Here is a 252500-nt window from a genome sequence, read left to right on the forward strand (position 1 = left end):
TTAATTAATTAAGATACCGTAGCAGCAGGAGTCAGGACGGTGCTCCCCCCCGGGCTAAAGCCCCGGATGTTTTCAATTGCTAACGACGCGCCTGCTCTATAGAAACAGCTTTACGTGGCTTAAAAGGCCTTTCTGATGATCAGGGCAGCCGCTGTTTGATATTTCAAAGGAGAATTAAGGTCTTTGCATATATTAGAGAAATGCAAACTTGTCTCCAACTCCTTGAGTTAATCTGTTATAGGGACCTTCAACGACATTGGGTGTCAGCAATTTGTAAGCGGTTTTGACCCCCGACAGTTGGTAGCACTTTGACAACGCAAATTGCACATAAAAGGAATCACTTAAGGATTGGACGCCGAGAGAACTTTTGAGGGTCAATCGTGTAATCGTGTTTTAAATCGGTTCTAGTTCTATTAAAGAAATAATACCTGCTTTCCGCCACATAAAGATTTTTTTTTGGATTCTTCTTGACATTCAACTCACTGCATCTTGAAAGACGAACATTTCTTCTGAGAATTTCAATTTAGGCCTACATAATCTCCAGACGCCTGATCTAAGGGTGATCAAATATTTAAGATGAATTTTTCTTTCAGTATCCTGCGCTGTCCTTAACCATACCTAGCCCTTACCTTAAACTCAATCATCACTAAAGTAATACCCAAGCATGGATATTTATAATTGTTCACCTGAACTTACCACTCGCAAACTAAAGGAACAGGAACGGGTTAAAAAGGACAACATCGTTAGTGCTGGGTTTCTCTGCCGACCACAGAGGGTGGCTGCCCTCCCACTGGCTCCCCAGGGAGAGAACGATGCTGAATGTGTGTCATCATCATCATCATCATCATCATCTGCTGTGCTGTGAGCATGGATGTAAGGGAGTGAAGGAGAAGGGAGGGAGAGAGAGAGAGAGAGAGAGAGAGAGAGAGAGAGAGAGAGAGAGAGAGAGAGAGAGAGAGAGAGAGAGAGAGAGAGAGAGAGAGAGAGAGAGAGAGAGAGAGAGAGAGAGAGAGAGAGAGAGAGAGAGAGAGAGAGAGAGGGTGTGTTGGTTAGAGGTCTACCTGATTTTGATGGTGAAGAGTAGCCATCCCGGCTCCTCTCCGTTTGTTATGTGATCAAAGTTTTTTGTGTCTGGTCAACGCCAAACATTAATACTTTTTTTGTGGCGAAAATCCGTGATTTATTTTATAACTTTTGATAGAAGACCGGTTGCCTCCCGCCGGAGCCTCGCTGCCGACAAACCACCGCCTCGGCAGCGGTCAGCGCTAAGGCACCACCGCCTCCTGCAGCACTGAGGCGGTGGTGCCTCGGCAGCGGGAAGTGGGGCTCAAGCGGGAGACATTCGCGGCCAACAATCCCTTTCTCCTCCATGTCGTGGTTCATGTACTTCAGGGAGTCAAAGCCAAAGTTCCTTTCCTCCAATTCCTCCTCAACGATGGCTGAGATAACCCCAACTACAGTCTCATTGGGGAAATACAAGAGAGGTCAAAGAACCGACGTGTGATGCGCAGTCGAGGCTGGTGATCAGAAATGTCGGTGGGGCACAGTAGGGGGGGTACAGTGTGAGTGCACCCTAATAGCCCAGAATGAAACAGCCTAGTGACGCCACTGGTGTCAACAAGGCGAGATGCCGACTAATGCGCTCGCTAGCTGGTAGGTAGCCACGATGCCACCTACCTCCACGCCCCCACCTGTCCACCTGACTGGGGTGAGCCGGATGCTGAAACATGGCTTGCAAAGTGTGAATCCAATCCCATGTATTAATACAGGTGGCATTCTGTGCTGAGTAGGTGACGAAAACAGTGGGAAGTGGAGAATGATGCTCATTTTGAGCATCATTTGCATAAAGGATCTAAGTTGTTAAGTGTCAATGTTAACTGCCCCTGATTACGCATTATTATTGAATAGGGAATATAAATGTATTAAATAGTATAATAGTACAAATATTGACTTCATCCTTCAATACTTCTGCATTCAGAAGGTTGAATCTTGCCTGAATAATGTTAAGAAATTAAAAACTTTTCTGGAAGTTTGTGTGTGCAATGTTTTGTATGGGATTCGACCCTATGCTTTATTTTAGTCAACATGTCAAAGGTATTTCCACATTTCCAACATAAAATCTGTTGTTCATTCATATTCATATGATATCTCATTCATATCGTTTGGATCAGTGTTTCCCAACCATTGACTTTGAGTCTTCCACGGAGATGTTCTCTGACCACCCAGTATGCAAACGGTTGAATAATAGATGATTCTCATCAGATGATTCTCGCTGAGCAAAGAGTGTCCGCGCCCCCTCACAATGAATACTGCAGAATCTCTGACCGGCGGGAAACTGTGGAAAGAAGTCTGAAATGCTTATGCTCCCATTGTATTATTTAGCAAACATACATTAACACAAAACATCAGTGGAAAACATGATGAAACGCAAAATGTAAGAATATATTTGAAATAATAAAGCCATCATACAATATTTTCACAGCAATATTTGTAATATATTTATTTGCAATTATCCATAAACTTTTCTATATTACCACAGGATGAAAACACTGGTGTAGATTAGATTACTGTCACACATTATTCTCTGGTTTACCAATCTCAAACATATCAGAGCAAAAGCAGAAAGCAGTTTGGAAAATGACACACAGTTGTTAAAAACAGTGAGAGCAGTAACAACATATATAGGCTACATTTAGAACAACATTGCCAACAAACATACATAAAGACAAACATATACGTACAAATATACAAATAGATCAACATTGCAAAAAGCCTCCAGCTAGTGCTAGAGTCTTAACCAGAACTGGAACATGTGACCACCTTACTGCTATTCTCTCCACCATTGGCTTCCAATAAATTCCAGGTCATATTTGAAGGTGCTACTATTTACTTATATTGTCTATTATCCTTTTCGACCTGGTTAATTTGATCTGTAATCAGGGAACAATGTTGCTAAATTAAATATCTAAAATGTGTTTCTTGCCCATCTCCCTTGGCTCCAGCTCTCATTACAGCTAAATCCACTGTTATCCATCACTGTCCTACCCCTGCTGCAGATAGCTACCGTACTAAATTAGAGATCTCCTACATGCTATTTGTCCACCGTCCCCGTCTAACCAAAAGCTGTTCCTGCTTAGGAAGGAGTGGTGTCTATGTTTGAGTGCATTGCTGTGGACTGCCCCCCAAACGTCATGGCAGGTCGGCTGGCCACCTCCCCACCAGGAACACCAGCCTTCAGCCGACACCCCCACACCCCCACATGGACATGAGTCTTTCTCTCTTCTCTAAAAACGACATCAACCTATACTGGTGCTGTTTCGCTTGTGACGCTACCATTGTCCACTCAGACACCCATTGCAGTCCTAGCCTACCCCTGGGAGCAGGGATCCATTCCTTGCCCGTAAGAGGGCACAGGGTCGATAGGACGGTGTCTCGTCATGTGGCCTGGGAAGCCCCTTTAGACTTTAGTCGCTGGGATTAAGAGCCATGCAAACAAGACTACATTTCGCTTGACTTGCTCCTGATCTCCACTGATCAACCCGCCCCTCTCCATGTTGCTATGGCCACAGCCGGATGTGCTGCCCTTGGAGTGATGGGGTGGTGCGGCCTCTGTGATCTCCCTCCCGGGGGTCCATGGCTCCTGCCTTCTACAGATGGACACTGGTGAGCCGCATCAGACACCACTCAGAGCAGGAACCCCTTCATACAGTGTGCTGGGTTAATTAACCACGACCGCAGGGCGAAGGCCTCTGCAAAGGTAACGCATCATGTTTCTGCTGGGTCTGCCTTTTTCTGTGACCGGTGGCGTGTCTTTAATGATTAAACATAATGAAGCGTGTATAGTTGGAAACAGGGTGATATGGGAGGGTGTAGCTCAGGATGTGTCGCAAGGTAGAGCGGGATGATCAAATCATTTTCACAGCATGCACACACACACACACACACACACACACACACACACACACACACACACACACACACACACACACACACACACACACACACACACACACACACACACACACACACACACACACACACACACACACACACATCAACCCAGTCTCACGGTAATATGTGACACTGTCACGTCATTTAATCTATTCATTCGTGATCTGGGACACGTAATTTCAATTTTTTCGTGCTAAAAGTACACATTTCAAACAATGTGACAGCTTTTGGCCACCCGTTTATACTTTCACCTTTGATTCTGAGAAATTCTGACAATTCACGGATATATTTCATGCAGGTGCGCTGCTCTGTACAAAACGCGACGGAAAAAAAGATAGCTGCTTCATCTCTTCTATTTGGAATGAGTTTGAAGTTTTACGTGTCCCAGATCACGAATGAATAGATTAAATGATGTGACGTGACAGTGTCACGTATTTCCGTGAGACTGGGTTGTACACAAACACACACGCACACACACACGCGCACACACACACACACACACACACACACACACACACACACACACACACACACACACACACACACACACACACACACACACACACACACACACACACACATACACACAGTGTTTACATTAAATGGTGCAACCTGTCAAACTGTTGAGGGCTGCTGCTGACCTTTGCATATCGATCCTTTACACTCCATTTGTATGCAAGGCAGCCAAAAAGGACCACACCTTTTCCCTTCCCGTATTTTGGGACCACTAAGCAAATTTGTAAGCAGTGATTAAAAGCCCAAATCGTGATGATACTGAAAAATAGCTCTTTCAAATGCATCTTGTGTAATTTCATTACATTGAATAATGTTATTTAATTTAAAAAATCGTGTAATTGAATAGATGCCCTTACCCAGTAATGTAAAAATAACAACTTGTATGTAATGAACATTTATGAAAACAACTACCTTATTGGCCTATTTATTAAATGATTGGCCTGTTGATAACACATACACACACAGCTTTTTCTGACTCAAGGTTATGGCTACCAGTATATACTGCTTATTGAACACCAGAGGGCAGACAATGTCAATAAAACGCTTACGTATGGCAATACACGTCCTTCTTCATTATCAAGCACCCTTTTTTATCTTTTTTATCAAGCACCCTGTAATTGAATAGATGCCCTTACCCAGTAATGTAAAAATAACAACTTGTATGTAATGAACATTTATGAAAACAACTACCTTATTGGCCTATTTATTAAATGATTGGCCTGTTGATAACACATACACACACAGCTTTTTCTGACTCAAGGTTATGGCTACCAGTATATACTGCTTATTGAACACCAGAGGGCAGACAATGTCAATAAAACGCTTACGTATGGCAATACACGTCCTTCTTCATTATCAAGCACCCTTTTATATGGAACTGTTTTGCATGAAAGCCAGTTGAAGGTTTTTTTTTATTCTGCCAGCAATGATGGCAATCATACTTTTCAACAATTATGGATCCTTTGTGTTGATCTAACAATGTATAGTCGTTATGGAGGCATAGTGAGCTGGGCGTTATTTAGGTAACACACTTTTTAGGCAAGGCAACTTTATTTATATAGCACTTTTCATACACAAGGCAGACTGAAAGTGCTTCACATATAAACATTGTCATACAATTAAATAAAATAATAGGTAAGTAAAAGAAAAACATATGCAAAAAAAAAATAGAGAGTTAAAAAGGCATTTTAGTATTAAAATAGAAAATAAAGGCAAAGTTATTTAGCAGAAAGCTATAGCAAACATAAAAGTCTTCAGTCTTGTTTTAAAGGTGCTCAGAGTTGGGGCAAGTCTTAACTCCTCTGGGATTTAAGACTTTAGTAAATTAATGACTGGCACTAAAGAGAAGAAAATTATAGATAAATAGAAAGAATAAAAATCTGCCATAACACACATACATAAAGACAGACAGACTCTCTCACTCACTCACTCACTCACTCACTCACTCACTCACTCACTCACTCACTCACTCACTCACTCACTCACTCACTCACTCACTCACTCACTCACTCACTCACTCACTCACACACACACACACACACACACACACACACACACACACACACACACACACACACAATGTTGTGTTTTAATTATCAAATGTTGAAACATATCTTCTTGTTAGGAGTATAAACCTCTCGATTAGCATGCGTTAACTCTAAATCTCGTGGTCCTCTAGCGACCTGGGACTGCCCCCTACTGTCATGCACCTGGGACTGCCACCTACTGTCATGCATATGTAATAGCCTAAAACCCACGCATCAGTGTTTTCCCCAAAGTGCATTCGGGGAGCAATGTCACAAAATGCTGCTGTAACTTAATCAATGCATTATATAGATTGGTAATCCTGCTGCTATCTGTCTATCAAACTCAATCTGGAAAAAACGGCCTCACTGCCCTCGAGTGGCCTGCCTTGGACAGTTCCCGTAATTCTTTTATGATTAAGTCACTAATATCTTTTTTTTTTTTTTCGGATGACAGAAGATGGGAAAATATTGAATATCTTTATTTTTCTGCAGAGGGAGTTGGCTTTGTTTTGATGTAGAGTTGGGTGTCATCAGCGTAGCATTCGAAAGTCATTCAATGCCGACGGGCGCGTCCAGTTCATGGAGACGGGGCGGTGGTTGGCAGGTGCTGCGGGGTCAGAGCTGGGCTTTCTGGGTAGTGGCCTGATGGAAGGAGTTCTCAGAGGCGTGGGGTCACGGCCGGGCCGGAGGGACTGGTTGATGGTTTGGGGGATCATGGTACTCATTGCAGTGACTTCCTATCAGGGCTGAGGGAGAGGGGTCCAGGTCCCAGGGGGAGGGCTTCGTCTTCCTTAGGACGGGTGAGGGTTCGGGTTCTGAGTGATGTCCGTGGAACAGCAAAGGAGCTGAGTGGTCCCGGACTGAGGGTCTGCGGACGAGACTGGAGATGCAGGAGGGGGGGGGGGAAGAGGGGGGGAGGCGGGGGGGCTGGGGAGAGGGGAGGCCTACAGCGAGCCCCTCAGTGACACACGGCCCCGGTTCTACCCCCACATAATCATCCACAGCCCTGGTGACTCCAAGCAGCTTTTCTCACCCGTAAATCGTCTCCTCAAACCTCAGCCCCCTACAGTCAGCGACAGGGCCTTCTTCTGAGGCTTTGTCTGCTGTGCTCGTCAGAAACACATGTACTGGAGGCCCTCATTCAGGCTCAGATGAAAGCCGTGGAGGGCAGCAAAAGAATCCAAAGGCTCCCGGTGAATGGCAGGTATTTACTGAACAGAATCCCTTTACGTCAGAAGAGAACAACTGCTCCGCTAACGTCAGTGCTTGGGGCTTCTTTTGTTGCTCGACAGCAAACCCAAGGCCTTGGAGCGCGACGTCACAGAGATGGACCCTGCACTCCGGTTAATGCTGCAGGAGAAGGAGAGGGCTGTGATGACACTGCAGGAGACTGTGGAGGTATACTCACAGGCATGGCACACACACACACACACACACACGCACGCACGCACGCACGCACGCACGCACGCACGCACGCGCGCAAACAAGCACACGCACAAACAAGCACACGCGCGCGCACAAACAAGCACGCGCGCGCGCACAAACAAGCACACGCGCGCGCACAAACAAGCACACGCACAAACAAGCACGCGCGCGCGCACAAACAAGCACACGCACAAACAAGCACACGCACTCACACAAACAAGCACACGCACAAACAAGCACACGCACTCACACAAATGCACACACACACACACACACACATCCAACACACATCCGGCACAGAGGCCCCACTACTTCCTGTCTGGGGCCGGAAGTACGCACAATCAAAATAGGTAAAAGTAAAAGTATGTGATTTACTACTCACACATGCTCCTCCTCATCTCCACCTTCTCTGTCCTCTCATTGGTAGATCATCCGCTCGCAACAGCTTCTTCAACTAAACGTAAACTCTAAAGATTCATGTTCTAAACATGCCAACAGACAGTTTACAAGGCATTTTCCAACAGCGGGAAATCCATAAAGGTCTCGCGTTTCCTGGATGAAGGAGATTATGTTTTAATTTGATTGGATTTATTAGTTAACCATGTTCCTCAAGCCTTGTAAAATCGAAGAGACACATAAAAGGTGTTGTTCCTCCATAACATGCAAGGTGTGCAGCTCCCCCAGTGGGAGTTCTGTTGTACTACATCTTAGATTCACCGATCTAAATGGGGTGACCTTTGACATTGTTGTACATATCTTAATGATGTACGACAATGATGAACACAAACCTAGATGAGCTAGAGAAGAGAGCAGAGATAAGAGAGGAGGAGAAAAGAGAGGGGATGAGAAGAGAGGATTGAGAGGACAGGATGGAGAGAGGAGAGGATGGAGAGAGGAGAGGAGAGGATGGAGAGAGGAGAGGAGAGGATGGAGAGAGGAGAGGAGAGGATGGAGAGAGGAGAGCTGACAAGAAAAGTCACAGTACTCACAGACATGGAGAGTATCTTTACATGTAGTCACTGTGACCTTTGTGTAAGTGTGTAACACATGTCGGGTTGTTGTATATTGAAGATTAATTTAATGGTTCATCAACAACAAACTTTTAGATTTCTTCAATGATTTAAAACGTTCCATCAATCTCGAAATAATCAAAATAAGGGTTTTTAGAAATAAAGAATTTTATTTTTTGTATCACACTTACAGAAACAGTATTTTACAGAAACAGTATTAATACTGAACACTATTTGCCTGGAATCTATCTATTCCCCTGAAATGATCCATTACAATGATAATGTAGGCCTACGCATTACAATATTAGCATTTTCTTTTTATTAAAATCACAAGTGTTAGACATTGGATTGTTTTGTCATTCAATATTCTTATATATATTCAATTTTCAAATTATTATTTATACAGGTTAATCCTCTAAACATATTCTATATAACTGCAAAAAAATGTATACCTTTAAACATGTAAAATAAATAAAAGAAAACAGACGCATAAATGGAGTGTAATATAACCCTTTTATAAAGGGTTATGTTACACAACTAGAGGGTTAATTCTTAAATATATTCTCCTCGTTAAATGACAGCAGTACGACATTAATGCAGATCTCTCAGATCTCACATAGTAGAGATTCTAATTCTATTCTAATTCAGGAAACAACATTAGTTGTTTTGGTCGTTTGATTATTTTATTATCAAACAAAGGTCCTAGTCTGTTTGATTGACAGGTGAGATGATCAGGGGGGCAGAGTTTGTACCTTCTCTATGAAGCCATGGACAGAGGAATGGATAGAGAGGCTCAGTGAAGGTGCAGCCAGTAGCAGAGTAGATATGAACCCTGGCTTCCACATCATAGAAGGAGACCAGACCCTCATCATAATCAACAAACACCCCCACCTTCTGGAGCTCTGCTCTCAGGGGGAGATGGACATCAGGGTTATCAATAAATAAGAACACATCATTGACGTACCAAAGAGTCCATAAACCCGTCTCAGGGGTCCACTCTGTCACACCTTTTCTGTCGATGGACTCTCTGGCCACTCCTAACCACCATAGAGTCTTGTCTTTAACCTGGACCTCAAAGTAAAATCTCCCTGAGGAGAAGCTCTGCCTCGTGAGAACACATGTATGGTATATAAATCTCTTAGGGTTGTCTGGGAGTTCCTTCCACCCACCTCCATCATGTACTTGTTTCCCATCCTCAGACAGGATGAGCCTGGGATAAGCTGTATCAGGATCCAGAGTCACATCTACTTCATACTTCTGGACCCTCTTCAGTTCAGCATCATCAGGCAGCTTCTTCATCTCCTTGTTCAGTGTCTCCTCCAGCTGATCCAGGGATCTCCTCAAAGCCCCTACGTATGACGGAGGACGGACCTCAACCGTGGTCCAGTCCCTGGTGGGTGGAGGATCCTTCAGGGATCTGAAGGTCTGGAGGAAGTGGAGGTGGTCTTCAGTGTGTGAGAGCCGCTTCACCTTTGAGCTTCTATTGGTCAGATCTTCTATTTCCTGCTCCAGCTCTTTGATGAGGTCTTCAGCTCGTTTCACTGTGGATTTCAGTTTCTCTTTAACCGTTTGGTTAAATTCCTCCCGGCCCTTTTCAACACAGCCTATCAGAGCAGTGAAGACCTGCCCACCATGGGCTATCTCTCTGTCTGCGTCTTTGTTGCTCAGTTCCACTGTGTCTTTGAGCTCCTTAATCTTTTGTTTTCTCTCCTGGATCTTCTGTGGAGCTTCAGCCCCTCTCTTCCCCAGCTGGGCCGTCTTCACTTCATATTCCTCCTTTAGAGGTACAACAGGATGGGACTTGTGGTCTGTCACTGTGCACAACAGACACACACACACCTGTTCAGTCTGGCAGAAGAGCTCCAGAAGTCGGTCGTGTTTCTTACACATCCTGTCTTCCAGACGGTCCATAGGCTCGACCAGCCGATGTTTCTTCAGCCCAGCGACTCTCTGATGTGGCTCCAGGTGGGTTTGGCAGTAAGAGATAAGACACACTAGGCAGGACTTCACAGCCTTCTGCTGGGTCCCAGTACAGACGTCACAGGGAACTTCTGCTGGTTCAACACAAGGCTGCTCTTTTACTCGTACTGTTGTTCTAATCTGAGCAGCCAGCTCTGATAAGAAGGTATTGACCTGTAGATCAGGTCTTGTGTTGAAAAGCTTGTTGCAAACAGGACATTTATACTGGACTTGTTCATCCCAGAACTTTGTAATACAGGTTCTGCAGAAGTTGTGTCCACATGTGGTGGTCACTGGACTGTTGAACACATCCAGACAGATGGAACATGAAAAGTTCTCTTCAGACCAGGAAGTGTTAGCACAGGCCATTCCTAGACACAGACGACAAGGTTTATGTATATTGAGCAATTATAGATTTCTGATTCAATAACAGGAAGAGAGGTTTTAACTACTCCTCAAAGTTGTGTGCTTTTACTTACCTAGTTGTTACTGTCTGTCAGACTATTTGTTCCAAAAATGAGTTTCTCCTGAAAGAGAGAACTGCTTCCACGTCGGTTGGCTTTGGTCTCTATGAACCTTAAGTTTCGTTTCCTCAACATGACGTCCTCTCCTCCCCTAACACCTGGCTCCTCCCCTAACACCTGGCTCCTCCCCTAACACCTGGCTCCGCCCCTTACACCTGGCTCCGCCCCCACGGTACACACCCTGAATGTTGAAGCATTCTGTAAAGGCTGCTTAAAATGCGTTGATATGTTCTCTTCTTTGCAGCATTCAAATATGTTCAACCTTAAAGAGACTGGACACAGTGAGTCCGGGAAAAAAAATAAAGTTTGTGGGTTGTTTCATATTAAGTTAACACTGGGTAGTGGTGCTAGTGATATAAGGCTTCTGTCCCAGCTTCTAACCTCATAAAAAACCTCAGAGTCATGTGACACGGGGTAGGGCTGACGAACCAGACCGACGAGTTCACCTTCAGTCAGAGTCAACAAACATTGCAGCCGTGCGGAAGTTAATTTCACTGAATTAAAAATAGGTTTACCTAGAAAATTCTCAAATTATAGGACGGAAGACTTAATATATTGTTTATAACAGTATGGTGGGGATATAACATCCCCCTCCCCCCCCCCCCTTGCTGATACAAATATTCCTTCGCTTGTCAAATTAAAGTCCTTAATAACTATGGAGAAATCAAAATGCATGATATTAGTGATAATGAAGTCAATATCGAGAAATAAATAACAATTCTAACTTTTTTGTTGTTGTTGTGGCAGTGGACCGACGGCCCGCCCTCATATGTAAACCCTCCTTGTGTGTTTTACATTTGTATGCAAATTAACAGCAGCAGGGAAGGGTTGGGCAGTGTTTAAGGATATTGTCAGGTTTCACAAAATGGCAGATGAGAACCCAATAGCACGACAAGAGAAACAGTTCAGGTGAAGAAACTGTGTTTATTCCAAGCAGAGGTCAAACCAGGTAATAATTTGCATAAAGGATCTAAGTTGTTGAGTGTCAACATGCCCCCAATTCCTCCTCAACCATGGCTGAGATAACCCCAATTTGATTGTATTTATTAGTTAACCATGTTCCTCAAGCCTTGTAAGATCAAAGAGATACATAAAGCTGTTGTTCCTCCATAACATTAATGAATGATAAACATAAACATTAATGTGTAATGTACGACAATAATGAACACAATCCTAGATAAGATAGAGAGGAGAGCAGAGATAAGAGAGAGGAGGAGAAGAGAGAGGAGAGGAGAGAAGGGAGAGGAGGAAGAGAAGAGAGGAAAGGATGGAGAGGAGAGGAGAGGAGAGGAGAGAGATAGAAAAGAGAGGAGAGAGGAGAGGAGATAATGGAAAGGAGAGGAGAGCTGACCAGACAAAGTCACGGTACTCACACATATGGGGAGTATCTTTACACGTAGTCACTGTGACCTTTGTGTAAGTGTGTAACACAAGTTGGGTTGTTTTATATTGGAGATTAATTTACTGGATCATCAACTACAAACTAGGGCCCGACCGATTCATCGGCCTGCCGATTTAATCGGCCGATTATAGCCTTTTTGAAAATAATCGACATCTGCCAAAAAGACGCCGATTACAACCTATTTTTTTTATTTTTTGAAAAGTTATTGCACTTAGTATCCAGATTGCGCTCCTACTCGCCTAGCTAACTAACAACTTTAGCTGGAGTAAAAAAGAGGAGATTGAATTTTACCGTACAACATGAAAGCACGCTCGCTCAGGCAGCTGCGCGCTCACCTCACCAATGTACACAAGACGCGTTGTTTGAGCATGTTGTGCCTGTTTTTCTTTAGGTCCCAGGCCATGTTAATTTGTTATACTGTAGACTCTAACGGGGAGACCATACTGCTCAGCACGCACGTGTTAGTCACTGCTCACGAGCGCAGCACATTGGGAGTTAGTTATTTATTTTACATTTTAAATTACACTAATTTTTGACTGTAAATGTATTCTAAAACACTCAAAGGTTCTGCATTCAATTCACATATTCGTCAAAGTGTTTCAAGTATATTTAAGGTATCAAAAACTACGTTTTATATGCTTTTTTTTTTTTTTTTTAATCGGCCGATTAAATCGTAATCGTAATTTTTCGTTCCGTCAATCTCGAAATCATCAAAATTAGGGGTTTAGAAATAAACAATTTAATATTTTGTATTACACTTTTTTTATTACAGAAACAGTATTCATACCGAACACTATTTGACTGGAATGTATCTATTTCCCTGAAATGATCCATTACAATTATAATGTATGCCTACACATTACAATATTTGCCTTTTCTTTTTATAAAAAAAAAAAAGTGTCATTCAATAATCAGAAATTAAAACCAATAGAATTGTTAAAAAAAAATATCATACATGTTAATCCTCTAAACATGTTCTACATAACTGCAACCAATTTTATATCTTTAAACATGTAAAATAAATAAAGGGAAAACAGACACATAAATGGATTGTAATATAACCCTTTATAAAGATTGACAGGGTTAATTCTTACAAATATTCTTCGCATTAAATGACAGCAGTACGACATTAATGCAGATCTCTCAGATCTCACATAGTAGAGATTCTAATTCTATTCTTATTGAGGAAACAACATTAGTTGTTTTGGTCGTTTGATTATTTTATTATCAAACAAAGGTCCTAGTCTGTTTGATTGACAGGTGAGATGATCAGGGGGGCAGAGTTTGTACCTTCTCTATGAAGCCATGGACAGAGGAATGGATAGAGAGGCTCAGTGAAGGTGCAGCCAGTAGCAGAGTAGATATGAACCCTGGCTTCCACATCATAGAAGGAGACCAGACCCTCATCATAATCAACAAACACCCCCACCTTCTGGAGCTCAGCTCTCAGAGGGAGATCAACATCAGGGTCATCATTAAAAACCAACCCATCCTCGTCGTAGTCCAGAGTCCAGTAACCAGTCTCAGGGGTCCACTCTGTAAAACCTTTTCTGTCGATGGACTCTCTGGCCACTCCTAACCACCATGCAGTCTTGTCTTTAACCTGGACCTCAAAGTAAAATCTCCCTGAGGAGAAGCTCTGCCTCGTGAGAACACATGTATACCATGTAAATCTCTCAGGGTTGTCTGGGAGTTTCTTCACTACAGCTCCATCATGTACTTGTTTCCCATCCTCAGACAGGATGAGCCTGGTATGAGCTGTATCAGGATCCAGAGTCACATATACTTCATACTGCTGGACCCTCTTCAGTTCAGCATCACTCAGCTTCTTCCTCTCCATGTTCAGTGTCTCCTCCAGCTGATCCAGGGATCTCCTCAAGGTCCCTACGTATGACGGAGGACGGACCTCCACCGTGGTCCAGTCCCTGGTGGGTGGAGGATCCTTCAGGGATCTGAAGGTCTGGAGGAAGTGGAGGTGGTCTTCAGTGTGTGAGAGCCGCTTCACCTCTGAGCTTTGATTGGTCAGATCTTCTATTTCCTGCTCCAGCTCTTTGATGAGGTCTTCAGCTCGTTTCACTGTGGATTTCAGTTTCTCTTGAACCGTTTGGTTGAATTCATCCCGGCCCTTTTCAACACAGCCTATCAGAGCAGTGAAGACCTGCCCACCATGGGCTATCTCTCTTTCTGCGTCTTTGTTGCTCAGTTCCACTGTGTCTTGGATCTCCTTAATCTTTTGTTTTCTCTCCTGGATCATCTGCGGAACGTCAGTCTCTATCTTCCCCAGCTGGGCCGTCTTCACTTCATATTCCTCCTTTAGAGGTACAACAGGATGGGACTTGTGGTCTGTCACTGTGCACAACAGACACACACACACACCTGTTCAGTCTGGCAGAAGAGCTCCAGAAGTCGGTCGTGTTTCTTACACATCCTGTCTTCCAGACGGTCCATAGGCTCGACCAGCCGATGTTTCTTCAGGCCAGCGACTCTCTGATGTGGCTCCAGGTGGGTTTGGCAATAAGAGGTAAGACACATTAGGCAGGACTTCACAGCCTTCTGCTGGGTCCCAGTACAGACGTCACAGGGAACATCTGCAGGGTCAACACAAGGCTGCTCTTTTACTCGTACGGTTGTTCTAATCTGAGCAGCCAGCTCTGATAAGAAGGTATTGACACGTAAATCATGTCTTGTATGGAAAATCTCGTTGCAAACAGGACATTTGTACTGGACTTGTTCATCCCAGAAATTTGTAATACAGGTTCTGCAGAAGTTGTGTCCACATGCGGTGGTAACTGGACTGTTGAACACATCCAGACAGAGGGAACATGAAAAGTTCTCTTCAGACCAGGAAGTGTTAGCACAGGCCATTCCTAGACACAGGCGACAAGGTTTATGTATTGAGCAATTATATATTTCTAATTCAATAACAGGAAGAGAGGTTTTAACTACTACTCAAAGTTGTTTGCTTTTACTTACCTAGTTGTTACTGTCTGTCAGACTATTTGTTGCAAAAATGTGTTTTATTTTTCTCCTGAAAGAGAGAACTGCTTCCACATCGGTTGGTTTTCGTTTCCTCAACATGACGTCCTCTCCTCCCTAACACCTGGCTCCTCCCCTAACACCTGGCTCCTCCCCTAACACCTGGCTCCGCCCCCACGGTACACACCCTGAATGATGAAGCATTCTTTAAAGGCTGCTTAAAATACGTTGATACGTTGTCTTCTTTGCAGCATTCAAATATGTTCAACCTTAAAGAGACTGGACACAGTGAGTCCGGGAAAAAAAATGGGTTTGTGGGTTATTTCATATTAAGTTAACACTATTGATATAAGGCATCTCTCTCAGATTCTACCCTCATAAAACCTCTGAGTCATGTGACACGGGGTAGGGCAGACGAACCAGACCGACGAGTTCACCTTCAGTCAGAGTCAACAAACACTTGCAGCCGTGCGGCAGTTAATTCCACTGAATTAAAAATAGGTTTACCTAGAAAATTCAGAAATTATAAGATGGAAGACTTAATATATTGTTTATAACAGTATGGTGGGGATATAACATCGCCCCCCCCCCCCCCCCCTTCCTGATAATAAATAATACATTTAATTTAGAGGCGCCTTTCAAGACACCCAAGGTCACCTTACAGAGCATATAGTCATCATAAATCGTTAAAAAAAAACAAGAAATTGTGGAAAAAATAAATAAATAAACATAATAAATAAAAAAAATATATAATAAAAAATAAAAAAAGACAAAACAAAACAAACAATCACGTTAGACGTTGTGTGCGAGTTTGAACAGGTGAGTTTTGAGTTGTGACTTGAAGGTTGTAAGGGTGTCTGACTGTTTTATGTGTGGGGGGAGGGAGTTCCAGAGCCTGGGTGCTGAACAGCTGAATGACAAATATAGCATGATACAAATATTCCTTCACTTGTCAAATGACAGTCCTTGATAACTGTATGGAGAAATCAAAATGCATAATATTAATGATAGTGAAGTAATAATATTAAGAGACAAATAAATTAAAATTGTAACTTCTTTGGTTGTTGTGGCTGTGGACCGACGGCCCGCCCTCATATGTAAACCCTCCTTGTGTTTTACATTTGTATGCAAATTAACAGCAGTAGGGAAGGGTTGGACAGTGTTTAAGGGTATTGTCAGGTTTCACAAAATGGCAGACGAGAACCCAAAAGCACGACAAGAGAAACAGTTCAGGTGAAGAAACAGTGTTTATTCCAAGCAGAGGTCAAACCAGGTAGTCAATCGGTGTAGCAAACAAATCCAGTAGGAGCAGGCAAAAGGGATGGTCCAAAGTCCAAACAGGCAGGTCAATCCAGTAGGCAGGTCAATCCAGTAGGCAGGTCAGTCCAGTAGGCAGGTCAATCAAGTAGGAGCAGGCAAAAAGGAAGTTCCAAAGTCCAAAAAGGCAGGTCGATATACGAGCAGGCAGGTTCAGAATCAGAATGAGAAGATGCGGGAGAGCTAGGTAACACACTAGACAATCTGGCAAAGAACTGAGGGAAATGGACCGGTCCATATACTGAGGGGCTGATTAGCTGATGCGGAGCAGGTGAGTGTGGGGGTGGGGCCGGCCAGGTGAATGAAAACAGCAGGTAATGCAGAGCAGGAGGGAATGGCAGAGTCTGAAATGACAGGAGTTAGTGTGGCAAAACAGGAAACAGACAACTGAAAAACTAAAGCCTTGCTGAAGTTGTGACAGATATAGTTGATGGAACAGGGAGGGGTTAGACAGTGTTTAAGGATATATGTGGTAATGGAACAGGGAGGGGTTAGACAGTGTTTAAGGATATATGTGGTAATGGAACAGGAAATCTCGTGGTCCTCTAGCGACTTGAGACTGCCACCTACTGTCATGCATATGTAATAGCCGATCTATGCACTCACAACCCAGTATAACGGTAGTGTTTTCCCCAAAGTGAATTCGGGGAGCATTATCACAAAATTCTGCTGTAACTTAATCAATGCATTATCTAGATTTTTTAATGATATAATGATTTATAATATTAATCCTGCTGCTATCTGTCTATCAAACTCAATCTGGAAAAAACGGCGTCACTGTCTTCAAGTGGTTTGCCTTGGACAATTCCCGTTATAAAGTTGATCATGTTGGTAAATTCATTGGGACGTTGATTTACATTATAATATATTACGTTATTGGATATTGTGAGTAAGGGAGAAGAAAAGGACGGGTTATTCCCTCCCAATCAGCCAACGTTACTGAACGGGTCAAGATCTATAGTTTGGACTACTAGGAATACAACATGCAATACTTGGATTATTTAATATAATTCTGTCATCATTGCAATTTTTTCACTCTGATTTGTGTTAGTGTGATGTATTTGTATTATCTTCAGTGGCCACTCAAGTGGAAATACATCTTTGGCTTCAAAGAAATACATAAATTTAACTAAAAAAAGACATACAGCCCAAAACTCATCTTTCATGGGAAACAATACATGAGATAAAACATAAAACATGAGTAAGTGGACCTGAAATAATTAACGTTTGGCATGAAAGAACATGTGTTAATTATAAATCGTAAAGACAGCAGCAGTCACTAATATCTTCTTTTTTTCGGATGACAGAAGATGGAAAAATATTTGCTATCTTTCTTTTTCTTTCTAATTCGTTCTTTCTCTTATTTTTTGCAGGTTTTTCTAGGGACGTGTGTGGACAGCCTGAAGAAACTGCCTCATGATTGGCTATAAAGATGGGCTGAACAGAACTCTCCACTTGGAAAGAAACATGTATACGTTACATGCCGTAATAAATAGTGATCAAACTGGCCTCAATTTGTTTTAAAAGCTTCCATCCCATATCGATTTTATGTAATCGGCCACATATATATATATCAATTGTAGACATCTTATATGGAGAAACCTCTTTGTTGTGCATTATTCTGACCAAGATGCTGAAGAAACAACCAGATTATAAGGTAATAATGTTTAAATTAACTATCGATCTTTCCACCTTATTATAGTTGCTGTTTGTGTGGAGTATCATCAGGCTTTTATTTACCCATAGTGTTTGTGTTTGACTGTTTAAAGAATACACCATGGCATCTGCCTTAGTACTTAAAAGTACATTCACAGGTTAAAGGGAACATACGTAGGTAAGTGGACTGTTTGTTACAGTCCACATACCGACCCAGTGGACTGTAGCAAACGTTGCTCATCTATCCAGCATACATCTAGGTGGACGCACCCACTAGCGATATCAGAAGACGCAGATTTTCTAAAACGGCTTGTACTACTCACACCCACACCTGATGGTATAATATTTCACCTTTAATAAAATGTGTTAAAGGTAAAACCAAATAACTATAAATATGGTAATTCCTGCTAGATGTGTAACCATGCTTCGGGTGTGTGGGTCAGGATATCCTGAGGGTCTAACGTTTAACCTCTCATTAAGTCTCGTTAGAGTTAGTTCACCGATCAGGTCTTCCTGCACACAGCCTATTGAGGCTCTTAATGATCAGATCTGAGTTCAATCAGCCACCTCAGCAGAAACCTATTTAAAGATCACCTGAGGTTACATCGCACTAACGTGTAATACGTTTAAAGTAATTTAATTGCTGTAATTATAGTGTTGCTGTAAACTTAATTGTAGCTGTTGTACAAATCCAAAGGCAGTCTCTGTGAGTAGCATCACTAGAGGTGTGTCCACCGCACAAGGCTGTTAGTCATGATACATGATAGTTACCCCCCGGGTCCCAGGGATGGGACAACACAGGGGACCCCCACACAGGGGACCCCCACACAGGGACCCCCACACAGGGGACCCCCACACAGGACAGAGGGGACCCCCACACAGGGGACCCCCACACAGGGGACCCCCACACAGGACAGAGGGGACCCCCATACAGGGCACCCCCACACAGGGGACTCCCATACAGGGCACCCCCACACAGGGGACTCCCATACAGGGCACCCCCACACAGGGGACCCCCATACAGGGGACCCCCACACAGGACACAGGGGACCACCACCCAGCGGACCCCCACACAGGGGACCCCCACACAGGACACAGGGGACCATCACACTTTTTTTAACACAGAAACAGTATTTATACTGAGCACTAATGGACCGGAATGTATCTTTTCCCCGAGATGATCCATTACCATAGGCGTCGATTACGCCGGGGACGCGTCCCCACCTGATTTTGTCATGAATCATTTTGTACCCACCACTTTAAAAAAATAAAATAAAAAATCGAGTTTAATTATTATGGATTATCAACAAGCGTCAGTCTCTTGTTGACACAAGTGAACGCTCCGTTCACTTGCATGGGCTCTTCTCAACTTCGCGGTGAATGCTAGATATAAATTGACCGCTGTCAAGGAAAACAAAGGACTTTTTGCCTATAATGACGTCTTTGGTATCACTCCTCAAGAGGTCCGGTAACTTTTCAACCCCAGCGTCTTCGGTTGCTAAGCGACGTCAACGTCTTTGGCGGACTATTTCTCTGCTGATCATCGCTACGAATGATGGTATTGGTAACAAATAAATTGTAACAAGCCAAACCATGTGAAGTCATTTTTTCATTTTGGCAAGTAGCCGTGTAATAAGCGGGATAATGTATAGAACGTCGCCGGTCGAATTTAAGCCCCTTCAGTGGGAAGCGATTACCCTCGCTGCGCGTCGGCGTCCTGTTCGCCCTGTCGGGGCTTATTTTCCCAATAATGACCGCCCGGCATTCTATACATTATCCCTTACTTATTACACGGCTCTTCTCAATAGTGTAGACTACATTCGTATTCGATTGCTAAGCGACGTCAACGACTTTGGCGATTTATTTCTCTGCTGATCAACGCTACGAATGATAACAAATACATTGGAAAAAGACAGACTGTGTGAAGTTATTTTTTCGATTTGGCAAGTAGCCATTACTAATAATACCAATACTCTGGCTGGGATGATGAGGCATCAGACAATCAAGTCATTTAGCCTGAATACATAGGTAAGAAGCACCAGAGCAGGTTGCTAGTACCATGGACAGTATCAGAACGACAACCTGTTGAACTAAATGGATGTGGTAGGCTACACCACGGGACGCATCTGCAGACCACTGCCACATAAATAAAGGTAAGACGCGATATTTATTGCTTAAGATTTGCTGGTGCAAATCTTTCAAAATCTCAGCCCTCGCTGTTGCGCGTTCACGCCCCGTGGAGCCATGTCCCAATACCAGTTTAAAAGTAGCTTAAGGGGTAGGGGGAGGGCTAACATCCCCTCAAAATTGAGATTTTCGATGGGCACACTCAAAGCGCTTCAGTTCTGACTTGCTCCCACAATACCTTGCGAGAAAACGGAAAATCAAGAAATATCCTAGACAAGATGGAGGGCGAAAAGATGCGACAGGATTGGAAAAACACAAATGTAAGTGTTTTCTCTGTAATTAACTAGTAATTATTTTATTAATTATACTCTGCAGCCCGGCCGCGGACTCTCGGAAGATCACGAAAGTCCGCGGCCGACTTTCGCGGGCTTTTTTGTCGTATGATATCCAGATCTTCCATGTTCTAGTGACTCCAGGTTAAAAATAAGCTTTATACTAATATATTATATTATATTAGTAATATTCTTTAAGTAATATTATATATACTAATATATTATATTATATTAGTAATATTCTATAAGTATTATTATATTTACTAATATATTATATTATATTAGTAATATTACATGGTTAATTAATGTATTTTTTGGCAGTACTATATTGTGTACATAGCTATTATATATTGTACATAACATATGGCCATATCACCCAGTTCTGGCATATAATTCCTAATTCCTTCTTATTCGTTTTCTTTCAGGACATCGTTGAGTCCACTGCCACCAGCCCCCCCCCCACCTCTCCCTCATGCTCCTCCACCCCAGGCACCTCTTCCACCGCCCCAGACACCCCTTCCAAGAAGAGAGTGCCAGGGAGCAGGCGAGGCATGAGGAGAGCGAGGCAAAGTTGGCGGAATGGTGGAGAAGATGTGATTCTCCACCATTCTCTCAAAAGCTGAGAGAGAGTGTGTGTGTGTGTGTGTATTTTTAGGTGTGCGTGTGTGTGTATTTTTAGATGCGTGTGTGTGTATTTTTAGATGTGTGGTTCAGTGTTTCTTATTTAAATAAAGTGTTTCTTCTAAAGTGTTCTTGTTCTTAACCGATTATTATCTAAGGGTGCACTCACACTAGGCCATCTGGCCGTGGCCGTGGCCGTTTTAGCACCTAACCGTGCTCAAATCTGCCAGTGTGAGTGTGGCCAGTCTGGCCAGGCCGGGCCAATTTGGCCACTTGGGAGAGGTGTGCTGCTACGGCACGGGCCGCTACGGTACAGATGCTAATGAGCCGACACGCGCACACGCACGGCTACGCAACCTGAGCTGGATGACGTATAGTCAATGCGACGACCACGGACATAATAAAGGCGACAAGCCTTCTTTCCCATTAAACGGTAAACATCGCGTCAAGCGGTTCAACTGTTGGTGTGTTCTCTGTGTTGTTGTCCATTGTTGTTAAAAATCTGACCGGCGGCAGACTTTATTATGGTCCATGCAGCGGACGCTTGGTGATGACGTGTTACGACGTGATGACGTATGTAAAAGAGCCTTCCGTGGCCAGGCCACAGCTGCGACGGCCAACGGCCACGGCCAGATGGCCTAGTGTGAGTGCAGGCCAGAGAACAATGGGGCCATTTGAGCACGGTTAGGTGTGAAAACGGCCAACGGCCACGGCCAGATGGCCTAGTGTGAGTGCACCCTAATACCACCTTTAACATGTAGCTAAGTGACATTCAAAATAAAGGTATATTACGAGGGACAAATAATATAAAAAAAATAATTTATTTAAACATGCCAATTACAAAATATAAATACCATTTCAGGTTAAACATCTTTACAATGGGTCTTGCTCGTTGCCCGAGACAATGGCAGCCAGTCTGTCTCTTGTAACATTACCAGGGGTCTGGTTATCTGCTAGGGGGCACGGGGAGGCCATGATGACGTCACAGGGTAGGGTTGTCCCATTTGGTAGGGGATCGGTTAGGGGTAGCAATGAGCATGAGCTATGAGGGTAAGGGTTAGGGTTAGGGTTGAGATGTAGGGTTGAGTGATTTCTGGTCATTCCTGAATTCTAGAGTAATTGAGGGGGGGAGTTCATGAAAGCGTCTTAGAGTACCATATTAAGCGCTATATAAATTTCATTTATTATTATTATTATTATTATGAGTTTTGGTCAGAATGCCTGATGTAGGCTAGTTTTGATGGAATGCGTGTTGTGAATTGAGAACAGCCAGCTCCTGATGTGATACAGCGTTCAGCTGTGCAAATATTTTTTTCTTTTTCAATCTTGACGACTTTTGTAGTGCTGTGTGTAGCCACACCTTTGGCCCTTCTGAACTTAAACATGCAGTTAAATTCCTTTCCTAGCTGCTCTTGTTTATGTTGTTAGCTTAGCCATATCATGTCACGTTGTCAACATTGGATACATGGAGCAGAACATAGTGGGTCATATGTCCGATGCTTTTTGAAAACGTTTTCTTCATAAAACATGCCAGACAGATTTTGTATACATTTTATTCCTTAGTAATTAGCTACATGGTTATGCCGTCTTTCAGAACCTTTCATTACCGGCACTAAAGAGAGAAAAAGGAGTGCATCCTCATTGTACCCAGCACTTCTAAAAATGCACTTCCGAATGCGTCTCTGTCCCCAGCACATTTCAAACCAAACTGATGCCAATGTCCATTACAATGATAATGTAGGCCTAAACATTACAAAATGTGCCTTTTCTTTTTCTTAAAATCACAAGTTTAAGAACATTGAATTGTTTTGTCAATCAATTTTCAGTTAAAACCAATAGAAATGTTAAAAAAATGAATTATTATTAAAACATGTTAATCCTCTTAACATGTTCTACATAAATGCAACAAATTGTATATCATTAAGCATGTAAAATAAATAAAGGGAAAACAGACACATAAATGGAGTGTATAACCCTTTATAAAGGGTTATATTACACAACTGCAGGGTTCATTCTTAAAAATATTCTCCTCGTTAAATGACAGCAGTATGACATTAATGCTGATCTCTCAGATCTCACGTAGTAGAGATTCTAATTCTATTCTAATTCAGGAAACAACATTAGTTTAAATAATTGTATTATCAAACAAAGGTCCTAATCTGTTTGATTGACAGTTGAGATGATCAGGGGGGCAGAGTTTCTACCTTCTTCATGTAAATATGGACAGAAGATTGGATAGAGAGGCTCAGTGAAGGTGCAGCCAGTAGCAGAGTAGAGATGAACCCTGGCTTCCACATCATAGAAGGAGACCAGACCGTCATCATAATCAACAAACACCCCCACCTTCTGGAGCTCAGCTCTCAGAGGGAGACGGACATCTGGGTCATCATTAAATACCAACCCATCTTTGTTGTAGTCCAGAGCCCAGTAACCCGTCTCAGGGGTACACCCTGTCCCACCTTTTCTGTCGATGGACTCTCTGGCCACTCCTAACCACCATGCAGTCTTGTCTTTAACCTGGACCTCAAAGTAAAATCTCCCAGAGGAGAAGCTCTGCCTCGTGAGAACAGATACATAGTATGTAAATCTCTTAGGGTTGTCTGGGAGTTCCTTCCACACACCTCCATCATGTACTTGTTTCCCATCCTCAGACAGGATGAGCTGGGGAGTAGCTGTATCAGGATCCAAAGTCACATCTACTTCATACTGCTGGACCCTCTTCAGTTCAGCATCACGCAGCTTCTTCATCTCCATGTTCAGTGTCTCCTCCAGCTGATCCAGGGATCTCCTCAAGGTCCCTACGTATGACGGAGGACAGACCTCCACCGTGGTCCAGTCCCTGGTGGGTGGAGGATCCTTCAGGGATCTGAAGGTCGGGAGGAAGTGGAGGTGGTCTTCAGTTTGTGAGAGCCGCTTCACCTCTGAGCTTCTATTGGTCAGATCTTCTATTTCCTGCTCCAGCTCTTTGATGAGGTCTTCAGCTCGTTTCACTGTGGATTTCAGTTTCTCTTGAACCGTTTGGTTGAATTCATCCCAGCCCTTTTCAACACAGCCTATCAGAGCAGCGAAGACCTGCCCACCATGGGCTATCTCTCTGTCTGCGTCTTTGTTGCTCAGTTCCACTGTGTCTTTGATCTCCTTAATCTTTTGTTTTCTCTCCTGGATCTTCTGCGGAACGTCAGTCACCGTCTTCCCCAGCTGGACCGTCTTCACTTCATATTCCTCCTTTAGAGGTACAACAGGATGGGACTTGTGGTCTGTCACTGTGCACAACACACACACACACACCTGTTCAGTCTGGCAGAAGAGCTCCAGAAGTCGGTCGTGTTTCTTACACATCCTGTCTTCCAGACGGTCCATAGGCTCGACCAGCCGATGTTTCTTCAGGCCAGCGACTCTATGATGTGGCTCCAGGTGGGTTTGGCAATAAGAGGTAAGACACATTAGGCAGGACTTCACAGCCTTCTGCTGGGTCCCAGTACAGACGTCACAGGGAACATCTGCTGGGTCAACACAAGGCTGCTCTTTTACTCGTACGGTTGTTCTAATCTGAGCAGCCAGCTCTGATAAGAAGGTATTGACCCGTAAATCAGGTCTTGTGTGGAAAATCTCGTTGCAAACAGGACATTTGTACTGGACTTGTTCATCCCAGAACTTTGTAATACAGGTTCTGCAGAAGTTGTGTCCACATGCGGTGGTAACTGGACTGTTGAACACATCCAGACAGAGGGAACATGAAAAGTTCTCTTCAGACCAGGAAGTGTTAGCACAGGCCATTCCTAGACACAGGCGACAAGGTTTATGTATTGAGCCATTATATATTTCTAATTCAATAACAGGAAGAGAGGTTTTAACTACTCCTCAAAGTTCTTTGCTTTTACTTACCTAGTTGTTACTGTCTGTCAGACTATTTGTTGCAAAAATGTGTTTTATTTTTCTCCTGAAAGAGAGAACTGCTTCCACATCGGTTGGCTTTCGTTTCCTCAACATGACGTCCTCTCCTCCCTAACACCTGGCTCCTCCCCTAACACCTGGCTCCTCCCCTAACACCTGGCTCCTCCCCTAACACCTGGCTCCTCCCCCACGGTACACACCCTGAATGTTGAAGCATTCTTTAAAGGCTGCTTAAAATGCGTTGATAAGTTCTCTTCTTTGCAGCATTCAAATATGTTCAACCTTAAAGAGACTGGACACTGAGTCCGGGAAAAAAAATGAGTTTGTGGGTTATTTCATATTAAGTTAACACTGGTAGTGATATAAGGCATCTCTCTCAGATTCTACCCTCATAAAACCTCAGAGTCATGTGACACGGGGTAGGGCAGACGAACCAGACCGACGAGTTTACCTTCAGTCAGAGCCAACAAACACTTGCAGCCGTGCGGCAGTTAATTCCACTGAATTAAAAATAGGTTTACCTAGAAAATTCAGAAATTATAAGATGGAAGACTTAATATATTGTTTATAACAGTATGGTGGGGATATAACATCGCCCTAATCTTCCTAATACAAATATTCCTTCACTTGTCAAATGACAGTCCTTGATAACTGTATGGAGAAATCAAAATGCATAATATTAATGATAGTGAAGTAATAATATTAAGAGACAAATAAATTAAAATTTCAACTTCTTTGGTTGTTGTGGCTGTGGACCGACGGCCCGCCCTCATATGTAAACCCTCCTTGTGTTTTACATTTGTATGCAAATTAACAGCAGCAGGGAAGGGTTGGACAGTGTTTAAGGGTATTGTCAGGTTTCACAAAATGGCAGACGAGAACCCAATAGCACGACAAGAGAAACAGTTCAGGTGAAGAAACAGTGTTTATTCCCAGCAGATGTCAAACCAGGTAGTCAATCCGTGTAGCAAACAAATCCAGTAGGAGCAGGCAAAAAGGAAGGTCCAAAGTCACATTTACATTTACATTTACAGTCCAAAAAGGCAGGTCGATACACGAGCAGGCAGGTTCAGAATCAGACTGAGAAGACGCGGGAGAGCTAGGTAACACACTATACAATCTGGCAAAGAACTGAGGTAAATGGACCGGTACACATACTGAGGGGCTGATTAGCTGATGAGGAGCAGGTGAGTATGGGGGTGGGGCCGGCCAGGTGAATGAAAACAGCAGGTAATGCAGAGCAGGAGGGAATGGCAGAGTCTGAAATGACAGGAGTTAGTGTGGCAAAACAGGAAACAGACAACTGAAAAACTAAAGCCTTGCTGAAGTTGTAACAGATATAGTTGGTGATGGAACAGGGAGGGGTTAGACAGTGTTTAAGGATATATGTGGTAATGGAACAGGGAGGGGTTAGACAGTGTTTAAGGATATATGTGGTAATGGAGCAGGGAGGGGTTAGACAGTGTTTAAGGATATATTTGGTAATGGAGCAGGGAGGGGTTAGACAGTGTTTAAGGATATATGTGGTAATGGAGCAGGGAGGGGTTAGACAGTGTTTAAGGATATATGTGGTAATGGAGCAGGGAGGGGTTAGACAGTGTTTAAGGATATATGTGGTAATGGAACAGGGAGGGGTTAGACAGTGGTTAAGGATATATGTGGTAATGGAACAGGGAGGGGTTAGACAGTGTTTAAGGATATATGTGGTAATGAATCAGGGAGGGGTTAGACAGTGTTTAAGGATATATGTGGTAGTGGAACAGGGAGGGGTTAGACAGTGTTTAAGGATATATGTGGTAATGGAGCAGGGAGGGGTTAGACAGTGTTTAAGGATATATGTGGTAATGGAACAGGGAGGGGTTAGACAGTGTTTAAGGATATATGTGGTAATGGAACAGGGAGGGGTTAGACAGTGTTTAAGGATATATGTGGTAATGGAGCAGGGAGGGGTTAGACAGTGTTTAAAGGGACTCTCACCTTTGTTGCATTTGAGAATTACAGCACATTCAAATCATCCCACCTTCCTCCAATGCCCCATCCCCTAAGCGTAGTAGTGCAAAACTAAGCGTTATTTTTTAGAGTACAAAAGTTCTAGACTCCCATGGGTTGTGTTTAGACTCCCATGGGTTGTGTTTAGACTCCCAGGGGTCAAAATATCTACCAGGGGTCTAGTAAACAAGAAATTTAGCAGGTGGCACACTGTAATTTTATGGGCTTCGTGTGATACCGTTTTGAGGCCCCATGTTGAAGGACAGTGGTCCCACTGAGTATAAGAAAGGTGTATGAGCATTACAAACAGAGTAGCGGGACAACGTAGCGTCTGAGGCCGAAATGGGTCCCCTAATCGGACTGAATGGTGCGGTTGTTTGCCAACGGTCTGGAGGTCTTCCTGGAGCTCCAGATTAGCGGGACAACGTCTTGTCTGAGTTCGAAATGGGTCCCGTAATCGGACTGAGTGTGGCGGTTGGTTGCCAACGGTCTGGAGGTCTTCCTGGAGCTCCAGAGTAGCGGGACAACGTCGCGTCTGAGTCCGAAATGGGTCCCGTAATCGGACTGAGTGTGGCGGTTGGTTGCCAACGGTCTGGAGGTCTTCCTGGAGCTCCAGAGTAGCGGGACAACGTCGCGTCTGAGTCCGAAATGGGTCCCGTAATCGGACTGAGTGGTGCGGTTGGTTGCCAACGGTCTGGAGGTCCTGAGAATCATCCAGGGGAGCGGGACCACTTGGCTTCTGAGGCCGAATCGGGTCCCCTTGTCGGACTGAATGGTGCAGTTGGTGGCCAACAGTCTGGAGGTCTTCCTGAGGCTCCAGAGGAGGGTAACTCTGTGAGTCTGATGAGTCCCCTAATCGGACTGAATGGTGCAGTTGGTGGCCAACAGTCTGGAGGTCTTCCTGAGGCTCCAGAGGAGGGTAACTCTGTGAGTCCGAGTCCGAGATGAGTCCCCTAATCGGACTGAATGGTGCAGTTGGTAGCCAACAGTCTGGAGGTCTTCCTGAGGCTCCTGAGGAGGGTAACTCTGTGAGTCTGAGTCCGAGATGAGTCCCCTAATCGGACTGAATGGTGCAGTTTCAGTACGCCGTGGACCACTTTGGTCTGCCATCGTCAGTCGCTACGGTCGCTACGGTCGCTACTGTCTGCCGTGGAATCAAAACAAACCCTCTAGTTGAGGACGCGCCTTGATGACGCAGGCCCGAATGCGCCACAAGAAGCAGACGGAAAACCTTATATGTCCATGCAGCAAACAGACAGGTCTGTCGGCCAATAAGGTCCTTCGGTCCGAAGTATTTTATTGGTTTAAGTTTTCACTAAATATTATGAGAGTGAAATAATTGTTTGTTTTTACTCCTGGTGGGTCTGTCTTGCATTTTAGAGTGTCATTACCTTATTAATACCAATTTAACCTTATCCAAAAAAAGTGTAAAAATGCAACAAAGGTGAGAGTCCCTTTAAGGATATATGTGGTAATGGAACAGGGAGGGGTTAGACAGTGTTGGAGGATATATGTGGTAATGGATCAGGGAGGGGTTAGACAGTGTTTAAGGATATATGTGGTAATGGAGCAGGGAGGGGTTAGACAGTGTTTAAGGATATATGTGGTAATGGAACAGGGAGGGGTTAGACAGTGTTTAAGGATATATGTAGTAATGGAGCAGGGAGGGGTTAGTGTTTAAGGATATATGTGGTAATGGAACAGGGAGGGGTTAGACAGTGTTTAAGGATATATGTGGTAATGGAACAGGGAGGGGTTAGACAGTGTTTAAGGATATATGTGGTAATGGAACAGGGAGGAGTTAGACAGTGTCTAAGGATATATGTGGTAATGGATCAGGGAGGGGTTAGACAGTGTTTAAGGATATATGTGGTAATGGAACAGGGAGGGGTTAGACAGTGTTTAAGGATATATGTGGTAATGGAACAGGGAGGGGTTAGACAGTGTTTAAGGATATATGTGGTAATGGAACAGGGAGGGGTTAGACAGTGTTTAAGGATATATGTGGTAATGGAACAGGGAGGGGTTAGACAGTGTTTAAGGATATATGTGGTAATGGAACAGGGAGGGGTTAGACAGTGTTTAAGGATATGTGGTACTGGATCAGGGAGGGGTTAGACAGTGTTTAAGGATATATGTGGTAATGGATCAGGGAGGGGTTAGACAGTGTTTAAGGATATGTGGTACTGGATCAGGGAGGGGTTAGACAGTGTTTAAGGATATATGTGGTAATGGATCAGGGAGGGGTTAGACAGTGTTTAAGGATTTATGTGGTACTGGATCAGGGAGGGGTTAGACAGTGTTTAAGGATATATGTGGTAATGGATCAGGGAGGGGTTGGACAGTGTTTAAGGATATATGTGGTAATGGATCAGGGAGGGGTTAGACAGTGTTTAAGGATATATGTGGTAATGGATCAGGGAGGGGTTGGACAGTGTTTAAGGATATATGTGGTAACGGAACAGGGAGGGGTTAGACAGTGTTTAAGGATATATGTGGTAACGGAACAGGGAGGGGTTAGACAGTGTTTAAGGATATATGTGGTAACGGAACAGGGAGGGGTTAGACAGTGTTTAAGGATATATGTGGTAACGGAACAGGGAGGGGTTAGACAGTGTTTAAGGATATATGTGGTAACGGAACAGGGAGGAGTTAGACAGTGTTTAAAGGTCCCATGACATGCTATTTTATGTATTCTTTAATATAGGTATTAGTGGGCAACTAACACAGTATTCAAAGACGTTCCTGAAATTCAGCCGTGGTGCAGAGTTACAGCCACTCCGAGCCAGTCGCACATTGAGCTTCCCCCAAATGCGCTGTTTCGGTGGGCGTGTCAAGGAGGAGGGTGGGGGTGTGGCCCTGAGCAGCTTGCAGCCAGGGACGGTACCATGCGCTCTGTTTACAGTGGATGTATCGCAATGGCGAGGCGCACACAGCCTTTAGCCGTGTTCTGTAAATATTCTAGAACACACGGGAGTCCTGGAGCTCTATATCTAAATATTATCATATAGCCTACACAGATATCTATATAGCCTAATATATATTATCACGGCCAAAAGCTGTGTGAGCCGATATTATGAATCTCAAACGACCGCGTTGGGTTCTCCGACGTTCCTGGTTCCTTCTAATTCCTTCTCAACCATGGCTCAGATAACCCCCACGACAGTCTCGTTGTGGAAATACAAGACACGTCAAAGAACCGACAAGAAACACTTGCGTTACAGTGTGTGTATTCACACACACACATGTGCCGCTCGCACGGTCGAGTCTCATTGGCGGGCCAACGTCTCTGGGCGGGCCAGGCAGAGTAAGGGGAGGAGCTGAGATTCCTCATGACGTCATGAGCACAGACATTCCAAATCAGCGCGCTTCAGCCTCCGCTTTTTCAAAGGCGAGCAGAACAGCTAGTGCTCGTTTTACACCAAACGCAAGTTTTAGCCACTGGGGGACCATAGGCAGGCTAGGGGAACTCATATTTATGTTAGAAAACCTCACAAAGTGAGATTTTCATGTCATGGGACCTTTAAGGATATATGTGGTAATGGATCAGGGAGGGGTTAGACAGTGTTTAAGGATATATGTGGTAATGGAACAGGGAGGGGTTAGACAGTGTTTAAGGATATATGTGGTAATGGATCAGGGAGGGGTTAGACAGTGTTTAAGGATATATGTGGTAATGGATCAGGGAGGGGTTAGACAGTGTTTAAGGATACATGTGGTAATGGAACAGGGAGGGGTTAGACAGTGTTTAAGGATATATGTGGTAATGGAACAGGGAGGGGTTAGACAGTGTTTAAGGATATATGTGGTAATGGATCAGGGAGGGGTTAGACAGTGTTTAAGGATATATGTGGTAATGGATCAGGGAGGGGTTAGACAGTGTTTAAGGATATATGTGGTAATGGAACAGGGAGGGGTTAGGGGGCATCTTGCTCTATAGGATAAATCAGGTTAGGCTGCAGACATTGGGGATCAAACCCAGAACCTTTCAGCTTGGAGTTGAACTCGCTCACCACTACACACACAGGCATAGACACACACACACACACACACACACACACACACACACACACACACACACACACACACACACACACACACACACACACACACACACCCACAAGTCATCCTCCTGAACAGTGAACACACCTGAACACACTACTATCTGGATGTGTCCATCATGCTGGTTGGTCCCGGCCCCCTGCCTGGAGCCCCATGAAGGCTGAACTGAACCCCCGTCCAGGCTGAGCCTCACACACCTTAGCGTCCTGCTCCTGCAGCCTGCCCCCCTTGCTCTCCATGTAGGAGAGGAGATCCACGCAGGCGCTGGGTCTCTCCTGGACCAGGATCAGCTCCTGGTCCAGCTGGAACCAGTCCAGCAGGAGGACCACGGCGCCGGGGCCCCCCGGGTCCGGGCGGTCTTCAGTGGCCCTCAGCATCAAAGACACCTCCAGCGGGAAGTCCGTCAGCCGCCCTTCAACCGTCTGAACCACAGAGAGTAGATAGACAGAGGGAGCTGGTCCTGAAACACTCAAACCCAGCTGGTCTCGGCTACAGAGCCAAGACCAGGAGAACGGCAGTCCTCCCAACAGGTTGATTGATTCAACATGAGCATGTGATCGCCATCATAAGCAGAGTCGTAATATTACTGTAGGTAATAACACGATCAAAGCTACTCACCTCCTGTGTCATTGAGACCTTGGCCATGGGGATGTGCTTTATAGCGACCTAAGCAACAAAGACAAGCTCACTGCTTTAGTGGTTAACAGAGGATGCCGTGAATCAGACACGTATGTGCTTCCACAGAGTGTGGCTTTGTGGCGTCACTCTTACAGGCAGACGGTCCTCTTTCCGGCAGCCAGCAGAGACACTCCTGAAGCCTCCCTGTCCCAGCTGCTGCAGCTCCTCGTACATAGCGTCAAAGTCGGCTGAGACCACCCAGACCGTTAGTGAGTCTATTAACCCATCCATCCCTCCGTTCAGCCCTTCATATCTAACCCTCCATCTGTCTGACCTGTGCTGCAGGTCGTCAGGAGGGTCCTGCAGGAGGAGGAGATACGGGGGGAGCTGTGGTCGGAGCGCTCAACACCTCCAGACGAGCTGAGTCCTCTGTCAGCTCCGTCTGTGTCCCGCCCCCCCCGGGGTCTACACGGGCCTCAGAGGGGTCCTCCGGCCCCCCCACAGCCTCCACATGGGGAGGGTGTTGCCCTGTGGTGGTCCTCCACCTCTTGGAGGGGCTTGGGCCTTCCTCGGGATCCTCTCTGCTCCTCTGCCCCCTCACTAGCCCTCCGCACACGGAGCACACTAGCTCCCTCAGAGCAGGACTTTCACTTCCCTAAACATGTTATCTGTGATAGGGCTCCTCAGTGTTTCTATATACCGCCCCTCCCTCTGAACGTCCGCGGGGCGTCCGGGGGCTACTGGTTAAGGAGGTGGACCGGTAACCGGAGGGTGACCGGGTTGAGTCCCGACCGGTAGGTGAGCTATGTGGACGGGGGGAGTAGTTGTGCAGCACTCTCCTCCGTCCTCGTCCACAGAGGAGGTTCCCTTGAGCAAGGCACCTGAAGCCCCCGGGCTGCACTGCGGCTTCCCACTGCTCCGGGAACGCCGGTGTGCCCCCCGTGTGTGTGTGTGCCCCCGTGTGTGTGGACAAGGTCACTCTGTGTGTGTGTGTTCACCAGCTCCCGGATGGGTCAAGAGCAGAGACAGAGAATAAAGGATACCTTAACTTAACTTAACTTCATTTAAATTGGAGGAATATGCTCCCAATGTTCTAAATTGTCTGTAGACTGGCAACAGATAATCCACAACAATATTAAAAACAATAATTGTAATTGCACCTGACATCTTTGAAAACACCCCCCCCCCCCCCCTCGTCACCAGCCCCCCAGACCAGACACATCACGGCCCTCTGTCGCTGCCTCCTCCTCTGCTCTCCCGTGCCGCTCTGTTCTTCCTCTGCCCTCCCCGGATCACGACCGGATGCGTCGGCTCCCCCCCCATCAATCTCGAAATCATTTTTTTCTTACTCCCCCATAAAAGTTCCATCAATCTCGAAATCATCAAAAAATCATCAGCAGATTTTTATTTTTATCACACTTTTGGAATGGAATCTATCTATTCCCCTGAAATGATCCATCACATGATAATGCAGGCCACACATTACAATATTTGCCTTTTCTTTTTATTAAAATCACATTTGTAAGACATTGGATTTTTTTGTCATTCAATATTCTGATATATATTCAATATTTTAATTATTATTAATACATGTTAATCCTCTAAACATGTTCTACATTACTACAAGAAATTGTATATCTTTAAACATGTGAAAGAAATAAAGGGGGAACAGACACATAAATGGAGTGTAATATAACCCTTTATAGAGTGTTATGTCACACAACTGCAGGGTTAATTCTTAAAGATATTCTCCTCGTTAAATGACAGCAGTATGATATTAATGCAGATCTCCCAGATCTCACATAGTAGAGATTCTGATTCTATTCTAATCCAGGAAACAACATTAGTTTTTTTGGTCGTGTGATTATTTTATTATCAAACAAAGGTCCTAGTCTGTTTGATTGACAGGGGAGATGATCAGGGGGGCAGAGTTTCTACCTTTTTCATAATCACATGGATCGAGGATTGGATAGAGAGGCTCAGTGAAGGTGCAGCCAGTAGCAGAGTAGATATGAACCCTGGCTTCCACATCATAGAAGGAGACCTGACCCTCATCATAATCAACAAACACCCCCACCTTCTGGAGCTCTGCTCTCAGGGGGAGACGGACATCAGGGTCATCACTAAATACCAACCCATCCTTGCCGTACCGAAGAATCCAGTAACCCGTCTCAGGGGTCCACTCTGTCTCACCTTTTCTGTCGATGGACTCTCTGGCCACTCCTAACCACCATGCAGTCTTGTCTTTAACCTGGACCTCAAAGTAAAATCTCCCTGAGGAGAAGCTCTGCCTCGTGAGAACAAATAAATACGTTGTAAATCTCTTAGGGTTGTCTGGGAGTACCTTCTCTTCATCTCCATCATGTACTTGTTTCCCATCCTCAGACAGGATGAGCCAGCCATTAGCTGTATCAGGATCCAGAGTCACATCTACTTCATACTTCTGGACCCTCTTCAGTTCAGCATCACCAGACAGCTTCTTCATCTCCATGTTCAGTGTCTCCTCCAGCTGATCCAGGGATCTCCTCCAGGTCCTTACGTATGACGGAGGACGGACCTCCACCGTCGTCCAGTCCCTGGTGGGTGGAGGATCCCTCAGGGATCTGAAGGTCTGGAGGAAGTGGAGGTGGTCTTCAGTGTGTGAGAGCCGCTTCACCTCTGAGCTTCTATTGGTCAGATCTTCTATTTCCTGCTCCAGCTCTTTGATGAGGTCTTCAGCTCGTTTCACTTTGGATTTCAGTTTCCTTTTAACCGTTTGGTTGAATTCATCCCGGCCCTTTTCAACACAGCCTATCAGAGCAGTGAAAACCTGCCCACCATGGGCAATCTCTCTGTCTGCGTCTTTGTTGCTCAGTTCCACTGTGTCTTTGATCTCCTTAATCTTTAGTTTTCTCTCTTGGATCATCTGCAGAACTTCAGCCTCTATCTTCCCCAGCTGGGCCGTCTTCACTTGATATTCCTCCTTTAGAGGTACAACAGGATGGGACTTGTGGTCTGCCTCTGTGCAGAACAGACACACACACACCTGTTCAGTCTGGCAGAAGAGCTCCAGAAGTCGTTCGTGTTTCTTACACATCAAGTCTTCCAGACGGTCCATAGGCTCGACCAGCCGATGTTTCTGCAGGCGAGCGACTACCTGATGTGGCTCCAGGTGGGTTTGGCAGTAAGAGGTAAAACACATCAGGCAGGACTTCACAGCCTTCTGCTGGGTCCCAGTACAGACGTCACAGGGAACTTCTGCTGGTTCAACACAAGGCTGCTCTTTTACTCGTACTGTTGTTCTAATCTGAGCAGCCAGCTCTGATAAGAAGGTATTGACCTGTAGATCAGGTCTTGTGTTGAAAAGCTTGTTGCAAACAGGACATTTGTACTGGACTTGTTCATCCCAGAACTTTGTAATACAGGTTCTACAGAAGTTGTGTCCACATGCGGTGGTAACTGGACTGCTGAACACATCCAGACAGATGGAACATGAAAAGTTCTCTTCAGACCACGACGTGTTAGCAAAGGCCATTCCTAGAAACAGACGACAAGGTTTATGTATTGAGCAATTATAGATTTCTAATTAAATAACAGGAAGAGAGTTTTTAACTGCTCCTCAAAGTTGTGCTGTTTAACTTACTTGTTCTTACTGTCAGACGTTTTGTTTCAAAATGTGTTTTATTTTTCTCCTGAACGGGAACAGCTTCGACGTGGGTTGCTTTGGTTTCGAATGTTAAGTTTCGTTTCCTCAATATGACGTCCTCTTTGCTCATCCCCTAACACCTGGCTCCTCCCCTAACACCTGGCTCCGCCCCCACGGTTTACAGACGTTTCAAACGTTCACACCCTGAATGTGGGCGTATTCAGTAAAGGCTGCTTAAAATGCGTTGATATTTTCTCTCTTCTTTGCGGCATTCAAATATGTTCAGACCCGACACAGTGACTCTGGGTAAAAAATAAAGTTTGTGATTCAGTGGTGATTTGTGTCTTTGTAACTGAGTAAGAGCTGTACAAACACATTTGACTAGATTTTGAATGTGCCTGGTATTTTCTCCACAGTCTATTAAGTTAACACTTGTAGTGATATAATGATTCTCCCCCAGCTTCTGGGAGAAGTACTTTTTCTTTTTTTTGTATTACACTTCTTTTAGCACAGAAACTGCATTTGTACTGAACGCTATTGGACTGGAATGTAGACTATCTATTCCCTAGCCTGGCTATTGCCAGATCAAGCTCAATCGTAGTTTGCACGTTGGTCTTAACGTGGCAAAAACGTATCGGAAGCAGAAAGAAATGTATTGCTCTTCTCCATCTCCGGCAGAATGGGTGCGGCTACACAGTCGATCTATTCCTCTGAAACGATCCATTTAAATGATAATGTAGGCCACACATTACAATATTTAACCTTTTATTTTTTATTAAAATTACAAGTGTAAGACATTGGATTGTTTTTTCACTCAATATTCAAATATATATTACAAATTCAAATTATTATTCATACATATTAATCCTCTGAACATGTTCTATATTACTGAATTTTTTTTATATCTTTAAACTTGTAAGAGAAATAAAGGGAAAACAGACACATAAATGGAGTGTAATATAACCCTTAATAAAGTGTTATGTTACACAACTGCAGGGTTAATTCTTAAAGATATTCTTCTCGTTAAATGACAGCAGTATGACATTAATGCAGATCTCTCAGATCTCACATAGTAGAGATTCTAATTCTATTCTAATTCAGGAAACAACATTAGTTGTTTTGGTCGTTTGATTATTTTATTATCAAACAAAGGTCCTAGTCTGTTTGATTGACAGGTGAGATGATCAGGGGGGCAGAGTTTGTACCTTCTTCATGATAACATGGACCGAGGATTGGATAGAGAGGCTCAGTGAAGGTGCATCCAGTGGCAGAGTAGATATGAACCCTGGCTTACACACAGGCCCGGTTCCAGAACAGAATGCCTTGGGGTGCATCTGAGATTGCAGGGGGTGCACCAGTACTATGCTAAAACCAGCTACCCAGCTTCAGTTCAGACTTCGCTTTTTTACACACAGGCCTTTCCTACCATAGACAAGGACTTCTGTGTAGTTCTACTGACATGTTGGGACAACAAACAATTACTGTGCTTAAAAGATGGTATCATATCATGTCTTGTGATGTGGAGAACATTTCAGCTGCAGCATTAGCTTATTGATCTTAGATAGCTTTGAATATGCGATAGGTTTTTGATATGTGTGATGTGTGAGGTGTAAAAAAGAACAGAATTCTACACTAAATTCGACTGCAATTCAAAAATAACGTTTATTTTTTATAAATTGTGGCAGGATATTTGACGTAACAAATAATTGTACATTGCCACTTAAAAATAAAACCGATTTTAGCTGAACAAGGAAAGAAACCTTTCAGACTTTGAACTTTGAACAAAAAGTAATCAGTATAATACTAAAGTTAACACGATTGTAAATAAATACAAAAAAAAGAAATATGGGTTCTTATGAACATAAAACATTTAATACATGTATTGGATAACCAACGGATATCCAACGGATATATAACTGCTGCTGCCGAAGAAGTTCAACGTCCATATGGGTGCGTGCATTTTGCAGTCGACGCCGGCATGACACACGATGCCGGCCGGCGGCCAATCACAGCAGCGCTGATATAGAGCGACAACATTGCAACCTCGAGTGTGATATTGCTTTATACAACAGTTATACTAGTAAAATGTACTGTTAATAATAATAATTGACAATAGATTGTGATTTGTTTGTTTATTTAATCATAGAAACGAATGAAATTGCTTCCGGCAACAAAAATGTCCCCACTGAGCGGACTGTTGCCAAGCAACATATAAACAAAACACCATACATAAATGCGGAGTGATTTGTCAGTTTGGTGAACAGTCAGAGTGATGTTGGATGCTCATATCTCAACGGTATTTAATGGAAATTGTCACAAGTGTCATTACAATTTGTTTTGTGAGCAAGTATTTTATTGTTTTTATCATATTTATAAAAAGAAAAAATCTTTTTTATTATTATTATTTTTTTTCAATTGAGGGTGCAAACATTTTTTTGGGGGGTGCAATGCATGCCTATGCACCCCCGTACAACCGGGCCTGCTTCCACATCATAGAAGGAGACCAGACCCTCATCATAATCAACAAACACCCCCACCTTCTGGAGCTCAGCTCTCAGGGGGAGATGGACAGAAGGGTTATTACTAAATACCAACGCATCCTTGTAGTACAAAAGAGTCCAGTAACCCGTCTCAGGGGTCCAAGTGCTCCCACCTCTTCTGTTGATGGACTCTCTGGCCACTCCTAAACACCATGCAGTCTTGTCTTTAACCTGGACCTCAAAGTAAAATCTCCCTGAGGAGAAGCTCTGCCTCGTGTGAACAGATATATAGTATGCAAATCTCTTAGGGTTGTCTGGGAGTTTCTTCCTCACACCTCCATCATGTACTTGTTTCCCATCCTCAGACAGGATGAGATAGGGATGAGCTGTATCAGGATCCAGAGTCACATCTACTTCATACTTCTGGACCCTCTTCAGTTCAGCATCATCAGGCAGCTTCTGCATCTCCATGTTCAGTGTCTCCTCCAGCTGATCCAGGGATCTCCTCAAGGTCCCTTCGTATGACGGAGGACGGACCTCAACCGTGGTCCAGTCCCTGGGGGGTGGAGGATCCTTCAGGGATCTGAAGGTCTGGAGGAAGTGGAGGTGGTCTTCAGTGTGTGAGAGCCGCTTCACCTCTGAGCTTCTATTGGTCAGATCTTCTATTTCCTGCTCCAGCTCTTTGATGAGGTCTTCAGCTCGTTTCACTGTGGATTTCAGTTTCCTTTTAACCGTTTGGTTGAATTCATCCCGGCCCTTTTCAACACAGCCTATCAGAGCAGTGAAGACCTGCCCACCTTGGGCTATCTCTCTGTCTGCGTCTTTGTTGCTCAGTTCCACTGTGTCTTTGATCTCCTTAATCTTTTGTTTTCTCTCCTGGATCATCTGCGGAACTTCGGCCTCTATCTTCCCCAGCTGGGCCGTCTTCACTTCATATTCCTCCTTTAGAGGTATAACAGGATGGGACTTGTGGTCTGCCTCTGTGCAGAACTGACACACACACACCTGTTCAGTCTGGCAGAAGTCGTTCGTGTTTCTTACATATCAAGTCTTCCATACGATCCATCGGTTCAACCAGCCGATGTTTCTGCAGGCGAGCGACTACCTGATGTGGCTCCAGGTGGGTTTGGCAGTAAGAGGTAAATCACATTAGGCAGGACTTCACAGCCTTCTGCTGGGTCCCAGTACAGACGTCACAGGGAACTTCTGCTGGTTCAACACAAGGCTGCTCTTTTACTCGTACGGTTGTTCTAATCTGAGCAGCCAGCTCTGATAAGAAGGTATTGACCCGTAAATCAGGTCTTGTGTTGAAAAGCTTGTTGCAAACAGGACATTTGTACTGGACTTGTTGATCCCAGAACTTTGTAATACAGGTTCTGCAGAAGTTGTGTCCACATGAGGTGGTAACTGGACTGTTGAACACATCCAGACAGATGGAACATGAAAAGTTCTCTTCAGACCACGACGTGTTAGCACAGGCCATTCCTAGACACAGACGACAAGGTTAATGTATTGAGCAATTATATATTTCTTATTCAATAACAGGAAGAGAGGTTTAACTGCTCCTCAAAGTTGTGCTGTTTTACTTACTTGTTCTTACTGTCAGACTTTTTGTTTCAAAATGCGTTTTATTTTTCTCCTGAACAGGAACAGCTTCGACGTGGGTTGCTTTGGTTTCGAATGTTAAGTTTCGTTTTCTCAATATGACGTCCTCTCCTCTCCTCCCCTAACACCTGGCTCCTCCCCTAACACCTGGCTCCGCCCCCACGGTTTACGGACGTTTCAAACGTTCACACCCTGAATGTGGGCGCATTCAGTAATGGCTCCTTAAAATGCGTTGATATGTTCTCTCTCACAATACTTTTTACGTTATTCAATGAATAACGTAAAAAGAGGAGATGTGACCCGGCCCGGAGGAAGCCCGGGGCCCCCGTCTGGAGCCAGGCCCAGACGGAGGGCTCGATGGCGAGCGCCTGGTGGCCGGGTTTGCCACGGAGCCCGGTCGGGCACAGCCCGAACAAACTACGTGGCACCCCCCCTCTCTTCATCCCATGGGCCCACCACCTGTGGGAAGACCCGTTGGGGTCGGGTGCGCAGCCACATGGGTGGCAGCGAAGGTCAGGGGTCTCGACGGACCAGACCCGGGCGGCAGAAGCTGGCTCTGGGGACGTGGAACGTCACCTCGCTGTGGGAAAAGGAACCGGAGCTTGTGAGGGAGGTGGAGCGCTATCAGTTAGATCTGGTGGGGCTTACCTCCACGCACAGTCTCAGCTCTGGTACCGTACCCCTGGATAAGGGTTGGACTCTATTCTTCTCCGGAGTTGCCGAGGGCGTGAGGCGCCGGGCGGGTGTGGGGATACTCATAAATCCCCGGCTGAGCGCCGCGGTGTTGGAGTTTACCCCGGTAGACGAGAGGGTCGCCTCCCTGCGCCTAAGGGTTGTAGGGGGGAAAACTCTGACTGTTGTTTGTGCGTATGCACCAAACAGCAGCTCAGAGTACTCGGCCTTCTTGGAGACCCTGAATGGAGTCCTGTATGGGGCTCCAGTAGGGGACTCCGTAGTTTTGCTGGGAGACTTCAACGCCCACGTGGGCAACGATGGAGACACCTGGAGAGGCGTGGTGGGGAGGAACGGCCTCCCTGATCTAAACCCGAGCGGTCGTTTGTTATTGGACTTCTGTGCTAGTCATGGATTATCCATAACAAACACCATGTTCGAACATAAGGGTGCTCATAAGTGTACCTGGTACCAGAGTACCCTAGGCCGAAGATCGATGATCGATTTCGTGATCGTGTCATCTGATCTGAGGCCGCATGTTTTGGACGCTCGGGTAAAGAGAGGGGCGGAACTGTCAACCGACCACCATCTGGTTGTGAGTTGGATCAGGGAATGGGGGAAATTTCCGGATAGACCTGGTAAGCCCAAACGAGTAGTGCGGGTGAACTGGGAACGTCTGGAAGAGGCCCCCGTCCTAGGTATCTTCAACTCACACCTCCGGCGGAGCTTTTCTGGCATTCCTGTGGAGGTTGGGGGCATTGAGCCAGAGTGGGCGGTGTTCAAAGCCTCCATTGCTGAAGCTGCGGTGGCTAGCTGTGGCCTCAGGGTCTTAGGCTCCTCAAGGGGCGGTAACCCTCGGACACCGTGGTGGACACTGGTGGTCAGGGAAGCCGTCCGACTGAAGAAGGAGGCCTTCCGGGATATGATATCCTGGAGGACTCCTGACTCGGTTGCAAGGTACCGACAGGCTCGAAGGGCTGCAGCGGCTGCCGTGTCGGAGGCTAAGCAGCGGGTGTGGGAGAAGTTCGGAGAGGCCATGGAGAAGGACTTTCGGTCGGCACCAAAGTGTTTCTGGAAGACTATCCGGCACCTCAGGAGGGGGAAACGGGGAACCATCCAAGCTGTGTACAGTAAGGATGGGACTCTGTTGACCTCAACTGAGGAGGTCGTCGGACGTTGGAAGGAACACTTTGAGGAACTCCTGAATCCGAATAACACGCCCTCTATGTTGGAGGCAGAGCTCGAGGTTGATGGTGTTTCGTCGTCAATTTCCCTGGTGGAGGTCACTGAGGTAGTCAAACATCTCCGCAGTGGCAAAGCCCCAGGGATTGATGAGATCCAGCCAGAAATGCTAAAGGCTCTGGGTGTTGAGGGGCTGTCATGGTTGACACGCCTATTCAACATCGCGTGGGAGTCGGGTACAGTGCCAAAGGAGTGGCAAACCGGGGTGGTGGTTCCCCTGTTCAAAAAGGGGGACCAGAGAGTGTGTGCCAATTACCGGGGTATCACACTTCTCAGCCTCCCTGGTAAAGTCTACTCCAAGGTGCTGGAAAGGAGGGTTCGGCCGATCGTCGAACCTCAGATTGAAGAGGAACAATGCGGTTTTCGCCCCGGACGTGGAACTACGGACCAGCTCTTCACTCTCGCAAGGATCCTGGAGGGGGCCTGGGAGTATGCCCTTCCGGTCTACATGTGTTTCGTGGATCTGGAGAAGGCGTATGACCGGGTCCCCCGGGAGAAACTGTGGGAGGTGCTGCGGGAGTATGGGGTAAGGGGGTCTATCCTCAGGGCCATCCAATCTTTGTACTCCCAAAGCGAGAGCTGTGTTCGTGTTCTCGGCAGCCGGTCAGTTTCGTTCTCAGTGGGTGCTGGTCTCCGCCAGGGCTGCGCCTTGTCACCAATCCTGTTTGTGATATACATGGACAGGATATCGAGGCGTAGTCGTGGTGGGGAGGGGTTGCAGTTCGGTGGTCTGAGGATCTCGTCACTGCTTTTTGCAGATGATGTGGTCCTCATTGGATCATCGGCCTGTGACCTTCAGCACTCACTGGATCGGCTGGCGGCCGAGTGTGAAGCGGCTGGGATGAGGATCAGCACCGCTAAATCTGAGGCCATGACTCTTAGCAGGAAACCGGTGGATTGCTTACTCCGGGTAGGAAATGAGTCCTTAGCCCAAGTGAAGGAGTTCAAGTACCTCGGGGTCTTGTTCGCGAGTGAGGGTACTATGGAGCGTGAGATTGGCCGGAGAATCGGAGCAGCGGGGGCGGTATTGCTTTCGCTTTACCGCACCGTTGTGACGAAAAGAGAGCTGAGCCGCAAGGCAAAGCTCTCGATCTACCGGTCGATCTTCGTTCCTATCCTCACCTATGGTCATGAGGGCTGGGTGATGACCGAAAGGACGAGATTGCGGGTACAAGCGGCCGAGATGAGTTTTTTCAGAAGGGTGGCTGGCGTCTCCCTTAGGGATAGGGTGAGAAGCTCAGCCATCCGTGAGGAACGCGGATTAGAGCCGCTGCTCCTTTACTTAGAAAGGAGTCAGCTGAGGTGGTTTGGGCATCTGGTAAGGATGCCCACTGGGCGCCTTCCTTGGGAGGTGTTTCAGGCACGTCCAGTGGGGAGGAGACCTCGGGGAAGACCCAGGACTAGGTGGAGAGATTATATCTCAACACTGGCCTGGGAACGCCTCGGGATCCCCCCGTCAGAGCTGGTCAATGTGGCCCGGGAAAGGGAAGTCTGGGGCCCCCTGCTTGAGCTGCTCCCCCCGCGACCCGACCCCGGATAAGCGGATGACGATGAGGATGATGAGGATGAGGATGTTCTCTCTTCTTTGTGGCATTCAAATATGTTCAACCTTAAAAAGACCCGACACAGTGACTTCGGTTGAAATATAAAGTTTGTGATTCAGTGGTGATTTGTGTCTTTGTAACTGAGCTGTACAAACACATTTGACTAGATTTTGACTGTGCCTGGTATTTTCTCCACAGTCTATTAAGATAACACTTGTAGTGATATTAGGCTTCTCTCCCAGCTTCTAACCTCATAAAACCGCCAAGTCATGTGACTCGGGGTAGGGCAGACGAACCAGACCGACGAGTTCACTTTCAGTCAGAGCCAACAAACACCCCTTTTTTTTGTATTTACAGAGTTACTGAAACACATTGGTTTTCAAAGCAAACTATATAGCCTACGATAAATATGGAAAGTGGATGCTAAAAATGTGAAGACAAAGTAAAATAAGGAGTCCCGAACTGAGAGTCCGGGAGAAGGGGGGGGGGCTGGGGACCAGAGGGGGCGGATGTTGTCTACCTTCGTTGTGAAGGAGATGAAGCTGTTGCGCGGCTGCTGCGTGTTGTCTGAGTGTAGGGGGCTGAGGTTTGAGGAGATGATGTACGGTTGATAAAAGCTGCTTGGAGTTACCAGGGCTGTGATCGATCATGTGGGGGTAGAACCGGGGCCGTGTCACTGAGGGGCTCGCTGTAGGCCTTCTGATGTTCCCGCTAGGCTAGTTTGTGAACAGCCGGTCCTGAGTCCTTAAACGCCGCTCTAGGACACGCCCCGTTCTCTTCAGCAGTCGTAGCTCACTGGTGTACCGGGGGGCTGAGCGTGGGAAGGGGACGGTTCTGGGCTGGACTGGGGCATGGCGGTCCAGGAGGGGGCTGAGGGATGAATTGTAGAGATCCACAGATTCAGTGACTGAAGGGGGGCTGGCAGCGAGAGACGGAGGAGGTCAGTAGTCATGGGGACTGGGTTGATGTTTTTAAGGTACCTGAAACGGATTTGTCTGTTGGGCTTATTGAGGGGGGGGGCTCCATTGAGATGGCCTTATGGTCGGACACACCCGGATCGGGCACCCAGAGATTGCTGACCAGACACATCAAGGCCCTCTGTCGCTGCTTCCTCCTCTGCTCTCCCGTGCCGCTCTGTTCTTCCTCTGCCCTCCCCGGATCACGACCGGAGGCGTCGGCTCTTAGTCCGGTTAATGCTGCAGGAGAAGGAGAGGGCCGTGATGACGCTGCAGGAGACGGTGGAGGTATACTAAACACCTGCTCTCAAAGTAGGTGACAAAGTCAGAGTGAAGAAGCAGACTCATGTGCCCAAAGAAAATCCCAGATTCACAAAGCCAGTTGAAATCCAAAAGCAAGTGGGTCCCTACACATAGGCCTACAGACTTTCTGATGGGAAACTTTGGCATTCCTCTCACCTCACTCGCGTACCTGATGCAGCCGTGATGCCTGCAGACCAGCGCACTCAAGCAGCTGATGCAGCAGTGATGCCTACAGAGCATCCGCTGGAACATCTCAACCCTGCACGCCTGAGAGAACCATGCATGACCGAGTGCATCCTGCCAGAGTTCGTAAACCTCCGGACTGTTTAAAAGACTATGATACAGGAGATGCAAGAACCCGGGACTCTACCGTATCCTTTTAAGTCATGTTTCTGAGCTTAAATGTTCTTGCTATATGTGTTTGATAAATACAGTCAATTATTATTTTGCATTTAACTAGTACGGTCTGATACTAGCCATGATATTATTCTCATTTCTATCACTTGGTTTAATGTTCTATGGTTATAGATTTACATGAGAATAATTGCATTACTTCAGAGGTTCTTACAGAGAGAAGTAATTGTTTTACTTTGCGGGGGGATGTTGTGTCCACTACCTGATTACACCACTAGGTGGCTCTACTGTTATCTAGTGTGTTGTGGTACTAGAGAAGGAGTAGACAACACATGCGCTAGGGAACTAGGCCTACAGTACTGTGCTACGTGCTTACCTTCAATATAATTACACTTGAACGTATGTCGGTCTCCTGTGCTTATCACTACTTGCAACATAACAATATATGTATTCACTACGATATAATTAACGAAATCTTAGGCAGCAGGTAGTCGGACAGATTTCTTTGTGTGTTGTGAATCATTTTTCCAAATCAGCCTTTTCTGTTTTTCCCAAACGGGGTTACCATGAAGGAAATGTAACATGCCTGATTTCTTATTACAAACAGCCCATTATTTTCCTCTAAGGAACCGCCACTGAGCTAGAGAGAAGACCAGAGAGAAGAGAGAGGAGGAGGAGAAGAGAGGAGAGAGGATGGAGAGAGGAGGGCTGACAAGACAAAGTCACGGTACTCACACACATGGGGAGTATCTTTACCTGTAGTCACTGTGACCTCTGTGTAAGTGTGTAACACATGTTGGGTTGTTGTATATTGGAGATTAATTTACTGGTTCATCAACTAATACTTTTACATTTCTTCCATGATTTAAAACGTTCCATCAATCTTGAAATCATCAAAATAAGGGTTTTAGAAATAAAGAATTTTATTTTTTGTATTACACTTATTTTTACAGAAACAGTATTTATACTGAACACTATTTGACTGGAATGTATTCCCCTGAAATGATCCATTACAATGATAATGTTGGCCTACGTATTACAATATTTGCCATTTATTTTTTATTAAAATCACGTGTAAGAACATTGAATTGTTTCATCATTCAATATTCAGAAGTTAAAACCAATAGAAAATCAAATTATTACTTATACAAGTTAATTCTCTAAACATGTTCTACATAACTGCAACAAATGCTATATCTTTAAGGTTTCACATAGTAGAGATTCTAATTCTATTCTAATTCAGGAAACAACATTAGTGGTTTTGGTCGTTTGATTATTTTATTATCAAACAAAGGTCCTAGTCTGTTTGATTGACAGGTGAGATGATCAGGGGGGCAGAGTTTCTACCTCCTTCTTGATACCATGGATCGAGGAGTGGATAGAGAGGCTCAGTGAAGGTGCAGCCAGTTGCAGAGTAGATATGAACCCTGGCTTCCACATCATAGAAGGAGAGCAGACCCTCATCATAATCAACAAACACCCCCACCTTCTGCAGACCAGCTCTCAGAGGGAGATCGACAGCAGGGTTATTTCTAAATAACAACACACTCTTGTAGTACCAAAGAGTCCAGTAACCCGTCTCAGGGGTACACTCTGCCTTATCTTTTCTGTCGATGGACTCTCTGGCCACTCCTAAACACCATGCAGTCTTGTCTTTAACCTGGACCTCAAAGTAAAATCTCCCTGAGGAGAAGCTCTGCCTCGTGAGAACAAATGGATACGTTGTAAATCTCTTAGGGTTGTCTGGGAGGTCCTTCCACACACCTCCATCATGTACTTGTTTCCCATCCTCAGACAGGATGAGATAGGGATAAGCTGTATCAGGATCCAGAGTCACATCTACTTCATACTTCTGGACCCTCTTCAGTTCAGCATCATCACGCAGCTTCTTCATCTCCATGTTCAGTGTCTCCTCCAGCTGATCCAGGGATCTCCTCAAGGTCCCTACGTATGACGGAGGACGGACCTCCACCGTGGTCCAGTCCCTGGTTGGTGGAGGATCCTTCAGGGATCTGAAGGTCTGGAGGAAGTGGAGGTGGTCTTCAGTGTGTGAGAGCCGCTTCACCTCTGAGCTTCTATTGGTCAGATCTTCTATTTCCTGCTCCAGCTCTTTGATGAGGTCTTCAGCTCGTTTCACTGTGGATTTTAGTTTCCTTTTAACCGTTTGGTTGAATTCATCCCGGCCCTTTTCAACACAGCCTATCAGAGCAGTGAAGACCTGCCCACCTTGGGCTATCTCTCTGTCTGCGTCTTTGTTGCTCAGTTCCACTGTGTCTTTGATCTCCTTAATCTTTAGTTTTCTCTCCTGGATCATCTGCGGAACTTCGGCCTCTATCTTCCCCAGCAGGGCCGTCTTCACTTCATATTCCTCCTTTAGAGGTACAACAGGATGGGACTTGTGGTCTGCCTCTGTGCAGAACTGACACACACACACCTGTTCAGTCTGGCAGAAGAGCTCCAGAAGTCGTTCGTGTTTCTTACACATCAAGTCTTCCAGACGGTCCATAGGCTCGACCAGCCGATGTTTCTGCAGGCGAGCGACTACCTGATGTGGCTCCAGGTGGGTTTGGCAGTAAGAGGTAAAACACATTAGGCAGGACTTCACAGCCTTCTGCTGGGTCCCAGTACAGACGTCACAGGGAACTTCTGCTGGTTCAACACAAGGCTGCTCTTTTACTCGTACGGTTGTTCTAATCTGAGCAGCCAGCTCTGATAAGAAGGTATTGACCTGTAGATCAGGTCTTGTGTTGAAAAGCTTGTTGCAAACAGGACATTTGTACTGGACTTGTTCATCCCAGAACTTTGTAATACAGGTTCTGCAGAAGTTGTGTCCACATGCGGTGGTAACTGGACTGCTGAACACATCCAGACAGATGGAACATGAAAAGTTCTCTTCAGACCAGGAAGTGATAGCACAGGCCATTCCTAGACACAGACGACAAGGTTTATTTATTGAGCAATTATAGATTTCTTATTCAATAACAGGAAAAGAGGTTTTAACTGCTCCTCAAAGTTGTGCTGTTTTACTTACTTGCCATTACCGTCAGACGTTTTGTTTCAAAATGTGTTTTAATTTTCTCCTGAACGGGAACAGCTTCGACGTGGGTTGCTTTGGTTTCGAATGTTAAGTTTCGTTTCCTCAATATGACGTCCTCTTTGCTCATCCCCTAACACCTGGCTCCTCCTCTAACACCTGGCTCCGTCCCCACGGTTTACTGACGTTTCAAACGTTCACACCCTGAATGTCGGCGCATTCAGTAAAGGCTGCTTAAAATGCGTCGATATGTTCTCTCTTCTTTGCGGCATTAAAATATGTTCAGACCCGACACAGTGACTCTGGGTAAAAAATAAAGTTTGTGATTCCGTGGTGATTTGTGTCTTTGTAATTGAGTAAGAGCTGTACAAACACATTTGACTAGATTTTGACTGTGCCTGGTATTTTCTCCACAGTCTATTAAGTTAACACTTGTAGTGATATAATGCTTCTCTCCCAGCTTCTAAGCTCATAAAACTGCCAAGTCATGTGACACGGGGTAGGGCAACGAACCAGACCGACGAGTTCACCTTCAGTCAGAGCCAACAAACACTTGCAGCCGTGCAGCAGTTAATTTCACTGAATTAAAAATAGGTTTACCTAGAAAATTCACAAATGATAAGACGGAAGACTTAATGTATTGTTTATACAGTATGGTGGGGATATAACATCGCCCCCCCCCATTCCTGACACAAACATTCCTTCACTTGTCACATTACAGTCCTTAATAACTATGGAGAAATCAAAATGTATGATATTAATGATGATGAAGTCATAATATCAAGAGAGAAATAAATAAAAATCCAAACTCTGCCTCATTCTGCTTCAACATGTCCCCAGGTGTCTCTGTGAGGATTTTCAAGATTATTATTATTTTTTTATGATTTGTTGTGTCTGTGGACCAATGGCCCACCCTCATATAACCCCTTTGTAAACCCTCCTTGTGTTGGACATTTGTATGCAAACTGCCAGGACAGGGTGGGGTTAGGCAGTGTTTAATGATATGTGTGGTAATGGAACAGGGAGGGGTTAGACAGTGTTTAAGGATATATGTGGTAATGGATCAGGTAGGGGTTAGACAGTGTTTAAGGATATATGTGGTAATGGATCAGGTAGGGGTTAGACAGTGTTTAAGGATATATGTGGTAATGGAACAGGGAGGGGTTAGACAGTGTTTAAGGATGTATGTGGTAATGGATCAGGGAGGGGTTAGACAGTGTTTAAGGATATATGTGGTAATGGAACAGGTAGGGGTTAGACAGTGTTTAAGCATATATGTGGTAATGGAACAGGGAGGGGTTAGACAGTGTTTAAGGATATATGTGGTAATGGAACAGGGAGGGGTTGGACAGTGTTTAAGGATATATGTGGTAATGGAGCAGGGAGGGGTTAGACAGTGGTTAAGGATATATGTGGCAATGGAACAGGTAGGGGTTAGACAGTGTTTAAGGATATATGTGGTAATGGAACAGGTAGGGGTTAGACAGTGTTTAAGGATATATGTGGTGATGGAACATGGAGGGTTTAGACAGTGTTTAAGGATATATGTGGTGATGGAACAGGGAGGGGTTAGACAGTGTTTAAGGATATATGTGGGAATGGAACAGGGAGGGGTTAGACAGTGTTTAAGGATATATGTGGTAATGGAACAGGGAGGGGTTAGACAGTGTTTAAGGATATATGTGGTAATGGAACAGGGAGGGGTTAGACAGTGTTTAAGGATATATGTGGTAATGGAACAGGGAGAGGTTAGACAGTGTTTAAGGATATATGTGGTAATGGAACAGGGAGGGGTTAGACAGTGTTTAAGGATATATGTGGTAATGGAACAGGTAGGGGTTAGACAGTGTTTAAGGATATATGTGGTAATGGAACAGGTAGGGGTTAGACAGTGTTTAGGGATATGTGTGGTAATGGAACAGGGAGGGGTTAGACAGTGTTTAGGGATATATGTGGTAATGGAACAGGGAGGGGTTAGACAGTGTTTAAGGATATATGTGGTAATGGAGCAGGGAGGGGTTAGACAGTGTTTAAGGATATATGTGGTAATGGAACAGGTAGGGGTTAGACAGTGTTTAAGGATATATGTGGTAATGGAACAGGGAGGGGTTAGACAGTGTTTAAGGATATATGTGGTAATGGAACAGGGAGGGGTTAGACAGTGTTTAAGGATATATGTGGTAATGGAACAGGGAGGGGTTAGACAGTGTTTAAGGATATATGTGGTAATGGAACAGGTAGGGGTTAGACAGTGTTTAAGGATATATGTGGTAATGGAACAGGGAGGGGTTAGACAGTGTTTAAGGATATATGTGGTAATGGAACAGGTAGGGGTTAGACAGTGTTTAAGGATATATGTGGTAATGGAACAGGGAGGGGTTAGACAGTGTTTAAGGATATATGTGGTAATGGAACAGGGAGGGATTAGACAGTGTTTAAGGATATATGTGGTAATGGAACAGGTAGGGGTTAGACAGTGTTTGAGGATATATGTGGTAATGGAACAGGGAGGGGTTAGACAGTGTTTAAGGATATATGTGGTAATGGAGCAGGGAGGGGTTAGACAGTGTTTAAGGATATATGTGGTAATGGAACAGGGAGGGGTTAGACAGTGTTTAAGGATATAAAACACACACACACACACACAATGTTGTCTTAATTATCAAATGTTGAAACATACCAACATTTATTGTAACTTCTTGTTATGAGTAGTACCTCTCTATTTGCATGTGTTAACTTTGAGAACACAACTTTGACTACATTGGTAAAACTTGAACTCTAAATCTCGTGGTCCTCTAGCGACCTGAGACTGACACCTACTGTCATGCATATGTAATAGCCTATCTATGCACACAACACAGTATCACGCTAGTGTTTTCCCCAAAGTGCAATCAGGGAGCATTATCACAAGATGATGCTGTAACTTAATCAATGCATTATATAGATTGGTTAATGATGATATAATGATTTATAACTTTAATCCTGCTGCTATCTGTCTATCAAACTCAATCAGGAAACAACGGCCTCACTGCCCTCTAGTGGCCTGCCTTGGGCAGTTCCCGTTATTTTTTTATAATTAAGTCACTAACATCATATTTTTTTTTTTCGGATCACAAATAAAAAAATATCTAATATCTTTATTTTTTCTTTCTAATTCGTCCTTTCTCTTATTTATTGCATGTTATTCTAGGGACATGTGTGGACAGGCTGAAAAAACGACCTCAAGTGATCAAATATGAAACAAATACCCTTAAAAAACGATATAAACTATCTCAAACAAGTTGTTGTTCACATAGTGTTTTCATGGCTTGTGCAGTTCCTTTATCACATTGTATTTTTTTAACAGCTGAATAATTTAAATAAATTATGACAGAACATGAAAACTAGACAAAAACAACCATATATGTGCAACTTTCATTTGATTATTTAGAAAAGCTCTGAGCAGATGAAGTTCCAGATCAGCAGAACCAGAACAGTGGATTGGTTCTGGTGGTGGACCATGCAGAGGTATGGTTGCTGTTCCTAACGTATTCTCATATTACTGTGATTATAACGGGTCACCCTCAGTATTCATTCACGTTTTGTGCTTCATTTCTAGTACAAGAAGTACGGCAGCAGGAAGACTGTGACAGCGAGGATGCTTGCGGTGGTTAACCACGTGGACAAGGTACCAGCTGGGGGCAGCAGGGCCCTCCGGCCCAGACTGTATGAGGGGCTTTCTACTGCTCACTGTGTAGTTGTTGACAGTTATATGGGGAAAATTCCAAATCATCGCGTCTGAGCTTTGTTCTTTCAAAGGCAGAGCAGGATGTGCTCGTTTTACACCTAACGCCATTTCTAGCTGCTGGGGGACTATAGGCAGGCTAGGGTTAAGGTTAGAAGACCTCATAAACGTCTTAACGTGGACAGGAGAGTCTTCAGTACTCCCTCTAAAATGTTCTGCCATGGTGTGCAGCTGTATCGTAGCCTGGGTACCCGCGTGATGCTGGTGGGTCTGGAGATCTGGACCTACGGAGACCAGATGGAGGACAGCCCCGATCGCAGCGGAGCTGGCAGCGGAGAGGTGGAGGAGGTCAGTCGTCATGGTGACTGGGTTGATGTTTTTCAGGTTCCTGAGACTGATTTGTCTGTTTGGCTCATTGAGGGGGGACAGGGTGGTCGATCAACAAATCAAAAGTGTGTAATAAACGAATCCCCAGTTAGTCTGGATTGTTGTTATATGCAATGTTTGCCAAATGTATGAAAGAATATATAAAGGTTTATGTCACAAATGTCAGTGGTCCTAAAACAAAGCAATTTGGAAGACCTGGCTTGACCTGGGCTACAATGTTCATGCTTCATGCGTCAGAGACTATTGGCGCTTTCCACCGACAGTAGCAGCTCAACTCGACTCGCCTCGACTCGCCTCGACTTATTTCCGTTTCCATTGCCAAAATCTGGTACCTGGTACTTTTTTAGTCTCCCCTCCGTCGAGGTTCCATGAGAGCTGAACCGGTACTATTGTGTGACTTGAACAGGCTGCTGGCCACTGATTGGCCAGAGAGTGACGCCACTCTCTGGCCAATCAGTTGGCTCTGTAGAACTGCAGAGTGAACCACTCTGGGGGGGTGTACGAGGCGGTGCCTGGAGCACACAGGGTATAGCGTCACCACCCGGCTCCGAGGGCTGGGACAGGGGACCCCCACACAGGACAGAGGGGACCCCCACACAGGACAGAGGGGACCCCCACACAGGGGACCCCCAAACAGGGGACCCCCACACAAGACAGAGGGGACCCCCACACAAGGGACCCCCACACAGGGGACCCCCACACAGGTCACAGGGGACCCCCACACAGGACAGAGGGGACCCCCACACAGTGGACCCCCAAACAGGGGACCCCCACACAGGGGACCCCCACACAGGGGACCCCCACACAGGACAGAGGGGACCCCCACACAGGGGACCCCCACACAGGTCACAGGGGACCCCCACACAGGGGACCCCCAAACAGGGGACCCCCACACAGGACAGAGGGGACCCCCACACAGGACAGAGGGGACCCCCACACAGGTCACAGGGGACCCCCCACAGAGGACCCCGCTCCAGTGGACGGGCCCCTCAGGTTAAACGAGGCCCACCTGGGCGCCCAGGCCCCACCTCTTCAAGGGGGGGGCCCAGCATATGGCCGTCTCTCCTTCTCTCCTCGTCCCCCCAGAACACTGACCCTCCTCCATGCAGCACACACTACTGACTTCAGCGTTACACACCTCGTTGAACCGTATGAGCCAAGTTTGGGATTAGGATGAATAAATGGTTTCTGTTCATATGGGATCTACTTTGTGGGATCTCTTTGAGGGGATATATAGATATACATATATATATTTTCTTTTCAAAGGCCAGCTCTACTCTTTGCTGCTCTCTCTCTTCAAACCCTCTAACGACCCCAGATGTCTCTACGGTGGCGAGTCAAACCACAGTTGTAGCCAGAGCCATGAGTTTGAAAAGCTCACCGCTGAACTCTGAATACACCCCGCTGTTGTGGCGGCAGCCGCACCCCAGGTCTATGACCCGGACCCGGGGCGTCCCGGAGCCTGTCTCCACCGGGAGGTTCTCAGGCTTGATGTCGCGGTGCAGAACGCCTCTGGAGTGGAGCCCTTGGATCCCTTCCACCACTTGGTGCAGAATCATCTGATACAGAGAGAGAGCGCGCACACAAACACACACATACACACACATACACACACACACACACACACACGCGTGCGCACGCACGCACGCACGCACGCACGCACGCACGCACGCACGCACGCACGCACGCACGCACGCACGCACGCACGCACGCACGCACGCACGCACGCACGCACGCACGCACGCACGCACGCACGCACGCACGCACGCACGCACGCACGCACGCACGCACGCACGCACGCACGCACGCACGCACGCACGCACGCACGCACGCACGCACGCACGCACGCACGCACGCACGCACGCACGCACGCACGCACGCACGCACGCACGCACGCACGCACGCACGCACGCACGCACGCACGCACGCACGCACGCACGCACGCACGCACGCACGCACGCACGCACGCACGCACGCACGCACGCACGCACGCACGCACGCACGCACGCACGCACGCACGCACGCACGCACGCACGCACGCACGCACGCACGCACGCACGCACTCTTCCGGCTCAAACATACATCCGGCAGGGAGGCCCCACTACTTCCTGTCTGGGACCGGAAGTAGGCGGGATCAAAAGTAGTGAAAGTGAAAGTATGTGATCTACTACTCACACATGCTCCTCCTCATCTCCACCTTCTCTGTCCTCTCATTGGTAGATCATCTGCTCGCAACAGCTTCTTCTACTAAAAGTAAACGATTCATGTTCTAAACATGCCAACAGAGAGTTTACAAGGCATTTTCCAAAAGCGAGAAATCAATAAAGGTTTCGCATTTCCTGGATTAAGGAGATGATGTCTTAATTTGATTGGATTTATTAGTGAACCATTTTCCTCAAGCCTTGTAAGATCAAAGGGACACATAAAAGGTGTTGTTCGTCCATAACATGCAAGGTGTGCAGCTCCCCCAGTGGGAGTTCTGTTGTACTACATCTATTTTAGATTCACCAATCGAAATGGGGTGACCTTTGGACATGAACACACCTAATGCGTAATGTACGACAATAATGAACACAATCCTAGATGAGCTAGAGTGGAGAGTAGAGATAAGAGAGAGGAGGAGAAGAGAGAGGGGAGAGGAGGAGGAGAGAGAGGAGAGGAGGGAGAGGAAAGGAGAGGAGAGCTGACAAGACAAAGTCACAGTACTCACACAGATGGGGAGAATCTTTACATGTAGTCACTGTGACCTTTGTGTAAGTGTGTAACACATGTTGGGTTGTTGTAACTTTTACATTTCTTCCATGATTTAAAACGTTCCATCAATCTCGAAATCATGAAAATAAGGGTTTTAGAAGTCCTTTTTTTTTTTTTTGTATTACACTTCTTTTATTACAGAAACAGCATTTATACTGAACGCTATTGGACTGGAATGTATCTATTCCCTAGCCTGGCTATTGACAGATCAAGCTCAATCGTAGTTTGCACGTTGGTCTTAACGTGGCAAAAACGTATCGGAAGCAGAAAGAAATGTATTGCTCTTCTCCATCTCCGGCAGAATGGGTGCGGACACAGTCGATCTATTCCCCTGAAATGATCCATTAAATGATAATGCAGGCCACACATTACAATATTTGACCTTTTCTTTTTTATTAAAATCACGACATTGGATTGTTTTGTCATTCATTATTCAAATATATATTACATTTTCAAATTATTATTCATACATATTAATCCTCTAAACATGTTCTACATTACTGCAAAAAATGGTATATCTTTAAACGTGTAAGAGTAATAAAGGGAAAACAGACACATCAATGGAGTGTAATATATACCCTTTATAAAGGGTTATGTTACACAACTACAGGGTTAATTCTTATAGATATTCTCCTCGTTAAATGACAGCAGTATGACATTAATGCAGATCTCTCAGATCTCACATAGTAGAGATTCTAATTCTATTCTAATTCAGGAAACAACATTAGTTGTTTTGGTCGTTTGATTATTTTATTATCAAACAAAGGTCCTAGTCTGTTTGATTGACAGGTGAGATGATCAGGGGGGCAGAGTTTATACCTTCTACATGGAAACCTGGATAGAGGATTGGATAGAGAGGCTCAGTGAAGGTGCAGCCAGTAGCAGAGCAGATATGAACCCTGGCTTCCACATCATAGAAGGAGACCAGACCCTCATCATAATCAACAAACACCCCCACCTTCTGGAGCTCAGCTCTCAGAGGGAGACGGACATCAGGGTTATCTTTAAATACCAACTCATCATTGTTGGAGAGAAGAGTCCAGTAACCCGTCTCAGGGGTCACCTCTGTCCCACCTTTTCTCTCGATGGACTCTCTGGCCACTCCTAAACACCATACAGTCTTGTCTTTAACCTGGACCTCAAAGTAAAATCTCCCCGAGGAGAAGCTCTGCCTCGTGAGAACAGATACATACCTTGTAAATCTCTTAGGGTTGTCTGGGAGTTCCTTCTCTACACCTCCATCATGTACTTGTTTCCCATCCTCAGACAGGGTGAGCCAGGGATGAGCTGTATCAGGATCCAGAGTCACATCTACTTCATACTGCTGGACCCTCTTCAGTTCAGCATCATGCAGCTTCTTCATCTCCATGTTCAGTGTCTTCTCCAGCTGATCCAGGGATCTCCTCAAGGTCCTTACGTATGACGGAGGACGGACCTCCACCGTGGTCCAGTCCCTGGTGGGTGGAGGATCCTTCAGGGATCTGAAGGTCTGGAGGAGGTGGTCTTCAGTGTGTGAGAGCCGCTTCACCTCTGAGCTTCTATTGGTCAGATCTTCTATTTCCTGCTCCAGCTCTTTGATGAGGTCTTCAGCTCGTTTCACTGTGGATTTCAGTTTCTCTTGAACCGTTTGGTTGAATTCATCCCGGCCCTTTTCAACACAGCCTATCAGAGCAGTGAAGACCTGCCCACCATGGGCAATCTCTCTGTCTGCGTCTTTGTTGCTCAGTTCCACTGTGTCCTTGATCTCCTTAATCTTTTGTTTTCTCTCCTGGATCTTCTGCGGAACGTCAGTCACCGTCTTCCCCAGCTGGGCCGTCTTCACTTCATATTCCTCCTTTAGAGGTACAACAGGATGGGACTTGTGGTCTGTCACTGTGCACAACAGACACACACACACCTGTTCAGTCTGGCAGAAGAGCTCCAGAAGTCGGTCGTGTTTCTTACACATCCTGTCTTCCAGACGGTCCATAGGCTCGACCAGCCGATGTTTCTTCAGGCCAGCGACTCTCTGATGTGGCTCCAGGTGGGTTTGGCAGTAAGAGGTAAAACACTCTAGGCAGGACTTCACAGCCTTCCGCTGGGTCCCAGTACAGACGTCACAGGGAACTTCTCCTGGTTCAACACAAGGCTGCTCTTTGACTTGTACGGTTGTTCTAATCTGAGCAGCCAGCTCTGATAAGAAGGTATTGACCTGGCAGGCTACCTGTTGGACCCCAGGCGGTTGAGCCACAAAGGCCATTTTCTTGGGTGGCTGGGTGGAGACAGAGTGGATGACAATGAAATCTGTCCTCTTTATTTAATACCACATTTGCAATTTCTAACTGAACTGTTCTAAAGACGTTGGGAAAACATTTTTACTAAAAGAGGTGTCATTGATTTAAAATTGTAACGGCCGGATGATTCATTTGCTTGATTCTGCGTGCTCAGAGGAATGACCCACAGGGACTCACACTGGAGCCCTACCGTCAGTGGACTGTGGTTCATTACCTTGAAGCTTCTACTGCCTGCTCAGGGACACTTTAGCAGAGCTGATGCTCTCATGAAGGATCCTCTTTCTAATCACTAGATCAACCTTTTCCTAACCTGATCGTGCAAACCGACGGGCAGTGGTTCTCACCTCCGGCGCGGCTCTGCTGGGTACTAATCCCCCCCTGAGAGGCTGAGTCGCCGGTCGAGAGACTTGAGAAGCCGTAGACGTCACAAACTTGGGCTTGCCGATCGACGGTGGCCTGGGGCGAGGGCTTCCCTGTCCTGACTGGAACACGGGGTTGACCTCTCCAGTGGAGGTGTGGCGAGGTCTGCGTGGAAACACACACATACGATACCCCCCGAATCAGACATGGGTGACACTTGCAAGTCAGTGTATAATCTGCAGCATTTGCAAATGTTGGAAAAGAAGACAGTGTTGGAACGGAGCGTAGCAAGGGGATATTTGATCACCTCTTTTGGGAGCCTCTGCTCTTTTTGCGCCACGGCACTACTCCGAAGAACCCGACGAACAGAAGAACCAGCCCTGCGGCCACTGTCAAACCAATAACGACAGAAGGTTTCATCCCTGCATGAACACACACAAAAGGGTTTTAAAGGGTGCAATGAGCAATGAAAATCGTTAAATACATATCTCGAGATACAAAGCAGCGTGTGACACACACAGAACTATGCAGCTATTGATAGTCGGGAATGTGCAGACAAAAAACAGGCAACCACAAACATTTCCCTGAGGTCATAAACAAGACCTAAACAAAACAAAGCATAAGATACTGTACCGTTCTGTAATTTGTTACAGTACATTACCTATGTGCATAAGGTCTTCAGTAGAGTACAGTACCAAAAGACTAAAGAGTGGTTCCGTATAACAAAACATATTTATATGGTTACATACATTTGGGTTCAAGGGTCAAACCCAAGTCTAACTTTAGCCATCCATGAGCAAGATGCCTAACTCCTATCTGCTTATTAATGTCTGTGCTCATTAAAGCAGGGGCGAGTAGGCACGGTTAGTACATAGCAGTTAGTACGGTACCTATAGACCCTTCTGTGAGCTTCTCATCACAGTAGGGCGTGGCCCAACCGGGGTCACAGTGGCACTGCCTCTCGTGGTTACACACCTGTGGAAGAGGTCACACACGTCGGTCACTCCTACTGCGCGGGACCTTGCTACAGCGAGATGAATACCGTTAACACAGAGTGAAAAGTTTTCCGTACCCCGCGGTTGTTGCACTTATCCGAGCAGTCCTCCGTTCCGTAAACACTCACTATGTCCTTCTTGTTTTGACAACTCTGTTCGTAGCAGACCTGAGACACAGACGCAAGACCTGGTCACACACACTTGACCCACACAACCCTGTTGGTCCAACTTGGTGTTGTTATGCAACGATAGGATTCAGCTTAGTTCTCTGAGTGGGCGTACTGGAAGAGCACCGTGCTGCATACCATGTTGCTTCCACATTTGGTCCCAGTAGGAATCTTCACCAAATCGGCTGGGAAGTTGTCCTTAGGATCTATGGACGCCTCGTAGCATTGCTCTCCATTGGGAACAGGGTAAGTGGTCCGTGAGTTAGTGAGGGGGAATTTCCAGCCTCCTGAGCACATCAGCGTCCCACACTTTTGATCCCTGCAAGGAGAAATCCACAGTTTTATCTCCCCATACAGTGTACCATTAATATGGGCTATTGAGTGCTAGTGACGTACATCTTAATTTTTTGTAAATGAGTACCTACTTGCGAGCAAAGCTGTAGCAACGCGCCGATGCCTCCTGAGCATCTACGATAATAAATAAATGATAAATCATCAGTAAGGGCTGTGATCGCAGGCATCCAAGTCATAGAGCAATCGGTCGACGGTCTACCGTACCAAACACATTGGGCGCGTGACGTAAAGACTTCTGATCCGTCCTAAATCCTACCTGGGCCCCAAAGTCTCTTGCAGTGTTGCTCCCGGGAGGGACACTGTCCGTTGAGGCAGTAGCCACTCCGGCGGTTACAGGGCCGGCCGTTTTGGGTGAAGGCATCCTTGGGGCAGGCGGCAGAGAAGCCGGTGCAGAACTCGGCCATATCACACTCTGTGGCCTGAAATCTGCACCTGGTGCCAGTCGGCTGCAGCTGCAGCCACCGAGAGGGGGAAGAGGACAAGGTCATGGCCCCCGGCTGCGGGAATGGAACCGAGATAGCCTGGCAAACTCGGCCTATCTCGGTTCTCGGTTCTGTAATACTGACAGAATTTACGTTCAGATGAAACCGGCTAGAACCGGCTCTGATATGTTCATAAGTGAGACGTGTGAGTGTACCATGTAGAATTTATACTACGTGTGTGTGCGCACAATCATGCGTGTTCATTACCTGGCAATTACTGCAGCACTCTCCCTCTGCACATTTGGACCCTGCGTTGAGTTTGCATGTGGTGGCATTGCAGCATGGATTCTTACATTCCTGAAAGACCAATTTCAAGAGAGACTAAAAATAAGTGAATTGGAGAGATGGAGAATCCTGTGTGTGTGTGTGTGTGTGTGTGTGTGTGTGTGTGTGTGTGTGTGTGTGTGTGTGTGTGTGTGTGTGTGTGTGTGTGTGTGTGTGTGTGTGTGTGTGTGTGTGTGTGTGTGTGTGTGTGTGTGTGTGTGTGTGGTTGTATCTGTGACAAGAAGGGTAGTGCAATGCTAGGGTGCTTTGAGATGAATACATCGTAAATTACTAGTAGTAGTATGCACCCCATGAACATACCGTCACAGTGCCACAATCACATTCTTCTCCAGGCTCCACAAAGGCATTTCCACACACGGGGCCTCCAAAGATGCGGTCAGTAGAGGGGGTCTCCAGCAGACAAGCAGGGTCCTTTTGCTCCAGGAACTGGGCGAGCTGGTCCAGGCTGCATGTGCTAAACACCTCTGGATTGAAATGCCTGCACAAAGAAGAGACCATAGACCTGACTCCCACACTAACACACACAATCCTTTGTCACAGGACTTTTCATTCAGGGGACGAAATAAAAAAATTGACCTAAATTACAATTTTTATGAATCGGCCTTATTTTGGTTCTGAGGGTGATGACATAGATAGATAGACGGACGGACTGTCACGCAGCGTCCTGCTACGCGGTCCACTACCTCCACCTAGTGGCCACTTGGCGTCGGTGGTTCTTCTCCTTCCACACCTGTGTGCTGTCAGCTCATCACCAGTTCCTTCTTCAGTCGGAGATCTCCTGCCAGTCGGCGCCAGTTCGTCGTTACTCCTGCACAGTCAGTATCGGTCCAACTAGTATTCTCGAGCTTTCCTACAGTCTGTCCCCGTGGTAACACTCTCTTTCCTTTCTTAGTACCCCCCGGTCGCCGAACACCTGCTTGCCTGACTACCCGCCTGCTTTCGCCCTGCTTGCCCGTTATCGAACCCCTGCCTGTCGGACTCCCCTCCCGGTTCCTGATTCCCCGCCTGTTCTGACGCTCCTCCTGGTTCCTGATCCCCCGCCTGTTCTGACGCTCCTCCTGGTTCCTGATTCCCCGCCTGTTCTGACGCTCCTCCTGGTTCCTGATCCCCCGCCTGTTCTGACGTCCCTCCTGGTTCCCGACTCTCCGCCTGTTCTGACGCTCCTCCTGGTTCCCGACTCTCCGCCTGTTCTGACGCACCTCCTGGTTCCCGACTCCCCGCCTGTCTGACGCTTCTACATTCCAATAAACCCCGTTCCCTTTACCTCGTCTCTGCCTGTGTCTGCGCTTGGGTCTCCACGTTCCGTACCCCCTAACACGGACGGACGGACGGACGGACAGACAGATAGATAGATAGATAGATAGATAGATAGATAGATAGATAGATAGATGCATTCAAGTAATCAAAAAAAATCATGGTATTAAATACCAGTACTTAGTGTTTCTAAATGACAAACTATAGACAGTTATTACTGTAAATTGTCTTGTGTTATTGCCCCCGTGACTTGAACCAATTGAGGATGGAGTAACTTTTATTGTGGCGTCTCGTGCGGTGATCAGAGAAGGCAGGTGATCTCCCTACCCGTTTGACGGGGCCATGATGCAGCCGCTCTGGGGCTGGGAGGACCGGCAGACGCAGCCTGGAGCATCATGAGACAGGCCCAGGTTGTGCCCCATCTCGTGGGCAAGGGTGGTCGCCACCCCGATGGCGTTGTCGGTATGATCCTGGAGGAGAAAGCCAACCAACGAAGGGATCAGCACGTTCCTCATGAGTCAGACGCTCGGCTGAGTACCATTCAGTGGGGAGCGTCAGCAGATGGGGCCTGGCTCTAGTCTCTGCTTCTATGTGTTGAAACGACGGATCTCTACCTCGTTGACGGCCACAGAACGGCTGGTACATATTTCACCGATGTACGCCAGGCCTACGGTATTGCCGATGAAATCCACCTTCCTGGACCAATCAGAGAGGGGAGATGTTTCAACATGACCATAACCCTAATACCAATATGAACAGATGGATCATATCCACGTCACATTCACAGATGAACACGGCGGGTCTTACGTGATGAACTGAGCGTTGTCATGCTTGATCCTCGGTAACAGTGTCTGCTGGCGCCAGGCCATGAAGCGTTCCAGTGTGATGTTGGGATCGGGGCTGACCTCTATCTGGTCTCCGTAGGTCCAGATCTCCAGACCCACCAGCATCACGCGGATACCCAGGCTACGATACAGCTGCACACCAAGGCAGAACATGTCAGAGGGAGTACTGAAGACTCTCCTGTCCACGTTAAGACGTTTGGATCATAAGCATGGGGCACTGGGCAGGATGGCATGGGGTGTTTGACCTCCTGCCCAAAGGGAACTGGGTTTAGTTTCCAGAGGGGTGCAGTCTACAAGGAGGAATCCTTGAGCAAGACGCCCTAAACTCCTAGCTGCTCCTGAATGACAGTATCTGAATCCACTGTTAGCAGCTTTTGATAAAAGCGTCTTAACAGCGACGATTTTCATTCAACTTCCCTTGAACAATTTCAAACCACTTTTCTTTGGTTTGCTTGTAGTTCAAGTCAATCCATAATCCCATTTCTGAATTTACTGTAAAACGCTGTGGATTAATAACTGTTAACAACTAAACAGTGAACAGTAGAAAGCCCCTCATACAGTCTGGGCCGGAGGGCCCTGCTTCCCCTAGCTGGTACCTTGTCCACGTGGTTCACCACCGCAAGCATCCTCGCTGTCACAGTCTTCCTGCCGTACTTCTTGTACTAGAAATGCAGCACAAAAAGTGAATGAATATTGAGGGTGACCCGTGATAATCACAGTAATATGAAAATACGTTAGGAACAGTGGCCCTACCTCCGCATAGTCCACCACAAGAACCAATTCCACTGTTCTGGTTTTGCCGATCTGGAACTTCTTCATCTGCTGAGAGCTTTTCTAAATAATCAAATGAAAGTTGCACATATTTGGTTGTTCATGTTTAGTTTTCATGTTTTGTCTTTCATTTATTTCAATATTTCAGCTGTTAAAATACAATATGATTAAGGAACTGCACAAGCTATGAATAAATAAAAGATGCACATAAAAGCCTTTTGAAATAACAATGTTACACAACAAGGGGAAGTTGTTGTGTAAGTGTTTCGTAAGAGTGTGATGAATATTGTAATGTTGCTGAAAAATAAGGGAAGATTCCATCATCTTTAAGCAAACACATTGAAACAATAAACAAAACCTGCAATAGATCTCACTATCTGTCTTCATCGAGTCTTAGCATAAACCTGTGTTTCGATTGGCCAGCGTTTTAAATGTACCGGTTTACTGAGACGGAACAGTCCGGAGGGGATCGACCCGTGGTCAAAGACGGTCTCCTCGTTGTCATGGCCACAGGAGCTCCTCTTCCGTCTCAGGTGTCTGGAGTTGTACACGGCGTGAAGCCCCTCCCCTTCTCCGGTGCCTTCCTGCTGGTCTGTCTCCCCTTCCTCTGCGAGGGGTTCAATGAGGTACGACTGGTCCTCAATACGCACGTACCCGCTGTGGCGGCAGAGAGAGGACGCTGGAGGTCAGACTGAGGTGTCCGTTTAGTGTCTGGGTGGGGTGTTAGGTCCCCCAGACAAAGGGCACTTTGTCCTTATTTCTACCAGCCCCTTAATGACCTTATCGGTATTCTCTAAGGTTTGTCTGAGCTGCTAAATAGTAAAAAGTACAAAAGGATTCGCATTCAATTTAATGAAAAATAAAAGTATTCATATTTTTTCTTATGATTCTATCCTATCCCTAACTCTGTTCATAATAATTGAGAGGGATTCATCAGAGTTCTTTGGTTTATTACAGCAGTCCTCGTCAGAAGCCATGCACGCCTGGTCTCAGTGCCATCGCCTTGGCAACGTGAGCAGGTGATTGGCTTACAGATCTTCAGGGACAGTCCAACACAGACCTGACGGTCCTATCAGAGGTCGTCTGGGTCTCCCTTCATGCAGTAAACCAGGGATTCTGATCAGATGGGGATTTCCCCTGAACACAAGACACTTTGGGAACGCTTCACTCACTTGATTCCTGAGCAGAGGTCGACACTGGCCGAGGAGTCCTCCACCTCCACGACGCGCCCTTGATAGTAGCAGTGATACTGGGGAGGGTTCAATGAGAGACACTGAGACAAGGCCAAATATATATACTTCATCATTCGTGAAGAAATTAAAAACATAATTATTACAATGTTGGTACTAAAGTCTGCTTATGGATTGGCCTGCCTTAGCATGGGCAAGGACTTATAGTCATTTAAGGGCTGCTGTAATGTGTAGCCATAACTGACAGCCTGGTGCGGTTGACACACCTAATCATGCTACTCACAGAGAATACAGCGGCTGATTGAACATCAGATCTGATCATTTAAGAGCCTAAAAAGGCTGTGTGCAGGAAGACCTGATGGGTGTACGACTTAATGACAGGTTAAACGTTACACCCAGGATATCCTGACCCACACACCCGAAGCATGCAGCATGAGTTACTACATCCGTTATGTGGTTTTAACTTGGTCATATTTTATTAACCTGTGGATAAACTTTTCCGCCTACTTTTCTGATGTATACTTTAAACAGTCACAAACGCTATGGGTAAATAAAAGCCTGATGATACACCGTACGAACAGCAAAATAATAAAATGTAAAGATAGATGGATAGTTTATTATTACCTTATAATCTGGTATGGTTGTTTCTGCAGTGCCTTGGTCAGAATAATGTACAACAGTGAAGTTTCTCCCAATAAGATGTCTACAATGGAAACAAATGTGGCCGATTACATATAATCGCTATGGGATCGAAGCTTTAAAACGAAAATAGGGGCCAGTTTGATCACTATTTCTAACGGCATGTAACCTACATGTTTCTTTCCAAGTGGAGAGTCCTGTTCAGCCCATCTATGGCCAGTGAGAATGTGACTATTGGAGGGGTTTTCTGCAAACATGACACACAAATAAACAAGGGGGACATAATGGCAAATATTGGAATACAGACAAAGACAACAGTAAATTAAAGATTAGAGAAAATCTAATAAGGTGTAGTGTAGGCCTACCTGTTGTTCTGTATTTGTTTGAGATAGTTTATGTAGTTTTTGAGGCGTAATTGTTTCATATTTGATCACATGAGGTAGTTTCTTTAGGCTGTCCACACACGTCCCTAGAAAAACATGCATTAATAAGAGAAAGATCGAATTAAAAAGAAAAATAAAGATATTAAAGATTTTTCCGTCTTCTGTCATCCGAATGTTGTTTGTTGTTCTTTCCACCCAGACGTTTATTATTTCAGGTCCACTTACTCATGTTAAATGTTTATCTTATGTAGGCTATTGTTATCCATGAAAGATTCGTTTTTGTGTCTATGTCTTTTTTAAGTTTATAAGTGTATGTTTTTCTGTGAAACCAAAGATGAATATCCACTTGAGTGGCCACTGAAGATAATACATGTAATTCACACTAACACAAATCAGAGTGAAAATTGTAGTTATGACAAACTTACCCCCAAAGAAGATGTATAGACATATTAAATAATCCAAGTATTGCATGTTTTATTCCTAGTAGTCCAAACTGTATATCTTCACCCGTTCAGAAACTTCGGCTTAATGCTTCATTGAATCCTGGGGAGGGAAATAACCCGGCCTTCTGCACACGCCTCCTTTTTTTCTCCCTTACTCACAATATCCGGATAACAGTGATTCTGCCGGTCGCTTTTTTTTTTACTGCTGTCTCGTGATTTCTAATGTTAATCAAGGTCCCAACGAATTTACCAACATGATCTACTTTATAAAGAGAACTGTCCAAGGCAGGCCACTCGAGGGCAGTGACGCCGCCGTTTATTTCCAGATTGAGTTTGATAGACAGATAGCAGCAGGATTAATATTATAAATAATTATATCATTAAACAATCTATATAATGCATTGATTAAGTTACAGAAGCATTCTGTGATAATGCTCTTCGAATGTGCTTTGGGGACTAGCGTGATACTGGGTTGTGTGCGCATAGATCGGCTATTACATATGCATGACAGTAGGTGGCAGTGTCAGGTCGCTAGAGGGCCACGAGATTTAGAGTTCAAGTTTTACCAATACCAATGTAATAAAGTTGTGTTCTCAAGAATGCATAACGCATGCAAGTAGAGAGGTTCTACTCCTAGCAAGAAGAAACGATAATGATTGGTATGTTTCAGCATTTGATAATTAAGACACAACATTGTGTGTGTGTGTGTGTGTGTGTGTGTGTGTGTGCGTGTGCGTGCGGGTGTGTGTGGGTGTGTGTGTGCGTGTGTGCGCGCGCGCGCGTGCGTGTGTATGTGCGTGTTTGCAAAGATGTTCAGAATCAGGTGTGTCAACTACCCTTTTTTTGCTTACTGTCTTTGCCCTAACCGTCTGTTGTGGCTGTAGCGGCTATATTGTAAACAAACACTACTTGAAAAGCATAAGCTGATGCAAGCTAATAGCCGCCTAATCACTTACGTCACTCAACTAGGTTTAATTACTTAGTATTTTATTACAAATTTTAAGACTATAATATAGCAATTAATACTTTGAATGGCAATTGAGTGTGGAGTCCTATGGTTGTGCTCCCAGCTGCAGGACAAAGCCGGACATACAGACATCGGCAGAACAGAAGCCGGGGTCGACGTAGCTCAGCCTGGAAGCAACTGGTGGAGCTCAGCATCCGAGGCGCGCGAGATGGAAGGTCCTCCGTGGACCTGATGGGCGTGGCCGCAGTCAGCTTGGGAGCGTGACATAACAGTGTGCCGCCAGAACTGGCTGTACCCATCACGATTAAGCAACATTCTTGGTGCATGTCATAACACTATGAATGCATGTAATTATTAGGCCCATTACACTGAAGTGCTTGATTTGTTTAGTCATCCCCAATTAGCCAGCAATAACTATTGTCAAGTCATTGGCACTTTACTGCCGCAATCATTTCAATATATTTTAATTGAAGTTTATAGAATAGAGGTTATATATCATATTTAGAGATTATAGAAGGGGGGATAGAGTAATTCAATCTTAACATTGCATAAATCAAAGGCATGGTGCTAACATCAGACTCTGTGTTGGGTCTGCTGTTGAATAGGGATGTGTATTTGGTTTTATTTTAGTCTTGTCTAATGGGATTGTGTTGTGAATGGGTCATTGAAAGCAGGTAGTGGTCGTTCACAATATGCCATGCGTACATGTTCTTCATAACATTGAAATCCCTCCTTAAAAAACGTAATGAAATTTGCCTGATTGTAATTTATTATATTGGTTGTTATGTAGGCCTATGTTATTTTATGTATAAGCATGTAGTTCTGCTGCTGTTGACATCGAACCCTTCCATATGCCCATATATACTATGTATTGCAATATAAAGGACGTATGAAAAGGAAATAAAATGATTTTTTTCTGCCTCTACACTAAGACTGACACACATGAGTTGAAATATATAAAATGTCTTTTTTTTTTTTGTATTTCTGTATTTAAAACAGGAAGCAAGTATAAAATATGTGTAATATAATATATGATATATCATGATGATTATAATTATAATGAATGCAATTGCATTACAATTATTGTTTTTTAATATTGTCTGTTGCTAGTCAACAGCCGATTTGGAACATTGGAAGCACACTCCTCAAATTGAAATGGAACAATCGTCGTGCTCTATGACATCACAGCTAAAATTTTAGAACATAGAACTAAACCTTTTTCAGGTCGCTATAGTCACTGACATGTTTGGCATAAGCACTTATATACCTTGACGAGCGACATTGCATTGCAATTTTCAGAGAGAAATATAAGTACTATTAGCTATATGCGGATCTGAGTTTGTTGAGTCGCTCGACCTAACACACTTCATCCATATCATGGCCAAACAACCGCAGCGGGCCCCTCGGCCCCTCGTCCGAACTCGGTCGGAGCCTCCGTTCTGCTGCTTCCCTGAAGCAACAGAAACCTCTCCCACGCTGACCATCAAGCCTCATTCGGAGCAGGTAGGAGTGAGGAAGAGGAGCAGAGAGGATCCCGAGGAAGGCCCGACCCCCTCCAAGAGGTTGAGGACCACCGCAGGGCAGCGGGCCTATCGGCCGCTGGTCCGGACTCTGCTGGAGACCGGGTTCTATTGTGTCCCTAAAACACCAGAAACCTCTCCCTCGCTGACCATCGCGCCTCCTTCAGAGGAGGGTGGAGTGAGGCAGAGGAAGAGGAGCAGAGAGGATCCCGAGGAAGGCCCAAGCCCCTCCAAGAGGTTGAGGACCAGCTACGGGCAACACCCTCCCCATGTGGAGGCTGTGGTGGGGCCGGAGGACCCCTCTGAGGCCCGTGTAGACCCCGGGGGGGTCTACACGGGCATATATATATATATATATATTTGACACAACTACAGGGTTAATTCTTACAAATATTCTCCTCGTTAAATGACCGCAGTATCATTAATAGACATTAATGCAGATCTCTCAGATCTCACATAGTAGAGATTCTAATTCTATTCTAATTCAGGAAACAACATTAGTTGTTTTGGTCGTTTGATTATTTTATTATCAAACAAAGGTCCTAGTCTGTTGGATTGACAGGTGAGATGATCAGGGGGGCAGAGTTTCTACCTTTTTCATGATCACATGGATCGAGGATTGGATAGAGAGGCTCAGTGAAGGTGCAGCCAGTAGCAGAGTAGATATGAACCCTGGCTTCCACATCATAGAAGGAGACCAGACCCTCATCATAATCAACAAACACCCCCACCTTCTGGAGCTCAGCTCTCAGAGGGAGACGGACATCAGGGTTATCATTAAATACCAACACATCCTTGTTGTAGAGAAGAGTCCAGTAACCCGTCTCAGGGGTCCACTCTGTCTCACCTTTTCTCTCGATGGAGTCTCTGGCCACTCCTAAACACCATGCAGTCTTGTCTTTAACCTGGACCTCAAAGTAAAATCTCCCTGAGGAGAAGCTCTGCCTCGTGAGAACAAATGTATAGTATGTAAATCTCTTAGGGTTGTCTGGGAGTATCTTACTCACACCTCCATGATGTACTTGTTTCCCATCCTCAGACAGGATGAGACTGGGATAAGCTGTATCAGGATCCAGAGTCACATCTACTTCATACTGCTGAACCCTCTTCAGTTCAGCATCACACTTCTTCAGCTCCATGTTCAGTGTCTCCTCCAGCTGATCCAGGGATCTCCTCAAGGTTCCTACGTATGACGGAGGACGGACCTCCACCGTGGTCCAGTCCCTGGTGGGTGGAGGATCCTTCAGGGATCTGAAGGCCTGGAGGATGGAGGTGGTCTTCAGTGTGTGAGAGCCGCTTCACCTCTGAGCTTCTATTGGTCAGATCTTCTATTTCCTGCTCCAGCTCTTTGATGAGGTCTTCAGCTCGTTTCACTGTGGATTTCAGTTTCTCTTGAACCGTTTGGTTGAATTCATCCAGGCCCTTTTCAACACAGCCTATCAGAGCAGTGAAGACCTGCCCACCATGGGCAATCTCTCTGTCTGCGTCTTTGTTGCTCAGTTCCACTGTGTCCTTGATCTCCTTAATCTTTTGTTTTCTCTCCTGGATCTTCTGCGGAACGTCAGTCACCGTCTTCCCCAGCTGGGCCGTCTTCACTTCATATTCCTCCTTTAGAGGTACAACAGGATGGGACTTGTGGTCTGTCACTGTGCACAACAGACACACACACACCTGTTCAGTCTGGCAGAAGAGCTCCAGAAGTCGGTCGTGTTTCTTACACATCCTGTCTTCCAGACGGTCCATAGGCTCGACCAGCCGATGTTTCTTCAGGCCAGCGACTCTCTGATGTGGCTCCAGGTGGGTTTGGCAGTAAGAGGTAAAACACTCTAGGCAGGACTTCACAGCCTTCCGCTGGGTCCCAGTACAGACGTCACAGGGAACTTCTCCTGGTTCAACACAAGGCTGCTCTTTGACTTGTACGGTTGTTCTAATCTGAGCAGCCAGCTCTGATAAGAAGGTATTGACCTGTAGATCAGGTCTTGTGTTGAAAAGCTTGTTGCAAACAGGACATTTGTACTGGACTTGTTCATCCCAGAACTTTGTAATACAGGTTCTGCAGAAGTTGTGTCCACATGCGGTGGAAACTGGACTGTTGAACACATCCAGACAGATGGAACATGAAAAGTTTTCTTCAGACCACGAAGTGTTAGCACAGGCCCTTCCTAGACACAGACGACAAGGTTTATGTATTGAGCAATACAGATTTCTAATTCGATAACGGTAAGAGATGTTTTAACTTTCTCAAAGTTGTGCTGTTTTACTTACTTGTTCTTACTGTCAGACTTTTTGTCCCAAAATGCGATTTATTTTCTCCTGAACGGGAGAACAGCTCTTTGGTTTCGTTTCCTCAATATGACGTCCTCTCCTCCCCTAACACATGGCTCCTCCCTTAACCTTTGGCTCCGCCCCCACGAACACGCTCAGACTTTGGTGTATTCATGCACTGTGTAGGCTCCTTCAATGCGTTGATGTTTTCTCTTCTTTGCGGCATTCAAATATGTAAAAAGATTGGACACAGAGAGCCCGGGAAAAAAATAAACTTTGTGATTCAGTGGTGAGTTGTGTTGCGACTAACTGAGTAAGAGCTGTAAGAATACATTTGACTTGATTTTGACTGTGCCTAGTATTTTCTCCACAGTCTTAATATAAAAACACGAAACAAACGGAGAAGCGAGGGGGCGCGGGAGCAACTGTTAGGGCGCACAGAAACCGTCACCGTAGTACCCACGGCAATGCAATGCACGGCAGTTAATTCCACTGAATTAAAAATAGGTTTACCTAGAAAATTCACAAATTATAAGATGGAAGATTTACTGTATTGTTAATAAAAGTATGGTGGGGATCGCGAGGAGCAGCAACATGTGAGGACTGTGACGCAAATAAGCACATAAGCTGCAATATCTGCACATAGCCACAAGGGAGCAGCACCAAACATATAAGCTGTAATAACTGCTCATGGACACAAGACGGCAGCATCATCAAACATATGAGTAGGCTGGAGGCGGGCTCTCAAAACCATAGCCAATCAGAGGACGTAGTGCGTCATATAGGCCACGCCTACTCCATACAGAGCAGAACCCAGAAGAGGATGATACTAGAGGCAGGTTAACCTCGGATGCTCCGCTAAGCGTCGCTCCGCGTGTATATACAATTCCCCTCCTATTGTTTCATGTTTACCACACCGAAACCAGGCCAGATGAAGTGAGCTAAAAGCGATCCTGACTGGAGTACCTTTTCTGAATAACGCAACACGACGCCGCGCGTTTCCTCGAGCTCTGCACGTGGAGAACTTTATTCACAAGTTAATTGATGATATTAACCCTCCCTCCCCCATGCACATATTACATCACTAGTTATGTCCTTAATAACTGTATGGAGAAATCGAAATGCATGATATTAATGATACTGAAGCCATAATATTAAGAGAGAAATAAATAAAAATCCAAACTCCGCCTTATTCTTCTGTAAATGTGGCCTTTTATGATTTGTTGCGGCTGTGGACAGACGGCCAGCCCTCATATGTAAACCCTCCTTGTGTTTGACATTTGTATGCAAACTCCCAGGACAGGGAGGGGTTAGACAGTGTTTAATGATAAATGTGGTAATGGAACAGGTAGGGGTTAGACAGTGTTGGAGGATATATGTAAGTTAGAGTCTAACCCCTCCCTGTTCTATTACTACATATATCCTTAAACACTGTCTAACCGTTAGACAGTGTTAAAGGATATATGTGGTAATGGAAGAGGGTGCAGGTTAGACAGTGTTTAAGGATATATGTGGTAATGGATCAGGGAGGGGTTAGACAGTGTTGGAGGATATATGTGGTAATGGAACAGAAAAAGTCCGTACATTATTTCTTGGGTGAGATTGATATGCATTTCTGAAAGTAACCCGCCTACAGTTACCAAACGAGCGAGTCAGTTTCGGCACAGTTGAATATTACCTCCCATTTCCCCACTCCCCTCCAATCAGAGCATAGCTAAGATTTTGTGGACCAGCGGACGAGCAGCTGAGCAGCTTGAGGCCACGGGACCAGGCTCGCTCGTGTTTACAGTGGATGCATCGCAATGCCGAGGCGCACAAAGCTTTTGGCCGTGTTCTGTAAATATTCACTCCGGGTGCTCCGGCGGGAGTCCTGGAGCTCTATATCTAAATAATGTCATATTATACATAGGTATATATATTATATCATATCATAGCGCTGAAAATAGCGCTGAAAATCAATCCATGATTTTTATAGCAGAAGTGCAGTCAGGATTTCCATTGCAATTTACTTTACGTGGCTACTAATTATCCAAAAGCTTGTACTTTAATTTATGCAAGATGTTAAAATATGGTTTACTTGCCAAAGTAGGATATTATATAGGCGGCAAAACGTTTAGCAATTTGGAGGTGGTTTACATTCTGCCTATAGTGTCATTATTCTTCAAATTGTGCAGCGCTTTGCCTTTCATGTTGGACATAAATAGCCTGAAACATTTAGATTTCAAGCCTTAACATAGCCTATCCAGTCCACCTGGAGAGAGCAACAATAATGGGGAACCACTTTACAAGGAGTCGCCTGGTTTGCACAAACTAGTGGAATATTGACTCAAGTGGTGGCCTAGTAAGACTACTGACGAGCCTAAACATTTGAGACATTGCCATACAAAAAATTTAACAAGGAAAAAAAAAAACAGACTAGTGTGTACGTGTGTGAAAGATTTAGGGATTTGTTGACGTTTGTCGTTACGATTGTCCTTGGGTGATTTGGTTAATATTACGATGCAAGTGAGATCATGATTTACGTTCTTTTTGTGAATGATTCTTTTGTGCAATTTCCTAAATGGAAACATTGTCTCCTTTTTTAAAAGGTTTATATGGAAAATGTTTTCATGCAGTTGGACAATGTTGTCAAAGGTAAAGTAAAACCTAGGCTATTTTAATAACACTTTTGACACGATTTTTCTCTTCCTTCTGAAAACTGAACATACCTATAGCTGCCAGAAGGGGGCGCGCTTACACTTCTGTGCCTCCCCATTTTTGTCGATGTAGGGTTGAGAAAACAACGTTGTAATTAATCAGTTAACAAATAATACGCGTGTAGTAAGAAAGGCTTGACCAACCGATAGGCAAAATTCAAATAGACACTATAATGGTCCCAATTTGCCAATTTTTAAAACAAAGCTGAATTTTCGGGGGTTGGCCGTGGGAGGGGCGGGGGGATTCAGACCCTTATATTAAATTCAGGCAATGTGTGTGCCCGTTCGATCATGCCAGATAAAGAGAAGACTAAACAAACATCTAGTCACTGTTCTATTTGGCTTCAGCTTACTGCTGAGCCATTGCTAAACACATTCTAAGTAATAAATGAATCCCCAGTCAGTCTGGATTGTTGTTATATGCATGACATATATAATACAGGTATGTCACAAATGTGAGTGGTCCTATAACAAAGCAATTTGGAAGACCTGGCTTGACTTGGCCTACAATGGTCATGCTTTAGCGTTTCATGAGTCTCAGATATGGCGCTCGATGGATCCGAATTCATGGCAATGATTCAGTACAAATACAATGCATATACAACACTCAAGCTTTCACACAGCCTCTCGTTTGTTATGCTGACCCAAATAGCTGGAATCTTAACCCTGCAGACAAAGCTGTTTGTGTATTTTTGGTGTGTGTGCTGATTCTCCAGGAGACAGACTCCTCAGCCCAATATCCTCTCACTTGGCCCGTCAGCTGTTCACAAAGGAAGGAAGCAGTCAATCCGTGTGCGTGTGGACACTTTTTGTTTTAATGTGACCTTGTAAATCATACATACAGGCATCCTCCCATCGACCATTACTCAGGGCCTGACGTGTCTTCTTATTGGTTAGCGTGCTTGTCTGAACTTGACATGGCTGCCTCTCATCTCACAAGCCACAATTCCCGCATTCACCCTTTGTGAATAATAGTTTGTTCAATCCACCCCATCCAACATAGTTTTTTCTTCTGATAATTAATACTCCAGTGTCAAATCAATTTACGTGTAACTTTTAAAGAGGTAAGAGGTTTAAGAGGATAGAAGTGGTACTTTGTGTAACACTTCCTTTTTGTATAATTCCAAATAAGCGTCATCTTCCGCATTAGGTCCAAAGACGTCATATCAGGGATTCTGACATTTTAGGTCCAAGTATGGTAACACATTTATTCATTTAAGAACATTTCTCAATGCTTAAAAAGCCACTTATTACAAAATGATTTCACAGTACCCTTTACTGGTATGCCTTTGCTAAGAATATGGTAAATGTACGGTATTACATTCAGGTTTAAGAAGGCAAATAAGTTTCAGTCTGGTACCTGTTACCCCTTTGTTTCTTTTTCACTTTTACACCCGTTTAATTTAAATAAATCCAGATATTAGGTATATCATGAAAAGGTTCTGTTTCACTCTTTCTTTTGCGTTTTTAGCTTAACTTGTTATTCACCAACATGTTGAAAACTGTACTAATCGTACGCTACACTCCTGTAAGTGGCTGAACGTCCAAAACAGCCACTTATAGCAACAAGTAGGCCTGCTTCAGTTAGAAAGCATGACAATAATGTGGCATAATCGTTGAGAACTCTTCTTTTAGATGACATATGCACGACTGATCGCCATGCAGGAGTCACACGTGTTTTGTTTTATACATTTACGTGGATCGACTTCTCTTAGCTATGATAGCCATGCTATGGATGTCCTCTTCCTTTTGCAGACGTCGCTGGTGAGGTGTGAGTGGAAGCGGAGTTTCCTCAGGGTCGGCCTGGTCTGGCCTGGGCCTTGTACGAGTCCAGATGCCGGGTCAGGTCCCCGATGCGCACGTCCTTCAGGTGCACAAGGTGCTCCAACCTGTTCACCTTCATCTGCAGGATCTAGCGCACACACACACACACACACACACACACACACACACGCTCACACGCAAACACGACGAACACACACAGGGCAACATTCAGAGGCACACACACACACACACACACACACACACACACACACACACACACACAGAGACACACACACAGACACACACAGACACACACACACACACACACAGGGCAACATACATAGGCACACGCACACACACACACACACACACACACACACACACACAGGCAGACACCCACAGACACACACACACACAGACACACACACACACAGACACACACAGACACACACACACAGACACACACACACAGACAGACACACACACACACACACACACACACACACACACACACACAGGGCAACATACATAGGCACACACACACACACACACACACACACACACACACACACACACACACACACACACACACACACACACAGCCACACACACAGCCACACAAAAGGACAAAAAGGGAAATAGTAGAAATAGTCTCAGCGATTTGTGAGATGTTCTAATAGTGCTGATGATGACACCTCCAGCTGAAAGCTCCCCCGGTTTCGACAGACGGACGTTTCATCCTCTGAGGAGGTAAGAGTCACGTCCGCTCAACACTCAGTGAGTCATAGACCACAGCTAATGACACATGTTGGACATCCACATTTTGCACACACGGACACACACACACACACACACACACACACACACAAACATACACATACACACACACTGACGCACTCCACACCCCACCCCACACCGCTTCAAACACCACACACACACACACACACACACACACACACACACACACACACACACTCACACATACACTACAAGGCGCATGTATATAGCTTACCGGAAGGCTGAGAAACTTGATGAAATGAAATGATCTCACAGCTGAGTGCAACTTGCATTACAGAATCGTTTTGTACATCAATCTGTTTCACCACGTCTCACTTCTTGACCATTGCCAACGCAGCAGATGACACACACACACAAACTCAAGCATTTTGTCTCTTTTAAACGTTAAAGTATCACAAGGCACAGACTAACCACAGAATTAGAACAAAGTCTATTTGCAGATTCCAACGGTCAGCAGTAGTATATTTTTAGTATAGGCTGTATGTTCTAATGTGCGTTTGCTCGGTCCAGTCAGGTAAAATGCTATTATCCCACTGGAGAAAATTTGGTTGCAGCCAGGTATTACAAACACTTTCAATCCATCATGAATACAACATGAAAGTAAGCAAATTGCAGAGAGCAAAAATATACTGAGTGTAATCAGTTGTGCATATGCAGCCTTCAAATGAATTACAAACAGAATAGCCTATGCATTTTTTTTTTCACTTGTGTTAAAACTTCATCGTCTGCTCGGAGATAGAAGACTCAGTTGGAACCACCCTGTATCTTCTGATGAAGGTAGGAGCTTCAGGGGTTGGTCAGTACACTCCAGCATGGCATGGCCCATAATTACGACCTTGTCGATCGCAAAGGTCAAAGAGATGAGATTGGTTCACTCCGAAAGCTTTGCTGGCCACTCAAATACCAACTAAGCCAATCATATTGGTCACATACTGTCAAACAAGACGATTCAGTTCTCTAAAAAAAGCATCATTTTGGTGCAGATATTAAAAACAATTCTCTTTTCTAGAGAAATACAGACATTGATGTACCTGCTTGGAAATGGCCTCAGCACTATTCTGACGGAGGAACCTATCATCATACACAAAATCCTTTTTTTGGTATTTGACACATTCAGTTCAAGAAAAGCCTCTCTACACCAAGACACCATCGCCCGGCCGCTGAACTTGTCTCACCCCCTTCTGCACTGAGCGAGTCATCTACAATCTTTAAAATGTGTCTGGTCGTAACTTTCCCAGACAGCTATTTGTGTACAGAATACAAAGAAGTGGAGAGATTCTACATCCTTGGATTGAACCAGTGGATGAGTAGAGCTTGTATGTCTCTTTGAATGTTACTTCTGCAACTGAAGAGGGAATCTGGTCTGTGTGTGTGTGTGTGTGTGTGTGCGTGTGCGTGTGTGCCATGCCTGTGAGTATACCTCCACAGTCTCCTGCAGCGTCATCACGGCCCTCTCCTTCTCCTGCAGCATTAACCGGAGTGCAGGGTCCATCTCTGTGACGTCGCGCTCCAAGGCCTTGGGTTTGCTGTCGAGCAACAAAAGAAGCCCCAAGCACTGACGTTAGCGGAGCTAGTTGTTCTCTTCTGACGTTAAGGGATTCTGTTCAGTAAATACCTGCCATTCACCGGGAACCTTTGGATTCTTTTGCTGCCCTCCACGGCTTTCATCTGAGCCTGAATGAGGGCCTCCAGTACATGTGTTTCTGACGAGCACAGCAGACAAAGCATCAGAAGAAGGCCCTGTGGCTGAGTCCGGGAACCGGCCCGTCTCACAGCAGTTGGAACGTGGAATGACCAATCGGTGCACACCAGGACGGCTGGACCCCCCCCCCCCCCCCCCCCCCCCCGCTCCACACTACGGGGGCACCAGAGGAGCACTCTCCTTTGACATGACCTATAGAAGAACCCCCGAACCCCACAACCAGGCCAGGTCGAATGGGGGAGGGGGGGGGGGGGGGGGGGGGGGGGGGGGGTGAGTAAGAGCCGACGCATCCGGTCGTGATCCGGGGAGGGCAGAGGAAGAACAGAGCGGCACGGGAGAGCAGAGGAGGAAGCAGCGACAGAGGGCCTTGATGGGTCTGGCCTGGTCGGGGGGGCTGGTGACGGGGCGGGGGGGGGGGGGGGGGTGCTGGTGACGGGGGGGTGGGCTGGTGCTTGTGATGGGGGGCAGGCGGGGGGGGGGCTGGTGACGGGGGGGGTGCTGGTGACGAACCGCGATAAGAGCACCAGGGCTCTGTCTGAGAAAGAGCGAGTCATCTGTGCTATGGAAGGGAGTGGACGGGGGTCTGTGTGGGCGGGGGTGAGGGCAGGGAAGGGGGGGCCGGGGGGGTGAGGGCAGGGAAGGGGGGGCCGGGGGGGTGAGGGCAGGGAAGGGGGGGCCGGGGGCAGGGAGGGGTGGGCAGCCACCCCGAGGTCAACGTGAGGGGAGGGCCCCGGTGGACAGACGAGGTGCGGGGAAACATAAGGGAGACGGGTCACTGGCTCCCCTTCCTGTGTCAGCCGGTGTGTGTGTGTGTGTGTGTGTGTGTGTGTGTGTGTGTGTGTGTGTGTGTGTGTGTGTGTGTGTGTGTGTGTGTGTGTGTGTGTGTGTGTGTGTGTAATGCTTCTATGTGTGTATGTGTGTGTGTGTGTGTGTGCGTATGTGCATGCCAGCCGTGTGTGTGTGTGTGTGTGTGTGTGTGTGTGTGTGTGTGTGTGTGTGTGTGTGTGTGTGTGTGTGTGTGTGTGTGGGTGCCAGCCGTGTGTGTGTGGCCACAGTAATCCCTGGGACTGCCTGTTTAACTGATAACTTCAGGTCAGTAAACCACCCACCATATGGTGTTAGAGGCTGCAGAATATATGCTTATATATATTATATATATACAGGTATATATATATAGGGTCCTTAGGTTTTCCTCACAGTGGTCGTTATATTATACATTTCCCACACTGGTTTGATTGCAGGAGGTCAGTTACACCCTACTGTTCCACAAGCGCAGAACACAGCGATTCCACAACACACTGTTACCTCACCCACTGAGTGTAGCGGCAAGGATCACAGACGTGTGCACAAACAGTTGGGGATAAGAATTAGGTCAGTATGATCGAGGCAGACTGCAGACTTGAATTGAAGGTAAAAGGAAAATATGCTACCTGGTGGAAGCGTCTCTTGGTTCTTGATGTTGTTGACGTTGTGGTACTCAAGTTCCTGACAATCAGATCAAAGGATGGTTATCATCTGTGGAGGAAGATAATGCACCTCCCACACACACCAACACACACACAAACCCTCACACGCACACACACCCGCAGACACACACACACACACACACACACACACACACACCAAGGTGTTCTCCGTGACTTGCTCCAGTTTGAGGTCTATCTTCTCTCTGAGGGAGAAAAGAACTGGCTCTATCACTCCTGCAGTTCTTAGCGCTATCTTCTTGATCCTCTCCTCGCCGACATCAAAGTCGAGCTTGGAAAACACCTTCCTAGACACACAGAAGGAGAGGGAGAATGTGGGTTGATCAGAGTCTTTGTTTGGAATGGGAAACACATGGCTAGGATGGGATACTACTTCGGGGATCGGCCTTATTCATCTGGAGGCCATCTTGGATCTAAATGCTGACTAGGTGTGGGAGCTGAATGGGGATTGCTGCATTCAGTTCCCCCCACCCTGACCCATAAAGGAGGGTTCTGGGTGGATCAGTACACAACACAGACTCACTATAAATCTCAGGTTGGCCGTGGGCCGTGTTAGCGGCCAGGGACGGAGCGAGTGGGAGTGTAATAAATGGGTTCTCACGGATCCCTGCGAGGACCTTTAACACCATCACTTATACAACAGCAACATGTAGAGAATACAATCCAAGTCTCCCCGTGTTGCTGATGGCATTTCCTCTTGGCTCCATTCAACGTTTCTCAGGCTGCACTGCAATGCTAACTTTGAGTTGATGTGACACCATCTTGGACATTGCTTAAATCTCTCACCAAAACCCATTGGCCTACTCAGTATTAAGAAATATCTGTTCTGTCTGTCTTTGCTTCCTCCTGCCTGCCAGCGCTATTGTTTATTTCTGTCTTAATGTTTTTTAGAGAAATAATGCATAATAGTAATAATAATAATACAACTTATAATTATTTTTATAATAATTGATTTTATTTATTTTTGGACTGGGGTTGATGCATACACAGATCATGGATTATGGATAGGAATATGGATAGATCACTTAAACAACAACTATATCGGCCGCCTCTTAGGCCAGAGTTTATGACCTCAAATATAATTGAAGTCTGCCATGAATAATAATAATTATTATAATTGATAAAATTTTTACAGCGCTTTTCTAAATACACAAAGACGCTTTACAAATAAGAAAGGAATACATACAGACAGTACAGACAATCAGAATAGGAGGCCAAAACTCAAAAGCTATGGCTATGGTAACCAGCACCAGAAAGACCCAGTAAGACAAAGCTCATGTGGTCATGTCACCCATCATCTCTTGCCTGTTGAGAATGCTCCAGTTACTCATCTTCTGCTGGGTGGAGTTTGCAGGGCTGTAGTTGTGCAGCTCAACAATCTTCGGGAAGAAATGCTTTACAACCTCGGCAGCCATCACTAAAGAGTGTTCATTGAAAACAAACGATTTTAGTGAAGTGTTCAAAAGTCTCCAATTGCACCCAAACTACAGTATTTTAGTTAAGAGACATTTTATTGTAGGGGCAGCATCTGCGTCGACCCCCTCGCCTTCATTCAAAGTAAAGTGAAAGGCTACCTCCATCGCTGAAGTCGCGTGTAATGTGCTTTTTGGGTCTTGACAGAGGTATTTGGTCTATCCATGCGTACAAATCCTGCAATTGCTCTTCATTTAACTCGTGATCCATAATGTAATCACGACATTTGGTGCGTTTCAGATGCTTCGACTATATGTGCGCAAGTTAGCCCGCTGCTATCTCCTCCACTGGTCTGTTGATATCCGTTGCTACGCAACCGAGGCACAACGACAGGACATGGGAAATGATTCAGTGATCATAATCGAGTTAGATAATGAAGTCAAAGCGAGTTCAAAATTCACATTTTTCAATTTTATTCCCTTTCCCAGTCAACCAGGTACAGTTGCATATTAAACATAAATAATACATACATATTATATTAGGCTTTATAGCATCACCATATATTTTCAACTTAATGTTGGAAACTTATTGCATCCAATGTCATATAAAAAGTAAAACAAAAGCTACCAAATTTCATCAAAATAAATGTCTAATATTTCCAGTCATAGTGCATGGCATCGTCAACTTACAAAAAATGTATCTCTTTAACCAAAAAGCACCAAAAAGGGTAAAATAGAAAAAAACATTAATAGAAAAAAGAACATAACAATTCTGGTATGTTACAGAAATCCCATATACTCGCAATGCAGTCATAGAAAAAGCAAGACAGATAAATGATTGACAGCCTTAAAAATAGCCAAATGTTAAAAATCTTTAAAATGTTGCCTTTGCTGTTTAACCCCAATCATCTATTTAGCGAGATCCAGTTTTTACGGTCTGAAATGTTCTTCTCAAAAGTCCTGTGTCAACCAATCATAACACAGTTGTACCCTGACCTAGAAGTAACCAATCCAGCTGATTAAATCTCATTCCTCCCCCGTGCTCATGTCCGGTTGGACCAGATGTCACATTAAAGATTCTGTATTCCTTCTGAGCATCGCCTTTGAAAGAAAACACACACAAACACCTTAGGAATTTGAAAATCACCATAGCCACAATGTGCCGAGGTTAGGATCTTTCCCGCCGAGCGGTTCCCATAAACCGGGTGCGATGAGATCCGGAGAAGGAATGAGCAAGACCCAAGGCGCAGGATGAGTCAAACGTAAGAAGCACTAAGAGAGGTCTCCTCATGACGGAGGAACGCAATCACTCCGGCATTCATCGCAGATGGGTGGGAGGCTTCAGAGCAGCTCTGGCGGCAGGCTGTGAAGAAGAAGACATACACACACACACACACACACACACGCACACAGACAGAGACAGACACACAAGCACAGACAGAGACACACACAAGCACACACACGCACCATTTTAAATGTATTTGTAACCAGAGCTACTTGCTGACTAACTCACACAAGGAATTTCTTTCTTGTTGAAAGTGGGAATGAAAAGGAAGTGTTTCACAAGGACATAAATAAAAACTTGTAAAAAAAACAACGAAATGTGGTAAAAATAAATCATGCAGGTTTTATGTTTTCAATTCAGATTTACCAAGGAACCGTTTCAAATAAGCCACTTTCAATACATACCAGTTGATTATGTGTCCACGGGGATGGGGAACCAGAGGGCTTACTGGGAGGTACTGGGGGCGGTGGTTTTGTGACCTACATAGGAAGAGAAAGTAACACTTTAATATACAAGATGGCGAGTGCGTGTGTGTCCGTGTGTCTGTGTGTGTGGGGGATAACCGGACCGTTTTGCTTTGAAGTGGTGGTAGCGGTCTGGCTGGTGGGGGCGGTTTGTTCTATGGATCAAGTGAATGAATATTCATTAATACATGATTGAATCCACACATAGATAAGAAGATAAAATGCTTTGGATTTGGTGAATCATGAACAAACAAAAAATGTATATACTAATAGCAGAACATTTGCTATGGATTTTTTCAAAATGTATTTTCACCTTTAAATCAATATCCTGGCTTGGGACCCTTGGTGAAAGCTTCACCATCTAAACGAAAGGAAGAACTGTCAGTAAACTTCAACAGACAAGAACCAGAACACATGAAGGCAGGGTGTGTGGCAGGCTACCTGTTGGACCCCAGGCGGTTGAGCCACAAAGGCCATTTTCTTGGGTGGCTGGGTGGAGACAGAGTGGATGACAATGAAATCTGTCCTCTTTATTTAATACCACATTTGCAATTTCTAACTGAACTGTTCTAAAGACGTTGGGAAAACATTTTTACTAAAAGAGGTGTCATTGATTTAAAATTGTAACGGCCGGATGATTCATTTGCTTGATTCTGCGTGCTCAGAGGAATGACCCACAGGGACTCACACTGGAGCCCTACCGTCAGTGGACTGTGGTTCATTACCTTGAAGCTTCTACTGCCTGCTCAGGGACACTTCAGCAGAGCTGATGCTCTCATGAAGGATCCTCTTTCTAATCACTAGATCAACCTTTTCCTAACCTGATCGTGCAAACCGACGGGCAGTGGTTCTCACCTCCGGCGCGGCTCTGCTGGGTACTAATCCCCCCCTGAGAGGCTGAGTCGCCGGTCGAGAGACTTGAGAAGCCGTAGACGTCACAAACTTGGGCTTGCCGATCGACGGTGGCCTGGGGCGAGGGCTTCCCTGTCCTGACTGGAACACGGGGTTGACCTCTCCAGTGGAGGTGTGGCGAGGTCTGCGTGGAAACACACACATACGATACCCCCCGAATCAGACATGGGTGACACTTGCAAGTCAGTGTATAATCTGCAGCATTTGCAAATGTTGGAAAAGAAGACAGTGTTGGAACGGAGCGTAGCAAGGGGATATTTGATCACCTCTTTTGGGAGCCTCTGCTCTTTTTGCGCCACAGCACTACTCCGAAGAACCCGACGAACAGAAGAACCAGCACTGCGGCCACTGACAAACCAATAACGACAGAAGGTTTCATCCCTGCATGAACACACACAAAAGGGTTTTAAAGGGTGCAATGAGCAATGAAAATCGTTAAATACATATCTCGAGATACAAAGCAGCGTGTGACACACACAGAACTATGCAGCTATTGATAGTCGGGAATGTGCAGACAAAAAACAGGCAACCACAAACATTTCCCTGAGGTCATAAACAAGACCTAAACAAAACAAAGCATAAGATACTGTACCGTTTTGTAATTTGTTACAGTACATTACTTATGTGCATAAGGTCTTCAGTAGAGTACAGTACCAAAAGACTAAAGAGTGGTTCCGTATAACAAAACATATTTATATGGTTACATACATTTGGGTTCAAGGGTCAAACCCAAGTCTAACTTTAGCCATCCATGAGCAAGATGCCTAACTCCTATCTGCTTATTAATGTCTGTGCTCATTAAAGCAGGGGCGAGTAGGCACGGTTAGTACATAGCAGTTAGTACGGTACCTGTAGACCCTTCTGTGAGCTTCTCATCACAGTAGGGCGTGGCCCAACCGGGGTCACAGTGGCACTGCCTCTCGTGGTTGCACACCTGTGGAAGAGGTCACACACGTCGGTCACTCCTACTGCGCGGGACCTTGCTACAGCGAGATGAATACCGTTAACACAGAGTGAAAAGTTTTCCGTACCCCGCGGTTGTTGCACTTATCCGAGCAGTCCTCCGTTCCGTAAACACTCACTATGTCCTTCTTGTTTTGACAACTCTGTTCGTAGCAGACCTGAGACACAGACGCAAGACCTGGTCACACACACTTGACCCACACAACCCTGTTGGTCCAACTTGGTGTTGTTATGCAACGATAGGATTCAGCTTAGTTCTCTGAGTGGGCGTACTGGAAGAGCACCGTGCTGCATACCATGTTGCTTCCACATTTGGTCCCAGTAGGAATCTTCACCAAATCGGCTGGGAAGTTGTCCTTAGGATCTATGGACGCCTCGTAGCATTGCTCTCCATTGGGAACAGGGTAAGTGGTCCGTGAGTTAGTGAGGGGGAATTTCCAGCCTCCTGAGCACATCAGCGTCCCACACTTTTGATCCCTGCAAGGAGAAATCCACAGTTTTATCTCCCCATACAGTGTACCATTAATATGGGCTATTGAGTGCTAGTGACGTGCATCTTAATTTTTTGTAAATGAGTACCTACTTGCGAGCAAAGCTGTAGCAACGCGCCGATGCCTCCTGAGCATCTACGATAATAAATAAATGATAAATCATCAGTAAGGGCTGTGATCGCAGGCATCCAAGTCATAGAGCAATCGGTCGACGGTCTACCGTACCAAACACATTGGGCGCGTGACGTAAAGACTTCTGATCCGTCCTAAATCCTACCTGGGCCCCAAAGTCTCTTGCAGTGTTGCTCCCGGGAGGGACACTGTCCGTTGAGGCAGTAGCCACTCCGGCGGTTACAGGGCTGGCCGTTTTGGGTGAAGGCATCCTTGGGGCAGGCGGCAGAGAAGCCGGTGCAGAACTCGGCCATATCACACTCTGTGGCCTGAAATCTGCACCTGGTGCCAGTCGGCTGCAGCTGCAGCCACCGAGAGGGGGAAGAGGACAAGGTCATGGCCCCCGGCTGCGGGAATGGAACCGAGATAGCCTGGCAAACTCGGCCTATCTCGGTTCTCGGTTCTGTAATACTGACAGAATTTACGTTCAGATGAAACCGGCTAGAACCGGCTCTGATATGTTCATAAGTGAGACGTGTGAGTGTACCATGTAGAATTTATACTACGTGTGTGTGCGCACAATCATGCGTGTTCATTACCTGGCAATTACTGCAGCACTCTCCCTCTGCACATTTGGACCCTGCGTTGAGTTTGCATGTGGTGGCATTGCAGCATGGATTCTTACATTCCTGAAAGACCAATTTCAAGAGAGACTAAAAATAAGTGAATTGGAGAGATGGAGAATCCTGTGTGTGTGTGTGTGTGTGTGTGTGTGTGTGTGTGTGTGTGTGTGTGTGTGTGTGTGTGTGTGTGTGTGTGTGTGTGTGTGTGTGTGTGTGTGTGTGTGTGTGTGTGTGGTTGTATCTGTGACAAGAAGGGTAGTGCAATGCTAGGGTGCTTTGAGATGAATACATCGTAAATTACTAGTAGTAGTATGCACCCCATGAACATACCGTCACAGTGCCACAATCACATTCTTCTCCAGGCTCCACAAAGGCATTTCCACACACGGGGCCTCCAAAGATGCGGTCAGTAGAGGGGGTCTCCAGCAGACAAGCAGGGTCCTTTTGCTCCAGGAACTGGGCGAGCTGGTCCAGGCTGCATGTGCTAAACACCTCTGGATAGAAATGCCTGCACAAAGAAGAGACCATAGACCTGACTCCCACACTAACACACACAATCCTTTGTCACAGGACTTTTCATTCAGGGGACGAAATAAAAAAATTGACCTAAATTACAATTTGTATGAATCAGCCTTATTTTGGTTCTGAGGGTGATGACATAGATAGATAGACGGACGGACGGACGGACGGACGGACGGACGGATGGACGGACGGACAGACAGATAGATAGATAGATAGATAGATAGATAGATGCATTCAAGTAATCAAAAAAAATCATGGTATTAAATACCAGTACTTAGTGTTTCTAAATGACAAACTATAGACAGTTATTACTGTAAATTGTCTTGTGTTATTGCCCCCGTGACTTGAACCAATTGAGGATGGAGTAACTTTTATTGTGGCGTCTCGTGCGGTGATCAGAGAAGGCAGGTGATCTCCCTACCCGTGTGACGGGGCCATGATGCAGCCGCTCTGGGGCTGGGAGGACCGGCAGACGCAGCCTGGAGCATCATGAGACAGGCCCAGGTTGTGCCCCATCTCGTGGGCAAGGGTGGTCGCCACCCCGATGGCGTTGTCGGTATGATCCTGGAGGAGAAAGCCAACCAACGAAGGGATCAGCACGTTCCTCATGAGTCAGACGCTCGGCTGAGTACCATTCAGTGGGGAGCGTCAGCAGATGGGGCCTGGCTCTAGTCTCTGCTTCTATGTGTTGAAACGACGGTTCTCTACCTCGTTGACGGCCACAGAACGGCTGGTACATATTTCACCGGTGAACGCCAGGCCTACGGTATTGCCGATGAAATCCACCTTCCTGGACCAATCAGAGAGGGGAGATGTTTCAACATGACCATAACCCTAATACCAATATGAACAGATGGATCATATCCACGTCACATTCACAGATGAACACGGCGGGTCTCACGTGATGAACTGAGCGTTGTCATGCTTGATCCTCGGTAACAGTGTCTGCTGGCGCCAGGCCATGAAGCGTTCCAGTGTGATGTTGGGATCGGGGCTGACCTCTATCTGGTCTCCGTAGGTCCAGATCTCCAGACCCACCAGCATCACGCGGATACCCAGGCTACGATACAGCTGCACACCAAGGCAGAACATGTCAGAGGGAGTACTGAAGACTCTCCTGTCCACGTTAAGACGTTTGGATCATAAGCATGGGGCACTGGGCAGGATGGCATGGGGTGTTTGACCTCCTGCCCAAAGGGAACTGGGTTTAGTTTCCAGAGGGGTGCAGTCTACAAGGAGGAATCCTTGAGCAAGACGCCCTAAACTCCTAGCTGCTCCTGAATGACAGTATCTGAATCCACTGTTAGCAGCTTTTGATAAAAGCGTCTTAACAGCGACGATTTTCATTCAACTTCCCTTGAACAATTTCAAACCACTTTTCTTTGGTTTGCTTGTAGTTCAAGTCAATCCATAATCCCATTTCTGAATTTACTGTAAAACGCTGTGGATTAATAACTGTTAACAACTAAACAGTGAACAGTAGAAAGCCCCTCATACAGTCTGGGCCGGAGGGCCCTGTTGCCCCCAGCTGGTACCTTGTCCACGTGGTTCACCACCGCAAGCATCCTCGCTGTCACAGTCTTCCTGCCGTACTTCTTGTACTAGAAATGCAGCACAAAAAGTGAATGAATATTGAGGGTGACCCGTGATAATCACAGTAATATGAGAATACGTTAGGAACAGTGGCCATACCTCCGCATAGTCCACCACAAGAACCAATTCCACTGTTCTGGTTTTGCCGATCTGGAACTTCTTCATCTGCTGAGAGCTTTTCTAAATAATCAAATGAAAGTTGCACATATTTGGTTGTTCATGTTTAGTTTTCATGTTTTGTCTTTCATTTATTTCAATATTTCAGCTGTTAAAATACAATATGATTAAGGAACTGCACAAGCTATGAATAAATAAAAGATGCACATAAAAGCCTTTTGAAATAACAATGTTACACAACAAGGGGAAGTTGTTGTGTAAGTGTTTCGTAAGAGTGTGATGAATATTGTAATGTTGCTGAAAAATAAGGGAAGATTCCATCATCTTTAAGCAAACACATTGAAACAATAAACAAAACCTGCAATAGATCTCACTATCTGTCTTCATCGAGTCTTAGCATAAACCTGTGTTTCGATTGGCCAGCGTTTTAAATGTACCGGTTTACTGAGACGGAACAGTCCGGAGGGGATCGACCCGTGGTCAAAGACGGTCTCCTCGTTGTCATGGCCACAGGAGCTCCTCTTCCGTCTCAGGTGTCTTGAGTTGTACACGGCGTGAAGCCCCTCCCCTTCTCCGGTGCCTTCCTGCTGGTCTGTCTCCCCTTCCTCTGCGAGGGGTTCAATGAGGTACGACTGGTCCTCGATACGCACGTACCCGCTGTGGCGGCAGAGAGAGGACGCTGGAGGTCAGACTGAGGTGTCCGTTTAGTGTCTGGGTGGGGTGTTAGGTCCCCCAGACAAAGGGCACTTTGTCCTTATTTCTACCAGCCCCTTAATGACCTTATCGGTATTCTCTAAGGTTTGTCTGAGCTGCTAAATAGTAAAAAGTACAAAAGGATTCGCATTCAATTTAATGAAAAATAAAAGTATATATTTTTTTTCTTATGATTCTATCCTATCCCTAACTCTGTTCATAATAATTGAGAGGGATTCATCAGAGTTCTTTGGTTTATTACAGCAGTCCTCGTCAGAAGCCATGCACGCCTGGTCTCAGTGCCATCGCCTTGGCAACGTGAGCAGGTGATTGGCTTACAGATCTTCAGGGACGGTCCAACACAGACCTGACGGTCCTATCAGAGGTCGTCTGGGTCTCCCTTCATGCAGTAAACCATGGATTCTGATCAGATGGGGATTTCCCCTGAACATAAGACACTTTGGGAACGCTTCACTCACTTGATTCCTGAGCAGAGGTCGACACTGGCCGAGGAGTCCTCCACCTCCACGACGCGCCCTTGATAGTAGCAGTGATCCTGGGGAGGGTTCAATGAGAGACACTGAGACAAGGCCAAATATATATACTTCATCATTCGTGAAGAAATTAAAAACATAATTATTACAATGTTGGTACTAAAGTCTGCTTATGGAATGGCCTGCCTTAGCATGGGCAAGGACTTATAGTCATTTAAGGGCTGCTGTAATGTGTAGCCATAACTGACAGCCTGGTGCGGTTGACACACCTAATCATGCTACTCACAGAGAATACAGCGGCTGATTGAACATCAGATCTGATCATTTAAGAGCCTAAAAAGGCTGTGTGCAGGAAGACCTGATGGGTGTACTCTGACGAGACTTAATGACAGGTTAAACGTTAGACCCAGGATATCCTGACCCACACACCCGAAGCATGCAGCATGAGTTACCACATCCGTTATGTGGTTTTAACTTGGTCATATTTTATTAACCTGTGGATAAACTTTTCCGCCTACTTTTCTGATGTATACTTTAAACAGTCACAAACGCTATGGGTAAATAAAAGCCTGATGATACACCGTACGAACAGCAAAATAATAAAATGTAAAGATAGATAGTTTAGACATTATTACCTTATAATCTGGTATGGTTGTTTCTGCAGTGCCTTGGTCAGAATAATGTAAAACAGTGAAGTTTCTCCCAATAAGATGTCTACAATGGAAACAAATGTGGCCGATTACATATAATCGCTAATGGATCGAAGCTTTAAAACGAAAATAGGGGCCAGTTTGATCACTATTTCTAACGGCATGTAACCTACATGTTTCTTTCCAAGTGGAGAGTCCTGTTCAGCCCATCTATGGCCAGTGAGAATGTGACTATTGGAGGGGTTTTCTGCAAACATGACACACAAATAAACAAGGGGGACATAATGGCAAATATTGGAATACAGACAAAGACAACAGTAAATTAAAGATTAGAGAAAATCTAATAAGGTGTAGTGTAGGCCTACCTGTTGTTCTGTATTTGTTTGAGATAGTTTATGTAGTTTTTGAGGCGTAATTGTTTCATATTTGATCACATGAGGTAGTTTCTTTAGGCTGTCCACACACGTCCCTAGAAAAACATGCATTAATAAGAGAAAGATCGAATTAAAAAGAAAAATAAAGATATTAAAGATTTTTCCGTCTTCTGTCATCCGAATGTTGTGTGTTGTTCTTTCCACCCAGACGTTTATTATTTCAGGTCCACTTGCTCATGTTAAATGTTTATCTTATGTAGGCTATTGTTATCCATGAAAGATTCGTTTTTGTGTCTATGTCTTTTTTAAGTTTATAAGTGTATGTATTTCTGTGAAACCAAAGATGATTATCCACTTGAGTGGCCACTGAAGATAATACATGTAATTCACACTAACACAAATCAGAGTGAAAATTGTAGTTATGACAAACTTACCCCCAAAGAAGATGTATAGACATATTAAATAATCCAAGTATTGCATGTTTTATTCCTAGTAGTCCAAACTGTATATCTTCACCCGTTCAGAAACTTCGGCTTAATGCTTCATTGAATCCTGGGGAGGGAAATAACCCGACCTTCTGCACACGCCTCCTTTTTTTCTCCCTTACTCACAATATCCGGATAACAGTGATTCTGCCGGTCGCTTTTTTTTTTACTGCTGTCTCGTGATTTCTAATGTTAATCAAGGTCCCAACGAATTTACCAACATGATCTACTTTATAAAGGGAACTGTCCAAGGCAGGCCACTCGAGGGCAGTGACGCCGCCGTTTTTTCCCGATTGAGTTTGATAGACAGATAGCAGCAGGATTAATATTATAAATAATTATATCATTAAACAATCTATATAATGCATTGATTAAGTTACAGAAGCATTCTGTGATAATGCTCTTCGAATGTGCTTTGGGGACTAGCGTGATACTGGGTTGTGCGCGCATAGATCGGCTATTACATATGCATGACAGTAGGTGGCAGTGTCAGGTCGCTAGAGGACCACGAGATTTAGAGTTCAAGTTTTACCAATACCAATGTAATAAAGTTGTGTTCTCAAGAATGCATAACGCATGCAAGTAGAGAGGTTCTACTCCTAGCAAGAAGAAACGATAATGATTGGTATGTTTCAGCATTTGATAATTAAGACACAACATTGTGTGTGTGTGTGTGTGTGTGTGTGTGTGTGTGTGTGTGTGTGTGTGTGTGTGTGTGTGTGTGTGTGTGCGTGCGTGCGCGTGTGTGTGTGTGTGTGTGCGCGCGCGCATGCATGCGCGCGTGCGTGCGTGTGTATGTGCGTGTTTGCAAAGATGTTCAGAATCAGGTGTGTCAACTTCCCTTTTTTTGCTTACTGTCTTTGCCCTAACCGTCTGTTGTGGCTGTAGCGGCTATATTGTAAACAAACACTATTTGAAAAGCATAAGCTGATGCAAGCTAATAGCCGCCTAATCACTTACGTCACTCAATTAGGTTTAATTACTTAGTATTTTATTACAAATTTTAAGACTATAATATAGCAATTAATACTTTGAATGGCAATTGAGTGTGGAGTCCTATGGTTGTGCCCCAGCTGCAGGACAAAGCCGGACATACAGACATCGGCAGAAGCCGGGGTCGACGTAGCTCAGCCTGGAAGCAACTGGTGGAGCTCAGCATCCGAGGCGCGCGAGATGGAAGGTCCTCCGTGGACCTGATGGGCGTGGCCGCAGTCAGCTTGGGAGCGTGACATAACAGTGTGCCGCCAGAACTGGCTGTACCCATCACCATTAAGCAACATTCTTGGTGCATGTCATAACACTATGAATGCATGTAATTATTAGGCCCATTACACTGAAGTGCTTGATTTGTTTAGTCATCCCCAATTAGCCAGCAATAACTATTGTCAAGTCATTGGCACTTTACTGCCGCAATCATTTCAATATATTTTAATTGAAGTTTATAGAATAGAGGTTATATATAATATTTAGAGATTATAGAAGGGGGGATAGAGTAATTCAATCTTAACATTGCATAAATCAAAGGCATGGTGCTAACATCAGACTCTGTGTTGGGTCTGCTGTTGAATAGGGATGTGTATTTGGTTTTATTTTAGTCTTGTCTAATGGGATTGTGTTGTGAATGGGTCATTGAAAGCAGGTAGTGGTCGTTCACAATTTGCCATGCGTACATGTTCTTCATAACATTGAAATCCCTGCTTAAAAAACGTAATGAAATTTGCCTGATTGTAATTTATTATATTGGTTGTTATGTAGGCCTATGTTATTTTATGTATAAGCATTTAGTTCTGCTGCTGTTGACATCGAACCCTTCCATATGCCCATATATACTATGTATTGCAATATAAAGGACGTATGAAAAGGAAATAAAATGAGTTTTTTCTGCCTCTACACCTAGACTGACACAAATGAGTTGAAATACATAAAATGTCTTTTGTTTTTTTAGTATTTCTGTATTTAAAACAGGAAGCAAGTATAAAATATATGTAATATAATATATGATATATCATGATGATTATAATTATAATGAATGCAATTGCATTACAATTATTGTTTTTTAATATTGTCTGTTGCTAGTCAACAGCCGATTTGGAACATTGGAAGCACACTCCTCAAATTGAAATGGAACAATCGACGTGCTCTATGACATCACAGCTAAAATTTTAGAACATAGAACTAAACCTTTTTCAGGTCGCTATAGTCACTGACATGTTTGGCATAAGCACTTATATACCTTGACGAGCGACATTGCATTGCAATTTTCAGAGAGAAATATAAGTACTATTAGCTATATACGGATCTGAGTTTGTTGAGTCGCTCGACCTAACACACTTCATCCATATCATGGCCAAACAACCGCAGCGGGCCCCTCGGCCCCTCGTCCGAACTCGGTCGGAGCCTCCGTTCTGCTGCTTCCCTGAAGCAACAGAAACCTCTCCCACGCTGACCATCAAGCCTCATTCGGAGCAGGTAGGAGTGAGGAAGAGGAGCAGAGAGGATCCCGAGGAAGGCCCGACCCCCTCCAAGAGGTTGAGGACCACCGCAGGGCAGCGGGCCCCTCGGCCCCTCGTCCGAACTCGGTCGGAGCCTCCGTTCTGCTGCTTCCCTGAAGCAACAGAAACCTCTCCCACGCTGACCATCAAGCCTCATTCGGAGCAGGTAGGAGTGAGGAAGAGGAGCAGGGAGGATCCCGAGGAAGGCCCGACCCCCTCCAAGAGGTTGAGGACCACCGCAGGGCAGCGGGCCTATCGGCCGCTGGTCCGGACTCTGCTGGAGACCGGGTTCTATTGTGTCCCTAAAACACCAGAAACCTCTCCCTCGCTGACCATCGCGCCTCCTTCAGAGGAGGGTGGAGTGAGGCAGAGGAAGAGGAGCAGAGAGGATCCCGAGGAAGGCCCAAGCCCCTCCAAGAGGTTGAGGACCAGCTACGGGCAACACCCTCCCCATGTGGAGGCTGTGGGGGGGCCGGAGGACCCCTCTGAGGCCCGTGTAGACCCCGGGGGGGGGCGGGACACAGACGGAGCTGACAGAGGACTCAGCTCGTCTGGAGGTGTTGAGCGCTCCGACCACAGCTCCCCCCGTATCTCCTCCTCCTGCAGGACCCGCCTGACGACCTACAGCACAGGTCAGACAGATGGAGGGTTAGATATGAAGGGCTGAACGGAGGGATGGATGGGTTAATAGACTCCATAACGGTCTCTGTTGTTTCAGCCGACTTTGACGCTCTGTACGAGGAGCTGCAGCAGCTAGGAGAGGGAGGCTTCGGGAGTGTCTTTGCTGGCTACCGGAAAGAGGACCGTCTGCCTGTAAGAGTGACGCCACAAAGCCACACTCTGTGGAAGCACATACGTGTCTGATTCACGGCATCCTCTGTTAAACACTAAAGCAGTGAGCTTGTGTCTTTGTTGCTTAGGTCGCTATAAAGCACATCCCCATGGCCAAGGTCACAATGACACAGGAGGTGAGTAGCTTTAATCGTGTTATTACCTACAGTAATGTTACGACTCTGCTTATGATGGCGATCACATGCTCATGTTGAATCAATCAACCTGTTGGGAGGACTGCCGTTCTCCTGGTCTTGGCTCTGTAGCCGAGACCAGCTGGGTTTGAGTGTTTCAGGACTAGCTCCCTCTGTCTATACCAGGGGTCGGCAACCTGCGGCTCCGGAGCCGCATGCGGCTCTTTAGCCCCTCAGCCGTGGCTCCCTGCAGTTTTCTTAAAAAAAAAATATATATATATATATATATATATATATATATATATATATATATATATATTTTGATATATATCGTCAACTAAACGAGAGGTCGCAATGGATGCGCAATTGCGCTACCGTGAGGGGGGGAGTGAATGACAAAGCTTCGTTGATTTGCAGTTGGCTAATCCCAGTAGGAGTTAAATCTTTAACTGGCATCTGGCATCAGGAAGTAGCCTAGATGCTGCCATTGGCAGGAGGCGGGACATGCCAGTGAGCCGCCAATCAGCAGCATCCACCGTTGACAGCCAATTGCACGAACGAATACTGAGCGAGAAGGGTTTACAGCATTAAAGTTCTTGTGTTGAATATTAAAGTTTCAGTACGTTATATTTTGATAATAAAGGTCCTTACAGTTTTTTCATTACTTGACTATTGTATCGCTATGCTATGCTATCTATTCCTTGTTTACATTGCTGGCCATGACCGATCACGTAGAACGTCAACGGTTGACGCTGCTGACTGGCTACTGTAGTCTACTGTACTGTAGGCTACTCCCTGATGCCACATGACAGCTAAAGATTTATGTTATTTTTTTACAGAGTGTCACAAAAAATGTCTGTGCGGTGCGCAGCGTTAGCGTCTCCGGAGGGGGGAGGGGGTGAATTAAAAAGTTTGCGGCTCCAAAAAAATTTTTTTTGCGGGAGATGGGCCAAAATGGCTCTTTTGATACAAAAGGTTGCAGACCCCTGGTCTATACTCTCTGTGGTTCAGACGGTTGAAGGGCGGCTGACGGACTTCCCGCTGGAGGTGTCTTTGATGCTGAGGGCCGCTGAAGACCGCCCGGACCCGGGGGGCCCCGGTACCGTGGTCCTCCTGCTGGACTGGTTCCAGCTGGACCAGGAGCTGATCCTGGTCCAGGAGAGACCCAGCGCCTGCGTGGATCTCCTCTCCTACATGGAGAGCAAGGGGGGCAGGCTGCAGGAGCAGGACGCTAAGGTGTGTGAGGCTCAGCCTGGACGGGGGTTCAGTTCAGCCTTCATGGGGCTCCAGGCAGGGGGCCGGGACCACCCAGCATGATGGACACATCCAGATAGTAGTGTGTTCAGGTGTGTTCACTGTTCAGGAGGATGACTGAACAGTTTGTGTGTGTGTGTGTGTGTGTGTGTGTGTGTGTGTGTGTGTGTGTGTGTGCGTGTCCATGTGCGTGTGTGTGTGTGTGTGTGTGTGTGTGTGTGCTCTCTCTCTCTGTATCAGATGATTCTGCACCAAGTGGTGGAAGGGATCCAAGGGCTCCACTCCAGAGGCGTTCTGCACCGCGACATCAAGCCTGAGAACCTCCTGGTGGAGACAGGCTCCGGGACGCCCCGGGTCCGGGTCATAGACCTGGGGTGCGGCTGCCACCACAACAGCGGGGTGTATTCAGAGTTCAGCGGTGAGCTTCTCAAACTCACACTGGCTCTGGCTACAACATGTGGTTTGACACGCCACCGTAGAGACATCTGGGGTCGTTAGAGGGTTTGAAGAGAGAGAGCAGCAAAGAGTAGAGCTGGCCTTTGAAAAGAAAATATATATATGTATATCTATATATCCCCTCAAAGAGATCCCACAAAGTAGATCCCATATGAACTGAAACCATTTATTCATCACAATCCCAAACTCGACTCATACGGTTCAACGAGGTGTGTAACGCTGAAGTCAGTAGTGTGTGCTGCATGGAGGAGGGTCAGTGTTCTGGGGGGACGAGGAGAGAAGGAGAGACGGCCATATGCTGGGCCCCCCCCTTGAAGAGGTGGGGCCTGGGCGCCCAGGTGGGCCTCATTTAACCTGAGGGGCCCATCCACTGGAGCGGGGTCCTCTGTGTGGGGGTCCCCTGTGACCTGTGTGGGGGTCCCCTGTGTGGGGGTCCCCTCTGTCCTGTGTGGGGGTCCCCTGTGTGGGGGTCCCCTGTGTGGTGGTCCCCTCTGTCCTGTGTGGGGGTCCCCTGTGTGGGGGTCCCCTGTGTGGGGGTCCCCTGTGGGGTGGTCCCCTGTGTGGGGGTCCCCTGTGTGGTGGTCCCCTGTGTGGGGGTCCACTGTGTGGGGGTCCCCTCTGTCCTGTGTGGGGGTCCCCTGTGTGGGGGTCCCCTGTTTGGGGGTCCACTGTGTGGGGGTCCCCTCTGTCCTGTGTGGGGGTCCCCTGTGTGGGGGTCCCCTGTGGGGTGGTCCCCTCTGTCCTGTGTGGGGGTCCCCTCTGTCCTGTGTGGGGGTCCCCTCTGTCCTGTGTGGGGGTCCCCTGTGTGGGGGTCCCCTGTGTGGTGGTCCCCTGTGTGGGGGTCCCCTGTGTGGGGGTCCCCTCTGTCCTGTGTGGGGGTCCCCTGTCCCAGCCCTGGGAGCCGGACGGTGACGCTATACCCCGTGTGTTCCAGGCACCGCCTCGTACATCCCCCCAGAGTGGTTCACGCTGCAGTCCTACAGAGCCGACCCCATGACGGTGTGGCAGCTGGGGGTGCTGCTCTACGAACTGCTCACGGGAGACGTCCCTTTCCAGACCAGCGGTCAAATCATCTGGAAAATGGTTCCATGCATCAAGAGTAAAATATCACCAAGTGAGACACACAATCACACACACGCACAAACACACACACACACACACTCGCATGCACGCACACACGCAGACACGTGCGTACACCCATACACACACACACACACACACACACACAACCAAACACAAACAAACAAAAGCATGAGCTTGCATTGGAGCAAGCATCCAAACAAAACGCACGCATCCATGAACCCCACGAGGCCAGGCATCCTGTCACCCAGCCAGGGGCTGTTGCCACGGTAACCCGGGTCGTTTCTCCTCCAGACTGCAAGGACTTCCTGAAGAGGTGTCTTAACAAGAGGGCCGGGGGCCGACTGGCCCTGGGGAGCCTGCTGCACCATCCATGGCTGCTGTGAGCCAGCCTGACGTCTGGTTGCCCTGACGACCGGCCGCCTCTTGCGTACAGTAAGTCCACGTGTGCGTCTTTCAGAAGGACCTCTGGTTCATAGAGCGTCAGCGGGAGCCGTGGTTGTATTTTCATAATCCAAACTCCGGAATGATTTAGAGGAATGGTCGTTTAAAAACCACATGAGGTGGTCCAGTCTGGCTCGTCTGCTGCCCAACACCATGAGGCCATCTAGTGGTTGGCATGCCATTCGGTAAATAGGTTATTCTATTTCATACAGTGAAGTATCATATTATAAATAAAAATAACACACGCAAACAAACACTCACGCACATTTCTAAGGCCAATTATATATTAGCCACCCCGTACCGATGTGAAGTGGGCTGACATAGGATAGTTGCTGAATAGTTTGAGTAAGTACAACAGAAGTAGAATCAAAGCAGAAGTCAGGTATTCCGTTTAGGTGTACCTTAGGTGAGTTAGAGAACCATGAAATCTGTCCTGCTTTCTACACAGGCTTCATCAGCATGCTATTCTTAATTATGCTATGTCATTGTTGTGTGTTGATGACCAAAAAATGCCTACTACACCCTATTAGGCAACACACTCCATTAGCAAGTGTCGCCACCAAACCAGGTCCGCACAATGTAAACTTGACTTTGAGCCGCAAAGAAAGCCCCAGGTAGCAGATTGACCAGAGTCATTGTGTGTGTAAATATGGCCAGCCTGTCACCATTGGTTATCCGTAACTAAACAGGAGAGAAACCCTACAGAAGGTACCATACAAAATATACTATAAGGTCTCAATATTCAAGATACACCAATACTCTTTATGTGGTAAATATACTGTATGTAGTAAAATGGATTATTAATACTTAATTGTATAACATATTCTGTTCTTTAATTGCTGTATCAGTGTAAGTAACCGGCCAGCATGCGATCACCATAGACACTATTTCAATGAATTGTTATTAACTAAATTATTTAAAATGTTTGCTTGTATGTGTGTCACTTACGGCACTCAATGCACTCCAAACCATCCCTGGAGGGAAGAATCCTACCTTGCTTCTTAAGGGACTATTTTCTTCCCCTATTGGGGGCTAGGGCTAGGGTTTTGTCATATATATGTGGCCTGATAAGCCCTTTGAGACTGTGACTGTGATTAAGGGCTATACAAATAACATTACAATTACAATAGAATAATTATAACATAGATAGACATTGTTGAACAAAACAACTTATATAGTTGCAATCAATGAAAGAAAAATGTTAATGGTTAACCAGTGCAAAGGGTCGGCCACTGAATCATACATTCCAAAGTGTTATGACACATTTGATTTATTAAAAAAAAAAAAGGGTTGCTGGTTTGTGGTGTTGCTATAAACGTTAGCATTAAATCAAAAAACGGTAGCAACAGAAACTGGTTTCCACACATGTCGGAAACTCTCAGTGTGTTACTACACTTACTAAAGGTTACAATTAGCTTTCGACCTCAATGGGGTAGAATGTTTTTAGTAAATGTTCCTGTGGGTGGCGCTGTTTAGTAATAATTATCAGGGCGAAGTTTTCAATGCGGTCCGACCGGAATTCAGTTCTGGCATAACTTGGGCCGTCAGAGGAGCGGACTAAGCTCAAATACCTGTAACAAAAGCAAGACCACAAAACCGTTTATTTTCATAACATCAATTATTATGCCACTATTATTTTATGATAATTGATTACGATGCGTCATTGGGCAGAGTCCATTGCGAGATAAGATATTAGGCACACAAATTAACACACACACACACACACACACACACACACACACACACACACACACACACACACACACACACACACACACACACACACACACACACACACACACACACACACACACACACAGGATTAATGAATGACCTGTAGGTTTCCAACCGCGGTTGCCACATACCTTTCCTTCCGGAGAAGTTCCTTACTAAACAATTCTTTGCCGAGTCCTGGCATGACCTGTTCCAGCTGACTCAGCACCGAGTCAAACAGCTCCGCCTCCTTCATATCAATGACCAGGGGCTTACCAAATCTGTCAAACAATAATCACTCCAGTCAGCGCAGGGCTTCCCAACCTGGGTCACAGGGCGGAAGTCATAGGCATCGTTTTTGGGTTGGATGCAGGGGTTGCCAGCCCCAGTCAGAAACAGTGACTTTTATATAGAAAAAAACAACAACATATAACTTTACTCATAGACGAAACAATGCCTCCGCCAAGGGGCAGATCTTTAACCACTAGGTGTTTTACTCCCATCAGAACGCACGCACAATTCCCCAAACAAAAGTCACAAAAGAGCACAAAAGAGCTGGCTCTCTGTGTGTTGACTCAGCAGGGATAATAAGGCATGAGTAATCCACAGGATCTACCGGAGAATACATATTTGACCGCGGTAGCCCTACAGAAGGCCTGAGAGCCTTAATGCGTTGTATTCTGTTCTTCTGCTAACTTTTTGTTTCCATTATTCATAAATGAATACATTTCCACCGTCAATTGATGCCGAAAAAGCACAAACGATGCAGCATCAGTATCGGTTTCTCAAGTTTAACCAACTTTCACTACCCAAGTATGTGAAACTCAATATCATTGTCCCTCTTAATAGCTAGGATGCTTTGGTGGTAGGACATAGTCTAAGCTCGTCTTCACTCGCTGCATGAGGCACGACTGAGAGAGGGTTGAGTGAGGTCCATATCATATACACCATCATCAGGCCATTGGCCCAATTCTAAATGAATAGCAACCAGTAGTGTACGTAGGTCTATAGGTCGCTTGGAGAGCAGATAGGAATCAGAACAGGGTTGAAGTCACAATCATTTTCTGACCTTACATCGGGGTCGCAGGCCCAAAAGATTGCGTCAACGCCTCAACGATTCGATCAATTGATAAAGAACATAGCAACGGTCATAGCAGTGAGAGGGTGATCTACAGCAGGAGGGGTGGGAAGGCGTTGCCGTGGCGCTACCTGATAGCCCCCAGGAGAGAGACCCTCAGCCGGTCAGCCTGCAGGCCCCCAGGGCTGACGGCGTCCAGGTAGTTGGTGTCTCTGTAGCGGAGGAACGAGGCAGCCTGACCGCCGGGGTCCACCACCAGGGGCCACCTGCCCTCAGACCGCACACGCACGCACGCACGCACGCACGCACGCACGCACGCACGCACGCACACACAGACGCACAAACACACACATACACAGACGCACACACACACACACACACACGCACGCACGCACACATACACGCATGCACACACACACAGACATACGCATACACACACACACTCGCGCACACACGCATGCGCGAACGCACCAACATACACACACACACATAGACGCACACACACACAAACGCACACTTGCACACACACAAAAACATCACATGCACACACGCACGCATAGACGCACACAAACACGCACACCACACGCATGCACGCATGCACACACAGACGCTCACACACACGCACACACACACACACACACATGCAAACACACACACACCACCGCACAGATGCACACATGCAAGCACGCACACACACACACACACACACACACACACATGTAGCATCTTGAACATCTTTCCTTTGTTTGCTCTTTCCATCAGGATGAGTGGGCCGGTTTAGTTAAAGACACAGCACCTAAGTAGAGCTCACACGTCTCCCTGACCTGCCGTCATGTCTGATCTTGCCTCCGACGTCTTTGAAGAGAACGTCGTCGAGATCTCGCACGCGGCAGAGCACGCCTCCGTTCTCCGGGACGGAATCTAAAGTCACGCAAAACCTTAACGACCAACCGAGGCGCAGAACAGAACGGCCGCATGCTGTGATTGTATCGTGATGTGCACAGCGCAGGCCTGTACCTCCGCCAGAGCGCTCTCTGACTGCCAACTTGGCGAGGGAAAGCTGATCCGAGGCGCGGCGGGCTGCCTCCCGGGCGTCTGACAGCACGCCTTCGGCACCGTGAACCGTCTCATGAAAGCGTGGAGCACAAAAGAGAGACACACACCCACGCCTTGTCATTATCAACTTAAAGGTCATTTCAACCTCCCGAGCACAGGGACTACTACGTCTACTACTGGCACAGGTCCCGGAAGCATACTAACCTGCAGGGTGACTGTGTGGGTTGCCGGCTCCATCCCCTTCCCGGAGCAGGCGTCGTGCTCACTGATCCGCTTGCTCAGCTGGGTGCGGGCCCTTTGCAGCTGGCCTCACCAAAGATGGCCGTGTGACACGAGAGGTCAGACGGATGACAGAGAGGCAGTTGCCTGAACTCCGTTTAAGATTCCAGATGTGCATAATACCTCTCTCTGGCACCGCTCGTGTTCCTTCTGGACCAGCTCCAGCCCCTGCTTGAGACTGGGGGGAGAGCGAAGGCCATAGTTGGAGTGTTTCAAGGCTGCAGTGTTGTGGAGGGTTGCTCGCCGGTGAAACAGACGAAACTCTGGCTATTCTTAGCCCTCGTGCCTGACTCAACACCTTGGCATTCTGGCTCTGCCTCTACAGTGCTGGACTGTTCCACAGGCATTACAAGCCGGGACGTGCGGAAGTGTAAAGGCTATAGAATACAATAGGCCTGGAAGGAGGTCTCGCAGGATAGAAACAACAAGTGAAAAGGACAATGGACAGATTCAGGGGAAGAAGCACAACACAACCGGGGCCTTGAGTGACTGCCGTGCCCTTTCAGCGCTGTGCTTTACGACTGTCAGACAGCAATAACTGCGACATAGTGGATTGTGACTGTGTGTACATTTGTACTCTTAATGGGAGGAAACTATGAACAGGGCTTGAGGAATGCTTCTACCGCGCATGGGTCTGGCCGGGGATAGGCCAGAGGGAGTTTTGCAGCAGTGTTTGTGTCTCGCTCTCACCCATCAGTCAAAGCCTCCTCGTGCTCCTGCTCTTCTTCTGCTCTCCGCTGTGTCTCTGCCTCCATGGTGGTCAGCATGGAGTCGGTGAGGCTCAGGTCCCAGCCACGCAGTACACCTGCCACAGACTCTTCTGGCGCCACCTGACACACACACACGGGCGCGCGCACACACACAAACACACACACAAAGACTCACAAGGCCAAAATGCCATACGGTGACATTGTTTACACGATTACAGTGATTGCGTCATCGTTTCCTCCCATCCGGCCGGTCCTAGGACCTGTCCCAATACCAACTTTAGTTTCACACTTGAGTGCTTCGTGTCCACGCACTCACCATAAAAGCACATTTGTGCTCCAATCCGGTACAGATCAAGTAAACCTTCATAAAACCGTAATGTACAACTTAATGTTTAACTAGAGTAAAGTAAATTTTATTTATATAGCCCTGATTCCTAGTCTCAAAGGCCTACAGGCCATATATTTATGCCTCTAGAAGGTCATGAAACTTTGTCCCCGTTACCTTAATCTGTTATAAAACCAACAACTGTCAAATTAATTATTAATGCTTTCTAGTCATAGTAATAACCCTTATCATACTCATAGTGATATTGATTAACATTAATAATAATGCACTTGCATTCACTTATGATGATATCTATTGTCGATGAGGCGAATGAGGTGTGAGTGAGGGGTGCCTAGGCAGTCCAAACACACACCTGCCGTGTCGTCGCTCGCCCACCATAAAGCAAACCCACAGGTCACCTCTAAATACCCCCCCTTTCCCCGCACACTGAACCCTTTGTGTGTAAAGGAGCAGGACTCCGCAGGCCGGACAACAACAACACGTGCAGACGAAAAAGCCCCAAAGATAAACAAATCATATGCAAACAGTCACCTGCTCTGGAGTACAACCGTCCCCCGCCCGGAGCCTGGGATCCCCGCCCAGCGGCAGCAGAGTCTGCACCGCCTCCAAATGGCCGCCAAAGGCAGCTCTGAAGAGCGGCGTTCGGCCGAACGCACCCTAGAGCCCCGAAAGAAATCTCATTACCCACGCGCGTGCGACGCGTTAACTACCCGTGTGCAGTTGTATTTATAGCGCCTCATCTGCCTTCTTGGAGCAACGGTGTCTCTCACCCTGGCGTTAACGTCCGCGCCTTTCGCCGCCAACAGGGTGATAATATGCGTCTGACCGCCGGCCGCCGCCTCGGACACGGCGCTGTTGCCATGGGCGTCTGTTGTGTTTACCGCGCGCAGCTGGCTCAGCCGCCGCTGGCGTCTTCCCGCCTCATCGAACCCCACGCCGTTCTCCGTGTCCCTCTCGGAGACCTGCGTCGGGATCAGACCAACGCAGCATCGGAACATAGAAGAAGGCCTTCGAAATGTGGAGTACATGTAACATGGAGTAATGTTCCTTGTTTGTATTTTTATAGCGTACAATTAAAACATGGGTTTGACGTGTAGCTGCCTTGCATAGTTCACACCTGCCGTCAGCGGGCAAATGCGTGCACCAATCACTGAATGTGAGGAATACATTTGGCATACATTTTAAGCGCTTTGATTGGACCACAGGAGGTTAAACCCGCTGTATAAATCCAGTCCACTTAGGCGCTTATTATGCTGCAGTGTCCTATTGTCTGAAAACTAAAAGGATGTTGGCTTTATTGTGTCACGGCAGTCTGTGTGTGTATCAAGGGTGTATCAAGGCACTGTCACCAACACAAAGACGCGTGTTGTTGTTCCCCCGGCGCCTGCGCTTATCGACCAGGCTATGACCTCATGGCAGGGCCCACCGTGATCTCACCTCCTTGAGAACGGCCAGGACTTCCTTTAGCACTCCGTCAAACGAGGCTTCCAGCAGGCGCTTGAGTTGCTGCTGCTCTTCCCTCTTCCTCTTCCTCTCCTCCTCCTCCTCCTTCCGCTGTCGCTCGGCAGCCTCTCGCTCTCTCCGCACCAACGCCACAAAGGCCTTCGCGGGCGTGGTGCACACACACACACATACACACACGCGTGCACACACACACACACACACACACGCGCGCGCACACACACACACACACACACACACACACACACACACACACTCAATATCGAGGCAGATGTCAATCCATTGGATTCATTGAGGTTCACATTAGAAATGGACAATGTAGGACTCAAAATGCGGTCTGAAATATGTTTGATAGTTATGTAGAAAGAAACGGTCAACATATCCACTGTTTGGATTGCTTTAGATCCACTCTGACACCAATCTCCTCTTGGCTGGTCACGCCCAGCGATTCAGCAGTGTTTTATGGTCCGACAGTAATGGGCCTTCTCTCGCTACTGTGCGTCGCTATTTCTTGTACCAGTCATCTGGTTCCCCTTTGAGTCACCTCAGCCTCTAAAAAAGCCCTGCTTCCTGTCTTCCACGTGACCACAGCGCCCAGCGTTTCACAACAACACCTCCGGACTCAAATTTTGAGTCTACTCGACACTCCTCGGAGGCTGTTTACCTGTGTTTTTAATTCCTACGGTCTTGCGTGTCAATCGTCCTACTTGTTTGAATCACGTATACAAGTAGGCACATGCTACTCTTGGTTTCATTCAAGTGCATCAATCAATCGATCAAAGTGAGGTGAAGGAAAGCCTCTAACAACCAAACAGTGTATATATTAATCGGATTTCATCAGGATTTCCCTTCCCTTTGCGTTCACACCGACCTCTTTCTCCAAGCGATCCATGAGCTCTTCGTGATCCTGCTCCTCCCTCCGTTTCTGAGCTAGCATCCGCCTGGCCAGGAGTTGGCGCATGGCACACTGGAGGGCCCGGGCAGCCGAGTCCTCTCTGGTGCTAGCCACTGCCTCTGGGAACCCATAGAGAAGTTGTTACTCAGTGAAATCATGTTAGTTTGTTACGGGGAATGTGGCCTTGAAAAAGTGATAGGGGTTCTGCTGTATTGTACACCCCTTTGTTGCTATAGGAGGCCTGTTTGCACTAAGCGATAAGCGTCCCTTTAACTCAACAACCCAACAGCTCCATTTTGTCCCTGTGTGTGTGTGTGTGTGTGTGTGTGTGTGTGTGTGTGTGTGTGTGTGTGTGTGTGTGTGTGTGTGTGTGTGTGTGTGTGTGTGTGTGTGTGTGTGTGTGTGTGTGTGTGTGTGTTTGTGTGTGTGTGTGTATTTAAACAAGAACATTCAGAGTTGATATCAAGGCTAAAACCGTTCCTTTCAAATCAAAGAGTTGTTGAGACAAGCACGCGTTTCGTAATCACTGCCGACTCTGACTGCAGATGGGCAGAGTAGTACATGCAAAGTGTGCAGGGTAGTGACTTGCTTCGGACACAGGGGTAAAGACGGATAACCTTTCCTTGGGGTAGGCTGTTATTTATACCATTATCTTAATTTCTTTTAGAAGCTAAAAGTGTACAATGTAACTCATGCTTTTATTTGCAGTTGCTCTCTACTGTAGGTCATGCCAGGGACCAAACAATGAGGGATTGTCCTCAAGTCCTGGCTTGACAGCGGGAGTTGCGTCATTTTCTTCAGTGGCGTTAAACTCTCTAGTCATGCTGCAGCCTTTTCTTTATTTTCTCTGCCTTTTTTCTGCCGCATACCATTCGTTATGTGACAGAGTTCATAAAGGAAACTGGAGACTGAGGCTCTGAGATCAGCGTAAATGATCATATATGGGTGTGTTCATCATCTGTCTAACGAGTGAGAAAGTAACCTTTGGAGGACACATTTTGCAACGCATGGAAGCGTGATTAACCATAGCCAAATTGCATTCGTCGTCGGCACATGCATCTTGGCAGGAGTCGCTTTGCCCGCAGGCACGGGCGAATTCACCTCGCGATGAACACCTCGGGGCGCCTCTGACTTCTTGCTTTGTACACGATTAATGGCGGGTCCTTAACACACAACCACATTGTTGTTACGATGTCAATCAACCCTATCATCCTCATCGCAGTGGATTCTTGTTAAAGGCCACAGTATATGTTGCAACCTATAGGCAGGCCCTAACCAGTAGCACAACTCACCTGCCTTCTTTGCTCCTTTCTGCGCCTTTGGCTCAGTTGTTGGACATGGTTTTGCGTTGCGGGTGCTCATTATTAGTCAAATCATGAGGCATATTAATTTAGACTTGAATGAATGGGAAATAAGAAGGTCGGGTCCTCTTTGCGTGTCGGGGACGTTGTTTAGGTTTCCATGGCAACCGCGGTCAAGCGGAGCACACGCGTTAGGTCAAAAGTATATTGATAATAACAACAAGCAAAAAGATAAATAATATTCAGTCACTATTAAATTTCGGTCTAGAACTTGTGTTTTTCACAAGTATATATATTTTTTTACATTTTTCATTATTTTTGTATTATTTGTATTATTATTTATTTTATTTATTAATTTCAGTGAACTATATGGGCCCATATCTAATATTATATATGTATATTTTTAATGAGCCAACTAACTATGCAAAAAGAGTTGATATGACGCACCGAACGTGTCATTGATCTGAGGGGACGGGCGTCACGAGAACGCAGATGGGCAGAGTTAAACTGAGAGGAAGATATGGACAGTATTCGAAAAATATCTGTGCGAGTCTTGATCGAGGCGGGGCGAGAGAGTTTTTCAGGAGCAGGGTCGCTCTCTGACTTTGTGTCGTACGCATTGCAAACATTCTAGCATGCCTGGAGCCTGACAATAAACAGGTTTTGTGGGATGATCAGAAAGCAATGCAGCAGAAACTTCTTTGACGGGCGCCGCTTGGACTAGAAAGGGGACACGTTTCGAAGAGACTGCGAAGTCAAACGGGGGACTAAAAGCAGGGACCGATAATGCCCGATTTGGGATGGACTAAGGGAAAGCTCGAAGATTACGTGTAATACAAGGTAATGCAAAAAAAGAGGAACATTTAGAACCTCGAATAGGACTTCTAGTCTAGAGCGAAAGTTGTATTAACTTTTGCAATAAAATCCAAGGCACGTATATTTGCCTTCCTTGGATCTGACGATCATCGTGCGAAAAATAACTTGTGTAGCCTATATCAGACATAGCCTTCATTTGATAGTAAACAATGACCTCCGAATTAACCAGCTGTGATTCTTCTGAGGGACACGATCTTATCTGCCAAGACATTACATGTGTGGATTGTTGAAATAGATAGCTATTGTGGTTCTTTCCAACTTTGGCGAAATGCATACAAGTGGAATGAACTTGCAAATGGAGACTCGGCTTTTTTGACCAGCGGGCGAAGCCCCACCCATATCCATGTATCTTGTGTTGGATATTATCTTTCTTTCATGTATATGGCGCTTTTGTGTGGAAAATGTTACAATTTACTTTTGTTGGTCACACCGTTGCTAACTTTGCTCAAACCAAATTAATGGATTACAGAGTCAAAAAGATTGAATAGTATAAATTACATTACATTTTATTTGTATAGCCCTTAATCACCATTACATTCTCAAAGGGCTTAAAAGGCCAAATATTCATGACACCACCCTTGACCCAAGCCCCCACAAGGGAAAGAAGAAATCTTGAGCCCAAGTTTTGTTATTGCATCATGGCTAAAATCAATGTGTTATTTGGAGAAACTTTAATCAATCAATGTCAATTCTGAAGGTGTTTGTCATCGTGCACAGCTGACCTCTCAATCTATTTTGGGTTTCAGAACCAATAATAATGGCTCATCGATCGCAGTGTTCCTCCGCTGGGGATAATCCCTTGGATCCCAACTACCTGCCGCCGCACTACCGCGAGGAATACCGCCTGGCCATCGACTCCCTCGTGGAGGAGGACCTCGAGGGCTACTACCACTTCCTGCAGAGAGCGGACGTGGTGGACTTCCTGTGCTCGCAGGAAATCAAGTTCATCCAGAACGCCGTGCAGGTGCCCCGGGAGGGTAACTATGGAGACCAGCAGCGGTGCCTGCCTGGTTCTGGAGGGGACAGTTCTTCGGACACCTACTGGCCGGTCCACTCTGACCTGGACGCCCCGGACCTGGACCTGGGCTGGCCCCAGCTGAACCGCTTCGTGGGCCCCACCGAGGTCACCACTCTGGTGAACCCGCCGGAGCCCGACATGCCGAGCATCAAGGAGCAGGCCCGGAGGATGATCAGGTCCTCCCAGCAGGTGGGGCACTGGTTCACTTCATGGGGCAGCTCGGAACAATTGTAGACATAAGTGACTCATAACTATGTTGTAGGCAAGGCCAATGCTTTTATTGAGCCAGAAGCAAATTTATAGATCATTTTGTGAATGTTATAGGCCCTTTATGGATAACAAAGTGTTTATCTTGTTTATTATTTATGATTAGGGAAAGATCATCTGTCTTGGACAACATAGTACATTTTATATTATCTTTCTATCTTAAAATATATGTTTCACTTCCAACTATTTCTTAATATTCAGTTTATTAGCCTGATTGAACAACGATCTAGAAGTGCACTGCAGTTATCACTGAACTGAACTGACACTTTTCACTGAAGCTATCATTTATGTTTCATAATTATTTAAAAAAACAAAAGTGTCCAAAGAATACGGCCTGTGCCACCCATGGAAAATCAGATTCAACATCATTCATTTAATAATAATAATAATAATAATAATAATAATACATAGGTTTTATATAGCGGCACCCAAAGACGCTTTACAAAAAACACCAAACAAAAAGGATACAAATGAACAGTACAGTACATACATGCATACATACAAATACTCCAAAAACAACAATACAGAGAAAGATAGGACAATGAGAAAGAGAGAGGGTGAAAAAATTGTTGTCAGGTGTTGTAAGTGATGTTGAAGAGATGTGTTTTGAGATGACTTTTGAATTATTTGTATTATTGTTACCGTTGCGATGTGAAAGTAACATGGATCATGTTGAAACATCGGGGCCTTGTTTTCTTCTTTGCAGGTGGTTGCCATAGTGATGGACATGTTTACAGACGTTGACATATTTGCGGAAATACTTGATGCTGCAATGCGGAATGTGGCCGTCTATATCCTACTCGATGAACTGAACGCTCATCATTTCGTCAACATGCTCTCAAACTGTCGTGTCAACCTGGACTGCATCAAAGTAAGTTTAGAAGACAACAACCCTTTCCCTTTATACTATCCTTATTATCAGTGGATTTGTTCAAAGTCTACTGAACAAGAGCCAGCATTTCGGCCATTTTGGCTCATTTGTACCTAATGGCTTGAACTGCTTGTGCAATGCTGCCACCTATCTGGGATTTAGATAATTCCAGAAATGTTTGTTGAGCATGCTGTTCCTCTGATGTCCCCAGTCGTTGCGTGTCAGGACAGTGTCCGGCATCTCCTACCAATGCCGCTCGGGGAAGCTGCTCAAGGGTCAGATGATGAGTCGCTTCTTGCTGACGGACAGCAGGGCGGTACTCAGTGGAAACTACAGGTAACAGGATACAGGGTGCTGATACATGGGACTGGGGCTAGCTGTATTTATTAGCACTGATTACCGTATTATTTACTACCTTTTGACTATTTACTATCAATTCATTTTATTGGGATTGGGCTGTTTATGATGTTGTGGTTTTCAGTTTGTTTTTTTTCTCAATTCATATCAATTTTATAGATTAACATTGCTATCAAGTCTTTCAGATTTAATTGCCTCATATTTCTATCTGTCTCCATACAGCTTCATGTGGTCTTTTGAGAAACTACACCGCTGTTTTGCACACCTCTTCCTTGGACAACTAGTTTCTAACTTTGATGAAGAGTTCCGGATTTTATATGCCCAGTCCCAACCAATGACAATGGAGAATTTACCCGCTCCAAAAGAGATCTTTGTTCCTTTACCTGAGAGGCAATATTTAACTGACAGGTCGGTCAGAGAGTCCAGGAAACATGCTACAGTAGACAACCCAGGTCCAGATGAAAGGTCTCGACACAATTTGGATGAAAGGGGGGATAAAGACTGGAAGAATATGCCTCATAACCGGCATGAAGACATGTACATGAACCCCAGCCAGCAATTGAGAATGGGCCAGCCTTACGATCAGAGCTCTTCTCGGATGCCTTCAAATTTGATGGAAGGTCAAAACTACAAACGACACAGTTATGCTGAAGGCAAACAAACATCATATCAACCAATGCAGCAACCAGGAATGCCACACGTTGAAGGTCAGGGAAGGCGGACGGATGCGGTCTACAGTGCCTATGATAAATTCAAGAACCACGCCTATCCTCAAGTGGATCAGCACCCTGAGCCCGGCTTACCACATGAGATGGAACAGCCTGAAAGCTACGACCTGGTTCTTAACTACTTGTCATCAACAAGCAACGTAGAGATGGACAAGATGTCTGACAATTTCAACCCTGCGGCTGAATTGTCGACAGGTTCATCTCGTCCTAAAAGGCTAAGTCTTGGCAAACCACAGGCCTATGAGCCCTCACCTTCGCCTCCCAACCAACCTGAGCAGGGGTCTAACGTGGACCGCAAGGATCCCACAGTGAGGCAGGGGCTAAGGAATTGGAGAATTAACTCTTACCTCAGCACGTGTGACAATGCAGGAGAGGAGGACATGCCACTGCCAACTCATCAGGCCTCAGACCCCTTCGACGAGACCCCTAACCCCTCATACAACACAGTATCGGGCCCTGATTTATCCACTGCTAAGCCTCCAAATACTCTGGAGTTCAAGGTCCCGGCGGTGCACAGACCTTATCCTAGCTTCAGGAGATCCAATCTCCCTGAGCATTACCCAGAGGATTTCCTGACGCTTCCAGCACAGGCCAAATTAACTCCATCCACTTCGGAATCTTCATTAACCGAAGCAGATAAGACGGACGAAATGGATGAACAAGAACCAAAAGAGGAGTCATTCCGTAGAAGATTTAATCCAGCGGTGCAAAGAAGCTCCAGGCTAAGATCTTCTCTGTTATTCAGCTCTCAACTTGACCAGCCTGGTTCTCAAGATATCAGAACTACCACAGGGAAACAGGATGAGGACACGGATAAGGCTGAGGGTTCTGAGTCGAAATTACCCTTTGCCTTACAGGTTTTGGGTCATAGAAAGACGTTTGTAAAAGAGCCTTTTGATTGGAGCCGTCTTGCAAAATCAGCCACTGTTGATAGCTCTCTGACAGACGCTTCAAAATCAGATGATGTTGGAGATAAAGAGGGCATAGAGAACACTTCAGGAACTCAGCCTTTGAAAGATAATCATAAAAACACTGATCTAGTGACGGCATCAAAGCCTATGGATGCATTGATGCGACCAAGCTCATCCCATTGTGAGCTGTCGAAAATAGACCAGCCTAGACAGCTTTCTGACTCTTTAATGGGAATCCCCTTTGTAGATATGAGTGATGCCGATCACAGGCTCATGTTTTTCAAACAATTAGCTGCAAAGAGAAAAGCAGAGAAAGTCTCAGAATCAGCAAGAGCGAACACAGACAAAGTTGTACTGAAGACTCAAATGGATCCAAAGACCGCCACTGTGAAAATTGAGCAGCCTACACAGAAAAAAACACAGAGTGATCCTGTTGTCGAGGCTAGCTGTGAAAAGGAGCAGAGCAATGTATCAACAGATTCAGAAAAGTTGGAGCTGAAGAAAAGCCAAACACAAGACCCTAGTTTGTCAGTTAAATCTGAATCTTCCCTGAAGGAGTCTTCTATCCGTGACCCCAGTTGTGTAGAACATCCGGCATCTTCTAAATCTGCATCAATTCCCAACTCATCTGAATCCAGCGTTGCTCATAACCCTGTTGGAGTAGACTCAAGTTTGTCTCTTTCAGTTCCATTAGTGTCAAGCTCTTCTGAGCAAATCCAATCTGATGTTGACCCTTCAAAACACGTCACAATTTTTCCTACTCAACCCATCATTGTAAGAGAACCTTTCAAGTGGAACCGTAACGTAAGGTCAGCCATTTTTGATACCACTATTAAAAAGAGAGACACTGTGGATAAAACTGAGAACTCCTCTGGAGTTGAACATCCGGAAAACAGTGTTGGCAAGGCAGCGTCAAAGGCTGCAGATGTAGAACTGTCAATTCCACAATGTGTGCTGCGACCTAGCTCCTCTCATTGGGAGCTATCCAAAATAGACCAGCTGGTTCAACCTCAATCTTTTACGGGTGAATCAACAGTAGACATGACGGATGCTGATAACAGGCTGATGTTTTTCAAAGAGTTGGCAGCAAAACGAAAATCTGAGAAGGCTGAAGGAACAAAGGACCCAGCCGCAGTTTCCCTGACGACTCACTCGAATTCTAAAATCAACATGTTGCACAATGAGGAACCTGCCGCTCAGAAACTAGATGCAGAGGGCACTGGTCATTCCAAGGAAGGCGAAACTAAATTACATAAAACCGCCTTGGAGAAATATTTCACAAAGGATATAGCACAATTAACTCCAACGGTATCCACGACAGGTGATGACGATAATGTACCTGTTCCCATGGCTGCTTGTGAGAGTGAGCGAGGCAGCGTTACTACTGATTCAGAGAAGATGGAGCTGAAGAAAATTAAAAGACAGGCATCTACTGGCACCCCGGATCAATCTCCGTCAACCATCTCCAGCCAACCACTGGAAGTCCCCCCCACCCCTACCCCCACGGAAACCAGTACTGCGGCTAATTCTAGGACCTCGCAGAACACCCCTACAGATCCAAGAGAGCCAGCGGAGGCTCCCTCTCCCCCTTCCCTGGATTCATCTACACCCGGCGGCGTATCCCCAGAGGAAGATGCTACAAAGTCCTCACCTGCGAGAACTGTATTATTTTCGGACGTGGAAACCATGAAACCCGAATCCACTAGTTTCCCAACTGAGATCCCCGAAACACGTTCAGAAGATGCAGAATCCGATGCTCCTTCTGAAGCTTGTGAAAGTGATTCAAAGCCAACCTCGATCCAGACCCCCTCAGAGACATTACCGGAGGAACCATGTGCTCCCAGTTCAGAAGATGAACTTCCGCCAATAGAATCCAACTCTGCTGCTCTGGAGTCATCTTCTCCCACTGCAGCGCTTCCATCCCAGGAGGATGTTGAAGATATAACCAATGCATCGCTTAGCATTAGCCTACCACAACCATGCTCAGCTGACCCAACAGAATGCTCTGAATCATCGATATGTAACGTCGAAAAAGAACCAGTTGATTCACCAAAGTCGAATGCAGCTGATGAAATTAAGATAGAAGAAACAGTTTTACCATCTTCTACCCTTGCGCCTGACTCAGATGGCTCAGCGCCCCCTATACCCACTTTATCCGAAGAATCTCCAATCGCTCTGGTATTACAAACTTTGTCCGAAAACCAAACTAAACCTACATTAGAAGTGATTCTCACCCAAACTCCAGACCAAACCAAACTCACAGGGGCTGATGAAACCACCATAGAATTAAAACTGATTGCTTCTGAAAGCTGTCCATCAGAACCAATAGTAGCAATTGAGAAGAGCACGGTTAGCGACCCCTGTGAAGTTGAAAAAGAATCAACTACGACAGAGGAGCCCGTTCCTGTGTCCCCCCTGTCAAAGCAGCCCAAAGCCTCCCAGTCCCGCTACCATTCCTCAACTGCCAGCGTGATCTCGAGCAGCAACCTCAGAGATGACACAAAGCTGCTCTTAGGACAGATATCTGCTAACAGCCAGAACAGGAACGAACCCACCAAGGAGCAGCCAGTCACAGATGACGATAAGGAATCCGAGGCTGACAAGAAGGCTAAAGGCCAAAAAGATGGAGGCTCTAAGTATAAAGTCAGAGGATCAACAAAGACAGCAGAGGAACGTGAAGTGCTGCTTCAAAAGATCCAAAGTATGCGAAAGGAGAGGAAAGTGTACAGCCGGTTTGAGGTATGCAATGTTTGTGTGTAGCTGCTTGTAAAGAGCCTAATATCATTAGAGATTTCTGCATGTTAATTTACCTCAGATTGACCTAATGCCTTTCTCTACTTTTTTTAATAGACTCCAAAATAGCAGGGGATCAAGCAAGAAGGTTAAAGAAGGTATGCATATCTGTGGCAATAATCCAACAACAACGTCTGGACTGCATCACTCGAGACATGAAATAATAGGTGCTTTAAATACATTGGTTCAAATTGAGAGAATTTTTTCAGATTTTTTTATGGATATTTATCATGTGTGCTAACTGGGATCGAAGCATGCAGTACTGAACGCATCAGATGGATGAATACGGGCCTTCTACTGTGGATCTGGCAATTATCGTGTACAGGGCGACTGCTGTAAACACGAAAGGGAAAGACAAAGAGATGTATGATGAAATTAATTCTCAAGACTGCATGGGTAAAGTGCAATGTAATGTGGTTGGCACCACTGAATGTGGTGGAAGTGGTATCGTTTTGATACCCGTTGCACATGTTTATGATCTTTTTTTATAAACAATACGATTTTTTTTCTAATTTTTAGTGCTGGTTACTTATATGATAGTCAATATGGGCCAATACAAAAAAACATGGGATCTGTAGTTCGTAGTTAAGTTCTTGAAATATTGGCATTGTGAAATTATTTGTAATGATGGAACAAAAAAGGATTTGTTTAACCTGACATTCAAACAAAAAAACACGTATCAGGCTGTGCATATCTGAGAACTATGCTGTTTTTGTGTTTTTTGTTTTCCTGCCATAAATATTGTGTCAAGTTCAGTTCCAAACATTGTCTTACTTTGCCAAAGCTGTCCTTCAAGCTGTACTTAATGTTCTCGACCTTAAAGCCAGAACCTGTATTGTTGTGATGACTTTCCATTTCTGAATTTGCAAATGCTGCATACATTTTGCATGACAGTTATGGATGTTTTGTTGTTCTTTATGGCTTTTTTTTGTTACATATATTTTAGAAGATACATTTGATTAATTATAACTTTCTTTGTCTACTATGTATGCAATTTATTTGTAAATAAAACTTCCGTTAAATATTAGCCTGCCCAAAGGTCACTTTTCTTCTTCCCTGCCTGTGTGCAAGGTAGATGTATTGTACTTATTGCAATGTCGCATGTGTTTTATTGAAATGTCACATAGTGAAACATCGGTAGTTAAGCCATAGACTCTTATGCCAATATGCCATTCTTCTCTACTTTAAAGAATAATTTAAAGACAATGCTATTGACTGAAGGATTCTTCCAACAGGTTTGAGGGAGATCAACCTACCAATCATAACATACAAGCTTTTGCAGTCATTACATTGTAGTCCTATTGCAGATTCTAATCTTGGCTTAATCTGGATTTTTAGACAGTTGGTCCAAGGAATGAAATGTAGAGATAAGTATTGTTTGCAATTAAAAAAATGCAAAACAAAATTCTTGAGTCTAGATTCCGCATCTTGACTCTATACCTATTTGGGCCTAAGGGGGAATAGGCAAAATGTGCAATATTTAAATCCAACATAAACCTTTATTTGCACATTTTTTTCTTGGTCTTAGTTGAAACGTTGAGTGTTACATATGCTTTTTCGAACATTCTGTCCATATTTGTGGCACTGTAATAAGTCAACAGCCAGCGGTATAATAAAGTATGTTAGTAAAAGGGAAATCTAACCATTGAATTTGCAGAACATGCCCAGACTTAAGCTGAATGGTTGTGAAACAACAAGAAATCCAATGCGTCATAAGCAACAGTCGACCTCTTGTCTCAGAAGGATTTTCCCTTTCACTGCTATTAAATACCCTAATAAGCCCATGGCATATTTCACTAATCTTCAAATAACAAGCCTTTCTATTTTAAAACCTCAAGTCCTATAGACTTTCTCTGCTTGCATGAATAAAGGGTACACACTGTGAAGCGAGATACTATAGCAAAATAAACAAGGATTGTTTATGTATTCAAATTTAGCTTTTGGTCGCTTGTCTTCAGGACTTTCCAGCAGAGTATTATCTTCAGTGTTATCACTTTGTTTTTTAAAAAAGCACGTCCAAATGAAGCCTACGGTGAGCACGGTGTACCACGTCATTGCTTTCGGCTGGTATGCCTTTGTCGTAATGTCCCTGGCTGCCAAAGATGGAGAGGACTTACCTCCTGGGATATTTGTCTATGGGGGACCATGGAAGTACCTCACCTTTTTGAATTTGGTAAGTACTGTTGTGTTGTCTGTCGTTCTGTGTGTTCATTGAACTGTATTCAGAACCTATTCGAATTATATGAATGGATGAATTGTTCACTTTTCTTAGATATTGCAATTGGTATTCTTTGGCCTGGCTGCTGTGACTGATCTTCAGGCTGGAAAAAAATCGTCAAAGATCCTCAACAGATGTAAAGATCTGCTTTTCTCTGTGTTTGTATTCCCCGTTGGCATGGTGAGAATCCACGGCAAACCACTTTTACAACGCAACACAAAGTTTGGACACAATGACGAAAATTTGATGTTGATGATGCTGTTGATGATGTTGATGCCGATGCTGAAGCTGACCATGACGATGAAGATGCTGACGTTGGCGACGTGTTTTTATTGGTTTTGTTTTTCTCTGCTTTTTCTTTAGTTTGTCGTCCTGCTGTTCTGGATGATCTTTGCCTATGACAGGGAGCTTGTGTACCCAGCCAGCATCGATGCCTTCTTCCCCCCCTGGATGAATCACTCCATGGTCCGTGACAGTGACGAGTCTTACTCACTGCAAAAAACATTCTGCTCTTCTGTTTCCACTTCATAATAATAACCTAAAGTGTGTTTCTGCATACACAGCACACGTTTGTTTTTCCTATCTTACTGGGAGAGTTCTTGGTCCAGCCCCATGTCTACCCAAAGACCAAGCACGGCCTGGTAGCATTGGGAGTCGTGGGCTTATCTTACCTCAGCTGGTATGTTGCACGACACACACACACATGAACAAACCCATATTGGGTTTAAATGTCACCTAATAAAGTGGTGATTATGAGGATAATTATGATGATGATCATGTTACACTCTTCCTCAAGTCGTTCAAAACAGTGTTTTTAGATTGTAAGCTCATAGGTCTAGGCAAGCCCAACAGACCAGTTACTACTGGTTATTACTGGTTAATACTGCAAGGAGCTTGGGGGGTTAAAACATACTGTAACACCCACTGTTCTTGAACTCGTGCGTGCCTTAGGCTTTCGGTGCACTAAAGGCACTTTGCTTACTACATACCATCTTGTTATTGCCATGGCTTCCATAACATAGAAAAAATAGCTGTAAATGTTAATATAAACAGAGTATGTTTTATAAAATCAACATTTTACCACCACACGATCACAGACTCAGGCTTTCATGCAGGGAGGTTAAAATACAATTGATCATCATTTTAAACAAGTTTATGTTTCACTTACATTTTTTGATAAGAAACAAACATTATTAACACATTTTATGCGGCTGTGAACTTGTTCTGCAGGGTGATTTGGGTGTACTTGTCAGTCGGTATCTGGGTGTATCCCCTGCTGGGATTGTTCAGTCACGGTGGACTGCTGTGCCTCTTCGTTTCTAACATGTCCGTGGTCACCCTGCTCTACCTGCTGGGGGAAAAGCTCAACTACTGTGTCTGGGGTAAGTCACTTACTATCCTCCAACAACAGAAAGCACAACTGACTCCTAGTCAAAAATGTATAGGGCAGACAATTTAATTGTGTAAAACATATAAATAACTTATTTCTCTGTGTTTCATTTCTCACATGTTCTTTATTCTCTCCACTTCTAGGTGAACTAATGGAGAATTCAATGACTAAACAAAAGTGATTGTGAGCTTCTATTTACAATCTGATGTATTTGTTGCACAACGTTGCATGTTTTTCCAAGACTTCTGGTTTGACTTTATCAACTTGCTGCATTACCTCAAGATTTTGTGGCCATTCATAAATAAAAATAAGGAATAGCTTGAACATGTATACCTCTGAAGTTATATCCAACTTTCATAAAAAGGGTTGAAGATGTACAAATCATTTCATTATAAATAGCATGAGCAATTGAATAAACCATGTCCAATTGAGCGCTGAATTACTCATCTCTTACTGTGCGTATTCATATGTTGCTATATTTTTTTCTAAATGCAGATATTGAACCAGCATTTACACAAATGTGAAGTGTTTTACATATTTACACATCAGTGATCAATTACACATCAATAACACTGGGAGGCAGAGGCCATAGTAGATCTACAGACTCAAGCTGGACCAATTTGAGTCGGCCTACATCCAGCATTAAGTCCCTGGTCCCACTTCATTGACAGGGACATTATTGATCAAAGCAAAGGCTTCTGCCCACATTTAGCCAGTTCTGCCAATAGCACGTGGGTTAGTTTAACAGCTGGAGTTGCAATAACACAGTGCACAGCAGTGTACAGTGCTAGTTGGTTCAACCTGTTTTGTATGTTTCGTCTCATATCCGCCGATATGTCAAACATGATCTATGCGCCACTTCCTCCAGAAGATTGATGATTTCCCGTAAGCCCCAGTGTAATGCGATCAGGTAGATCCTCCATGTAAGTCCCTGAAACACTTGAGATGTTGAAGGTAGTTGGGATCTGCATCCACCAGTCCAAGCGATAGGATTTTAGCCAACAAGTGTAGATCCTCTTCGTTTAAATCCCTCTACCGAAATGAAAATATGTTTGTGTTAATGTCTGTGTCGGATATGAACATGAATCATTTCAACAGTTTCTCTTCTGGGCTTCTTACCTTTCTGCTGTTTACCGAGTTATAATCCGATTTGCCTTTTCCCTGTGATATGGAAAGACATGTTATACTTAACAGATTACAAATTCCTTATTTTAGATGCTGGTTCGATTAGAATCCTGTTTTTTAATTATTTTCGTCCTGGATTTTTGCTAAGTAGTTATTGTTAATTTATTTTTTTGTGCGTTTATTTTCTATTATTATAGGATACGAACTTGCCCTGCATCGCACATGAAGAGTGGTCTTATAAGGTATACATAAGCTCTCAAAAAAACATTGAAACATTAAAAAACAGTTAATCATCTATGAAAAAGCCAACGATATGAAGGCTCAACTGCTCATCAATGAAAGACACAGGACCACAAATGAAATCGAGTTACATAAATGTTACAGAGAACACAATATTCACTCCTTACCGGCTTCAGGGCGTTTGAAAAGCACATAATGATGAAAATGATGCCAATGATGATCTGAGGAAGACAGGGAAAACAGCGGCCATTAGGAATTTAGTCACATTTGAACACTGATTTAGACACACACACACACACACACACACACACACACACACACACACACACACACACACACACACACACACACACACACACACACACACACACACACACACACACACACACACCTAGAAAGAGCAAGAGGAAAGGAACAAAGCACTTACTCCTAGTAGGTAAAGCATTTGTATTCTTCTTGGCTCTCGCCTATCCGTGAGCGCAACTCTGAATCGTGTGTGTGTGTGTGTGTGTGTGTGTGAGAGTGAGGTTAGCAAACACTGCTAGACAACAAGGAACTGTGACTGGAGATACTACCGTCTGGTAACGACTACACGCAGAAAGAACCAGAAATACAAGACACGCAGCATTCCAGTCGCCTGTATTTCTACATCTTATAAGATGTCTTGATAAAACAGGTGACGAAGGCTATTACGCAGATACACCTTTGGCTTTGTGGACTTTGTGGAATGCAAACAATCACGAGGGCCGGATTGTTCCATGAACAACATAAAAAGTCACATATTGACGCCCTTTTGATAAGATTCTCTCCAGAATTAGAATAATAAAAACACTATTTTTGAGATAGGCCTAGGTAGTACTACATTCAGAGGTTCGACCTCAACAGTCTGAAAGGCTTTCGATCAATCCTTTTAAATTAATTAATTAATTCAGAGGGCACAGCAGAATAGGCGTATTTAATTCCCGAACCTGTCCATGAATTTTACACCGTTTCTTATGATTGTATGTATTGACTCGCTCCACTAGAGGGAGACAGATATTATATTTCATTTAATCTAGGAACGATAATGAACCATAATGTTCCTTGAATGGACATTTACATATAGGATAGGCAAAGTTTCTTTACCACAGATCTTGGTAGAGATCTCATATGTAGCATATGGTAAAGTAAAAGTTAAAGTAAACAATCAAATACAGTCTAAAGAAAGATCATTGCAAATATTCAAAACACACTAGAAGCAATATATTACAGCCTATTTGTTTTTCAAAAATATAGTAGGCCAATACTTCTTTTTATCATGGCAAGTGCAATGTAATAATTATAAAATCAAATACAATTATGATTAATTCATATGTTTTCCAGGGGTAAATAACCCAAGACACAGCAGCCTTCAAATAAACGTTTACTTCAAATCTGATAATTAACCCAATTTAGATCTAGAATTAGTAGATCTTGTTGGTTCTCCAAGCTTCGCGACTTTTCTTCACTTCTGTCAAGTATTTGCAGCAGTGTTGTTGCTTCTGTAGCGCATTAGTTTTACCTTCAAAATAAAAGCGGTCAAAATATAAACGGAAATATATTAACATTTTCATTATTTAAATAAAGACAAATAGTATTAAGATGAACAGATTTATATTTTTTTATGGTGTTCATTTATTTTGACCCGTAGATATGAATACAAACCTTGAATGAAGAACCTTTACTGTAACCGGGAGACGAACCCAATGCGCACGCGTGTCCGCTCTCTCGCTAGCTTCACGTTCGTCTGGCTGCACTTGTGCCAGTTGCTGTTGACAGGAGGACACCAGAGCTGGAGTCCCCAATTTAGGCGTTAGATCGTCCATGGCTCATAGCTCTGAGCGACCAGGGCGAATACTATCTCATATCTAGCAAACCATGCTCTGCTGTGACTCGCTGGGGCTAACACGTGACGTGAGAGTGAACATAACAGTTTGACTGTGGCAAGACATGCCATAAAGCTGCAGACAGCTAATGTTAGCTAGCTGTCTTAACCCGCTGGGCTCACCTACTGCAACAGGTAATGTTCACGTAAGACCTGCTTTTACAAGGGACTCGCTGTCACCTCTTAGTGAACTTAGGTAGCAAAGTTCCACCACTGGGCTGGTGTTGAGGGCTGTTGTTGTTGTGGTGGTGGTGGGGTTTGTTAATGATTGAGCTAACTAAGACCACTGTACTACAGCCAGGTGAAATATGTCTGGAAGAATGGGCTACTGGGACTTGGTACAAGTGTCAACATGCTTGTAGTGCCCTTCAGCAAAATGGATGAAACGAGTTCGTTAGCTTTGGGAGGTTTAGTAACGGTGTACAGTCACACAGATGGATCAATTCATCAGTTGTATGAGCATTCATTATCACTTTTTATTATGATGGTAACATGTCATGTAAGCAGAAAAACAGCCACTGTTTATCTTTTGTGACAACAAAATCTTTGTCTGCATCCAGTTTTTAAACGCATAAGCCACATAAAGTGTGTCATTTCTTTCCAGATAATCGGATACCCGGTTGGTGTGGTTAGCCAACGGACAGAACAACAATGTTGTGTTGGGGCAATGCTTCCTATGGGCAATTGGGTTTGGGTGGGATTGACGAAGAGATAGTCATAGAGCCTCGTAAATGTGACTTCTTTCACGGGAAGCAGGTGTGTGACGTGGGCTGCGGCCGAAGACACACCACTGTTTTGCTGGAAGATGGGACTGTTTACACATTTGGCTGCAATGACCTGGGTCAGCTAGGACACGATAAGTCGCGAAAAAAGCCAGGTTGGTTGAAACCATGAAACCTGGACGCTACAAAATCAGTTATGCATGCATTTTGGTTAAGATTTGTGTTGTCCATCAGAACAGGTAGTTGCCTTGGATGCGCAGAACATTGTGGCTGTGTCCTGTGGAGAATCCCACACGCTTGCATTGAATGACAAGGCACAGGTGTTCTCCTGGGGTCTGGGCTCTGATGGGCAACTGGGGCTTAATAACTTTGAAGAATGTGTCCGTGTGCCAAGGTAATCTAATTTGTTCTTATTGGCATGAAGCCATTATTTATTTAATGTTTTGTTTGCCCATTTATCACATTCTACAGAAAGGTTGATCCTACTTTTCTTTGTAGTGCACCCTTTTTCCCAGCATCAACATTATTCAGTGTAAGACTGTCGTTGTTTACTTCAAATATAATTGTATCATAATAGTTTTTCCTTTTCAACTTCAAGAAACATCAAGAGTTTATCAGATGTACAAATCACTCAGGTAGCCTGTGGATACTGGCATTCCCACGCTCTTTCAAAAGGTAAGCGTAGCAACTTAAACCATGAGGTTATTCTCTCCTGTACATTTATAATTGACTCACTCCTGTTCATTTTCTCTATCTACCTCACATTATTTTTTATGTCTAGCCGGCCAAGTCTTTTCCTGGGGTCAGAATCGATATGGACAGCTGGGGCTTGGAACGGACAGGCAAGGCCTTCCCACACCCCAACACGTGCAGTCTTTACAGGGCATTCCCTTTTCCCAGGTCACGGCAGGAGGCGCTCACAGCTTTGCCCTAACCCAGTCGGGAGCAGTGTTCGGTTGGGGCCGCAACAAGTTCGGACAACTGGGCCTCAACGATAACAACGGTAAACCAAACCGCTCACGATCTTATTTTCGCAATCTAAAGTCACGAGAGAATCAATCAGCTTTTTTATGACAAACTAATCTTCTAAAGGTGGGTTTCAGATCGACACAGCCCGACCTTGCTGAAGTCCCTGAGATCTCAGAGGGTGATATACGTGTGCTGTGGAGAGGACCACACGGCCGCGCTGACCAAGGTAAGCCCTGCTTTGGTAGCACTGTGTCGTCTGCATTGAGGCCGAGTGAAATATGTGCCATATTTGCATATGGTTAATAAATGTTTTTGTAATATTGTATATTGGCGATAGTTGTTTTACATTTGTAGTGTGTGTAGTGGAGGATGGATTTCTCCTCATTATGAGCCTTTACTCTAAGAATAGATGCATTTATCTTTGTCATCTTTTGTCATTCATCAAGAAGTTTCCTTGTTTGGTTTGGAATCTGTACAGAAAGTCTCCACCTTCTCCAATAACCAGGTTAGGGTGTTGCATAATGCAATCCTTTCATACCTGTAACATAACATAGGGGTTGTGTTGGATTACAGGAAGGAGGTGTGTTTACGTTTGGAGCAGGCGGTTATGGACAGCTCGGACACAATTCCACGAATCATGAGATCAACCCCAGGAAAGTGTTTGAGCTGATGGGAAATGAAGTCACACAGATTGCATGTGGAAGGTAAAATCCCAATCATGCATTTCATTTGCATGTTGCTACATGAGCTATTCCTGCACACTGTTTTGTGTGAGTCATGAATCATTCATCAGAAATAGTAAGCTAACAACCAGAGCAGCGTAGATTGAAAGTAGGGCTCTAGGATTTAAATCAAATATTTTCTAAAGATTCACACCCTTCATTGAAAGCCTCTGAAATCAATCAATCAAATAAGGCCGTAAAAAATCTGTTTTTCGTCCTCGCCTCTTCAAGGCAACACACCCTGGCGTTCATTCCCTCCACTGGGAAGATGGACTCATTCGGGCTGGGAGGGAACGGGCAGCTCGGGACCCGCTCCACCTGCAACAGGAAAAGCCCCGCACCGGTGAAGGGCTCCTGGGCCGACACGAACGGCCCCGTCACCACAGATGAAGGTGATTACACTGGTCTATGGTGACCCATCCCGGCAGGTCAATTAGTTGAATAGGTTGGTGCATGCACTTCAACTAACTGGAGCTCCAGGCAGAGAGGTAATTGGTTGGTTTTTGTGGGGTTGTTTGTTTTGTTTTGCAGGCACAAAGCAGGCCTACTGCGTGAAGAGGATCTATGCAGGCGGTGACCAGAGCTTCGCTCACTACGACTCTGCTGATTTGTACAACAATTTTACAGTTGTAGGTTCATCATCTTTATATATTTATATGTGTCATAGACCTTATAGACTCTATAAGCATGTTTGTATATTTTCATGAATCCTAGGACCGCAAGAGCCCAGACAATGGGAGGATAAAGAATGGGAGTACGACAATTTGCACACTGACTCCTCAGCTAATAGACAAATGGCTGAGCCCGTCACCTGGAAGACTCCCTCAGGAAACCTCCAAGTAAGAGCTCGGTCAAACAGACCTCACCTGTTCTACTCTGCTAACAATGTCACAAACTGCGTCTATGTGGCTCCATTCTAATCGTTTTCTTTGGTTTAAATCTCTAACCTCCTACAGTGAAATCGACCTGGTGTTCTCCTCAGCAAGTTGCCTCAATGGATCCTTTTTGGCTGCAAGGTAATCTCATTAATATCATGTTCTAAACAAGGCAGTTCAGTATGTTGTTGAACATTTCGATGCATTTATAAGTGCAACAAAGTAATGTGTGCTTGATTCTGGGCGGGTGACGAACGTCTCTGTCCTCCACAGCCATCCAGACCACTACACCACCAGCAGTAAATGTTCTGGGGTGGATATGAACATGGCCCGGCTCATGTACCACAAACTGATCCAGCCAGACCACCCGGAGGTAGCTCAACAGGTGAGCTCGGACCTAATGCATGCTTTTTAGGGGTGAATAACCCAAGCTTATTGGGTTACTCATCTTAGTCCCTTGTTGTTTTTTGTCCCCAATTTCGAGGTCTCTTTCATCACTTTCACTTTCACTTTTCAATACAGCTCTGACAAGCTGTATTAACATGGCGATGCATACCTCCACATTAGAGTTATTTAGATTTTTGTACGTTTTCAGGGGCAACCGAGTTTGTGGTGCTTGCTTCGGATCGACTCCACAGTTTTGTAAATGAATAATGGCGAGTAGTTGCATTTAATCTTCCCCTGAAAAGGCTCTACAAGTGAGTTGCTTGCTCTAACATGAGTAAGCAACTCCCACTGTTAAGTGTAATCATGGATTACTAGTTTTTATTGCTAGAACTAATAATAGTTATGATAATTATATGGAACAAATGTCCAAAACCCAGAAAATGACCCATCATCATCTCCTCCAAGCAATACACCATTTAAACCCTGCACCCTTGTGAATTACACACAAGTATTATGGTTTATGGTTGAGTTGGCAAAACAGGTCATTTTCATTGTAGACTTTAGAGGCAATTAGATGTAGGGCATTGGAAAGAAAAACATTTAAGGAGTCTGGTTACCCGCTGTACGTCAATCGCGTGGTTCCCCGCTCCTGTCCTATCAGGTCGCAGCGAGTCTGGAGAAGAACCTGATCCCCCGGCTGGGCTGCTCTCCCCCGGACATCGAGGCCCTGAGGCTCTACCTGAGCCTGCCCGAGTGCCCTCTCTTCAGGGACCCCAGCACCTACGTCACCCTGGCCATCCCCTTCGCCAAGGCCCTCGTCAGCCTGAAGGACGCACCGCTGAAGGTCCTGGGTAGGTCCATGGGGACATTTGGCTTCTCTCGTTCCGTCGCTGACTTTTATCCAAACTTTTGCCAACAAAAAAAGTCAAAAGTCAAAAGTCTGCATTATTGTCAATTCCAAAATGTGTGACGGACAAATAGAGGTTTTGTCTCTGACCCACGGTGCAATAAGGAGAAAAAGATAAAATTAGGTGAAATGAAATAAAATAAGTCATATTTACAATCAATACATTCTAAATGGTGCAAAATTTATTCAGAATAGTGCAAAAATAATTCAAAGGTAAAAGGTTCAAAGGTAGGCAAAAGAAAACTGTATATATATACAATGAAGTAAAAATAGTGAATGGTCCAGGGTTCTTGGGGACAGAGTGGAGGGAGGGGGTTTCAGAGCCCAGGGTTCTTGGGGGCAGAGTGGAGGGAGGGGAGAGAGTGAGCTCAGCAGTCTCAAGCACTGTTGCCGTGTTCTGTACTCCAGGGAGATGGTGGTCGACCTTGGACCCCACGGTCTTCCAGAGGCTGGTGGGGCTGTACAAGGAGGTGGTGGTGTACCTGCTGAAGATGCACAAGGTGGGGATCCCCCAGGCGGAGCAGAGGATCTTCACCTGCTTCCTGCACACGTCCCTCCGGCTCCTGGAGATCCTGCACGCGGTGGGCGGCGGGAACAGATCTGCGTTCGTTCACCGCGTACCACCGGTGTGTCCTGTTTTCAGCAGCGCCCCATCTTTAGAAACTGAACGATGTCGTGTGTTGCTCTCAGGTCAGCGAGAGGGCGGGACACATCATCCAGTATGATAAGTTCTACATCCACGAGTTGGACGACTTGATAGACATCAGGAACGACTATGTCACGTGGATCCAGCAGCAGATGTTTCCCCAGGTGAGACTTTTGATAGCGAATACTTTAATAACACTAGGGCAGTACTAGGGGTGTAACGGTACACGTGTTTGTACCGAACCGTCACGGTACAGGCATTTCTGAGCGGTTACAGAGGTGTACCGCGGACCGGTTCGTAAATGTGGCGAACGTAGCGTTAATATGGCGAATGTAAAGGCTTGTTTTGCGATGCAGGATTTAAAACTTGAAGTCGGAGTTCCACCCGGACCGTTTAGCCAAAGTATACAACTCCGACTCCGTAACCACGGAGACCTCTCAGTAGCTCTCTGTCGGGATGTCGGATACGCAATGCAATTCGCTGCCCGATCTATCTTATATGTTGACTACAAACCATGTAAGCAGTGTTGTAAATAAACTTCCAAAGCTTTTCAAATCTTATTTGGTGTTTTATTGTTCCTTAGGGTGCAAAGTAAACAATGTACAAAGTAATTAAGGTGCAAAGTCAACCCGGAGAAGTGATTCAGGAAATGATTTTGTTAGAGGACCAATCACAGCCGTTGCAGCCTCCGTGGCGTCGACGGATAGTTAAAAAATATTGGATGCGCATGTAAGCTACGGAGAGGGTCTCCGACAGGCTCTCCGGCTACAGAGAGGGCTCTCCGTGTCTACGTGCAGCACTTTATCATGCACACGCATTTGAAAAGGCGTCATCCAGGTGTTACTATCACGGGTGCTGCGAAAAAAAAATGAGCTGTGCAAACCCAGCACACGACACTATATTTTAACAACCCCTGTCTGGGAAATCAGAAATGCAAATGCCATAACCAAGTTTATTGGTGTTTTCATTGCTGCTTATCTACGGCCATTCTCCGTTGTTGAGAAACAAGCAGTTTTTTTTAATTTTCCCCTCAACTATGAACTGTACCGTACCTTACCGTACCATGACTTAAAAACCGAGGAACGTACCGAACCGTGACTTTTGTGTACCGTTACACCCCTAGGCAGTACCAAATCAAAATGGGCACTTTGGGAACGGGCTGATGCTTGGACTCCGGTATTGCTGCTTGCAGCGTTGTCGAGAACAGCTCTTCCAAACAACTTTACACGAGAAAATCGATGGGACAGATGGACAGACAGACCGATATACATAGACACCTTCCATTTTTGTAAAGTTGACCATTACATTGTAACCTGTCGCTTAACTATTTAAATATTACATTTTTAGCATGACCAGTTAGATGGCATATTTCACCTTAACTGGTATTTTTACGTCCACGATTCATTCAGATGACTCTGATGTCTTTGTGTGTCGTATCGACAGGGCCACGAGGGCTCGGTCACCCTGTGCAGATATCCTTTTGTGTTCGACGCCCAGGCCAAGACCACCCTGCTTCAGACCGACGCCGTCATACAAATGCAGGTAACCCACCCTACCTGTAGGACTTTGGCTGTAGTACCACGGGGGAGATGACGGCTATGGTTGATTTGTGGTGCATGCTGTCTCTAGATAATAATCATAATAGTAATAATAATACATTTTATTTGTAAAGCACTTTTCGGGAAATAATCTCAAAGTGCTACAGAAACCGAAAAACAAAATAACCCCAAAAAAAAAAAAAGGCAAAATAACACATTAAGATGTGTGTACCAATGTGTAGATGGCAGTCGACCAGGCCCAGAGGCAGAACTACAGCTCCATGTTCCTGCCCGTGGTGGAGTCGGTGAACCCCTGCCTCATCCTCATCGTTCGGAGGGAGAACATCGTGGAGGACACAATGGAGGTTCTGCGGAAGTCCAAGAACGTGGACTACAAGAAGCCCCTGAAGGTGAGATAAGAACGTGGACTACAACAACCCCCTGAAGGGGCTATAGAGGGTGACTTGAGTAACAATGGCAAGATGTGTTTCTGAATCCTCTAAAAGTTACAACAACCCTTTATGGGTTATTTGTATGGAATACCGCTTTGATTTATCTTTATACTTTTATTTTAAGGTTTTTGGTTAGGTAGGTATTCTGATCTCAATTCAGTATTCGGATACTCATTTTTTTTTGATGAGAAAATGTAAATGCATTATACTACTATGCATACTTGGGGACTGCGGTTAGAAGGCTAGGCTACATTTCGTCAATATATAAGCAAGGGAGCTAGACGTCTGAGAATGCTTCACATCGACACTTCACATCAACGCACAAATCATCACTCGTTAGTTTTGGATATTCAAACATTATTCAAATATTCCGGTAGCAAATATTCCTTGACGGCTGCCTTGAGGTATGAGGACACTCAAGCCATTAAGCTAGAGGCCGAAGCTTGAAATTGCGTATTCGGGCCAGGCCTAGTGTACGGGGATAACATCAATGTGACGCTGGTGTTTCTGCTCCGCTGCTCGTGGCAGGTCATCTTCGTGGGAGAGGAGGCAGTCGACGCGGGAGGCGTAAGGAAAGAGTTCTTCCTCCTCATCATGAGGGAACTGCTGGACCCCAAGTACGGGATGTTCCGTTACCACGAGGAGTCCCGGCTCATTTGGTTCTCGAATAAGGTAAGCACTGGAACACCAAAGCCAGATCTGGCCATAATGTATGTGATGTCTTGGTTTAGACGACCAGGATGCGTTGGCCTTATTGATTGAGTTAGTAACTGCTACAACGACTCTGTACACAAAAAACATGCACATCCTTGAAGAGTATGGTTCCTTGCAGACGTTCGAGGACATCGACCTGTTCCATCTCATCGGAGTCGTCTGCGGCCTGGCCATCTACAACCTGACTATCGTGGAGCTCAGTTTCCCCGTGGCCCTTTACAAGAAGCTGCTGAAGAGGAACCCAACACTGGACGACCTGAAGGAGATGATGCCGGATGTGGGAAGGTAAGGTTACTGAACTTGCCCTTGTTTGTGGACTTGAATGTACCTTTTTGCTTTTTACCGAACCTTTTGTCAAAGTGTAATCATTATGCTCTTTTTTGGGCCTTGGTATTCTGATATGGGAGAGGACAGTGTACTTAAGGCATCCATGACCTTATTTCCCTTTACACCAGGAGTCTGCAGCATCTCCTAGACTACACAGAAGATGACCTTGAGGATACGTTCTGTCTAAACTTCACTGTAGGTTAAACGCCTAGGTTTACAGTGAAATTATAGAGCTTTACAGATGGGTATTTCTTGAAGCCCGGTTGAAAATGGCAAACTCACTGCTTTTCAGGTCACAGAGGAAAACTTTGGGGCAACTGAAGTATTGGAACTCGTGCCCAACGGGGACGATATCAATGTTAATAAATCAAACAGGTAAAGGCCCACACTTTGCATTCTATCCATTTCCTATCGTAATTTTCTTGTCTGTTTTAAATCTTAAGCTTTCTCAAATAAGATTTCATAAAAAGTGCCTTTATTACAACGCCTCTATTATGTAAATGCTGATTTATTGCCTTCTAAATGACTCATATTTAATCTCTTCTGGATAATAAATTTGAATTATAGCAGAAGAGTTTCACTCTCCAGAAGGAACGTGCTAAGTTGTTATGCATGTTTGACATTAACCCACTTGGACTTTGATCCAATCTGTTGGGCCAATGATTCATTCACTGCACTTTGTTTATTCCCTCTTCTGCCCACAGGCAGGATTTTGTCCAGGCGTATGTGGACTACGTGTTCAACCGCTCCGTGGCCCCGCTGTTTGAGTCCTTCCACGCAGGGTTCCACAAAGTGTGTGGTGGGAAGGTTCTGGAGCTGTTCCAGCCCAATGAACTGCAGGCCATGGTCATTGGCAACACCAACTATGACTGGAAGGAACTTGAAAGGGTATCAAACACAACTCACTTCTTCCTTTGACATAAAAATACAAACTGACGCTCTTGATTATTTTTTCTTGATAATATCTACGAACAGTTTTATAGTACAGTACTCGTGCCGTGGTTTCTAACGCTTTTATGTGGGTTAAGTTGGCTTTTAAAATGATGTATCGAAAGCAACCGAAGTACAAACATGAGTAAATTCATCACTTTTACTTTTGTCCTTCTCAACCTGAAAAACCTCCAACCAGTCAAAAATGAGTATTGAATAAATGCATTAATTCTACTTTCAGACGACTGAATACAAAGGCGAATACTGGGCTGAACACCCTACCATCAAGTTTTTTTGGGATGTATTCCACAATCTACCTTTGGAAAAGAAGAAACAGTTTTTATGTAAGTAGTACTACAGACCTAACACAAGAGTTCTAGCATGTCTGTTTGGCACTGTAAAAGAATACCAACACCACATGCGTTCTTTGTATGCAGTATTTCTCACGGGAAGTGACCGCATACCCATTCTGGGGATGAAGAGCCTGAAGCTGGTGATCCAGCCTACTGGTGGAGGACAGCTTTACTTGCCCGTCGCACACACCTGCTTTAACCTGCTGGACTTGCCCAAGTACCCCAGCATGGAGAGCCTCCGCGACAAGCTCCTTCAGGCCATCGATCACAACCAAGGCTTCAACCTCGCCTGAGGAAGGACAACGCTTTAGCATCCAGGGCCTGCTCGGACCTTGGTCTTGGGCTGTCCCCTGCTGTCCAAGGAAAACATTGCAGGGGGAAGCACATTAACTCACTATATGCTTATGAGAGGAAACTTTCAAATGAAGCTTAAATTGCATAGTATTATGCAATAGTGCAGGTATTTGCTTTTTTTTTCTTCTTTTTTTTTTCACCCCTGCAGTATTTTCATGCTTGCCTAAATTGAGTTTTTAGCAACGATACATACTTTGATAAATTCATTGTAGATATACTTTTATTCACATGTGGATAAGAATAGTTTGATGACGTTGGTATATACTTCGACACAGAGGCGCTCTTTTTAGGTATGACATAAACCCTACTGTGACGATTGTTCCCCACAGTGTGGTCATGTATACTTAATACTTATGCTTGCTGGATTTTCTTGGCTATAAGACTTAATTAAACAAGCCACAAATAATAGTGTGGCCATGGAAATGTAGGGTTTTGGGGGATTATTTGAAACTGCTAAGAATGCATTGCTTTATCACTACTTACCACTGCCATCAGTTAATTATTACGTTGTCATAATATTCCTCATCAGCCAGATGATGTGAAGTACAGTGTTAAAGAGGCACACCATTAAAAGGTATGCTCATGTGCTCCCAACAACTTATAATTTGATGCTTTGTCCTTGTGTGCATACATTTGACCTAAAGCCCTGATGTATACCTCCCCCTTTTCCAACAGCACGGTGTAAAGGCTTTCCCACGTTTCAGGTAGCACGTTGATTCAGGAAGATTCTGACTCGATAGCATTCAATTGACAAGGAGGTTTTTGTAGCTTAGGTCCAAGAGCTCCACAAAAAAGAAGAATATAGGATTATTCGAACATTCAGGTTTGTATTTTAATGAAGGGGGAACAGCAACGACACACACGCTATGGTTCATGTGGTAAAGTATAAGGAGACTGGAGATCGTCCCTGGTCCGACGCCGACGTTTCAGTGGGGCAGCTCGCTGTGGACCAACTTGTAATGAGAGCCACACGACGGACAACGCTGGGCATCTCCCTCGTGAAGCCAGAACCACACGATCGCAGTGTTGTCCTCCTCGCCTGGGGGGAGGGCGAGAGTAAAGCCACCTCTGGTCAATCCATCACATGCCCACTGGGTAATACTACAAACGCTCCCATCGCGTCGCACTTACAAAGGCAGCCCACCAGCCGTTTGGTGCTGATGCCAGGGACGATGTGAGGTTCTGCTTTGGTTCCTGCATACTCCATGGGCCTCAGCATGCTGTACGGGTCCTGAAATGGATAATATCAGTACACACATGCAATCAAACTGTGTGTGTGTGAGTGCGTGAGAAAACGAATTGGTACCTTTCCCTTCTTGAGGGCCTGAAGGGCACGTCGCTCCAGTCCAGTGGCCTGTTCGTCATCAGTTGGTATCCCTGGATTTGTACCACAGTGCAAAACTCAAATCAATCGTTTGGATTGTAGCGTGTGCGTCAATGATGCATTTGGCAAGTGAAATAGGTTTTACTTTGTGATTCTATTTCCTTTACATGCATCACCGCTGAGCGTGCTGCACGTACGCACCACTCAACAGGGCGCGGTAATAGACAAGGCTACGTATGCCCTTTCCCAGGCTACTGGCACCAGATCAACAAGTTGTGCCAGAAGAGGTGGGTCTATCACAGGCCTCTGGGTAAAATCCCGAATGACCTTGTTATTACATTTGAACGTTGTAGTAGTCATACTTACCTACTTAATTTTATTTGGAACTTATCAAAGGCAGGAAAATAAGGTTGCCACAATCTATTTCATATTTCCTTGTAAGGCTCTTCTATTTGGCGACGGAAATAATAGTCGTTTGAAGAAATGTACGATATGAAACGGAGCCTCTCGCTGAGACACCGTGTACAGCTATCCAGTGCTGTATTTCGTTGTATTTATAATTTTGACGATGAATGCAACAGGTGTTTTTTTTCCCTCCTGCATTCGGTTCACACTTTCACTTATTTCTGTACTGTTGCTATAGCCCTTACCCTTCAGAGTGCCCATGGTCCGCTGTAGTGGTCTAACGGCAACATTTTGATTCACCAACCGCAATGCTGTACACGCTCGGAGTAAATGTCGTCCTGCCATGCTGGAACTTCTCTGTTACTGCGGGTCAACTCAAGTCGCTCAAATGAACTCTGGCGGCTGAAGCAAACTTATAGCCGCCGCCCACCCGCTGAATGACAGACGATCGTCCAGTCAAATCACAAAATTCGCTGCTCGGGCCAATGACAAATGGGTGGACGATGACGGAATACGGAGCTCTTCAGGATACCTAATTTACAAGTAGGCCCTATGTGCTATAAATTACAGGTTGACACATCTGAATGCATATTGTGAAACATTTCGTAAGCAATGACAAAAGGCATTGTAAATAATCAATACTCAAGTCTAAAAAAAAAATGCAAAAACGATTGGAATAATAATTTGTATTTAATAATGTTAATAATAATGTGCTTATTGTGCTATGGAAGTAAACATTGGTTTGCTGGTAACATTATGAACCATTCAGGTCTCGCTTGAAGTATGTTATATGCATATTACAAACAGTTTACATAAAATATAACAATACACCTAAGTCTGAGCACTGAATGTAAATCCAAGACGAAAATCAAAATAATTATCAATGACTGTCAGATTATTTTTAAATGTATGAACCTACTGAAGTCATTGTTTGTTATTACAGTACACTTTGGCTGAATAAATGAATGATAATTTTGTTATTATGAAACTTATACTTGTCACAAGTATGCAACATTTGAAGATTCATTGAAAAATGTACACATTTATAGGATAGTCGAAGCCTTCTATTTGAAAACATTATTCCCCTTGTTAACCTTTACCTAATCCACCTAAAGGATGCTGCGCTTCTTAAAACGTCGTTGAATTGATGAGGTGACTCAGTGCCTCTAATTATGTTTGCAAAATGGAATATATCTGCTCAATCTGTATTACACATTGGTGAGTCATGTCTCTGGGAGAGGAAACAATACATCCCTTCACTTCACAGTGTTCGACATAATTAATGATGGCAAAGACAACAATTATGATTTAATATATTCTAAACCCTCATCTGCCTAATTGTACCACCTGCTGTACCACAGTAAAACAACGGCTGATAAATATTCAAAGCATATACAAAACGATATACAATACTGGAATTACTGAAAAAAGCAAATTTGGTCCACATTTAAAACGTACAAAATGTGTGTTATAGTTGAATATAACAGTGACCTTTGTGATATGATACATTGTAATTGTAACCATAACCACACATACAGAGACTGTAGAGGGATGAACTTTTAGATCTCATAGTTCCTAAACTTTTGAAGCAGAGTAGAGGGGGAGTCCGAAGCCCATCTGAAACGGTGGTGGACACCTGGACAACGATGTAGAAAAGGCATTCACAGTTTGAGGTTTTACAAATTAATGAACAAAAAAAAAATGCAACACATGATAAGCTATGATTGTGCAAGCTGATGATAAGCAATTATGGGCTGGCACATATGACATAATGTATGTGCACTTACCAAAGGACGACACTGGTTCATGGGAGTCCTCTTCTGATGCATTTTGCTCAACAGGTATTTCTTCGGCTTGGGAGTTCATTGCAAATTCAGATTTCGCCTCTTCCAACATAGGTTCCTTTTTAGCTCTCACGGCCCAGTGCATTGACTGAAAAAAGGGGTTTAAAAGGGGTGTGAAACGTGAAAGAAGGTCTCTGTTTGATACAGAGAGGGTGTGGGGTTCTTGGTTGGAGGTACTTACCGTTTTCACAGAGTCCTTCAAGGCTTGCCAGTCGTGGAATGAAATAGTGACTCCACTTCGTGTCCAAAGGTCATAATTTTTTCTTTTGCTTTCATCGCATAAAACCTCTTTAGCTTCCTGCAGCTTTTGAAAATCTGCAACTGTTTTTTCCCACACAACAAAAATAAAATTCGGTCGTTATAGCAGTATTAGGTACATTATTGGCCTATATGTTTTTTGCGCATGCTTGCTCCTAAGCATGCACGTTACTTACTTAATTCTTAATATTCTTTGATTAAAACAGATAGACAGATCCCAAATGTACCTTGCACATCATTTGTTTTACGAAAAATGTCCTACCAGCTTTGGGGTTCTCTGGCTGTTTGTCAGGATGGCAGGTCAAGGCTCGGATTTTGTATTCGTTGCTTATTTGTTCGGTCTGTAGTACATTTTAGATGAATATACATATTGGAATCGATTTAAATCACGTGCACTCTTTTCACAAACGCAATCAAGAAGTAGTAGTACTGGCTATTAACCGAAACAATAATGAAACCGCACGAACTATTACAGGCGATCACTGCTGGTATAATACATTTTTATAAAGGCCCTTTTTCTGGGCTACTTTACCTTCAATCTTATTTTAATCTGAGAGAAATGTTTCAACATTTAAACTTCCAGCAAATAGACTGGGCCTGTGCAACCAGAACTTACCGAAGATAATTCGTCACAACCCAGTAACCCGTAGTAATCCTCAAAGTCCTCTCGTTTACTGTTCAAAACGGCCTCCATAAGATGCACAGAATATGGCTCAACTCGGCCAATGTTTGTATAAATGCAAAAATGTGCTACTTTAAGATCGTACCTATCAAATCCCTGCTGACTGCTACGGCTCGCTGCGGCTTCTGTTTACTGATGGTCAGCATCAGGTGGTCTCACTTTCCCTCGCGTGCAACGCTGCGAGGATGAGTCATGATGTCAGGAAAGACGTCAGAAACGAATGACTCATGAGGTTCATTGACGTCATTGAACGACGAGAACGACGTAAACACCAATACTCAGTCCTTATGCAAAAAAAACAACAACAAGCAAACGATGTCTATTTTCTGCCTATTTTCATGATCTCTGCACATTGGCCTTGCTGTAGCATGAACAACTTGGCATGAAATATAAGGGGTCGTGATACAATGATTCGTATGTTCTGCTTCGTTAGATATTGGATTGATTCTCAAATGAGGAAATAAAAAATCACCACATGACACATTTTGTTATGGTTTGACGTCATCGACCTACCGAGGTGGACCCTGGGCGGCCGCCATTGGTGGGGAGCCGGTCACGTGGGACATGCAAATAACCCAGCTGTCGAGCGTAGAAGAATTTTGTTCCCCTCCACCACCACACGGCTCTCCGCGGCGACACGGCTGAAGATGGCGGACGGAGAGAACATTCTCGGCAGCGCCTGCGCTAGCGCCGCTGATACGGAGGAGCCCGCTGCAAAAAAGTCCAAAATCAACATGATTTCCAACTATGGATTCAAAGTAGCCGAGACCGAGCACATATCCTGCGTGTTGGAGGCGACAGGCAGCTGGGAGGCGATGGTGAATTCCGTGCAGCAGCAGCCGCCGCCGCCAGCAGAGAAGGAGGTTGAGCCGGTGATGGCGGTAGAGCAGGCCCCAGTAGCACTAGGCGGAGACAATGGGGTCGCCCTGCTGATCCTGGAGCCGGACAGAACAGACGTGAAACCAGACGAGAACCATGCGCTCGGAATCGTCGCCGAGACCCCAGGTAGGCGGTGGCCGCGGTGTCGTGTTTAAGCCCATGTGTCCTGCTGTCCTGGTTGTCCAAGTAACTTATTGTTTTAACTTGCCGGTGAGGCAGCTAGCCTCTGAATAGCTACCATGGCTAGCAGGCTAATATAGTAAACTACCAGTGCGTGGGACTGCAAGAGTTGCGCAAGGGTTATTGGCTATTCGGTTATCCGGGTAATTTGTCAAATGTAGATAGGCGACCAGTATCGATGCCTCCTGACATACAACCCGTGTTCTTTGGAGCGTTTCTCTCTCAATGGTTTTGGTGGGAATCGTACCCTAGGATGTTAACACTTCCGACCTTTCTGAGTTTGGAAGCAGCATTCGTGATTGGTTTGGCACCAACCTTATTTGCGTGATTGAACTTGTATTACATGACTGCTGGGCGTTTGAAAGCGGTGAAGTTACCGGCCCATATTCTAACGACTCTGCTTTGCGTCAGATGTTCTTGGTCTTCCCTCCAACGGGTTGGGCGACTCCCCCGAAGACGATGACAGGTCTTCACACGCAAGTTCCAGCGACTGGACACCTCAACCTCAAATAGGTAGGTAGTCCCATTCAACACAAACTGTTAATAATAACACAAAAAGGAAAACTGTCAAGAACTTGGGAAGTGTTGTTCTACAGCTGGTGTCATGTTGTCTTAACCAGGTTCCTACAGTTTCATTCAGCAACACATAATGAGAGAGACGGATCCTAGGACCATTCTGAAGGACCTGCTTCCAGAGACCACGCTCCCGCCAGACCTGGATGACATGACGTTGTGGCAGATCATCATAAACATCTCGGAGCCGCCGAAAAGAAAGAAGCGGAAGGATATTAACACGCTAGAGGACGTGGCTAGGCTCCTCCATGAAAGTAAAAGGATCCTTGTGTTGACCGGTGCTGGGGTATGTACTGGCATTAACATGTTGTTTTCCTCTTGTACTCTCTACATAAATGTATGGTTCACTTGGGAAACTTTTTCAGATTTAACTTTTGTAAATTTTTTCTAGGTGTCTGTGTCGTGTGGAATTCCAGACTTCCGATCCCGCGATGGTATTTATGCAAGGCTTGCTGTGGACTTCCCTGATCTTCCAGATCCTCAATCCATGTTTGACATTGAATACTTTCGAAGAGATCCGCGACCCTTCTTTAAGTTTGCCAAGGTTTGTCCACCATGTCGCTATCGTTTCAAATTTCAATTCCCGTTCTCGTTGCGTTTGACCATTGGGATGATGACCACAATCTATTTTGTCTACAATGTTATAACTATAACTTAATGCTTTCACTTCATGTGTCTATTGCAGGAGATCTACCCCGGTCAGTTCCAGCCATCACCCTGTCACAAATTCATATCCATGCTGGATAAGAAGGAGAAGCTTTTGCGCAATTACACCCAGAACATTGACACACTGGAACAAGTGGCAGGTGTACAAAGGATTATTCAGTGCCATGGTAAGATGCCTTTGAGATTGACCCCAGTCGATTGCACAACCATGTTATACAGTAATGTGGGGCCGTAACAAATAAGCTTGTTTTTCCTGCAGGTTCATTTGCAACGGCGTCCTGTCTGGTCTGCAAACACTCGGTTGACTGTGAGGCTATCCGGGAAGACATCTTCAACCAGGTATCCCTCACAAACAAAAATCTGAGTCATACCACAGTGATTCAAATTAACCACTGTGGTATGATTAAATTAATTAAGACTCTCAATATCCACAAATATAATGGTAACTCTAGAATCATAAACCAATGTATTAATCCCGCACATTTCGAACATTGTCACAAATGGTCAAAATGTATTCAAATTGTATTCCACAATTATAATTTACATGCACACAAATATCTGATGCAAAAAAACAAAACGGGGTGCATTGACCATGCCCATATCATTTGCATGCCTTTTTAAGAGTTGCACAAATAAACATAACTTCCTCTCGCAGGTGGTTCCTCGGTGTCCACATTGTGCAGATATCCCCTTGGCAATCATGAAACCAGACATCGTCTTCTTCGGAGAGAATCTTCCAGAATTGTTCCACAGAGCCATGAAACAAGACAAAGACGAAGTGGACCTGTTGATAGTCATCGGCTCCTCACTTAAAGTGAGACCGGTCGCTCTTATCCCAAGTATGTTCGCCAAACAAACGTTGTGGTTCTTCTGTAGCGTCCCGAACATAGCCCATCATGTGTTTCTCCCTGGGCCTGTCCAAGCTGACCTCTGACTGCCCTTAACGCCTTCCCCTTGTGCCGCCTCCAGACTCCATCCCTCACGACGTGCCACAGATCCTCATCAACCGGGAGCAGCTCCCCCACCTGAACTTCGACGTGGAGCTGCTGGGCGACTGTGACGTCATCGTCAACGAGCTCTGCCACCGGCTGGGCGGCGACTTCGAGCAGCTGTGCGACCAGACCTTAAGACTCAGTGAGATCACAGAGAAGCCGCCGCGGTTACCGGACGACGACGATGACGCCGCCGCCGCCGTGGAGACCGTGACGACGTTGACGACCTCCGAACCGGACGAGACGCCGCAGGAGGAGACGGCTCGGGGCGCCGCACCCGCGCCGTCCACGCCTTCAGAGGAGACGGCAGGGGGAACGGTCGCCGAAGCCTCAGTCCCCGCCGCTGACCACGTGCCTCCAGAGCCGTGTCCGGCGGCGGCAGAACAACCCCTCCAGAACGCCGCCGCCACGACCGCGGAGTCCCCGGAGGACGAGACGGAGGACACGCCAAAGGAAGAGGAAGCAGAGCCCAGACGCCGCAGCTCAAACCTGGATCTTCGCAGGAGATGCTGGATGAGTCGTCTCGGCAGGAGCCCGATCAGCAAGCGCCTTGAGAGTAAGCCTGGGATTGTGACAGGGCCGCTCGGTTATGGAAGAAATCGTATTCACGATCATTTTGGTCAATATTGAAATCACGATCATTTAAACGATTGTTTTTGTGTTTGAAAAATGATGGATTTATTCAGCATTTCTCGCCCAAAAAAAACGGAGAACTTTGAAATTTCGCCTTAAAAATATCATTCGCCACAAAACGGTGAAATAGAAAATGTTCAAATCTAAAATAATGTACCGATATGTATCCAGCTGAAAAAAAATCTAACTCGATTATATTAGTTTTGTGATCGTTTGACGCTAAAATCGAAATAGAGATCATGATTAGATTAATCCCCCGTAGTTGATGTGGAAATATACTGCCATGTTGCTAGAAAATGAATGAGTGTGTATGAATGAAATAAAGTGTCTGTAGAATAGCGCAAACATGTTACATTTCAGCGTCTAATAGAAAATGCTTCGACATGTAAACGGTATCTTTCCCGTACGCCACGCTCTAACCCCTCTCCCGTCTCTGTCGTATTTGTCCTCCCTCCAGCGTGCCAGTACCTATTCCAAGCACCCAATCACTACATCTTCCACGGCGCGGAGGTCTACTCCGACTCGGAGGACGAGTCGTCGAGCTCCTGCGACAGTGACAGCGAGGACTCCAGCTGCAGCCGCGACGACCCCGAGGAGGACAGCACCGGCACCGAGGACGACGCCGCCGCTGCCACGCCGGCCCCGGGCGACGAGCCGGGCCTCAGAGACACGATAACGCACTACACGCTCGCCAGCGAGGGCGCGGCGAAGGCGCAGACGGACAATGCTTGTGAAAGCAACATTCAGAGCTCCACACATCTGGAAGTGTAAAAACGACCCAGTCCACAAAGCACTAGTTGTCTTTTTTTTCTTCTTCCTCCTTATCTTTATTCTTTTTTCGACTCATCAACCTTGCTTTTCATTTTTGTATAAATTGAGTTAGAACGACAATTTTGTGTGAATATGCAGCAAATATGTACTTGTTCCTTTTTGTGCCCGGTTTGGTCACATATGTTGTCTGAAGGCTCATACTGTGGACTACTGGGTAACGGATGCAGCAGTAGTTCATCTCATCTATGGTGTGTGTTGACGTGCCCTTTGCGGGGCAAACAAAAACCATTGCGAAAGTAGAATAAGCTTAAATCCATTGCAAATTCAACATGCAGCCCAGAGTACAGAGTGAAACAAACCCCACCAAAATCAATCCACAATGTGCCATCATCTGTGTTTTCTGCAACTGCATCTTGTTTATGGACATGACCCAAGGAAACGTTCTCAGCCTGCTGCCTGTGAGAGAGCAGGTATTATGAGATAACCCAGACGTGAAGCGTCCCCAGGTGGCTTAAGTTGAATGCGTTGTCTTAAGCTGCAATACAGTCAAAGGGTGGCCCTGGTGATAAATACAGATTTCCAATCTAAAACCAAAGAACACTTCCTCAGCCTTTTAAGTTATACATTATTTCTGTGTTTAACATGTCATTTACGCCTTGTGGGGAAGGGGGGGGGGGCTATAATGGTTTGTTTTTTTCTGACGTGGCAGCTACTTTTTACGGTCAAGCCTCTTATTTTTATACTCTTTAACATGAGACATACTCCTGAAAGAGTAGGTGACATTTTAAATCTTTAAGAAACTCAAACCATCTTGTAATAAGTACAAGGACTATGGAATGTCACAGGTTTTTTGCCCTTTTCACTTTTGATAAAGCAGAAAGGTAAATTGTTCTATAAGATGCGGGATCCTGCTTCCCGCAATATTCAGTATTGTTACTGGCTCGATATTTGAATATTTGAACCAGTCTGTTTTAAATACATGTCTACATCAACATAATTTTACCTGCCATTTTATTTAAATATATATATTTTTTGTTTACGGTTCAAGGGAATACATTTTGTTCTACATATTAGAGCTGTTCATTATGTCTAATTGGGTTTATTATGATTATTATATAAGTAAAAAGCCTCTTTAAACACTGATTACGCATTTACTTTCATATGCACCTTGCCATTATACTTGTATCCATCATTTCCATTGGAACATAGTGTTATCTACACTAACACACCCACAGACTTTATTGTAGTTCTTTACAAATAAACCCTACTGAGATATGGGCCATGGTACAGTTGAGTCAATATTTAAAGAACTACAACGCATACAGAACTACATCACCCTATTTGCTCGGTATATGCATTTTTGCGACACGTCGCAAAATATTCCGACAGCCACAAAAGGCAACAACACAAGCAAGGTGGAAGGAGAACACAGTTAGCACTTTTTTCTTAGTGTGATTTCCAATTTGACGGAATATATGTCAGGTTTAACATAAGATTAATTACAAACATGGAGTCCATGGAAGAAGACAGGTTTGAAGTAAGTGATGATCATAATCACAACTATTGTGCGCCCGCCGGTGGGGATGTCCATACAGACATTAGGAAGAGCCAGCTGACAGATGTAACGTCATCGTTCCCTCAGCCTTTACCTTACTTACCTGCCCGTGGAGTGCAAGAAAGACCAGAGAATAGAGAAAAGAATCATCCGAAGGCCACGAACAACTCGCAGTTAATGGACTCGGACTCCAGCAGCGAAGGTAGTGAAGTGTGCGAGTCAGACATCCCAGCTTCGGCCGCTTCTGGTGCAGACAAAATGAGCACCAACTCTACCTCAAAGTTTCGTAAGTTTTCATCAAATGGGCATATTGAATGATTCATAAGGCGCCCTTTCAACTGTCTGAACTACCAGATAGTCAGATGCGTGTCAACCCTCATGTTGCTTATTCTACACACACCACACGCACACGCACACGCACACGCACACGCACACACACACACACACACGATACACACGTTACCTTGATGTCTAGACCCAAATCAGCTAAAGGTTCCCCTTCATATCTTTTTCAGTTTTAAATGCTATGGCGGTAGATGATTACCGCAAAAACCACTGGCCAAATCTTGAGAAGGCCATCGATCTGCTGCTGATTCAAAAGCCAACAGACCACATCTCCATCTCGTATGCACAGATATACAGGTGAGATATTGATACATGGTATTAATTCACTAATTCAATTGTGATCAGTAATCAATTTGCTTATTTCCTCTTGTAGTTACGTCTACAAGTGTGTGTGTCAGCAACATTCAGAGCTTCTGTACAAGGATTTGACGCAGAAAATCATTTCTCATCTGAATCAGGTCTCCTCACGTCTAGAAGTAAGGAATAAATCGACTTAGAGCCAAATGTATTGGAATATATAACTTCACAATTCATTATTAACTCACGTCTACCTCTGACCCCCAGGTAAGTCGACCCGAGGACTTCATAGAGAACTTCAACCTGGCCCTGAGCCAATACACAGCATCTCTACAATGCATCGTTCCAGTATTCATGTACATGGTATGTACCACTTCAAGTAGTACTTCGATAGTATCAGTATTTATGGTCTGGTATGCTAAATGGTCAACCCTTTGCCCTAGGGGAACCTTTTTGTTACTACCTGAAATGCAGAGTGCATTCAACAACATTTTCACAGCCGCAGGTCTTGTGAGTATTATCCTGAAGTTCACCATTATTACTCCCCATGTGATTCTCGAAGAACAAGTTCTACATCGAGGCAAAGTTAAACAGGGACCTGGGAGAGGAGCTGATGAAGTGGTTTGCTGACTATGTTGCAGAAAAACATGTCAAGACCCTGATGCGTGAGTAGTACAGCTCGTGACTATTTTTTTTAGTTTAGCTCGCAGTTATCTAAGATCACTCTTGACTACCTTTCATGCAAAAGGTTAAGAACCTCGACTTGTCTTTTTGGTTTGGTATATAACGCTTATGAATTTGTACATATGTATTTGTCCTGCCCAGCTCTCCTCACCAGAGCCCATTCCATGCCCTTCCAAGTCCAACCGTCAACGATGGCCAACGTGGTTAAGGGACTCTACAGCCTCCGGCCAGGTAGGATGCACTTCTGAAGGAAGCCCAGCCATGTGTTGTTACGGCTCTTTAGAGCTGATGGCACTGATGAATGTCAGATAGAAGACCGATGCACATAAAAAAAAATTATATTGCCATTACTTTTTAGAACCCTATACCATTGCTAATATAGCCATTACTTTGTTTTAATTTTCTATGTAACCCAAAACATGGTATTGGGGGGATAGGCAGGGACCTACATGAGCTGAATGTCTCTAATACTAGTCTCTTTACCAGCAAGCCAAATCCACAGTTTAACCTGTTCAGGTCATAAAGGTGTAATCACTTCTGTTTTACTTTTCCATTTAACCTAATACATGGTATTGGGGACATGCATGACATACAGGGACATACATGTGCTCCATGTCTCTAATACTAAACTAGAAAGCCAAATTCAACCCGTTCTGGTCATCGAGGTGTAATCAACGTATATTCCTTCTCTAGAGTGGGCCCAATTGGCCCCAGCCCTCTTCTCTGGATTCATTCCCCAAATCCACCCCCCCGCCACGGTGTCCCAGCTGCCCCACTACGCCGCCCACGACCAGAAGCTGCAGCTGGAGCTTTCCATGAACGGCTTCCCACGGTGAGTGACTGGAGCTGCAGGTGTGGAGCTACGAGACCTGCTTGGTTTAAGGAGGACCTATTATACTACTTTTCTGGTCTTAATTTCTTATGAATGACTCCTATAGCGCAACCTGACACGAATCACAGCACAAAAAACGATGTCGATTTTCGGGAAACCCTTCCTCTCATCTGGGCGCTTTCAGCATTCTCTGTCAACGCTCCGTTTCGTCCTTCTCCGCCCCCTCGCCCCCCTCCTGCCAACCCAACTCCGTTGTGATTGGTTACCTTCCTTGAAGCGCGTGCGCGGGCAGATTTGACCAGGCATATGGGGGCGCGGCAGGAGTGCCTCTACGTAGATGATTTCCCGGAAATGTGAACAAGTGAATCGCAAACGTTGTTCCGTGTGTTTAGCGCTCTGCACAGCCACCCCAGACTGTCAGCAGGGAATACGTCAAAATGCATCTACGTCATTATTTGACACTTTAGTATGGTTAAACATGACTATCAATCATTATAACAACGTTTATAGATCATAAAAGTCAAAAAAGCATAATAGGTCCCCCTTAAGGATTTACCATAAGCGTCAATCACAGGGAGAGTCTTTTTACATATCTCTATTGTCAAGATTTTGTGTTTTGTGTCAGTTGCAGGTGATGGACATCCGATCAGTTTTTCCTTTAGTTGCAACATTTTATAAAAGGATGCCCAACACTCAAACCTAATTCAAAACATCTAAATGGATGTTATGGTGCTATACGGCTCTTTCTCTCTCCAAGCCATGAGACATGTGCCCTTCACATTTTAACCACAAGCTTCTCATTCTCGCTTCCCAGTGGTGACCAGTCTCGCAAGCGGTCCAGTGAGGACTCCTAACACCGAGAGGCCGAATCAGTGGCGTCCGAGTTAAAAACACAATCTGCCCAGTGTGCTCCCGTGTCCAAGACGGGAAACTGACTCATTGTAGGTACATACATGTGTGTCAGCGTTGTGTTGCGTCCATTTGCCAGGAACCTAAGCCCACAAAGTGACTGTGAACGACACAAAGTATAGGGGGGTTGCTATCTTGAACACAAATAAAATGTTCACATACAAACCTTCCGGGAGCGCCTCCAAACGTGAACTCCATGCAAACTTAGTCATATTTAGGATACACACCAACTGTAGTCGTGTGTTGGGAACTACTGTGCATGCTGGGGTTGATTTTGCCCTGCTCTTTTGTTGTTCATTTGGAGTAGTGCCTTCCATGTCTGTCTTTGGAATCAGGTGTCACGACGTAGGGTGACTTGATGGTATTTCTCAGTTCAAATGAACTCTGTTTGATCTCTGTACGTTTTTTTCCATTTAACACCCTGATAATGACTCTTAACTGCTGCTAGAAAGATCGCTACTAAGAATATTTTTTCAAAATACTACTCAATATTTTTCATTCATATAATAGTTTTGTACAAATTGAAAGTGATGATTCTTCCTTTACCGTTCATAACAACATTACTGCTAATGCGGGCTTACAGAATGGGTCATATCAAGCTTATTCCATTGAATTTGATTGCTGTCGTGTGTGTGTATAGACCAATTATGTTTTGTGACAAAAATACTGTGGCAAAAATACAGAAGCTGCACAGTTAGTGACTTTGCATTGACTGCTGATAATTCCGCCTCACTATCTTGGTTAAACCCTTATCCAGGCAAATCCCAAAGACTATCTCACAGTGTGCCATTATTACCTTTTCATAATGACACTGGCGTTCATGTGATGCGGGAGTCTGGTGTTCTCCTGGTCACTGACTGGCTACGCTGTGTAGCCAGTCACATGTCACTGAGCTGTTTTCAAACTAACAGGATCTGATGGCATGGGCCAGTCTTCTTATCATGCAGAACTGAGTTGGAAACTAATTGTAAAATCAATTAACCATTGGCTTTGCTCACCTTGCCGACTGATCGGTTGGCATTGAGGGCTGTCCAATCAGGTGCCAGACGGATTCGGAAATTGGCAGAAATGTATTCTTACTATCCAGGTTACCTTTCTGTGTTGCTTCACAATAAATGTGTGTGTGTGTCTCTGTGTGCGTGTGTATAATTCGACTCTGCTTTTTTGTGCTTGCACATGCAGTGATTGTTTAACACGCTAGTAAAGCATTGTAAATACTACTCTGCATGGAAGGCAGGCAGCATACCGTAGCTGCTGCTCCAGATCCATTTGGCCAGCTTGTTTACATGTTTACTGTTTTTCGTTTACACTGTTTTAGGTGTAATTGATTGGATGCTCAGGTTGGCTGTATATTGTTTGATTCATTCTGTGGAAATTGGAGATTGTTTCTGACGTTTCTTTGTGTACAGGTTGTTTCACAAATAATAAAAAGAAAAAATCTAAATGGTCGTTTCTCATTGGTTGACATTTATTGTGAATATTAAAAAAATCAATAGCATAGATATTGTGAAGCAAAGGATAATCTTCAACCATATTAAATAAATACAAACACAACTGATAAAATGAATAGTGATTCTGCAGCAACTCAGAAGACGTATTTCTTTCACGTACCAGTAAATCTCACTCCACTTGTCTGTCTCCGTGTGCCAGAGGAGTGGTGCTTTTGGACGACAGACCCCCATAGGAGCTGCACGCTCCGAGAGGAATCCCCTTTCAGAACCGCCCCCGTGACCAATGAGCACGCACAGCACCCAAGCACATGGCAAGGCCGCCCCAAAATAACCTGAGACTACAGCGCTGACAAATGTTGCTACTTTTACTGCTGACAGGGTTACCCTACCCTAGCGACTTGCCCCCATGTTTTTTCCGGTAAACTCCAAGGTTCTCTCCGTGTGAGAGGCCGGGCAGCTGCCACCGTTAGGATTTCCCAAGGTGGGTGCCACCGGAAGACCAGGTTTGCTGTGAGGATTTGCCGCTCCTAGACGGGGCCAGCTGGGGGGCTTATTAGGTAAGGTAAATCAAGCTAAATATCCCGTCATTTAGCAACAGCCACATCAAAGCTGTGTGTCGCCTCCAAATTGTCTCTCACAATGACCCACTGGCAGGCATGTGGCTTCTATTTTTAGTCGAAAGTGTTTGTTTTACCTAATTTAATTTGGACTCATCTGGGAGTATTCAGACCCTAGTCTGAGTCTATTCACTCACAGTGAACCATAAAGCCGTTTTACCTCACCGGCCGCCACACTCCCTTTTCTAAAACTTAATTAATAAAATAACCACTCTGCTTGTGCAGTTTAACTTAATCCTTAGTGTGGCTGATGATCAAAGATCCTGTTAATAGGAGTGAAGAGGATGAGAGGAATTGCTTTTACTTGATTTTCTTCATGTAAACTGAGCCCTTACTATTATTAGATGGGACTTGGTGGGCTTGGAGGCTGTTTGCAAAGGATTAATGTACACAACAGCTGCAGTGACGGCTACAGATCTGTTGGAGGGCATCGCTGCCTCCCTTAATTGAGCAGATTTGAGTGTCAGCCGCAAATGTGTTCCATCTCTGGTGTCTAAATTGAATAAGAACTCAAGGCTTCTGGCAAAGTGTTGTCCAAAGGCAACATTTCTAGAATTTCTGAAAAGGCTGTCGGGGAGGTGTAACTTCTGTCTGCGTTTCATGAGTTCTAGCGCTAAGAAACTGATATCCCCTGGCTGAGGAAATGTGTGAGGTTAAATGAGCCAAAATAGAAATATAGTTCTAATTTATTTCGACTTGGCTTCTATTTTATTCTATTCAGGGAACAAAAAATCAGTCCTGGTGCACAAATATTAGTAACATTCCTTATTCATTTACTTTAACTTTTAATGTATTTGTAATGTTTTTGAGTAAAGGTTTAGTACATCAGCTGTCTACAACTTGAAGTTGTTTATTTAGCAGCCTTTATAAAATCTTTTTCAGATTTTGTCACCGTATTTTCCAGCTTACTAATTTTTGTACTGACACTGGAAGTCATTAAAAAGAGTTAAACTACATATCCTTCATACGTTATATTCCTTGTTGTTGATGTTGTTGTTGTTGTTGTTGTTGTTGTTGTTGTTGTTTCACTGCGTACCGACATGTTTATTGGGCCTCTAAAAGCCAGGCCTTGGCGGTGGACGCAAGGAGGGTCCGCGAGGACGTAAGGGGTCCGTCACCCCCTTTGCGTTGCGTCGACGTGGAACCGTAATCAGCCCTTAAGCCTTGCTGTGATCCTCCAGCAGTTGTTCCGACCAATCACCTGCCCCGTGTGGTCCCCCCCCCCCCCCCCCCAGCATGCAGGACCACAACGGCGCTGAGCCGCCGCAGCAGCTCCTGAGGGAAAGCTACCTGGCAGAGGCCCGCGCCCAGCAGCGCCACAGCGACATGAGCCGCTCGGACTCCAGCAGCTCCCGCCGCCTCGTCTACGGGGGCCTCAAGGGCCAGGCGGAGGAGCCGGAGGCCCCCGACGAGCGCCCGGGGCCCGACCTCTCGGCCTTCCTCAGCCAGGAGGAGCTGGACGAGAGCGTCAACCTGGCGTGCCAGGCCATCGGACACAAGCCCCGCGAGGAGAGGGCGGCGGAGAGGAAGGCCCCTCGAGGCGCGGCCCGCTCTGCGCCGACCGCGGCGACGCCTTCCTCGGCCGTCCCCACGGCGACCGTCTGCTCAGCGCCTTCGTCGTCTTCCTTCACTGTCACAGTCCCTCCCTCCTCATCATCGTCCTTCACCGTCCCTCCCTCTGCACCTTCATCCTCCTCCTTCAGCGTCCCTCCTTCCTCCTCATCCCTCTCTGTCTCCGTCCCTCACTCTGCACCCTCCCCCCCCTCCTCCTCCTCCTCCTCCTCCTCCTCCTTTGCCGTCCCTCCCCCCCCCTCCTCCTCCTCCTCCTCCTCCTCCTTTGCCGTCCCTCCCCCCTCCTCCTCTTCCTCCTCCTTTGCTGTCCTCCCCCCGGCGGCCCCCGTGAGGAAGGAGCCCTCCCAGCCCCCACACGCGGCGGCGTTCAGAGCGGACACTAAGTCGGAGAGCGCTCCGGCTCTGGCAGCCAACGGCATGAGCCACAGCAAGCCGCCGGGCGGGGCCCCCGCCACCGACCCCGCTCGCCCGGCCAGGGGCCCCCCGGGCTTCGGCGTGGAGAACCAGTCCAAGAAGGAGTTCCTGAACAAGGCGGCGGACTTCATCGAGGAGCTGTCCTCCCTGTTCAAGGCCAACAGCACCAAGAGGGTCCGGCCCCAAGGGTCCGGCCGCAAGACGCACAAGAGCTGGTCTCAGAAGGACCCCGAGGACCGCGACCGCCCGGTCGAGGCCCCCGGCCCCCCGGAGGAGGCGGCCGTGGAGAGCCGGCGGCCGAGCCCGGGGGCCGCCCCCTACCCGCCGGAGCGGGAGGCTGTCCAACCTCTGCCCCCCCAGCAGGACGGCCCAGCGGGCGGGGCGCAGCAGACCCACGGTGACCCTCCCTCCCAGCAGGTGGAGGTGGAGGAGGAGGAGGAGGAGGGGGGGCAGCGAGAGGAGGAGGAGGAGCAGGAGCAGCCGGAGGGGGAAGCGGGGAGAGCTGCCCCGACGGACCCCCCATACTCAGAGGAGCCCGTCTGCGAGCCTCCCTGCTTCGTCCAGAAGCTGAAGAGCCGGGAGGTTCTAGAGGGCAGCAAGGTCCAGCTGGATTGCACCGTGACAGGACTGCCCGTGCCCGAGGTCCGGTAAGGGAACCACCCACCACACCGTCCGGGGTGAGGCTAGTACCAGCACGGGGCCGTCCCGGCTCAGCGTGCGCAGAGTGTGTTTTGTGTTTGTGATTGTTATCAAGTCAGCTGCTGGCTGACTGTAGTTCAACACTCGGTGCACCAGGGGTAAGTCGCTTCAACGTCCAAGTCCCTCTGGTCCCCTCGGCTGGGATGTGTGGTGGGTCAGTATCCGACCAGATTATTTATATTAAGTGTTCCTCCGGCTCACTTTGGATGTATCTCTGTGGGAAGGCGGTAGGACGGGAAGGAGAAGGCCACCGCGTCTAGGGTAAGAGGGTGGCGTCTCGATATTACTCTTTCAGAATGTGGTATAGCGGGAGCACAGGTTCATAAATAGTCTATGGCATTCGATTGCTGCATACCGCGAGAGCCACGCGTTTCATTATTGTTATACAAAGGGTTTTGAAAGTCAAAGCGAGTTTTGGACGCGGGCTGAGCAGCTGGATCCACGGGGACCTACCTGATATCTTTACTGACAAGGTGTCAGTAAAGGAGAGACGGAACACACTGCTGCTGCCTCAAGTGATTTGAATGAATACCGTGTCCCTTCAGAGGTGTGAGTTGAGATGAATGATGTGTTTAAGGTTCTGAGGCCACTCAGAAAAAGGTGACAAGTGACGATATCCAACAGCTGTTAGGTATGTGTGTGTGCGTTTGTGTTTGTGTGTGTGCGTGCGTGTGTGCGTGCGTGCGCTACAAGCTCCAGGTTATTTCACGAGCAGCGTTCAGGTTACATGCATTGCTTCTGATCACAAACATGGACTAAGAATGAGGTTAAAAAGCTGTTTAGCGGATCTAAACCTTGATGGGGAGGGAATGAAGCTCTGAGGGGGTCACATCAGAGGGGGGTAGAGACCCGGACCTGTTGAACATTGTTTAGCTGCTAACGTATTCTGGTCTGGGGGAGAATTTAGCTCTCTGCCATTTTTAGCGGGGACAACCACAGAGCAATGAAGTCCCATCTGATACAGCAATAGCAGGGGAAGTGGAAAGAAACACCCTGAGGAAGTAGAACCTGCGAAGACATAGTACACAGTTTCTCGTTTCCTCTTTTCTTTTCCTACGTTTTTCTTCGCTCTGCGAAAAAAGCGTTTCCGTGAACTGCTTGACCTTCTTGCTACGTAAAAAGCAAAACAAGGAATTGGGTGTTGTGTGCCATGTGTGTAATCATCCCATGTAGTCCGTTGCCACATTACAACGAGGCTGTGAAGGAGACCAGACCAGGCCACCACGCCAGACGGTTGTCCGCATAATTTGGCGCGTACATCCTGTCTTGGAGGGCTAAGCGGCGCTGGTGCGTCAGGGCATAGCATTGTGCATATCCACCGTCTATCTTTAGCCCGCTGCGTAGAGACCATGAGCCCCCCCTGCTCCAGGGATCTCCTCCACTCTGCTGGGGGGGGGGGGGGGAGTGAGAGGGGGGCTGAGGGGGGGTGCTGGGGGTGGGTAGGTGAGGGGGCTGGGGGGGGCTTTGGGGTGGGTGAGAAGGGGTGCTAGGGGGGCTGAGTGGGGGTGGGGGGGGGGGGGGGGTTAACAGAGTGGGGGTGGGTGGGAGAGGGGTGCTGTTGGGGGTCTGCTAGGCAGCATGTGACCGGTGCAGCGAGGTGCCGTCACCCCCCTGAACCGGTCCTCCTCTCTGAACCCCGAGGACGTGCGCTGCGGGCGGCCTGGACGGCCCTCGGTGGAGCCGGCCCTGAGCGCTGCCCGCTGGGTTTGGGTCGCGTCACCAGAGCTTCCTCGAAGCGTCGCCGTGCTTCTGTGAAACGGGAGTGCGAGATGTGCGTGTTCTGGCGCGGGTCGGGTGACGTCACGGGTTAACTGAATGAGCTGGGACTTTGCTGTCTGGCTTGGGGAGGGGGGGGGGGGGGGTCTGTGTGGGCTGGGGGGTAGATACTTAATATACCCCCTCAATGTATAGCATTTAAAAGGCGACCCAAATTCAGGAAACCGAACATGGAGACGCATCAGATACAGTCCAGGAGAATTTGAACGTAATTCCTCTTCGAAACGCAATATTCTGAATCAATCCATTGTTCTACCACCCATGACCCAGTATGGATGCTTCTATGAAGGGGTAAGCCAGGGAGCATTGGGTGCTGTTCACAGTGACCACATAATAGCGTATTGCTGTGATCCTGCCTGTTTACAGGGTACATCTGACACAGTATCATGACCTCCTCAGAATAGATCCCGCTCAGACCCGTGGCACTGGAGGACGGTGTGCGTCATTGGTCAAAATCCAGAGCGGGGAGTTGTTGTGATACACTCTGGGTTGGCTATTAAACGGTAGAGCTTATGTTCATCGAAAAAGCTCGATGTTGATTGAGGACAGCAAGGCTGGAAGCTGTAAATGCCTTGATTGACGGCATCATAATTAATGCAGATAGGGTGGATCAATGTGACGTGTGCTTGGAAACAAGATTAAATCATGTTAATGAACTCCTCAATAAACGATCGATTGGAATACAAAGGTAGCCAGTGAAAAGTGAAGTGTAAAATATGAACTTTCCACTAATTCAGACATTCCGGCTAATTCAGCCAACGTCAATTCAGCGTTCCCAACGTTGTGTCTACTTATTCAGAGCCCATCAGCCAGAGGAACAGTTCTCAAGTATGATATACTGATCCTAAGCATTAAATACCTTATCTCATAACCAGCAAGGGAGTAAGCAAGGTTTCCTGTTATACTGGGTAAATTGATAGGCCTGCCTCATCATACACTTCCTTTCGCTTGACCTCTATATAGCGTTATGTCCTGGCAGTCAGCCAGTCCGTATTACTGGCAGCCCCAGAGCCGTGGTGAGTGCAGAGTGCCTGACACACAAGAGCTTTCTATTGAGGATGGTTTATGGTATCAACAGGTGGTGAACCGAACCAAACTCGAACATCTGAACCAAAAGAATGACACATTTCGTTGGTAAAGCTGTATTTAAGATTTAGAATGCCTCAAATTTGTATTGGGAAGCCCATAGACCTTTGACGAATGCAATCTGAAACCAAACATTTTAGATCAGCAAATTTCTTACAATTGCTGATCTGAAATTCTCGGAAATCTGAAAATCTGAAAATGTATCCGTCATTTGATCAGCGGAGAAATCCTCAACAAACAGAATTCCTAATATGTGTCCATGCCGCACTGTGTGTGTGTGTGTGTGTGTGTGTGTGTGTGTGTGTGTGTGTGTGTGTGTGTGTGTGTGTGTGTGTGTGTGTGTGTGTGTGTGTGTGTGTGTGTGTGTGTGTGTGTGTGTAAAGGCATGTGAGCTTCGAACCTGTTACATTATCAATATTTCTTCGCAAAAATGTTTGGATCTTTTTCTCCTTCTTAGTAAATTTGGATCCAAATAAAAGCATTTAAATGTGTGTCTGTGTCTGTGTGTGTCTGTCTGTCTGTCTGCGTGTGTGTCTGTGTCTGTGTCTGTGTCTGTGTCTGTGTTTGCGTGTGTGTCTGTGCGTGTAGGTGGTTCTGCGAGGGCAAGGAGCTGGAGAACAGCCCGGACATCCAGATCTTGACCCTCGCCGGGCGCCACTCCCTCATCATCGCCGAGGCCTTCGAGGAAGACACCGGCCGCTACTCCTGCTTCGCCTCCAACTACTACGGCACCGACTCCACGTCGGCAGAGATCTACGTGGAGGGTGAGGCCCGGAGGTCCTCCGCCCTCTTAAGGGCTGATTACGGCCCCACGTTCACGCAACGCAAGGGGGGTGACGGACCCCTTACGTCCTCGCGGACCCTCCTTGCGTCCACCGCCATGGGCCTGACGTGAGCCTTCCAAAAATGTTTACCTTCCGTCGAGGCGACGCAGCAGCGAGGGCTGTGATTGGTCGGCTCACTAAAAACCCGACGCAGAACCGTGAAGGTTCACGACTGCGTCGAAGCGTCTGCGTGGGCGTTGCGTTGCGTTGCGTGAGCGGGGAACCGTAATCAGCCCTTCAGGAGGGTCATGGGTCACGCGGCTCGGTCGGGTGGAGTCCCAGAGGGTGACCTGCGGCTCTGTTTCTGTCCCACGCAGGCGCCTCGTCCACGGACTCGGAGGGAGAGCCGTTCGTTGAACACGTGCCCCAGTGAGTTCCCGGCCCTCGTCAACCTCCTTTCTTCCTCTGCAGACTTGATCGGATGAGAACCGGATTTCACGGAAATCTGATGACCATGTGTCGTTTACGCGTGGAAAATGTACGATTTACATCGTGCCTCTTGTCTGTTTTTTCTCAGTCAAGTACAGAAAGCACAAACGCATCCAGCCACGCCGGCTCCCCTGGCAGCCCGGCCGGCAGCCGACATTGGAGCCGACGACTCAGACGCCTCAAGTCAAACCACCATCGTCTCCACCCCCACCTCCACCGCCGCCGCCGCCTCCACCCCCACCTCCACCGCCGCCGCCGCCGCCTCCACAGCAGAGGAGGATCAGCCCTATCAGCACCCCCCCGTCGGGACGCTGAGAGAGGAGTCCCCCGTCCAGCCGGAAGCTCCTCCTCCGGCATCAGAGTGCTCCTCCACCACAGCCACACCGTTTCTGTACGAGGAGCCTTCCGAGGCCCCCGTCGCCCCCCTGCCGTGTGCCCCCGTCCCCCCGACGGCAGAGCCCCAGGAGGAGCCGGTTCCTGAACCCCTCCTCGGGGCGGGTCCTCAGCCGCTGGGTCTGGTGGAGGTGAACCCGGCGGAGGCCTACGGTCAAGGGGCTCCGTCACAGACTCTCACCGTGGAGGTGAATGGTAGAAGGTGTACACGTTGCATTTGTAATGCCTGCTCTTTATTGACGTTGGTATATTTGACCCCCCCCCCCCCTCCCCCCCCCCCCCCCCTCAGTGCTAATATGGAGAATTGATGAAACACATCAGAGAAATAATAAAGTCTTAACTTTCTTGTTTTACTTTTGCTATAACGCAGAGATTGATTGAGATGATTTAGTAGTTGTATCTTTTTCTTTTTTTTATCGTCTTCCATTTTCCAACTGTTTTCTGTTTATTAATGGATTATTTGTTGTATGTTTTTCTGTAGAATCAGAACTCCACCCAGCTGTCCCATCAGGAGCAAGACGTACGACCCATCATGGCTGCTCCCGTGTTCACCAAGGTGAGACTCGCTTCTCTAAGCTAGGACACGTCTGCCTTTTGGAATCTAGATGAGCAAATTGTTTGGATCTTTTTCTCCTTCTTTGTAAATTTGTGTGTGTGTGTGTGTGTGTGTGTGTGTGTGTGTGTGTGTGTGTGTGTGTGTGTGTGTGTGTGTGTGTGTGTGTGTGTGTGTGTGTGTGTGTGTGTGCATGTTGATGCATGTTTGTGGACAACTGCTGGATGTGAAAATTGAGACGGCACTATAATAAAATATCCTTTTCAGCTTCCTGTACTATGGGATAATAACACTGAATAATAACATACTCAATGCATCACATAATGTTTAAAAGATGGTACTCTTATTTTGAAAGTTCTGTATTTTACAGCGTTATTACCCACTTCATTTACCTCTGGGGTACTTCTCCCACCACTGAGGCTATGCCCCTCTTGTCCCCGCAGAGCCTCCAGGAGGTCAGTGCCCTGGAGGGCCAGCTGGTGGTGCTAGAGTGCCGTATGAAGGGCGTCCCGTCCCCCAGGGTGGAGTGGTACAGAGAGGGAACAGTCATAGAGGACTCCCCTGATTTCAGGATACTCCAGAAAAGTAGGTGTTCCTTCGGTTCTGCTGTTTTGATTGTTCCTTGCTGTTTGATGTTGTTGGGATGTAGTATTATTGTTTTTATGTTGTGTTGTCGAATATGTGACTTTTAATAAGAAGGAATCATTGTTACCCTCAATATTTTTTATGGATGAAGCATTAATGTTATATTGTGTTTCTTTACTTCTCTTACAAGTTAAAACCTTGTTTTAACTGGATTATGTTTACAACTTATTGTATTAACACTAAGTGTTAATAAAATGTGTTTATGTGTAGATATAATCAAGTTAATGCAAGGTTACTTTGGACATTACACTTTGGATTAATTTCCTTAAACACTATTAGTCTTATGTTGAACAGCTAGAGTTCAGCCAGAAGAAACGTATTATATGATATACTTATTGTATTTAATGAAAAGATAAAATAACTTGACAACCTCTAATTATTTCCTGTTGAAGAAGTACCAAGTCTCAAATGCAAACCAACAGAGCAAATGATAAAAGCCAAGCTTAAGCTAAAAATGTGTTTATTAGAACACCCATACAAATGTGTGGCATCAAGTAGTTTCTTGATGATCGTTTGTTTTCTTCACAGAACCCAGATCCCACTCTGAATCAGGTAAATAAGCGTTTTGCCTTCACACTCAAAACGTTTTCTTCCAAATGCATGTAGAGAGAAAGGACTGAACGGGGAAAGTGTCTCTCCTGCAGCTTCTGGTGCTTCTGAGCGCATATTACTGTCAAGTGTTTATAGACCCCGAGCATAAGCCAGGGCCACACATCCCCAAACAGGACCATATAAGGTAGTCCCTCAACCTTGGACAAACAGCCATAAATATAATGCATCAAAAAAAGCCCCCCCCCTACCCTCTCTCCATAAGAAGTTTGCAAACAACTGCACTGCTTTGACCTGTATCTAATGACCTTAAAGGGTGCATCAGATTCGAAGTTCCTAGTTTGTGACGATCCTCTCAATGTTGTGATGTGTAAAGAGTCTAAAGTGTTTCCCCCCCAGAGGAGATCTGCACGCTGGTCATCGCCGAGGTGTTCCCCGAAGACTCCGGGATGTTCACCTGCACGGCGAGCAACAAGTACGGCACGGTGTCGAGTCTCGGGCGGCTGCGGGTCAAAGGTACCGTCACATCACGTCGCCGCCGGGCTGCCACAAAGGGAGACACGCAAACCCACAGGAGAGTGTGTTGAGCCAGCCGTGTCTTTCTGTCGTTCTCTCGTCAGGCAACGTCCGCAGCGGTGGCGGTACGAGCACTCTGAGCGGCGCAGCTATGGAGTCCGGCCAAGTCCGGGAATCTTTCCTCCCCGACGTCTCGGCTGCCGTCCAGCACCACCCCGAGGTGACCGTGACCGCCAGTGTCAAGCCCTGCTCCAGCTCCGTCCGCCTGGAACCACTGAACTCCAGCTCCAACCGCATTGATTCACTCAGCTCCAGCTCCATCCGCCTCGAACCGCTCAGCTGCAGCACCCTCCGTCTGGACCCCCTCAGCTGCAGCACCCTCCGTCTGGACCCCCTCAGCTGCAGCACCCTCCGTCTGGACCCCCTCAGCTGCAGCACCCTCCGTCTGGACCCCCTCAGCTGCAGCATGAGCGGCAGCGTCAGCCTCCCCAGCCTCGACCCGCAGGCCTTGGGCGGCAGCTCCCGCGAGAGGATCAGCTACACCAGCACCCCTCGCTTAGACCCCCAGTACCTGACCCCCCAGCACCTGAACCCCCCGGGCTCCGGGGAATCGGCCCCCGAGCCCCTCGGGGTCGACCACGGCGCCCCGTTCTACCTGAAGCCCTTCGCCCCCCCGTCGGAGCCGGAGCCGCCCCCGTACCGGCCTGCCCCGGCCGCCCCCGAGGGCCCGCCCCCTAAGGTCAGGGCGCCCCCCGCCGTGGTGCCGCTGCCCGACCCCCCGGCAAACTCGTGTCTGAAGTCGAGCGCTCCGACGAACCCCAGGGAGCCGCGGCCGAGCGCCAAGGCCGGCCTCCGCGTCACCTTCCGGCTGCCGGAGGACGAGGACGAGGAGGAGCCGTGTGACCCGTCCGGCTGGCCGTACGAGGAAGGGCTGACGGCCAGGGGGCCGCCGCCCTTGCTGACCAAACCCAAGCTGTGAGTACGCCGTTCCCGCTCATCCCGATCGTCATGGTAACTAAACCCAAACTAAGTACGGCGTTCCCGCTCATCCCGAGTGTAATGGTGACTAAACCCAAACTAAGTACGGCGTTCCCGCTCATCCCGAGTGTTTTGGTGACTAAACCCAAACTAAGTACGCCGTTCCCGCTCATCCCGATCGTTATGGTGACTAAACCCAAACTAAGTACGGCGTTCCCGCTCATCCTATAAAATGTGGTTGATCTAGAACCGTGTTTGCTTTCAGGAGCGAAGCCCAGAATCCGGTACAGCAGGGTGTTGACGAAAACAACCTTATGCTAGTAATAATACATATCACATATGAAATCTCTTGGTTCTGTCATTTTCCGTATCGAGGGATGTGTCTCTGGGTGGGCTCCTCCTCTTAGGGGTACTCCACATGCAGCGTAATAACACACACACACACTTCACTAGCAGCGCAGGCACCCTGGACACCTCCATGTGGACCTTCCAGCTTTCAAAAACAAAGGATGGCATTTTCTATTTGTAAGTCATTTGTGGATTTATGCATGTGCGGCGATTTGGGTTATGTTTCAGATATAAGCATGTATTTGACACTGTAGTACAACGTTTCTATGTTGTTGTGTTTTGTTCTTGAAGCGGAGTCGGACCTTTCTGGATTTAGCTTGATGGAATATAAAATGATAACACATTATATCGAGACGCTTCGCTGAGTGAATGCGTTCTTTAGACTGTAAAAGTGAGACAATGTTGGGCATGGGAGATATTTGATTTGGGAGCTGCTTGCTGGTAGTAGACCATAAATGGGCTGACAATTTATCGAGAGGCACAATCTTTTTTTTCTGGCTCAACTGGTATTAACTGTAAAGCTTATAAGGTGAGTGCCTGGAGACCTTTGATTATTTACAAGACGGCACTTGTTAATATTTAAGGTCACTCATTCTTTGCCTTCTTGTTTTGTCCTTGGTTGTCAGGGACCCAGCTCAGCTTCAGATCTTACACAACCAGGTTCTCCTGGAGCAGCAGCAAGATGGGGACTCACACTCGCACAGCAAAGCCCGACCCCAGTCTCCACCCTGGACACAATCCCAGCCTCCGAGCCACTCCCAATACCAGCCACCTCCTCAAGCCCTGAGCCAATCACAGCCTCAGATCTACTCCCAATACCAGCCACCCCCTCAAGCCCAGTCCCTGACCCAATCCCAGCCACTACCACAAAGCCAGTCCCAGTATCAGCCAGCACCTTACACCCAGTCCTTTACCCAATGCCAGCCACCAGCTCAGAGCCAGGTCCAGACCCAATCGCAGCCTCAGATCTCATCAGAGTCTGTGGTTTGGTCCCCCAGGTTGCCTCGCGAACCAACTCCGCAGCACTTCCAGCTGTACACCAACACCGCTGTAACGACGAAGTCCCAGGTCCCCGTGTCAGCCTACACCATGGCTCACACCGCTGTAACCACGCAGTCCCAGGTCCCCGTGTCAGCCTACACCATGGCTCACACCGGTGTAACCACACAGTCCCAGGTCCCCTTGTCAGCCTACACCATGGCTCACACCGGTGTAACCACACAGTCCCAGGTCCCCGTGTCAGCCTACACCATGGCTCACACCGGTGTAACCACACAGTCCCAGGTCCCAGTGTCAGCCTACACCATGGCTCCTACGATGCCAACGCTGACCTCCGGTCCGGCGGCGACTCTTCCCACCGCCCCAGCAGCCCAGCCGTACACCGTTCCCGCCCCCGCCACCAGCCGCCCCTCCCCTCCGCAGCTTAAGATGGCTCCGCCTGCGAGGCCCCAGCTGTCGACGCCGACGTCCCTGTACGACTCCCCTGCCGCGGCCGCCACTCCAACGAACACCATCCACGCCTCCCACCTCAACCTGTCCCTCGCCGCCCTCTCCAAGTCCACGCCCCCCAGCCACTTCAGCTCTCCCCCCCCACCCCAGTTCCACGCCACCCCCTCGGACACCACCCAGGGCAGCCTCTCCTCCTCCCTGCAGGAGGTCACCTCCCCCACCCCCATGCTGAGGAGCAGCTACGCCTCCCTCATGAACCTGGGCCCCGCCGCGCAGAGCTTCACCTACTCCCGGCCCCAGGAGTTCGTGGCGGCCCGGCTGCTGTCGCCGGTGATGAGCCCGTCCCCGACCGAGTCCCCGGTGCCGCTGCTCAACGAGCTGGCGGCCGAGTTCAACTCGTCGTCGGCGGCCAGCTCCCCGACCCTGCCGCCGTTCTCCCCGCCGCCGCCGGCGCCGCGCGTCTTCCCCACGCGGGTGCTCCGGTCGCCTGCCAGCCCCCTGTCGGTGACGTCCTCGCCGACGCTGATCTCCGCCCCGTACCTCAACTCGGTGTTCGCGGGGCGGACCCAGTCGCCGCCGCAGGCCGCCTCCCCGGCCTCCAGCAGCTCCACCCCCAGCCCCATCCAGAACCCCGTGGCCTTCCTCAGCTCCGTCCTGCCCTCGCTGCACATCGCCAAGGGAACCAACTCCATGGGGCTGCCCAAGAGTGCCCCGGCAGGGTAGGGTTATTATTATGGGATGAATCAATCTTTTTTTTTTTTTTTTTTTTTTTTTTAACAGGAAAGTATTAAGGGTTAACCAAAGGTTAACCAAACATAGAATTGAAAATGGGCCTGACTCAGTATGAAGCCGATTTCCAGGAGGCTCTTGTTCTGCAGCACATATCACAGTGATCTGGGTTTAAAGTGTGTGATATCTATATAAAGATATGAATGCTAGGACTCGGATGTCAGACTGAGTCCGTTCCATTGTGCAGGACAGATTGCATAGCAGCTGGAGATGTTTTCCTTCGCAAATAGAGCGTCATATCACAAATCGGTAGAAGTGATCATCATAGGATATGCCACACCACAGAGTGACATGATAACCTGAAACCACTGGTGCATGCGGCTGAGGTGATGTTTAACTCGATGACTCATTGTTGACGCAGGCAGTTGAGGAGGCTACCCAAATCGCGGACGCCGTCCTCTGAAGATATCAGAGCCAGCAAAGAGGTGATCCTCAACGACATCGAAAGGAGGCTCAACGCCAATCGCTTCAATGATAATTCTTCACCTTTTGGATTTCAACAGGTACTAGGTCATCCGCATCTCAGCAGTTCGGAATCAGCCTTCTTCCAACCTGAGTGCCACTGGCTCATCTGAACATGCACATGAATGAATGCTTATTGTTGAAGGTATAAAAACATTTTATACAACATCCGTGTCACTCAAATTGAGCCAAGGATTGTCACAATCCGAGCCTTAGAGCCAGCGTGCCGTTAACCCCCCCCCATCTAGGTTTGAGACAATTACATCACAAATCACTGTTCCCTTCACTGTCACTGTCATCCGTTTACCATAGTCAGTCCTCATGGCCCCTCGATGTCACTGTTCCATCCTGTGTCCGTTCATCCATTCATTCATCCTTCATCCATGTGTCTATGCTACGTATTAACACACGACGGTGTATTAACGCCTGATCATGGGTGCGTGGTGTAATGTGGTGGTCTGCTTGTGTGTTTTCATCCGTTCACATTGTGTGTGCAGCTATTTGGGCGTTTATCATTCATCCATGTCATCCCATAGAAGCTGAAAAATGAGGGGAAAACAGCCAGCCGATCCCTTGGACCAAACATTCCTGCCCATGTCTTTAACTATGATGAGGTACACGGACCGTCTTCTGTCCAGAGCAATGCTTCGCACTGACCTGTTGGAAGGCAGAACGAGTTTGAACTGCAGTCTGTTATAAATAGTGGGAATACTGCCGTTGACTTATCTTTTATTCACCATGACTAATTCATAGCTCTAATCAAGCATAGCAGCTTTCCTCACCTAATTTATCACAAGCATGAATAATCCGAAACAAATAATCGAAATTTACAGAAATTCTGTTTATTGTCAAAATAATGTACAATGTCACCCCTTATTCAGTCAGCTGTAGCTAGTTTAGCTATCTTTTTAGGGCACCATCTATCGTTAACCTCTCAAACGAGAAAGTAAAACCTCTCGAAACCAAGAGGTCAACAATGAGAAAACTTTGCAACATTTCATGTTAATGAAGGTCACAAGGTAAGTACGCTGCTCCTCGGCCAAAGCCCAGTCCTTATATAGAGGTCCTAGCTGTGTAAGGGATGGCTGAGCCCGTGCACAGACAGCCAGGAGCCAGACGCAGCCTGCACAGCTCACCATGATGGATTTAGCCTGACCCCAGCAGCTAGTGAGCCAGTGAGTTTAATTTGTGGCGAACATTTCACCACAAATTAAATCCTTTCTCCTCCCCTCTCGTTTTTAGAGGAATAAGGTCTATGAAGTATTGTTAGTGTCTATGACTAACTGTACTTAACCTTTTCTCTAAACCAAAGGGTTCTCTCTATTTTCGGTTGTATGTATGTTTTTAAGCATGATTGTAATTTGGGTCTATATCTATATTGTTTTCCTTCAGTTTTCCTATAATATTACCAGGAAATGCTATGATTTTATACCATTAATTCCTCATCTCAAGCCACGAATGAAAGCGTTGAAAGTGCTCAGAGTATGTCCGACGTACTCCTGACACAGTGCTGGTTCACACCGCTCCTCCTCTCCAGGCGTACAAAGTGTCCAACTTCGAGCAGCGGCTGATGAGCGAGATCGAGTTCCGGCTGGAGCGCACGCCGGTGGAGGAGTCGGACGACGAGGTTCACCACGACGCCGTCCCTACGGGCCGCTGCATCGCCCCCGTCTTCGACAAGAAGCTCAAGAACTTCCGGGCCATGGAGGGGGTGCCCGTCACACTCTCCTGTAAGCTGGTGGGGATCCCCATTCCCAAGGTAGGAGGACTACGCCCTTTGGCACACCGTTGGGCCTACGGATTACACGGGAGGGGTCGAATCAAGATAGATGTTTAGGTTCTAGATCATTCTGCTGAATCTAGACGCTTATCCCCCACCCAGCTCAAAACTTCATTCAGAGCTAGGAGTACTTTTGAGACCGATTCCAAAATTCTAATGTCCATAATTATGCGAAAAAAGTTAGCAGTATCTCCTCCTCTTCAGGTGTACTGGTTCAAAGACGGAAAGCAGATCTTGCAAAAGAACGTTCACTATAAGAAGATACGAGAGGGCGACGGAACCTGTGCCTTGCACATCGACTGCACCACCAACGACGACGATGGGAACTACACCGTCATGGCGGCTAATCCCCAGGTAGCGCTGCGTACAGGATCTGTGGGTTAGCGTACTGCATCCTAATCAACCTGTTTGTTAGCTAACAACCGGTGGCACTGGTGTTCACTCAGGGGCGGAGCACCAAATTCTGGGTCCCATATACATGAAGTCCTGAGGGGCCCCCTTAAACAATTTGAACAACAATTAAAAAATACTTAAAACATTTTTTTTCCCATGGCCCCCCCCTTTGCCTTGGGCCCCCCCAAGCCTGTCCATCTTACACCCCCAGTCCGTCAGCCCTGTGTGCACTCCACTTGCCGACTCTTCGTTCCTCTCCCCCACCAGGGTAGAATCAGCTGCTCGGGCCATTTGATCGTCCAGACGGGTGCTTCCCGGAATAGAATGACACCCATTCACTCTCAGAGGTGAGCTGGGCTTAAGTGTGCAGTGGGATCTTCAAAGGTAAGATGATTCCTTCTTTGGCAAGGATATTTGGACTCACAGATAAAGTGGTGGAACAATTAAAAAGGTCCCCAATTCAAATCATCCTTGGACCCAACGTGTTTGTAACGTGTCCTAACACATCAGTTTTCTCTACGTTGGTAATAGGGTGAAGACCCGCATACAGGAAGTAGAGGACGGCGAGCCGAGCCAGGAACGCTTCTTTCAGCCTCACTTCCTCCAGGCTCCGGGGGACATGGTAGCCCACGAGGGAAGACTGTGCAGACTAGACTGTAAGGTAGGCACCGAGCTCATGGAGATTGGACCTTAAAGGTTGTTGAGGGTTAGCTTTTAGCCTTGAGGAAGTTCTTCATCAGCGCCCACCTGTTCTACCTCCCAGGTGAGCGGCCTGCCCAACCCGGAGCTGATGTGGTTGGTCAACGGGAAGCCGATCTACCCGGACATATTTCACAGGATGTTGGTGCGGGAGAACGGCGTCCACTCGCTGGTCATCGACCCCGTGGTGCAGAACCATGCCGGTGTCTACACCTGCATCGCAAGCAACAAAGCCGGCCAGAGCTCCTTCTGCCTAGACCTGAAGGTGTTAGGTAATTGCTACCGCCAGAATGTTGTATGATCACCACTAACCTAGGTTTATTTTTAACCCCAGGTCCTTGTAGAAACTATAGCTGGGGTCCACGTCACGTAAACGGCCTTGGTCACCGCATGGCCACTCGCCACTAGGTTTTGAAACGGCACGGCAGTGTAACCTGAGTCATGTCCCCCGTAGAGAAGGAGGTGAAGCACCCTCCGCACTTTGTGGAGAAGCTGCAGAACTGCGGGATCCCAGAGGGAAACCCGGCTAGGCTGGAGTGCCGCGTGTCGGGAATGCCTCCTCCGGCGCTTTTCTGGAAGAAGGACAATGACACGATCCCTAGAAATAAGGACAGATTCAGGTAGGTGGATGTAAAGATGGGGCACGAATCCCCTGTCTGCTGGGAAATACTGTTCTGCTGTTGACAATACAATCTCAAAAAGTCTTTTGAGGAAAAAAAAAGTGATTATAATGACTCACAGGTAATGTGATCATTTGCTTTTTTTAAATACTAACCATCCAGCATGCATCAAGATGCCACTGGGTACGTGTGTCTCCTAGTCCAGCCAACCAGGAAAGAGGATGCTGGCTGGTACACGGTCTCGGCTAAAAATGAGGCTGGCATAGTGTCATGCACCTCCAGACTAGACATTTATGGTAAACATCCATAAACCCAAACTCTATCCTTCTATCACCACCTCAAATGCAAAAGGTCTGTAGAAACATAAACGTAATGAACCACGGGTAAATTTTACCTTTTTGATACAAGTAAGAATTTTAAATAACAAACAACATATATAATTTCGTTCAGAACTTTATATATGATGTTTAAGAGCTTTTGAGCTCTTAAATATGTAAGACAAACCTTTTGCACACGGGCAATCGACTCTGAAATAATTGTTGTGTTTTACTTACAACAAGGAGGAATCCCTCCAAGCCACTAACTCCTCGCGTTGCCCGCTCTGTCGTCCGCAGCCCAATGGCACCAGAGTATCCCCACGCCCATGAAGACGGCGCCGCGCACGGGCTCCCGCTACGCAGCCCTCACGGGCCAGGGGCTGGACATCAAGTCGGCTTTCCCTTCCACTGAGAGCGGACCCATCCTGTTCTCCAGCTCCCCGCGGGAGTCGCAGCTGGAGAGCGACGAGCTGTGAGCCTCCGCCGAACGGGATCACGCACAGCAGTGCCCCCGGTCGGAGCTCTGGTGGGTTTCGGGCCGACGGAACCTTTGCTGTGATTCTACGCTACAACACGCACCGTCAAAACCGCTGTGTGGTAGAAAACATGACAAGTAATGCATCGAAAGTTAGAGTGAAAGTAACATGGCTGTAGTGACTGGCACCTGTGTCGAATGACATACCTAGCAGATGGCAGACTGAAGGGCTGATTATGGTTCCACGTCGACGCAACGCAAGGGGGTTTACGGACCCCTTTACGTCCTTGCGGACCCTCCTTGCGTCCACTGCAAGGGCCGGACGTGCGCCTCCCAAAAATTGTAACCTTGCGTCGTGGTGACGCAGCAGCGAGGGCTGTGATTGGTCCGCTTACTAAAAACCAGACACAGAACCAATACAGGTTCACGACTGCGTCGAAGCGTCTGCGTGGTCGTTGCGTCGACGTGGAACCATAACTGAGCCTTAAGTAACGACTCCAGTTTATTGGTGGCATTTAGAGATTAGAGCATTATGTTCTGCATTGTGCGTGCAGAAATACAGGATGGTTTTGCAAAGTCTTAGTCCACATCCTTACAGTCACACATGTGAATGTTTGTCTGTGTTGTGGAAGATTTTAATCCCCTTCATCTTTTTCTACATCATAGTCTGCATTTTTTAGACGCATTTTCGGTTTCTTTCAGTTCAAACTCTGTTCTTAATAATTGTATGACATTTTATTTATACAGTCCCACAGATTATTTTGACAATGTTTTATTTTGTATTGCAACATCTATATAGTTGTGGTAATAATAATTGCTTTAAATGTTATTCAAAATGACATATACCTTCATAGCGTTTTATTGTCCTACATATTCACATATACATTAGATATTTTCAGTGAATATGAACATCGCTGAATGTTTTATTGTTGATTTAATTTGTTACAAAAAGGATGCCCTCTTTAATGATAAGCTCAACATAATTTTCAAACCATTAACTATTTTGAACCGTGTGCGTGTGTGTTTGTCTTTGTGTTTGTGTGTGCGTGTGTGTGTGTGAGCATGCCGGTAAGCATGGGGAATGTTGTGAAGCTAGATCCGTATAAATGCAGATCATTGAGAGATTGAAGGATGATATGGTTGGCAGGTCCTATGACGGCTGCCAGTGTTGTGTGGTTAACCTAGCTTCACATTCATGGTTTTGCACTTCAAAAACAATATAATATATTTGTATTATATTATTTATATTTTATAATAAGCTGTACACCCTACAGCTTATTGTGCCAAACTCATTTGTGGGTAATGAGTTCTATAGACTGAACTCCGACGTATCACAACTCAGTTATCACCCGCACTAGATACCAATAGATTGAATTTATTTCTTGCCAAACACATGTATTGGTTTACTACAGAAAATGTATGCATTCACAAATCGGACATACGTGTCAAAGATGTGACGACGTCATGTATTTAATAATCAAGGCAGTTTGGATCCAGTGAGAGTGTTTGGAAAAAAAAAAAAAAACTGCTTTCAAAGCACATATTTTGATGATGTAAAGTTGCACAATGTAAAATATTTGTTTTCTCAGATTAAAGTTATATTTATTCAAAACACAACAAGCCTTCGTTCTGTTTTGTTACCATGACGGGTATAACCGAATCAAGTGAGGCTGTTTTTATATTAAACCTTGATTCAACCAGGTTAACTCCTTAACTCCTGCTGGGCTGTGGAGCAGTTCTCTGTGGGACTGGGGCAGTTCTCCGTGGGACTGGGGTGGTTGTGTCGACCTTGCCCCACCATCAGCCCCTATCTAATGAGACCAAATTCAGCCCACAGCGCGGAGGCTACGGAGCCAATCACATATCAGTCCAATTAGAGCCCAAGAAAGTTCAAATAGGCATGAAATTACATTCACCTTGTGTGACCTAATTACACCACCAGCCTCGTTACACCAGCTGCCAGAGCCGAGCCTGCAGTTTGGCCGACTGGTTGTATGTTGGTGGGGGTGGGGGTGGGGGTGGGGGTGGGGAATAATAAATTCACTCAAGGCTTAAGAGACAATACCGTTTTAAGAGGAAAAAAGTGGTAGTGTGAAACTATTGTCAGGATACTTTCCTCCCTCGTCCAAATGTTTGATCAGGCGTCATGGAGAGTTGAACCCAACAGCAATGTTGGCTTCTCTTTCCCTTTGAATGTCTCACCGGAATTACTTTTCTTACTTTTGCATTCTTGCTTCATTCTGTCATTAAAAGGGCAAAAATATGCCAATTGCATCCATTAATGAGTTAAGATAAGATGGGACAACTACTGTTCATTCAATGAACATAACACTTGAAGTTTGTCCTCGGCAATCTGGCATTACAGTAAAAACAGACATTGCAAAGTAAAAAAGAGACGGTACAGAACAGAGAGTACACCGTATGAAACAGACAGTAAAGAACCGACAGTACGGAACAGACAGTTCACAGCACAATCCAATTTAGCGGTTGTACATTTTTCCAAACTTTATTTTGGAATATGTAACTAAGAAACTCCTGAAGTCAGCACTTTGATACATTTATTCCCACATGTACTACTCTTTTCTCCCTACACTTTCTCCCTTGGCCGTATTAGCAGGCATTTTTTGTGCCATAATCTCTCTAATTCCCCCATACGGAGCTTTCGGGGAGTTATCCGGGTTTATCTTGATATTTGACACCGTCGGAGCAGACGGGTCTCTGCTCTTCCGTGCCATATGGCTCCGGACAGAGGAGGGTGCTATGGCTCAGAGCAGCCAATCAGGGGTGGGCCAGGGAAGGAGGCAGGGCGAGGTTTCAGGGCCCCGGTCGTGTCTGGGACGAGGCCCCCGCAGACAGGACAAGCAGCAGCTGGCCCACCACACCGATCTGTAATCAATGAACCAAATGGGAGATGGGATTATATGCCTAATTGCACAGCTAACCAGTCAATCTCAAAACGAGCAGACAGCTTCAGCTTGTGTCCATGACCCAGTAGTGAAGGGCTGGCATTATCCAAGGCCTCTGGTGGTGATTAAACATTCATAACCAGTAAAGGTGGCCCCTGGAGAGCTCTTGGTTTAAGGGGGTTGTCACGACGACATGAGAGCCACCGTCTTGTGGCGTTTATTAGTTCTTAAACATGCAATAGCGTCAAGCATGAAAGAAGGAAACTGGGATTTTAGTTAAATAACTCCAATAGTAATTAAAGACTTTAGGAGAACAACACTGTATAGTCGAATAGAAAACATACAATTACTTTTTGATTTGAGACGAGGATGCGCGGGGGTGCTGGTGAAACCATTTCTTTTCCTGCAGCAGATGGAAAGGACAGACAGACCATTTGTTCTGTCTTTTCCATTTTCTCGGACCAGTAGGCAAATCAATTATTTATTTCACATGTGCTCCCCAGAACACGAAGTACACTAATGCATACCACATACTGTGAGTTATCACTACAAAACACTGATCAAGTGCCCTGCTATTGGTGGGGCTGCCGAGGTCATCTCTAAGGATCACACTTATTACCTGTATTCAGGCCTGCTTTCATCGGAAATGACACGCGTCAAATAATCATATAAGCTGTGTAACATCTTGTCTCCCATATTGGGTAAAATCCTTAATCCACTTTGGTGAAGACAGCCTTTTAAAGCCCTCAGGTTATGGACCACACTTGCACCCATGTTGCCTCAGGCTAATCTCAGATTACCAGTGTTTTACTGACAGATTGTCGCCATGGGAAGATACGTGGGTCTTCCTTGGTGGTCGATGGAGAATTGGAGTGCGTTATGATAAGTAAGATAAGTAAAAAATACAATAACTAATATATCAATATTTCAATATATCGAGATATATACATATATATATTTAGTCTATATAGTCTGTGTACTAAATTTGTATAATTATTTAATGCTCATAAATATAAACACACATTTAGATAATTCTTATATATATTAATGTCCAACTATATGATGACGTCCTTTAGTTTGCTGGTAACATTTGCAGGGGTTAAGACGTCATAGCAACCAGATGGCAGACTTTCAATGTTTGTACCACATGGCTCTCAGTGAAGCCGAGTCCTGATAGACCCGCCCACCATAATTGGAATTTCATTAAGGGTTTGTTTGTGTGTGTGTGTGTGTGTGTGGGGGGGGGGGGGGGGGGGGGGTCTGTTTATATCCGTAGATGTCACTAAAAGCCATGTTGAGGGCAGGGTGGGGTTGTGTGGGTGGGGTTGTGTTAAGGGGCGGGGTCTACACCTGCCACCACCTGTTAATCCGGCCCTATGTCTTATAAAAGCAGCCAGACTCCACTGTCCCCAGCATCACAGAGCTCTCTGACCTCCAGCACAGCCCCAGCATCAGGTCCTCCACGTGTCTGTCCTCCAGCACCAAGCGCTGCCAGAGGAAGGAGAGAAGTGCAAGAGAAACCCAGAGGGCTTCACCGAGAGGGGGAGATTTGCAACTTTGGACGTTTTTGGAGAAGTGGACGCATTTTTCCTAATTTTCCGCAGTTTTGGGAAAGCAACGCCTGACGGAAGAGCACCATGAAGTCCCGGCTGGCCAGCTGCAGCGACTCCGGCTCCGAGATGGACTGCAGCAGTCCGGAGAAGTTCCAGACGGTGACGCGGCGGAGGATGGCCGCCAACGCCCGGGAGAGGAAGCGGATGGAGGGCCTGAACACGGCCTTCGACTGCCTGCGCAAGGTGGTGCCCCAGTGGGGCCAGGACAAGACGCTGTCCAAGTACGAGACCCTCCAGATGGCGCTCAGCTACATCATGGCCCTCAGTCGCATCCTGACGGACCCCCGGAGGCAGCAGCCCGCCCACACCACCCAGTGGCTGGACCTGCAGCTGGACTGTGTTCAGGACGAGGCCTACCCGTGCCTGATGGGGTACGAGGCGCCCGCGGAGCCGGAGTACACGCACACCTCCTTCCCCTATCAGTTTGACGGCTACCAGGCTCAGAGCTGAGACTGCCAGGTTTGGTCTTAAGACTTCCAGAGTCAAAGCTGAGACTACCTGGTTCAGGCTCAGGACTACCAGGCTCAGAGCTGGGACTACCAGTTTCAGGCTTCAGGCTACCTGGGTCAAAGCACGACTACTTGGTTTCAAACATACGACTTTCCTTGATCAGTAAGATTATGATTAATCATGGTTTTAGATGTAGGTGATTGTGTAATCAAATTATGTAATTGACTTGCATAATGACACAGGCCTTTCCTCCAGTTAAGGAGTAAGTAAATACATTTGTATTACGTTATATTTATTAATAACTTATTGTATTTTTTATGTCTATCAATTAAGTGTATTTTGTGTTATATGCTTGATTTAGATTTTTGCAGCCCAGTAATCTTGAATCTTTTTTGTTCAAGCATGTGGAAGTTTTAAGGGAATTGTTTCAATGAAAAATTGTGAAGGAATAATTAGATTGTGTAACATAAATGTTGTACCTTTACATATTGTATTTTTTATCAAATATTTTGATATGGCCCCAAAATGCTGTGCAATCTGCCAATAACCACTGTTTAACATTGTTGGTATATTATGTATTTCTAATTGTTTTCAGCCATGATACGTACAAATGTGATTTGTTATTTCTTACATGAAGATTCTTATTTTTTTATGGTTCTTTACCTAAAATAAAATATTTCTTATCAACAAAAGTATTTTGTATTCATTTTCCATTATTATCATTATTACAGCAAAACTATTGCTGTTTGGTCATATTACACAAAAAATATATATATGTGTTAATATAATTGTAATGTAATATCTTTCTATCATAATATCTAACATTTGGAGTTTAAAGTTATAAATACAAATTTCAGCATAATGTAACCTGTTTTTGTTAATAGCACAACAATTTTACATGCATCAAATATAATGACAACCTATTTTAATTTAATACATTATTTAATTTCTAAAAAATGTAAATATCTTCACGAATTTGTATTATTTAGTATTTGAATGTGGAGGGTTGTGAAACAGAATTTGTATTGAACAACATCTCTTTGTTGGATGAGTAGCTGATGGCCCCAGACTGCCATCCTCTGGCACTAAAGCCATCCCTTTGTCGGCGGGCCTGCTCTCTTAGATAAGTCACTGCTACGTCAATCGTGGCGACCAAAATATAAGCACATACAATGGACTTGAGTTTGTGAGCCAAATTTGACCTTGGATTACACACACACACAACTGTATGAAGGCTAGCTGTTATTCTGCTCCTGTCATTTATTTTGGATGGAAGCAGATAGAAGATGGATACTAGATGTTAGTCGTAAAACATGAATACATCGGAATTTAAAATTTGAATAGTGTTACTATCCTCCAATTATTGTGCCGATGACTGAAAAAGGGTTATTATGTACGTATTATACACAGGTGGATTCAATGAACGAACCTAGACGGCACATTCATTCAATGAAAAGCAAGCATTGACAAGTGATTGTTGGAACACTTGAAATGTTGCCATCATGGCACAAGCCACACAGAATTAAGGAAGCATGTGTACCAGATCCTGCCACCAATTCAACAGAGGAGCAGAAATGAAGCTCCTTTGTGAGCTAATGTCTGTGTCTAATAGCTGTGTTCAGAGCCATCCAGGCATGAACGACCCCAGCGTAACAGAAGCGCTCGCTGCGCTAAGCATACGACATCTATACCCTTCTGATCATAGCCTCGTTCAATCTCAGCTACGCCATACACATTTCATTAGCCTATAATTAATTTGATTAGGTTGGTAACATTAGAATTATTAATTTGATCAATGTCATAGTGTACTCAACTTGTTCGTCTAGAAATAAAGATAGATCCTTTCCGGTCAGCTAACTTATGTATAACTAATATACTAAAATGATAGTTAGGTATTTTTTTGTTATTAGTGACCAAGAGATAACAACATTTTTTGTTTCATATACAAAGCGATACCCCAAATGCTTTATGCCTTGTTCGATTTTGTGTATCTGGTCTAATGTAAAGTAAGCGTTTAGTATAAGATGTAAACATCTTAGACTAAGTGCTGGGTCAGAGGGCAGATGAACCCTGACACAGATGGTCATCATAGACTCATTAAGATGCCTCCATGAATGTTTGCATACAACATAAACACTTTGACAGCAAGCAAGACACCACACAAAAGATGGGCGGTCAAAATTGTGCTATGGTCTCTTGCTGGGAGAACAGTGGCTTTTATACTCTTATAAGCAAGCTGATTCACCGTCAACTGTTGGCAATGTGAAATACATTACTGTTTTTCCCGGATTTTTCCGAAAGTAAGTTGTAGATTTGATGAGACGGTGTGAGATTTGAACAAATATATTGTATAAACACATGCAAAAGAATAACTAAGCAAAAACTAAGCAGAATATTGGATTTTGGGTTTGATAAGAAAATGCATTGAACTCATAGATAGACAGAACCTGCCTGTGTGGTATATTGTATCCAAAGACAATGTTGAAAGTAAGTGTGCGTGTCACAGTGTTTCATAAGAGCGGCTCTGAATCGGACGAGAGGAACCTACAAAGGGCCGGCCGCCCCTCCCTCGCAGCGCTTATGTCATCACCCCTCTATGGCGCTTCCAGCAGCAGGTGTACAAAAGCCTCCCGCTCCTCAGCTGGGCTCCATTTGACCACCTCCCATCCCCAGAGAGACCCAGGACCCCAGAGACGCCCAGAGACGCCCAGAGCGGAGCGACCATGAGGAGCCTGAACAACCGGGCCGAGAGCCACCTCAGCGGACAGGTGGAGTGTGAGTTGGAGCGCGTGGGGCCCGGGGCCTGGGTGAACCAGGGCTACCGCGGCACGCCCCCGCCCCCGCCCAGGGCGGTGAGCACCATCTACGACCCCCAGCCCCTCTACCCCAGCCTGGGTCCGCTGGAGGGCGCGAGGGGCATGCCGGAGCCGGGACCCCTGAACTCGTTCAAGACCCAGCCAGAGGCCCCCAAGAAGCGGAGGGGCTGTTGCTCCTTCGTCAAAGGTCGGCCGCCTTCTTCGGTATTTTAGAGTACATTTGGGGAATTAAGTGTGAAATGAATCTACGTGAGCTACGGCCTGACACTTCAAACTTTCAAATGTACCAAAAATGTAAACCTTTTTAGTCTGACAAACTCAAGCTGAAGGAAATGTGAGGATGTTCCTTTTATAAACATGGGTCTAACTATTCCCTATCCAGAGAATCCATTTTTTTTTCAATAAAAAGGATACAAAGGTATAAAATGCATGCATGTTGCATCTTAAACCTCAGCTTACCTTGAGGTTACCGATCGTGATTGACTCCATTTTCTCTGCAGGGCTGTGGGGCACAACTCTGACCGAAGACAACTCGGACAACAGAGAGCAGTTCATGCGGACCACTCTGAGGGAGCTACTGGTTTATCTGGTGTTCCTGGTAGATATATGCCTTCGTAAGTGCACTTTGATTGTACTCACTTATTGTACGCACTTAATGTACGTTGTATTTATTCATAGTACTTGTGTAGCATCCGCAGTAGCTGCTATCACTGCTGTACAGGGAATGGGTTAGCCTAGCCATTGTTAGTACTTGCACTTGGTTCTATGAACATCTTTACTGTTCCGACAGCGATATATTGTTTCACTTCTTGTGACAAATGTACTTATTGTAAGTCGCTTTGGATAAAAGCATCTGCTAAATACCCTAAATGTAAATGTAAATAACCCCAATAAGCTTGTTTGTAAGGTTTTTTAGGGTTTGCCTGAGAATTCAAATAAAATGGTGAAGTTTAGTATTAAGTATCGAGTCAGTATTAAGGCTGCAAAAAACGTTTATTTTCCATTGTTGACTCATCTACTTAACGCCTTAATCCGAGATGATCGTCTGTCACTGCGATGTAGCGTCATCTGCCCAGGTTGTTACTGTGGTACACCTGTTGACCATGTTGATTTATCATCGCCTGATTGAGGTTGCCCACTAAAAGCCCCCCCCCCCCCCCCATTCAGCTTGAGCCATTGTCCGTCTGAACAGCACCAGTGAAAGGAAAACAGGGCCTGCTCGTTTGCTTTCCACTGATAAGAGCCGTGGCCTGAGCCATTGATGCTTTGTGCCGTTTAGGTTGACATTGTTTGATGAAGCTCTTTGCGTCCAGTCCCATACGTGCACTCTCCAAACCAATTAGTGCCTCTAATCTCAGCCGATCTGACTGCTGTGGCAGAGCAACATAACAGGGGTTGAATGGGGGCTTGCGTGAGTGAGTGTGTGCTCCTGACTTAGCCTTATCTTGGCCCCATTGAATGAGGCAACATTTAAAGATGAGCCTGAGCAAAGCATGATACGGAGCCGCGATCGTGCAAAACAATGTGCGCATGTTGTCTTTCAGTGACGTATGGAATGACCAGCTCAAGCACCTACTATTACACCAAAGCCATGACGGACCTGTTTGTGAGCACAAGCGGCGACGGCGGCGTGGCCTTTCAGTCTATTGACAGCATGAGCGACTTTTGGATCGTGAGTTCCTTGCATCTTCCAAAATACACTGGCATGAATTTAAATCGCCATTTTGTTTCGCCAATCCCGTACATAACCGTGCCCTTCCGAACCCCCTGCTTCTGCTCCTGTGACAGTATGCTAAGGGCCCCTTGTTGGATGGCCTCTACTGGACCAAGTGGTACAACAACCAGCCGCTGGCCAGTGGGGAGAGGTCCTTCATCTACTACGAGAACATGCTGCTGGGGGTGCCGCGAATGCGCCAGATCAAGATCAAGGACAACTCCTGCAAGGTCCACAGCGACTTCCAAGACGAAATCAAGGGCTGCTTCGACGTCTACAACGAGATCAAAGAGGACGACCAGGGCTCTCGAGACATCAACGGCACCGCGTGAGCTGACAGCTAACCGCGCTCCTCTTGACGTCTTTAAAGTGCATCGCTCATGCAACATTCAGTGTGTTGTAAGATTCTAGCTCCATGTAAGATTCTAGCTCGATGTTGATTGTTTTTATTTTCTGTGATGGACCCTTCTGCCTGATCAGCTGGACGTACCACACAGAGAAGGAGATCAACGGCTCTGCCCACTGGGGGTTGCTCACCTCGTACAGCGGGGCAGGCTTCTACCAGGACCTGAACACCACCAAGGCAGAAAGCGCTGCTGTGGTGGGCGAGCTGAAGGAGAACCTTTGGTTGGACCGAGGCACCAGAGCGGTCTTCGTTGACTTCTCCACTTACAACGCCAACATCAACATGTTCTGCGTCATCAGGTCAACGAGTCAGAGATTATTTGGACTATTTCGCGTTCACTTTCAACTGAAATATTGTTGATATAATCACTATTTTGACAAAAAGGGTTGATTTGTTTTTGCAGGTTGCTGGTTGAATTCCCAGCTTCTGGTGGCGCTATTCCTTCCTACCAGATAAGGACAGTGAAACTGATCCGCTATATCACCTACTGGGATTACTTCATACTGGGCTGCGAGTGTGTCTTCTGCTTGTTCATCCTCTATTATATTGTAGAGGAGATTCTTGAGTTGCGAATACACAAGTGCTCTTACTTCAAAAGTGTCTGGAACATATTGGACGTCGTTATAATAATGGTGAGTTTTCGAAGGGGCTTGTTTTGGCAAATATTGTCCAAAAAATATTGTGAAAATATCACATAGTTCACTATAACCCAAATAAACCTCATGATCTCTCTACCTTTCATTGTTCAGCTTGCCATCGTTGCGGTGGTGTTCAACGTTTTCCGCACCATCAAAGTAGACAAGCTGCTGGGCAAACTTTTGCAACAACCAGACATCTATGCCGACTTTGAGTTCCTGGCATTCTGGCAAACACAATACAATAATATGAATGCAGTCAACCTGTTCTTCGCTTGGATAAAGGTAAGAACCAACTGAATCGTGTGCAAGACCATCATGTCCATATCCATTCATTAAGAGATAGTGACTGTTCTATAGTTTCTTAATGTTCTGGTCTTCCCTACAGATTTTCAAATACATCAGTTTCAACAAGACGATGACTCAACTGTCCTCGACGCTGGGTCGATGTGCGAAGGACATCCTTGGATTTGCGGTCATGTTCTTTATCGTGTTCTTCGCTTATGCTCAGCTTGGTTACCTTCTCTTTGGGACGGAGGTGGATTCTTTCAGCACCTTCGTCAAGTGCATGTAAGAGCGTTGAGAGGGGCCGAATGGATAAATACACCAAATATTACATCAGGTTATTGTTAACATTATGGTTTACGCGTGTATTGTTGCATTTAGGTTCACACAGCTCAGGATAATCCTCGGCGACTTTGACTACAACGCGATAGAGCGGGCCAACAGGGTGCTTGGCCCCATCTACTTCTTCACCTATGTGTTCTTTGTCTTCTTTGTCCTGCTGGTAAGTTGAACCAGACCCTCTACCAGGCAGTAAAACAAACCTGAGAACGGGGTTCCCTTCCATTCATTCTGCCTATTTGCCTCCTAGAATATGTTTCTGGCCATCATAAATGACACGTATTCTGAGGTGAAGGAGGAGCTCTCATTGCAGAAAGATGATCTTCAGATTACGGACCTCATCAAGCAGGTAACAGCATCGTCCCCTGCTGTGAATGTTGAATGAAGCCCAACACCTTCTCTAAGTACAAATGCCCTCTCTTTGTAACGCAGAGCTATATGAAGACATTCATGAAGCTGAAGCTCAAAAAGGAGAAAATATCAGATGTCCACAAAGCACTACGATCAAAATCTGGGGAGATTGAGTTCAAGGATTTCAGAGAAACCCTGAAGGAGTAAGTCATGAAAACCAAGCAAATTTAATAAGAGGCAGCTTCAATACTATCACATTGAACCTAACCGTGGAACTACTTCATGTTCTGCAAGGATGGGACATGCCGACCATGAAATCTCTGCAGCCTTCTCTCGGTTCGACTACGATGGTAACCAAGTTCTGGACCGAGAAGAGCAAGAGAGGATGAAGGCCGAATTGGAGGAGAAGAGGGTTTGTACCTGATTCTACGTTCATACATCTCACATGGCGAATGGGATGTCAATTGTACAGGAGAAGTTTCTGTTTGAATCTTTCTTGTTTGCGTGTTGCTCAGGAGGCTCTCAGTGCTGAACTCAACCAGCTCGGGAGGGATTACGATAAAGGTTCAGAGGAGGAGACGTCCCTTAACACAGCGCAGAAGGAAACATCCAATCAAACCACGGTGGAGCATAGGGAGATTCAGAGGTGAGATGACCATTATTGAGACTACCCGTAGCATTGTACTTCAATTCAATCATCCAAGACTTGGAATGCATTATGTGAATATAACCACACCCATTAGCACCCAAGGAATGAAAGTCTTGGTTGCTCTTAATGTGCTATGAACAATGCAAGCCAAACTAACAAATCTTTCTCTGGATAAAAGGTTGTCCAGACAGGTTGTTCAACTGGAAAGCTCTATTTCAGCCATTGTGCCGCAAATTGACATGATTATGAAGAAGCTGGGATTTAAGTAAACGGTAAGGAAATCAATGGGATATGTTCGATATTATGTTATTTGGATTCTTCTTGTATGGATCTGAATTTGAACTTGTATTGTGTGCCTTTTGCCTTTACCCAGGCCAGAACAATGAATTTTACTCAGATGCCAATTTCTCAGCTCAAACAGATAGTTGGATTAAACAGAGAAACCTTACCGGAAGCAGTCCCTTCAGTTCATTATGCATAATAATATGCTCCTCATATGTAACCCAAGTAGAACTTACTGTCTATGATTCTCAAATTTGACCTCCCTGTAGGAACATGATGTTCTTTTGAGAAGTATGACAGTAACAGTTCTTTGCAACATTTCAATGGTGTTTACCATTTTGCATTCACTTCAGCTTGTATCTTGGAGCATGAACACAATTGAACAGTAGTCCAATCAATACTAAAAGGAAATCGAGTGCATTATTTTAAGAACCATATTCAATAGCATAAATCAATATTCTTCTATAAAATACTTAAATAGCCTTCCACAAATTACAAGCAAGCATTATGTGCATGTAGGCATTTTAGGTTATAGGTTATATATTAATGCAGTGTGGTAGATTTAAAACAATATTATTATGTGGTTAGCTTGGATTGCTTTTGCTGTCTTTACAATATTCAATATGATGTTTGTTTATTATCTTGCTATTTCCACACTAGTACAAAGATTAAATAACTGTATGCTAGGGAAGCTTTAGCTCAAATTGATATCTTACAAATGAATGTAATCAATGTTAATGCTACATTCGCCTTTGTCAATTCACTGTGGCGCGGCTATCTCTGAGTATATTATACATACTTGCTAAAAACACATGAATCAATGTACAGGATTTCTAAATGCTTACGATTGTGTTTATTATTCTGTGTATGTAGTGCATGGTTAACTGTTTATGTTTTTGTGATGTGGATAAGTTAGCCAAAATACTAGACTATTTATGCAATGTCTATTTGTAATGAGATAGTCTTGCATTAACTTGAAAACTTTGTCCAAAATCTAAATTCGTACGATTTTGTACTACTTGAATTTGAACATACAGGTACGTATATTTTTTGCCTGAGGCAAATCAGCACAATATTCATAATACAATAGCTTTAATGTTTACCCTCTAAAAATTGCACATTTGTATGAATTATTACACAAAAATCTTTGACTGTATATGTATTGTATATAAATGTGTTATTTTCCCAATAAGAGAACAGACACATTCTAAAGTGAATTAATAGATTGATGGTGGTATTTTACATTCATATGGGAAGCATTAAATAGAATAAATGTTCATGAATAACATGTTTCAAAAGTTCCTTTATTTTGGATGGGTTATTTGTGTCTTCTGTTTGAATGAAATGTTACAAGTTATCCAGTAGTGCGATCCAATTCAGCATTTGAATTTCAACTGTCACAAATAAACTTGCTATTACATTCAATTTTTTAAGCATCAGATATATTACATGTCAAACATGCAATTCCAACATAAACATTGTCCATTTCCTTGTACTCTCTAAAAATGGCACAAATAACTACAATGGGGAAACTTTCGATTTGAAATTCACCTGAAATTGCAATGAACCTAATTATTACAATTTGCACACATTGGCAATTATGGCGTATCCATAAATTATATTGCTAAATTCTATGAATGGAAATTAGATTACCTACATTATGTACATAATCGTCCACTTTTTTAAAGGGTTTATATTTACAAATCCACATGACCATGTTCAGTTGTTGCTTTTTAACACAAAAGGAGCTACTTTTATAAGACTGTACATAATGGCACACAAATTCAAATGATAGGACACAAATAACAAATTATTATAGCATTCCCAACTGCTATTATAAATGCTTCAGTCTAAAATGCTTCTGGAAGTTTGAACAGCTAAACAATGGTTGAATGTGAATTCAGTTTGAACGAAGGATGACATAAGGTCGAATCATTGAAGAAATTGATTCAAAAAATAAATTAAAGAAAATATGGATTTAGTCCTGGAGAGTTACCTTCGTGAACCATCTTATAATCATGTAAAACACCAAGCAAATTTATATGAAGCATTGTTTTTTCCTTTTGATAAAGGGGATAAATCATGACGTCAATCACAATGGCTAGTTTACAGATTATTGTTCGAAATTAGTTATTCTGTGTATATAAAAAAAACTGATTTAAAAAGGGAGCCTTTACAATTTTCTGTGAAGGGAATCAATGTCACAGGAATAAACTACCATTTTAGATCCAAGGACAAACACGGGAGACAAATCCCAGAAAGAGTTCAAATCATTATCTGTACAAAAGGTTTTTGGTTTGGGAGAAAAACAGATGGGAGTTTAAGCTATTTACATAGTATGCATACACCTCACATATTCTGGCCATGACCTATGAGATAGAGGCAAAATCTAAAATTGAATAAACAATTTCCAACTTTTTCCAACTTTTGGAATTTGAACATGCAGGTAGGTATATTGTGTTTAAACCTGCGTTGTTGAATTTCCTTTCTTCTTTTATGGCTCCTCTTTGAGTGAACACAGATCATCTGGTTGTCTGTCCCTGGACCAAGTGCCAACATTAAAAGGTGTTTCCACATTTAAGCCTTCATATCATATCGGGTAAAAAAAAAGCGTTGAATACTCGAACACTTAATTATTACACAATATATATTTATATATAAATGACCTGAAACTACGGGTGTTTTAAAGTGTAATTAATCCTTATCTGAAATCCCCGCTAAGCGATTGTCAAAGCCCAAATGTATCTTGTTGGTTTAGAGGCATTGAAGAATTTTTAACCAAAATGTAACCAAGAGATAATCTTAAAAAGCATGGAGAAAATGATTACGCAATGTACACCTTAAATAACCGGGAGGTGGCTTCTTGTGTTGTCGTTTTGTACAGCGATACCATGTATGCGTGTGTGTTCGGGTGGATTCTTATTATAAAGCAAATTAACTCCTGATCTGCTGTTTTACAGTAACAACAAACATTACTCTAAAGCCTTTGAGACTAGAGCTCCCTAAACGTCGTCCCTATAGCACCAGTGTCAGGAGGTTCCCCTCAGAGCGTGGACGGTGTGGTGGGTGGGGGGGGGGCTCACTGCGTCTGGTAGCCCGCCATGCTGAAGTTGGCCAGGTTGGCCAGGTCTGCTGGGCCCGGCTGGCCCTGGGACGGGGCCGAGCCGAAACCTCCCACCCAGGCTGGGGACAGGGCCTGCCTGGAGCGGCAGGGACGGGCAGATTCAGACAGTTACAGAGTTATCTCGAAACGCATCCTATCATCATTTAATCCTAGTTCAAACATAATCCAAACAGGTGGGTTTAGATTGAATGTAAGAGAAAGAAGTCTCGTAACGAGCACAGGAAATATACAATTCGCAATTATGACTTATTTATTTAATAGTCTATGCAAGGTCATTCGATAAACACCAAGGGCTTACTCCACTCCGAAGCCTTGCTGGTTCCACGTCTGGCCGTACATGCCGTAGGAAGGGACCTGCCATCCGTTGGATGTGTACTGTCCATACTGCTGCTGCTGCTGCTGCTGCTGCTGCTGCTGCTGCTGCTGTTGATGATGCTGTTGATGCTGCTGTTGTTGTTGCTGCTGCTGTTGCTGCTGGGGCTGCTGTGGGCTTCCATACAGCTGGTTCCACTGCCCCCACTGGCCAAACTCCACCTGGGGGGAGACACAGCATCGGTGGACTTCAATAGAAAAAATCGATTACGTTTCTTAACCTGTGACTCTTTCTACTGCGTCTCGGGAGATTTTGTCTGTATTGACTGAAGACCAGTCCTCAGAACTAAACATCCCGTCTACCTGTTGTGGACTTTTGGCCATATCGGGGGACTCCTTGCCCCAGTAGCATTTCACGAGATGCCCCTCGATGGTCGTGCAGTTCACCGAGACAATGGCATGGGCGGCGCTCTCATGAGAGGAGAACCTTTGAGGACAAATGGTGGTGGGGTTCAGTATTTTCACCTCATCTACTTCAGGCTATCTATGAATCCGGGGTTATAATCAAACAGAGTACTTGTTTAATACAGGATAGATGCCCATGAAACAGAACCCCGGTACGGGTGCGCTATTGATTGCTGGCAATTGTAAATATTGTGCTGACATCTAGAGGCTATTTTGTGCACTGGAGGTCGTACCTAATGAAAGAATATCCTTTCTCAGGAAAGACTCTGATCTCCATGATTTGCCCGAATGGTGAGAAGGTCTGTCGCATGAGGTGCTCTGAAAGATTCAACATCAATTAGTGTCACAAGCGGTTCGGCGACCTATAGATATATATTGACAACTTTACGTCACGCAAAGTGTTTCAAGAGGGGGCTGTGGGTAGTTGCCTGTGAGCCCTGACTGGATGCCTCCACAGTACACAGTGCAGTTCTGTGGGCTGGACTGGCTCATAACATCCTCGAACCTCAGCTGCTTCGACCCGTCTGCAATGAAAAGAAAAACACCCATTGGAAAAAACTAGAGCTGTCAGTTAAACGCGTTATTAATGGCGTTAACACAAACCAAATTTAACGGCGTTAAATTTTTTATCGCGCGATTAACGCAATTATTTTATAAAAAAAAAAAAAAAAACTTTTTTTTTTTTTTTTTCTTTGGCTCAAAACAAAGAAGCAGTAGCCTGACTGCTATGTTCAAATGACATTTGTTCAAAGCAGTCGTTTAATTGCACTATAGGCTCTTTTTTTGTATCGTCCTGTTTTGATCAGTGTATATGCCAATGTTGTTATCAATAAAAAATCATTTGCACAAGGCAAGCCGATGCACTTCACCATGTTGATAAGAGAATTAAAATGAGAAGAATTACAATTTGATTTGACAAAAAAATCAAGGGATATTTAGCATAGAAAAATAATTTGCGATTAATTAGAGTTAACTATGACATTAATGCGATTAATCACGATTAAATATTTTAATCGCTTGACAGCTCTAGAAAAAACTCTATGACAAAGACCAAACCATCTTCTTAACCTTGAAATGTAAGCCCACAGTGCAGGATTCAAACGCTGATCTTTAATTTGTACGCCATTTCAAGTATTAATTTGGATGTTTTCTATAGTAATGAACCAGGGTGCCATGGGGTGACCCCGGGTGCGGCCTAGAGAGACGACTCACTGTCTGGGATGCTCTTGGGGGCTGGTGGCTTGCGCGTTGCCCAGTTGGTTCTGATCTGGCGCCCTCCGAGCCACTGCCCTCCCATTTGACCGATGGCGTTTTCTGCATCCTGGAATTTAAAATCAAAGCTAGTTCCACTACATCTATGTACAGCATTGTAACGTTTTAAAAGCTACCATTGCTATTCCTATCTTTCTTATGTCACAATGAGAACATTACTTGTTATTATTTGAGCAAATTAACTCATAAACTAAATCTATCACTCAACATGCCCTTTAATTTGAAATATGTTAAATGTTTTAATATATATTGTAGAATGCAAAAAGCAGAAAAGAGAAATAACCTTTGTGTTGCGTTCTTGCCCTGGAGCCTTACCAGTTTGTTGTAGAAGGACACAAATCCATACCCCTTTGATTTGCCTGTCGTCATGTCCTTCACAACACGCGCGTCACTGGAAGCAAACAGCAAAACAATGTCAGCACGCTTCATTGGGAAGACTTTCTCCTCAAAGAGGAGCCACGCAAACATACTGAACAGTAACTCCTCTACATGTTCCTACATCGTAACTGTACGTTGACTATTTTAGCCCTGGACTGACCACTGGTGTGTAAGACTAACATCAGAGCAACACTTATAAAAGACCAACAAGAGAACAGAGTACAATTACATGCAGCCTACACTGTTGGTTCAACATGTGTTCTGTATGTTGTTCTAAGGATTCCCTGGTCAACAGAGCACCACCGCCTTGGTCAACTTTCACACTAGTAGACTATTGAATTCAATTCACAAAAAGGAATACGTTGTAAGGTTTACCATGCATTCTTAAAATCTGCTGTTGGTGCTCGTCCTAAAAATAGAAATATATAAAAAATATATATCAAAGAGAAAAAAGGAATTAAACGGCATACATGGCCTGTTAACAGATTTCTTTATTTTTCCTGGTCAATTCTTTACCACCAATATGGAGTTTGGGGGAGCTGCAAATTTTGAGAAATTGACAATTTCAGAATTTTTGTGGAGGAGCAATGCACTACAAACAGTACTATGCAAATCAAAATGAGACAGGTCATACATAAATTTAGAGTGTTATAGTTAATCTAAACTAGGTCATGTTAATAGACAGCATCTACAATAAAGACATATGGAAAATAGAATAGAGGAAAAAAAACTACATCTGAGTCTCCGAGTGCACAGTTCCTTGCTGTTAGCTTCAAGCTCCTTTCCAATCCTATGAGCATTTCTGTAAAATAACCAGAGTGCTATTACTTCACTGAGATCCACAACTGCAGGTAAGGTGAAAGCTTTTCAGGTTCATGAAAAGATCGAATTTTGTTGACAATCAAGACAAGTTACTTACCACAACCTAAATATCCAAATAATTCCATATTTACATCAAAAAATGTGTATCTATATAATGACTGATATTAATGTTAAGATAATCGCTAATCAAATTAGGTTATGCATTTGAAAATGTATGGTAACTACACGGGTGTAATATAGCACATACCAGATGTGTAATTTTATACATGCATTATATCCTATTAATCTTGACATTAAAAGGTGCTGTAGATATATTTTAAGCTTTATCATTTTTGTGTATTTTTTTTTTGGAAATGCCACAGACATCATCTGTCATCAGGTATAATAAGCTATTATTCTCACGGCCCCTGCCTCTGAAAGCCATTTCAATTTCAAGCCACGTTCAGCTAATTTCTGACCAATCAGGGCATTCCTTCCCTGAATGCCGGATCCATCTTGCCTGTCAATCCCAGGTCCAAGTATTTTTGGGTTGTGTAGTTTCAAAATATTGCTCTCGTGCTCTTTTCTGTGCTTTAGCACCTAAAAACGGATTAATCTATCTAACCTACAGCACCTTTAAGCACCTCTAACAATTAGAAAAAAAGATATTCATTGACAAGTCAATCGGGATAAACACCTGAAAGACTTTAGATCTTCCAAAAAATTGAAAAAACTAAAGAAAAAACCCTCTTTACATTTTCTGTGAATAATGTATACATACAATTAAACTAGCTTGGCTACAACTACAATTGATCAATTAGCACTGTGAGTGAAACAAAATTTTCTCCCACGTCATTATCCCGGACATCATTATTTATCTAATTGGTAATTAGTAAGTAGTGATGCAATATGATCGCAAATTTAATACAATTAAAATGCAGACTCTGGTGGTTAAGGCAGGGAGAGTGTTGGTTGAAACCAGGCCACAGGTGTAAAGAATCATAATGGTAAAGCATCACGTCAAAGTCAAAAAGAAGAGAGGGCAGTTTCTAGCAGCCTGTGAAAAGAAATGCTGTTCACTATGCAAACAACAGAGAGCAAACTTTGACAAAACTTACGAGATTTTCCCGAAAGGTGTAAAAGCAGCTTTGACATCATCTGTTGTAATCTCAGGGCTCAAATCACCCACAAAAACATGGAAGTGATCTGGAAAATAATAATCACAACAGTGTAAAAACGTTCAATTTCTGGTAAACAAAGAGCCATCCAGCTAAAGCTATCTAGCAAGAGAAGGTTTAAGGTAAATACTTACTGGACGTGTCTTTCTTTTGGGTACTTGGAGTGGTGGCCCAATTCACTTTAACCTCCTATAATCAAAAAATTACGTTGTTTACAGAAATCAAGCATTGCACTAAAGGAAGGAAGGACCTTTTAGATTAAACCTCGGGACAAAATGACATACCTTTCCCAATATCTTCCTTCCATTCATGGCTGCTAGGGCTGCAGCAGCATTTCTGTGCTCGAAAAACTCCACAAAGCAATATGGGTCATTGCTCGTATGCTGTTGGAGAAAACTAAGCTGTAAAAACTGTTCTCCTGAAAGTCCACATCCTTTCAAAGCTATTGCTTTAATAGATGTGTGCATATTTGGTGTTAGTGTAGTTTTATATATTTTCTGTTGCAGTTATTATTTGATTATTGTGTGATTCATAAATTTCCCCATAAATAGGATCAGTGAGAATGTGGCAGTTTTAGTTAATATTGGATAACTTAAATATTGTAGTGAAAACAATATAGAAAACAAAGCACACCTGGGCTGTTACATGCCTGTCATACAAAGAGTAAATAATCAGACTGACGGCTACTACAGATAAGTTAATGAACCCAAGATGTTTTGAGAATCTCAGAATAACCGCCTACTTATTTGATGCAAAATGACAAACAGAAAATACGAGAAGAAGACAAGTTCAGAACCCAAAACATGTTTTACAAACCGTTATTAAATCTTTAACAATATCAGTTAATCAAGTCAATACGTATTGACTTGTGTCAATACGTGTATTTGAGGGGTTTTGACAGATGGCATATCAGGCTTATATTCCGATTGTAATTTATCTTTATATTACAGCCGGACATTTGGTACTCAAAGTATAAGACTTACCTCAGTGATCATTTTGCAACTTTTACAAGTACCTATCTGGGAAAATAGCTCCAGAATCAAAACTTCTGTCACATCTTTAGAGAGGTTACCAACATACCTGGGGAAACACAAGGTTAAACATTGCAGGCGATTAAAGCATCAGTAGTGTCTCATCTTAATGTGATTGAACTCGTGTTTAACCAACACAACCCACTTAAACATGTGTTTATTGCCAGCTCTGGGATGCGTCTCTATTGACCCAGACAAGAGCTCAATAAATAGCCCTAGCTTAAGACAATGATTTAGCAATTAACCAAACACTTAGCGGGGTATTCCGGTGTAGTCTAGCGGATAACGCACACCAAACCAGGTCAGCACCATAGCTAAATACATGTTCATTAGACACCAATCGCTATACAGCTCAGCACGTTGTAATAACCCCCCTGTTGTATTTGTAACTGTTTAAACGTGGAGCTAAACCTCCACCTCCCAACACTTCGCTAGCTAGCAGATTATGGTGCATCGATAAATGGCCAAGCAAACATTATAAACTCGACATGCATCGGACAGAGCTACCCGCAGTGACTTACAGGGTTTTGGGGTAGCTATCGTCCTCCATTGTCACTAATACAACCTTTGTAAGACCGTTATTAACTATCTACAATGCCAAAGTTATGCGTGACTAAAACAACCAGCTAATAGCTTAGCGGCTAGCGGACGGGCGATATCGGAGCACGTCACCACACGTCAGCACACGTCACATAGGGGCTGGTAGTATTTTTCGATTTACAAATTTGATCTTTGTGAATCCTTTTGTCAGTACTGAATACATGACAGTTAGGACAGGTGAGCAAGGTCTCCAGTCTATGTGAACTTCTATTAATTCGCCGTTTATATATGTTTAGGGATTCCCAAATGCATGATATGTAGATACCCTACTGGGTGGCAGGAAACTCCCATTGAATGAAGTTGATGAAGTTGACTCTGAAATCGGGACATTTTACCGATTTGAACCATACATTCAACTATGTAAACCAATAAGACCCTGATAACTTGTTGAGATACTGCTACTTATCAGAACCTACAGCCTCCACACCCTTGCTATAGGATATGCTCCTAAGGAACTGCTGCTGAACTTCCAGGAGGTCAGGTAATAGATCCATGGGTCACGGTCCAGCTCCAGCCCAATGCCTTCCATGACCATCAGATGTATATGAGCCAGGGCCTGGTGTTGGAACTTCCTGGGTTTCTCTCAAGAAGCTGATTTGATGCTGCTTCTGCCCCTGTCGTCCCTCTCCAGGGTCCAGCTGAAGTGCTATTCGTCATTGCCCTATGCAGAGAGTTGGAGGCCACATTCCAAATGGACGATGAAATGAAGGGGTTGGATTTATCCAAAGTATTTACATGTAAATTTTGACGGGTCTACGCATGGAGCTGACATGAGATATGCGAAAGTGTCCTGACGGTTGTCAAACCAAAAGTGGTGGGGAGGATCATGTTTCTGCTTTTCTTAATGATCGGGATATACATCGATTGGTAGATTAATTGTCTTCACAAGTCAAATCTGTATAAGTATTAATAACGTTCATGTTACAATATACACTATGACATAACTCAATAGGAGGACAGAGACTGGGTATGTTTGTGAAGGATCCAAATGATGCCATTGCAATCATTACACAAAATCAGTTATCAATCCACAATTGATCCCCTCCCCCGGTAATCAAGCTACACATTAACTGACGGTGGAACAATCTAGTTAATACCAGATCATGCACTGAACAGTCAACAGCATGAGTTGACTGCATACCATCGTATCAGCTAGCCGCGAGTGGGCGGACAACTGTAAGTGGGCGGGGCTTATATACACAAGTGGGAGGGACTTGTTAATTCCCACGTTTGATTTGTCAACTGGCGGCTTCTTAGGAAACCTATGTTATGTGGATAAGAGTAAATTATGTGACGGTAAGACGTTTTGGGTAAAAGTGTGTGAACTTTTTATCTGTGTAGTTTAATTCATGAATAGGTAACATTCCATCAAAGACTGGCACCTTAAGTTGTGAAAAACCTCATCATGGGGTAGGTTGCCAATGTTTTTTAATTGATTTTCTTTTCCAATTAACAGTATTATCCCAAAAAAAATGGATTTGCTTAAAAATGTATGTGATATGTATTTCCATGTAAACAATTTGCCCTTTAAACATATTGACATAGGCTACTACATACTACAAGTATCAACGGTGTTGATACTATTGGGCGAAGTTCTGAAGTATTATATTAAGAGTTAGATTCTGTATAAATTAATATTATTGGAGCATACTTTGGGAACATGGCCGGAGATTTGTTTTAAGGCGTTGTCCCCTTCCGAGGACTCCTTCGTCAATGGTGGATTGGGTTGTCTGTCAGGCATTCCTTTGTTTTTGTCTTTTGTCGTTTTGTTTTATAAGAGACTTCCAAACGGCTGTGCTCTGCAGCCGCAGCAACAACGAGTTGTTCGGCGCAAAGTCACAGAGCCAACGATTACTGGGACGGATGGGAAGGAGAGCGGAAGGATTGATGATGAGGAGCAGCAGGTGTCCCTGAAGGACCCGCAAGATGGAGGAGGAAGAGCGGCAGGTGTTCCTAGGAGCGTCAGGAGATACGGGAGGGGGATGAGGACAACGAGAACCCTTTCTGATCATCTTCGAGCACCGAGAAGACATGGACACGCTGAAGCCCCGCCCACTTGCGGTGTCCCAATGGCTCGGGTCTGCAGAGATACAGCCTCGGTTCGACGCCCCGAACAGATCGCGCTATTTCGAGAAACTTCCAGCCCCTTTCTGATACGTCATTTAAGGAATCTTTAAAGAGTCCGTTGCATGTAGGAATGTCTCAGTACCTAAAGCCAGCGACATGGACAGCGTAAGGACACAGTCACCGATGGTAGCAATGGCAAATAACAACGACCCACTGCCTTTTGGATGGGAAATTAAAATAGACCCACAGACGGGTTGGCCTTTTTTTGTGGATCATAATAATTGCACAACAACCTGGAATGACCCTCGGCATGATGTCAAAAAGGTATGAGACTCGGTCTATGAAGTTGATTGTTTTTTTTCCCCCTTATTACGACAGTCGATTTCAATTATAGTTTCAATGGCCCTTAAATTCCTATTTGGTTGTTTGGGTTATTGACGGGTTACCAAGAGTGTATTTCAGCTTTATAATGTGATATGTTGTTGACCTGAAAGGACTGGCAAAGGTCTGTCACAATTCCGTTATAGGCCCCCGCGACAGCAACAGCTCATAAGCCTATTATTACTAGTATTGCTCCGATATATTCTGGTCGTGTGATCTAAGCGAATGATTGCTAGATGACGCACGTTGCAGTATGTAAAGAGCGCCTGTGAGTGCGGGCTATAGACGTGTCGGAAATGTTTCTGCCCGTCGTTGTCTGGTTTGGAGAAACTTTTTTCCTTACAAGGATTGAGTCTGTCTGTTTACGTTGGGCCTTGTGAAATATTAGAAACGGTCAAGGTTTTAATAATATGAAACATGGTTACACATTTATGGACATATCGTTACGGCACAATCCTCAGATTGAGGTGGCATCGATCTGTAAAATAGCAGGTTTTGGCGAGATCCATTCCGGCCGTCCAAACTTAGTGTCACGAAGAATCTGCTGGAAAGACACAGCTGTCAGGGGATAAAAATGGTGCAGTGTTTCACGCAAAAGAGACTACAGCGTCCCACAGTGAAATGGCAGAGGGCAAAGGGTCGTTCAGAGTTATTTTCCAACTTTTTCTTAGAGAGTTTAACTTGTGTGAATGTTTTTAACATGGGCTTCCATGTATTCTCTCAATGAACTGAAACAGAACTTGAAACAGTGTACTTATAAATATACCATGCGCAATAAGTGGTGTGCTATCAATAGACCCGTTGCTTATGAGCTTCCCTCCCCGGTTGTCATTAACAGGTGTCTTGTGAACTCTCTTTTGTGTAGCCCTACACTGTAGGACACGCCAAAAGAGACCAGGAAAAGTTCAGTGCTAATTGCTCAAAAACCCATAGTAAGAATATATAAGGTCTTTAGATCTTTAACGTAGTCTTTTCCATTGACTATGCATATGTGGTTGTTTTTTGTTTCACATGGTGTGACATAGGCCTACACATGAACATTTTAACCAATGTATTTTGTAACAGTTGTTTGGATTACACTTCCAGTATATGCACATATGTTTTTGTTTACCCTCCTGTGCTCCTTTAAGAAGTTAACACCATTTTTACATAGCAAATACATTCTTGGACACATTCTTCAGAGATTCCCTTCAGATTGCCCAGCCTTTGGTATCAAGCGATGTTGTATTTCTTAGTACATTCACGAAGAATCAAGGTTCATCAGCAAATATGTCTGATGTTGGCAGGATTAGATGTTCTTGTACCACATTATGTGGATTTTGATTTTCACTTTTGGCAATTTGGCAAAGCAAAGCTGCTTTGGTCTAAATACTGTCTAATTACTAATCCTCAAGACATTACTTGGCTGATATTGACGTATCTTTAAAGTCAACAGGGTTGGCTTCTCAAATGCTGCATTTAGCATAAAATATTAAAGATTTTGGAAGACCACTCTTCCCTTCCTTTCTAGGACCTCAATGTATTTTATATTCTTCATTATATTCTACATCAATACCCTGCCTTTCTTTCAGGTCAGCCAGCTGAATCTAAACGGACCCAACGTCCCCCCAGATCCAAGCCCCCAGGAGGGGCAGAAGGCCTTTGTGAGAGAGATGAAGCACCCCACCCTACGCCAGGGGTACGTCCCTATCCCCATCTTTCACGAGGGTGCCGAACTCAGACAGCAGCATCAGCAGCAGCAGCAGCCGCAGCAGCAGCAGCTGCAGCAGCCGTCTTTTGCCTACATCCAGCCGAGCTCCACACAGAACGTCCGCACGGACGGGCGGACGCCGTCCCCGACGCCAGGGCTCCACTGCCGGCCCAGATCCCCCCTCCACGGGCCTCCCGACTGCAGCTCCCCTGAGCCCAGCAAGTCCTGCTCACCCACGTCCCACACCACTGAGGTAAGGCTGCAGCTCAGACACTGGCGCGTTCTCCACTCACCCTAAGGTACACAGGTGCATTATCTGGTCCGGAATGTAGAGAACAATCTATTGATTTGTTTAAGGTCAAAGGTTGGACGCATGGCGAGGCTGGACCGTGAAATTCTTGGGGCATGGAAAGTAACAAATACGTTGGAAGGAATAAGCAAGAAGATATCCAATTATTAATTAATTATTAGTATACATTTTTGTACCAATACAAATGTTTTATTCATTTTAAGTCATATACATTGAATACTAGTGACCACTTTTTCATTTGACTAAATTTCTTAGATGTTAACAGCTGCAATTTGAACTTTTTGTAATTAATTGATTAGTGTCTCATTTTTTTTAAGTGCCAGTGCATAGTGTCCCCTGGTTACCTTTTAAATCTTCTCTTTTTATTTTATTTTTTTTGCTTTATTTTAAATCCTACAGTCATTGTATTTGAACCCTTTTCTTTTTGCCTGAGGCCACTTCTTTGTTTATTGCGCTTAAGCACTCTCTTGTGAAGCACTTTGGTGCGTCTCAGCCGTCTGTAATTGCGCTATAGAAATAAAAATGTGACTTGACATGACTTTTATTTTGAAGGTTTACAACGTCCCTTTCCACCAACCGGCGAGACGCAGCAACGCAGGTCTTCAGGCCGGCTACATCCCCATCCCTGTCATCCACGAGAGCAGCGGAAGCCCAGCCCCGTCCCAGTCATCCCAGTTAAACCCCACCGTCTATTCCCAACGCCTGCCCTACTCCGAGCACCAGCAGCCTTTCCATAGGCCACAGCCAGAAGAACGGACTAGCCATTGTGGGTCCATGCATCCCCCCCAACATCGTGTACCCATTCACCACCCACAGATTATAAGGAGTCAGTCTCCTGCTGTGACACAAGTGATGGGAGAGCGTCCGCAGGTAACAAATAAAAGAACAATAAAAAGTCCCTTCCATGGCACGTTACAGTTGAAGAGGGTCATGACCAACACATGTCATTTAAAGAGCATACTCTCCAGATGGTTAACCATGTGTCCCCTATTTCCGTAGGTTCAGCAGCACATATCAAGAGAAGTACCTGTGAAGATTGAGCAGGAAGCATTTACCAGCCAGCAGAAGCCAGAGAAACCCCAATCACCACAGTCTTTCGACATGGAAGTTGACAGCGAATCGTTTCCACCTCCACCTCCCCCTGTCCACTTCCATGAGCCGACGCGACAGCAATGGCCGCAGGCCCAACAAGCCCAGTATTCACCACAAGCTCAGTATTCACCACAAGCCCAGTATTCACCACAAGCTCAGTATGCACCAAGGTTCCCACAACCGCAATCCCCGCCACCACATGAGTTCCAAATGTCCCCGCTGCCGCCCCCTACAGTTATTCACCCACTTGTACAACAGCCCGAAGCACAGCCTGAACCTCAGCCTGAACCTCAGCCTGAACCTCAGCCTGAACAACAGCCCGAACAGTTGTACGCACCTCCTCCGCAGTTCCAGAAGCCCCAACCACCACCGCAGCAAACGGCGAATATCACAGTCCAAATACCCCCTAAATCAGAACCCCAGGACCCTGCTCCGGCAAGTGTCCCTGCTGCTAAGGTCAGCGAGGAACCGGCGGCCCCGGGACCAGTCCATCCCGGGCTGGCCAAGGTGCAACTGATCGTGGACAGGGTCTCCAAGCTGGAGCAAGAGGTCCGATGCTTTGACGGCAAGAAGAACGACAAGAGATACTTACTACTGGAGGAGAATTTAACCAAAGAGCTTTTAGCACTGGACTCTGTAGACCCAGAGGGACGGGTGGACGTTCGACAGGCGAGGCGCGACGGCGTCCGCCGGGTTCAAACGATACTTGAGGAACTGGAGCAACTGGACGAGCGACTGGCCACACCCGCCCGGATGCCCTCATCAGAGGGCCTGCCGCAGAAAGACGAGCCTAGTATGATGGTGACGGGAAATATTGAGGCTTCGAGGGAGATATCTTAATGACTTGCACAGTGGTCAAACCAAGAGGACAGAAAGATCAAATCAAAATATTGGAAGTTTGTGTTTATCTGTCCCAGTCTACTGTCCCCCTTCCTCCTCACGTTACACAACAGTTCTAACCTTTGCATGCAGTGAGTACTTAACAGTGTTGGTATTTCCTGGCATTCACCACATACATAATGGTGGCTCAGTACAATTATGTTTTAAAGCCAATGTAGCTGCCTTTCTTTGTAGTGCCATTGGCACCACATTAAGGAAAGCTATCCGAATCACAGTGTTGAGGCCTTTTTTGATGAAGACTGTGGTAAGAGTCTTTGTATATGTGTAGTTGCCTTTTGTCTTGATCACAAAACAGCTAAAGACAGTACGTTTACAATTGGAGGAGCACCAAAAGGATCATCGTGTGTTAGCTGGGGTTGTCACGCACGTACAAACTGCAAAATCTCAGCCAGCAAGAAACCATTTTTCATTGGCAGCCTAATTGGTATTTTTCTGAGCTGCTTTAGATAGGTTTAGTAGATGCTGATTTCGATGCATTACCTATTCTACTGTATGCACTTTTGACACTCTTGAATTGTAACATGCTGAAAGATCAACATTTGTTTGAAATACTTCAGTCACACAAGTTTTGATTGTATTGTTGAGTGTTTTTTCGTGAACATTTCTAGTTGTTATTTGGAAATATAATATTGCTATATTTTGAACAAGGTAAGAAACTAATAATTTGTGCTTCTTTGGAACATTTATCAATGCATAGTTATGATGGATGTGGATGTAAGCTGTGTGTATGGGACAATCAACCCGTGCTGTTCTGTAAGAATCACGGATAGAGAGCACAGAGAGATATCAAAGAACCCATATGTAACAGAATAAATAATGCAAAGGTAATGAAAGATAAGTCTTCAGAGGCTTTTACCCTTTTTGAGATTCCTACTGTAATGCAATTATGTTGCAATGTGAAAGGTAATATTTTTCGGAAAATGCCATCTAGTTTTTGAAAGAATCATATGGAAAATGTTTGTATTACTAGTATTTACCACATCATTTGAAGATTGGATTATTGTTGAAGGCAATGGACGTTGTTATTGTTCCAAATAAAACTCTAACTGACATAAATTGCTTATGAGTGATAATGTTATATAACAAATGCATAATACACGATAAAGGATCCTGCAAAATGCCCTAGTTTTAGAAAAATTACAACACAGAATAAACATTATTTTACTTCTGCTGAAAGTTCAACATGTTAATGACTCTTATTTTGACATATTCCCACAATTTCTGAGGATGGCATTGGCTCCTGCCTTTGCTTTTGTCTTGCAAAAAATTGAAAACTACCGGTTTTGCGTCTTCAAATAGTCAGCGTTTTTTTCCACCTCAATACCTCTTCAGAAATATCCAACACAATGTGATACTTCTCTGTTTTTATCTCCATCTGCAATAAAAACATTAAGACGACGGGGGAAGGTACGGTGCAGTGATGTAGATGAAAGGTGTTTAATGTGTCGGGGTGGTCATAGTGGATGGCGAGTCAGGTAGAGGGTCACGTGTATTTGTTTGGAGCAGGAAACAGACGCGGCTGGAGTGTCGTCCTAAACGAAGACGCGGCTCACGGAGAGCCAAGAACCCACACCAGTCCCGGATTTGAATGACCGTAACATGATTTTGAGAAGGACTGCAACGTGCATTGAAAGCGGGACGTTACTTTTTTCCTGTCATGTGTCAAAGTCAAATTAAGGAATTTGTTAGGCATACAGCTGCTGCTAGCTTGCTAGCGGGCTAGCTAGCGCAGCAGCCTGTACACCCGAGCTGAGCTATCCTCTGTTAGCCAATAGCTTTCTGATTCAACCAGCTCCGTTCTCTTCGGGCAACTAAGACGACGGATTGATATTAGTAAGATATTTATCTTGACAGCCGGCTACACGGTTGCCTAAAGTGAAGGGCGTCATGGAGCTGTTCCAAGCCAAAGACCATTACATCCTTCAGAGCGGCGACAGGGCTCTGTGGTGCAGCCGACAAGATGGGACCATGAGCGTCAGACCTGGTAAGCACTGGGTTTCAGCCTCTACATATGGTATCACCTCTTTCAGTCATCGTACCTCATCTTCGTCCACAAGAAAACAATATGGTATTCTCTCGGCGAGACATCCATGACCCGACAATACGTTCATAGTGGCATACAACATAAGGTGGTTGTGGGTTGACACCAGCAGGTCATGTAAACTCCTTCTTTCTCCCCATTCACACCTGTATTTACTGTGAGTTGTTGACGTTGCGTCAACTTCTCTTTTGTAACGTCCCCTTTTACTATGGCCTTTTTAATGCATCATGATTTCCTCTACGATTCAAAATGTCATGTTGTTCGATCCGTCCACACCCTATACCTAAACTCCATTTCCGTTGTGTTTCCTATAACCAACTCCTCTCCAGAGCACATTCTTGTACAAACATGGGCGTAGTACTAGTAACTTTTATTAAAGAGCTTCCTATGACATGGTCATTAAGCCATAAGATGGCGATTACGTTCGTGTTTCACAGACTGAGAGGACATAAGGTCCTTATCTTTTGATGAAATATGTATTCATTGCACGTAGAGAATCATGTAGAGAAGTGAAAAGAAGGTTAAGACAACATCTCCAATGATCGTATAAACGCTTGCTTTATTGTTGAGAAACGGACACATTATATTTCAATTATGCATTTTAGCTTAAAACATCCTATATTGACTTTGCCAGTTTAATTACCACATGTACCACATTTCTGGAGACTTGTCCGTGGTGTGTCTGTGTTCTTTTATGTCTTGGTGCGGTGTCAAGGTAATTTGGATTAAGTAAAGTAATAAAATGTATTAGCAGTTAACCAAATGTACAGACGAAGTACCTGTAGAGATAGCGAAAGGCTTTGCATCCTATCTTCTCTTTTGCTTCAAGTCATATGGGTGTGCAGCCATCCTGAACAGGTTTGGGTTGCACACTCTTCCATTATTTAATTGGAAAAGGGTTTCGACTACTCATTGGGGACGGTTGACCCCAGTACACTGTAGACAATTTCCGTGATATTGTGTATTCCACCAAGGGACTCCAAGGTATTATTGTGGTAGTTTTTGTTTTGAGATCAGGGTGATTCCTGTGGCTCATATAACAGGAAGGGTATGTTGCTGAGGCTGCTTATAGTCCAAGCTCTATGCACTTTGCTGGCGGTTCATGTTATCATCTGCCCTTTTTATTTCCTTATTCTTGTATTTCTATTTCATACTATGATAGATTTATTTCTTTGGTACTTTTTAAAACAAAATTGTACAGAGACAGTTCACTTTTTTTTAAAAAGGTGGAAAAAGAGCTCTCTTGGGCAAAATCAAACCTCACATGAACGACGAATTCCCAGATATATAACAAGAAATGGTGAAATGGCTAAAATAAGGTCAAATAAAGAATCTGTCATTGTGAAAGATAACGGTTGCCCCTAGTGGGCACTCCCCCACGACGAGAGAACACGGCAAACTTGATCTGACGTTCCCACATGTGTCATGAGACACCTCACCGTGTTTTCTCCAAGCTGAACAGGAAAATGTTCACGTATATGTGTTTGAACCTGAAATGTGGCCGTCTTCCAATATTGCGGTGTGTGTGTGTGTGTGTGTGTGTGTGTGTGTGTGTGTGTGTGTGTGTGTGTGTGTGTGTGTGTGTGTGTGTGTGTGTGTGTGTGTGTGTGTGTGTGTGTGTGTGTGTGTGTGTGTGTGCGCGTTGTAGGGGCTTACAGGGCCCTTCCATGTGGAAGTAGTGTTTCAGGTTCTGTCAAATTGTCAAGTGTCTTCTTCTAACTACCTTTCTACTTTATTCCCTGTTTTCATTCCAGCAACTGACCTACTTTTAGCTTGGAACCCAGTGTGTCTGGGTCTAGTGGAAGGAATCATTGGAAAGATACAACTTCACACAGGTTTGTAAGAAATGAGAATGGGTTTCAAACTATTTATTCTCAACTACTTTGTCAGACTAACAAGGTTATCCGCATCATGCCTACAACAAACAAATTATCCGCTGCACAAGGAAATAAGTTCTAACATGAATAACATTGATAACAAATATAATTTTCTTGTTTGAAACTTCCCTGTTGGCTGTCTGTTTGCCTACTAAACTGAGATGATTATCTTGAGGCCGATAAAATGGCAGGTTTTATCACACACACTATGTCGAATGTGAAGAAGCCGTGAACCATGATGCATCTCTTCCCTTCTACATCCCGCCCTGTTCCCATTGGCAGATCTTCCTCTCGGCCTGGTGTTAATCCGGCAGAAAGCATTGGTTGGCAGGTTGCCTGGTAATCACAAAGTATACAAGATCACCAAGATCGCGGTCATTCCTCTATCCGATGAGGATCCCCAGGAGCTCGAGTTAGAGGTGACCACTCTAATATTTCCCTCTTCTCCTGATATCATGTGCTCTCTGTTGGATCTCATTTACTAATGCTTGTGAGTTGTACTCTTTCAACCTCTCGTCATTGTACTTAGGCAGGCCGTCACTGCATGAGTCAGTATGAATCATCACTTAGGTGAAACGTGGAAGATTATTTTAAAACATTCAATGCACGCACACGCACACAAGCTGTTTTCTTATCATGCACCGGTAGAAAATTAGGCCGTGGAAGAATTAAGAATTATTGCTAAGATTTAAGTCTTTCAGGGAAGCTTCATGGATGATGAGACAGAATATTTTCAAGTGAGTAATTTCCAAGATGGTTAATCATCCTTATTAGATTTTCCTCTAGGCCCCATTCCTGCGTACATCCCATTTGCCCATCCCAATAATTACTCCATTCCTTGTGGCTAGAAATCCTGTAGGACAGTATGGCTCGTAGAATTTGTTGTTGTAATAGATTTTTATGTCACTGTATTTTGTGTAGATGGGCCGTCTGTAAGTATCGGTTCGTTCTTTAGCTGTGCTCAGAATAGATCCAATGCCTTCCAGGGTTTCAGCTGTAGACTGTTGTTGTTTTGAGTAGGAAGGCACTTTGGCAATATGAAGGCTTGTGACTTGCATCCGTCGACATCTATGACCGCTTTCATTCAAAACTGGAGCATTGCTTTCCAAGGATCCTCAAGAAAGTGTACGACGTAGCGCAGGTTTTTGATAATATCTACAAAAACAAGAATCCTAAAATAAATGGTGTCCATGTTTGCAGCTCTGCAAGAAGCATCACTTCGGCATCGACAGGCCAGAGAAGCTGGCCATGTCTCCGGACGACTCCAAGTTCCTCATGAAAACCTTAACGCAAATCAAGTCCAATGTGGCCGTGCCCATCAAGAAAAAGGTAGTGAGTGACAATGCAATGGTCTCAGATTTCACATTCTTTCCTCCATCATCGTTTTATGTTTTATCATGTTATATTTTTCATTTTTTTTATTTTTCCTTTCTGTTGTTTTCCCTGCCCACCTGCTGTCTGTTATTCTATTGTTCGACCACCCAACACCCTCCCACCCCAACCCAGTACGCCCCTGCCTTCCAGGTGAAGGAGAGCAAGGAGCGGGAGCGCATGGAGCGGCGTCTGCTGGACGAGCTGTACAAGGTGTTCATGGACTCGGACTCCTTCTACTACAGCATGACCTACGACCTCACCAACACCGTTCAGAGGCAGGGCGACTCCGGCAAGTCCGACCTGCCCCTCTGGAAACAGGTGAGCTCACTGTTGACGTCACGCGCACACCCTCACACGCACACGCACACAAATGGAACATGCACTTTTGATCCGGTTATTTATATTCATATCAAATAACAAAATTATGTTTTGGTTGACCTTCTCTTTTTTTATTCAAATTCTGTGCCAGGTCGATGATCGGTTCTTCTGGAACAAACACATGATTCAGGAGCTGATTGACCTCCAGGTAACGTCTTTTTTCGTACAAAAAGCGAAACCTCAACGCATGACTCACTGCTCTTTCTGAGGAACAAATGCAGCGAAGCATCCCGAGAGAAAAGGCTGTCTTCACAGTTTGGGGATGTGTGCTATTTCAAAATGTTCTCTTAAGCACAGATTGCGGCGCTTTCAGAGGATCACCGCCTCTCTGTCACAAATATGAATAGATTTTCAAAAGTAATAGTTGTTGGGGATAAATGTTATGTAATTAGTCTTTAGTGTGAAGGGCTGATTACGGGCCCACGCTCACGCAGCGCAACGACCACGCAGACGCTTCGACGCAGTCGTGAACCTTGACGGTTCTGCGTCGGGTTTTAGTGAGCGGACCAATCACAGCCCTCGCTGCTGCGTCGCCTCGACGGAAGGTAAACACTTTTGGGAGGCGCACGTCCGGCCCATGGCGGTGGACGCAAGGAGGGTCCGCGAGGACGTAAGGGGTCCGTGAACCCCCTTTTGCGTTGCGTGAACGTGGGGCCGTAATCAGTTCTTAGGTCTACCCAGCAGTGTGTTTAAAAAAGCTTGTTTCAAAACGTGTTTCGTATGGCCCCCCCCAGGACCCCGCGGCAGACTTCTGGGTGACGCCGGTCATCCAGGGCTTCGTCCAGGTGGAGGAGCTGGTGGTGAACTACAGCGAGAGCCCCGACGAGGAGCGCAGCAGCCCCGAGACCCCCCCCCAGGAGCTCACCTGCGTGGACGACATCTACCCCCGCTTCACCGTGGCCCTCATCTCTCGCCGCAGCCGCCACCGCGCAGGTACCGTCGAGGCCGCCGCCGCCGCCGCCGCCGCCGCCGCCGCCCTGTTCAGATCGCCGCGTCAGTCTGAGCAGATTTGTAACTGTTTGATGGAGATAATCCAACCGTAAATGCCTGAATATGCTTGTGTTGACTTTCATCAACCAGACTTGTGTCATCACATCATCAATAATTAACAATTACTATTAGCGTGACCAGACGACCTTCTGCTCCACGATTGAGATCTCAATCACGGGATATTGCCCAATGTCCCGAGATAGCGAACCAATCAAATCGCGCCATCTAAGGAGGTTCACGTGTAGCATACACTAAGCCACACTAGCAGACATTAGAGCACTATTTTAAAATCAGCAAACAAATCCAAAAACATTTTCAGTTTAACTCCAGCATTTGCTCTACATTCATAGCGGCTGAATGTTTCCCACTCAAGTTCCATTTCTGTATCCACCTCGTAGCCCCTAGACGCACACAACACAAAAGAACCTCGCACAAATCTCCCTTTCCCCAAGCAGTGTCGCCCCGGCCAGGTTCACACCGGGTTGTGGTTTAATTAATTCACCAAGGTGTTTTTTGGTACGCGCCGCGCAGGGGACACCCAATCCGTTCCGTCGGCGATTTGTAAGTAAAGATGATTCCCTCACCCCCCCTCTTCCTCTTCCTGCCAAAGGCATGCGCTACAAGCGTCGCGGCGTGGACACGGACGGCCATGTGGCCAACTACGTGGAGACGGAGCAGCTGATCCACGTGCACAGCCACACGCTGTCCTTCGTGCAGAGCCGCGGCTCGGTGCCCGTCTTCTGGAGCCAGGCGGGATACCGCTACAACCCCCGGCCGCGCCTGGAGAAAGGTCAGCGGCACGCCCCGAGGTCACGTGACACCGCCCCGAGGTCACGTGACCGCCTCCCACCGGGATCTGTAGTAGAACAAGCTGCTTTTGTCTTCTTTGATGTGGATCTAGATTGTAGTAGGAACAGAGACTCTGATTTCCGAGGTGTTGTGTTTTTAGAAGAGGGTTGCTGTTTGGGGGATCGTATTCACTGGCGTCTTTCAATAGCACGGTTACAAACGTACCCAAGCCTGAAGTGCAAATTTTATCCGGGTGGTGTTAATGCTATGTTCTAACAGTTGAGCCACGTACGGCCACTCTATTAAGTTGACTCCCTATTATGAAGTCCCATTCTTTCAAATGTATTACAAGTTAAAATAAACAGCAGATTATTAATTCGTACCATACCTTTCTTGTTTCAGGGGAGAAGGAGACGGTTCCTTTTTTTGCTTCCCATTTTGATGAGCAGCTAAGAATTTACCAGAAACAGGTGAGGGGTACTGCACCATGTCCTGCTTTGTGGTCGTTATGAAAGCAGTACCCAGCAGTGCGTCGCTAGCGGACCGCATCCGCTACCGCGATCCAAAGAATCTCTAGTTGACCATGTAGCATATTAACGCCAGGTCTCATCGTGGATCAAAAGTTGGTGACTCACTCTGAAGTCTCCCAGTGGGGCCTGAAGGTTGCGTTGAGTCACGTCCATCTGCCTGAATGTCACTTCAGACCGACCGGCTGACTCCAGCATGACACTTTCCCCTCCTTCTTGTCCAGGTCATCATCAATTTGGTGGACCAAGGCGGGCGTGAAAAGATAATCGGCGATTCCTATCTGAAACAAGTCCTCCTTTACAACAACCCAAACCTCACATATGTCTCCTTCGACTTCCACGAGCACTGGTAGGAGAAACTACTCCTCCGGGGAAACCAGTGGAATGTTTAATCAACAATAACAATAAATCATTACTATAGGTGTTAACTCACTTAACCCTTTCATTCTCTCTCTTCCCCAGCCGTGGTATGAAGTTTGAGAATGTGCAAGTACTGACGGATGCCATCTCTGACATCATCACGGACATGAGATGGGGCTGGTGAGTGTCGCGCCTGGTTCCTTCTGGGGCGTTGGGCTGCAGCTCTGAAATCATAAATCGGATCATCGAGTGTTACCGTAGTTCAGTTATGGATTTGAAAAGCGTCTCCCAGTGGGTGTACCCTAGAGTGACCCGGTGTACTGACCCCCAGGGTGGACCAGGCGGGCGTGATTTGCCAGCAGGACGGGATCTTCCGGGTCAACTGTATGGACTGTCTGGACCGGACCAACGTGGTGCAGGCTGCCATCGCCCGGGCCGTGATGGAGCAGCAGGTGAGATCCGTCCCGAAGCCGACCGGCCTCCAACATCGGCTCATGTTTGCGGCACGATGCCAAAGAATAAATGGAACCATATGTTAATTCTGAGCACAGCGCACAGAGTGTGATTGTAGGGAGGATGTGGTTTTTTTTTTGCTCGCTTTGTTGAGGTCTCAAGTCTATTTTGGACGCGGACGTTTTTAAAGACGTATATCTCTAGAGACACTGCTGTCTGGCTCACGACTTGAAGCCTTCCTCATTTTGATGTCTTAACAGACGTGGTGTTAAATGAGGCAGGGCCACCTGCGTCAATCACATTTCTATTAGTCGTATAGTCTTGAGCTCATATCATCTCCTGTCACAAGAATCTTTCATAAAGAACGGGGGACTTCAACCCGACGAAACACACGTCAATGTTTCTGCCTAAATTGGTCTTCTTAGAGGAGTGGGCATGTGAGCGTTCAAATGAAGATTAACACACTGAAGACGGTGAGGCAGAATGGATGTGTCTATACGAAGCCGTATGCAGTGCTGCGTGGCGGCAGGCGGTGCCGAGCGCCATGTGCTGTGTTAATCACCATGGTGACGTCCTCCTGCAGCTGAAGAAGCTAGGGGTGATGCCTCCCGAGCAGCCGCTCCCCCCCAAGTGCTACAGGATCTACCAGGTCATGTGGGCCAACAACGGAGACACCATCAGCCGGCAGTACGCCGGGACGGCGGCCCTCAAGGTACCCCCCCGGGGCCCCTTGGCCTTCCTGTACAGCGAGTATAAAAAAGAATCGTAGTCGTGATTATTTTGGTTAATGTTGAAATCACGATTGTTCAAAAATAATATTTTTGAGTTTTGAAAACATGATGTATTTATCCTGCACGTCCCTCCCAAAAGATCACTTTGTAACTGAGAACTTGGAAATTTCACCTTAAAAAAAATACATGTTCAAATCTAAATTTATGTATAGATATGCATCGAGCTGTTCTGCAAAAAAAACTAAAAATCTGAATCGAGTTCAAAATTGGATTCATCGCCCAGCCCTACCATGTGCACCTTGGTCTTCCTGTGTGACCAGACTCACTGGGACCAAAATAAGCCGGCAATGTGTCAACCCTGCCAGAATAAAAAACGAGAATTGCAAGCAATCACTGTTTGTTGGTTTTCTGCCAGGTTGCGCAGGTACCATTTAGGTTTTGTGTAAAGGTGGATTTTTCAGTCCGAAATGAACTCAACTGTGGTTGATTAAGTAGTATATTGTTAGAAAAGTAATAAATAAGATTATATAAATTATATAAAATTAGAACTAGAATTTCTATGGTGATCGATTGATGAAAGAATGTTACAATATATGTTGACATTGCAAATATATACAAAATCCAGAGTTTGAGATCTCAATCATGTGATTTTGCCCAATAACCCGAGTTAGCTAACCAACCAAATTGCGCCATCATGGGAGGTTCACGTGTACCATATACTAAATTGCAAATATGCATTAGAATAGGAACTGGGAAGGGGAACCGAAAATACTGATACGTCAAACGTCAGCAGGACGACAGAGCACTTTAGTCAACATACATGAAAAATACAAGATCAAATGCTTAATGTGTAAAAAAATTATTGAATGAAAGTGAGAATTGTATGTACTCCCATGATTCTTGCACTTTCGGGGGTTGCATCTTCGTGGTTGAAAAGTTGTTTTGGACGAAAGCATAAGCTTTCAAATGTCATGTCAAAGTCCAAAGACGGAGTTTATTTTAAAAATAAGTCACAGTTGGAGCAGATTTCATCCTGTCGGTAGTTGGTTCCAACAGTGGACAGCATAATGGCTCAAAGCCATTGCATCCTGCCTAGACCTGACCCCAGGCAGCCAGCTGGCCAGTGTCAGTAGATCTAGGTGGCCTGTTGGATCATTAAAGCGCCGTGGTTCTACCTACCTGACCCATGCTCGGGGTCCAAAGGTAACGGCGTGTGCGAATGATTGCAGGGGGACTTCACCAGGACCGGCGAGCGCAGGCTGGCAGGCGTGATGAAGGACGGCGTGAACTCGGCCAACCGCTACTATCTCAACCGCTTCCGGGACGCGTACAGACAAGCAGTTATCGGTAAGGAGGGACCGCTTGTTCCTGCCCAAAAAAACATGTCCAGCAAAAACAGAGCAGCCAAAGACAGCACTGCACTATTCACACTTCTCTGTCTCTGTCCCACTCCGTCTCCGTCTCTGTCTCTCTCTCTTTCTCTCGGTCTCTCGCTCTCTCTCTGTCTCGCTCTCTCTGTCTGTCTCTCTCTCTTTCTCTCTGTCTCTCGCTCTCTCTCTGTCTCGCTCTCTCTGTCTGTGTCTCTCTCTGTCTCTGTCTCTGTCTCTGTCTCTGTCTCTCTTTCGGTCTCGGTCTCTCTCTCTCTGTCTCTGTCTCTCTCTGTCTCTGTCTCTCTCTCTCTCTCTCTCTCTGTCTCTCTCTCTCTCCCTCTCTCTCTGTCTCTGTCTCTCTCTGTCTCTCTCTCTCTCTCTGCAGATCTGATGATGGGCCTGCCGGTCACAGAGGACCTGTACTCCATCTTCAGCAAGGAGAAGGAGCACGAGGAGAAGGAGCAGGAGAGCCAGAGGGGAGCGCAGGAGCAGGTCAGCCTGCTGCTGCAGACCTACATGCAGCTGCTGCTGCCCGACGACGAGAAGTTCCACGGGGGCTGGGCGCTCATCAACTGTGACATGAGGTTGGTGGAGCTGTTTGGCCTGGCTGTTGCCAGACCAGGATCAGTCGTAGATGGTTGGTCCGGGGAGGCTGCTGTCATTTTCTTCGGCACAAGAGGCGTGATCAACGGGCCTAGTTCAACTGACTCTGTACGCGATTGGCTGCCTGCCGTCGCTTCCCTATCGTCATGGTCTTAAACCAGCCAATGGCGCGCCAGGGGGGGGAGCCAGCTTGGTGATTGGCTCCCGCAAAAACTAATCGGAAGCAGAAAGAAATGTATTGCTCTTCTCCAGACCCTTCCGCAGGGCGAACTCAAATCGCCGGCAGAATGGCCGGGGGGTACCCAGGGGGGTACCCAGGGGGGTACCCAGTCTAGGAGGCGTTGGCACCGCCCGTCGAGGCTCAGAGCCTTCTTCATTAATTATTCATGCGTTCTTTACAACCGTACGGTGGTACTACGAGTACTACGAAATACTACGGAACTGTTCCACTCCCTGAACCTTAACACTGACTACTTATATTTTTTTGATCCATAGCATTATTGATGCCACCAACAAAGATGTTGATGTCCTGCTTCTACTGTCCAACAATGCCTACTACATTGCTTAGTAAGTAAATACGTTTACATTTTTGTCTTTGTTACTTGTTTGATTTACAAGCACCGTTTTATGAAGTTGACGGCATGTCTTCCTCCTGATCAGCTATGATGAAGAGGCCGACAAAGTCAACCAGTACCAGCGCCTTAATTTAGAGGGAATGGAGAAGATTGAGATTGGTAATGTATTGCACTCGAATTACACTGGAGAGTTAAAATGTCACCAAAATTTGTCAATGAACCATCCCGAGAAATGTCATATTAGCTCTAAGAAATATCACACATGAGGGAACAGTTTTAACAAGCACCATTTAGTCGTGAACAGTAATAAGCGACAACTGATTATGATTTGTTGATTCAGTCATTCATAAACATTTTCCTGCACACTTACTTGCTACTTTGTCGAGGTATACACACACCGCAGGTCAGATACTTTGTATCACAAACATTTATGTTTCATTTATCTTTTATTGTGCAGCAAATGAAATAATCGTCTGTACACTGTCACATTAGTGGCTTGTGTGAATTGATGAGTCAACAGCTTTTGATCGTTAATGTTATGAACGGTTATTAGCAAACCCTGTACAGTGGGGGGATATATGCATAGCTAAAAGCCCCAGTGCTGTTGTACTCTACATCGACCTCATGGAATGCCCCTTGTCCAATCAAGTTACTGGGTCTGACCTTTCTATAAATACCTTTTTTGTGTTGTGCACGAGTGAGGCAGTGCGTGACGAATACAACAAGTAGTTGTTTGTTTGTGTTCCAGGTCCAGAGCCCACGCTGTTCGGGAAGCCCAAGTACTGCTGCATGCGTCTGCACTACAGGAACGAGGAGACCAGCGGCTACTTCCACACGTTACGGGCGGCCACGCGCAACCCGGAGGACGACGGCAAAGGTGAGCTTTCACAAGGACCGAACTCCCATTCACAAATCCAACCGCTAGTTACATCCAAGGATTCAAGGAGTTGAATTGTCATTGTTTTACACAACGAAATACAGTTTGGCACTCTCTAGCAGCTGTTTAGTGTTTAAATGTCTAAATGAAACAATAAGACACAATAAGACAATGACACAAAGATGGAGACCAAATGACAGAAATGGCGGCATGCATGTCTGGTTGACCTGCATTCTCAATACCTTTCAGACACACTCCAATGCATAGCTGAGATGCTGCGCATTACCAAAGAAGCCCTGGGTCTGGACCTGCTGGTGGTGGAGAAGAGGCTGGAGAGGTAGGGGTCAGCCGGCTTGTGTGTGTGTGTGTGTGTGTGTGTGTGTGTGTGTGTGTGTGTGTGTGTGTGTGTGTGTGTGTGTGTGTGTGTGTGTGTGTGTGTGTGTGTGTGTGTGTGTGTGTGTGTGTGTGTGTGTGTGTGTGTTCTCATGTGGGTCTTGTTAGATTATCAAAAAAAATTCCCAAAATGTTCTGATCTTTTTCTCCTTCTTTGTAAATTTGGATCCAAATAAAAGCGTGTCTGTCTGTGTGCGCGTCTTGTTTCAGACGGCAGAGTAAACCTCACGAGGACATCATGGGGATCCAGAACCGTGGCGGGGAGCCGGCGCAGGGGGCCTCGGGGCTCGCCCAGGGCAAGAGCTTCCTCCTCAACAAGTTCTCGTCGCTCAACCAGAAGGTGAAGCAGACCCGGACCAACATGGGCCCCTTCAAGCCCCTGGGCCGGCTGAGCACCTTCTCCAAGCCCGACGTCAAGACCAACTACCTGACGCCCACCATGCACGTCAACCTGTGGAAGTCGGACAGCAGCCTGGAGACGTCGGACGCCGCCGCCGCCGGGCCGAAGGACCCCGGGGGGGCGGACCCCGACTCGGAGATCTCCTCGGACTCGGACTCGTACACCTCGGACCCGGAGCGCGTGTGCGCCGGCTCCCTGGAGAACGTGGACTACGTGCTGCCCAGCTGTGGCATCGTGGTGTCCAACCCGCGCCTCGGCGGCCGCTCCCAGTCGGTGGAGCTCAACGTGGCCGCCGCCGCCGCCGCCGTCCGGGTCACGGGCGGCGGCGGCGGGAAGCCGGTCAGCCCCGCCCCCCCGGCCGCGCCGGTCGCCGCCGACGACGACTCGCCGGGCTCCGCCTCGGTGGCGGAGGAGGCCATCCTCATCGACTTCGGGACGCCCGTCGACGCCTACTGCCACCAGTTCGCCCAGGACGCCCAGACCAAGCCCGTGGAGGTGTTCGGCGAGGTCAAGGCCGCTGCCGCCGCCGCCCCTCCTCCTCCCGATGACCCCGCCGGCCCCCCGCCGCCTCCCGGCCCCGCCGACCCCGCCGCCGACGACGGGCGGGCGGACGCGGAGCCGCCGCCCCCCCCCGAGCTCCAGCTCCCCCGGCCGTCCCAGCTGGACGTCCACACCACTACCTCCGCCCCCGGCCTGCTGACCGTCCACAAGCCCAGCTCGGCCGCCTCGGGGGGGTCCCAGCGGAGCCTCTCGTCCCAGGTGGAGGGCAGCCTGGGGCCCTCGCCCAACGACGGCAACGGCAGCCGGGTGGTGTCCCCCTTCGCCAAGATCAAGAGCTCCATGGTCCAGGTGGCCAGCCTCACGCAGGCCGGCCTCACCCAGGGGATCAACTTCGCCGTGGCCAAGGTGCAGAAGAGCCCGGAGCCCGACGTGGTCAACGAGGCCCTGGAGAGCGAGCTCAGGGCCATGTTTACGCAGTGCCAGACACGGATCATCCAGATCTAGCGCTGGTCCCAGGTCTCAGCAGGATTTGTAGTGGTAGTAGTGACGTGTACACAGACTTATGGTAGCAGTAGCCTAAGCTTGCACAAAGGGCCTCATCTTCGTCAGGAACCTCGCTTTTAAATATCGGCCCTTTTAGTTCCGTCCGTCGGACGTTTGCTGTCGACTCTCGCACAGGAGATGCATCACGTTACTCTGGCGCCGTTATGTTTACATGCACAATATATCATGCTATTACTGCTTCTTTGAGCTCACTGGAAATCATTCCATTAATCTTCCGCGTAATATTCCGTTCATAGCTTCCTTGTATGTATTGTACATTTAAATGTATTTCTTACCAAATAACTGATATTTATACAGAAAGATTCAGAGGAAATGTGATAGACTTTTAAAGAGAATACAAAGCAATAGTTTTGTACTATGTTAAGAAAGGTGGATATATATGTATGTTTATAACCCAGATGGATAGCGGATAAATCTATATATTGAATTGATAAACGTTTTATGAGTGTTCAACAGGAATACACAATGATGGAGAGCAGACCAAGTGATTAGACTGAATTTGAGTGTTCATGCCAGAAAAGATAATGTGGTTTACTATGCTTATGTACGGCTTACAATCCAACAGGAGCCATAAGGATGCAGTATTGGTGTGCATGTAAACATATCGGTCTTCGGGAAATATCCAACTAAAGTCCTACGGCTGCATGTGAGACAAAGGTAAATAAATCTTAAACGCATGTAAACGCAGGACCAACTCCACATTTCCCATGCATCTTTTGTGCCGGTCAGCGATCGCGTCTGTATTTGTCATACAGACCCTGTTTATAGCTGCAGTTCTTAACACTGGTGGTAGACAATGACCAAATCTATTTTGAGATTTTTCTTTTATTGGTTTCCCCAAAGGTCGGCTAGGTGTTAAATATTACCCGTCGTGTTGCCGTCCAACTGACAAGGTGGCATACTTTAGGCCCATGTAATATCAGTGTTGTCGAGTGTAGCCTAGCAACTATAGAAATCAATAACCACACCAGAAGTATACGTCAATACTGGTTTGACACGTATAGTGACTATTGTATGTATAGCTGTTTCCCAAGTAGAACTTTCCCATCAGTGGTTTATCCATACACGCATTGGCTTTTATATTGGTCGCAGGAAACTTAGTTTGAGGTCTGCGCAAGTTGATTTCAAGTCAAATCAACCGCTGGAGTTTTATGATGCTAATGCTTGTACCAGTTAACTTTTTGGAAGGTGCGTTTTTGAATTAATCTCCTTGGGGCGGACATTGTTTGTTTACTTTGCATGAGAGGCACTGAGAAGTAGCATTAGGTATATGCAATTTAACCCTGCCCAAACAGTAGACACTGTTCAATGCTTTATGCACTCCCAGAATCGAAAGCATCTTAAGCATTCTTGCCTTAATAGTAAATTGAAGTGGGATTGTACATATATATCAGGTATTTATGGCAAATCTACCTTTTTAACGTCAGTTTTGTTCCATGTTACATCTAGTGTACTGTATACAGTATGAGACCATGTTCAGGGTAAGCGTGTGTGTGTGTTCTTGAGCTTTATTTTGGGATGTTATTTACTGGCACAAGAGTTCTATATTCTGTATGGGATTGCTTTTAACGAGCAGAGCAACTTTGAGATAACTGAAATACCGTCGGTAACATTTGTATGTATGTATCTAATGTAAAGGATGTTTGGGTTTTTTGTGTTTGCACATCTGCTGCTGTTGAGTGCTCTCATGTCTCCCAACTGGTATATATGTTAGTCTGCTGTTAATCTTGGTAGGAATATATATATATATATATATATATATATATATATATAGTCATTACATTAAGACGACTACTGTTCTCTTACTGTAATGACTGCGGTTCACTTATCTGGTGTTGGCTACTTCCCTGCGTTGTAAGATCCTAAGATTGATGGGCAATGGATGCACCTTTTTGTGGTTTGCTCAACTGTATTTAGCCTTTTTTCTGTATTTAACTCCTGGGTTAGCTTATTATTTTTATTTGGATTTATTTTCAATCATTTTGTAGCATATGCTGCTTAGGTGCTCCGCGGCATTAGCGACCAGTCTGTTAGTGAAACGGGCCGATATTGCTTAGTGCCGCCACAGCTTAAAGACGGAGGCTTCAAGGTGACTGCTGTACTGCAAGAGGAGTGAACATACTGGCCATGCAAGAGAAGAGTGAGGGTCATTTTAAGTTCTGCAAAATTCAAGGTCTCTGCTGTATTGAATTAAAGAGGGAAAATAGTCAATCCAAATAGGCCAGAATCATGGGTGTCTTAATTTGAGTTATTATGCAATAGCTGGTTTAGTAATGTTTCCCCAGGTGAAGTCTCCCCGTTTTTGTAACCCTCTCACACACCAAGTGCTTTTGAAACCACATTTTTCATTTGTCTACGGTATTAATTCCTGCCCCTCCATTAAAGTACCATGACAGTTGTCAACATGATTAGAGGTCCAAGCATATAATTGTACTGCATTTGGCCCATTTTACCAGCATTTGCACCATCCGTTATCTTCTGTCCATGGCTGTAGTTCACTTCTATATAACAACTGACCCATGTGTCACGTTTACTCCATGGTGTGTTCAGATTTTATTGTAAATTAAAATACCCTATTTATTCTTGTCTTCTCTGGGGTGTGCTAATTGAACAATGTGCACTGTAGACTTTTGACCAGGATTACATTCCCTGGGAATAAAAGTTGAAGAGTGACTGAGTGTATAGATTGTTGTGAGGTTTATTGTTCATTCAGGAGGAAATGATATCATTCTCAAAGGGATTGTTTAAAAAAAGATTTATACTTCCGAAACATTACGTCTTTGTATATGACGCAAGACTTTTTTTTATCTGACGGACATGCCTTGTGTTAAGATAGGAACTTGCGTTAAACCGTGAACTTATATTATACTTCCTAATACAATCAAAGATGACAAATACATGAAACATGAAAAACGACTTTATTACAAAACATTTCTGGAACCTTTGAATCAAAACAACTCGTCACCGTCAGTCGGCGTCTGATACTCCCATCAGGGCTCGTTGCCGTTGAGGCATCCTTGCGGCTCGCTCCGGCTCTTGCGCAGGGTCTCGATGTGCTTGGCCCTGCTCCAGGCGTCCGTGGACAGAGCGCTCTGGCCCAGGCTGAGACACAACAACCTGCCCACGAGAACACACCTCAGTCATCCCAGCCTGCCTCCACAACTTATGATGTGAAAACCGATTTCTAAGGAGAGCTACCAAACAAACTACTCGTTTCATGTCAAAGGGAATGTTAGAATTGTAATCGTGTTCCAATCGTAAAGGCGGATCAACATTAACTATTTTTTGTGTTGCTTTGTAACTAATGTCCACGACAACTCCTTAAGCACGCATCTACTCTTGACCGAATGTAAACCAAGAGATTTTAAGTAGTAAAATGAGAAATGAGATAAAGATGATAAGATGATGAGATAAAGTAAATTATCTCATCACCAACCGGTGGTCCTCATACTTCGTTATAATCAATAACTCGTTCATTATAATGCCCGGTCACTCTCCCACCTATTGGCCGGCACTTTAACTGTTGAGAGGGCTGAGACGGGCTGTTTCCAGTCCATTTCCTCCTCCTTTCTTAGCACTTTGCCCTTTTAACAAATGGGATGAGGAACCCATGAAGGGCGAGCGTGAGGCCTGAGCGGGGCCTTGGCCTACCTCGCTACACCCAGCAGGCTGTGGAGGTCGTCGGCAGAGATGCTCTGCGGGTCGTCCTTCCTCATGTCCACGAAGTCATCCTCAACGGCCTGTGGAGCAGGGGATGGTCAGACTGGGTCAGCAGCGGTATTATCTCCTGGGTAACTGAGGCAGCACTTTCACCAACACATACATCATGTCATCAGTATATTCAAACGATAGATTTAACTTATCTATCCTGCAGGGGCATTGTAAAGAAGCTAGTTTGCATCTAGATTAATAAATGAAATGCTTTCATTCAGTCAGTCGAAGCTATAGTCTCCACGCTACCAGAAAAATGAAATTGCTTACAGTTAACCTCCAAGGCGTGACTCTCATGGTGGTTCACGATTTAGATTCACGTATCAAACCAATTCAAAATCATCTCGATCCAGTTCATATTAATGTCCGGACCTAATCTAGTCTGCTGTGACAAGGCAGAGTAAAGTGTATGAATAAGAGTTTCGTATTTGTAAATTTAAAAAATGTATATCAACTGATTGCAATACTGGGAACGCACAAAGGCAAACCTAAGATAGTTGTGCATCTATTCAGAATCTTAGGAGACGGTGAGCCCTCACCTTGGTGACCTCCTCCGAGATGCTGTAGTCCAGGGTGCGGGCCATCGTCAGGTAGAGACGGAACTTGTTGAGCTGGGAGGACGACTGGGCCGTGAGGGCGGAGCCCAGGTACGCCTCCATGTTGGGGGGCGTGACCTGAGGCTGCAGGTGAACGTGGCAGTCCGACTGTGGGACGGACAGAGGGAGGAGAGGATCAAAACAATGTCGCCGGTGCATGCGAGGTGTACACACACGACACTACTCTGATCCCCGTGTGTACGGGATGGAGGCAGAATTGTTAATCGTGTGACATCCTCCCCACAAATACATTAAACCCGTCTCATTAGAAATAATAATCCCACAGCCCACACGCCCCCACACACGCATGCCCCTGTCATGGTGTGTAAATGCTGATTCATACATTGTATCCACCATGGAGAACACCAAGTAATGTCAGCTCTTCAATGTTTATGTCCCCCTATCGCATGGCAACCGTACGCAGGCCGTTCGGCTCAGTGGCACTTCTGCCGTACACGCGACGCGCACGCCACAAAGCGCGGGGGGGACAACATGCGTGATGAGCCTGGCTTGCCAGCAGCTGTGGGGCTGCCTTTAGGAGCGAGGTCGCCGTTGGTAACCCACCGCCACCAGAAGCTCCAGCCGACACACCCACTGTCGTTCTGCTGGCTCTCCGGCTGCAGCCATGGCAACAGTATAGAGCAACGTACAGGAATAGCCTACGCCGCATTCCTCTACCTCCTCGTGGCCCCGCGGGACCACCCCTCCCCTCCCCCCTCCCTTGGTGCTGGGGGGGGGGGGGGGGGGGGGGGGGTCAGCTTGGTCTCCGATCCGCTTCGGAAACCTAACCCCTTACCACAGAAGTTGAGCTGGCAGTGTTTGTGCTGTTGACCCCCTCCTGTTCTCTGCCTCTCCCCCTCTCTCTCTCCCCCTCTCTCCCTCCCTCTCCCCCTCCCTCCCCTCACCGGCAGCAGCGACCGGCCCTCCGAGGCGATCAGCACGTTGATGTTGGAGGGGAATTCCATCTGGTGGTAGTTGAAGTCGTAGTCCACCTTCTGCCACGAGATGACGTTCCCCAGGGCGGTGATGTTACGCACGCCTGCAGATCCACAGCCGACATTTAGAACCACGCCAGCACACAGGGCACTGAACAGGGCTCAGCTGCACAGAGAATCAATCCACTTTCTTTGCAAAGTATTTCATTCGTGATTCAACATTTATTCCCTTTTACACTAAAAGGAGCAAAACCAACCAATAAATAGAATGCACCCATAGACACACGTTTAACCCGGCAGAATAAACCGCCCCCCTAGCCCTGACGTGGGGTGTCCGTCCCCCCAGCCGGCCCTCACGGGGGGGTCCCCCTCACCTGCGGGGTCGAGCTGGCCCTGCTCCAGCTGGGTCTCGTCCAGGTACAGGGAGGTGTTGGCGGCCAGCTGCAGCGCTCCGCTCAGCAGCCGGTTGGCCACGTAGTCCTTCCTGGGAACCAGCCGCAGCTGGTTCATGTTCTGCAGAGTCATGCTGAGGCGGTACGCCTGGGGGCGGAGGAAGGCAGAGACGAGACGTTGATGAGCGGAGGATGAAGACGAGCCAAACGAGACACCCACTGTCTACCAACGCTGCCCCGCCCTCCTCAAAGACCCTCCCGCCTCCACCCCCGTGGGGGGCTGGTCCATTCTGTACCCTAAAACACACAGGTAGGGCAGGGCCATTCAGTGAATTTTGATCGCGATTTTAGTGTGTTTTTTTCTTCATTAAATGTTTTATAGAAAGTGAAACAGCTGGATACATACCTGTACATTATTTTAGATTTTAACTTTTTTTTTTTGAACATTTTGTGTATTTTTTCTCTGTTACAAAGTCAAGTTATCATGTTTTCAAACTCAAAAGTAATCGTTTGAATGATCGTGATTTCAATATTGACCCAAATAATCGAGATTATGATTTTTTCCATAATCGAGCAGCTCTAGCCCAGGGTCATGAAAAGGTCACGGAATGATCCTGTATACACTTTTACCATGCCATAAATAAACCTGTGTCTTAGCTGCAATAACGAATCGAACATTCGAAAAACAGGGCCGTATAGGAACAGATGGCGTCAGGAAACAACATTTCTGGCGCTCCATCGAGCCGCGTCATCTGGGGGTGAACCGCGGCGGCGGCGGCGGCGGCGTCTGACTCACGCTGGGGACGAGCTGCTGCAGGGCGCAGTACAGCTGCTCCGTGTAGGCGGGGCCGGCCGTCGCGGGACAGCCGCTCAGGTTCAGCGTGAACTTGCCCAGCGGGATGACGTCCCGACGGGCGTACCTGCGGGGGAACAGAGACGACACGATGACCGGAGGCCCCCGACGCACCAGGGCACCCTGGCCGGCCTCAGGCTCACACGGGGCTCTCTGGGGGGCCGAGTCAGGGCTGGTGGGGCGGGGCCAACCGGAGCCCCGACTCCTTTTTAGTGTGGGGGTGTGTGTGTTGGGGACGCGTACACGTTGGAGATGAGGTGCAGCAGGAGGTACTCCGCTGCCAGCACGTCCCCGAGGAGAAGCTGAGTGAAGTAGGCCAGCAGCTCCGCGCGGACCGACACCATCTCGCCCAGCGTGGACGCCAGCGCTGCGGGGGATTAACCGTTAGTAACGTCCCTCCCGCTGGGGAGGCGAGGACCTGGTGTGAGGGTCAGCTCTGTGCAGGCTGCCGAACGACGGTGTCATGTAGCGTATTACATGCAGCGCTGTCCTCCAGGGCAGCAGGGGGCAGCAGAGGGTTGTTGTGAGCCAGGCGCTGGGTGTGGATGAGGTGGAGGCGGGGGACCAGGGAGGCGGGGGGGCTGTGGACCCGTAGCTCCTCCGCCGTCTCCATGCACTCGGCGGGGTCCAGGATCAGCGAGGAGGACGTGTCACTGGGGAGGAGGGAGAGGAGAGGAGGGAGGTGAGGAGAGGAGAGGAGGGAGAGGGGAGGAGAGGAGGGAGAGGTGAGGAGAGGAGGGAGAGGTGAGGGGAGCCCCGGATGTTAAAGGCCCCGTGACACGCTACCATTTTGAAAATCTGCCCCTTATGACATCACAAGTGGGCGTGTCCACCGAGATGTGTGACGGAGAGATGAGCAACGTTTGCTAGGGTCCACTGGGTAGGCTGGTAGACCGATCTATCCAGCACACATCTAGGTGGACACGCCCACATGTGAGGTCGTAAAAATGTCTATTCACATCCACACACGATGACTGAAGTCATGCACTTTTACCCACACATGAGAAAAAATGTGCACAACCGATCATTGAGGTCCCAATGTGTACTCAAGGCACTCAAAACACTAGGAAGTAGGAATTCAAAACCCTCAATAACGGTGTTCTTTCCACTTTAGGGGGCTTCGCTGGGGGGTGTGAGTGGGAGGGGCTTGGGGAGTGAGTGGGAGGGGCTTGGGAGTGTCTCTAGCAAGGATCGGCCTGGCCAGCCTATTATAGGATGGGATTTTATTGATAACATTATTGAAATCCCCATCGATCAGCATTGACTGGAGATACGTCATCGTTATTTTGAGCAGCAAGTTAGAAGAAATGTTATGCATTATGACTTTAAGATGCTTTGAGCAGATCATCTAACGTGGTCATCGTTCAAATGCATTGGATCTATGGATCCAGAAACTGTGATGCAATTATGGTAAAAGAAGATGTAAGAAAAGCAACAAGCGCTCACCTCTGGTCGCTCAGTGCGCTCAGCGCGGGGCTAACCGAGAGGATCCCGTACACCTCCATGGTGTCGTTGAGCTTGAAGCTGTCCCAGTCCGCGTACACCTGGAGGACGTGGGGAGAACCTCAGTACTCACTCGTTACTCATTCACCAACATAGGGCACAGACAGCGTCAACGTTGTCTTACATAGCTGTGCTGCTAGCACACCTTCACAGTGAGGTCCGGCGATATGGCCAAAAGCTTCTAACCCGGCAAAGGTCATTTTAAGGTCTATCGATGATATGCATCCCGATTTAGCATTTTTTCATTCACAAGGTAAAGCCCATTGTTGTATAATCCTGTGCGAATAAAGTTTAAAGTGAAACCATACAGAAAGCCATTCCCATCCTTCAGGGTCAAAAGGACAGCATGAGGGACCCCAGGAGGCGTACCTTGACCAGGCAGGCGGGGCCCTTCTCGCCAGGCAGGGGGAAGTTGAGGTCCAGAGGGGGGCTCGATGCCTTCTGCCCGGAGGGGGCTTCCGTCTCCTGGCGTTTACTGTCACCGTTGCCCTGCGCCTCGGCGGCCGCTGGAGTCCCTAAGAAAGGAGGGGGTGAATAGTTTGTACTAAAAACAAGATAACAGTTACCAGAATCATCGCTACAGCCGCGTTCCTGCCAGCGACGCATACTTAAAGGATGTTCCAATATATAAGAGAAAGAAATGTGCTTTGTACATTCAGACACAGGACAAAAAGCAGTGTGAGTGAGTGAGTGAGTGAGTGAGTGAGAGAGAGAGATTGTCGTTTCTACTAAAGCGTCTCCATCTCTCCCCGTCGTACCGTTGTGTGCGTGGCCTTGCGCCTGAGGCTGGGTGTCCATGTCGTCTTCGTCATCGTCTTCGTAGCTGCGCTTCTGTCTGCTGGGGACGTAGGAGGTGGAGGGAACCACCCGGGCCTGACAGGTACTGGCGTAGCTGTGGGTCGGAGTTAAGGGTCCGGCAACAACACCCGGTCCAGAATACAAAACAGTACATGAAGACTACTTAAAACACTAGCTTTGTGGAAAGATAGCATTGTTGAGAACTGAAGTGCTTTTCCCTTATCAGGGTTTAAATTATAATCCATCTTTCCCCACCAGCACTTCTCACGTCCAGACACCCGAAAGACAAGTCAAAAGTCGGTCAGACCAGCGTAAATAATGTCATATTTTTACGTATAAATTAATTAAACCCCAACTCCAGTTGGTTTGGGGATGTGTTTGCTTACACCTGCGTAAAAGACCATACATTTCTAACATTTGTTTGCAAACCCAGTCTGCACACACGCAAACACAAACAGTCCACCACACAAGAGGATATTTCCTTCACCCAGGGACTTTCTCCAGGTATGGGAACACAGTAGAAGGTCTGTCTCTCAGAAGTCACCATATTGGCAGAATCCAGATCCACCTGGGAGAAGAAAGACAAGAGTATGTTAAAGATGAGCGTATCAATGCAGCCATTTAAAAAAGGGAGGCGTTGATATCGCGACTGACAAGCCTACAGTCAGACTCACCCCGCATTCAGTGACGTCTTTGTACTTTCCACACCTCAAGACCTGTGGAGTAGAGCAGAAACAATGAATACATAACATATCATATCGAGAAGAGCAGAGGCAGAGTTGTGTATTAATTGAGCACTTACGCACTCGCAAAAGAGCATTTACAAAAAAGCGGTTTGGATAAAGGAAGCATTTACTTTGGCCTTGGTGGAAGGATCCACCGTGTCGTATGCTCCCATGTAGAACTCGGGATCGAACATGTCTTGAATTAAACAGCGGAACTTCACGAGACTGTTGGGCTTCAGGTAATGCAGAGGGACGTCGTTCAAGGATGGGACCTATTTGAACAAAAAAAACAACCCACCAAACTAAGAATGGCCACAGCCTTTAGAATGTTACATTCTCAATTTTATTTGAATATAAATATTTTATATTTCAAGTGTTTTCCCTTTTTCCCCCGATGCTGCAGGCATCGTTTGAAAAACATCAACAAGTCACATTGATTACCCATGTATGAGCGTCCTTTTCCATCAGTCGCTGTCTGAAGAACTCGGTTACTTTCGCTTCCCATCCGGAATCAGAACTGTTCTGGGACGCACCTGACGGAATACAAAAGACGATGCATCTCATGTAAACAAGCCAACAAGTCCACGATTGATTTCCATGAAGCAAAAAGTTGCCCACAACCTTGATTTCCTTAAACTGACAATTTATATGAATGTATCGGTGTGTGTATAATGATTGAGTTTGGGGGAAGTCGAAAAGCAATGTAGCGGTGTTAGCGCTGTGTTGTAGCTGTCATGGGGGAGCGTCTCAACTTGAATCTTACCAAACATCTCCTCCACCACACCCAGAGGGTTGTTAATCCAATCGTTTGTAGAAGGCATGTTTCGACAATGGACCCTGCAATTGACAAGTAAAACGAACAAAGCCTAAAATAGTTATTATACTTGTTTTGTGTTGTGTCTACTTTCTACAGTCCCCGCACACGCTGACCAGACACCAGAAGTGGTGCTCTGATGGCGGGAAATTTGCGTCACTAGTCACAGAGAACAGTTCGCTTGTTTTTGTTAACCGGTCAGCCTGACACCACTGAGTATAAAGTTTGTACTCTGACCAACTACTTACCAACTCAAATATAGTGATTCAATTCATGCAATATTCAATTTAAGGGATACTGTTTCAAAGCAGTATGTTCCGATCTAACATTAAGATATGTTCTTTACAAAGATGCTGTAGTTGCGCACAATGTGTAAACCTTCCACGCCTGCAGGGGGCAGCACCTAAACGACCTGCTGCCTAACAACCATGAATAAAGCGCCTCCAACCCGATGTGACTTCCACCGATCTACAAATGATAGTCTGTCCGGGGCAACCATGGCTCACACGTATACACATATTATATAGATCATGTGTATGTGGCCGGGAACGGGTAGAGATCCGGGTGGTTGGTTAAAGCCGAATTGCATTGGCTACGTGTAATTTAGGGGAAAATGGCTGATAGGAAAAATAATAATGTCTCGAACTCTAGTGCAAATCTACTGTTTAGTGCGGCACCGGAGTTCAACTTCAGTCTGCCATTCATCCCGGTCAGTCAGGCCACAGGTCCGGCGGTGCTGTCAGGCGGTGAGATAACATGTTATTGGGTTATTGGGTCAAAAACCTGGGGTTTGACAAGGGTACTTTAACTAGCAGGATGCTTAGCCCACTAGTTAGCCATTCGTTTGACCCTAAATAACAATCCAGTACATATATACATACTAGCTACTCGGTGTGTTATATTCTGTTTAACTATGTGAATGTCATCGTGTTGTTAGTCAGATTATACAGTATCCAGACTGATGGGATGTTTTTTGTCAGAGAAATCAGCTGTGGGGTCTAGTTTCACTTATGTTGTTGTATGTCAATTGCTCAATCGATCCTGTGATGCACTAAATGGGGATCTTGTTTGTTGGTCAATATGTAAGAAGCGTTGCCCGTTTGGAACTATACATTTCGTTAGTCTGATACTTCTCTTCAGTCTTATCAGTAAAATGGGCATTTCATCCCACCCTGAATTCTGTATCAACATTTCCGATTAAAGCAGTAAATTGGTCATATCAAATAAATCTTATAATAATAATACATTTGGTAATTTCCTCCCTCCTCTATATTATATAAAGACTGGATTGTAGCCAAAATAAAGAGTCTGAACCATTCTTACACTCACTGTTGGTATTTTTCAGTATCTTATCTTCATTGTGGGGATTTGTTACATGCGTACGTCATTCCTGACCCTTCGTAATATTCCACAGATGATTCAACAGACGTAGGAGAAGAAGACAGTTTCCTGGGCCAGTCCTCTGCGTCGGCTCCGGCCCCCTCCACCTTCAACTACTTCTCCGGCTCCGCGGCCAACAGCGACCCGTTCGCGTCCATCGGCCACCACCAGCAATGCCCTCCGCCTGCGCTGTCCTCCGCCCCCCCTCCGGTGCCAACGGGTCCCACCTCTCTCCCCTGCTCCCTGACCCCGACCCCGCCGCCGCCCGGGCCTCAAACCAACCCCAACCTGGGCTTCCCCGGGGCCAACGTCTACCAGAGCCCCATGGGACGACAAACACCTCCTCTCGCCGCCGCCGCCGCCACCCCGCCCCCTTCGCAGAGCACCCCTCTGAGCCACAACCCGTACCGCCACACCCCGCTGAGCAGCCGGGCCAATCCGTACATGCCGTCGCCGGAGGTCCTGCCGCCGCCAACGACCGTGCCACAGCAGCAGCAGCAGCAGCAGCAGCAGCAGCAGCAGTATCAGCAGCAGAACCCGTACTCTCTGGGCGCCGCGCCGCAGGGGTACGGCATGCCCCCGCCGGCCTTCACAAAGGTAGACGCCGTGGTCTGAGTCCTCCAGAGCCAAACACCCATAAGATAAGCATGATGAGTGAACAATGAGATCACTCAGTGCATGGGTGGAGCGTTTGTTTGTTTTTTAAATTGCGTCGGTTAATTAATCAAGTGGCTAGCTTCCTCAGCCCGTTTCTTAGATTATTTATTTTTCTCCCAGGCTACTGCTTGGTTCAATGTTCATTCGTTATCTGTTGTCATAATAGACAATCGTTTTATTTTGAGATTGTATTCTACTCATTCTGCTGTGAGTCAGTTTATTAACTTTTAACATGTCCAAACCGGACTCAAAACAGATTTGATCCTCAACCTTTTCCTCTGTCGGCAGCCCCCTCCCGGCCAGATGCAGAGCCCGCTGCCCCCTCCCACCATGGCCGGAGCCTTGGTCCCAGCCAACGCCATGATGCAGTACAACGTCTATGAGGCCGTGCAGCCTCACTGGTTCTTCTGCAAACAGGTGGAGTCCAAGAGTGTCTGGCTTCCCTTCAGCATCATCGACTCCATCCAGCTGGAGGAGACGTACAACTCAGGTAATGAACGGCATGGGGGGGCTGCCGGTACCTAAAACATTTAACTATTGAACTTTCAAATTGGGTGGTTCTTAGGGGAAGAGGAAGGGTAACGGTGTTACACCAAATCAGCCTTTTAATTGTTATTGTGGCGACGGAGTTTGTAGTTAAGAGTAGGTTTCACATTTCGGTGGCGGAGCTGAGTTAAGGGCTGGTCACGGTCCCACGTTCACGCAACGACAACGACCACGCAGACGCTTCAACGCAGTCGTGAACCTTTACGGTTCTGCGTCGGGTTTTAGTGAGCCGACCAATCACAGCCCTCGCTGCCGCGTTGCCTCGACGGAAGGTTAACATTTTTGGGAGGCGCACGCCAGGCCTTGGCGGTGGACGCAAGGAGGGTCCGCGAGGACGTAAGGGGTCAGTAAACCCCCTTGCGTTCCGTGGACGTGGGACCGTAATCAGCCCTTTAATAACACCAGAGAGTTTGTCGCCGGGCACAGTGCAACCCGACCCGGAGAGCGTGATCGTACGCACGGATGGCGGGCGCTACGACGTGCAGCTGTACGACCGCCTGCGCACGCCCGTGTTCTGGGAGGAGGACGAGACGGAGGTGCGGCGCTGCACCTGGTTCTACAAGGGCGACAGCGACAGCCGCTTCGTGCCCTACTCGGAGGAGTTCAGCGACAAGCTGGAGGTGGGTCCCCCGGCTGGTGGGTTGGGTGAGGGTCAGGGTCCTTGGAGGCTGGAGGACGGGAGAGTTCAGCTGGTTGGTTGGTTGAGGGTCAGGGTCCTTGGATGCTGGAGGACGGGAGAGTTCAGCTGCAGTCCGTCCACAGAGACATCTAATCGGACTCGATCTGATTAGTTGTAGTAGAAGCGACTAGCGGGAAAATAATTGTGAATCAACAACCCTCGTGTTTTCTTCCTCTTTGAGAGCATAAGATCAACTTTAAAACCTGCATTGTCATCTACGTTGGCTCAAATGGGTGAGAGCAGCCGGAGAACGTGAAAGTGAAAGAGACGTTAGTCAGCGAATCCATGGTGCAAAAAAAAAAAAAAGTCCAGACGAAATGCCTAGTATCCAGTTTCAGGCAATTGTTGTCACGGTGTATCGTTTCTTTTTCTGATTTGCCTACCCGACCAGTTGGCACCGGAAGATTGAATGAACAGTGAAAATAACGTGGTATCTCTTCATGAACCACTCAGCATGGTGTATGTTCATGTACTAAGGTTCCATGTTGATTTCTGGTGATCTTAGGCAGAGTATAAGAAGGCGGTATCCACCAACCAGTGGCACCGTAGGCTCGAGTTCCCGTCCGGGGAGACTATCGTCATGCACAACCCAAAGGTAACGCCTAGTGGGGAAACTCGACCCAATCACATGATGTCACGCAGCCAATTATTATACTTTCCATTAAATTCAAGACTTTGAGGGCCCACCATGCAAGGGACTGACATGGTCTGTGTCCTCCTGCCGTCCAATAGGTGATCGTTCAGTTCCAGCCCTCGGCGATGCCTGACGAGTGGGGCACTACCCAGGAGGGCCAGACCAGACCCAGGGTGGTGAAGAGAGGCATCGACGACGACCACGATGAAGTGCCTGATGGTAGATATGTCCCTCCTTCACTGGAACCATTGAAATGGGACAGATAGGCAAAGGGAAATGGAAGGGGTATGACTCAGTATTCATCCAGGCCAGGGTTTTACTCTTATGACACATTTACTGTCAGGTCTGGACAGTCCCCGATCGGTTCCTGCTCACATTGTGTTCTGAGGAGCTGGACCACATCCCGAGGTGATCAGCCTCGAATTCTGATCAGATTGAATAGGTGTGTGTGCACAGCAGTCTGGCCACAATATGGGCAGACTACTGAACAGGCCATAATAATCTGCCTGGCCAGGTAAACACCGCTAGACACACAGGAATCATACTGGTAATCTCATCATTTGGATACCCGTGTCATGACGCTTATTCAGAGCATGAATATCCAATATCTTTATAACTTAAAAGATAAAACACACACTGCATGACCTGCTCTTTTGAGGGAAAGTGTAATCCGGCCACATAGTTCACGTTACAGTTTTAGCGTCATATCTGGTGTAACTGATCACAAAACTGTGATAACAAAAGTATAACCGAGGCCTGAGTGGTAGGAATAAAAGCAGAATAAAAGCAGGCCTGATTCTGAACTTCTGCGAAGACTCAATTTAGTATAAAGCCAATCCCTGTTGCACGGTCCCCGTGTTGGAGCCGATGCCGCCCAAAGCTCTGTGTTCATCCTTCTGCTCTCTGATCGCAGGGGAGCTGGCCACGGTGGACCACCTGGTGTTCATGGTGCACGGCATCGGGCCGGTGTGTGACCTCCGCTTCCGGAGCATGGTGGAGTGTGGTGAGTACCATGGCTACGGCTGCCTGCATCGCTCCTCACAGCTTACGCTTCTTCCATGCCACCACCACCACCACCACCACCACCACCACCACCACCTCCACCACCACCACCTCCGTCCTCACCCTCCCTCTCTGTGCGTCTGTGTCTCCTCAGTGGACGACTTCCGCAGCGTGTCTCTGAAGCTGCTGCAGAGCCACTTCAAGACGGCGCAGGACGAGCACGCCATCAGCCGGGTGGAGTTCCTCCCGGTGCAGTGGCACACGGCGCTCCACGGGGACGCCACGGGCGTGGACAGGTGAGGAGCTTCCTCTCTGCCCAGGGCCCACTCCTCACAGGGCTTTCAGAGGAAACGCTGAGATCAATTCTCTAGGGTTAAAAAGGCTTAAAGGGGACATATTATACCACCGTGACGGATGGATGAGCGTTGTTTGCCAAGGTCCACTGGGTAGGCTGGTAGACTGATCTATCCAGCACACATATAATTGGACACGCCCACCTGTGATGTCAGAAGCTGAACATTTTCGAAACGGCTTGTGACGGCTAATCACACTCACACCTGGTGGCATAATGTGTCCCCTTTAAATTGTTTTTCGCTTGATCAGCATTGGAGTTCTAGCAGGCATTCAAAAAATATTAAACAACCATTACCATTCATTTATTATAAATGAACCACTTTGACTGGTGTGAATATAGATGGCTCCGCTTCCAGCAATAAGGCTGTATGTTGATTCATGAATCCTCTTTTTTCCCGCCCAGGAGAATCAAGAAGATCACGTTGCCGAGCACGGGTCGCCTCCGTCACTTCACCAACGAGACGCTGCTGGACGTGCTGTTCTACAACAGCCCCACCTACTGCCAGACCATCATGGACACGGTGGCCCTGGAGATCAACCGGCTCCACACGCTGTTCAGGGCCCGGAACCCCGACTACGCTGGCAAGGTGTCGGTCTCCGGCCACAGCCTGGGTGAGGGACGCAGGCGCCCCCCGAACACGTTTCATGGAGGGCCTTCGACCGAGAACATAAGAAATTAAATAGGGATGATAAAACTTTTTAGCGTGATAAAGTTTGTTGATGCAAACAGGAATTAAAAGCAATACACGATTAAAGCAGTGATGGAGGGGAACAACCATGTTCGAGGACGGTCGTGTAGGGTTTGACTTCTGACCTAAAGGTTCTGGGTTCCAACCCCAGTCTACCTGCCTAGCCATCCCTGAGCTCGTCCTCTAACGACTTCAAATGAAATGCATCTAACCTTCACTCTCAGTCACTTTGTTAGAAGCGTCTTCTAAAAGACGAGGGGGGGGGGGGGGGGGGGGGGGGGATTCTGTTGACGTCGCAACACAGACCAGTTTCTAATCCAGTGTCTCTGCCCGTGACAGGATCCCTGATTCTGTTCGACCTGCTGTCCAATCAGAAGAACGGCGCCCTCTCCCAGTGCATCCCCTCTGTGCCGTCCTCTAACGGAGGCCCCCCAGACGGGAAGCAGGTGAGGTCTCCTCGGTGACGCCCAACGCTTAGGAAGCGGCTCAAATTTTAACGATTCAGTCAGAAGATTGAAAAATGCATTTCATCCGCCATTTCCAATTTCCTCGTCATTCCAAAATCAGGCTGTTTCCCCCGTTGCCGTGGGAAACAGTCCGGCCCCTCCCCCGGCGGTGGAGGAGAAGCCCAGAGAGGAGGCGGAGGTTCTGGAGGGGCTGGCTGACGTGCTGGAGCACCTGGGCCTGTCGGACTTCAAGACCACCTTCGACGATGAGCAGATCGACCTCGAGTCCTTCGTAAGAAAGAGAAGCCCAATGTGATGACTTCCAAAGCGCTATGTGCAGCACTTTGTGCAGTGCGAGCTGTGTCTTTAAATGTGCTCCATAAATAAACGTAAAGGTCCCACGACATGCCACCAGGTGTGGGTTGATTAGCCGTTACAAGCCGTTTTGGAAATCTGTCCCTTATGACATCACAGATGGGTGCGTCCACCTCGATGTGTGACGGATAGATGAGCCCACACCTGGTGGCATGTCATGGGACCTTTAACTTGTAAACATAGAACTGCACATATCCCTAATTAAAGAACCAGCTACCTGGTTAGCAGACAACCTGTTGATTGCATGTCACGAAGACAAAAAAGGATTCTCATTGTGGTTATTTGATGTATTTTTATGCTCTTCCAGCTCATGTGCACGGTGGAGGACCTGAAAGAGATGGGGATACCACTGGGGCCGCGAAAGAAGATTGCCAAGTTCGTCAAGGAACGAGTGAATAAGCTGGTACGGCTGCAGATCTCTCCTCCCTCCTCCTCCTCCTGTCTCCTACTTGAAACCACAGTTAAAGGTCTCCTGTTTTACCACCAGGTTCGATGGATGTCATAATGATATGGCCTGTACGGCCCTTTGAGACTGTACCTGTGATTAAGGGCTATAAAAATTAAATTACATTTGAATTGATTGGCCGGCCGATCTATCCATCCATCCCATGTGTGTTGGCACTAGGCTAGAGGGTAGATTGTGAAATGGCTTGTTATGGCTGATCATAAAGCCAACCTGGTGACAAGATGGCGGACCTTTTAAAGGTTGCATCAGCGATGTCGGGTGACGTCTCTTCTGTTGGTGTTTGAAGCGAGATCCCAAACAAACAGAGCCAGCTCGACCCTTCCTTCCGTGTTTCGTGCATCCAGTAAAAACTATCATGAACGCAGCGCAAAACCCCACAACACCCACCCCTGGTCGGTGGTTGGTTGGTATATTATTTAATTTGGTTTTGAGCGGTTGGCAGTACCATTTGTTTTTGGTGTGCGATATCAGAGCGTAGGCTGCCTACAGAGACGCGTTCTTTCGACGGCCTGCTTACGGGGCGGGCGGATAGCGGATCGTGAGGAAAGCTCAGATGAATGTGATCATTTATGTTTCGGCCTAGCATCGCTGATGCAACCTTTAGGGCTGAATCTTTCGGTAACGCTCTGCCCCTTCGCCTGTCGCCTCTCAGGCAGCCGAGGCGCAGAGGGCCCAGGAGGAGAGCCAGGAGGTGGTGCCCGCCCCCGCCCCCGCCGTCGCCCCGCTGGCCGACACCGTCGCCATGACGCTCCCGGTGGGCAAGACCAGCTCCTCCGTCCACGTGGACTACAACTACTTTGAAGTCGGGACCGGGCAGGTGAGTGTGTGAAACATCAGAGGGCGATGATAGTGGGAGTCAAATGGAGCAGTAGTCTGGCCCCCACTGGCCCCTACTGGCCCCCACTGGCCCCCACCTGGCCCCTACCGGCCCCTACTGGCCCCCTACTGGCCCCCTACTGGCCCCCTACTGGCCCCCTACTGGCCCCCACTGGCCCCCACTGGCCCCCACTGGCCCCTACCGGCCCCTACCAGCCCCTACTGGCCCCCTACTGGCCCCCTACTGCCCCCTACCGGCCCCCGCTGGCCCCTGCTTGCCCCTATTGGCTCCTCAATCTTCCTGAAGGGATGGAAGTAAGGGGAAGGGTTTCAGGGCCTCGTTTACTTTTTGCAGCTTCTTCGTACTGTGTAGTGTTGCATGCACTACGACTACATTTTCTTTGTTGTCTGCTGGGAGAAGCATTTTAACATCAAGATATTTAATATCATATCCAGCTTAAATTGCCCACAAAATCAAACATTGTGCTTTCTTCTGGCGTACAGCTGTATTACCTAGTTATGACACCTGCCTGCAGTGGCGTTAAACCGACCGTTTTTTGTCCAATGACATTGCTCTGTAACTCAACTCAACCGTCCACTGTCACTCCTAGCGGTGTGATTGACATCTAACGTCAGATTTGAACAGATCAAACCCTCACACTTTTTGAGAAGTTATGTGCTGCCCCTACCTCTTCCTCTTTCTGACCTTCTGTTGGATAGGGTATTTTGAAGCAAAAAACAACACTTGTATACGGTAATATAATAAACACCTGTAATAACAATTTAACTGACAATCAGACGTGACGAAAAGGAGACTTTTATTCCTTAATGGGTATGAATTGGGATTGAACAAGACATTCTTCCAAATAAATAAAGTCAGACGCATGGCTGACACCTGTCCACCTCCAGGTGTCTGTGATCTACCACGCTCTGGACTTCGAGCCCGTTAACTTCTTCGCCCTGGGCTCTCCCATCGGGATGTTCCTGACGGTGCGCGGCCTGGAGAGGATCGAGGAGAGCTACCAGCTGCCCACCTGCGAGGGCTTCTTCAACATCTACCACCCGGTACCCACCGAGCACAGACCTAGCTCACACAGAGCATTACACACACAGACAGACACACACACACACACACACACAAACAGACACACACAGAGCATTACACACACAGACAGACAGACAGACAGACAGACCATTACACACACACAGAACCATAACAGACAGACAGACAGACAGACAGACAGACAGACAGACAGACAGACCATTACACACACAGACAGAACCATAACACACAGACAGACAGACAGACAGACAGACCATTACACACACAGACAGAACCATAACAGACAGACAGACAGACAGACAGACAGACCATTACACACACAGACAGAACCATAACACACAGACAGACAGAGCATTACACACAGACACACACACACACACAGACCATAACACACAGACAGACCATAACACACAGACACACACACACACAGACCATAACACACACACACACACACTACCAGACCATAACACACACACACACACACACACACACACACACACACACACATACAGACCGACCATAATACACACACACACACACACACACACACACACACACACACACACACACACACACACACACACACACACACACACACACACAGACCATAACACACACACACACACTCAGACCATAACACACACACACACAGACCTGTTAGGCACACAGACCCATTCCACCCACTGTATCCCACACTGGTCTTCAGGCTGAGCTGTGGTGCAATGCGTTCCTAACTCCAGCAGTCTGGTGTTCATTCAGAGGGTCGGACACAATGGTTCAAAAGGTTCACACGTTTCAAAGAAAGTACGACTTCTTCTCCCAATAACATTTTGTATGTTGAAGAAATAAATATACGTTTACATTTACATTTAGGGCATTTAGCAGACGCTTTTATCCAAAGCGACTTACATCAATTAATACACACATTGACACACCGACGGCAGAGTCAACCATGCAAGGCGACAGCCAGCTCGTCGGGAGCAGTTAGGGTTAAGTGTCTCACTCCGGGACACATCAACACTCAGCTAGGAGGAGCTGGGGATCGAACTAACAACCTTTCGGTTACAAGACAACTGCTCTACCTCCTGAGCCTCCAGTTAGCAATCCTAAATATAAACTAATACAGGATCTCAACTGGTGGTTTAATGCTGGCTTTTATATTTCATCGACATCTTCCTTATCTCACGTACTTGCTGGATTGTAACAGCAATCCCAACTTCTTTCATTGCTCGTTATGACTGGCAGCCCGTTGCTCTCTTCCAGCTGGACCCGGTAGCGTACCGAATCGAGCCCATGATCCTGCCCGACCTGGACCTGAAGCCCGTCCTCATCCCCCACCACAAGGGCCGCAAGAGGCTGCACCTCGGTGAGCCTCACTCACTCCTCGTGTGTGTGTGTGTGTGTGTGTGTGTGTGTGTGTGTGTGTGTGTGTGTGTGTGTGTGTGTGTGTGTGTGTGTGTGTGTGTGTGTGTGTGTGTGTGTGTGTGTGTGTGTGTGTGTGTGTGTGTGTGTGTGTGTGTGTGTGTGTGTGTGTGTGTCCGTCCGTCCTTGTTAGAGGTAGAATAGCTCCCTCTACTGGCCCTCCAGCACCAACTGGTAGAGCTTAGCCTAGCCTAGCTTCCAAAGAAACCAGCAGTGCTAGGCAGGTAGCCATGGGGACGGCTAATCCAGTGTCCTAATAATAGACCCATTGGGTTGAACAGGTTGATGTGTGCACTGAAAGCAGAACATATATTTAACAATTATTCGCCAAAGTGAATTGTGGAGAATAGCCCCCACTATTCACGGAGCCTGAAGTGAATAATTGTTTTAGTATATACTACACATGAAATCTCCAAAAAGAAACAAGATAACACTTTTTGCCGGGATTTATTTGTTTTTTAATAGCGTGAGGAGACAATATCCCGAGTTTGAGATCTCAATCTCGGGATATTGGCCAATATTCCGAGATAGCGAACCAATCAAATTGCACCATCTTAGGAGGTTCACATGATGCATATCCTCAGTAAATATATTCTATATCTATACTTAGCACGATAGCAACATGTTGAAAGCCCTAACCCCGTGGTCCATCGGCGGGCCGTTCTCCTCCAGAGCTGAAGGAGAGCCTGACCCGGATGGGCTCGGACCTGAAGCAGGGGCTGATGAGCTCGCTGAAGAACGCCTGGCAGACGCTCAACGACTTCGCCCGCGCCCACACCTCCTCGGCCCAGCTGCAGGCCGAGCTGGCCATGGTGGCCAGCCGCATCAAGGAGGAGGAGGAGAAGCAGCAGGTCCAGGAGGGTGAGTGGGCCACGCCGACGGGACGGTCGCGGGCGGAACCCGGGAAAATACGGGATGAATATTAACGAGGGGATAGCCGGAGATTAGCCAATCACGTTGGTTAAAGATCCAATCCAAAAAGGCTCAAATCTGTCACGTGACCGCAGGGAAGGTAACTTAAATTGTCATGCATATTAAACAGGGTGTCTGCTCATCCTTAAAAAGTCTTAAAAAGTCTTAAATTCATGTTTCTAAATTGAAGGCCTTAAAAAGTCTTGAATTCGTTACTAATGTCATATGCTGGTCTTAAATACTGTAACTCAAGGTCTTAAATTTGTCGGGCAGGACTTTTTATTTTTTTCTCGTGGGACTTTTCAGGAAGGACGTGTAGAGAGGCTTCTTTCTTGCTAGCTGCATATGTAAACGATTATCTGCGTGCTTGCTAGCTAGTCTGCGACAATGGGTAGGTGAATGAGTCTCATTGAGTGACACACATGCTACGCTTGGGTTATAATACAGCAGGATCCCCCCCACCATCGCGTGTTTTAGGTCTTCAATTTCATTCAAGGTGGTATTAAAAAGTCTTAAATTTGACTTGCTGAAACCTGCAGATACCCTGTTAAACTAACGTTAGTCAAAGCCTTTCTCTGATAGGGTTAGGGTTATGGTTAGGAGTCAGCATGCAAGTTTGACTGACAAGGCTGCCTGCCCAATCCTAGCATTTGAGGCGGGACTTTTCCCCAGATTCCGCCTACGATAAACACAGTCGTGGTAGTAGACACTGGCGGCCTCGGGCTCTGCATTAGGCCCGGATGCCCCCGTTTACTTTGGCAGACTCACAATCACACTTTAGATGACTTTGCTTAAACTGATGGCAGACATTATCGGCGAATGCAAACTTGGCCAGCTGTTGTAAACTATAAAAGTGTCAAAGTGTCATTTTCCAAGTTTATACTGTGCAGACTAGCGTCTTTGGGAATATTTGTTAAAATCCCCTTCTAAGATGGATCTACTTCTGTAAATCAGTTTATCTTTGGGTGGAATGCACCCGTAACGAAACGGGAAACGAGGCGTAACTGCACCGCTTCAGTTTATGGTCTCCGGACGGCCTCTGCATCGTCTCCCCTCAGAAGTTATATTATAACAGAGTAGGATCACTAGGGCCGTGATCACACCTTGTTGACAGTATTCGGGCTGTAGAATGAACCGCCTATACTGAGTAAGTACACGCTTAACCTCGGAGAATGCAGAGGTATTTTTAAACCCAGTGTGACCCGATTGATGACCTCGCTTCATCCTCACCAAGCATGTCAGTTATGCTGCTGAGGGCATGTCGAGAAAAACTCGAGGGTGGATTATTTAGAAGAATGTTTCTATTGACACTCCTAACCCCCCCCCAATACACACCAACCACCCAGGCCCACCAACGCTAGTTCACATCAAAGTCGCCAAGTGGCTGTAGTTCATAACCTAATGTAATGTCAAAACCAAGCCTTTTAAGAAAAGATAGTGACTCAGAAGGTTTTGACTTTCAACTACTTTCTGTCTGCAGCCTAGCCTGGTCCTCCCAGACTTTCGAACTTCATTTCATTTGTACAGAGTCTGGACGTACTCAATTGACAAACGTTAACTCACTTGAAGGCGGGTGTCTGTTGAAGTTTAAAACTATTGGATCTGCCATAACCAATCGCTAACGTTTGGCCGGCAATCACGTTGCGCGCAGGCTGTAAACAAACCAAACACCGTGAAGATGTCCGTCAACGAGAGCTGACTTTAACGTCATTGTTCTCAGCCACTCCCTCTGTTCGCTGATTGGACGCACAACATTTAGACGGAGAAAACCAACTAACATACGGCAGACCCAGACCTAGTACTGAAGGGAAATTCAAATTGAGCGGAAGTACTTAGGAGGGCGGAGCCAGGCTGTCTGCAGCCCCCTCCCGCAGAACAACGTTACTGAGTTTTTTTTTTTTTGTTTTCTTGAACTCTCCCGCCCAGTAGCTGGGAGGGGCTCAATCTCCCGCGCTGTGACCTTAACGGACGGTGGTCCCCCTTCTGTCGCAGAGAACAAGATGGCGGAGGCGGTGGAGCCGCTGAGGGAGGAGGAGCCCCAGGTGAAGATGGGGAGGCTGAACGGGGGTAACCGCATCGACTATGTCCTGCAGGAGAAGCCCATCGAGAGCTTCAACGAGTACCTCTTCGCCCTCCAGAGCCACCTGTGTTACTGGTACGACGCACGCACGCACGGCAATGTGGTCTTGGTATTGGTGAAATGTATTGGATCGGTTTCTACTTGGACCATGAACCACATTTTATTCAGTCTTTGTGTCTTGTGTAATGTAAATGTGTCATTGCTTTGGTCCTGCTTTGATCAGTTTTCACAAAAAGCTGAAGTGGAACATGACATACTGGCCGTTGTGTGGAAGGCTTGTGCCTCAGTGTTAAGCTCCTACGTCTCTTCCTCTGCAGGGAATCCGAAGACACAGCCTTGATGCTTCTCAAAGAGATCTACAAGTCCATGGGCATTCACCCCGAGCAGATCCTTCATTAATGCAGTCTATTTTTAAAAGCCCTTCACTGTCTTTTACGTTTACTATTCCATGTTTATTCTGCTGGACTTCTTTATGATTATTTTTTATTATTATTTTTAGTTGAATGTATAGGGATGAGTACGAATGTTGTATGATGCATATTATCTTAAATTAAGAACAGATAAAGTTAAGGGATTCCAGTGACTAGTTCAACTAAATTATAGAACTGGTCGAGGTGGCGCTATGTTGACTGAAACTATACTGTACATTATACAATTCATTATACAAAGATTTTAACATAAGTGACTTGATAAGGCAGCACTGAAGAGCTCCCTGTTTTATTCAATGGCCAACAGGTCGAATAAATCATTTCAGAATTCAACAAGCTGTTTCCTCATTAAAAAGATGAACAGGAAGTGAAGTCTATATACAGAGTAAGCAGAGATGGCTGGTCAGACTTAACAAAAGCAGACATGTTTGCTATAACTGATTAATAAAAACAAACTACTACAGAATGGGATGGGTCAACCTGCGTTCCATTTGAGATGAAGAGAAGCACTTTGCTCGCGGCCTGTCGTGTGGACAGCTGTACCCTAAAACTATTCTCTCCTATCCTACATTCCAGATAGGGTCTCCTACAATCCTACCGATTCCAGTGCGATAGCCAATCGCATCGAACAAGAAATAAAATGTACAACAGATCTATGAACGTGCCACTTCAACAATGACCTGACTAATGTGATTGCTGCATCACGTTAAGAAGGCACAAGTGTTAAACAAAATTAAACCACGTGGAAGAAAATAAAGTACAAAACGTGTGCCGCCTTTAACAAGTATTTGGAATGATAGTGCTGTTAGAAATCCCACTGGACAATCAAGACATCTGACCGATCCTTACTCTGGTTCTGGACCATGAACCCAACGTAATACACAAAGGCTTACCCCTCTGAGCAAGGAAGACTGAAGGATTGTCCATTTTTACTACCAAGGCTACAATAACATGATAGGTCCCTTATTTTGACTAGTAATGTTCATTTACAAGCTTCATGAAATGGTTCATGGCTGAAGGTGCATGACGTTAATAAATACTAACTTGGTCCCAGTTCACGGGCATCATGACAGGAACAGAACAATAACACTTTGCGTGCCGGTTGGTCCAGATTGTGCACTATTCCAACTCTTAAAACCAAAAGACGATCCTTTAGATGTTTTGTCTGACTGAAGTTGCAAGTCCGATGCAAATTAAACTCCAGCCATAAATATTAGTACCAGTTTCCCAAAGGTGAACGCAACATTTTGATACCTCGGTATTGGAGTCGTGTTCTTGCTAGAAATAGTTTGGCCAACGCTCCTTGAAATCACAGTAACTTGTGGAATACTGATGTAGCAAGAGAACGTGAGACAAACGACTCCCTTAAAACTCCACTGAATACCGTGTGAGAAGTCTCTTCAATGTCCGAAATGAACTCCAGGCATTTTGCCACACATTTTACACAAACAATAAATCCGTCCCCAAAGGTTCGTTCCGACTGCCGTCCTTTGTGAGGGCTGCACCTTGGAATGTCCTGAGCGGCATCGTAGAAATGGAACACTCAACGTGTCGGCCATGTCGTACATTCATCGGTGTCTACTGCCGAGCCACTGAAATGTAAGCGGGTCTGTGTGCTGCTTGTGGGGCACCAGAACTGTCAGTATAAAGAGCTGCCCCCTCCTCCTTCCACCCTCTCAGCCCTCGGGCTTGCTGCGGGTCTTGAAGGCCTGCTTGCGGAGGTGGGCCTTGATCTCCTCCTGGAACACCAGCATGCCCAGGTGGGAGTGGGAGGCCTCGTTCATGGCCTTGGACTGGATGCACATGCTGTACTGCTCGGGGGTCAGCTCGTCCACACACCGCTTCTCGTGCCACAGGTGGAACAGGCCCGCCACGGGGGTGCGTGTCACGATCAGGTCGCTCCTCAGGTACTTCCTGTACAGGTGCACGTCCTCCACGCCCCAGCCCTTCACATCCAGGTCGAAACCCCCTGGGAAACAAAGTGGAAACCGTTAGAATCAATGGGGAACACTGATGTATAAATACTAGTGCTGTCAGTTAAACGCGTTATTAACGGCGTTAACGCAAACCAATTTTAACGGCGTTAATTTTTTTTACTATTTTTTTTATTTGGCTCAAAACAAAGAAGCAGTAGCCTGACTGCTATGTTCAAGGCAGTATGTTTGTATGTTCATCGTTTAATTGCACTAAAGGCATTTTTTTTGTATCGTCCTGTTTTGATCAGTATATGCAAATGTTGTTATCAATAAAAAAACATTTGCAGAAGGCAAGCCGATGCACTTCTCCATGTTGATAAGAGCATTAAAATGAGAACAATTAATGGGACAAAGAAATCAAGGGATATTTAGCATAGAAAAAAAATTGCGTTAACTATGACATTATGCGATTAATCGCGATTAAATATTTTAAACGCCTGACAGCACTAATAAATACTGAACTGATGAGGAGTTTCACTGGACCCCGGTCTTACCGATGTTCAGGAAGTCTGACCGGTATTGACACGTCATTCCAAAGCCAAAATCTCTCCAGAAGCCAGCCTCTTTCTTGTGATTCTGTTAGAAAGGATGAATCATGCGTCAGTACCCAGACATAATCCTGAATGAGTGAATGCGGGTTCATTTTAGATGATATCATTATTGCATCATGCAGGTGGGAACTAGCTTTCAGTCTAAACTAAAACCCGTCCAGAGCCCGTGGCATGTTCCGCTCCATGGAATGAGAGTCAGTCCTTACCAGCTGCAGGTCAACTGGAGGAGGCTGTTCCAAGTTTCCGTAAACAATGGCGGGGTTGTACAGACTGAAAACCACAGGGTAAAACACCCTCTTGTCTACAAAACACAAAAAGAAGCAAAACATCTCCTCAGTACGTAATATAAATGCAACCTCAACTTCAATACTTCCAACCCTTCCATATACACATCGTTTTAAACCTTTCAACTGTTAACAAATAATATAATATCAATGTACACTGAAAATACACAGTGATACAAACGTGGTACCCCAAGTGATTAGTAATACTTTGTTACAGAAAATGAGGCAGTCTGTTCATATACACAAGACCTTTATGATAACTTTAAAATATATAGCTTATAAACAAGTACAAGCCATGTTTCCTGCTTCGCATAGATATAATCACATATGACATATAGTCTATCAGCAAGCTCATTCAACTGCATCTGCACATCGGGAGTCCCCCAGGGGGGGTACTGACCCACGGGGGGGTCACACCGTACTAGAGGTCACCTACTAGGAGAGGCGTGCAGGCGGCAGGTGTTGAGGAAGTCCAGGGTGAAGTGGATGTCCACGTCGCAGAAGAACATGAGCACGTCGCCCCTGGTCCAGGCGTGGGCTCCGATGTCCAGACCCCGGCCCCGGGAGAACTCCTCGTCCACCGGGAGCAGGGTGTAGTTGGAGAAGCTCTCCTCGCTGGGAGGAACCAAACAGAGCGCGGTCAACTCCCCTCGCCGCTCATACAACAGCTTTTATGCATTATTGTTTCCATAATGACGTAAGGAAGTGGGGCAGATTAGCACGCGTTCGTAGACGGTGGGCCACGTTCAGTGGTGAACCCTCATTATAGTTCAGACAGCGGACAGACCTGGAGAGCTTCACCAAAGACGACTTCACCTCCTGCAGGCCCTCTTGCCCAAAGTAAACCACCGTCAGATGGACTCTCCTATCCTGCTGCACGCACACTTCCCTGAAGCACAGCAGTGAAAGAAAAATATATCTTTGATAAAAGGATAGTTGACCAGCGCCATACATACTTACAAATAATAAATACACCATAAAGTACTACAATACATAAAAAAATACAGACAATTAAATGTCAGTAAATTGGTTTTCGTAAAACTCAGTATTAACAGCTCAACACCAAACCACACTTTAACTCCTCTTCCAAGTCGTCTGGTATTAGTCTCCCAGCTCAGACAGGAAACCCTGACTCTGAGCTAATGGAAACCAGTGGTCAGCCCGGGGCCCGGGGCCCGGGGCGGGGCCACAGGGCTCGGCGGGGCCCACCTGAAGTTGAGCAGGAACTGCATGAAGGTCTCCACTCGGCCCGCCAGCGGCACGATGACGTTGATGACCACGCCCTGCGTCTCCACCGCCGTGCTGCGCACCTTCATCAGGGGCCCAAAGGGCCGGAAGAGCGTGACGTGGCGGAAGCTGCTGGAGTCCTCCTTGGCGAAGAAGAGCTCGTACAGCGTGCCTTTGTCCCGCTCCGTCCGGTACAGTCCTGCCGACAGAGAGGAAGACACACAGGGGACTTGACCGCTTGTTGTCCCTGCAGGTGTAATCTCACCACTAACCACTAACATGAGGCACAATGATACAAAAACCATGCAGTAAGCCTGGTAAGCCTGCAGACAATATATTTATTATTCATACCCGCATCGTGTTGTATTGAACGCTAATCGCTCCGTGAGTATCTACCAGTCCCAGCACAGGGATCCAGCAGCTCGCTCAAGAGTTGGCAACACAGCACCGATCTTTAAAGGTCCCATGACATGCCACCAGGTGTGGTGTGATTAGCCGTTAAAAGCCGTTTTGGAAACGGCTTGTCTGACATCACAAGCGGGCGTGTCCCACCTGGATGTGCGCTGGATAGATCAGTCTACCAGCCTACCCAGTGGACTGTAGCAAACGTTGCTCATCTCTCCGTCACACGTCTAGGCGGACACGCCCACCTGCGATGTCATAAGGGGCAGATTTCCAAAACGGAGACTTTCCCCAAGTCCGGTCGTACCCTCGGTGAAGTGGAGGTCCGAGTAGGTCTGCCTCTGCATGGGCGCGTCGTCGTCGGCGCCGTCCTCCTCGTCGGGGTTGTTGATGATGTCCAGCGCCGCCTCCACCGCCTCCACCAGCTCGTCCCGCCGGTCCTTGCGGACGGGCTTCTCCTCGGGGTGCCGCGTCAGCCCCATCTCCAGCTGGTACACCTTGGACGAGGTGAAGCTCTCGAAGGGCACCACCGCGTACTCGCTGGGGAAGCGCGCGCCCGTGCTGACCTCCGCCTTGTCGATCTGCGAGTGCAGGTACTCCAGCAGGTCGCCCGGCTCCTGGTCCTTGGCCTCGGACAGGCCCGGCACCCCGGGCGGCTCCTTCCTCTCCTGCAGGAGCTTCAGCCGGTCGCCCATCTCCTGTAGCTCCTGCTTCAGCTGGGCGATCTGCCGCTTGAGGCTGGCGGCGCGGTTCAGGTGCCGCTCCTCCTGCTCCTGCAGCAGGCCTTGGTAGTGCTCCTTGCCGTAGCCGTCGCCCACCAGGCCGGGCAGGGCCATGGTGAGGTCGGCGGGAGGGGTGCACTCCAGCAGGTAGGCGAACAGCAGCAGCACCAGCAGCAGGAACAGGCCCAGGAAGAGCCAACGCGCCCGGCTGGGCATGGCCAAGCCGCGCCTGGGCATCGCGCTAGCCTATGAGCTCCGGCCAGCGAGAATGCATTCCCCCCTTTCGCCCTCTGATGTATCGGCCGATTCACATTACGTGTATGCGTCTTTTAAACGCATTGAGTGTGAAGGAAACATTTATTATTTGGGCAATGATATCCACGATGGGAATCAATAATGTTTGAGTGTCAGATTAATAACGGCAATTTAAGTGTATATTTCACTTCGTCTGGCAATGTCAACAACTTAACTGGAGCAAGTGTCAAAGAGATGTTTACCTACAAAAGACAGAAAAAAAAGGATAATATAGTGTCTATTCGTGGCCGGGCAGCTATTTTTTTTCGGCACAGGTGTGCTGCATTTCAAGCTGGGTTCACAGATGTTTATTCAGAGTCTAGCAAATAACAGCGGGGGGGCCCCAACAACAGCTCGTTGTTTCGCGGCGGTGGGCGGACTGGATTGAGACAAACCTCCGTTCATCCTGCTGAAGGTTTCATTACGTTTCCGGTCCTTTGATCACCTCTTCACAATTAAAGCATGCAGACTAAACAGTTGTGGTAGCGGTACGGTTGAATGTAAATCGTATACAGATGTTTCAGTCTGGTTCCTATTGTCTTCACTATGTACATCCGTAGAAAGTTGCTGGTGCAGCACTTATTCGATTATTCTGTTAAACGTCTGCTCAATTACACGAGAATTTATAAAGTATGGCTTCAATCGGAACTACCAGTTAATAAAATAAAGGATACCGAAGCAGACAGTCCCCACACTGCTGATTAGGCAAACACCGCCGTAGTGGGCATGACAGGAGGACTGAGCACTGAACAGTTCCCAAGCGTCGCACGGATCACAATGCCATGCCACAACGAAATTGCTGCATTAAAAATATTTGTCTTATCCAAACACTTTATTCGATGAAGATTATTAACAGTGTAAAATTAACACTCACATCAAGTCGATTTATTTCGAAAATGTCTAACGGAAATGCGCGCTCCGCTGCTCGCTCTGTATCAATGTAAATACCACAATAAGACTTTAGCTTTTAAGCTTAAAGATAAATGTTTCAAATATGTCATATGTAACAAATGAACCGCTTACCCAATTAAACCACTCCACCAACCGTGCCCTCCGTTTTTCACATGAAAGGCGAAAGCAAATAGCTAGCGCTGCAAGCCCATGGATGCACAAATACAAGACGCCACGGAGCAAAAGAGAAAAGTAGGTACGAGGGGTACTTCCGGTTTAAACTAGCCAATTAAAGTTGTGTTACTTTAAACGTCATCAATCATTCTATGCAAGGGTATGGATGGTCATGATTGTCAGTTTTTCCATTGATGCTCTCATTCTAATTTTCGTTTGACATAACCAATATTTAGCTCATAATGCAATACAGTATATGGCCAGGCTCAGTATAATCCCGATATCTGTTAATGTTATTAACACATTTTAATAGTATTAAAATAAGTATATACATATTTATATATATCAAGTATTATTTTACTGATTTCTACATAGTATAAGGAAGGTTGATGTTTTTATACCCTCAAAACAACGTATACATTAACAATAAGCCTGCAACAGCTAGATATCATAAAGATTAGGCTGAGAGATATTATTAGACAATAAATTACAAAATTTAGGATACATTTAATTTTGCAATGGTATCTGGAAAATGACTCACTGAAAATGCCACACTGCACATTTGTAATGTTTATTTGCAACATAATCAAATAACATAATGATGATAACTCATTATTTTACATAATCATACATTTTGCACAATGATTGCCATTAAAAGGAATCTGAAAATAAGTCGTACCAAAACATGGCCACAGTTAAGATTATATATCATGTCCTTGTATTGGAGCAGTACTTACATTTAGATATTTTTCATGTAACAAAACAACATGAAAAACAAGCAACATGTCTAACTTTTATTGAACATTGGTGTATTATTTGTCTTTGGCAAGTATAGTCCAAAATATCGTGTGGGGTAACCCAAAAGTGGTGTCAGCATTTTAATGAACCTCTTCCCTTTTAGTAGAAACTTTACATTTGCCCAAACAAGTTCCCAGTTCTCTTTTAGTCCAGCTTCCAGAGTCCTACAACAGGTGATGGTAAAGATGGCCCCTTTAATTCCAGGTTTGGAACAACATCCTCACAGTTGTACACACTAATAATCAGAGGCTATTGTAGAAGCAGCACAGGCACTTGAAAGACATTAACATTGACATACAACCTGGTACAGTAGTCATGCAATGATACAGTTTGGCCAACATGACCTTGAGGTAATGATTAACATACCAATGAACTGCGAGAAGCATGGTCTATGTTTTATTTTCTCATTTCTTCCAGCTATTTGGCAGCGAGAAAGACTCTGGTTTTTAAACTTTGACTACCCGTGCGACAGAAAAAAAAGGGAACCAACTTTATAATCAGATTGTATATGTACACTTTTTCCTTTCTTTTATAGAAATATACACATCTACGAATTAGGAAGATCGTCTACATCAATGGTTATCCTTAGCTATCGAGCTTGTCCACGTTTTTTGCGGGTGAAGGCAAAGCCATCCAGTTTGCATAAACACTATCATTGGCATATCTTGTAAAGACAGGGTTAGTGGCATCATGTCTGTTGAGTGGTACCGGGCTCTTCTCAGGCCAGTTGGGGTATGACATGCCTAAAAATGAGAACATATCATTTTTCTGCACTCAGTGAAAGAAACACAGAGGACAAGACAGTAAGGCTCTCAAATTAAACTCTGGCATTTTTTACGTTTTAAACAAAAGTCTTAAACCTCTGAGCAGGTGGCATTCGCTGAATTGAAATGAATGTGTTTGCTTGCAAATGAAGAATGAACACAAGATATGCATTACTATTGGAGCATTATGGATGCTTGTTGACCAACCCAATCTTTTAGATGCTGCTTGAGGTCTTATTATACAAAATAGCTGTCTAACTGTAAGTATTACGAAGAAATATCCACAGCTCAGAGTTGTTAACAGGTTTATTATTGCTTAATAATGTTGCTGTTTTTTGATCAACCTTAGATTGTCATCAATTTGGGGAAATGACTAAGGGAAACCTTTTTTTCCCCTAACTCGAGCTAAGTTTAAAAGCCTTACTGTTTATTTGTTTGACACTCAGAATAAGAGGTAAATAGCCTATGTACATTGGAAATGTAGGAAATTTATGACAGTTTGGAATCCAAACCACAAAGAGATTGATTTGACGAGGACCTGTTTCAAATGTTACATACATTTTCATCAAACACAAAAAGAGTAGTGAGTGAAATGATGCAAATGTAGTGACATGGAATGTGAAAGAGAATATCTACAAATGAATGACGTCGAAACATGAAGATTAGCCGGCCAGGGGCGTATAAATTAATATTATGGGAATATATACAAAATGTTAAATTTCTTTGGTCGGGTTTCATGTACATTGGAAGCAGGTCCAAAGGAAGAAAAAAAACAAACAGACAAACAAACAGTCAAGACACAAGATCTTTTCCACTGAGTCTCTCATTCACGATGAAATGGGAGCTACGACGGGCAGTGTCAGAGAAAAGAGGCATGCCTAATAAGGTCACAGTCACACGCACTTTGACTACGGAAAGCCAACCACAACTTGCCAGAAACAAGAGAGCGTGTGCGCTCTAAAATCGAGTAAATGCATGGGAGATTCTACCATAGAGCTTGTTCTCAATCCATGTGGAGGGGAGGGCGCGAGGGAGGGGGGCGTTATTACAGTCCACTAGAGGCGTGTCCTCTTCGGAGAGGGCGTCGTCGTACAGGAGGGCGTCGGCCGGCGTGGACGCCGCCAGGTCCAGGTAATCCTGGCGAGGGAGGAACACCTGATTAGGCTCGTTAGTCAGCGAGGACAACACACGCACGCACACGCACACACACACAACCTTAATCACACACTTAATCCTTTCACGCACACACCGGCTTGGACAGATATGGATCTGACTGAGGCTTATATGTCGTCTAATGGCGTGTATTAAGAAGCATACTCAGACCAAAATAGAATACTTGAGGCGTGTTTTGTGTGCTATGCCATTGGCTGATTGTGTCTTTGTGGCTTTGACATTTCTTTTCAAATTTTGCATTTTACAAAAATGTACTGATGGCATTGGACATGAACAACGGAAGTTTAAACAGGGAAAGGTTTGGTGAGTATACAGTTATATGCTAAGATAAATGAAGATTGTGTATTAAGCTCATTGTACCACAGGGCGAATAATAAAGTATTAATACACTCATACCCGACTTTTCACCATCATTTTTTCCAGTTCTTTGCTGATATCTATGAAAGTGGGCCTCTTGTCAGATTCTTGCTTCCAGCAGCGGAGCATGAGATTATACCTGCAGAAATAACAAGCAGAACCTTTAGTTTCATATGGACCCTTCAACGTAGACATTTTCCACGCTGGGAAGCAGCCCCAAATCCGTTTTGCTTTAAGCATTAGTTATTATAAGTGTTTCGTTGCACACGAGAGACTAGTATAAAAACAGAGAGTTGAGGTGGAGCTCACATTTCATCCGAGCAGTTTTCTGGTTTCTCCATTCGGTAGCCTGTCTTCAGCAGGTTGAAGAGGCGTTCGGGAGCGATGCCCGGGTATGGGTTGCCCCCCAGGGTCACGGTTTCCCACAACAGTACCCCGAAAGACCAGCTAACAAGAGAGGACACGATTAGTAAACCATGGTATTCATTCTACACAACCTGTGATTAAAGTAATCCAGTACACCACAAAGAACCACTTGGGTACTCACACGTCGCTTTGTGTTGTGTAGATGTGATCGAACAAGGACTCTATCGCCATCCATTTGACCGGAATACGACCCTGGAAGAGAGGGCACAGTGGTAGGGGGATACTGAGATTCTAGATTTGGTCGATATAGCTCTATAGAGCCTGGAAGAGAGGGCACAGTGGTAGGTGGATACTGAGATTCTAGATTTGGTCTATGTAGCTATATAGAGCCTGGAAGAGAGGGCACAGTGGTAGGGGGATACTGAGATTCTAGATTTGGTCTATGTAGCTATATAGAGCCTATCTCTGGCCGGCATCTCACCTTGCTCCTCTTCACGTAGGAGTCTTCTTCGTAGACGTCTCTGGAGAGGCCAAAGTCAGAGATCTTCATCTTGCGGCCCTCGGCTACCAGGACGTTGCGCGCGGCGAGGTCTCTGTGAACGAGCTGACCAGCAAAACAAATGCTAGCATTAGCTGTAAGCAACTGGCGGAACAAAATCGAGCAAATACAAATGTTATTATATCACTGACAATCTAGTGATGCTTCACATACAGTAACAGAGATCTCACAGGGACAAATCGAATGCATTTTGCTTGAATAATTAGATCTAAACCCACTAACAAACACCAAAGCTGTCGAGCTGCTGTCTTTCAAGCCAAGACCGGCCGCTATCTATCTCATTGAGGAGCACCGAAACGACAGCGATTCCTCTGGAAGGGGAAATACCTAGACTGGGTAGCCCCGCCCATTCTGCCGGCGATTTGAATTCGCCCTGCAGAAGGGTCTGGAGAAGAGCAATACATTTCTCTCTGCTTCCGATATGTTTTTGCGGGAGCCAATCACCAAGCTGGCTTCACCCACCCCTGGCGCGCTATTGGCTGGTTTAACACAACGACGACAAGCAGCCAATTGCGTACAGAGTCATTTGAACTAGACCCGTTGCTCACGCCTCTTGAGCAGAAGAAAATGACAGCAGCTTCCGCGGACCAAGCTCAATCTACGATTGAGCTTGGTCCGCGGAAGCTGCTGTCATTTTCTTCAGCTCAAGAGGCGTGAGGAACGGGTCTAGTGGAAAGCTGGGTCTGGGGAAGCTGCTGTCATTTTCTTCAGCTCAAGAGGCCAGGCTAGGAAGTACCTTCATTTCCGCCAGATACTGCATGCCCCTGGATATCTGCCAGACGAAGGAGATGAGGTCCCCCATGGTGAGAGCCCTCTCATCAGGGTTCTCCAGATAGCTGGAGTTGCGCTCGCCGCTCATGTAGCTCGGCCCCACCTTGCGGCTTTCCCGCAGGAAGTTGCGGAGGGATCCATACTTGGCGTACTCCACGATCAGGTATAAGGGACCTGTGACAAGACAGCCAACGCCAGAGTCAAAGCCCGATTTATTGTCAATTCCAAAATATGTGCCGGACAAACGGAGCAATCAAAATTGCGGTTGTCTCCGACGCACAGAGCAACAAGGATAAAATTAGGGAAATAAAATAAGTAATCTTTACAATAAATAAATAAAGGGGGACAAAGGCGATGCAGCAGTGTTGATTATGTTCCGTAGGAATAGTTGTAGGAAAAAATTATTGTTGTCGTCAGATTTGTACGGTCTTGAACAGGGGACTGTGTAACGGAGGAGGCCTTACCGTCCTGACTACAGGCTCCGTACATCTTGATCACGTGCGGGTGGTTGACTTGCTTCAGCAATGTGAATTCTGACAGCAGGTCACGCAGTTCGCTGTGTGAAGCGTGGTCTGTCGCGGGGTGGGGAGGTAATTGAAATAAATTATGATTCCCGCACTTCCTTCCAAGTGTATCACCTATAACTCCTGGTCTGGCTCCACTGTGTCCAGGGCTCTCTTACCTTTAAGCATTTTCACAGCCACGGTGGTGTAGCCAGCTTTCCCCTTCAGCCGGAACGCCGTTGCCTTGACAACCTTCCCAAACTCCCCTTCCCCTAAGGTCTTGCCAAGAACCAGATTTTTACGAGGAAACTCCCACTTTGGATCCTCCTGTTAATAGAAAAACAGTTATGGTCTGAGGCGCAATAATTCAGGACAAGCCTCAGCAGCGAATGGATTAGGAATAAGCCTGAGAGGCCAATGGATTTGGAATAGCCTTAGCAGCTATTGAACTACGTCTAGCCTAAGCAGGTAATGGATTAAGACTAGCTTGAACAGCCAATTAACTGGGACTAGCCTAAGAAGCTAATGGATTAGGACTAGTTTTAGAAGATAATGGACTAGGACTCACATTAGAGCCCAATGGATTTAGACTAGCTTTAGCAGCTAATGAACTACGACTAGCATAAGCAGCTAATGGATTAGGACTAGCCTGAACAGCCAATTAACTGGGACTTGCCTAAGCTGCTAATGGATTAGGACCAGTTGTAGCAGCTAACTTAATACGATAGGACCATCCCTAGCTGCTAATGCTACATTGACCGAAGTGACGTACGGGTATTTTGAAGTTGTCGATGGCCACTTGGTTCTCCATGGAGTCCAGGGAGCCGCGGCGCACGTTGTTAGCGGAGTAGCTGATGGGGTAGGCCTGGGCGGGCCGGCGGAAGGTCATCTCGGCCGAGGCGATGGGGGGCTTGGGGGAGCTCTTGTTGTAGCGGTGGACGCAGTAGGAGGACAGCAGGATGGAGACGATGAAGGACAGCAGCACCGCTGTGGCGATGACCGTCTTGCACATCTCGTCGCATATCGCCTCTGGATCGGATGAGGATCGAGGAAGGGTTATTTGAATCGGCCATCCCAGCGGCCAAGGTACTGGTTCAAAGTACGGCGTACGCTTCCTAATAAACTGGTTGGAGGTGTTGTGTTCGTCGGGAATGTACACATTACAGGGTGCGACTAGGGAGTACGGAAAGCTAAACCCCAAGGAAGACAGCTTCCTGTCTGGAGAAGCCGCACAGGAAGACGGCATTCCACATTCAGTGTGTTATTTTTGTATGACTGAGACTTCGATTTACCCTCAATGTCGTCCTTCTCACAGAAGCACCGCTCTGCGAAGCAGTAGCATGTCCCGTAGCCGGCCTTGATCCCGAACATCAGGCCTTTCACGTGACCCCCGATCACTGCTTCTGCTGAAGACACAAACAAAACACAGATGAAACACGGCGAACATAACCAGCGCTAGGCAAGACTAGTGACTCATTTAAATGACGGTGAGTCATTTAAAATAAGAATAAAAAAAGAAAGTTGTACTTTACTCACTTGTACAATCTTGGGGACAAATCGACATGTCTTTGCTTTCCACCGCATCGCAGAAGCCGTCTGGACAGGTTCGGAGGTCCGGGGAACAGGTGGAATAATACTCAGATATTCCTGGAATATAAATACACAGAACGAGTCAGCGCAGATTCAGATACAAGTAGCAGTAAAATCCCAACCCGTAAATGCAGGTTTGTGTAGGAGATTTGCTCAATGGAAAAACAAACATGACAGGGCATGGTTAATTAAAGAGTACAAAAGGAGATGGACCAAATACAAGTATAACCTTTTCAACCGTAGAATAACTCAAGCGTACGCAGCCCGATCATTCGCCTTGTTTCAAAAACTGAAGCTGCTCCAAGCAAAGCAAACATTTGACCATTCATTAAAAGCAGTATTGAGCATACTTTTAATCAACAGTATTCACAATGTTCACTCTATTCAACTCAGTATTTTATTGAGTTCTATTGGTCAACTGTCATAGAGTAATAGAGTAAATATAACAAAGAGCAACATGATCAATGCTCTCCAAGAAACACACATGCAAACCCGCACTTGCAATCAAGCCCGGACACACACACACACACACACACACACACACACACACACACACACACACACACACACACACACACACACACACACACACACACACACACACACACACACACACACACACACATACACACACACACAAACAAACACACAAGCACACAGAAACAAACTAGTAAATATTTAACAAAATAGTTAATCAATTGGTTAATATTTAGCATGTTCCCCTGGCCTGAGGCTCGAGCTACATCAACGTACCTTTCTCAGTGCCTTGTCTCCATTGGCACCTCCCGTTGGTGGCCCCGAGGCCGCTGGTGATCTCACAGTCTAGCCTCTGTCTGCTCTCACTACAGGAGAGGGCCCGCTGTTCCTGCCGTCCCGCCCTGCCTGCTGCGGAGCCCAACGCGGAGACACAGACGTTAGCATGGAGCGGTCCGCCTCTCCCCGACGCAGGCTAACCACTGATGCACGGGGGACGTTGATTACAGTAGCAGCTTCAAATTGAGCAAAGGTGTTATTAAGGATGTGCATTCACACGTGCATTGCACACACACACAGCTGCTGACATGCGCTCACGCACACATAGAGTCACACGCGTGCACACGCACATATTTGTGGACACGCACGCACGCACGCACGCACACACGCACACACGCACACACACACACACACACACACACCGTTCACTTCTATACACACACACACACACACACACACACACAGACACAGACACACTTCTGACAATCTCACACACAAACACACACACACACTTCAGACAATCTCACACAAACACACACACACACAAACACACACAAATACACACACATAAACATACACACACACACACACACACACACTCACTTTAGACAATCTCACACACACACACACACACAAACACACACACACACACACACACACACCATTCTCTCCCAAAGACACACACACACACACACACACACACACACACACACACACACACACACACACACAGTCACACAAATACACACACACACACACGCGCGCGCGCACACCCACCCCCCCTTGCCTCCCGGGCCGGCCCCCGTCTCCCCCCCCCCCGTCCCCCCCCTACCTTCCCCCTCCAGCACCAGGAGGATCTGCGTGCTGGCCTGCAGCGGGCCGCCCTCCTCCTGCGCCGTCACCACGTACTGGAGGTCCCGGCACTCTGCCCTGCGGAGCGCCGCCGAGGCGTTGACGTACAGCACCCCCGTCATGTCCCGCAGGCTCTGGGTGACGTCCAGGGCGGCGTGGCACGCCAGCGCCTCTGCCGTCGCGTTACGGTCGGCCACCTCCAGCCGGTACGCCACGCCGATGCCCTGGAACCGCAGGCAGTTCTCCACACACACCCGGCCCACCTGGGGAGACACAGGGGGGGGGGGGGGGGGGGGGGGGGAAGGATAGCTTAAGCGCTAGATACTCAGACAGAGAGCGTCCCGTGTGTGTGTGTGTGTGTGTGTGTGTGTGTGTGTGTGCTAGCGTGAATTTGTCGTGAGTTGTTTCAATCGCGTGGAGGCATGCGCGGGGTCCCAGGGGGTGGCTGGAGGGCAGGGTAGCTACCAGGGCGTAGGTGGAGGCCCGGCGGCTCACGGTGAACTGGTAGGTGGTGTTGTTGAAGCTGATGGGGACGGGCAGGATGGTGATGTTGTAGCGCAGCAACACCGAGCCCTCGGGCCCGGGGTAGGTGGTGTCGTTGACCAGGTAGTCCACCTGCACCGTGCGGTTCTCCGTCACGTACAGGTTCCTCTTCAGGGCGAGCGCTACGATACAAGGGGGAACGATGATGATGTCAAAATCCTTTCTAAATATTATTGTACTATGGTGGGGTTTTAAATTTACGTACTGTACTCAAAGACGGTCCCTCGGATGTTGCCGAACAAAGACTTATCCTCCTTGAAGGTGCTTGTAACGGTGAAGGTTTCGTTGGTCCACTGGTCGATGGTCAGCATGGTGCCCACGTATCGGTTCTGCCTGGGTTCCTTGGGGTACTTGGGCGTTATGTCTCGGTCAAAGACAGAGTGGGTGGCGAGCAGAGCTCCCTGGAGACAAACGAGACACAATAAGGCATGCTGGGTAAAAACATAGAGGAACCACAGCCATTTTGAGACTTCCAACGCATTACGTTTTTGTAACTGCATCGAGAGCGGTTTGCACTCTGTTCAGTTCAGTTCAGTTCAGTTCAGTTCAGTTCAGTTCAGTTCAGTTCAGTTCATTTTGCCATTTGTCCAAGTACAGGTGCACAGGGGGATAGGAATTCTTGTGCGGTTCACTCAGTCGATATTTACAATAAAAATAGCACATAATATTAGACACATATTAAAACAGTCCACAGAGTAAAAAGGCCCACATTCTAATAAATATACTAATACGATAAATATGTAGTGCAAAAAGTGCAATAAAAGACAATGTGTGGGGAGATGAGGTAGGTAGGTGTGTTTGCGTGTGCGTGTGCGTGTGCGTGTGTGTGTGTGTGTGTGTGTGTGTGCGTGCGTCTCAATGGGTCAGAGTCTGGGGGCCTCCCTACCTTGTCGCGGTTGTACTCGACGACCACCTCTACGGAGTCGTTCCCGTTGAGGAACGGCGCGTTGTCGTCCTCATCGAACACGCTGACCTCCAGCGAGGTCTCGTACTTGGTGAGGGTCTCGCCGGTGAGCACGCTGCAGACCAGCACCAACCGGTACAGCTCGACCTCGTCCCGGTCCAGAGGCGCCGTCACCTCCAGCTCGCTGGTCCTCTCGTTCACCGTGAACGGCACGGGGACGTCTGCGGCCGGGAGGGACGGCCGACACAGAGACACAGCGCACTCGTTGAGATATTTAACAATCATAAGTGAATATTCACGGAGCCTGAGGTGAATAAGTGTTTAAGTATATACTACACGTGAACACTCCAAAGATAAGCAAGATAACACATTTTGCCGGGATTTATTTGTTTTTATTAGCGTGACGAGTCGACCGTCATGGCCTTCCCCCAATATCCCGAGTTTGAGATCTCAATCACGGGATATTGCCCAATATCCCGAGATAGCGAACCAATCAAATTGCGCCATCTTAGGAGGTTCACGTGATGCATATACTAAACATAGATATATATACACAGTATATGTTTATAATGGCGAGTTTGATAACGTTCTAACTAGCTCCTGTGTTGGTTGCTTATTCTTGATCGTTCTTTGTTTTTGTGTTCATTGCATATTCTTGTTCAAACATTTCTTTTTCACTTTCTTTCTTTTTAAATAGTTTTACGATGACTGTCCCAGTACTTCTGCCGGGACATGCTGGTTCCCCGCCTGGTATTAATAATAAAGAACATCTTGTCTTATCTTACGTTAACAAGACTCTGGTTCCCATCCTTGCCCCCCCCCCCCCCCCCCCCCCAACCAGAGCCAGGTCTCCTGAGCGGTGGTCTGGGCACCACCCCCCCCGGTGTGCTGACCTGACTCCACGCTGTAGGAGACGTTGTAGCTGGGGCACATGTTGAGCAGCGGGAGGCGTCTGAGCTGCTGCACCGGCCCGGCCAGCCGGTTCTCCATGATGTGCGGGGTGGGGGGCGCCCGCGACGGGAAGCACAGCTGCTGCAGGCCGTGGTCGCCGCCGCACGGGGGCACGGTTTCGTTGACGAACGTCAAGGAGAGGCGGGCATGCTGGCGCCCACACTGGGTCCTGGAGTTGGCGCGGTTCAGCACCATGGCGGTCAGCAGCAGCTTCCTCACGGTCACCGGCCTCTTACCTGATAAAGGAATGAAGGAATAAAGAAATAAATGAAGGCATAAATGAAACAACCAGGGCAATAGCGAGCCCCTCGTTTTAATCTTGGACAGAGCTCTCCTCGATGACTCGGCAGTTTCCTCCGCCTTTATGCAATTACATTAGCGTCTCGGCCGCCAGACATTCAGACGTGACATACAAGCGAGGACTGGTAGGGACACACTAATAAAAATGGAGAACGAAATAAATAGAATTTACCCTTCCTTTGGGCATGAAAGACTCTTCACTGCAATAGTGGAGTATATTCAAAGCTTCAAGTTGACTTTATCTTATGAAGGCCCTTAAAAAACAAAGGCTGTGCAGTACAGATTACTAAGTGCAGACACAGACATACACGTGCAGACGGACAGAGGGAAGGCGTCCCGTCACTCACGTAGCGGGCAGGGATGGGCAAAACCATTCTTTTCCGGGAATCAGTTCTTTCAGTTCCGTTCACCATCACGATTCGTTTGTTTGATTCGTTTGTTTGATTTGTTCGTTAAGTCAGATTACGTCATTTGACAGAGAATCTCACAGGTGTCTGCCCCCCCCCCCCCCCCCCCACCCCTTTGCTTATTAGTATTGGGTATGCCCGCCAATTAAGGCTTTGTCACAGCCTGCCCTACCATAAGGGTACTGTTGGCGGTCGAAACGCCAGCCGTAATTGAGCTGCGCCAAGCCGCACCGAACCGCGCGGTAGAAACAACGGGGAATAAAACTGAAAAAAGGTTTTTCAGTCAAGGTGCGCTTGGAGAACAAAAAAAGGAATTTCTGTAGCATTGGCCTATACAACGCAGTTCGACTATTTCCATGGCAGGTAAAACCATACTTTATTAAAGCATGCAACTGTGTTGTAGAACAATGATATTGGAGCCTACAGCGATCGTTAGTTAACTTGTGTGGCGGTGCCTTGTCATTCGTTTACCCATGGGCCATGGCAACGCGATTGCTACCTGCTGTAGCACTCTCATTGGCTGAATCTTCTGAATCTTAGACTCAATCAATATAATGTTGCGGGGAGACGGAGCTCTGTTCGTTTGTATATTTTATTTACTTGACCATATTTTTGTTTTATGTTAAAAATAAAAAAAAGAATCGAAGAACCAGCTCTCTTGTTTCGGGAATCAGTTCTCGTCGTTCACCTTCGGGATTCGTTCGCTGTGAACGAATCGTTCGCGACCGGCCCATCCCTAGTAGCAGGGCGAAGTCGCTCTCCTCCAGGCTCTTGTTGAGGTGGAGCACGCCCGTGTGGACGTCCAGGTGGAACCAGCGGAGGTACGGGGGCGCTCCCGTGGACGAGAAGCACAGGTAGAAGTGAGGCCGCTCATTGCTGTTGTCCAGCATGGAGATCACCTGCAGCACGGGTGTCCCCGCGGGCTGGCCCACGTACACGGTCTCAAAGTAATCGCTCTGAGGGAAGTACAGCCCGCTGGATCCTGGAGGGGCACAGTGGACCAGACACAAGACGGGGACGGTTACTCACATATCTCCCTGAAATCAAGCATTTTAAACAATAAAGAGACATTCATGCGTTCATATTCTTCTACGTTTCTTAGGTTTTCTAATTAAAATGCACAGGAGACGGTAACAGTTATCGGAATCGCCTCGTTGTGGAAAGTCTGTGGTCGCATTGATTCCTGGGAACCGGGCGGTGGGATTAAAAACGCAAGCGCACGTGATTTACAACGCGCCTGTCTTCTCGTCTGCCTGCGGAAATTGAAAGGAAGGGCTCAAATGACACCTATTCAGTGATCGGGACGAATCTCCCCCACGGTCAATAAATGTGGTTTCCGGTTCTCCTTGCGTTCACCTTGGAAATTTTAATTACAAAGAATAACATGATACTTAGGAGAACTAAATCAGTAGCGGGGGGGGGGGGGGGGGGGGGGGGGGGTGGAGTAGTGGGTATGGGAGAGGGCGGTGAAAGCGAGGTTGGAGGAGGGAGTGGGGGGAGAGGGGGGAGGGTGGTGATGGGTTGATGACCTATAAAGCACGCTGGCAGTCAGTGAGTTTTACAGGAAAATGGAGACGGGAGTGATTAGCCCGTAATCATATCCTCGCTATGCTACTCTTTTTACGACGGTGCGGGCCCATTTAGGGAACGGGCTAACATCGTTAGCAGACGGCAAAACTAGATTTGCTATTTCTGTTGTGGCAGTTGAGACTTTGGCTCTGGTTTCAGACATTGATTTAATTTAGCTGGGCTTGGATGACAGCAGGCCGGATTGATGTCTAAAGATCGGCCGGCCATCCTGAAGGATGTAGATAGACACACGGAAGACATGGTCCTATTTATTAGGTGTCGTTAAGACCCAAACACTTGATTGCTGCTTCATGCCTACTGGGGCTCAGGGATTCAGTTCAATGTGACCTGTAATATTTTAATGGTGAAGTGCCACCCTCACTTGAGGGTAGAGAGTGTTCAGAGAGTAGAGAGTTTATTGATATATTGGTAGGTGGATTAAGAGATTTAAGGCATCTATGACAATTATTCAGAATGTCGTGTGTCTAAAACAAAGCTATGTAAACAAAATTATTTAGATTAGTTTTTGTTGTATTTGGGTTGTTTTCACTGCCCAACAAATGTCCAGATATTGCAAATTGCAATCAAAGACACACACGCGCGCTCGCGCGCGTGCACACGCGGAAACACGCACACACGCACACAGACCATCATCCTGCAATATTTTGGTTTACGTCTAGGTCGAAAATGGCCACTAGAGGGCGTCATTCACATCATATCCAGAAAACCAACATGTCTGAATAGGCCTATAATACAGCGGCACTGAGATAAATCAGAGATGTTGTGAATGACTAGGCCCTATTGGGGGGTCTGTATTTCTATCAATCATATCTTCAACGGTCAACCAACAAAAATGGGAACACATCAAGCCGTCCTTTTAAGCAAACAGAGTGCGACATGTAGGGAACATGGAGGATTTGTATAGAAATTACTCATTAGCTTTTATGTTTCCTCGATGGCGACAGCAATAAAGGCTGTTCAGGATCAGTGAAACCCCTGCTCGCTATCATGTACCATCTGTATATTTTCTATGCTAATCATGTCGGTTATTTTTAAACAAGACAAAAAAAACAAAAGCTTTTTGTAAAGATCACAGCCCTCCCTTCAATAATAATGATCCTAGGCGTACTTAAAACAATATCACAACTTAAAAAATATAAACCAGTGTCTACATGTTTTCAATTAATCCTACAGTCAGTCATAACTAATAATATCAAGAATAAGGATTCCAATAATAGCAATAATACAATATCAACGCATGAAAAATGAGCCATCCTCACAATGATAAATTAACTACACAATAGCAGTGGCAGGCAGTGTGTGAACTGACAGCAGTCTTATAAATCAATTACATATTGGCCCGTAAATCATGTAACATTCAAATATTGATCATCACGACCCAAATCCATATTGTAGTTGCATGGTTAACAACAATGTAATTACATACATTTGCCATAAGTACATCAAGTAGGCCTAGATCATAACATTGACCTCTGAGCTCTTTTACTCGTAAAGTTTTGTCCAGCAATATAATAATAATAATAATAATAAATGAAATTTATATAGCGCTTAATCTGGTACTCTAAGACGCTTATATGATATTTGCCGAGGTTTATTCTCTGGCTTTATAAGATTATACTGTCATGTAAGCAGCCTCTGTTCTGCGTCTAAACACAGAACAGAGCACCCAAGTGGGTGCTACATATTGGTGGTGGTTAGTGAGGTCCCCCCTTCACTTTAGGCGTCTTTGAGTGTTATTAATTAATATTATTCTTCATGTTTAACCTCTGTTTTCCTTTTATTCCTAGTCTGTTTTACATAGTTTTGAATGATGACTATATGCTCTGTAAGGTGACCTTGGGTGTCTTGAAAGGCGCCTCTAAATTAAATGTATTATTATTATTATTATTAAACGGTGAGCCAGGATAAACACTAAACACAGAAATACAAACTGTGTTTCCATGATATTTTCCTCCTGAGCTTGAATCGGTGAGAACTACACATCCAGAACCACACATCCAGAAACACACATCCAGCAGCACACATCCAGCAGCACACATCCAGAACCACACATCCAGAACCACACATCCAGAACCACACATCCAGCAGCAAACATCCAGAACCACACATCCAGAACCACACATCCAGCAGCACACATCCAGCAGCACACATCCAGAACTACACATCCAGAACCACACATCCAGCAGCACACATCCAGAACCACACATCCAGAACCACACATCCAGCAGCACACATCAAGAACCACACATCCAGAACCACACATCCAGAACCACACATCCAGCAGCACACATCCAGAACTACACATCCAGAACCACACATCCAGAACCACACATCCAGAACTACACATCCAGAACCACACATCCAGAACCACACATCCAGAACCAAACATCCAGAACCACACATCCAGAACCACACATCCAGAACCACACATCCAGAACCACACATCCAGAACCACACATCCAGAACCAAACATCC

At 46.1% G+C, this 252500-nt stretch overlaps 24 protein-coding genes, 2 long non-coding RNA genes and 1 pseudogene across 37 annotated transcripts in view; 14 read left to right on the forward strand and 13 right to left on the reverse strand.

Moving 5' to 3' along the window:
• Window positions 1-8578: 8578 nt before the first annotated feature.
• On the reverse strand, window positions 8579-11007 carry LOC115560126 (E3 ubiquitin-protein ligase TRIM39-like). Its single transcript, XM_030379448.1, has 2 exons — window positions 10867-11007; window positions 8579-10758 (listed from the first exon to the last, which is right to left on the reverse strand). Exon 2 carries the CDS (start codon window positions 10754-10756, stop codon window positions 9131-9133), a length of 1626 nt encoding a protein of 541 aa, XP_030235308.1. The 5' UTR covers window positions 10757-10758; window positions 10867-11007; the 3' UTR covers window positions 8579-9130.
• Window positions 11008-50677: 39670 nt separating this feature from the next.
• LOC115560184 (uncharacterized) lies at window positions 50678-52234 on the forward strand. The gene is made up of 3 exons (XR_003979704.1): window positions 50678-51227; window positions 51319-51387; window positions 51676-52234. It is a non-coding gene; the product is annotated as an uncharacterized LOC115560184 (long non-coding RNA).
• A 50-nt stretch (window positions 52235-52284) lies between these two features.
• Window positions 52285-65158, reverse strand: LOC115560315 (disintegrin and metalloproteinase domain-containing protein 8). Its single transcript, XM_030379701.1, has 23 exons — window positions 65009-65158; window positions 64566-64669; window positions 64374-64447; window positions 64186-64264; window positions 63544-63620; window positions 62809-63028; window positions 62354-62434; window positions 62197-62262; window positions 61563-61732; window positions 61370-61451; window positions 61083-61225; window positions 59802-59979; window positions 59424-59513; window positions 58991-59186; window positions 58806-58848; window positions 58519-58699; window positions 58291-58380; window positions 58109-58193; window positions 57526-57640; window positions 57203-57383; window positions 56139-56836; window positions 53213-53343; window positions 52285-52343 (listed from the first exon to the last, which is right to left on the reverse strand). Exons 1-23 carry the CDS (start codon window positions 65052-65054, stop codon window positions 52285-52287), a joined length of 3189 nt encoding a protein of 1062 aa, XP_030235561.1. The 5' UTR covers window positions 65055-65158.
• Window positions 65159-67813: 2655 nt separating this feature from the next.
• Window positions 67814-69953, reverse strand: LOC115560318 (E3 ubiquitin-protein ligase TRIM39-like; annotated as a pseudogene).
• A 3314-nt stretch (window positions 69954-73267) lies between these two features.
• spef1 (sperm flagellar 1) lies at window positions 73268-79995 on the reverse strand. The gene is made up of 7 exons (XM_030379480.1): window positions 79797-79995; window positions 79528-79639; window positions 78362-78509; window positions 78169-78223; window positions 76652-76739; window positions 76457-76562; window positions 73268-74386 (listed from the first exon to the last, which is right to left on the reverse strand). Exons 1-7 carry the CDS (start codon window positions 79903-79905, stop codon window positions 74267-74269), a joined length of 738 nt encoding a protein of 245 aa, XP_030235340.1. The 5' UTR covers window positions 79906-79995; the 3' UTR covers window positions 73268-74266.
• Window positions 79996-80084: 89 nt separating this feature from the next.
• Window positions 80085-89502, reverse strand: adam8a (ADAM metallopeptidase domain 8a). Its single transcript, XM_030379428.1, has 25 exons — window positions 89361-89502; window positions 88918-89021; window positions 88726-88799; window positions 88538-88616; window positions 87888-87964; window positions 87153-87372; window positions 86698-86778; window positions 86541-86606; window positions 85907-86076; window positions 85714-85795; window positions 85427-85569; window positions 84814-84991; window positions 84460-84549; window positions 84027-84222; window positions 83842-83884; window positions 83555-83735; window positions 83327-83416; window positions 83145-83229; window positions 82562-82676; window positions 82239-82419; window positions 81825-81872; window positions 81697-81744; window positions 81488-81538; window positions 81324-81398; window positions 80085-80997 (listed from the first exon to the last, which is right to left on the reverse strand). The coding sequence occupies exons 1-25, from the start codon at window positions 89404-89406 to the stop codon at window positions 80953-80955; spliced, it is 2568 nt and encodes an 855-aa protein (XP_030235288.1). The 5' UTR covers window positions 89407-89502; the 3' UTR covers window positions 80085-80952.
• A 2873-nt stretch (window positions 89503-92375) lies between these two features.
• On the forward strand, window positions 92376-94994 carry LOC115560319 (serine/threonine-protein kinase pim-2-like). The gene is made up of 4 exons (XM_030379704.1): window positions 92376-92761; window positions 92824-92871; window positions 93880-94104; window positions 94363-94994. Exons 1-4 carry the CDS (start codon window positions 92579-92581, stop codon window positions 94618-94620), a joined length of 714 nt encoding a protein of 237 aa, XP_030235564.1. The 5' UTR covers window positions 92376-92578; the 3' UTR covers window positions 94621-94994.
• An 823-nt stretch (window positions 94995-95817) lies between these two features.
• LOC115560119 (putative IQ motif and ankyrin repeat domain-containing protein) lies at window positions 95818-105102 on the reverse strand. Of its 2 annotated transcripts, XM_030379442.1 has the most exons (13): window positions 104933-105101; window positions 103617-103759; window positions 102722-102886; window positions 102055-102246; window positions 101816-101941; window positions 100919-101058; window positions 100352-100406; window positions 100154-100252; window positions 99911-100019; window positions 99718-99814; window positions 99025-99159; window positions 97968-98096; window positions 95818-97673 (listed from the first exon to the last, which is right to left on the reverse strand). In XM_030379442.1, exons 1-13 carry the CDS (start codon window positions 105000-105002, stop codon window positions 97514-97516), a joined length of 1620 nt encoding a protein of 539 aa, XP_030235302.1. In that variant the 5' UTR covers window positions 105003-105101; the 3' UTR covers window positions 95818-97513. The 2 variants fall into 2 exon arrangements, with proteins under 2 accessions (XP_030235302.1, XP_030235301.1); XM_030379441.1 differs by having other exon boundaries at window positions 99718-100019; window positions 104933-105102.
• Window positions 104192-113789, forward strand: fam83ha (family with sequence similarity 83 member Ha). Of its 2 annotated transcripts, none has more exons than XM_030379415.1 (6): window positions 104192-104268; window positions 106564-107024; window positions 107809-107973; window positions 108185-108309; window positions 108553-112708; window positions 112820-113789. In XM_030379415.1, the coding sequence occupies exons 2-6, from the start codon at window positions 106575-106577 to the stop codon at window positions 112829-112831; spliced, it is 4908 nt and encodes a 1635-aa protein (XP_030235275.1). In that variant the 5' UTR covers window positions 104192-104268; window positions 106564-106574; the 3' UTR covers window positions 112832-113789. The 2 variants fall into 2 exon arrangements, with proteins under 2 accessions (XP_030235275.1, XP_030235274.1); XM_030379414.1 differs by lacking the exon at window positions 104192-104268 and adding an exon at window positions 105438-105781.
• Window positions 113790-114552: 763 nt separating this feature from the next.
• On the forward strand, window positions 114553-116801 carry LOC115560148 (androgen-dependent TFPI-regulating protein). 2 transcript variants are annotated; one of them, XM_030379473.1, is made up of 6 exons: window positions 114556-114935; window positions 115035-115160; window positions 115344-115445; window positions 115544-115659; window positions 116211-116362; window positions 116514-116801. In XM_030379473.1, the coding sequence occupies exons 1-6, from the start codon at window positions 114684-114686 to the stop codon at window positions 116549-116551; spliced, it is 786 nt and encodes a 261-aa protein (XP_030235333.1). In that variant the 5' UTR covers window positions 114556-114683; the 3' UTR covers window positions 116552-116801. The 2 variants fall into 2 exon arrangements, with proteins under 2 accessions (XP_030235332.1, XP_030235333.1); XM_030379472.1 differs by having other exon boundaries at window positions 114553-114935; window positions 116211-116801.
• On the reverse strand, window positions 116101-118344 carry LOC115560169 (uncharacterized). Its single transcript, XR_003979688.1, has 4 exons — window positions 118163-118344; window positions 117903-117956; window positions 117490-117531; window positions 116101-117402 (listed from the first exon to the last, which is right to left on the reverse strand). It is a non-coding gene; the product is annotated as an uncharacterized LOC115560169 (long non-coding RNA).
• A 1140-nt stretch (window positions 118345-119484) lies between these two features.
• herc4 (HECT and RLD domain containing E3 ubiquitin protein ligase 4) lies at window positions 119485-130138 on the forward strand. Its single transcript, XM_030379423.1, has 24 exons — window positions 119485-119773; window positions 120243-120515; window positions 120595-120754; window positions 120959-121035; window positions 121142-121363; window positions 121464-121555; window positions 121903-122033; window positions 122283-122443; window positions 122583-122680; window positions 122766-122890; window positions 123008-123067; window positions 123200-123311; window positions 123975-124164; window positions 124629-124801; window positions 124911-125030; window positions 126310-126408; window positions 126647-126814; window positions 127385-127528; window positions 127689-127855; window positions 128026-128092; window positions 128190-128272; window positions 128602-128785; window positions 129069-129171; window positions 129265-130138. The coding sequence occupies exons 2-24, from the start codon at window positions 120290-120292 to the stop codon at window positions 129471-129473; spliced, it is 3171 nt and encodes a 1056-aa protein (XP_030235283.1). The 5' UTR covers window positions 119485-119773; window positions 120243-120289; the 3' UTR covers window positions 129474-130138.
• Window positions 130139-130336: 198 nt separating this feature from the next.
• cox5b2 (cytochrome c oxidase subunit 5B2) lies at window positions 130337-131723 on the reverse strand. Its single transcript, XM_030379493.1, has 4 exons — window positions 131509-131723; window positions 130841-130911; window positions 130666-130765; window positions 130337-130573 (listed from the first exon to the last, which is right to left on the reverse strand). The coding sequence occupies exons 1-4, from the start codon at window positions 131606-131608 to the stop codon at window positions 130461-130463; spliced, it is 384 nt and encodes a 127-aa protein (XP_030235353.1). The 5' UTR covers window positions 131609-131723; the 3' UTR covers window positions 130337-130460.
• Window positions 131724-131934: 211 nt separating this feature from the next.
• dnajc12 (DnaJ (Hsp40) homolog, subfamily C, member 12) lies at window positions 131935-134524 on the reverse strand. The gene is made up of 5 exons (XM_030379489.1): window positions 133982-134524; window positions 133628-133706; window positions 133289-133428; window positions 133051-133195; window positions 131935-132899 (listed from the first exon to the last, which is right to left on the reverse strand). The coding sequence occupies exons 1-5, from the start codon at window positions 134057-134059 to the stop codon at window positions 132823-132825; spliced, it is 519 nt and encodes a 172-aa protein (XP_030235349.1). The 5' UTR covers window positions 134060-134524; the 3' UTR covers window positions 131935-132822.
• A 121-nt stretch (window positions 134525-134645) lies between these two features.
• Window positions 134646-139884, forward strand: sirt1 (sirtuin 1). Its single transcript, XM_030379431.1, has 9 exons — window positions 134646-135052; window positions 135518-135619; window positions 135727-135965; window positions 136071-136223; window positions 136365-136512; window positions 136605-136684; window positions 137001-137184; window positions 137315-137893; window positions 138428-139884. The coding sequence occupies exons 1-9, from the start codon at window positions 134695-134697 to the stop codon at window positions 138739-138741; spliced, it is 2157 nt and encodes a 718-aa protein (XP_030235291.1). The 5' UTR covers window positions 134646-134694; the 3' UTR covers window positions 138742-139884.
• A 233-nt stretch (window positions 139885-140117) lies between these two features.
• Window positions 140118-144811, forward strand: cacul1 (CDK2 associated cullin domain 1). 2 transcript variants are annotated; one of them, XM_030379468.1, is made up of 9 exons: window positions 140118-140278; window positions 140384-140582; window positions 140812-140938; window positions 141015-141117; window positions 141206-141301; window positions 141501-141603; window positions 141764-141853; window positions 142316-142454; window positions 143269-143416. In XM_030379468.1, the coding sequence occupies exons 1-9, from the start codon at window positions 140249-140251 to the stop codon at window positions 143306-143308; spliced, it is 927 nt and encodes a 308-aa protein (XP_030235328.1). In that variant the 5' UTR covers window positions 140118-140248; the 3' UTR covers window positions 143309-143416. The 2 variants fall into 2 exon arrangements, with proteins under 2 accessions (XP_030235328.1, XP_030235327.1); XM_030379467.1 differs by having other exon boundaries at window positions 140249-140582; window positions 143269-144811.
• Window positions 144812-145088: 277 nt separating this feature from the next.
• LOC115560162 (myopalladin-like) lies at window positions 145089-147138 on the forward strand (the record flags this gene model as incomplete). Its single annotated transcript, XM_030379491.1, has 2 exons — window positions 145089-145371; window positions 146667-147138. A coding segment is annotated over exon 2 (471 nt), but the record flags the coding sequence as incomplete, so codon positions are not given.
• A 131-nt stretch (window positions 147139-147269) lies between these two features.
• mypn (myopalladin) lies at window positions 147270-164814 on the forward strand. 4 transcript variants are annotated; one of them, XM_030379410.1, is made up of 20 exons: window positions 147270-148064; window positions 151567-151742; window positions 152120-152171; window positions 152320-152812; window positions 153106-153180; window positions 153621-153762; window positions 154351-154374; window positions 154771-154887; window positions 154992-155862; window positions 156840-158381; window positions 158813-158954; window positions 159450-159527; window positions 160451-160672; window positions 160898-161047; window positions 161354-161433; window positions 161618-161747; window positions 161850-162057; window positions 162240-162405; window positions 162568-162701; window positions 163020-164814. In XM_030379410.1, exons 1-20 carry the CDS (start codon window positions 147421-147423, stop codon window positions 163196-163198), a joined length of 5625 nt encoding a protein of 1874 aa, XP_030235270.1. In that variant the 5' UTR covers window positions 147270-147420; the 3' UTR covers window positions 163199-164814. The 4 variants fall into 4 exon arrangements, with proteins under 4 accessions (XP_030235270.1, XP_030235272.1, XP_030235271.1 ...); XM_030379412.1 differs by lacking the exon at window positions 162568-162701; XM_030379411.1 differs by lacking the exon at window positions 159450-159527.
• Window positions 164815-167502: 2688 nt separating this feature from the next.
• atoh7 (atonal bHLH transcription factor 7) lies at window positions 167503-168848 on the forward strand. The gene has a single exon (XM_030379492.1). The coding sequence runs from the start codon at window positions 167741-167743 to the stop codon at window positions 168164-168166; it is 426 nt and encodes a 141-aa protein (XP_030235352.1). The 5' UTR covers window positions 167503-167740; the 3' UTR covers window positions 168167-168848.
• A 1921-nt stretch (window positions 168849-170769) lies between these two features.
• pkd2l1 (polycystic kidney disease 2-like 1) lies at window positions 170770-178026 on the forward strand. Its single transcript, XM_030379430.1, has 15 exons — window positions 170770-171169; window positions 171483-171596; window positions 172527-172654; window positions 172771-173024; window positions 173177-173401; window positions 173506-173734; window positions 173852-174022; window positions 174126-174307; window positions 174404-174524; window positions 174612-174710; window positions 174794-174915; window positions 175007-175124; window positions 175228-175358; window positions 175540-175633; window positions 175735-178026. The coding sequence occupies exons 1-14, from the start codon at window positions 170890-170892 to the stop codon at window positions 175628-175630; spliced, it is 2265 nt and encodes a 754-aa protein (XP_030235290.1). The 5' UTR covers window positions 170770-170889; the 3' UTR covers window positions 175631-175633; window positions 175735-178026.
• On the reverse strand, window positions 176927-184896 carry tial1 (TIA1 cytotoxic granule-associated RNA binding protein-like 1). 2 transcript variants are annotated; one of them, XM_030379462.1, is made up of 12 exons: window positions 184726-184896; window positions 184157-184253; window positions 183458-183556; window positions 183308-183362; window positions 183114-183201; window positions 181132-181207; window positions 180757-180865; window positions 179973-180068; window positions 179778-179862; window positions 179443-179566; window positions 179066-179301; window positions 176927-178843 (listed from the first exon to the last, which is right to left on the reverse strand). In XM_030379462.1, exons 1-12 carry the CDS (start codon window positions 184752-184754, stop codon window positions 178723-178725), a joined length of 1215 nt encoding a protein of 404 aa, XP_030235322.1. In that variant the 5' UTR covers window positions 184755-184896; the 3' UTR covers window positions 176927-178722. The 2 variants fall into 2 exon arrangements, with proteins under 2 accessions (XP_030235322.1, XP_030235323.1); XM_030379463.1 differs by lacking the exon at window positions 184726-184896 and adding an exon at window positions 181570-181603.
• Window positions 184897-186098: 1202 nt separating this feature from the next.
• Window positions 186099-192300, forward strand: bag3 (BCL2 associated athanogene 3). The gene is made up of 4 exons (XM_030379437.1): window positions 186099-187195; window positions 188824-189195; window positions 189805-190122; window positions 190252-192300. The coding sequence occupies exons 1-4, from the start codon at window positions 187028-187030 to the stop codon at window positions 191182-191184; spliced, it is 1791 nt and encodes a 596-aa protein (XP_030235297.1). The 5' UTR covers window positions 186099-187027; the 3' UTR covers window positions 191185-192300.
• A 260-nt stretch (window positions 192301-192560) lies between these two features.
• Window positions 192561-208729, forward strand: inpp5f (inositol polyphosphate-5-phosphatase F). 2 transcript variants are annotated; one of them, XM_030379418.1, is made up of 20 exons: window positions 192561-193228; window positions 195040-195120; window positions 195445-195581; window positions 196363-196491; window positions 196669-196854; window positions 197006-197062; window positions 197649-197847; window positions 198515-198694; window positions 199096-199163; window positions 199445-199569; window positions 199683-199760; window positions 199912-200032; window positions 200617-200745; window positions 201994-202111; window positions 202520-202718; window positions 203233-203304; window positions 203398-203471; window positions 204061-204189; window positions 204439-204526; window positions 204793-208729. In XM_030379418.1, exons 1-20 carry the CDS (start codon window positions 193132-193134, stop codon window positions 205985-205987), a joined length of 3462 nt encoding a protein of 1153 aa, XP_030235278.1. In that variant the 5' UTR covers window positions 192561-193131; the 3' UTR covers window positions 205988-208729. The 2 variants fall into 2 exon arrangements, with proteins under 2 accessions (XP_030235278.1, XP_030235279.1); XM_030379419.1 differs by having other exon boundaries at window positions 192562-193228; window positions 196687-196854.
• Window positions 208730-208946: 217 nt separating this feature from the next.
• mcmbp (minichromosome maintenance complex binding protein) lies at window positions 208947-216535 on the reverse strand. 2 transcript variants are annotated; one of them, XM_030379435.1, is made up of 16 exons: window positions 216324-216535; window positions 216002-216093; window positions 215692-215832; window positions 215510-215551; window positions 215314-215403; window positions 214796-214931; window positions 214407-214543; window positions 213981-214078; window positions 213012-213187; window positions 212778-212901; window positions 212478-212601; window positions 211664-211829; window positions 211260-211393; window positions 210298-210462; window positions 209699-209787; window positions 208947-209164 (listed from the first exon to the last, which is right to left on the reverse strand). In XM_030379435.1, exons 1-16 carry the CDS (start codon window positions 216379-216381, stop codon window positions 209038-209040), a joined length of 1899 nt encoding a protein of 632 aa, XP_030235295.1. In that variant the 5' UTR covers window positions 216382-216535; the 3' UTR covers window positions 208947-209037. The 2 variants fall into 2 exon arrangements, with proteins under 2 accessions (XP_030235295.1, XP_030235294.1); XM_030379434.1 differs by having other exon boundaries at window positions 214407-214552; window positions 216324-216534.
• Window positions 216536-216848: 313 nt separating this feature from the next.
• On the forward strand, window positions 216849-230656 carry sec23ip (SEC23 interacting protein). The gene is made up of 18 exons (XM_030379424.1): window positions 216849-217120; window positions 217789-218351; window positions 218700-218901; window positions 219384-219577; window positions 220142-220231; window positions 220369-220489; window positions 221184-221273; window positions 221427-221568; window positions 222030-222238; window positions 222655-222761; window positions 222883-223053; window positions 223444-223539; window positions 224255-224419; window positions 225328-225483; window positions 226745-226847; window positions 227576-227764; window positions 229808-229970; window positions 230213-230656. Exons 1-18 carry the CDS (start codon window positions 216988-216990, stop codon window positions 230292-230294), a joined length of 2976 nt encoding a protein of 991 aa, XP_030235284.1. The 5' UTR covers window positions 216849-216987; the 3' UTR covers window positions 230295-230656.
• On the reverse strand, window positions 230578-236926 carry csgalnact2 (chondroitin sulfate N-acetylgalactosaminyltransferase 2). Its single transcript, XM_030379451.1, has 7 exons — window positions 235071-236926; window positions 234344-234560; window positions 233922-234023; window positions 233571-233749; window positions 233057-233151; window positions 232794-232875; window positions 230578-232292 (listed from the first exon to the last, which is right to left on the reverse strand). The coding sequence occupies exons 1-7, from the start codon at window positions 235720-235722 to the stop codon at window positions 232000-232002; spliced, it is 1620 nt and encodes a 539-aa protein (XP_030235311.1). The 5' UTR covers window positions 235723-236926; the 3' UTR covers window positions 230578-231999.
• Window positions 236927-237399: 473 nt separating this feature from the next.
• Window positions 237400-252500, reverse strand: part of ret (ret proto-oncogene receptor tyrosine kinase) — a 23030-nt gene continuing 7929 nt past the window's right edge. The window contains exons 2-20 of one of the 2 annotated variants that reach the window (XM_030379421.1): window positions 249124-249417; window positions 247671-247964; window positions 246760-246998; window positions 246079-246274; window positions 245796-245995; window positions 245311-245593; window positions 244479-244610; window positions 243672-243782; window positions 243428-243541; window positions 242908-243164; window positions 242315-242462; window positions 242097-242204; window positions 241598-241806; window positions 240784-240906; window positions 240484-240554; window positions 240246-240383; window positions 239976-240075; window positions 239396-239543; window positions 237400-238385 (exon numbers count right to left, since the gene is read on the reverse strand). In XM_030379421.1, the coding sequence (XP_030235281.1) occupies window positions 238228-238385; window positions 239396-239543; window positions 239976-240075; window positions 240246-240383; window positions 240484-240554; window positions 240784-240906; window positions 241598-241806; window positions 242097-242204; window positions 242315-242462; window positions 242908-243164; window positions 243428-243541; window positions 243672-243782; window positions 244479-244610; window positions 245311-245593; window positions 245796-245995; window positions 246079-246274; window positions 246760-246998; window positions 247671-247964; window positions 249124-249417 (3323 nt within the window). In that variant the 3' untranslated portion in view covers window positions 237400-238227. Of the gene's footprint in view, window positions 239544-239975; window positions 240076-240245; window positions 240384-240483; window positions 240555-240783; window positions 240907-241597; window positions 241807-242096; window positions 242205-242314; window positions 242463-242907; window positions 243165-243427; window positions 243542-243671; window positions 243783-244478; window positions 244611-245310; window positions 245594-245795; window positions 245996-246078; window positions 246275-246759; window positions 246999-247670; window positions 247965-249123; window positions 249418-252500 lie in introns of both variants that reach the window. The other variant, XM_030379422.1, reaches the window with a different exon arrangement.

Source organism: Gadus morhua, chromosome 15 (assembly GCF_902167405.1).
Source record: "Gadus morhua chromosome 15, gadMor3.0, whole genome shotgun sequence".
NCBI classification, from domain to species: domain Eukaryota; kingdom Metazoa; phylum Chordata; class Actinopteri; order Gadiformes; family Gadidae; genus Gadus; species Gadus morhua.

Coding starts and splice junctions, on each gene's coding strand:
- LOC115560126 (XM_030379448.1), bottom strand. CDS start 10,756: ATGGCCTGTGCTAACACTTCCTGGTCTGAAGAGAACTTTTCATGTTCC.
- LOC115560315 (XM_030379701.1), bottom strand. CDS start 65,054: ATGCAATACTTGGATTATTTAATATGTCTATACATCTTCTTTGGGG. Junction 59,187..59,423: donor AGTGCTGCAGTAATTGCCAG/GTAATGAACACG, acceptor CGGTGGCTGCAG/CTGCAGCCGACTGGCACCAG. Junction 58,700..58,805: donor TGCTACAGCTTTGCTCGCAA/GTAGGTACTCAT, acceptor TTCTCCTTGCAG/GGATCAAAAGTGTGGGACGC.
- spef1 (XM_030379480.1), bottom strand. CDS start 79,905: ATGGATCACGAGTTAAATGAAGAGCAATTGCAGGATTTGTACGCATGG. Junction 78,224..78,361: donor AAGTCACGGAGAACACCTTG/GTGTGTGTGTGT, acceptor TCTGATTGTCAG/GAACTTGAGTACCACAACGT. Junction 76,740..78,168: donor CCAAGAGACGCTTCCACCAG/GTAGCATATTTT, acceptor TGTGCTCGTCAG/AAACACATGTACTGGAGGCC.
- adam8a (XM_030379428.1), bottom strand. CDS start 89,406: ATGCAATACTTGGATTATTTAATATGTCTATACATCTTCTTTGGGG. Junction 86,077..86,540: donor TGGTGAACCACGTGGACAAG/GTACCAGCTGGG, acceptor CTTGGTGTGCAG/CTGTATCGTAGCCTGGGTAT. Junction 85,570..85,713: donor GTTCTGTGGCCGTCAACGAG/GTAGAGAACCGT, acceptor TTTCTCCTCCAG/GATCATACCGACAACGCCAT.
- LOC115560319 (XM_030379704.1), top strand. CDS start 92,579: ATGGATGGGTTAATAGACTCCATAACGGTCTCTGTTGTTTCAGCCGAC. Junction 92,762..92,823: donor CTCTGTGGAAGCACATACGT/GTCTGATTCACG, acceptor TTTGTTGCTTAG/GTCGCTATAAAGCACATCCC. Junction 92,872..93,879: donor AGGTCACAATGACACAGGAG/GTGAGTAGCTTT, acceptor TCTGTGGTTCAG/ACGGTTGAAGGGCGGCTGAC.
- LOC115560119 (XM_030379441.1), bottom strand. CDS start 105,002: ATGAGCACCCGCAACGCAAAACCATGTCCAACAACTGAGCCAAAGGCG. Junction 102,887..103,616: donor TGGATCGCTTGGAGAAAGAG/GTCGGTGTGAAC, acceptor ACGCCCGCGAAG/GCCTTTGTGGCGTTGGTGCG. Junction 98,097..99,024: donor TCTCTCCTGGGGGCTATCAG/GTAGCGCCACGG, acceptor ATTGTTTGACAG/ATTTGGTAAGCCCCTGGTCA.
- fam83ha (XM_030379415.1), top strand. CDS start 106,575: ATGGCTCATCGATCGCAGTGTTCCTCCGCTGGGGATAATCCCTTGGAT. Junction 107,025..107,808: donor TGATCAGGTCCTCCCAGCAG/GTGGGGCACTGG, acceptor TCTTCTTTGCAG/GTGGTTGCCATAGTGATGGA. Junction 107,974..108,184: donor TCAACCTGGACTGCATCAAA/GTAAGTTTAGAA, acceptor TGATGTCCCCAG/TCGTTGCGTGTCAGGACAGT.
- LOC115560148 (XM_030379472.1), top strand. CDS start 114,684: ATGTATTCAAATTTAGCTTTTGGTCGCTTGTCTTCAGGACTTTCCAGC. Junction 115,161..115,343: donor TTGTATTCCCCGTTGGCATG/GTGAGAATCCAC, acceptor CTTTTTCTTTAG/TTTGTCGTCCTGCTGTTCTG. Junction 115,660..116,210: donor GGCTTATCTTACCTCAGCTG/GTATGTTGCACG, acceptor CTTGTTCTGCAG/GGTGATTTGGGTGTACTTGT.
- herc4 (XM_030379423.1), top strand. CDS start 120,290: ATGTTGTGTTGGGGCAATGCTTCCTATGGGCAATTGGGTTTGGGTGGG. Junction 121,036..121,141: donor TTCCCACGCTCTTTCAAAAG/GTAAGCGTAGCA, acceptor TTTTATGTCTAG/CCGGCCAAGTCTTTTCCTGG. Junction 124,802..124,910: donor TCCTGGAGATCCTGCACGCG/GTGGGCGGCGGG, acceptor TGTTGCTCTCAG/GTCAGCGAGAGGGCGGGACA.
- cox5b2 (XM_030379493.1), bottom strand. CDS start 131,608: ATGGCAGGACGACATTTACTCCGAGCGTGTACAGCATTGCGGTTGGTG. Junction 130,766..130,840: donor AGGCCCTCAAGAAGGGAAAG/GTACCAATTCGT, acceptor TATCCATTTCAG/GACCCGTACAGCATGCTGAG. Junction 130,574..130,665: donor ACGGCTGGTGGGCTGCCTTT/GTAAGTGCGACG, acceptor CCCTCCCCCCAG/GCGAGGAGGACAACACTGCG.
- dnajc12 (XM_030379489.1), bottom strand. CDS start 134,059: ATGGAGGCCGTTTTGAACAGTAAACGAGAGGACTTTGAGGATTACTAC. Junction 133,707..133,981: donor GTTGTGACGAATTATCTTCG/GTAAGTTCTGGT, acceptor AATGTACTACAG/ACCGAACAAATAAGCAACGA. Junction 133,429..133,627: donor GCCAGAGAACCCCAAAGCTG/GTAGGACATTTT, acceptor GGGAAAAAACAG/TTGCAGATTTTCAAAAGCTG.
- sirt1 (XM_030379431.1), top strand. CDS start 134,695: ATGGCGGACGGAGAGAACATTCTCGGCAGCGCCTGCGCTAGCGCCGCT. Junction 136,685..137,000: donor GGGAAGACATCTTCAACCAG/GTATCCCTCACA, acceptor TTCCTCTCGCAG/GTGGTTCCTCGGTGTCCACA. Junction 137,894..138,427: donor GATCAGCAAGCGCCTTGAGA/GTAAGCCTGGGA, acceptor TCCTCCCTCCAG/CGTGCCAGTACCTATTCCAA.
- cacul1 (XM_030379467.1), top strand. CDS start 140,249: ATGGAGTCCATGGAAGAAGACAGGTTTGAAGTAAGTGATGATCATAAT. Junction 140,939..141,014: donor TCGTATGCACAGATATACAG/GTGAGATATTGA, acceptor TTCCTCTTGTAG/TTACGTCTACAAGTGTGTGT. Junction 141,302..141,500: donor TTCCAGTATTCATGTACATG/GTATGTACCACT, acceptor TGATTCTCGAAG/AACAAGTTCTACATCGAGGC.
- mypn (XM_030379410.1), top strand. CDS start 147,421: ATGAGCCACAGCAAGCCGCCGGGCGGGGCCCCCGCCACCGACCCCGCT. Junction 152,172..152,319: donor TTCGTTGAACACGTGCCCCA/GTGAGTTCCCGG, acceptor GTTTTTTCTCAG/TCAAGTACAGAAAGCACAAA. Junction 154,375..154,770: donor CAGATCCCACTCTGAATCAG/GTAAATAAGCGT, acceptor TTTCCCCCCCAG/AGGAGATCTGCACGCTGGTC.
- atoh7 (XM_030379492.1), top strand. CDS start 167,741: ATGAAGTCCCGGCTGGCCAGCTGCAGCGACTCCGGCTCCGAGATGGAC.
- pkd2l1 (XM_030379430.1), top strand. CDS start 170,890: ATGAGGAGCCTGAACAACCGGGCCGAGAGCCACCTCAGCGGACAGGTG. Junction 173,735..173,851: donor TGGACGTCGTTATAATAATG/GTGAGTTTTCGA, acceptor TTCATTGTTCAG/CTTGCCATCGTTGCGGTGGT. Junction 174,023..174,125: donor TGTTCTTCGCTTGGATAAAG/GTAAGAACCAAC, acceptor TCTTCCCTACAG/ATTTTCAAATACATCAGTTT.
- tial1 (XM_030379462.1), bottom strand. CDS start 184,754: ATGGAGGACGATAGCTACCCCAAAACCCT. Junction 183,202..183,307: donor CCAAAAGAAAGACACGTCCA/GTAAGTATTTAC, acceptor ATTATTTTCCAG/ATCACTTCCATGTTTTTGTG. Junction 179,302..179,442: donor TGGCCAAAAGTCCACAACAG/GTAGACGGGATG, acceptor GTCTCCCCCCAG/GTGGAGTTTGGCCAGTGGGG.
- bag3 (XM_030379437.1), top strand. CDS start 187,028: ATGGACAGCGTAAGGACACAGTCACCGATGGTAGCAATGGCAAATAAC. Junction 187,196..188,823: donor CTCGGCATGATGTCAAAAAG/GTATGAGACTCG, acceptor CCTTTCTTTCAG/GTCAGCCAGCTGAATCTAAA. Junction 190,123..190,251: donor TGATGGGAGAGCGTCCGCAG/GTAACAAATAAA, acceptor CTATTTCCGTAG/GTTCAGCAGCACATATCAAG.
- inpp5f (XM_030379418.1), top strand. CDS start 193,132: ATGGAGCTGTTCCAAGCCAAAGACCATTACATCCTTCAGAGCGGCGAC. Junction 195,121..195,444: donor AAAGATACAACTTCACACAG/GTTTGTAAGAAA, acceptor TCCCATTGGCAG/ATCTTCCTCTCGGCCTGGTG. Junction 199,570..199,682: donor TTCGACTTCCACGAGCACTG/GTAGGAGAAACT, acceptor TCTCTTCCCCAG/CCGTGGTATGAAGTTTGAGA.
- mcmbp (XM_030379434.1), bottom strand. CDS start 216,381: ATGCCTTCTACAAACGATTGGATTAACAACCCTCTGGGTGTGGTGGAG. Junction 214,553..214,795: donor GCAAGGCCACGCACACAACG/GTACGACGGGGA, acceptor CTCCTTTCTTAG/GGACTCCAGCGGCCGCCGAG. Junction 211,394..211,663: donor GGGCCAGCTCGACCCCGCAG/GTGAGGGGGACC, acceptor GTGGATCTGCAG/GCGTGCGTAACATCACCGCC.
- sec23ip (XM_030379424.1), top strand. CDS start 216,988: ATGGCTGATAGGAAAAATAATAATGTCTCGAACTCTAGTGCAAATCTA. Junction 219,578..220,141: donor AGTTCAGCGACAAGCTGGAG/GTGGGTCCCCCG, acceptor TGGTGATCTTAG/GCAGAGTATAAGAAGGCGGT. Junction 229,971..230,212: donor CAGAGCCACCTGTGTTACTG/GTACGACGCACG, acceptor CTTCCTCTGCAG/GGAATCCGAAGACACAGCCT.
- csgalnact2 (XM_030379451.1), bottom strand. CDS start 235,722: ATGCCCAGGCGCGGCTTGGCCATGCCCAGCCGGGCGCGTTGGCTCTTC. Junction 234,024..234,343: donor CAGTTCCTGCTCAACTTCAG/GTGGGCCCCGCC, acceptor GCTGTGCTTCAG/GGAAGTGTGCGTGCAGCAGG. Junction 232,293..232,793: donor GTCAGACTTCCTGAACATCG/GTAAGACCGGGG, acceptor TTTGTTTCCCAG/GGGGTTTCGACCTGGATGTG.